This window comes from Lepus europaeus, chromosome 2 (assembly GCF_033115175.1).
Source record: "Lepus europaeus isolate LE1 chromosome 2, mLepTim1.pri, whole genome shotgun sequence".
In the NCBI taxonomy this organism is placed as follows: Eukaryota; Metazoa; Chordata; class Mammalia; order Lagomorpha; family Leporidae; genus Lepus; species Lepus europaeus.
In genome coordinates this window covers 123,895,071-124,183,428 of record NC_084828.1, presented here as the reverse complement: position 1 = coordinate 124,183,428, position 288,358 = coordinate 123,895,071, and the positions used below count along the sequence as shown (strand labels likewise).

Genomic DNA, 288,358 nt, shown 5'->3' with positions numbered 1-288,358 from the left:
CACATACAGCCAATAGCTGCCACCCTGAAGGATGAGGTTCTCCAACCTGATGTGTCCACCTAATAATTCTCTCATGCAAATGAGTGCTGCATTTAGGAAGGGCCTTGACCTTGAAAAATCTGTCAGATGAATTTGTTTATAGTGCTTCAGTCACAGTGTGTAGTCCCTGATCCTGGCAATTGCTGGTAAGGGAAGCAATTCAGCTATGCTGAGCAAATAAGGAAGCCAACTTTCTGCTAAATATTTTCCTCTATGTGGTTAATTAGCCGGTTGATAATCTAGTGGCCTTGAGTCTTTAAAAAATTAAATAAGGACAAAATTTTTTCTAGGTCATATGGATAGCCTGTCAGAGCAACATAGAACTATATGCCAAATGCCTGTAGCCACTGCCTTCCGCAGAAGAAAGAGAACACCGTGTGGGTTTTGTTTATGGCTGTAGGTCAGCAAGGAGTGTCACTGATTTGATCCGCGCTACCGTGTACCCTGGGCACAACTCCAGCCTCCCAGCAAAGGATTACCATATCTTGCCAGGGTTCTTGTATTGAGACGTTATGTTCTCTTTCTGTTTTTACCTGTTTCTGACTGCATGGAATGAGTAAGCTGGCTTCTCCTTCCCATCCAACCATCTTCCCATCCAGACACTCCCACATCTATTTTTCAGCGGAGTAAGGCAAAAAAAAAAAAAAAAATTGTGAGATTCCACTCCTCCCTCTTCAGAAGAGTGGGGACCAACATCTTCAGTATAAAGCTTATTGCTGGTACCATGCCCAGCCTGGCTTCTTATCCCAAATGAAACTGAGCAGCTCAGGGAGAATGAGACATTACCCAAAGCCAGCTCCATTGAGCAAATGGCGTAGCCTGCCTGGCTTCATTCCCTCAGCTCTGGAGTTCATCACGCCATAAACCGCAGGGACTTTGTAGGCATGTTATTGTATTAGCACCATATGGAGAGTACTCATGGAACTCACATGCAGAACGTGTGATGTCAGACCAGTTTACATGAGTCCAAATTTTGTGCAGCTGTTATACTCAGATGCTTTATTTCATTTTTTATGTCAGCACCATCCCAATAAATCCACTGATCCTGAGGTTGAAAAGTAAAGAGAGCTCCGTGTGCTCACTCGTGTCTTGGAGCTGGGAAATTCTATGTCACTTCTGAGTAGATCTACACTCATGACCAGGGTCATATCAGAGCCGTGGCTCACAGAACGACAAGCGTGCCTGTGGAAATCAATAGAAAAGCAAATGTATAAGGACAGCCGCCTTCACACAAATGAGAAAGCTATTACTTGGAATCAGATGGGCTCTTTGAAATAGATTCCTGCAAAGGAAAATTTCAGGATAGACACTGCAATTTCTTTTCAAGGCATTTCAAGGCATTTCAAAACTAATTGGCTTCTGAGAAGCAAGTGTTGACGAACAAGTGTGCCCGACTGTATCTCTCAGAGACTTGGCAAACCTGTCTTGGGTTTGCCTTCATCAGGGCAAGATGAATCACTGTCTTTCACCAGTAGAAGAAAACCTTCAAAGGTTGCCACCCAAATAATGCTGATATTCAGAAATAAATAGTTCTCCATATTTCCTTTGAATTTTAACTAGAAGGTTGCACATTTTTTTAAATGCCTGGATTTTTAGATTTTATATATGCTATTTATAACTCTTCATAATGTGACTAGATGAGTTATTTTAAAATAAATGTGGGAATTGTGCATTTTCTGTGATTCACTTGGGATAGGTTGTAATTCTTCATGGTTTGGTAGAGAAACCGAACTTTGGGGATTTCAGGTTAGGGGCAGCAAGGATTGTCTGCTTTTTGGGATTAATGCTAGCAGTTTCTGGGCCTAGATTAAGACTTGATTTCAGGATCTTTTTTTTTTTTTTCCCCTCCTCCGCCCCATCATTATCACTCCACTTCAGAGACTTTCCTAGGATCATCCTCTTGCCCTGTGACACGGTAAAGCCTTGCAAACAAAAAGCCTGGTCTGAAAGTGACTCAATGCGCATGAAACACTGTGGAATTGTTTGTCTGACTTGTCTCTCCTCTCGTGCTGTATGGGTTTTTGAAAATCAGAGAAAGTAAAACAAAACGACTCCAGCTTATCTTCTGAAGAAGATAGAAAACATTCGGCTACAACACGCTGTGAACACTTTAGGGTCTGCTTCTCATTCCAGATGCATGGCGTGCCTAGCTACTTAAGAGAAAATCCCCCGCAGTGTTCCCCAGGCAGGCACAGGGAGCAGAATTTCTCAGATCCTGGGCTCAGTTTAGACTTTGGCCCTGAATGCTCAGGCGTTAGAACTGCCATGGGAGATGTAACTCTATTGGGAATTTGGGGGGAGGTTCACTCTTGGGGATCCAATGGTGGAGAGAAGGAATGGATCTCAATCTGACAATAATCAGTTTGCTTTGCTTTCTTCTCTTAGAAGGGAAACTTCTGCTCCATGGCACCAACAGCTTCAAAGATCCCTGAAACTCTCTGGATCTGGTAAAAGATGCTCAAGGGTCCGAGGCCTCTCTCAGTACTCTGCCGGCTGGGGGTTGTAGCGCAGGCCAGGTTAAGTCAGGTAGCCGCGTGTGGCTGACAAAAAACTGCTGGAAATTCCCTTTTAGGGAAATCAAAGATTTGCATGGAGGTCTCCTGCAATCACAGCAATTACACAAGCGGCTCAAGTTGGGAAAGCTGCACTTTGTAAAAGGTTCGGCTCTTGGTGAATGAGACCCTTTTGACTGCTTTTTTACTCACTTTTTTCATGATTCATATTACTTAAGTCTAAACTATCATCATTCTACTAACAGTCATATTGTTTTCCCTGTGATAAATATATATCCATTTAATGAGGACATGTAGGAATTCGGAGTGTGAAACAAATCTTGTGGTTAAAAAAAAATTCTGTACTATATGCCCAATTTCTGGAGGTGGTTTTATTCTTACATTTTTGCTATTTTCTACATCTCTTACTCTCAACTCCCCCATGTCCTGAAAAGATTATTCATCTTTGAGTTGAAATAATACGTTAACTCTTTCACTGCAGAAAATCCTCCAAGTTGTTCCTACTAAGAGAATGAGAGGCTTTAATGATTAGATATTCAAGCACGCATAGTGAGAACACATAAGATTTATAAATGGACTAATAAACTTCCTTTTTTAAAGCCATCGTTGACTTTATACTAAATATGAGGGGCATGTGTGTCTACTAATCTAATTCTCTAGAACTATATTTATTTCAAATATTCGATTACATTTTTCTGTTCTCTCCTTTTTCTAGCATCCCAATTAGGTATATATTACCATTTGAAAATTCATCCTTTTGTCCACGTGTAGCTCTTGAATGTTCTGGGTTTTTCAAATTCTTTTCTTTCTGTGTATTTCAATTTAGGAAGTTTCTATTGAAACATCTTCAAGTTCATTGGTTTCTTTTAGCCATGCACAGTAGATGAGCCCATTGGAGAGATTCTTCTTTCCAGTAAAGTTGTTCATTTCCAGTATTTCCTTTGCATCTTTTTGGTTTCCAACCCTTTGCTAACTATACTCATTTGGTGTTGCATGCCATCTGTTTTTCCATTAGAGCCTTTAATATGTTCATCAGTTATTTTAAATTCTTTCAAATACCTTTTCTGATAATTTCAACATCTATGCCATACCTGAATCTGGTTCTGATGACTCTGTTCTCTCTTTTAGTATGCCTTCCAAGTCTCTGTTGAAAGTCAAGTGTAATGTATATACCAAAAAGTACTGAGGTAAATAGGCCTTTGTGTGAGGATTTATGCTAATCTGACTTAGAGTTAGGCTTTGTTTAATGTTTGTTGTAGCTATAGCTTGCAGAGGCTTCAGATTCCTTTAATGTCCTGGATTTAGTCTCTTGGCTTTGTACTTTGTTCTACCACCCAGAGACACAGAGGCAGACTGGTTTTCACAGTTCTTAAAACTATGTTCACTGTTGGTTTGTTAGTATGGTTGTAAAATATGGGAAAGTGGATGGGTCCTGTAACCTCTTACATTTCAGTCTTTTGAAAATTTTTTGAATTTATTTATTTTTACTTTACTTGAAAGGCAGAAAAACAGGGAGAAGAAAGACAGACACACAGAGAGAAAGAGCTTCCATATACTAGTTCACTTCCCAAACATCCATAACAGCAGCTGCTGGTCCAGATTGAAACCAGCAGCCCAGAACCCAGGCTGCCTCCCAGGATGCATATTAGCAGGTAACTGGATAATAAGTGGAGCCAGTACTGGAACAAGGAACTCCAATATGGGATGCAGGCACCCCAAGTGGTGTCCTAAACACTGAGCCACGCACTTGCACCTGTTTCAGTCTTTTAGTGGATGCACACCTCACTGTTGTGGGCTTCACAAGTGTTTGTCCCTTTTCCCTGAGTATAGAACTCATCAACAAAAACCACACTCCACTCCCAATGCCCTGTTGACTATATCTTTTTATTTAGTTTTATGGTTTTTTTTTTAGGTACAACAGGAAGGCTAGGAATTAGAGCAAGGTGGAAAACCTCTCTTCGTTGTGGGATAAGATTTCAGCATTGCCCAAGAGTGAAGACTTTACTCTTAACGAGTAGCAGGTTTTTGATACAGAGAAGAATCTGGGAGGGTTACACAATGACTACTCTCCCTAGCTCCCTGCCTCAGCCACAGGGGGATTTTTCTCAGATCCTCATCCTGAAAATCTCGTTGAGCTCCTGGGGAAAAGACCTCAAAGGAATATGTGTAGAGGAAGGGTCCCCTTATGATGGGAGCTGCAGGTAATCCTCACTGTCACATTACTTCACACTCAGCTTCCAGCAATTCGGGACAGTGACTATGAAGTAAGTGATATTGCTTATAACTCCCGTGACTTCTGCTATGTATCTCCGGAAGCACCTAGCGCTAGATTTCAGGGTCTCCAACAAAAATCACTGACTTTCAGTTTGTCCAGTTTCTCTAGTTTTAAGAATGGGATTGGTGACTTCTAATTTTTTTTTACATGTGCCCAAAGAGAAAATTACAATGAATTTAGTATAGATCTAATTGGAGCAGTCTCCATTTTCCAAAACAGAGTGACAGTTCCCAGCGGGCAATGGTAGAACCGTGAGTTCTGTAAGGTGTGAACAAGGAAATAGAGCAATAGGAGAGGGGCTGATTGTTTAATGTCAGGTCACCTTAAGGTTTTGTTTTTTTTCCCTAAAATTAAAGCAAAAGGAACCTTATTATTAGGTATGCTGACCCAGGTAGACCGGAATCTCCTGTTTTCAGGAAAACTGGTGTGTGGGGGGATATGTATGCTTCCTTGAAATTTCTGTTTAACAACGTGGCATTTAGCATGAGTGACTCTATTTTGGTTTGGTCTGGTCTTTTGGAGCCTTTGCAGGAGCTCAGTCCAAAATAATGGTCTCCCACGATTTTGGTTTAATACATTCAGAGTGGAAACCAGAAGTCTTCAAACTAAAATGAAATCCTGATTTTTGCCTGTCACCCTGACAAACATTAAGAATGATAATATTCAGTGTTAGAAAGGGAGAAGGAAAATGGGCACTCTCATACTGTGCTGATAGAAACCTAATTTAGGTGTCATCTGTCTTGAAGGCTATTTCACACTATCAAAGTTTAAATGCACACCCATTTGATCTAGAAATTCTACCTCCAGGACTCTATCCTACAGATAAACTCGCACAAATGTGAAAATATATAAATACAGGGGAGTTGACCATATAATTATCTGTAACAGCAGTAAATTCTAATGTCCTATCAGTAGAGAATGGTTTTAAAAAAAAAACCCTACGATTTATTTATTCCATGACTATTGTGAAGTCTGCTAATAAAGCATATAAGTTAATATACTAAAATGGTAATTTGTCCATAGTATATTGCTATGTGAAAAATCAAGCTACAGAACAGTATGTTAATACAGTATTACCTTTGTAAAAACAAAACAAGCAAACCCCCATGGGCAACAGGGGATGGAGGTGGATTTTCAGAGACATGTATTTGTATCTACTTAGAAAAAAAAGTCTGGAAGTGTACATACCAAATTCTAGCCAGTAATATCTTCTTCTCCAGCAAGAAGAAGCTACCCATTTTAGGGCAAACTGGCACATTTTTTAAGCAAGCATGCATTATTTTTGTGATTAAAAACACACACACACACACAAAGGAAGCAGGTCTTATTCCTCAATTAAACAGAAAGCTGTCTGGGGAAAGATGGCAATAACCTTCAGTTCATTTTCCTAAGCAATTCCAGGAATCTTAAACAAGTTGCATTTTTGTCTGAGTAAAAGACCTCTTGGGAATGTAGCATGGGAGGAAAGTCACTTCTCTGGCAGTGGAAGAGATTGGTTAACCATGGCCTCAGTGAGAGGGAGGACAGGGGCTGTGTTCATCTGTCATGGTCACTCCAGTGTCTATGCAGTGTCAGGCGCATGACAGGGTCTTATTATACACTGGTTTAATTCATAAACTATACGAAAAAAATGACACTGGCTCAATGCCAAATCACTATGCGTGTGCAATGGGGAAATCTGGCAAGCAGTCGCTAGGAAGTTTCTCTGTCCTTAATGAGCAGTCTAGAATTTAAATACTAAAGTTACCAGCTCCATAGCAATGCTGAGAAAATTAACCGGACCGAGAAAGCTGCTCTAATAATGAAACAGCCGCGGAAATTCTCTGGGCAATTTTCTCTCTGCCAGTTCATTGGAAGTATCAGAGATTTCGAAATGACCTAAAAGTGTCACGTTTTAATTTTTGTATTCAAAAAGTAGTGAAACGAAAAGGAGTAGAATTCGGATGAATTGGAGGTTTTAGTGGCTTAACATGTATGACCACAGCTGTTGAGATAAAAGGAGAGAGGAGACCAAAATTTATTGAGTGACCTCCTCACTACTCACGGAGGCACCGGCTTAGTCATTCAGTTCATGGCACCTCATTAAATCCCACACCAGGTTTATGAAGTGTTGTCATCATTTCGCAGATGATGAATCTGGGGCTCAGAGAACTTAGATAGCTTGTCTCAGGACACATAGCTGGAAAGTGGTAGAGCTGGGATTTGAACATAGGTAGGCCTGGCTCCAACGTCCATGCTCGCCTCTCAGGCCCCTTGATCCTGGCTTGGCTGGTTTTGGCTTGCATCACTTATCATGTTAGCATGAGAGCAGCCCTTGTAGAAGGCTCCTAAGCGCTTGGCTCTTGAGAACTGATTGAATTGGACCATCACAGCGAAAGAGCTAATCCAGAGATTTTACACCCAGATGTGAGATCCTCACCCTACCTATCACTTCTACAGGCCATGGGGAAATGATCCTTGAAACTGAATAAACACAGGTGTGCTGTACATTCTCCTGAACCTAGGATGCAGACACCCCCATGCTGAGGTAAACCACAGTTCCTGAAGAATTGCTTACAAGGTTATCAGTGATGCAACGATGGTCACTTGTTATAAATACCCTCATGGAATAAATTTCTTGGTTTACTTTTCCATAGCGTTTGCTAACTCAGGCAAAATGGTTTGTGCTCTTGTTTTCACTGCAGCAGAGAGTTTACCTACCAGAAAGTGTTGCCACTTCCAGCGTGCATGTTTATGCCATGTTTGATTCTCTCTCTAATGTGTTCTAGGCCTGGGGTTGGGCCTCCGCGCAGGGGTGGGGAACATTTTTTCTGCCAAGGGCCATTGAGTATTTATAACATCATTTGCAGGCCATACAAAGTGATCAACTTAACAATTAGCCTGCTATCGGTTTTAGTGCACCTTGAGTCCCAACTGCGGTTGCCTTGGCAGGGCCAGACCAAATGATTTTGTGAGCCTTTATGCGGCCCCCCGGCCGGACGTGCCCACCTCTGACATGTCAGGTACTAGCCCTTGACATGCTCTGTCGGACGCTGAATTCTGAAGTGCCTCAGGGCCTGCTTCTGGGCTGCCTGCTTTTCTCTCCTCTTAGAACTTTATACATGGGTGGTTCAAAATGTTTGTGGAAAATGGGATTGAGAGATACACTTATTTTGATTGTAAAAGATCTTTGAAACCCATGCATACAATTGTCCCAAAGAAATGTGTATAATACACAGAAAATGTGTATTTTGGGAAAACTATGCATACATTTGAAAATATTTTTGTGCCCAAATCAGCTTATCTTCTGATGCTACTTTTCAAGTATCTTCGTGTATCTTTTACACATCAGTCACACCCACTTTATTTCTACAGCTTTCATATTCCCCGTCAGATGTCTAATGTCTTACATGTAACACAGCAGCAAAGAATTCTTGATTCCGTCCTTCGTTTCAAATCTGTTCTACTCTTTCTACCTTGAATTCAGTGTCCCATCTCAAAAAAACAGCACCATCATCCAGTCTGCTGTTCAAACCCATCTTACCTAAGTCGTCAGCAAGTCTTTTATCTAAGTTCTGCTTCCAAAACATCTCAACTCCATAGCCCTCCCTTCATCTCACTGCCAACATTAAGACGCCAACCTCTTGCCTCAGCTACTCCAACTGCGACTTCCTGCTTCCCTCTGTGTCCAATACAGCAGCCAGAATGATCAGTCTACAAGCACAGGTGTCACTGATCTCTTGTTTGAAATCACTGAATGGCTTCCAGTTGTGTTTTACCACAGTCCAGCCCCTACTGATCTCAGCAACCTCACTCTAGCTTGCAGCCCTGTAGTCACACTGTCCTCCTTCCTCTTCTTTGACACACCAAGCTGATCCCCTTGCTGCTTCCCAGGTTCTGCCTCCAGCATCTCCATGGCTGTGGACTTTCCCCTTAATTTAGCTCTAAGCTTACATGTTACAATGTTGCCTCCCCAGTGATTTCTCCATGACCTCTCCACAATACGTATCCCTTACTTCAGCACTCAGACTCTATTACAATATCCTGCATTGTTTTCTTCATAGAACTTACAATTACCTACAACCGTTTGGGGGCAGATGCTGTGGTGCAGTTTGGGACACCTGTATCCCATATTGGAGGTCCAGTTTGAGTACCAGCTGCTCAGCTTCCAATCCAGCCTCCTGCTGAAGCATCTGGAAGGGCAGAGGATAAGGGACCAAGTTCTTGGGTGCCTGGCACCCATTTGGGAAACCTGGATGGAGTTCTTGGCTCCTGGGTTCCGCCTGGCCCAGTCTTGACGGTTGCAGGCACTGGGGAGTGAACCAGCAGATGGAAGATTTTCTCTCTCTCTCTCTCTCTCTCTCTCTCTGTTTCTCTCTTTCTTTCTGACATTCTGCCTTCTGTTTAAGTAAATCTTCAGAAAAAGTAAAATTATTTTGTTCAATTATTTATTATTTATTAACCGGTTTATTTTCTGTTTCCCCCTGTGGAATGATATCCCCACATGAGCAGGGAGCTTTTTCTCTTATTCGGGATGGTGTCTCCAGAGCTAACAGTCTTTCTTTTACTGAAACACTAGAAGTTACCTGGGCAATTCTCTTCTGCCAGCCCACATAATAATGATCCTTGATTCAAGAAATGACCTCAAAGTATAAACTTGTTGATGGCCGCGGTGGCCATTGGAGGGTGAACCAACGACAAAAGGAAGACCTTTCTCTCTGTCTCTTTCTCTCACTGTCCACCCTGCCTGTCAAAAAATAAATAGGCTGGCGCCGTGGCTCAATAGGCTAATCCTCCGCTTTGAGGCGCCGGCACACCGGGTTCTAGTCCTGGTTGCTCCTCTTCCAGTCCAGCTCTCTGCTATGGCCCGGGATGCAGTGGAGGATGGCCCAAGTACTTGGGCCCTGCACCGCATGGGAGACCAGGAGAAGCATCTGGCTCCTGCCTTCAGATCAGCGCGGTGCGCTGGCCACAGCGCGCCAGCCGCAGCGGCCATTGGAGGGTGAACCAACGGCAAAGGAAGACCTTTCTCTCTGTCTCTCTCTCACTGTCCACTCTGCCTGTCAAAAATTAAAAATAATTTAAAAATAAAATAAATAAATAAATAAACATGATATAAAGACAGGCATTTGGTGCTAGGTTTAAGAATCCTTAGTATGCCCACATACCACACCAGAATGCTTTGGTTTGAGTCTCTGATCCCATTAATTCCAGCTTCCTACGAATGCACACCCTGGGAGGCAGCAGGTAATGACTCAAGTTGTTGGGCCAGTGCCATCTACACAGAATTGACTTCTTGGCTCGCTCCTGGCTTTAGCCTGGCGCAGCCCGGCCATTGCAGGCATTTGGGGAGTAAACTAGAGGTTGGGAGATTTCTCTGTTTCTGCCTTTCAAACGCAAATAAGTAAATAAATAAAATTTGGAAAAATAGAAATAAAAAATAATGTAGTAAGTGGGACCAGAATTAGGGTTCTGAACCAGAAGCAGACTAGCACATAATAAGGGTTCAATAAAAGTTTGTTGATTATTGAGTACACTGTTGCTTGAGCATGATTACCATAAAGTGAAATGCTACCCTTAACTAACTTGGGGTACAGTTGTGATAAAAGAACACTGCACTCATTTCAGGGAACATTTAATTAAGCGACAAACTCTGGCTTGTATTAAAAATATAAGCTGCATTGTGTCATGACTTGCTGGATCATTTATCATATCAGTTGGACATTGTGAAACATTCTCCACCTGAATTCATCTAAAGAAAGAACAGCATGGGGGGAAAATCAGCTTTCCTAATAGTGACCAGCTGCCCTTACTGAACATTCCTGTTTGATTTTCATCACTTTGGATGTCTAACATCACTTCTAAAATGCTGAGATGGCCAAATATGGGCCGCTCTGATGAGTGACCTCCATATCCCCTTCAAAACAAACTCCTCCCAGTTAGTTAATCTGGACCCTGGCGGGCCTGGCTCCCAGCCAACGCGCCCGGCAACAAAAGGGCTAATTGCCTCTGAGCACCACCTTCTCTCAGCAGAAGTCCGATGGAGGACTCGGATCCCTTTGGGAGGGATGGCAGCCTCAGTTGTATGTCCTCTCTTTCCCCTTTCAGACAGTGATATATTCTTTATTCTCATCACTGCTCACAGAACGTTGTCTGAAAGCAAAGATGCAGAATGCCAAAACACAAGAGAAGCTTGGGGTTTCCTTTTGCCTCCCAAGGAGGACTTCTAAATAGAGGCATTTTATAAACAGCTGCATGTTCTTTCAGAGAGGAAATTGGAGGAAGTGGCTGGCTGAAAGAAAATGAAACATGGAGCTGTATGAATGCCCTTTCTTCTGATAAATTGAGGGTAAACCTAAAGCAGAAGAGACAGTGCTTCCTTTATTATGTGCAAGCTGAGCCCAAGGCATGTGGTATGGCCCAGAGTGACTTCTCCACACTGAAGTGGATATTCTTTAACTCTAGGTTAAAAACCAACAACAACAAAGTACAATGTAACACAGTCTTGCTAAGTTGCAAGGAGGGGTCACTCATTTCATTGGATTTGTCCTGGCTAGGTTCTGTGGATCAGTTAAATCGGGCAAAGTTGTCTTTTGCAGGTTGTAAGAGATTTATTTCAGGAGTCTGTGTCAACAAAGAGTGCAAAGTGAGTTCAAGTCAGATTCCACATAGATTTGGAGGAAGGAGAACACACAAATCATAATGAATGAAGTAGGGAAAGATTTCCTGAGGAGTCACAGCAGTCGAATTCTTTGGGTTATTATTATTATTTTTTTCAATCTGGAAAGGGGAATGCAAGATGACTTACACCTGCAAGGGAGCTGGGCTTTGCTGTTTGTTCTTGAGACTCTGGGAAGCCAAATGCTGAGTGGAATGTATTAGGAGTACAACCTGTGAGATCACGGCTATTCAGAGCTAAAGAGGGCTTTGGGGGTCTTCTATGCAATTTATGGATGAGGACACAGGTCCAGAAGGTCTCCACCCCATTGCTAAAAGTTATGGCAATTTTAGATTCATACCCTTTTCCCTTATTCTTTTCTGTAACTCTTTTTCTTCTTCAACTTGGAGATTCTAAGCCTCTGTAAAACTACAGCAGTCAGAAAACACTTTAGGAAAATATAATGGGCTGGACCGCTAGTCATAACTGAAAACACATCTCAAATCGCAAGATGAAAACCAATTAGGAAAACGAGGTTTAACAGATAGGCTTCTTAGAAAAATGTTCATGAGTATTTCTGTTACATGCATCAACATAGTCATTTATCTTCCAGGGGTTTCTAAGAGAGTGAGAACATGGGTATGGTTCAATGATGGTGCTTTAACTTAATTTTAATTTCTATTTCCACAGAACTTCTATTATTAAGACCAGCTACCCCGACCCCAAGGTCAAATGTCACCTATTTCCATTCTGTTTTGGGGTACTGAAAAAGAAACTGGAGACAATGAAAGTTCAGGCAGGAACAGCGGTTGGATCTAGAATACTTGGACATTGATAATTGGATTTGCAAGTCATTATGGAAATATTTCAAATTCTTGTGAACCAAATTATGTCTTGAGCCTTCTAAAAGCTTCATGACCCCAGAAGAGTCCCCTAGGACTTGGGCCTATCTTCACTGGCACCAATTGAGAAAAATGGAAATGCCCTTTTATTTTTTTGACAAACTGATACTCTATCTTCCTCTTAAGAAAAAGGAAAAAAAGCCGACTCTTTTTTACAAGAAAATAGGCTATTTATACAAAAAATGCTCTCTTCCATGAATAATAATGGTGAACACTGGAAACTATCTTACTATCTAATAATAAAGTAGTGACTTATTAAATCCTGGCATGCAACCTGTTGAGCAAAGATCAAAAGCAGTAGTTAAGGACACTGCAGCACCCAGAAGTGCTTATTTAACAGTTATACACTGAGTATCTATTGTATCCTGGGACCCTCTTGGGCAGTGGGAGTAAAGGAGCTTCTCAAACAACTTGCAACACTTCTGGAAGAAAGGATGGTGAAAGCAAAGCCAAGGGGTATGTTCTGGAAGCTGGGAACCACTGGTGTGACTGGGGTAATCGATGGGAGGGAGCTGGAACTGGAAGAGGCAGGTAAAGACAGATGGAGGTGGCCTTGGGAATGATTCTGTAGATACAGAGGTGCCATTGTCAGTTTTAGCAGGGTAAACTATGTGACTACTATTGTAATAGTAATGCTTTCCTTAATTCATTAAATATACTCATAGTCGTGTATTCATTAATTCATTTGTTCATTTATTAATTCAAGGACAACTTATTGAGCAGGTACTTGTGAACCTGGAAGAATAAGACATGCTCTCGCCTCTGAGAGGCTAACAGCCTAGAGCTGGAACACTGTCATCTAAAGCAATAATTAGAGTACACTGTGATAAGCACTTCAAAGGAGCCTTCCACATGGTGCCCTGGAAGCACGAAAACAAATGCTTAGGCAGGGTCGGGGTAGACAAAATGGTCTAGATAGTCTTAACAGAGGAGGACTATCCGCCGGAAAACAAAAACACAGTAAGAATTTCAACAGAGAAATTTTCACAGAGTATGGGGAACTGATTAGCAGGCCTCAGAGACCTGCAAAAGCACAATGGGAACACAGGTTTCCCCGCAGATAGCAAATTCAGGAAGCAGCTGCCACCCCTAGGTCTGTGCCATCCAAGGAAAGGGATTATGGGAAGTTAGAAGCTTAGAGAGCTACTGCATGGAAATGGGGCTCAGAGCTCAGAGGTAGGACAGTGGCTGGCTGGTGCTGGACTTACCAGAAGAAGCTGGACCCTCAACACTGCTACTGTCAGGATGAAGGGTCACAACGGAGTGGCATCAACAGATACAGCAGGTAAACAGGAAGGGACAAGTCCTTTTACCCCTCTTGCCTTCCTGGCTCCCTTCAGTGCCTCCTGCTGATGAAAACCAAAAGGAATCCTGGGTTCTGTCATGGGTGGCAGGGACCCAAGTACTCGAGCCATTGTCTGCAGCCTTCCCAGGTGTATTAGCAGGAAGCTGGATTGGAAGCAGAGCACCTGGGACTCTAACAAGCCCTCTGATAGGGGATGCCAGCAATGCCAGCAGCAGCTTAACCTGCTGCACCACAATGCCAGCCCCAAGCTTAAAAAAAAGTACACTATTATTATCTATAGTCACCTGCTGTGCAATAGGACACCAGAACTTCTTTCTCCTACCTAACTATAACTTAGTACCTGTTAATCAGCATTTCTTCTCCCATTGTTTTAGGTGAGGAGATAGCAATCAGAGAAACAACCAAAGAAAATATGTCACCACATAGTCCCCAACACTCTCCACACACACCCAAGGGTGCTTCTAAAAACTCCTCCAATGGCCAGCAACCCAAAATAAAAATCGGTATTATAGCAAACCAGCCCCCAGAACTGGTGCCAGATGAAAATATCCAACATAGCTGCCAGCCTTGTCTCCCTTCCATGACCTATAGCCTATTACAATATCGTTATAATAAAAGTACCATGGCTGACACTCCTATTCCCATCATGCATCTGACAGCAATACACTTCAAAGACTTCCTAAAAAGACCAGAAAATGGGCAGTCACCAAATTCCTGGAAATCGCTGCCCTTTCCTGGAAAACTCCACCCAAATCACTACCCCCAATGACTATAGATGACATAAAGGTGACATCAAAACCTGCGGGTTGCAGCTTACTCTAGAGCTTACCAGTGTTCCTGCTTTTTAAATTTTTAAAAAAGATTTTATTTATTTATTTATTTGAGAGGTAGAGTTACAGACAATGAGAGGGAGAGACAGAGAGAGAGGTCTTCCGTCTGCTGGTTTACTTCCCAAATGGCCGCAACGGCTGGAGCTGGGCCAATCCAAAGCCAGGAACCAGGAGCTTCTTCCAGGCCTCCCATGAGGGTGCAGGGGTCCAAGCATGTGGGTCATTTCCACTGCCTTCCCAGGCACACCATCAGGAGCAGTAAAGGAAGTAAAGTAGCTGGGACTTGAACCGGTGCCCTATGGGAAGCCGGCACTGCAGGCAGAGGCGTAGTCCACTATGCCACAGCACTGGCCCCGCCAGTGTTCCTTCTTGAATTTGTACTTTTGCTTTGCTAATAAATCTTATTTTTTCTGCTAACCTTTATCTACGTTTCGTTCTCACATTCTTTTGTGCTTTGGAGACAAGAACCTGAACCCTTTAGCCCTGCCAATACCAGGCCTGCTACTCTCCCCATACCCTGGTAACCACCATTCTACTGTCAACTTCCATTTTGGCTTTTTGAGACAGAAAAAGATTGACTCAAAATTCCAAAAGCTTTACAAAGAGCCAAGCATGGAGCAATGGAAACTGTAGTTTATTCTAAGTAGTCATAAAGCAGAAATACACAGGAAAGGACGTAGAGCAAATTCCTGCCTAACAGAGCAAAAGAGAAGCCTTTAGGGACAACACTTAAGACACCTGCACCCCATAGCAGAGTACTTGAGTTCCAGTACCAGCTCAGCTCCTGATTTCAGCTGTCTCCTAATGTGTACCCTGGGAGACAGCAAGTGACAGCTCAAGTACTTGGGTCCCTGCCACCCATGTGGGAGACCTGAATTGAATTCTGTGCTCCTGGCTTGGGCCTGGCCTGGGTTTTGTAATCATTTGGTGATATAAATCAGCAGATGGAAGATGTTTCTCTTTCTGTCTCTTTGTCTCTGCCTTTCAAATAAAATGAAAAAAATTTTTTCTTTCTTTTTTTTTAAAAAAGCCTTCAGCCATTGCGAGGAGGAACCACACAAACTGGTAATGTCCAGTGTTCTCACTGTGCTCGACCCTCTAGCCCACCTCTGGGTCAAGCCTGGGCGAGGTGGAGGGGTGTGTACTTGGATGTGAGAACTTTCTGAGACATTCAGTAGGATGTCTCAGAACAAAATACTTATTCTCCAGTTCCCCAGTGGTAGCCTCTTCAAACTCCCTTCCCCTCAGGGAGGCCCTTTCTTGCTTTTTTTTTTTCTTTTTTCCTAGGCTGTTCCTGTGCTTTCAGCACAGAGTCATCCGCGTGGAGAGAACCACCCTGTTTCCTAAGCCGGGACTTCTCGGCTCACCACTGGATTGCACCAGCCAACAGCATGGGCAGGCACAGTGGCGGGTGGCTAAGGGAGGCCCTTGTGTAGAGATGGCGCCACAATGGTGCCCTAATATGGGACTGAGAAATGTATCCTCAAGCAACATAATGTATAGGATTTTTTTTTTTTTTTTAAATTTTTGACAGGCAGAGTGGACAGTGAGAGAGAGACAGAGAGAAAGGTCTTCCTTTTGCCGTTGGTTCACCCTCCAATGGCCGCCACGGTAGCGCGCTGCGGCCGGCGCACCGCGCTGTTCCGATGGCAGGAGCCAGGTGCTTATCCTGGTCTCCCCTGGGGTGCAGAGCCCAAACACTTGGGCCATCCTCCACTGCACTCCCTGGCCACAGCAGAGAGCTGGCCTGGAAGAGGGGCAACCGGGACAGGATCGGTGCCCCGACCGGGACTAGAACCTGGTGTGCCGGCGCCGCAAGGTGGAGGATTAGCCTGTTGAGCCACGGCGCCGGCTTGTATAGGATTTTTTTTTTTTTGAGTTTTACTTATTGAATAATCTGCCATACACTCCGTCCATGTATGTGTTCTACAACTAATGCAGATTTTTTAACAACTTTTGATGTCTGCTGTAAAAAATCTACGACTGTCCTTTAAGAACAATTTGGCTATTCTAGGCATTTTACTTTTCTATATGCATTTTAGAATCAGCTTGTCAATTTTAGAGAAATATCCTATTTGGATTTTTACTGGAAATTTCTTCGAGTCCATTCAATCTAAACTCACTCCATTCTGGTTTCAGTTGCTAGGATTTTCCTGCAATTGATCTTATAAAAATTACCAAGTATTTCCCCATTGCCAAATCCTGAGGGTTTTACTTCACTCTCATCCTGTTTGACCTGCTAATAGAAAGCGATACAAACGATAACCCTCTCCTTTGACCACTTTATGCTCTGGGCTTTGGAAACATCACGCTGTCCTGATTTTCTCCCTAATGCGCAGAAGTCTCAGTTTCCGTAGGGGCTCTTTTACCACTTCCTGGCCTCTGAAGGTTGTAATTGGAAAACAGGACCCGGGGTAAGCATTTGGTGCAGTAGTTAAGACATCCACTGGGATGTCCATTTCCCATATTATAGTGCCTGAGTTCGAGTCACACTTCTGCTTCCTGGTTCAAACTTCCTGCTAATGCACACCCTGGGAGGCAGCAGGTTAGACTCAAGCAGCTATGTCCCTGCCATCCAATGGGAGATATGGATTGAGTTCCTGCCTCCTGGCTTCAGCCTGGCCCAGCTGTGACTGTTGCAGGCACTTGGGGAGTGAACCCCAAATGTAGATGGAAGGTCTGTCAGTATCTGTCTCTCTGCCTTTCAAGTAAATAAAAATAAATAAAATAAGCAAGTAAATAACAGGAGTCAGTTTTCAATTTTCTTCTCTATCTCACACTCTCCCTAGTTGCTCTCTTATAGTCCCACGGCTTTACATGTTTCAATGTACTTGGAGCAATGTTTGGCACAGTAGTTTCAGATACCTCTTGGGATGCGTGCATGCCATATTAGACTGCGTGGATTTGAGTCCCAGCTCCACTAGGGATTCCAGTTTCCTGCTGATGCTCATCCTTGGAGGCATCCGGTGACGGCTCAAGTAGTTGGAGCTCTGCCACTTACCTGGGAGACTTGGATAGAACAGAACTCCGGGCTATTGTCTGGCCCAGCCCCAGCTGCTGTGAGCATTTGAGGAGTAAAGTAGTGGATGGAAGATCTGTGTGTGTGTGTCTGTCTCTCTTTTTTTTAAATAAATAAATTCTCTCTCTCTCTCTCTCTCTCTCTCTCTCTCTCTCTTTGTGTGGGTGTGTGTGTGTGAGAAACTGACCTGAGATTCAGACTCATAAATACAAGTAAATACCTAACCTTTCCAGTTAGACTCCAAATAGGCATTGCAAAGTTAATGTACATAAAAAATAATTCTTTGAGTTCTGTCCTAATATTGATCCTCTCCCAATCTAAGTAAATAAGTCCATCATATATCAAGTTGCTTAACTCAAAAACAAAAACAAAACAAAACAAAAGCTAGGATCCAAATCATTCTAGATTATTCCCTTTACATCATCCTCTGCATCTAATCCATCAGCAAATTTTAAGTGGTGCCTCCAAAATATATTTTGAATCTATCTCCTTTGCTTTATCTCCTCTGGCATCCTAGTCTAAACAGCCACCCTCTCTTTAAAAAAAAAAAAAAAAAAAAAAAAAAAGATTTATTCATTTTACTTGAAAGTCACAGACAGAAAGGAGAGGCAGAAAGAGTGAGAGAGAGATCTTCCATCCACTGGTTCACTCCCCAGATGGCTGCAACAGCCGGAGCTGCACTGATCCGAAGCCAGAAGATAGGAATCTCCCATGTGGGTGCAGTGGCCCAAGGACTTGGACCATCTTCCACTGCTTTCCCAAGCCATAGCAGAGAGCTAGGTCAGAAGTGGAGCAGCCAGGTCTCAAACCAGCGCCCATATGGGATGCCAGCACTGCAGGCAGTGGCTTTACCTGCTATGCCACAGTGCCGGCCCCATACAACCATCCTCTCTTCTTTGACCACTGTGATAGCCTCCTAATTAGTACCCCTGCATCTGTTCTTGTCTCACCAAGCACTAGGTAACCACAGTAACTGAAGAGGTAGTACTCAACATGTGCTCCCGCTCCTTTATATCTTCCCAAAACTTCTCATTGTATTTAGAACAAAATGCAAACCCCACACAACAAACTACAAGGCCTGACTAAGCTGATCCCCACCTGTCTCTTGGATCCTTGTTCACTAGTTCCATCCACATTGGCCTCCTTCTGATTCTTCAGTTATGCAAAGTTCTTTCCTACTTAGAGCCCTTTGTACGTGCTCTTCCTGATGCCCTTAGCTCGTTGCCTCCTTGTTATTCTATATGAGCTTAAATATCCTCAGATATCCTCAGAGGTGTTTCCTGACCTCCCAATAGTGTCACCTACAAAAAAAAAGCTTGCAATTATTCTGTTCCTTTATTGGCTTAAACATTGATTCCTGATGATAATTTAGTTCTTTGAGGGCTGGGATCTTGTCCATCTTGTTCATCATTGTATCCCCAGCACCTGGATCAATGCCTGGCACCTCAGAAGTACTCAATAAATATTTGCAGGATAGACCAGAGCTCTTCTGGAGGGATGTGTAGTTAGATAAGGAACATGGACAGATGACTGAAACTTACAGAGCATTTTGCTTTAAGAAAAACACACACTATGCAAATGGTTTTGGTATAGAAAGAAGCAAAGAAAAAATGAGAATAACTGATATGTTAGGATATGAATGTTAATGTTATTTCCTTTCTTGTAATATTGTTTTATTATTTGTTCACCAAATCAAATTAGTAGAGAAAATTAACTTTGAGTTCATATATTCTCAAAATGAAATGAGCCGTAGTCAGTTTATGAAAACAGTTATATTTATGATTTTGAAAGAAGAAATGAAACCTATGAATAAAACCTCATCTGAGTGTTCTTTTTCACCTTGTCTAAAAATTCAATTTGTGGCCAAAATACTGAAGTTGTATATTTGTCTAAAACTTTTAAATAATATTCTACTTCCACTGCCATCAATATGCAGTTCTAAAAACTCATATATTTAATGTTTAACCTATTTTGGAGAATGGGAGATTTAAATAATTATCTATCTATCCATATATATATGTAATTTTCCATTCAACCTTAATTGTTGTCTTAGTGATATTTTAGTTGGCTATATAACTAAAAATAGACTATGGTGAAGACAACATTCTGCTTAACAAATAGAATGTAATGGAATAGTCAGTAAATGATAGTAAACGTATACTTGTACAATGGACTGAATACTTATGTCCCCCAAACTCATAAGTTGAAATCCTTATCCCAGGGTCATGGTATCTGGAGGTGGGGCCATGGGGAGGTAATTAGGTCATGAGTATGGAGCCCTCACAGAAGGGGTTAATAGTTCTGTAAGAGTCCAGAGAGGTAGCAAACCCTCTTTCCACCAAATGAGGAGATAGTGAGAAGCTGGCAGACTGCAATCCAGAAGAAATCTCTCACCAAACTCAAGTACAACTCAAGTCCTGACCTTGGACCTCCAGCCTCTAGAACTTATGAGAAATACATTACTGTTGTTTATAAGCCACACAGTCACCCAGACTGACTAAGACAGCCTTACATCCATACACAGTGCTTACTGTGTACCAGGTACTATTGTAGGCACTTTATAATATGAACTAATTTATTTAATTCTCATCAAATACTATCAAGTACTATTATTGTCTATTTTGCAGATGAAGAGACAGATACACATGGAGGTTAAGTAGCATCCCCAAAGCTCATACAGCTAGTAGTAGATGCCAAAGTTAGGATTTGAATCCAGGCAGTTCTTGCTATCATTCACTATAACTGGATGTTACTTGTTTAAGTGATTGAAAGTTGGTAAAACAAAAATATTTTCTGTTTGTCTAACTGAAATAATTTTGTCAGTGCTTGTTATTTGGAATAGCTGCTCATTCTGAAATGCCATGAGAAGAGTTAACACCACAGCAGACAGCAGAGGTATCATTTAGCACATGTGGTGGTCTGAATATCATTAATATTTCTGTGGTCATGGCCACTAGGGACTATTTTTCAACTTGTGAAGTGCACAGCTCCAGAAGCCATCACACATATGGACTCATTATGAATAGCACCCCCTAGAGTTGTGTAGGGTCTAATCATCTACAGTGGCCCTGTCTATGACCTAAAGATACAATGGCTATCTTAGATAATGCCTTCCACCTAGGAAACCCTTCTCTCTACATAGTCTTATTTTTAGCCACATATTCATCAAAATGTATTACTAAGAGACTGTATTAAAAAGCCATTTTATACTTGATAATTGTTGTGTTGCTTTTCCAGTTTTAGCTCACACAAAAGAAAAAATGCTGATATGTTTGAATGTCTTCATAAATGGTGAACTATAGAGGTTTTTTTTTCTATGTGAACTATTATGCATTTAAATTCCTTTCTGGGGGCTGGCGCTGTGACATAGTAAACTGAGCCTCCACCTGTGGCACTGGCGTCCTTTGTGGGTGCCAATTCATGGCCCCTCTGCTCCTCTTCTGATCCAGCTCTCTGCTATGACCTGGGAAAGTAGTAGAAGATGGCCCAAGTACTTGGGCCCCAGCACCCATATGGGTACTTTTGGTGATGGCAATATATCTAAGCCAAGATTCCATGAAAACCCAAATTTATGCTTTCAGATAGTTTTGAGAAAACTCTATTAAATTCTGAATTTAGTTGACTGGTAATCAGGTGATTTGGTATTCTTAGTGCACTGAACTTAATTCCAAAAGTCAGCACTGCCATTTCTAGAAAAGGCAGAGCTAACAGAATTGCAGGTACGTGGGATCTGAGTGCCCCTCTGGCTTGATTTTTCTTTGGACAAATCAATGCCCTGAGGTTCAGAGGGTTGATAGGAGAAGCCCAAGCACACACAGATGATTGCATGTAGGAATGAACCTGAATCTGAGATTTCAAACTCTTAATTTTTACTTTTTTTTGATACATAACACTACACCCTGTACCTCTGTAGAAAGCAGACTTTTATCTTGTATGAGTATTTTAAACAGCTCTGTCTCTAGGGTTTTATTTGCCCTTGTCCGTATTCCATTGGGACAATCAGGAGTTCTTGAAGCACTGAATGCTATCTATTCCATCTTTAGGTGGGAAAAGGAAATTAGTAGCTCGGAAATAGACACTGATGGTTTATTGGTCGTCACAAGTCTGGGTTTTATCTCTAATTGTGTGAATTAATTAATTGGTCAATTAACTTCTGTGGGCTTTCTCCAATATGAAATGAGAGGGTTGGACAAGTGCCTGCTAAGTACTTCTCAGCTCTTGTATTCCATGTTTCTATGAATTATCACCAAAACTTCCAATCATCTTGTCTTTAAGATGCATTTTGAACATACAGTTCTCTTTTTAAGTCTGGATTAAATGAGATTATATTTTTAGTAGATTAATCACTTTTGCTATTTTACTTTTTATGTGTCGTTTTCAGTACCCAGTATCCTAACCCTCTAATGTTCTGTTCTTTGCCTCCAAATTACCCCTAAATATACCATGATCTGTTGTTTTGGTCTGGCTGACCCTAGGCTGACTTTTGTTAGTGTTTTTGGTCAAGGAGAGAGATATCACTAAAATGATTAGAGAAGGAACTGTCCCAGGTGGCTCTTCAGAGTCCTGGGGGCTTGTCCAGGGTTATCACATGACCACACGACTCTGATTAAACCAGGGGTTTGGGTCTGGTCCAAAGGTACCAGAATTTCTCATAGAGGGCCTGGTTAGAGAACTTGGTTCAACAGAACCAGGAAGTGACAAACAGAATAACAGATCCTCTCTCTTGTAGACTTTGGCATCATAAAAAGTAGGCCACAGCACAGGTTCATGTCCTGGCTGCTCCACTTCCTATCCAGCTCCCTGCTAATGGCCTAGGAAAAGCAGCAGAGGATGGCCCACTTGGGTCCCTATCACCCATGTGGGACACACAGATGAAGTTCCTGGCTCCTGGTTTTGCCTTTCTCAGCCCTGGCCAGTATGATGGAAGATCAGTCTCTCTCTCTCTGTCCCCCTCTTTCTTTCTCTAAGTCTGACTTTCAAATAAAGAAATAAATCTTAAAAAAAAAAAAAAAATAGGCCACGGGCAGACAGGAGCAAGAGAGACCCAGGGGCATGGTATACAAAGGTTCAAAGCAGACGTCATGAAGTAGAGAAAAGCGAAAAAAGCAAAGAAAATAAGAGAAGATAGAGAGCAGCTAAGTCAGAACAGTGCACTCACTAGTGGAAAGACAAATAAAGCAAGCAGAGGCAATGAGGGATGAGCAGGTGAGCAGAGCTCGTGCCTGGCAAGAGCTTCAGGAGCGGCAGTTGCACGCTGAGCCACAGTCTAGTTCTCTGGGAGACGGGGCCAGCTATGAGCTGCTTGTCGCTCCCCAGCTCTCTTCCTAGCCATTTCCATCTCCTGAAGTAACCCAAGTACGCCTCCATATCGTGCCAAATGAAGGAGCCTCGATCACGTGGTGTCCTTGTCAATCCACAGCCCAAGCTCTCTCAGTAGCTATGGTAGTAGACATTTCCATAGTAAGCACTCAGTAACGTTTCCCGATGTACAGGATTACTCTGGGAATGACTGAGTCCATGTTGGCTGGTGAAGGAGTAGTTTCGCCTATGGATCAAAGTGTATCCAAAGTCATCTGAAAACTTGCCAGCAGGCACAGAGCAAGGCCTTGTGAGTAGATGAGGGAAGAAGTGGTTTATGTACCACGATTACCAGGAAGGATCTTAAGCCCAAACACTTTTGCCTCTAACTTGCCATACTGCTTGAAATTTGGCCTGGGAGGTGAACTTCTTCAACGGATGGCAGCACCTCTACGTGCCCACTTACAAAGTGCTTAGGCTCAGAGACAGGATTGACACCTGAAGCTGGTATCAGTATTTCACATCTTAATACGCCTTCCTTTAGCAAACCCATTCCCGGGCAGCTTCTTTCTTCAGAGATAGAGGAGATGGCAGTTTTGACGTAACAGGGGATAGGAAGGAGATGCGTTTAGAGCATGGAGCCCTGCTGAAGGAAGTTAGGTTGAGCACACAGAACCACTTACATCCCAGCTACTCCTGCTGAAGGGAGGAGTGAAGCAAATGGCAGGGATGAAGCCAGATGCCAGATCTCTCCAGGCCTCGTTTTGGATGACTCCAACTGCCAAATACAATACCAAAGGGCAACCTTTAATCTGATAGGTGTTTATGACAAAGATTCCAGTCTTTGAAATAAAAAGATCTGAGCCTCATTCTCTATTGTTATTTATTATTTGTATAACTTGGGGTCTCTGGGCTTGTCTCTCCACCTATAAAATGGGAGATAATACTATTGTATAATTGTTTGCAGTGAGGCTGTAATTCTTTAGCATGAAAGAATGGATATGAGATTACTTCGATAAGTGCACACTGTTTATGTTGCAGTTTGGGAGCTGAAAGTGAAGCAGCTAAGAATAGCCTTGGCCGAGCCTGAGGCTCCGGCCCCTGGTCTGCCCCCGGGCCCAGGGAGAAGCACACGGGTTGACTTTTCTCCCACTTCACACTACCGTGGTGGTTATATAAAATTTTGAGATTTTTTTCCCCACTCATTCTTCTCTCAATAGCAATGTTTTAAAACTTCTTATTGGTCTTTTCTTGATCTTCTATATTTAGTTATGTAATTGACCTCAAAAATCATCTATTAGATGCTTTCTTTGTCCTCTTTTCTTTCACAAAAATTTTCTAATAGGTATGGCAGTTATGAGACTTTGATTGCGAATTACAGAAACGTGAATTAAGTTAGTTTAAATAACATTGGAGAGTTAATGGTTTAGCTTAGTAAATGGTTCAGAGATAGATCTTCAGGCAAAGCTGGGCTTTGTTTTGTTTTTTTCCCTTAGTTTCTTGACTGTGATTTGCTTTATTTTAAGGTTGCTGTCCATCATGACCTTTCCATCACGCTGTCCGGATGACTGCCAAGTGCCTCGGTGTTCTGCTCTACTAGGAAAGAGTGTGCAACTCTTCCCAACGAAAGCCCGCAGATTTGCTTTGATGGGATGAGTTTAGGTTACAGGCCCGCTTTGGACAAGTCTCTGGCATCGGAAAGTTTAATCTAGGTCACACCCTCCTTTCTTGAGACTGGAGACAGATTCAGTTTTTCCACAACCTCATGCATCTCAAAACAGTTTCCAGGAAGATAAGGAAGTGAGTGGTGAGAAATGGCTGCCGTAGAGGCCACTGACCAAAGACCACTATCGCAGGATAGAAGAAGGCTCTCTGTATGAGAAAAGCTGTCGTGGGCATGTGCTTAAGGACTTGCCATCTGAAAACTAGAGTGCAGCCACAAGCACTGGCCAAGCAGCTAAGGCACCCATGTCCTTTTGGAGGGCCTACATTCAATACTTCATTCCAGACCCTGACTCCAGCTTCCTGCTAACACAGACCATGGGAGAGAGCAGTGATGGCTCAAGTAATTTCATTCTTGCCACCTATGTGGGAATCTGGATTGAGTTCTCAAGTCCCACTGCTGATATGCAGAGAGTGAACCATAGCATGGCAGTTCTCCAGCTCTCTTCGTCTCTGTCTCTCTCTCTCTCAGCCTCTCAAATAAATAAATAAATAATTTTTGAAAAAATACAGTACATGCTATTTAAATCAAATTTGAAGTGTCTAATGTGGTACAAACTGACTTCCAATAATAGGTATGGAAAATGATCACTACCTTTGAATTTGGTGATTTTTATAATGAATGCATTGAATTCCATACTTCAGTGCCCTCACAAGGGAAGCTCTTCTGTTTATGCATTTTAGCCATTTTCAACATGGTCTAAATTGAAAGAGAATGTTGTTTTTTTTTTCCTTCTAGTGTAAAATCGAATAAGCAACAGCACACTGCAGGAAGTCAGTCTAGCCACAGCAAATCTGTACTTGTTTTTGTGAGAGAGGATGGGAAGAATGAATATTTGCCCCGTGGCATCAATTTCCTGTTTAATGTTCTCCAAGAGGCATTTGGAAAATGCCCAGTAACACAGATGTACGTAAATACCATACATAACTTGTTTTTGTGAGTGGAAAGAGGAGTCTGTAGAATTATGAAAAGGCTCCTTTGCCCTCACTCCTGGTAGCTGGTGAGTCATCTCACCTTTAATTCAATGATTCGGAGCAGGGATTATTCCCGAGTTTGGCACTCAGAGCACAAACAGTGTAGGAATAGTGTGGCATTTGCCTTCTTAGCCCAATTTCTTATTCATTTAAAGCTACTTTTATCTCAGAGTTTGCGTGTTCCTGCTGGCGCTTGCCTTGAGATTAACTATAAGACATGTGTACAGGGACTGGCATTATGGCACAGCAGGTTAAGCTGCCTCTTGCAACACTGGCATCCCATATCAGAGTGCTGGTTGGCATAGCAGCTACTCTGCTTCCTAGTCAGCTTCCTGCTAGTGGACCTGGGAAGGCAGACTAAGATGACCCAGCTACTAGGGTCCTGTCACCTAAGTGAGAGACCAGGATAAAGTTCCTGGCTCCTGGCTTCAGCCTGGCCCCGACCTGGCTGTTGTGGCCACTTAGAGAGTGAACCAGCAGATGCAAGATCTCTCTCAGTTTTTCTCTGTCGCTCCGCTTTTCAAATAAGTAAATACATTTTTTTAAAAAAAAGTATACATACCAAGACAGTTTTCTCAAATGAACAAATAATCCTCCCCAAACAGAAACCCATCCATAAGATTGACTGACACCAATTTGCTTTCAAATCACAGAAAACCATATGCACATAAGACATAGCATATCTTTAGGTGTGGGCAGATGTGTTCTTAGTCCTATAGAGTCCTATTAGCCCAGAGGATCCATACATCTGTTTTGAACATCTTATTTAACAGGCGATTTCTTGACGCAGGCATTTGGCACAGCAGTTCAGATGCCAGCAGCTCATATCAGAGTCCCTGTGTTCAAGTTCAGACCTGGAATGAGTTCCAGGCTTGTGGTTTCAACCTGGCCCATCCCTAGGTTTTGCAGGCATCTGGGGAGTGAACCAGCAGATTTTGAAGGTCTCTTCCCCCAACCCCAAAATAAACAACAACAAAAAAATAAAAACTTTAAAAGTTGATGACTTGGTATTGTATTTGTTCCAGCAACTAATCTCGAGGGCTACGATGGAATTTAAGACCTTGAAACACAAAAGATTCAGATATAAGATTCTGTCCTCCCATTTACTCTTTGAACGAATTCTCATATAAGACAACATGGGAAATAATAGTTAGGAATTACTAGGCAACTACCATGTTCAAGAAAGACCTTTCTAAATCTCTGTGCTAATCCTCAGAACACTCCCACTATTTGAATCATATCCCCTCACCTTACAAATGAGGAAATTGGGATGATAAAAACAGTCCAAGATCACCCCTCTAGCTTAGTTAAGCCAGCTTCAAACCCAGACCAGTCTATGATTCATTGATGGACCGCAAAACATTATCAATTTTTTTTATCAGAACATTATCAACTTTTATCAGACTTCCCAGCTGTATGTCCAGAGCCTAGCACAGGTGTTTGCTTATCTGTGTCTACTGTCCCCTACCCCTTGCTGACTACCATTCTACTCTCTACTTACATGGATTCAACTTTTTTAGATTCCACATATGAGATTATATGACATTTGTCTCAGTATAATGTCCTCTTGGTTCATCTATGTTGGCACAAGTGACAGGACTGCCTTCTTTTGAAATATTGAATCACACTCCATTGTGTAAATATGAGTATACCACATCCTAAACAATCCATTCATCCACTGATGGACACTCGGTCATTTCCATATCTTGACTATTATGAATAATGCTGTCACATACTTGAGAGTAGCCATCCCTTTGAGACATTCATTTAATTTTCTTTGGGTATATGATATGGTAGTTCTGTGTGTAGGTTTCTGAGGAGCCTTCACACTGTTTTCCATAGTGGCTATATAAGAATTCCCTTTTTCTCCACATCCTCACCAAGATTCATCTTCAACTTTCATCTTTACGGTAACAGGCATTCTAATAGGAATGAAGTTGTATCATATTGAGGTTTTTCTTTTTTAAGATTTGTTTATTTATTTGAAAGTCAGAGGTACACACAGAGAGAAGGAGAGAGAGAGAGAGGTCTTCCATCTGCTAGTTCACTCCCCAGTTGGCCACAATGGCCAGAGCTGAGCCAATCTGAGCAAGGAGCCAGGAGTTTCTTCCGGATCTCCCACACGAATACAGGAGTCCAAGGACTTAAGCCATCTTCTACTGCTTTCCCAGGTCATAGCAGAGAGCTGGATCAGAAGTGGAGCAGCCAGGACTCGATCTGACACCCACATGGGATGCCAGCACTGTAGGCGGCAGCTTTACCCGTTACACCACAGTGCCGGCCCCCTTATTGAGGTTTTAATCTTCCCTTTTCTGATAATTTGAGATGTTGGACACTTTTTTTTTCATATATCTTCTGGATATTTGTATATCTTCTTTGAGAAAATCTATTCAAATCCTGGGGCCGGCGCTGTGGCGCAGTGGGTTAAAAGCCCTGGCCTGAAGCTCCAGCAACCCATTGTGGCCATCTGGGGAGTGAACCAGCGGATGGAAGACCTCTCTCTCTACCTGTGCCTCTCTCTGTAACTCTTTCAAATCATCAAAATAAATATTTTTTTAAAATCTATTCAATTCCTTTTTCAGTTTTTTTTAATAGAGTCACTTGTTTTCTTACTTGAGTAGTCCTAGTTCCTTTAGTATACATCTCATCTGCTATGATTTGCAACTGTTTTCCCTCAGTCTGTGGGTTGTCTCCTCACTCTATTAATTGTTTCCTTTGCTGTGCAGAAGCTTTTCAGTTTCATGTAATCCCATTTGTGTTTTTGTTTTTGTCATTTGTGCTTTTGAGTTGTATCCAAGAAATTTGTGCTCAGACAAATGTTTTGGAGCTTTCCCCTAGTGTTTTATTCCAGTGGCTTTAATGTTTCAGGTCACCTATCACAGTCTGGAATACTGTAGACACATAATATTTGTTCAATGAACAATATGGGTCCATACCCAAAAAAATGTTAAAAATCCTGCCTTTGCCATATGTCCCTGTTTTGCTGTAGCTTGTCACATGGTCTATGCTGTGATTTAATGGATTTGAATTTTCAGAACAATGGACTTTGTTTGTATACATTTATTAATTCATTCTTTTTTTTAAAAAAAACTACTAAAATACAGAACTAGTTGATAAGCTACTTAAAACTATTTAATATTTATATGAACAGATTAAACATTTTTAGATACTATTGCCCATGGATGTTTTTTCTTAAGTGAAGCGTACAGATGCAAAGGGTTAGAAACTATTCAGACCAGCACAAAAGAATATAACATAATGGGAGGGGCTGGCCCTGTGGCACAGTGGGTTAACGCCCTGGCCTGAAGTGCTGGCATCCCATATGGGCACCGGTTCAAGACCTGGCTGTTCCACTTCCAATCCAACTCTCTGCTCTGGCCTGGGAAAGCAGTACAAGATGGCCCAAGTCCTTGGACCCCTGCACCCATGTGGGAGACCCAGAGGGAGCTCCTGGCTCCTGGCTTTGGATTGGCACAGCTCTGGCCGTTGCTCTCAATTGGGGAGTGAACCATCAGATGGAAAAACTCTCTCTCTCTGCCTCTCCTCTCTCTGTGTAACTCTGACTTTCAAATAAATAAATCAATATTTTTTAAAAAATAACATAATGGGAACTACAAATGTAGGCCACATTTACAATTCAAAGCTTCCTGGTTGCCACACTTTTAAAACATAAAATAAAGAGGTACAACTTAATTTTAAATTATTATTTTTAATTATTTGAAAGGCAGAGAAATAGACAGACTGACAGTCAGAGGGCTCCATCTCTTGTTCACTTCTCAAATGCCTGCCTTGCCCAGGCTTGAACCAGGTCTGGAATCAGGAGTCAGGAATGCAATTCAGATCTCCCATGTTAGTGGCAAGAACCTAATTACTTGAGTCATCACTGCTGTCTCTGTGGGTCTCTGTTGAAGTTGGAGTTGGGAACCAGAACCAAGAATCACACCCAGGTATTTCGATGTGGCATGTGAGCGTCTCAACTGCTAGGCTAAATGCCTGCTCCAAAACACTAATTTTAATAACACATTTTATTTAGCTGAGTACATCCCAAATATAATCATTTTAATCTTAAAATACTATGAATATTGAGTTATTTTGCATTTTTTTCATATTAAGTCTTGAAATCCAGTGTGTATTTTATTCTTCATTGAGAGCACTTGGTGGCCATATTGGTTAGTGGGGACCTAGGTGGTTGTGGGAGGTGGAAAAGATTGATGAAGCCAGGAGGAAAAAAAGAAGAGAATGCAGCAGGTTTTAGCATGTGAGGAGACACTTCAAGGATCCAAGACCCAGTGATGTTAGGTGTGGCCAACCAGCTCACATTGCCAACATTGTAGCTTTGTAGGTGATTATTAAGATGGGGTCAAGAAAACAGCTGAACATTCAGCATTTTGGTAGAAGATTTTCCAATCCTGTAGTCACCTTCTTTTCTCAGAAACAGACGTGCAGATCCAGGGTACACATGGCGGAGGAAGATGAGATGCAGAGTGACTATAGTTATGCCCAGTGCACAATAATTTTGTTCCTTTAGCCACACCTAGAACAAAGCATCTACACATTTTATAGTGTGAAACTTTTGAAGTCTCCAGTGCCTTGGGGGAGAAAGGCAGTCAGGCCCAGGGCTGCTTTCCTCCACTTGGTAGATAAAGGAGGCAGAACAGAGCCTGGGGGCTTAGACCAAGAGAACAGCCCTTCCCCCCTCCCCCCAAAGAACCCAGGGAATTTTGTCCTGCATCCTAATCAAGCTTCTCACAGTTTCTTTAAGTCCTTCAAGGCCTGAAGTGGTAGGAAGGCTTTTCCCCAGGGTGCTGGCCTATCTCTCCTGACAGTTGGCACACTTAAAAACATTTTCTGCTACTAGACAGGGCAGCTTTGGGGTCTGGAAACATGTATTTAAAAAAAACTTATTTATTTATTTGAAAGACAGAGTGACAGGGAGAGGGAGAGACAGAGATAGAGGTAGATCTTCCCTCCATTGATTCACTCCCCAGATGATTGCAACAGCCTGGGCGGGGCCACTGAAGGCAGGAGCCACGAGCTTCATCTGGGTCCCCCATGTGGGTGGAAGGGGCCATCTTCTGCTGCTTTCCCAGGCACATTAGCGGGGAGCTGAATCAGAAGTGGTGTAGCTGGGATTTGAACCGGTGCCCATGGAGGATGCCAGCATCACAGGTGGCAGCTTAACATGCTGTGCCTCAATGCTGGTTCCTGGAAGCATGTAGGTGTGAAGTTCCTTTTGGAACTATGTCTCTTCTTCTAAATTTTTTTAAGATTTATTTACTCATTTGAAAGGCAGAGTGATGGGGTATGAGGGCAGGGCAAGATAAACATAAAGAGATCTTCCATCTGTCGGTTCAATCTTCAGATATTCGTACCAGTCACGGTTGGGCCAGGCTAACACCAGGAGTCAGGAACTCTGTCCTGATCTCCGACATAGGTGGCAGGAATTCATACACTTTAGCCATCATCTGCTGCCTTCTCAGGCACATTAGCAGGACATTGGATCTGGAGTGGAACAGCAGGGACTCAAACTGGCACTCCAATATAGGGTGTGGGAGTCTTAAGCAGCAGCTTAACCCACTGCACCACAAGGCCTGCCCCTTCTAAATTTTTTAGTTACTCAGAGGCCAGTGCTGTGGCGTAGTGGGTAAAGTTGCCGCCTGTAGTGCCGGCATCCTATATGGGCTCCAGTTCAAGTCCCAGCTACTCTACTTCCAATCCAGCTCTCTATTATGGCCTGGGAAGGCAGAAGATGGCCCAAGTCCTTGGGCCCCTGCACCTGCGTGGGAGACCCAGAAGAAACTCCTAGCTCCTGGCTTTGGATTGCTGCAGCTCCGGCTGTTGCAGCCAGTTGGGGAGTAAACCAGCAGATGGAAGACCTCTCTCTCTCTCTCTCTCTCTCTCTCTCTCTGCCTCTCCTTCTCTCTATGTAACTCTGACTTTCAAATAAATAAATGAATCTTTTAAAAAACAAAATTTTTAGTTACCCAACATGTTTTGCATAATATTGTCTTCCTCTATAAGATATTCATAATTCATTTTGAAACTCAGAGTTTTGTTTAGCATGAGTACCACACCTAAAATTCCACAAAGTTGAGACATTATCTGGATCCATATGACATGGTTTCATTTTATCGCTGGCCTTAAATTAAAAGCATTTCTTTTAGACTGAATGGTAGATGTTTTATACTGCAAAGGAAGAAAGCAAAGCATATATTCACTTGAGGAAAGTAGAGATGTTGTTTATTCGGGAACCCTCTATTTCAGCAGCCTCAGAGGATCCTGATAAATTATGAAGCGTTGATAAGGTAAACTCAAGTTGTCAGAGTACAGAATGCAATCCTACTGCTACCGTTGGTGTTGTCATCATGACCAGCAGCACCATCACCGCCAACACCACGACCAATATGCCTCTCCTGTTAAACTGCTCCCCGGAGTTGGGTAAATGACAGAAAGGAATGTTTCATGGGAAATTTCCCCTGCGCTTAAGGCCCAATCTCCCCATCAGGAAAGAGCCATGGAGTGGTATGAATTGGAAAGTGCAGCACTTGTAAACCAGTCCACAAGCCAAACAATCTCCTGCCCTTTTACAAAAATGATCCGAAGTTACTTGCTGAGCTGGACATCAACTATTCAAATACGAGAGTCTAAGAAAGCAACTGACTAGGAGGGCAAAAATACAAGCCAGAGATGATTACAGCTGAAAATTCACAGGGAGTAATGAAATAAGAATTCTAAGGATTTAATTAATAATGGAGAGCATCAGAGTGTGGAGGAGTGGGCGGGTAGGTGATGACTCATGTTGCCTGTGCAGAGAACAACCTCAAAATAGGCTGATCCTACAAGCAAAAAAAAAAAAAAAAAAAAAAAAAAGGCAAACCAGTCTCAGAACTGCAGCCGCTAGTCATGGAGGACCATTGACTCTGTGCGGGGACCTTTCTAAGACTGCTACGTGGCAGAGTTGTGCCCTGCTCACAGCCAGCTTACGAGCAGAAGCAGCTGAGGAGGATGGTTCTTCAACACGTATGCTCTGAAGCCATTTTCCTACTTCCCTGAGCCTCGGGGTCCTCTTCTGCAAAGTGGGAGTAATGCCATACAAATTTTTAAATGGAAAAAGGTACTGCTCACAAGCTGCACTATGCATTCAGAATGATGATGAAAATGTGGACCTTGTTTCCCAACAGAATGCTTGCCTTATCTCTGTCAATATCCTTTGTATCCCTAGAAGGTAGGTCTTACCAGTATTATTATCTCTGTTTTACCAATGAGGAAACTGACACTCAGCAAATTTAAGGCCACAGTTTGCCGAAAGAGCTCTTCTGTACAACGAGGCTTCTTTGACATGTAAACTGTGTACTTTGTAATAGTTTAGGTATCAGTGGAAGATTAAATTATCTAAACCCAAAATATAAATACGTATAGAAAAACTCATTAATTTGGACCAACTGGGCCATTTCAAAGAAAATGCAGTTTTATTACTTTTAAGTATATATAGCAACAGAAAAATGCTAGTATTTCAGGCCCAGATTTGGTAAATAGATAAAAAGGAATAGCATACCTAAGAAGTTCTGGTCTTACCCACATTTTTAATAGAATGTTTTATAAATAAAAGAAACCTCAAGTGTTGGAAAACAAATTATTTTCTTCAGTGAGCAAATGTTTCCTTTCAAAAACTATTTCTACTATTCATTTATTTACTAAGTTTTTCATAGATAGCACATAAGTACAATTCAGCTCAGCCCTTACACAGATGACAAAAGAGAGAGATACTAAAAATATCCAATCAGGGGCCGGCATTGTGGTGTAGTGGGTTAAAGATGCCACCTACAATGCTGGGATCCCATCTGGGTGCTGATTCCTGTCCCAGCTGCTCCACTTCCAATCCAGCTCCCAGCCAAATGGCCTGGGAAAAGCAGCAAACAATAGCCAAGTGTTTAGGCCCCTGGCACCCATGTGGAAGACCCAGATGAAGCTCCTGGCTCTTGGCTTCGGCCTGACCCAGCCCTGGCCCTTGCAGCCATCTGGGGAATGAAACAACAGATGGAAGATACCTCTCTCTCTCTCTCTCTCTCTCTCTGATTCTCCCTCTCTCTCTGTAACTCTGACTTCTGAGATAAATAAACAGGGGCTGGCATTGTGGCATAGCAAATAAAGCCACTGCCTGGAGCTCTAACATCCCACATGGGCACTGGTTTGAGTCCCGTCTGTTACATTTCCAATTCAGCTCTCTGCTAACATGTCTGGGAAAACAGTAGAAGATGGCGCAGTTGCTTGGGCCCCTGCACCCATGTGGAAGACCCGGAAGGAACTCCTGGCTTCTGGCTTTGGTCTGGCCTAGCTCTGGCCATTGCAGTCGTTTGGGAAGTGAACCAGTGGTTGGAAGATCTCTCTCTTTCTTTTTCTGTAACTCTGATTTTCATATAAATAAGTAAATTTTTTAAAACAAATAAATCTTTTTTTGAAAAATGCCCAAATTAGGGCAGGTATTTGGTGTAGCACATAATATGCTACTTAAGATACCCTTATACCCTATCAGAATGCCTGGGTTCTAGTTCCAGCTCCACTCCTAGTAACTGCTTCCTGCTAATGAGCACCCTGGGAGGCAGCAGGTAATGACTCAAGTACTTGGGTCCCTGACGACCATTCAGGAAACCCAGATTGAGTTCCAGGCTCCTGGCTTCAGCCTGGCCCAGCCCTAGTTGTTGTAGGCATTTGGGGAGTGAACTGGTGGATGTAAATCTCTTTGTCTTTCTCTGTTTGCCCCATATGCCTTTCAAATAAGTAAAGCAAACAAAATAATTCTTAAATGTCTGAAGTAAAAAGTTTTTATTCAAATGTTAAAATTTGGGATCATTTTCATTTATTTGTCTTTTAATGCTTTAGAATACAATGTTATGAATAAATGCATATTTCTAAAATGTTTTATAAATCTTATAGTCATCTAAACTTCACAAAAAAGATCTATTCTGCTATTTCATGTGAACAGAATAGTTATTAGCTATGTCTTCTATATCTGTATAGAGTTTTTAAGAATTGCAACCTTTCTTCAGATGCAATATTTAGATAATCTCTGAGGCTTCCTTTTGATAGAAACTGGAAAGATAGAGAAGACTGTGTTCAAACTGCAGATTTTTGCTAACACTACAAGTAAGCCTGGCCTAGGTCAAGGACCTGTGACTCTCACTAACTTCAGTTTACCAGACATGGCCCATCCTGGGTATTGGATCTTTTAGCTATTGTTGTTTACCCATGGAAAATACTTTAGTGTAATGTGTTCTCCTTAGAACTTAATGAATTATTGCAAAAAACAGTAATGCGATTTCTTAAATATGGTGACCCTGAGCCATGCCAAATATTTTGTGGTTTTGTGGGACTTCAGCAAAGGTAGTTATTGGTATTGCCATAAATGAGGGTCTCAGCACGTCCCAGCTGCTGAACACATGACCATTACTGGGAGGACAAAGAGCAATATTTTCCCATTCCTAGAGTACATTCTGCTCTTGATGTGCCTGCATAACTACAATGAACAGTTAGTGGGAGTCACATACAGAGGAAGGAGCTAAAGGACTGCATTCCTTTCTGTTGCATAAATAAGACTTCATTTGGATGCTATCTGTCCAGAGTTAGGCTTTCCATGACATACAAACATTCTTTTAATATTTTAATTCCATTTTGATAAGAATCTCTCCTTATAAAAGCTAATCAAACATCTGCAATAAATTTTTATTAGGTGATATTTGATTTTTACTGCATATTTGTGGATATAACTAAATTTAACATTCAGCAAACAAATTTTAAGTACTCAGTTTTTGCCCAGCACCATAACCTACACAAGCAAAAGAAAGGCATCAGGCACTGCTGCCCTTAAAAAACTGTAAATCTGTGCCCAGGTGTCATGGCACAGCATCCTACACCAGATTTTTGGTTCAACTCCTGGCTACTCAGCTTCCAATCCAGCTCCCTGTTAATACCCGGGAAGCAGCAGATGTTGCTTCAAGTATTTGAGTCTTTGTCACACAAGTAGTAGACTTGGATGGGGTTCCTGGCACTTGGCTTTGGCTTGGTCCAGCCATGGCTGTTGCAACCACAGGGAGAGTGAACCAGCAGATGGAAGATCTCTCCCTCTCTTTGTTACACTGTCTTTCAAATAAAAATAAAAATGTTTGAAAAAGAATTAGAATAGGGAGATAAGGGATCGTCCATATTTATCCATAATCATAGACACGTGGCATTGGAAGGGACTTCAGAGATGACCCCATCTTGGGGTGTATATTCAGACTCCCCCAGAGAGTTAACATAGGCAAGTGAAGCACCAGAACATCTGGGTGTCGTTCACACAACCGCCCATACTTACTGTTAAGGGACAGTTGCTTTCTTTCCTAGTGGGTTTTCTTTCAGGCAGAAACAAAGATTTCTTGTTGCTTGATCTGATTATTTTTCAGATACTAGACTTCCAAACTTTCCCAATTTTACAACGCTGTCAACTAATTTTAGTTTTAGGAAGTCTACATAAAGCACGTCTGCAAGTCTTATCCAACCTATGGTCTGCCACGTTACAACCTCTGGCCTAGGCTTCCCTTCCATTTCACAGATGAGGAACAGGGTCATTTCAAAGGGTAGAGCTGCTATCCAGCAGTCCCAGTCCAAAGCTTTTCTCACGTGGCTACAGGTCTCTCCACAAGAAAACAATTAGGTGCCTCAAAAAGGAAAGCATTACAGTTAGAAAATAACATCAACAATCTTAAAGCACAAGATAACATAGTGAAAACTGTAGGAACAAATTGTATGGGGAAGAAAAACAGTCAAATGCTCATGGCAGGAGGAATTGGAGAAAGCTTTTGCAGTGGCCTTTGAGCTAGGCTTTGAAGGAAGTGACTGATTCAAATTGACAAAAAAAGAACAATAAAGGCAGTTTGGTAGATGGGGCATAGGATGAAGAAAACACGACTGAGAATTTACAGGTGGATATGCGTGGTAGCATCCGGGATGATTTGGCTTAGTCAGGGAATAAAAATCACGTCATCACAACCCATCCAGCAAACATCTCTTGAGTTCTAACTTTTGTCAGACACTGTTCTAGGCCCAAGGAATATAGTACTGGTCAAGGCAGCTAAGTTCCAGACTCTTGGGGGCTATTTATTCCAATGGCATAACTAAGTGATAAATAACATGAAATACTAGAGTAAAATAAGACTAGTAAGTGAAACTTTAGCAGCTGTTCGTGTATAATATGAGACAGAATGGCCAGGAAAGCCCTCTCTGAGGAAACAGCATTTGCATCTAATCCCAAATGAGGAGATGCCAGTCATGCAGTGATCTGGACAAAAGCTCCCAGGGCAGAGGCAAGTTAGTGCAAAAGGGCTTCTCTGGGAAAGAACAAAAACACGCACACCTGTAGCAGACTGAACTATAGTGAGGGTGGTGGGAAATAAGGTCAGAAATGTAGGCAGACACTTCCTATGCCTTAGTAAGGACTTTGGAATGACATGATGTTCTCTATGGGGAAGCAGTATAAGCTGATTGTAAGTGGAGAGTTTCCAACAAGGAAGTGACACCCCAGTACAGGAAAAGGAGGTAACAGGTGGATCATGGAGGTTCTTGGATGGAAGTTGATGAAGTACATTCAGCTTCTGGGAGTTGCTGTAAATGCTGTGGGAAGAGCAATGATGAAAGGGGCAGAGAAAAGTTGCTGAGTGCAGAACGGGTTGGGGTCAGGAGCTGTAGAGAGGTTGCTGTGCAAGTCCATGTATAAAGAAACATTAGAATGCAGTCAGGAGTGCTGGCAACGGAGAGAAGAAATATCTGAACACAAAACACTGAACAGTGAGCTGATGCAAGTCACAACAAAGGAAAGAGAAAAACTGTTGTGAAGAACTTTCACGGTTCAGAGTTAGGAGGCTGATTTGGAAGTGGCTCCAGTGACTAAGATGAGAGAGACTCCTATCTTCATGTTAACTTTTTAGACATCATGAGACATGTACTATGGGGAAGCAGAAATCCAACACTGTAGGGGCCTTGGGGATTACAGGTGAGGGCAGGAGAAAGGTTAGCAGCTAACTTCTGTATCAGAGGCTAATGACAGCAGACCTCCCAGAGAGCAAATTGACAAGAGAAATTGTAAGGGAAGAGAAACAGATTAAAAAACTACACCTTAAATCCACTCACAGCAAGGTTGAGAATATAGTGTAACTAGGTGTTTGGTTCCCAGATTGAGGTGTTCAGTTAAGGAAGAAATACAAATCCCTTTTGTAGACTTGGGCTTAGAAAAACAGCATGATGGAAGTAAGCAGTATTTTTTATCAATGTAAAACACTAATGTGTTTTATTGTAAGAAAGTGTTGGCTATGGGTTTGGATGGAGTTTGTCACCCAAATGTTCACATGTTGCAAGCTTAGTGCCACGGTGGCGATGTTCAGAGTTGGTAGGCCCTTTAATAGGTGGAACCTAGTGGAGTCATTAGGTTGTTGGGGGCACTGCCCTCGTTCGGGATTACTGTAGTTCTCATGGGACTCTGGGTAGTTCTCAGGAGAGGGTTGTTACAAAAGGGTGAGCCTGAGCCCTGCATCTCTGAGCTTCCTATTACACTACACAATCTCTCCTACACGTGATTCTACCATTGTGATGCCATGCACCAGAAAGCCCTCACCGGAGCCAAGTCAACTCCAGCTGCATGCTCTTGAAACTCCGGAACTCTGAGCTAAGTAAAGGTCTTTTCTTTATATGTGACCCAGTCCCGGTGGGTCTTGTTCAAGCAATAGAAAATGGGTTCATATGGCATTATGAGACAAAATTTAAAGACTCTTAAAATGTAGACTCAGTTGGATGGCTTCTCTGTCATCTTTACTTGCCCTTGATGATTCCTCAGTGTTTGAATGTACACCCAGGTCTGTTCCTGGAATCTCCAGCCTCCATAGACGGTCTTAGGAGGATGATAGTCCTGAATCTGAAGTCTCTGAATTTACAAACAAAACTTTAAATGGACTCGACTCTAACCATGATAAACCCTTCTATCTTTCAACAACAATACAATTTGATAAGATCTTCAATAGCAGAAGAATAACTGTTTTAGCATGGCAGAGCAGTAGGTAACAGAAAGAACAAGCAGTTTGTTTTGTAGGAAGACCTTTGACTTGTCAATTCATCTTCAAAGAGGACTTAGCATCACGGGCCGGCGCCGTGGCTCACTTGGTTAATCCTCCACCTGTGGCATCAGCATCCCATATGGGCACCGGGTTCTAGTCCCAGTTGCTCCTCTTCCAGTCCAGCTGTGGCCTGGGAAGGCAGTGGAGGATGGCCCAAGTGCTTGGGCCCTGCACCCACATGGGAGACCAGGAGGAAGCACCTGGCTCCTGGTTTTGGATCGACATAGCTCCGGCCGTGGTGGCCATTTTAGGGGTGAACCAACGGAAGGAAGACCTTTCTCTCTGTCTCTCTCTCACCGTCTAACTCTATCTGTCAAATAAATTTAAAAAAAAAAGAAGACTCAACATCATGAAGTGAGTGTAGAAGAAAGAAGCAAGGAGCAGCTTTGCCATTCAAAAGGCCACATTGTGTTCTCCAGGAGGAAAGTCTGAAAAAAATTAGGTAATTCAGGAAAACTCAAAGGGCATTTTTCCCAAATATTTTTAAAATTCTTCAACTGTGTGTATGTGTGTGGGGGGGATATTTTAGGAAAAATACTTTTTTTTTGGTAAACATTAGACATGTTCATCAATACTTATCATCAGGAATACAAACAATACAAATCTAAATATGGAAAAAATTCCTCTCATTTTATTGTCATTAATAAGTGTAGCAAAACATATCTAGGTGCTGTCTCTGCGTACATATGGATAGGAAGATAGGAAGATGGAAGTGTAAAAAGTCGGCAGGAGATAAAGACTTTTATGAAACTTAGGGTCTGTGTTGCTGTTTTTAATAAAAGGCAGTATATTTAGCTTGACTCAAATTTAAATGTAAGGAAAGAAAAAGGCAAAAAGTAGAAGGGAAAAAGATGGAATAAAACCCTGGAAAACATGAGAAGCCGTTGTATTTTGGCCCCTAGTGGCATGCCACCCTGTACTAGGTGTACTGATCTTTGTGATTTACAAGACATTTATTAGCCTAGTTGTTACAGTTACATGTTTAACACGTCATTTTGATGAATTACCCTTATTAACCTTTCATGTTTAATCCAATTCAGTTATAATGTGTATTAGTCTGCTTTTCGTTATTTTAACTAAAATACCCAAGAGGAGCTACTTGGGAAAGAAAAGGTTTACTTCATCGTCCAGCGTGGAGGTCCCAGTTCAGGATCTGGCAGCCCCAACAGCCCCAGTGTCTCTGGAGGCTGGGCATGGCTGGTGCGGTGGCACAATCACGTGGTGGCCAGGACAAAGAGACAACTAGGCTTAACTTGAACATCGAGACGTCAGAGATTAAGATCTACATGAGTTTTGGGAGACAAGTCGTGCTGTACCCATAACTCAATGTATGGGGTAGGTTTCTATTGCAAGAACATACTGTGTTTAGCATTGATGTGTGCTCGAAAATAGGAAAGATAATACTCCTGGGTACAGGTAATCCTCTCTCTGCATGGTTCTGACATGCACGAATGTCAGTTACTACGTTTTAGTTAAATAACACCAGCCCTTCAATAACACAGTTTAGGATTCAGTTTCAATACTATATTAACTGTACAGACTTTGCTGCTAGCTCTTTACTACACAAACAATAGATGCCTGTCATATTCCATGACCAATCAGGTCACATCCCTCAAACACAGTTGGTGATCAGTCACTGCCTATCTGTTATTCAGTTCACTCTCAGAGAGCAAAGTGCATATAGCTTTGTTGCCTTCTTGTCTCTCAGTGATAAACTCCTGTAACATTTAACAAAAACTGGTAACTAAAAGAGTGAATTGAGCAACCAAGCTGAAAGTGCAGCACAGAAAGGAAAACAAAGCATGCTGGAAGTGAAATTCAAATCCAATGCAAAGGGACTTACAGAAAAAACAAGTGACTGTGGCAGTGCTGGCACTGCTCAGGCTAGAGAGCCTCTAGATATGAATCCAGAGAAACTTTTCAACATCAAGGAGAAAAGTGGGGGTGATGAAACGGATGACAAGGTCCCAAAGGAAGTAACTCCAGGAAACTATTTCACATTAAAGAAACTCTTTGAGATATTTCAGGTCATCAGAAGTGCCAAGGATAAAATGTTGGAAGCCAATCTAAACTTGGAAAGGAATAGGACAATTTGCCAATGCATAGAAACGTGGTGTAGTAAATAATATGATGAGAAGAAGGCAAGTACTGTTGTAACTACTCTTGTTGCGCTTTTTCTGAAGAAGAAAAGCACTTCAGTCTTCACTGTAAATTACAGTCTGCTAAATAAATGTTAGTTTTGACTACTTTTTCAATTCCCTCTACATTTATAACTGACTGTAAGAGAGTCTTAATCTTTTCACAAAAAATGTTTAAGGCAATGGAATAATCATTTCCCACTGATTATTAACAATACTTCCTGTGGCTTCTGCTTAATACAGTCATTTTATGGTCCTGAACTACTGGGCAAAGTCAGGTCTGACTGTACTTCATTATAAGTGTACATTGGCATTTAAATATATTTTATCCCATTTCTTTTATCTTTTTTAAAAGATTTATTTGTTTGAAAGTCAGCATTACACACAGAGAAAAGAGGCAGAGAGAGAGAGAGAGAGAGAGAGAGAGAGAGAGATAGAGGTCTTCCATCCGATGGTTCACTCCCCAGATGGCCACAATGGCCAGAATTGCACCGATCCGAAGCCAGGAGCCAGGAGCTTCTTCCGGGTCTCCCACGCGGCTGTAGAGGCCCAAGGACTTGAGCCATCTTCTACTGCTTTCCCAGGCCACAGCAGAGAGCTGGATCAGAAGTGGAACATCTGGGTCTTGAACTGGCACCCATCTGGGATGCCAGCACTTCAGGCCAGGGCGTTAACCCACTGCGCCACAGCGCCGGCCCCCATTTCTGTTATCTTGATACCCCAACTGGATCTTAAAGTACTTCATTGCAGAAATAAGGGACCCTGTAACTCCTTCAACATTGCTCACACCCTCAAGCACAGTGTTGAATATCTGTTAAGTGTTTAATATTTATTGAATTACTAATTAGTTTTTCCTATGCTGAATAACAGAGTATTGATAAAGTATGAAGTCATAATAATAAATATTGTTCCCCTGATTAGCATATAAACTTTACTCATTTTATTGTCCATTGTTAGAGCTATAAAGTGTGGCTCTCCAGACTCTATCCTGTTAGCTCTAGGGCGCACTGTTCCCATGGATGATGATGCAAGCGGTAGCCTAAATATTTACTTTGTGTACAACCTGTACAATCCCACAGGCAGCTCTAATTCCCACCCCTAGCACGTAGAACAACGCCTGCTATGCAAAAGACACATAATAAATATTTATTGAGTGGATTTAACCAATAATAATTACTATGTGCACTGAACATTACTTTGTGCCAGATGTTTTATATACATTATCTCATTTTATCCTTACAAATCCTAAGGCTTTCATATTATAGATGCAAAAAGCTTAGCTCTCCGAGATTAAGTGACTCACTCAGCAAAGGCAGGTTAGAGCTGGAAGTTAAATCCAGAGCTGTCTGATTCTAATGTGCCCCAGCCACTGCACTGATGCTAAACTGACATCAGTGCCATCAAATGATGTGGAAATAGATTATAGGGCAAGATGATGCAATTTAAAAAATCTCTTGAAATTCATTTCATTTTTAATCACAGGCCTATCTTGATGAAGGAGTGCCTCTTGTCAAATTTATTTTTACATAATTCTTCATCTATAATTTTTCTTATGATTTTCCCTTTTCAAAGAGCTAATTTTTACCAATAATCACAGGAGCCAGCGCTGTGGCGTAGCAGGTAAAGCCACCACCTGCAGTGCTGGTGTCCATATGGGTGCCAGTTTGAGTCCTGGCTGCTCCACTTCCAATCCAACTCTCTGCTATGGCTGGAAAAGCAGTGGGGGATGGCCCAAGTCCTTGGGCCCCTGCATCTGCATGGGAAACCCAGAGGAAAGCTCCTGGCTCTTGACCTTAGGGTCAGCGCAGCTCCAGCCGTTGCGGCCATCTGGGAAGTTAACCAGCAAATGGAAGACCTCTTTCTCTCTCTACCTCTGCCTCTCTGTAACTCTGCCTTTCAAATAAATAATCTTTTTTTTAAAAAATCACAAAATATATTTTCTATAATATTAGCTTGAAATAGGAATGGTCAAAATCACGTTATAATCATTTGAAAGTCTATATTTATAAGACACTTTATTAAACTTCCCTATTTTATGAAAATGTATATATGTAACTAATTTGTTAGTTTTAAAAGTTCATGTTTTATAAAAAGAAAATTCGGTTTTCTGCTTTGATATTGCCTACACAAATGCTTTGTATATTTTTTTAAGATTTATTTTTATTTATTAGAAAGGCAGTTACAGAGAGAAGTAGGGATAGAGAGAGAAAGGTCTTCAATCCACTGGTTCACTCCCCAGATGGCCGCAACAGCCGGAGCTTGGCTGATTGGAAGTCAGGAGCCAGGAGCTTCTTCCGTGTCTCCCACATAGGTGCAGGGGCCCAATCACTTGGGCCATCTTCTACTGCTTTCCCAGGTGCATTAGCAAAGTGAGCTGGATGGGAACTGGAACAGCCAGGACTCAAACCGGTGCCCACATAGGATGCTGGCACTGCAGGCTAGGGCTTTAACCTACTGCACCACTGCACTGACCCCTTGTATTTATTTCTTGGTAGCAGGCTAGGAATAGCACTGCAAATTTTTATTCATTTTCATTTCCTACTCTAGTGACAGCACATCAGACCAAATACTACAGGCTTTTCATGGGAAACACCACAGAGAACATTAAACCTGAAAAGGAAATCAAGGGCCATCAGAAGCTGGGATGACACCGGTCAAACTGTTGTTAAAAATCAGGCTTTTATCAAAGAAGGAGGTACCTTTCTCTGAAGGAAGGAGAGAACTTCCACTTTGTCTATGGCCTTGCCTAAATAATGTCAGCGTTTGTGAATTCAAGAAGCTTCCATAGCCTTGGCAGCTCATGACAAGAGCCTCAGGTGATCACTGACGTCATAAATAGGAGTCAATTGTTAAATCAACAATGGGAGTCACTGTGCACTTACTCCCCGTGTACGATCTCTGTCCTTAATGTGTTGTATTATGAGAATTAATGGTAAAACTAGTCATCAAACAGTACTTTATATTTTGTGTGTCTGTGTGGGTGCAAACTGTTGAAATCTTTACTTAGTACAGAGTTGATCTTCTGTTTATAAAGATAATTAAATATGGATCTTAATGAAGAATGGGGTGGGAGAGGGAATAGGAGGTGGGAGGAAGAACTGCTATAAGCCAAAAGTTGTACTTATGAAATTTATATTTATTAAATAAATGCTTTCTACAAAAAATAATAAAAATAAAATAAAATAAAAATCAGGCTTTTATTCTTTGGATTGATTACTTTGGTATTAGTTCTGCTTTTAGATTTTTTGCCGTGTACCATTCACAGTGCCTTCTTCTGGAATTTCACTTTGCTTTCCTCCAAATCTTCACAGTTGTCTTCCTTTTCTTTAAACTAAAACATTAATCACATTTAACATGGCCCCTTAGCCTATGTTTGGAATCTTAAACAATGATTTTACCAACTGCGGTCAGTTAGTGGGGCTCTTCTGTTGACATTCTCCATCTGATATGTCACGTTAGTTGTTTTTTTTTTTTTTTAAGGATTTATTTTATTTTATTTTACTTGAAAGAGTTACACAGAGAGAGGAGAGGCAGAGAGAGAGAGGTCTTCCATCCGCTGGTTTACTCCCTAAATGGTCACAATGGCTGGAGCTGTGCCAATCCAAAGCCAGGAGCCAGGAGCTTCTTCTGGATCTCCCACATGGGTGCAGGGGCCTAAGGACTTGGGCCATCCTCCACTGCTTTCCTAGGCCACAGGAGAGATGGATTGGAAGTGGAGCAGCCAGGACCCAAACTGGTGCCCATATGGGATGCTGGCCCTGCAGGCAGTGGCTTTACCTGCTAAGCCACAGTGCTGGCCTCCTCATTGGGTCTTAAATTGTATTGCCCTTTATTGAGCACCAGCTATGTGCTAGGACTGGGTATATGTAGTGGTGAGCAAGACAAATCATTCTCTTACCTTCTTTCAGTTTAAATTTTAGTGTGTAGTATATTAAACAAAACAGCAATATTACTTACTCATTTATTTAAAAAGCAGAATGATACACACACACACACACACACACACATGGATCTTCCACCTGCTGGTTCACTTCTCAAATGGCTGAAGTGGCCAGCACTAGGTAAGGCTGAAGTCAGGAGCCAGGAACTCAATCTAGGTCTTCCACATGGGTGGCAGGGACCCAAGTACTTGGGCCATAATCCGCTGCCTTCCCAGGTGCATTAGCAGGAAGCCAGATTGGAGGCAGAGTTGCTAGGACTCAAACACTCTGATATGGATACAAGCATTGCAAGTGGCAGCTTAGCCTGTTGTACCACAATGCCCATCTGCCCCCCATGCATATTTTTAAAAGCTTACTCAGCATAAGTGAGCTTATGTATAAACATATATAAATGCTCACTCAGCATAAGCATGGAAAATGGATTTTAAGAGGTAGAATGGGAAGTATGGGAAGATTATTTAGGGAGAAAATGGTGGTTTGGGCCATGTGATAGCAGCAGGGATGGGTGGAGAGTGGATATATTTAAAATTATTTTGGGGGGTAGAACCACCATGACTTGCTGAAGTAGCTATCGGATAAAGGAGAGATGAAGGACTAAAAGAGAACTATTGGGACTGTGGCTTGATTACTGTGGTCTGTTTACTGAGATAGGGAAGACCAGAGGAAGAACAGCTGGGGGTGAGCAATGAGGAGTACATTTGAACTCATTCAGTGTGAGTTGCCTGTTAGATAATCCCAAGGAGATGTAAAGAGTAGATCCTGGATTTCAGGGAAGGCTGGCATTTCCTCTCCTTAGGTTTGGAGAAAAGCTTAAAAAGAAAATAGTTCAAGAGAAACAAACACACATCTATCTTGAAATTAGAATTTACCTTCATTTATAAATGCGTGGGCCAACTGTCAGCCATTTGGAAAATGAGATGCCAGTAGGTTGGTACGACAGGACACTTTTTATTTTTATTTTTGACCGATAGAGTTAGACAATGAGAGAGAGACAGAGAGAAAGGTCTTCCCTCTACTGGTTCACCTCCCAAATGACTGCTACGGCCAGAGCTATGCCGATCCGAAGCCAGGAGCCAGGTGCTTCCTCCTGGTCTCCCATGGGGGTGCAGAGGTCCAAGCACTTGAGCCATCCTCCACTGCCTTCCCGGGCCACAGCAGAGAGCTGGACTGGAAGAGGAGCAACCAGGACTAGAACCGGCATCCATATGGGATGCTGGCGCCGCAGGTGGAGAATTAACCAAGTGAGCCACAGTGCCAGCCCCACGACAGGACACTTTTGACAGTTGCCACCAACTCAATAAAGAAAATATTTCTCAGAGCAGCATTTTCAAAGGGTGCATCCGGGGAACACGCCAAACAATTTCCATTGGATTCTGAGGTTAGACTGAGTGGAATTAAGTCTCACATCTATCACTTGCTAACTTTGTGATTGTAGCAGATTATTTGTCTGCTTCCTTGTGTATAAGATGGTGGTAATAATGACCTTACAGGGTACTTTATTTTATCAGAGTACATTTATGAACTTATATGGAAATTTAGTGGTAGGAGACAAGACCAGTGCAGGTTACATTATCTATGGCTCCCAAAGCTGACCCAGACCTAAGCTTTTCTGGCCCAAGAGGAGCCAGCAAAGGTGCTCAATTCAGCACTAGAGGAAAAACTGAGTCCCTTTTGTGGCTTTCTCCACTTTGAGACATACTATGAAGATGGAGACGTCTGACTGGTAGCCTGGAGTGGATGATCTTTTAATAGGCTTAGATGAGAGTATGGAACTGATCCAAGTCCTTTCCTTGGGCTATTAAGACTTGCTGCAAGAAAAGGGTGCATGTTTAATTGTTCAGACTGATGTCCCATATGTAGTAGTTTTCCAACTTTAGGGTGCATCACAGTTCCCTGGATGGATTGCTGGGCCCCACTCCCAGAATTTTAAATCCAGTAGGCATTGGGTAAGGCCCAAGGATTTGTGTTCTAACAAGTTCCCAGGTGATGCTGATGCTTGAAGGACCACACTTACAGATTTGCTGCCCTAATGCATCCTGGGGACCTAGGAAATAGATATGACTGACCTCTTAATTTGCACTTGTAATAGCCAGGAGTTATCCATGTTGGGAACATGTTATCCATGTTGGGAACAGTGATAACAAGGAATACAGGATCTTCAAACTAAAGGAAAAATCCAGCTCTAAATGGAAAGTCTCAGATCCCGAGAGAAAATTAGAATTCTGGCTTTCAACATCAATTGGGTTGGGAACATAGTTGGCATTAAGAACATAAAAAAGTAGGAATCTGCTCTAAAAAGCACCTGTCCCTGCATTGTACACTAACCCAGGGCTCGGAGTCCACAGCTGGGACCCTGCATCCACCATAGATTGCACCTAACCATAGACATTGGGACCTTGCTGAACTTGCATTACAACAACTTCCATGCTGTGGCTGACGTGACCCCCTTCCTCACGGGGATTTGTGTGAAGTGTCTTAGGAATTTCATCTGGGACTTTTAAATACAGGCAATCAAACTGGCTCAGAGGGAAAAAAATCTTGGATTTTTCTAAGTACTAGACCTCAACAGCTGTCTTGTTTCTATTCCACAGACAGCTAAGAATGAGGTACTTTTGTTTTTTAAATTATTCTGTTTTTTTTGTTTTGTTTTGTTTTTAAAAACATTTATTTGTTCATTTGAAAGTCAGAGTTATGGAGGCAGAGACAGACACAGAGAGAGAGAGAAAGAGAGGTCTTCCATTTGCTGGTTCATTCCCCAGATGGCCGCTATGGCTGGAGCTGGACCTATCTGAAGCCAGGAGCCAGGAGCTTCTTCCAGGTCACCCACGTGGGTGGCAGGGACCCAAGTACTTGGACCCTCTTCTGCTGCTTTTTCCAAGCCATGAGCCGAGAACTGGATTGGAAGTGGAGCAGCCGGGACTTGAACCAGTGCCCATATGGGATGCTGGCTTCTCTGGAGGTGTCTTTACCAGCTATGTTATGTGACTAGCCCTTAAATTCGTTCTGAATTGTGTCCTTTTCCTCCCTGTTTTAGTCTGATTTGGCTTCTATTTATAAAAAGAATACCCAAGTTTGGGTTGCATATGAGTCATAGAAACTTACTTCTTTCAATTCTGGAGGCTGTAAGTGCAACAACAGGAAGCCAGCACAGCTGGGTTCTGGTGAGGGAGTTCTTCTGGACTGTAGGCTTCCAACTTCCTGTTCTATCCTCACAAGGCAGAGAGCAGCAAGCTCTCTCAGGACTTCAAAAGGACACTAATCCCCTGGTTGAATCCTAATCACTTCCCCAAAGCCCTGTATCCTAAAACCACCACATGAAGGGGTAAAGTTTTAACAAATGAATTTTGGGGGTACACATCAAGTCCAAAAACGAGCCCACCTATTTCTGGAAGGAAAGTCATTGTGCAGGTTTGTGCTATTTGGATCCTCTTGTTCTAGATCTTCCCTTCAGAACCTGTCTTGTTCTTGGAAATTTGCTTAAAAAAATCATTTATTTATTTGAGAAGAAGAGAGACAGAGACAGAAACAGAGAGAGAGAGAAAGAGAGAGGACTCCTTATCTGCTGATTCACTCCCCAGGTGCCAGCAACAGATGGGTTAGGCCAGGCCAAAGATGGGAGCTGGGAATTCAATCCAGGTCTCCCACATGGGTGGCAGGAACTCAATCACTTGAGTCATCATGACCACCTCCCAGGATCTGTGTTATCAGGAAACTGGAGTCATCAGTCAGATTGAGATACTGAACTCAGATATTTCAACATGGGATCTGAGTGTCTTAACTGGCATCTTAACCACAAAGCTAAGTGCCTACCCCTCCTTGGAGACTTTCTTTTTTTAAAATTTTATTTTGTATTAATACAAAGAGAACAGATTTCGTGTATTTCATATGTACAGTTCTAAGAAGAATACCAGAGGTTGGTGCTGTGGCATAGCAGGTAAAACCACCACCTGCAGTGCCGGCATCCCATATGGGCACCAGTTCGGGTCCTGGCTGCTCCACTTCCAATCCAGCTCTCTGCTATGGCCTGGGAAAACAGTAGAAGATAGCCTAAGTCCTTGGGCCCCTGCACTTGCGTGGGAAGACACAGAAGGAGTTCCTGGCTCCTGGCTTCGGATCGGTGCAGCTCCGGCCGTTGTAGCCAACTGGGGAGTGAACCAGCAGATGGAAGACCTTTCTCTGTGTAACTCTGACTTTCAAATGAATACATAAATCTTTTTTTTTTTTTTTTTACAGGCAGAGTTAGACAATGAGAGAGAGAGACAGAGAGAAAGGTCTTCCCTCTACTGGTTCACCTCCCAAATGACCGCTACGGCCAGAGCTATGTCGATCCGAAGCCAGGAGCCAGGTGCTTCTCCTGGTCTCCCATGCGGGTGCAGGGCCCAAGCACTTGGGCCATCCTCCACTGCCTTCCTGGGCCACAGCAGAGAGCTGGACTGGAAGAGGAGCAACCGGGACAGAATCTGGTGTCCCAACCAGGACTAGAACCCCGGGGTGCCAGCGCCGGAGGCAGAGGATTAGCCTAGTGAGCCACGGCGCTGGCCTGAATAAATAAATCTTAAAAAAAAGAAAAAAGAAAGAAAGAAAAAGAAGAAGAATACTGTACTTCCCTCCCTCTCCTTCTCCCAGCCCTCTCCTTCCCTCCATTCTTTACTTTCCATTAATTTTTGCAAAGATAAAGTTTTAACCCACTCTATAATCACAGGCTTCATTCACCACTAACCATATATTTAACAAGTAAAGAAGTAGGAAGGTCACAGAGATTTTCTTGATGTCGATTGGCACCTAAATATTCTGTCTCGGACGTCACAATCTCCTTGACTAATTTTCTCTCCCCAAGACTCCATGTGCTGCTTTCCCTCTGCTTTCTGAGATCCATGGCTGTGTTACTCGATCAAGCTGAGTTACGCTGCAATAACAAATGGTCCTGTTAATTCAACGGCTTACAGCAAACATGCTTTCTCATTTATGTTGTAGCAGGCCAGTTTCAGTTCAGTCTCATTTTAACCACATTTCTCCCATCATTCAAATTATCATCAGTTTCGCTGGATTACAAATGATCTGAAGCTATCTTTGGTTGAAAGATGGAAACAGGGAATAAAGAAGTAAAAGAAGAGAACAAAGAAGCTCCTTTCTTTTTAAGAACCTTAAGCCAATTGTACTTCCAAAGATATCAGTCACTGTGCTTCCGAGGAAAAGATCACTTGTCCTGCTGGGTAACGACAATAACGTTGCCAACTGCTAGTGATCGTTTTAGTCCTTGGCCATGTTTGCTATGACTGTGCATAGAATAGGGTGCACTTTATGAACACTTTTGACTCCTTTGTGTTCGGAAAGTACAAAGGCAGTTGGGAGAGTAAAAGGATGCATATGGTTAGGATGGAAATAAAAGTGGGGAGAACAAACATTTTAAATGAAGAGAAAATGAGAGAGTTGCATGTGTGTAAGGGATGAATTGTTTCACAGAAGGAACAGTTCCGAGGGACAAAGAGAATCAGGCAGCAATTGAAGAGCTGGGCTTTTGCAATCAAGAGTAATCAGCAAGAGATGAGGCAAAGTGATTAGCAAAATGGAAAGCCTGGCCCATGGAGTGAGATGATCAGAATCAACACAGATGTCCTTTAGGCCTGGGTTAATTCAGGAGAAGGCCAAGGGTTTGTTTGAGAACTTAAAGGCTAAATATGTTTGTGGTTGACCAAGGCCAGGCCTGCCTTCAAAATAAGTGGAAAACTCCTACACTCTGCTGGCCAGGTGTAGATAAGGAGAGATTGCCCCAAGCTGGGCACAGTAAGCATTTCAAGGTCTGGAATCTGGACATTAGCCTGAATGAAGCAGCTTGCCGAGTAACTCAAGTTTTGCCTTATATGGTAGTATAAGTTGTTTCTGGTTGCTAACGTGGCTGGAGGTACGAAAGCTCCGGAGTCCATACTCCGGGCCCCCCTGACCTCCCGGACATCTCACTTTCTCAGGCTGCCAGGACCACCAGATTTATTGTTATTCTTGGAACACAAAGGAGGCATCAGACAGCTGCATCTGCCTTACCTCATGTCTATCCTGTGCAGTGCTTACACGCAGTGTTGGAAGTAAATCAAACTAAAGCATCTTTGAACTGAACTCAAAATGTCATTCTTGCCCATTCTCTCACCTAGACCAGACTCCAAGGTCCCACTGAATGGGGTGAAAGTGCTGCCAGGGAAGCTCTTGTTAAAAGCCAGGAGTGGTCCATTAGTTCAAGGCCTGGCCCATCTAAACTGTCAAATGAGTAGTGAGTGCAGATATTTTATCTGCTGAGGTCAAGGGGTTACTGCCTCAATAGATTTTCAATTATCTATTTTGGTGGAGAAAATGCCCAGGAGTGTGTGTGTGTGTGCATGCGTGTATCAGTAGAGAGGAGACAAGTACATCTGCTTTAAAAGTTGTAAGGGCCACTTAATTCCCATTAGGTAAGAATGTGCTCTTAGGATAGTCTTGAACTCCTCTTACTCACATCGGACAGTGGTGTTGGGGCCCATTCCCACATGTTTGATCTCTCCCTTCCCCTTTGAAAGTCTCTGCAAATCTACAGGGCTCAAAGTTACAATACAGTATAAACTGCCTCACCTTATGCAATGTTAGTGCATTGCTGTCTAAATTGGAACATCTGAAGTTGGAAGGGAGCACTATTAGTAATTATGCTACACACATACCAGGGACTTTCTTGGGAAAGCTGGGATCATAGTTGAACTTATAGATAGCAATCCAAAAATTTGTCTGCCCTAGGTTCCTTTCAAACGATTCCTGTTCCAGAGCCCCTGCTACAGAGGCAGCTCCAGACTCATCATGCTGACTTTGAGCCTCCACATTGGACTCTAGTTGAGCATGTGACCCATAGCTGGTAATGACCCTGAACTGGAGATTCCAGGAGACACTGAAGAGGCAGGGCTTTGCAAGGCTGGCCAAGCAGATTCTCTCTCTGATGAATCAGAAAGACTGCCCAAAAGAAGCCATGGGGACAGCGATTCTATTTTGTCTGTCTACACTGTTCACATGCAGAGCACACATTTCCATTGTCAGTAACATCTGTCATTATTACCCTGCAACAATTCGCAACTGCTGGAGGGAATGGAGGCAAGTGGTAATATACAAATTTCCAGCAGTGTCTACCAAAACCACAAACAGACACACCCTTGACCAAGTCATTTCAAGTCTAGACCTTTGTGGTATGGATACACTTATTCTCTGGTCAAGATGATGTAGGTGGAGGTTACTCATTGCAATAGTGTTTTATTAACAAAAGACAGGCCAAAACAACCCCAAATCCCTAAATGTGGAGCATGTGGACTCGGGTTAGAGGCAGTTTTGAGGTTGGTGTGGTGCTATGATCTGAGTATTCACATCCTCCATGATCCACATGTCGACATTCTAAGCCTCCAGGTGATAGTAAGGAGGCAGAGCCTTGGGAGGTGATTCCATCAGGAGGGCAGAGGCTTTATCAGTGGGATTAGTGCCCTTCTAAAAGAGGTCCCAGAGAAGTTGCCTTTTCCCTTCTACCTTGTGGGGAAGCAGCAAGAAAGCACCATCTGTGAACCAGGAAGCATGCTCCAGCAGACACCAAATCTTCTGGAATCTGAATTTTTAACTTCCAACCTCCAGAGGTTAAGGAATAAATTTTTTATTTTTCAAGGATTTATTTTATTTATTTGAAAGGCAGAGTTACAGAGAGGGGGGAGGAGATAGAGATGCATCTTCAGTCAGTTGGTTCACTCCCCAGGTGGCTACAACAGCCAGGGCTGTGCCAGGCTGAAGCTGGTAGGCAGGAGCTTCATCTGGGTCTCCATGTGGGTGCAGGAGCACAAGGACTTGGGCCAATTTCCACTGATTTCCTAGGAGCATTAGCAGGGAGCTGGATCAGAAATGGAACAACGGCGCATAAACTGGTATCCATATTGGATGCTGGTGTTGCAGGTGGCGGCTTAACCTGTTATGCCACAATGCAAGCCCCAAGGAATGAATTTTTTTAAAGATTTATTATCATTTTATTTGCAAGGCAGAGTTACAGACAGACAGACAGACACAGAGAGATCTTCCATCCACTGGTTCGCTCCCCAAATGGCCACAACGGCTAGGGCTGGGCCAGGCTGAAGCCAGGAGCCTGGAACTCTATTTGGATCTCCCATGTGGTTGTCAGGGAACCAAGCACTTGGTACACCTTCTGCTGCTTTCCTCGGCACATTAGCAGGAAGCTGGATTGGAAGTGGAGCAGCCAGGACTGGAATAAGCACTCATATGGGATGCAAGTATCGCCAGCAATGGCTTAACCTGTTATACCACAATGCCAATCACATTATGAGGAATAAATTTCTATTGTTTATCAGCCACCCAGTATATTTTGTTAGGACAGCCTGAATGGATTGACAGGTGGTAAAGTCCTGACTGTTCAGCAAATGTGTCCTGGTCAGTAGAGGAGTCACAGACATCAACCAAATAATTTACAATTGTACAACAATGTAGATATACTAACATTATTGTTTTTTTTTAAAGATTTATTTATTTATTTGAAAGTCAGAGTTACACAGAGAGAGGAGAGGCAGAGAGTGAGAAAAAGGTCTTCTATCTTATGGTTCACTCCCAGTTTGGCCACAACGGCCAGAGCTGTGCTGATCTGAAGCCAGGAGCCAGGAGTCCCTTCCGGGTCTCCCAGAGGGGTGCAGGAGCCCAAGTACTTGCGCCATCTTCCACTGCCTTCCCAAGCCACAGCAGAGAGCTGGATCAGAAGTGGAGCAGCTGAGTCTCTAACCAGAGACCACATGGCATGCCGGCACCTCAGGCCAGGGTGTTAACCTTTTGCACCACAGCGCCGGCACTCTAACATTATTAATTGTATAGTTGAAAGTGGTTAAGAAAGAGATGAGTGTTTGGTGCAGTAGTTAAGACAATGCTTGGGGGTAGTGACTTGTGGTGTAGTTGGTAAAGCCGCCTCCTGTGACACTAGCATCCCATATAGGCACGGATTTATGTCCTGGCTGCCCCACTTCTGATCCAGCTCCCTGCTAATGGCCTTAGGAAAGCAGCAGAAGGTGGCCAATGCTTGGGGCCCTGCCACCCATGTGGGAGACCCAGATGAAACTCCTGGTTCCTGGCTTTGGCCTGGCCTAGCCCGAGCTGTTATGGCAATCTGAGGAGTAAAACAGCAGATAGAAGATCTCTCTATCCCTCTCTCTCTGTCCACTTAATGTTTAGACATGATACAATATTTTGTCTATAGAAGATGCTCAACAAATGTTTGATGAACGGGACAGAACCAGCAGAATAGAGTGAAATAATAAAACACAAAAAGGAGTGAAGTAATTGTTATAACAAAAGGATGAGGTAAATTCTAAAAAGAGTGGAGAAAGAGCTGGTTCTGGGGAAGACACACATGGTTACAGGAAGAATAAAATGAAGGCTTTGGGATCCTACAGTCCTGGGCTCCATCCCTGGCTTGACTCCTTTTTCTGGATAAATGACTTCATTTCTCATTGTCTCATTGCACAAAAGGATTGATAATATCTACCTTTCGGGGCTACTGTGTACAGTGTAAATGAGGCAACTCAAGGAAAGCGCTTAGCAAGATGCTAGGCACATAGAGAACGCTTTGCCTGTGCTGGTCCCCAGTGAGATTTCAGGAGAAACTTGAAGGTGAGTGGAAATTTGATAGTCTTGAAAAAAGGTGTTTCAAATCCAAGGATGATTACAATTGGGTGAGTCAAGCAATGGAAGCCTTGGGGTTTACTAGAATTTTTATGAAAACCATTGAGGAGACTTAAGTAACCCTTAAATGCGACTAAACGACAGAGCCAAGACCTGAGCTCCTCTGTTCTTTCTGCTTCTGTTTCTTTCTTTCATCTGGCTTCTTATAGCTTCTCTAATCCTTCTTTTATCTCTCCCCCCATACTTTTTTTTTTTTTAACGTCAGAAGATAGATTCTAAAAACCATGATTATTTTCCAAGGTGGTCTTAAGACTGTAAGCACATAAGTTAACAATGTAACTGTTCTGTTTCAGCACTGTTGCATAGGAATTAAGAGCTCGGAGGAACATGATTTCAAATTCAAGACCAGGAGAAGAGCATTATTTGCCTCACACAGACATCACTTACAAAGGAGAATTGATAACACCTACTCTGTACTGATCGCCTGTTAGGTACTTCACATCTAGCGCTGCGATTTCTCACGAATACAAGGAAGGTACTAACTCCACTTTTGTCACTGGTGAGACAAATGGAAACTGGAGAGATGAGGCGCCTAGACTTAGCGGAACTAAGATTTGAGCCCAAGTCTGATTTTAAAGACCCAGGACTTACCTTTGTTCAATCCTCCCTCCCAAAGCCCCTTGATTCTCTCTAGTCTCTCATCTCCAGCCTGATACTGATACTTGCAGGCTTTTGGTTTGAAAGCAGTAATCATAATTAGTACAAAAAAACGGATAGGGATAGGTCGTCCATATAAACAAGAAAAAACAGAAACAGTAGCACTATTCGTTCTTGGAAGTGGAATTTTCATAAAGCTATGAGATAGTTCATGAAAGACATGAGTATGCCTTGGGTTCCAACAAATTCCCATGATGATTAACACTGAATCAGAGTATCTCCCTCTCCAAAATGTTTTGTTCTTAATGCCCCTGGTCATGTACTTGACCTCTTTCTGTTATTCCTTTCCTTTAAGCCTACTTAAGCTGTGTACAGAATTATCATCAGACAGGAAAACATGAACACTCTGTCTTCCACATTTAGGAGAAAAATGTATTGTTTTAAAGACTTAACTATTGCACATATTTTATTCATTTCTTATTGAGTTAAAGTGATTGTCAAGAAGCTTGTATGCATTTAGGCTAGTGGCACACTTTAAATGCTAATATATATTTTTTAATATCTCAAGTATGATTTGAAGTCTCCAAAGATTTTTAACTTACCTGGAAATATGCAAGAATATAGTTAGAACAAGTTATTGGGAGAGCTTCTGTGCTTACATGTAGGGTTGGCTCAAATATGACAGTTGTGTAACTCTTTGACTTTTGTGACATGCCTCTTTTTGATCCAAGACATTCTGCTATAACTTTACCATGGTTGTCTGTCTACATACTAGTACTACTATGGACATTTGTAAGATATTTTTTTTTCTCTGAGAGGAGATATGATAAATGTTAAAAGGAAAGAGAAAGATCACAGGATCTGTGTTTAAATTTTGCAATATTTGCTGTGGAAATGGCTTTAGAGAACTTTTGTCCTAAGATTTCATTTTATGGAAAGGAAACCGAGACTCAGACAAAGTTACATGTTCAGGGTCACACAGCTGGATGCCAATTGAGGCAGGACTGGAATCTATTTCTCTTGACTGTCGGGTTGAGAAATGGTAGATTCATCAGAAGAAGAAAGCCTTAAAACCACTTATGGAAAAGATGCCACTTTTTGAAAAGATGTTCCCTCGCTTTTGGCTACTTTCCGCTCCCCCATCCACTTCTTTGTCAGTCCTTTTGGTTGAAACTTATAGCCTGGACATTTCTGTGCCTTTTACCTGCCTTCAATCTTTCTTTTATATTTACCCAAGTCTACTCCAGTTTTTGTTTGTTTGTTTGTTTTTTGTTTTTTTGACAGGTAGAGTTATAGACAGCGAGAGAGAGAGAGGGAAAGGTCTTCCCCCAAATGGCCGCTATGGCCAGCGCTGCACCCATCCAAAGCCAGGAGCCAGGTGCTTCCTCACAGTCTCCCATGAGGGTGCAGGAGCCCAAGCACCTGGGCCATCCTCCACTGCCCTCCCGGGCCACAGCAGAGAGCTGGACTGGAAGAGGAGCAACCAGGACTAGAACCCAGCGCTCATATGGGATGCTGGTGCCACAGGAGGAGGATTAACCAAGTGAGCCACAACGCCACCCCCTACTCCAGTTATTAAGTTCCATTCTTGCTTCTTCCAAGTTGGAAAGTAGTTTACAAAACTCTTCAAAATTTAGAGGTCATAAAGAGCGGGATTGCTTACTGCAAAAGTCTAATGATAGAAAAGTTGGAAGACAACAAGGCTTTTTAAAATTAAATTAAGTGGCCGGCGCCGTGGCTTAACAGGCTAATCCTCCGCCTTGTGGCGCCGGCACACCGGGTTCTAGTCCCGGTTGGGGTGCCGGAATCTATCCCGGTTGCCCCTCTTCCAGGCCAGCTCTCTGCTATGGCCCGGGAAGGCAGTGGAGGATGGCCTAAGTTCCTTGGGCCCTGCACCTGCATGGGAGACCAGGAGAAGCACCTGGCTCCTGGCTTCGGATCAGCGTGATGAGCCCGCCGCAGCGGCCATTGGAGGGTGAACCAACGGCAAAAAGGAAGACCTTTCTTTCTGTCTCTCTCTCTCTCACTATCCACTCTGCCTGTCAAAAAAAATCAATTAATTAATTAAATTAAGTAATGTTGGTGGGGAGAGAGTTCATTGGAAATAATAAACCATAACCACTTAGGCCTCTCACTCACCTAACTCTTACCCCACCTGTGTATAAAGTCAAGCTTGAAATCTATTGTAACATGAGAACTATTATTACAAGATTACCCTTTAAACCTGTAAAACAACTACCATTTGTATGGTTCTTTACAGTTTACAAAGCACTTGCACATCCGTTATCCTCTTTGGGCCTTGAACAAGCATGTGAGCTTAGTCAGGCAATCTACATAGTTATTTAGAGGGAAAAACAGAGGTTCAAAATTATAGAGACTTATTCAGAGTAGACTCAAATGTAGGTTTTCTAATTCTATAAACCCATGTTCTTTGATTTCCCTACTCTGTCTCCTGAAGAGCTCAACAGCTGAACTTCACAATTTCAGGATTTGTGGAAACTAGATCAAAGCCATTAAGAAAGTTATGTTGGTTTTCTTGTAAAACACTATATCCTGGGTGCTGTGGTAGATCAGAATAGGGGACACAAGCATACATCCTGGTATAACCCAGCTGGTTTCAGATGATTCAAACACGATAATACACAGTTGCTTATTTTATTTTTATGAAATGTTCTCCCTAACATGGATACACACAGAGATTTTACTGATGGGAAAACTTGCATCTGTGGGAAAGTGGGTTTCTTAATTTAAAAAACCCCAGTATGAGACTTATCTACCTTAGGACCTTAAGTGGCCTCCTTCTGGCCCTGCTCTAAACTGAACAAATGACCCCTTCGGGCAGCTCAGAGCCTCTCCCACCTCCCCACGAAAATAGAAGAGACGGAAAGGAAGGAGTTGGATTACTAAAGATTTGTTACTCCCTTAATCTTTTCAAACTCAGACTAGTTGCTCTCCCCTTGGGCAGAGTGAAAGAGACAGCCAGAGAGCAAGGATTATTATGTTAATGGAGACCCCTCCACATGGAAGGAGATTTGGGAGTGGGAAAACATGTTCCACTCCCCTAGGGATTAGTGAGATTATATAACTTCATGTAGGTGAAACACTTAGGGTCTGGTATGATGTAAGCACTTGATTTATGAAAGCTTCTTAAATTAGCAATCTTGCTTCTGGTTCTAGCTCCTGTATTAACTGTGGGATTCAGGGAGAAACCACTTCTGTCTTGTTCATTGCTGAATCCTCAGACCAAGACTGTGTCTTGCATAGTACCTGCAGCAATGACAATAACAGCAATTTTTTCAGTAAATTATGTGTCCTCTCTAAATTTGTTTCCTCATCCATACAATGAAGAATTTGATCTTTGATATTTAAGTTTTTTTTTCTTTTTTCTTTTTTTTAAGATATTTATTTGAAAAGCAGAATTGCACAGAGAGGGAGATAGAGAGAGAGGTCATGCAGGAGCCAAGAGCTTCATCTGGGTCTCCCACGTGGGAGGCAGGGTCTCTAGGGTGTGGGCCATCCTCCTCTGCTTTCCCAGGTGCATTAGCAGGGAGCTGGATCGGAAGTGGAGCATCCAGGACTTGAACCAGTGCCCATGTGGGATGCTGGCACTGCAGGTGAAGGCTTAACCTTCTATGGCACAATGCCTGGTCCAACATTTAAGTTTCTTGCTTGCACTAATGATCTAATTCTGTAATGGGCAAACTAAGCAAGTCTGGTACATCTCTGTGGATTTTCTCATTTTAAAAAAATAAAAAAGAATTTGCTGCCAGTATTGGCATTTAGCCTTTGTACATTGAATTTCAATATTCAGAAAGGCAATTTACTGAGAATAGCAATATATGTAAAATTCCCCAATAATATTAGGGTCAATTAATTTATCCACCGCAAGTACACTGTCAGTTTTAGTGAAAGTGCTAATATTTTCTTCCATTTCTTATAACTTTTTTTAAAACTCTCCTTTATGAGTGACGAAAAGCTTGTCTCTGTAAGTCAAGTGTCCAGAGCTATGGTACTATAATGTCTTTTCACTTGAAAGGTTTATTCAGTATTGCCAAGCTTCAAATACTCGCTTTAGGAAATAACCTCTCACTCACCCCTGAGCCCAAAGCAAAACCAGTCTCCAAATGTTACCATGTCAGAGTGGAGAAAACAGGCTCAGATGGTAGTGAGATCAGAGCACAGAGCTAGTAAATTGCCCTCCTAGCCCTGAGGGCAATAATAAAACAAAGTCCTGACTTTTTAAGGTACCTTTGTGTCTTATATCTTGATAGGCAGTTGGTACCTATAATAATAGGCTCCATCATCAACTACCCAGCTAAGAAGTCAACATGCTGTAGCTGAGAGCGTGCACAAAACATAGAACTTCAAACGTTTTCATTAGAAAACATAAAATTTTTATTTACATTGAACAATCTGCCAACAAAGGTGAGCATCACAATCAAAAATGAATGGTCTCAGAAGGCACAAAGGAAAATACTGCACTAGGTGAATGAAGTCAGAACTCTGAAAACAAAGCTCCCCCAAGACTCAGACATCCTTTATGCCCTGCTGTTTCAGTTTGGAGCCTTAAAGGCCATCTACTTTGTGTCTGACTTATTTTCCTGTCAGACAGGAACTGGAATTTGAACTTTGCTCTCCAAAAGCCAAAGGCCAACTAATTTAAAAGGAGACCTTCAAAATCAATGATGACTTCTTCTAGTTTCATTAGTTCTGTCTGAAGTGATTAAAGGATTTGATTCCCAGATAACCATGATCCTTATTGTGATTTTTTTGAAAATCACATTTATTTCTATACTTAGTTCTGATCACTTGTGGCATTCCTCAGGCAAGTCTGGATTCATGCAGCATTCCAACGCTCAGTGCCTTTTCAAGTCTCCAGCAGAATCCTGGGCTGCTGAGTGATGATACCTTTATTGTAGTAGCCCCAAGGTGTGGAAGTTGTTTCCTGTAGCCCATTCTCAGTTCCACCCCTCCACTGGAAGAAACATCTGCAAATACTTTGTTCATTTCAGACATCTGACCACAGCGAGGCTCCCATCTGGACTGCTTCCTTTTTTCCCTTATTGCTGAAGAAAAGCATTGATAATGGGAAGGCGTTCACCAATGGAGAAACAGGGAAGGCCCAGGAAAGAGAGCAAAGAGGGTTCTGGAAGGTTGGGTCTTCTTGGGGTTTTCTCTTGTAGTCATTCATTGATTCATTGAATCATCATCACGTATTGGGTGGTACTTGGAATGCAAATATCAACAAGCAGCATTTTCTGTTCTCAAACAACGGGCAATTTATTGCATGCCACATTTATTGTGTCAAAGTAGGGAAGTATACTTACCAGTTTACAGTAATATATCTACCAAGTGTCTTCCATGTGTAAAGTTCCACAATTATTCTTTTTTTTTTTTTGATAGACACAGGATTTATGGAATACTTCATTTAATCTGTTTCCTTACCTTGAAATCACATAAGAAAAGTCTTTAAAGGTTTTTGTAAACAATCATTAATTAATTTTAAAGTATCATAGGAATCTTGCTAAGAAAATGATCAATTGTGTAGTGCAGAGTAATCCAATTCCTTCATATATTTCATTTGCTTTGGGAAAATATTAAGTTATAAAAACAAACAATAAATTTTTGTAAGAAACTGCATTTTCGGGGCCAGCACTTTGGCACAGTGAGTTAAAGCCCCAGCCTGCAGGGCCGGCATTGCATATAAGCACTGGTTCAAGTCCGGCTGCTCCTCTTCTGATCTAGCTCTCTGCTATGGCCTGGGAAAGCAGCAGAAGATGGCCAACTCCTTGGGCCCCTGTACCCACATGGGAGACTCGCAAGAAGCTCCTGGCTCCTGGCTTCAGATCAGCTCAGCTCTGGCCATTGTGGCCATTTGGGGAGTGAACCAGCAGAATGAAAGACCTCTCTCTCTGGCTCTACCTCTTTCTGTAACTCTTTCAAATAAATAAAATAATTCTTTTAAAAAAAAAAGAAACTACATTTTGATAGATATTATTCCAGTTGGACCATTTTTATGCTCTTATATGACATAAATTCTAAGCTTGTTTTATACATTTACATTATCATACATCTGCTTGACCTCTCATTTTGTGGTAATCAAATCAGAAACTGCCACTGTCCCTGACATTGCTGAACAATAATTATAGCTTCAAAGTACCAGATTTAAGGTGTATGTAGGGTGTGGCCCATCCACCCAGGATTTCAAAACCACATGGTTCTTCAGGTCCTGTTGGGGCTCATCTATTTGCCTGTCTCCTCTGCAGGAGTGTGACTTAATCAGGTCACTACATCCTGACACTCATTGTTTGCACTATGATGTAATGTCAACACACTACAGAGAAGTTAGCAACAGGAAAAGGAAAGTGCTTTAATTCCCAGGGCATCTCCAGGGGTTCAGCAGGACCTATCTCCTATATCAAATCATCTGGTCTCAAACCCTAAAAATGAGCCTGGCCAAAAGGTTGAGCCACCCTGTCTACATCATGTTTGCAATTTGCAAAGCAAGACTGTGGCAACCTGTTGTGAGTTGACTGTTCTTCCAGTTTGCCAAAACTGAAAAGGCAGGTCGTTGTTCCATTGCCTTCTTTTTGCTGCAGGGTATTTCACGAGGTGTTACAAAGCTTCTGCAGGTCTTCATTTATGTAGATATTAATTAAACACCTTGGAAGCTGACAGGGATTAGTTCAGGTCTCCTTCAGCTTTGGCTTCCTCCCACCCCCCAGGGCTCTCAGTCTTGCAACTCAAAGCAGAGCAATGCTATTCAACACAGCAGGAAAAATGCCTATCAGGGGGCAGATGGAAGCTAATTGCTGAGAACTCTGAAGAACCAAGCTTCTGAGGAGCCACGGTGCCTTTGTTCCAATTAGAAAAAAGACGGCCTACCCTCAGGTGGAAGCAAACCACGTCTTGGTTGGTGACGCTGGGCCTGGAATTCAATGCCTACGTACCTCCTATACCAGACATCACTACAAAGACTGTACAGGACATCACTGTACAGGACATCACTGTACAGGACCATGGCATGAGTAACCTTGCAGTGATGGTAGTAAGCATTAGGTGAGATGTGGGTAACTTTGATGGGGAGAATGATGGGAAGCAGAGGATAGTGTGCTTTTGTCTTTGAGATTTGCTAAGTGGAAGGGATTGGCTAAGACTGAGATCTGCCTTCTAGCTCTTTAAAATCATTTACCACTGTTGTATCTGAACTTCCTTTCCAGAGAGCCCCTCTGCGGTGACTCTTCCTACCCCTCTACCAAAAGCTTCAAACAGGAAAAAAGGGTTCTACATTTCTACAAAGATGTGTGCAATGTATACTTAATGTGAGACATTTAAACATTAATAATCATTTTTTTCTCTTCACTGCTCTGTCCCCAACACCTAGAAGGCCAGATACATATGGTCTATTGCTACATTGGTAGAATAGTCCTCTAAACTTTCAGTCATTCAGCAACAGAAAATTACACCAAGAAGGTCCCTTGCCTTCAAGATGCCTCAAGAGTCATCAAAAATTAGTTCTCTCGGGTGAGCATTTTGCCTTGGGGTTAAGCCATCTGGTTAGGATGCCATGTGAGCACCTGGTTTTGATCTTGCTCTGATTCCAGCTTCCTGCCAATATGAACCCTGGGAGGCAGTGGTGATGGTTCAAGTAGCTGGGTTCCCGCCACGCATGTGGGGAAACCTGGATAGAAATCCAAGCTCCCAGCTTTGGTCTGCCCTGGTCCTGGCTGGCTATTGCAGACATTTGGGAGAGAGAACCAGGGGATGGACACTCTCTGTCTCTCAAATAAATTCATTTCCTTCTAGGTACTTCATAGGCTAGAAGTCTCAACTCTCTTTACAAAATACCATCACCAAAAATATTATTAGATAGTATACTATTATTGTGGTATCATACATTACTAATCATACATATATTACTACTACTACTATGTATACTACTATAGCAATGATTATTTGAAACTTCCATTGCACATCATGAAATATTTGTCAAATAAAGATGAAGGGTCCCTAAGCTTCCTTGTATTTCAGTACTTGGACGATGGACAACAAAATTTGATGGTACCATTGTATTTAAACATTACTTTATACTTTTTAAATTTTATGTATGGGATATCATAACTGTAGTGAGAAAGTTGAATGGATCATGTTCCTCCAAAGATCTCAAGGCACCTGTGATAAGGATTAGCACTTCTCACACCTCTGCTGAGGTAGGAATGCTGCAGTGTCAGTTCTGCCACCCAGGGATCACATGTGCGTGCCTGGCAGAGATGCTTTTGTTCACAGCTCTAATCAGTACAGAGTACTATCTATACATCCATTCACTCACGCACTGCTTCAGTCATTTAATTAATGTGGTGCAGTTTGCATCAAAATGTGAGGCACTTGGGCTCAAGTTCTTATTGAACTTCCACCCCAAATACTACAATCTGTAAAAGAAAAAAATAACAAAAATTAAACATTCAGAGCAGAGTTTTTTCTGCACATGCTGACTAATCTTAATTGTTTCACAGTGACACTTGTCATTGAGTCATCTACAGGGGAATACTAAGGAAATGGCTGAAATAGAAAGATTTCAATGATATACTGCTTCCAATTTCAGTGATACATGTAATGGATGTTATTTAAGTATCTTAACATATGGCTCTTTTCATGTTTGCCTAGCACAGCTAAATACTTCTATTTTCTTTGATTATTAGTTTCCTCCGTGTATTATTGAGTTGGTACAAGATGTTCAGGACCATGAAAAGAAGAATGTAATGGCTTCCTCGTGTCATGGGATGATTTTTTTTTTCAGCTCATTAGTCCTTTTAAGTAATCTGACTGTACTCTGACTCTTACTGAATTCACAATTATTCCTCTTGCTAAAGCATGCTTCCAGAGTTGACTGCATAAATTAAATTTCATGCACGCATATGCAAGTCGTGTGTACTGCCTGTTAAATGAAGCAATACAAATCAAAGGCATATTTTAATGACCTTCCGAGTTCCACGTTATGGTTGCTTTTTCAGTTACCTACAAGCCATTGATTCAAAAACGTGATTTTCAGTGTGCTCACAGAATCCAGCCCCCCAGGTTGTGCAAGTCCCCCCCCCCCCCCCCCCCCGCCTTCTCGCCCAGTTCCTAACCCCTCGGTATGGTTCTGAAGCGCCCACTCCACCGGTTCTGAAGGGACTGCTGCTTCCCCACACCCCTGTGCCAGAGTCGGAGTCGGGGTCAGAGGGGGTCGGCCCAGGCAGCCGCTGCGTGACTGGCTGCCTTCCCCGGCCCCGATGCTGCGGTTGTTCAAATTGATCTCATTGCCGGGCGTCACGACACGCGCGTCCCCTCGGCGCACTCGGTGTAGCGTGAGGCGCGCCCGAGCCTCAGTGCGGACGCGCCCTGGCAGCCCTTCGGACTTGTCACAATGTCCCCGTTCTCACTAGTCAGAAGGCCCGGGGCACCGACGAGTCACCGAAACCGACACGGCGCCGGCCCGCTGAGCGCTCTCTGCGGCTTCAGCGGCGCGGGCACAGCTGCCAGCCCCTCCGAAGTCTGCAGCAGGCTGGGGTCATTCGCCCGGCCACGAAACTCGTCTCCAACGCGGCGGCTCTGAGGCTGGCGCCGGTAGCCGCCCGCCAGGGGCTGCTCCCCGGGTCTCCGAGCCCCGAGCGGGCCGCCCCCGCCCTGCCCCTGCCCTGCCCTGCCCCTGCCCTGCCCCTGCACCGGTCGGCCCGTCCGACGGGGGGACGGTTGCCGAGGCTGCTAAGGCGGAGACGGGTGCAGGGGCGAAGCTGACTCCGCGGCCTCCTCCCCCCTTCTCCCTGCTTCCGCAGTCCGAGGTGTTTGCCGGACAACATCGGAAGTGGAAACTTTTAGGCATTAAGACGAGGGCATCACCCGCTCGGGCTAAAGCTGGCGGAGGGCGAAGGGGGCCGGGCGGAATCTGGGATTCCTCGCCGGATTACGCGGCTGAGCTGGCACGCGAGGCCGGCTAGGGGCCCACCAGGAAGCCGCGAGTGCACACGCAAGCAGCGAAAACAGGCGGCGGGGGCGGGGCGGGCTGCCGGCACGCAGGCGGCGGGGCGGCCGAGGGTTGCGTGACCTGCCGGTCCGCGGCCGCACGCACTTCGTGCTCCGAGCAGCCGTCACGCCGCGGGAGGCGCAGGTGCTGGAGGGCGGCGCCTGGCTTCCAGTTTTACAGCCCCGGCGGGGAGGGCAGTCACGCTATGCGCCTATTTCTGGGACAGGGAGTGAGTTCACTGGGGAGGACACGGCGTCCCCTTGTTATCAGAACGTGGGTAACGTTCGGTAATAAAAGCCGCTCAGACAGGATGTATTAAACGAATTAGGAACCAGAGCTGCTCTATCAATCAGCGATCACGCCAGGGCCGCTCCCCCCGGCAAGCTGTGACTCCAGAGGACCGGCGCACAAGGGTAGCTGTGTGACAGGCTCAGAGAATGGAAGCCGAGCCAGGACGGCCGCGCTGGCGCCCGAGTTTTGTCCATGCTGCACAGGGACTAATCAGAGTCGGGATTCTGTGCATGCTGCCATTCTTCCCTTGGCTCTCCAGCGTTTCATTTTAAAATCAGAGGTGCCTGGTCTCCCTGGCATTTTAACTGGAGAGACTTCTTTACAGGGTGACTCAAAAGCCCCAAGGGCATTTAAAAAAAAAAAAAGGTGACACGGTATAAGAAACTAAGTTTCTTCTCACGAACATGTGAGCACGAAGTGTTTTTCTGCTCAGAGAGCTATTTACATAGTTCGAATGTTTGTAGGCTTGCGGGTAAGTCAAGTTTACAAAGCAAAACAAAAATGACACCACTTTTCGTGTCAGTTCAACACACAAAACAACCCCATTCAAATTAGAGCTCAGAAAATGTCATATTATTTTCTATTAAACTTCGATTTGGTGAATCTGTATTTTCTCAATTCCTCTTATCACCACCTTTAGGCCTATTATTACTCTAGTGAAAGACACATTTGTTTTTGTTGTACAAGTAACAACTACCATAGGAGGAGCATTTGGCAGGGTTAGTGTATAAACTCCTGGTAAGCTTCTTCAAAACTACAAATTCTCCTCTCACCTTATCACAGCAGGAAAGAGAGAGCAGGAGTCACCTTGGCTGGTAAATGTTTTCCCTGCTGACTCTGATTTCCACCTACATGTCTGTATTTTTGTCCTCCCAGCACACTTCCTGACTTCTAGGACAGCACTGCCCCTCCGCCCTGGATTCTGCTCTGCCTCACCTCTTCTAGGTCTAATTAGAAGTGAGGTGGCATTGTATCTGGCTTGGCCTACCTGGTCCCCATAGTTGGTCAAGAAGCACACACCCAGCTCCAGTTGAACCAGTTACAGTGCTGGCCTGGGTAAAGGATTGGCATGTAGCTCAAGGTACATCAAGGAAGTCATGGCCTGGTATTTCTCTAACTAGAGGTTGGGAACAGAAACCCACCCTCCTCTTCCAGTTGGTGGCAAAATCTGCCTCCAGTGCCCTGGCCCATGCAGAGGCTGCCAGCAGTTAAAGACAGCATAGAAGAGAAGCCTCTGTATTGGCTTTCCAGAATTCCAGAAGCCGTATCTGAGCTTCTCAAAACAGCCATTGTTCCTACTTTCTTGAAGTTACATAGGAACTTCTGTTGATTCTCTGAGGTACCCTGGATTTCTAATAAAATATACATTTATAGACATAATAAAATTATATTTAGAATACTATTTATTTTTAGTATTTAAAATGCTATTTTTAGCTTGTTTTTTTCTTTGCATCACCAAAGAACTGAATCATCATTTCTAAACAGCTGCACAGTCTGGTTTGAATAAATCAACTTATCTCACATTTTGGTATTTCCCAGTTTTTAAACACTGAATACATGTGGTAGTAAGAAAGAAATTTCCCGTTGCTTCCAGTATCATTCTCTTGGAGTCTCTTTGGTCAGAACTGGCACATAAGCTCCTTTCTAATATTTATTTGAAAAGCAGAGTCTTACACAAACAGAGAGAGAGAGAGAGAAACAGAGGGAAAGAGATCTTATATCTGTGGGCTCACTCCCTAAATGCCTGCAAAACAGGAGCTGTGTTAGGCCAAAGCAGGAGCCTGGAACTCCATCTGGGTCTCCCATGTAGGTGGCAGAGACTCAAGTACTTGGGTCATCATCTGTTGCCTTTCCAAGTGCAGTAGCAGGAAACTGGATTGGAAGTAGAGAAGCCAGGACTTGAACTGGCACTCTGATGTGCGATGTGGGCGTTGTATACAGCAGGCTAACCCTCTACACCACAACACCTGCCCCATAGGCTCATTTCTGATTTAATCACTGCTAAGAGGAAGGAAGTGAAGCAGAATTGACCTCATCTGAACTCCAGGATTTGTGCTGATTCACTTGTGGTTGGGGAATAAAGCAGAGGGTAGAGGTGAAGAGGTCTGGATTCCTGAACACAAAGAATAAAGGCAATCAAGTGTCATTACAGTAGTTATGAACCTTTTAATAAGTTTAAAACATAATCAATGTATTGTTTTTATCCTAACAGTAATGTTTGAGAGACTACTATTTGCTCTATACCTTTATGAACAAGCCTACCATAATTTTAGTTATTTTAAGCCTATTATTTTAATAATATTTTCATCTGATAATTTGGTCTCATTACATCAGTAGTCTGTAACATACCTTTCTGATGATTTTCAATTCATTATTTAATGGCATTAAAGCTTCCTATTAATAAAAAAAACTACTATTCTTTGTTTCTTATAAGTCCAGTAACTACCTAAAATTATAGGTACAGAAACATGACTTTTATCTCCACAAATGTAGAATGAAATCAATTCTACCAATCATTTGCCAAAACAAATGTGAGATTCTTAAGATTCCTCATTAGATGACTATGGAACTAAAGAAGCTTGTTTAATCAAACAAGCAAATACTTAATTCTACAAAAATTGTTTTTAATTCCATTAAGAAAATTATAAATTCTCATCTTTGAATTAATTACTTCCTATAGACCAGATGCTAGAAGTTTAATGAAAGGAATTTGGGTTGTTTATATCACAGAATAATCTCATAAAGAGTTATTAATGCCATAGTTACAAGAGTATTATTAGCGCTATTAGTTACAAGAGTATTATTAGTGCTATTAGAACTTCAGTCCTTTTGTGTTTTAAATATATATCAGCGTAACACATATTAAACTATACAATTTGGCACACAGTACATTTTTTGGATACAGATGTTATCAGTAGTCAAACAAGGACATATATTTAAAATCCACAAAGATTTTGCTGTGGTGTGACTTAACATCTGAGAGTACACATTTATCATCTAAAAGCCTGACTTGTTTCATTGGAAGTTTTGTTCAATAATCATATGCTCAGGGCTAAAAAGAATAAGGTAACAATTTGTTTCTGTGCAGATGACTAGAGATCTAAACTCCTGGAGAGATATGCTATTGAAACACTGTGACCTTTATTTTATTAGGTTCTGAAGTTTACACTGAACATATGACAGATTAAAAAAGGAACAATGCATAAACCCACAAATAGTATTTTGTGGTCTAAGCCACCTCTAGACCAGAGTTATTTGGGGTTCAAAATATGCAAAGCAGACTTACAAAGCAGTCTATAACTGCAAATGTTGATAACAGTTAAGAGAAAAAAAAACTATATGGGGAAAGAAAATCCTCTTGGTGGGAAGAAATGTGTTGACACAAGTGAAAAAAAAAGCCAAATGGTTCTTAGTAGCTAAACTATTTTGAAAACCAGAAGCTGTATCAGAAAAGGTATGAAGAAAGTAAGCCTAAGAAAAAGTTACATCTATAGAATTAAATACTTTTTGGATATTTCAATGTTAGTAATCCACAGTAGGCTGATGCCCTGTGGGTACTGGCTATGTGAGGCCCAGGTGCTCCTGCTTATACTCACATTCAGTCCAAGTACACTTCTGTGCTCTCATGTTGGGCCATGTCCTTGGCTACTTCCACTATTTTGTGTGAAAGTAAACAGTTAGTAGGATCTGACTGAGTTATATTTGGAAGGGTTCTCAATTAAACAAGACGCTGTGTTTGAAGTACCTGGCAAATACAAGGAGCCCAATAAATGTTGGCTTTTTTAAAAATTCTGCTCTTGCATTGGGTGGAACCCAGAAATAGTAGTGAAAGCTGTGGTTGCTCCAGCCTGGGAGGCCTGTTTGCAACCAACTTCTAAAGGGATACAGTGGTAATACATTCTGGTTCACGGGATGGAAATAAAAGTGGGGCTAAGCTCTCCTTTTATAGTTCTAGCTCACTTTAAAATTAGCAATGTTAGGTGGACCTTCTGATAGTTTTACCAGACTTGCAGACAAAATACCTATTCTTTTAACCTGCTTCTCTCTCTCTCTCTTTGTTAAAGATTTTATTTATTTATTTGAGAACTACAGTTACAGATAGCGAGAGAAAAGTCTCTGTTCAGCTGGTTCACTCTCCAAATGGTTGCAATGGTCGGAGCTGTACCAATCTGCATCCAGGAACCAGGAGCTTCTTCTGGGTCTCCCACAAGGGTACAGGGGCCCAAGCACTTGGGCCATTTTCCAGTGCTTTGCCAGGTCACAGCAGAGAGCTGGATCAGAACAGGAGCAGCCGGGATTAGACCTGGCATCCATATGGGATGCCCGCATCACAGGTAGAGGAGTAACCTACTGTGCCACAGCGCCGGCCTTTACCTCCTTTTCTTAAGGGGGAGGCTAAGAGGAGAGGAGATAGCATAAAGCTACCCACCAAACTGAAGGGGGATGAATGACAATGGTCTGCTGGATGAATACCTAAGGTAAATTCATAATAGTAACAGAAGCAGACACTCTGTTCTCATAAACCAACACAAAGGTCTGAAGATCAAATAGGAAGCCTTCCTTTAGTCCTTTATAGAGATTCTACTCTATAAACTAGACAGCATTTTTCCCCCCAGAGGTCATCGACCCACAGGGGAAAATAATAAAGAGTCACAAAAAAAGTTTTAAAAAATTAACTTGGTTTTTACTGGATTAATAAAAGTTACAACAACAAGTGCAACTTAGATGATTTTAAAATTAACAGGATTACATAAAATTTTATTCAGTGTGCCCAAAAATGGGAATATTTTCATTATACGAGGCCTCAGCATGGCCACTAATGGGGTGGGGAGAAGGGAGAGGGTAGAGGGTGATAGAGCAAGAGGAAAACCTGGAAAGAGATAGAGGAAGACACTAAGACCAATATAGAACCCAGACAAGATGCAATGCAGGGGGCAGATTTGGTGGCTTTTTTTTTTTAACCTATTGTGTAACACCCTGTCACATTTCATCTGTGCTGTCTTCTTTAGGAATTAACACTTTTCACTGCAATCCTTTTAAAAAGGCTATTCTTTGTAACTTATCAACTCTCTTTTCCCTTGAAATTCTTAGTGTTTATTGCTAAGACAACTTTCTACGATGACGAAAATGTTTTGTATCTGTGCCTATCCAATAGCTGCTGAGCACTTGAAATAAGGCAGTGCAATGTAACAATGGAATTTTAAAATGTATTTCATTTTAACTAAATAGTCATAAATGACTATCTGCTCGGACAGTGCTGGTCTAAGAGCCATTTACAGTGGAAATGAAATTGGTCTCAAGGCAAAGTGTCCATGAAAAAACACAGATGAAATTAAACCACAAAGTGAATCACAGCCTTTCAGCTGATATTCCCCCAATCCTAAAAGTGTTGCCTTTCCTTATCACATACACCAGGGGAAGGGAATGTATGGCCTGCGGGCTGTATAAGGCCCTCCAAATCATTTGGTCTAAACCTTGGTGCCAAGGCAACCTTGGGCAGGATTCAAAATTCAATAAATCTATAGCAGGCTAATTTTTAAGCTAATAATTTTTGTATGGCCCACAAATGATATCATAAGTACCCAAATGGTCCTTGGCAGAATAAAGATTTCCCCATGCCTGATCCACACAAAGTACTATTATTGCTAATAATAATACAGTCGCACATCACATAACAGCATTTCATTGACAGACTGCATAGACAACAGCAGTCCGTGAGATTATAATGGAGTAGAAAAATTCCTGTTGGGGCATGGACCACTCGTGTTTGTGGTGATGCTGGTATAAACAGACCTGTGTGGCCAGTCCTGTACTACAGCACGTACAGGTATGAACAGTACATAATGTAGTTACTGATAATGCTGGTAAGCGACTATGTGCCTGGTTAATGTACTTATTATACTCCATCATTATTTTAGTGTGTACTCCTTCTACTTACTGCAAAAGCTTCTCGTAAACAGGAGTACGCTGTGTTAATCTGCAGCTGCCTTACACATCTCTTGCTTGCATCACTTTCTCTGGTGCCTGATTTAAACTCATGTTGTTTTGTTCATCACGGCCCTAGGAGCAATAGGCCATACTATATATACACCATATAGCCTATGTGCACAGCAGGCTATGGTGCCCACGTTTGTGTAAGTATACTCTATGATGCTCACACAATGAATTCTCCCCGTGGTTAAGCAATGCCTGACTGTACAAGCAAACTAGCCTGAGAACACAGTGATCTTGCTGTAGGTGTGCAATTCCCGTTCCAGATAAGGTACTCAACATATTTGGGTCATCTGGTTTTTGTCCTGTATCTAAAACCCCCATTGTTACAAAATGAGAACAGCCCTACCTTCACTGACCCTGCAGGAGACAGATGAGGATGAGTAGTTCTGAAAGTTCTCATGAGCACGCTGTACTTGCGCACTGGGTTGACTGTCCTCTGCACTGCTTAGTCATTTGTTCAATCCTTTGAGTACTGCTTATCTTTCTCAGATGAGGAACCCTCTTTAGAGGCTGGGAACAGAAAATCAACAGTGGGTGGCACAGCAAAAACGTTAGTTTACGTGTACAGGGTACATCTAGCCCCAGAGTAGTACTGCCCTGAACACAGGCTTTAGGAAATACATCACGTTGTCGTATTCATTAACAAACAGCCCTCAGTTGGCAGTTTGAGTATTGTACCAATACTGCTGGGCATCATTTAATCACGTCTCCACAACGAAGGGTTTCGTTAACTGTCTTCCTATTCAATCTCACTTTATTCAATGCTAATCAGTCTTTTCCTGTGAGGGAGCCATGAATGTTTCCTTTGGTTCCTGCATTTTGGACCTTATACAATCCTCACAAGCGAGAGATCTGGATTCTGAATGAGTCACCAAGGGCTGTTTCTGTCTGGGTTAGTCACCGATCCTCACCGTATGCTGGTATGCAGTGCTTGTGGCGCCGTACATCATCAATAAATACTTGTTTTATGAATGAATGAATGTCAGTTATGTGTAAGTGAACTAAGTACTTCATTTTGATTATTTTTGAAGAACGATGAAAATCTTACCAAAGCTTTCCAAGTACTTGGTACTTGTTGTAGTGAGTGAAACCAGTGCTTCCTTTTACACCCATGACCTCATCTCTGTCTCCGCTCAAGAACAGTTACTGCCCACTACTGTGTTGGCAGAGGTGAGAGGTAGGACCAGGACCCGTCGCGCGGGGCAGCGCCTCTCTCCAGCGCCCTGCAGCGTTGTGACGTCTCCCTCCACCTCCGCAGCCTTTACCAAGCCTTCTGCCCTCCCCCACCTCGCCGCCCCAGCTCCCCTTCCCTCCCTCCCTCTTGCAGCACTCAGCGTAAGCAGACTTCTTTCCTCCGACCCCCGCCAGCAAACTCTCCCGCTTCCGCTAGTACAGTGTAGGGGAGCGCTGTTCCGCGTCGGCGAGAGGCGTGGGCCGTGACGTCACCGCGCCCTGACGTCAGGCCGACGTGCAGCGCGGTCGCCCGGGAGACGGGGAAAGCCGTTTCGCACCCGGCGGAGGCGAGGTCTAGGTGAGAGACAATGGCTTCCCTTTGGCCCTGGATGACCCGGGACTCAGTTCCGGAGCGGAGGCGTGCTCGCACCTGGGGAGAAAAATGAGCCGCGGCGCCGCCGCAGGGCGAGGGGCCTGGCGCCTGCCTCCGCCGCCGCGCCTCTCCGCGGCCCCTGCGGGTCTCCTGGAGCCCGTCGGGCCCAGGCGTTGACTGCCTCAGTGAAAGAGCGGTTCTGCCTCCTCCCGCCGTCCTCTCCTCCTCCTCCTCGTCTTCCTCCCCCCCCCCCTTCCCTTCCGGCCGAGCCGGTCCCGAGGGAACGGGGTTAGCACAGGACAGATTTCAAAGCCCTTTCCCGTAGCTTTGTCTGGCCTTACAGTTGGTTTCTATTTGGAAAATCCCGCCGCTTCAGGAAAGTCTTAGGCCGTGCACTCCCGCTTCACCTGCCCTTGACCCGCCCGTTGTGGGTGATTCACTCTGTGGGAATGGGTCAGCCTGAAAGCTGAACGTGAGTTCGTGGCCCAGCGTGACACTGGTGTGCGGAAGTGAATCGGAAATGAGCCAACAAGAACGTTTCTGCATTTTAAAAATCTCTTTCTTGTGATCTTGTTAGCAGGTTCACAAACACCTTCGTAGCGTTGGCCACTTACCTCCGCTCCTCTTGCCAGAGGGCAGGCTACACAAACGTGGTGCGAAAGTCGTAAAAACACGCAAACTAATGGCAACTAAATGAGAGTACATTTAAAATCACACGTTTCCTCCGTTACCAAAGGGGAAAGAACCCTTCTTTTCTTGACAAACCTAGTATTTTGTGAAAGCTTTCTCTCCTTTCATAAGTAGCGAATCTTTGAAGACCCAGGAATGCTTTTTGGGTGGGCCCTTTGAAGACCCAGGAATGCTTTTTGGTGGGCCCGGAAGCTATTTCTTTGAAATGTAATCATCAGGAATGATAGTGGCCCTATCTCCCTGTCACCGTGAGAGTTTAGGTGCTTTACTCCCCAGCTGCAACCACCTGATTTGTTAAAAGGCTACCCCCAACCACCCTGTGAATTTCAGATGAACGGTAAAAGAATGGATAGCAAACCGTGTTGAATTTTCTTCTATGAGGACAAATTACCACTTTTCTTGAGGGCCTGTAACTGATGCAGGTGTTTCCTTGTTGTAGAAAAAGGGGGTTTCCTTTGGAATCTCAGTAGCAGATAGGCAGTGATGTACTTTCAAGTCTAAAATCTTAAGAATAAATGTGCTTTCCTTCTGCATTGTGGAGAGTTTTCTGGGCTGGCAGGAAATTTTATTTTTGATTTATCCTCAATAATCAGAATGTGCTAATTCTTCCCCTTGGTATAGTAATGTCCTAAGTTGGGTATAGATTCTCTATAAAGATACTAAATAAAACAGTTCCACTAATGCCTTAGTTCATACTATTGCTCAGATTGTGTGTTCTCAAATACTTTTCTAGATGAAACTTCTAAAGGGAGATGTGGAGGATGGTGTTAGGCCCAGCAGTTAGGACCACACCTGGGATGTCCACAGTCTATTCTCGGGTGCCTGGGTTTGAGGACTGGTTCCACTCCAAGATTCTAGCTTCCTCTCTCCTGCTAATGTAGACCCTACACAGCTGATGAATTAACACAGTTGGGTCCCTGTCACCCAAATGGGACACCTGGATTGAGCTCCTAGCTCTGGCTTGGCCCAGCTTCAGCTGTTGGTGGGCATTTTGGGGAGTGAAATCCCAGATAGGAAATTTCTTGTCTTTTAAATGAAAGTAAATAGATGAATTTTTTGATTTGGTTGGTAATGTTAAGAAAAGTACTTCCAGTGTTACCGGAGAAATTGCAGGGTTCTTGTCTTGGTGCAAGAAAGAATTCAGGCGTGAGACAGAGTAGTGGAAAGTAAAAGTAGCAAAGTTTATTAGGGAAGGGACATCCATGAGAACGTATGGGCACCTCTCGAGACAGGACCTGGGAGAGAGTGCAGTTGCTTGGACTGGGTGGGGGGGAAGGAACAAGATTACATGGCTGAGTGGAGAGATTACACCTGGCCAGACCAGGCGGGCAGCTCAGCAGAGAGGCAGAGGGCTGAGCGTGCAGTCTGGTTGAGGCTGGGGGGGGTGGGGGGTGGGGGTTAAGGAGATGGGTCTTTGTCTTCACACATCTCCTCCTGAAACAAAGGATTTTATGGCTGTAAATATTAAGAAGATTCTATCTGAGTTTTCCCCTGAAGGTATCAGGAGGAAGCCTAGCTGGTGCCGTCCTGAGTTTAGAGGAAAGGTGAGAAGGACCCCCTAGAGAATCGGGATCCGGAGCAGAGTAATTGAAATGCAGATACTGGACTGCATCTGGGAGATTGTGGAAGATTTGTCAGGCAGAAGGGGCGGGGACCTCCACCTGGCAGGTTATCAGGTAGAAGGGGGCAGGGCAGGATGCAAAGGCGAGGCTGCCCCTGAAACATTATCGGAATGACTTTGAGATGCAGATGTGTATGCTGGACATAGATGTCTTCTCTTTAGGCCTTTGTCACACACACATAAGCTCATAACTGACTTCCTACCTAACACCAATAGAATTGAAGTTGGTACCATTTTATTTTACTGATGGGAAATCCACCATAAAATGGCAGAAATGAGCCTTCTGAGCTCTTGCCACATGACTGTGACAACCTCCCAAACGTCAGATTATGTTCTTGGCTGTCTGGACACGTGTCAGTATGACTACTGAAAACATACACCTCACATTGTGTTATGGGATGAGACAGCTTATTAGTTATGTTGAGCAGTACCTCATTGAATGAGGAATCTTTGTACTAACAGAGGGAATGAGGAATTCTCCCTTCCTCCAGTGGTTGTGCAATTGCAAAAATAGAGTGCCACTACAGACAGGACTGTTTGTCAACTACAATTTCTGTCCCCTTTGCTGTGGCTGGAGTTGCTTGCTATGATAGAGTTGTATGCCTCTTTAGTCTTCATTTGTCAAAATCTGTCCTGATCAAGCATAGACCAAGATGCTTTCACCAACTCCCCACCCCCACACAAAATAGAAGACATTTTCCTTTTCTGAACGCCTAGATGGTTCTTGTCTACAATAACTCATGGCCCTCGGGCCTTCTTCCTTGCTATGAGGTTAGGCCTGTGTCATCTGACCCTGCTGTCCCTCCCTTCCCCCAGCTCCTTAGATACACATAAACATACTTTACTCAGGAAACTGGATTGTCTATTCTTTCTCCATATTTGGGGAGGGTTAAAACAAAAAACTGAAAGTGCTCCCCCATTTTCCATGGTTTTATGAAAACTTACATAATACTAGACTTTTCTAATTGAGTTGCTTTTACTAAAAATGAAAATCTATTAGAATACATAAAATTATATAAATGTTCGTCTTATATAAAATTGGTCCTTGCCTTCTGATGCTTTGATGACTCTTCAGTGCCTGCATATCATACTTAATCTGGTAACCCTTCTTATTTCCTGTATATCATTTAAACAAGCATTCATGCCATAACTGTTTTGCTTATCTGCTGAACTAAAATACTATATTTAGATATTTTTCCTAATAGCTTTTCAGGAAGAAGCTTTTCTTTTTTTTTAAAGGTACTGTAATAGATGAGTCTATTTAAATTTTTACAGTTATTCTGTATATGTAAAACAAAAAATTAGTCACACCAAAAATTGCTATTATCCCGTACAATTCTAACAAAAGAGAAAATACCTTATTTAACTCAGCAATCTCTATAACTCTTTCTTGTTCTATTGGCCTAATAACTGAGAAGACCTCAGTTGTACCTTCTAACAGCCAAACATCTGTTGAAGCAGTTACAAGCATTCATCCCCAAATACTCCTAATAAATGATTTTATTTGAGTTTTCTTCATGGTATCTCATTTCTGATGACAATCATCAATGTTTTTAGGTTCTTTTGCCTCAGAGCTTCCCCAGAATATTTTTGGAAATTATGGATCGTCATATTCCCATGCATGCCTTACCTGAAGAAATCCAAAAGGTATGATACTAGATTGTGTTACTACAGCATAACATCAGGAGCATTTCAACAGATAACTCAGACATCCAGAGGAGTGAATTCAGAGCTTTTATACTTATTTTGGTCACAGGATGTGCAATAAATTGCTAGAGTAGGAGGGGGAATAACCACAATGGGCAGAATTACAGAATTCCATTTAGTGTCAGGAGTATTTGTTCCTGTGAAACAAAACAGATAGGTCAACTACAGTATAGCACTTGACCAGGTCAGTGGATCCCTACTGAAAAGAAGGCTTCAGAAATGTCCATAATATGATGCTAGATTTTTTTTTTAAGATTTATTTTATTTATTTGAAAGACAGAGTTACAGAGAGAGATGGAGACAAAGAGAGAGGGCTTCCATCTGCTGGTTCACTCCCCAGATGGCCGCAACAGCCTTAGCTGCACCGAGCTGGAGCCAGGAGCTTCTTCCGGGTCTCCCACATGGGTGCAGGGGCCCAAGGACTTGGGCCATCTTCCACTGCTTTCCCAGGCCACAGCAGAGAGCTGGATCAGAAGAGGAGCAGCTGGGACTAGCACTGGCGCCCATATGGGATGCCAGTGCTTCAGGCCAGGGCTTTAACCTGCTGCGCCACAGTACCGGCCCCTGATGCTAGATTTTTAAGTTTTTCTCTTAACACAGTTTTATTTATTTATTTATTTATTTATTTATTTATTTATTTATTTTATTTATTTTTTGACAGGCAGAGTGGACAGAGAGAGAGAGACAGAGAGAAAGGTCTTCCTTTTGCCGTTGGTTCACCCTCCAATGGCCGCTGCGGTAGGTGTGCTGCGGCCGTCGCACCGCGCTGATCCGATGGCAGGAGCCAGGAGCTTCTCCTGGTCTCCCATGTGGTGCAGGGCCCAAGCACTTGGGCCATCCTCCACTGCACTCCCTGGCCACAGCAGAGAGCTGGCCTGGAAGAGGGGCAACTGGGACAGGATCGGTGCCCCGACCGGGACTAGAACTCGGTGTGACGGCGCCGCAAGGCGGAGGATTAGCCTAGTGAGCCGCGGCGCCGGCCTTCTTAACAGTTTTACCTACATCATTTCTATGCAGTTACTGTGTGACAGGCACTACTTTAAGCCCTTTTGTAAAGCTGCCACTATATATATATATATATATATATATATATATATATATGGAATTTGTATGTATATAAATTTGTTGAATATTGTTAATAAACAATTTTTCATGGTTTCTATGCTATCTCTTCCCTATTAGTTCATACCTGTCCTCAGACAGATGTGTACTTAAGAAGTACCCTCTCTCTCCCCTCTTTTATTTCATATTTTTTGTTTTTTTAATATCAGATTTATTTGTTTATTTGAAAGGCAGAGTTACAGAGAGAAGGAGAGACACAGAGAGAGTTAGAGCAAGAAGAAAGAGAGAAAACTTCCATCTGCTGATTCATTCCCCAGATGACTGTAACATTTGGGGCTGGGCCAGGCCAAATGCAGGAGCCAGGAGCTTCATCCAGGTCTCCCATGTGGCTGCAAGGGCCCAAGTACTTGGGCTATTTTCTGCTGCTTCCCCAGGTAAATTAGCAGGAAGTTGTAATGGAAGTGGAGCAATTGGGACTTGAACCGTCACTTATAAGGGATGTTGTTGTGGCAGGCAGCAGCTTAACCCACTATGCCACAACACTGGTGCCTCTCCCTTCTCTTCTACATATTGTACACTCCCCTAATTCTTGCTGTAAAAGCCCTAGCAAATTACTTACGGAGGCAGTTCTTTTCAGGAACTGTATCTTTCCACTTCCATTTTCACAAGTAAATAAAAGCTTACTTATAAGTAACTTATGCTTGAAGTTGACTACTTGGTGACACCCCTATCAGTGGAATCATTCTTTCCTCTGACAGTATTTTAAAAATTATACTATTGGGGCTGGTGCTGTGGCATAGGGGGTAAAGCTGCCTCCTGAAGTACCGGCATCCCATATGTGTGCTGGTTCAAGTCCCGGCTGTGCCACTTCTTCTTCTTCTTCTTTTTTTTTTTTGAGATTTATTTATTTACTTGAAAATCAGAGTTACACAGAGAGAAAGTGAGGTAGAGAGAGAGAGAGAGAGAGATCAGAAGTAGAGCAGCCAGGACTCAAACCGATGCCCATATGGAATGCTGGCACTGCAGGCGGCAGCTTTACCCGTTAAGCCATAGCGCCAGCCCCTGCTCCACTTCTGATCCAGCTCTCTGCTGTGGCCTGGGAAAGCAGTAGAAGATGGCCTAAGTCCTTGGGCCCCTGCACCCACGTGGGAAGATCCAGAGGAAGCTCCTGACTCCTGGCTTTGGATCAGGGCAGCTCTGGCTGTTGCGGCCAATTGGGGTGTGAACCAGTGGATAGAAGACCTCTCTCTCTCTCTGCCTCTCTTTCTGTCTCTGTGTAACTCTGACTTTCAAATAAATAAATAAATAAATATTTATAAAAATTATAGTAACAAAGTATGGATTGCCAAACTAAATATGGGAGAAATTTTAGGTACACATTTCTTCATCCCTGGGGTTATCATTACACATTGTCTGTTTGCCATAATTAGTAGAATCATGGACTTACTTAAGAGTGCCAAACCTAGGTTCGGGGGCTGGGTATCTACACTTTTCCTCTTTTGTCTACCATCCATCCCTCCGAGACGGGAATCCTTTCTTTCAAAGCTTTCAAAGCTTTCTATGAGTCTGCTGAAGAGTACTTCGGCTGAGGCTTACAATGGGTCAGGGAAGATATGAGCAGTGATTGGAGAATCTCCTCTTCCAAGGCTGTTCACTTTGCTGCAGCATTGGCTAAGTTGTTCCTTTTATTACTTCAGAATCTCCTGTTTGCTGTCCTCTACAGTGTAAAACAGCTATTTCTTTCTTTCTTTCTTTCTTTCTTTCTTTCTTTCTTTCTTTCTTTCTTTCTTTCTTTCTTTCTTTATTTCCTTCCTTCTTTCTTTCTTTCTTTCTTTCTTTCTTTCTTTCTTTCTTTCTTTCTTTCTTTCTTTCTTTCTTTCTTTCTTTCTTTCTTTCTTTCTTTCTTTCTTTCTTTCTTTCTTTCTTTCTTTCTTTCTTTCTTTCAAGATTATTTATTTGAGAGTAGAGTTGCAGACAGAGAGAGGGAGAGACAGAGAGAAAGGTCTTTCGTCCACTGGTTCACTACCCAGATGGCTGCAATGGCCAGAACTGAGCTGATCCGAAGCCATGAACCAGCAACCTTTTCTAGGTCTCCCACCCTGGAGTGCAGGGGCCCGAGCACTTGGGCTATCCTCTACTGTTCTGGCAGCCCATGGCAGAGAGCTGGATCACAAGTGGAGCAGCCAGCACTGCAGGCGACCGCTTTACCTGCCATGCCAGAGCGCTGGCCCCAACAGCTATTTCTTTAGTGTTCTCTACAGCTGGTAGCAGCCTGACATTTTCTAAATCATATTTAATTTCTTCATTGTTAGCATTTAAGAGTATTTTTTCTTTAGCATGGACCACTGAGAAGGCATGCCTGAAGCCAGTATAAGTTCTAGTGCCATAGTTAGGGCTATTATCTCTGCCTTTCTGTACAGACATCCCTGGAGGGAAACAGCGTCAGCAGTTCATGTAAAGACACAATCGCATATGCTGTACTCCACTGACCATTTACCAGAAAACTGCTGCCATCTGCGAATCATATTTCTCCTGCAATCTGTCCTGCTTGAGTACACTAGGTCTGTCACTTCAGAGCAGTTGTGTGTTAGGGGTCCTGAGACGCTGGCGGCAGTGTGGCAAGATTCAGAGTGTGATAGGATTTTACGGTGCTTTGGAGTGTCTACAGCATTCAACCACCAATCAACTAATGTTGCTTATTTGTTTCTAGAATGTTTGTCACCTGTAGTGGCATCTAGATAGGGGCCCCTAGTTAGCTTTTCTGCCTCTCTAATTAGCAAAAAGGTGGCTACAGCTGCCCACAGGCAGAGTGGCCATCCTGAGAACACTGTATTTAATGTTTTTGGAAAACAAAAAATTTTTTTTTTGACAGGCAGAGTGGCCAGTGAGAGAGAGACAGAGAGAAAGGTCTTCCTTTTGCCGTTGGTTCACCCTCCAATGGCTGCCGCGGCCGGCACGCTGTGGCTGCCGCACCGTGCTGATCTGATGGCAGGAGCCAGGTGCTTCTCCTGGTCTCCCATGGGGTGCAGGGCCCAAGCACTTGGGCCATCCTCCACTGCATTCCCTGGCCACAGCAGAGAGCTGGCCTGGAAGAGGGGCAACTGGGACAGAATCCGGCGCCCCGACCGGGACTAGAACCCGGTGTGCCGGCGCCGCAAGGCGGAGGATTAGCCTATTGAGCCACGGCGCTGGCTTAGAAAACAAAATTTACTTGTATTAATGGTCCCAACATTTGGGTCATGATCCCCGCTTGTCTTTCAGGTATATAGACACACAGGTCGGAGAGCTTTTTTAGTTCAGGCAGTCCCAAAGTGGGTGGGGACTTCTGACAAGAGTTCTTTTAGCTTTATAAAGGCCTGATGGCATTGTTTATCCCACTCACAAAGGTCATTTTTCCTTTTCTTTTAACATAAAGTGATTTTTCTATTAGACCAAAGCTAGATATCCAAATGCAGCAGAAGCTGGCTATTCTCAGGAGTCCCTGTAATTGTTTCCTGGTCTTGGACTGAGCCAAGTTACAGATTGCCCAATTGCAGCCTTGGGAAGGCTCTGCTGTCCTTTGGATGTTTTAAAGCCTAAATACTTTAAAATTTCCTTGAAAATATGTGCTTTTTCTTTCTTAAACATTTTTAAAATCTTTACCAGTTTAGAAAATACTTTTTATTTATTTGACATGCCTAGAGAGACAGAGATAGATCTTCCATTCACTGGTTCACGGCCCTAAATGCCTGCAATAGCAAGGGTTGGGCCAGGCTGAAAGCCGGGAGTCAGGAGCTCAATCCAGGTCTCCCACACAGGTGACAGGGAACCAAGTACTTGGGCCTTTACCTGTTGCCTCCCAGGGTGAGCATTAGCAACAAGCTGGAATAGCGAACAGAATAGCCAGTAATTGAACAAGGCACACAGATATGGGATGCAGGTGTCCCAAGCAGTGTTTTTTTTTTTTTTTTTTTTTTTTGGACAGGCAGAGTGGACAGTGAAAGAGAAAGACAGAGAGAAAGGTCTTCCTTTGCCGTTGGTTCACCCTCCAGTGGCCGGTGCGGCCAGCGCGCTGCGGCCGGCGCATCTCGCTGATCCGAAGCCAGGAGCCAGGTGCTTCTCCTGGTCTCCCATGGGGTGCAGGGCCCAAGCACTTGGGCCATCCTCCACTGCACTCCCGGGCCACAGCAGAGAGCTGGCCTGGAAGAGGGGCAACCGGGACTAGAACCCGGTGTGCTGGCACCGCAGGCGGAGGATTAGCCTATTGAGCCGCGGCGCCGGCCCCCAAGCAGTGTTTTAACTGCCATGCCAAATGCATACCCATGTGCTTTTTCATTTGGTATTTTATATCGCTTCTCTGCCAGATAACTCAGGATTTGCATGATGTTTTTAGCAGAAGCAGTTTTGAGGGGCTAGCCATAAGAATGGCATCCTTTCTCCTTTTCTTACTTTATTCCCTTAAGGTCTTTATTCAAAACTTCCTCAAAAAATTGTAGAAGAAATTTTAAACCTGTGGCAGAACAGTCCAACAATATTGCAACTTCTGATGAACTTTTGAGTCTTGATGCTCAAAGACAGATAGCTCTTGAGATTTCAGTTCTAGGAGAATGCAAAAGAATGCATTTTGTTTTAAAGATTTATTTATTTATTTGAAAGTCAGAGTTAGAGAGAGGAGAGGCAGGGAGAGAGAGAGGTCTTCAATCTGCTGGTTCACTCCCCAATTGGCTGCAATGGCCGGACCTGAGCCGATCCTAAGCCAGGAGCTTCTTCTGGGTCTCCCACATGGGTGCATGGGCATAAGGACTTGGGCCATTTTCTACTGCTTTCCCAGGCCATAGCAGAGAGCAGGATCTGAAGTGGAGCAGCTGGGTCTCAAACTGGTGCCCATATGAGATGCTGGCACTGCAGGCGGTGGCTTTACCCACTCTGCCACAGCACTGGCCCCGAGAATACATCTTTTAAGTCTAGAACAGTATAATACCTGTTATCCCCTGGCAAATTAGACAAGGTTTAGGGTTTGGGTGCTATGGAATGGTTGTTCTGAACTGCTTCTTTCATGACCCTCAAGTCCTGTACAGACACCTGTATTTATCAGACCCGGGGTTCATGGCAGGTAGTAGAGGGTGTTAGAAGAGTATCTGTAGGGCCTGATCAGTAGTTGACTGAGGAGTCTGTTTAAGCCTGGTAAAATCCTGGCTATTCCTTTGGGTCCTGAAAGATATTGTTTAACTCTGGGCCAGTGATCAGTCTGCCTTAGTATTACCTGTATAGGTTGGGCGGCATCATGCCTGACCCTGAGCCCCTACTTCTGGGTGAATTTGAACTAAAATACTTGAAGAAATCATTTATCATTTCAGCATCTTTAGGTGCTTCATGGAGAATAGCCAAGAATTCTGTCCTTTGGGACTTGATTTTTTTAAAGTTAATTACTTAGAGAGGAGACACACACACACACCACGGAGAGAGGGAGAGAGGGAGTGAGAGAGAATGAATGCTAGTCTCCCATCTGCTGTTTCACTCTCCAAATGCTTGTGGTGGCCCTGTACTGGGAACCGAAGCCAGAGGCCAGATCCCAACCCACGTCTCCCATATGTGTACCAGGACTAACCACTTGAACCACCTGCTGCATCCCAGGGTGTGCATCAGCAAGCAGTTGGCATTGGGAGCAGAGCTGGGACTTAAACCCAGACACTCCAGTATGGGATGCAGGCTGCCAACTGGCAGCTTAAGTGCTAGACCCAATGTCCATGCCTGTATTCAGTTTTGATTACAATACATGGTAGCACCCAATCTAGTTAGCAGACCTCTTGCCAAGGCTGCACTGAGGTGCTCAAGGACATGTAGAAAAGACTGAATTAGAGCATTAGAACCTACTCCCCAAGTCAGAGGCTCAAGCCTTTTATCTCCTTTTGTTGACACTCCTCTAATATGACACACCCTCTTAGAGAGAGAGAACCCTGTGTAGTAGGCAACGCAAGTATGTGGCTCTTTTGTTAAGCAAAAACTGGACTTTCTCCCTTTCTCTATTTAGGGTAACCTGGAGCTTTTCAGGGAGAGATTCAGGTTTTATCATGAAGAGCCATTCAGGGGACATCTGACGGCCATCAATCTCTCCTATCGAAGGAAGCTGAAGAGAATTAGGTTTGCCTTGAGCTTAAACGGTTCAGAAAGTCCGTTTTCCAGCATCATGCCTGCTTGCAGTGTGCACATTGGTTAGGAACTAGCTTAGCTGTGACTCATTGTTGGTCCTTTGTTGGGGGCTTGGATTACTCACCTGTGGTGGCTTCCCTCATCTTGGGTTACCTGGAGGAGACTGGAGAGCAATGTCCAATTATGTTGCCTGCCTTTTCATCTTTTTGTCATCCTTCTTATCTTCTCACTTGCTGAAAACCTTAAAAGAAATTTTTTCCAGTTGAGAGGGATTGGTTTCAAGACCAATAGCCAATTTTTAAGGCCTTTTCTAGATGTTGAGGACTTTGAAATATAAAGTAGGTGTTTTGCATTACCTGACTTCCCTGGACTACTATTGGAGGAGGGGGGAAGGGCTGCTTAATTCTTGCATGCCTTTTGGCAACATATTCCTATAATGCTGCAGTTGCTGTAGATACGCTGGTATATTGGGTGTCCTAATTTGGGACCATCACTGGGCTCCATCCCTTGCTTGGCCACCATACCAAGTGATCAGATTGATTGGCATGCTGCTTGTCAACTTCCTCGCCAGCCTTTGCCTGCACAGTTGCCTTTTCCTTTACTGTCAGAGGGTGGTCATTAAGGTTTGAATATCTGCCAGATGGGATTGCAGGTTTTAAAAACGTGCCATGTTAGTAGCAGAAATTCCTCAGGATTGGCTTTCAGGTCTTTAACCTTTACCTTCCAGTCATACAGGTCACAAGTGCCAAGTGGTACATACACATTTTATTAACTCTCCTTCCTCACTCTAGTGGCAGGAGAGAGAGAGAGAGAGGAAGAATCTGGCAGAGGGGGAATAAAAATACCTCCTGAAGGCTTATAGCGAGTTCTGTGCTGGGTAACTCTGGCGGTGCTCCTGGGTAAAGGTGGATAGATTGGCTTTGGAGATGATGTCAGATGAGCCTCTTCAGTGGATGGGAGGCTGGCAGTTGAGTCAGGGGAGTTGGATAGAGGCTTTTGTACATTGTCAGTGCTAGGAGCAGCGTGCACATTGCTCAGGGCTAGTTGCTGGAGATGGCTCAGGGATCAGGGAAGTTGCCAGAAGTGGCCCTTCTCTATTTCCCTTTACCCTTACAGTCTAAAGAGATTCTTTCCCCAGGGAACTCTGGTGTGGGTAGGGATTTCCCTTCAGGTTTAGAATGGGGAGCATTGAGTTTTAATTTACACAATTTGTACTTTTTCTAAAACCCTTTATTCTGATGTAGGGCCATGAAACACTGCACATATGGAATCTCTTCCCATCTTTCTTCCTGTTTACAACTTGAGTCCAGTTGTATGATGGCGTTGTAAGAGAGCCACCCAGCCACTTTTCCAGATCTCTCAATGAATATTGTGGCCAGGCTGTGTTACAAAAAGAGTATCATCTATTTTGTTGTCATTGGTGCATACCCAAAGAGTTCCCAGTGAAGTGGAATACTCTCCCGAGGGGTTGTCTCCAGATACAGATTGAATATTACTTACGTTCCTTAATAATTACTTCTAACTCCCTAGGGAGCTCGTGGAAGCAGGTTATGGATGCCACAACCCTGTACTCTCTGGCCCACTGATAGCACCACTCTCTCCCATTGCAGTTCCTACTCCAATAAAGCTAGTCTTGATTGTAAGGTAAAACTCTGATTATATAAAACACGGAAGTCTCAGTATCATTTTCTACCTGTTCTCTGTAGAGATCTCTAACCCTTGGGAAAATGGTACCACACCTGTGAAAAGGGGAAATACAGGGTCTAGTCACCCAGATAAGTCACTAACAGATAAATGTGGCCCAGGGAGTTCCTGAGCCATCCTCTTGTTATCCTCAGTCTTCCGGAGCAAAACCTAACATTTGTATTTTGACATTTTATGAAAAGCTGCCCCTCTCCGGTGCTGGATTCTTTTCCTGATAGCATACTTCTGGTATTGGCTTTCATTTTTAGCAACTCTTAGATCCATATAATAGCAGAAATCTCAGGTTACTCACTTCTCAATTCTGCAAGGTGCTGAAGAAAAGGAACAAGTGGGTACTTCACTTTTTGAATCTTCAGGGAAACAACTAGAATTACAAGGTACCAAGTGAAATTTCCCATTCTAACAGAAGGAGCAAGCATCCCAACAGCAGGCAAGCTCGGAATGAGCTTGCCACAGCCAACTGCTTTGCTCTTGGTTTTCAGACACTCCAGTGGCAGGAGAGAGAGAGAGAGAGTCCCATCTGGGTCACCAGTTCTGTCAGTTGCATAAGGAGTTCGTTACTTGGGTGTCACCAAATAATCAGCTTCAAGCAGGAGTTTCTCTGAGAAGAGTTTGTATTTACTATGACAAGTAAAGGAGGCAGTGGGAAGATAGAGTTCCAAAAGGACACTGCCTTCTTGAGAAGCTGTTTGCCCAGGATTCTATAACAAAGATTAGAGGACTGTTCAGGGTGTAGAAAAGAGAGTGTTTCTTGCTCATACAATGTAGGCAGTATACTTCTTCCTGCATTTTCTTTTCTTTTTATTTGTTTTATTTATTTGACAGGTAGGGTTACAGACAATGAGAGAGAAAGAGAGAGAGAGAGAGAGAGAGACAGACAGACAGAGAGAAAGGTCTTCCTTCCATTGGTTCATTCCCCAAATGGCCACAAAGGCTGGAGGTATGCTGATCTGATGCCAGGAGCCTCCTCCTGGTCTCCCATGCGGGTGCAGGGCCCAAGTACTTGGGCCATCCTCCACTGCCCTCCTGGGCCACAGCAGAGAGCTGGACTGGAAGAGGAGCAACCAGGACTAGAACCCGGTGCCCATATGGGATGTCGGCACCTCAGGCGGAGGATTAACCTAATGCGCCACAGCCCCTCTTTTCTTTTTTAAAAGATTTATTTATTTATTTGAAAGGCAGAGTACAGAGAGGCAGAGGCACAGAGGGAGGGAGAAAGGTCTTCCATAAGCTGGTTCATTCCCCAAATGGCTGCAATGGCTGGAGCTGGGCCGATCTGAAGCTAGGATCCAGGAGCTTCTTCCTGGTCTTCCATGAGGTTGCAGGGGCCCAAGGACTTGGGCCATCTTCCACTGCTTTCCCAGGCCACAGTAGAGAGCCAGATCAGAAGTGGAGCAGCTGAGACTCGAACAGGAGCCCATACAGGATGCCTGCACTACAGATGGCGACTTTACTTGCTATGCCACAGTGCTGACCCCTACATTGCATTTTCAAAAAATAGTGGCAGGGGCCAGCGCTGTGGCACAGCGGGTTAACACCCTGGCCTGAAGCACTGGCATTCCATACAGGGGCCAGTTCGAGACCCAGCTACTCCACTTCTAATCCTGCTCTCTGCTATGGCCTGGGAAAGCAGTAGAAGATTGTCCAAGTCCTTGGGCCCCTGCACCCGCTTTGGAGGCCCAGAAGAAGCTCCTGGCTCCTGGCTTTGGATCCGCATAGCTCCAGCCATTGTGGCCAATTGGGGAGTGAACCAGCGGATGGAAGACATTCTCCCTCTCCCTCTCCCTCTCCTCTCTCTGTGTAACTGTAACTTTCAAATAAATAAATAAATCTTAAAAAAATAGTGGCAGTCTTCTCTGCTGGGCAGAGAATTTAGTATTATAATGAGGAAAGCCCAGCTAATGCTCATGTAACCATGAAGATCTGATTCAAACTGGTTTCTTGCAGCTTTAACCTTTGTGGTGGTCAGTCTCCCTCTTAAGTACAATGTTGCAAGATAAATCTTCCTGGAATATTCCCTGGAAAAAGCTAAAGAAAGTATGTACTTAGAAATCATTTCAGATTCTCTTCCCTTTTCCAGTGCCACCTTTTAGCTTAAACCGTACACTGTTACAAAATCTCTTTTGCGAATGATTGACTTAAATTGTAGTTTTTAGATATCAAAACTTAGCTAACATTAATCATTTAGATTTTTCAGCAAAGATTCAATAAGCTCTTAATTAACCACCATTCTGTTACATTTTAATTAAAAACTGCATTCAGTTCCCAGATATGTCTTTGCCCTTTGTGCATGTTTCTTTGAGCTGCCTGTTAGCATTCATCATGCGATTGATTTAATTTGATGCTTACTATTGCTGCCTTTCCTTTAGATTTATGGAATCTGCAACTTGCAGGAGCAGGAAGGGAAGTCCAGTTACCAGAAAAGACATTTTAAATCATTGCATTTAATTTTTCCACCTTTTATATTAGGCATAATATCCGTACAAAGAAAGCTCAGCCATGCTATGCTAACTGGAGTAATGGAGCTTATCTTGTGAAGACATGGGATATACTTTCTCTTGGAATGAACTGAGTTCCTTCCATGTATTGGTCTAAGTGTGGTAGAAATTAAATGAAACAAAGCAAGGCAAAAAAAAAAAAAAAAAAAGTCTACCTGCATTTTAGATCCTAATTACCTGAATGGAAGAGGATATGTAGTGATATTGGGGGGCGGGGATTCTACGACAGGACAGAGTGATTCACATACCATATGGGACAGTATCTGCTGTGAGAGGGAGATGGGGGCTGGCGCAGCGGCTCAATAGGCTAATCCTCTGCCTATGGCGCCGACACACCGAGTTCTAGTCCCGGTCCTGGTTGCTCCTCTTCCAGTCCAGCTCTCTGTTGTGGCCTGGGAGTGCAGTGGAGGATGGCCAAGTGCTTGGGCCCTGTACCTGCATGGGAGACCAGGAGAAGCACCTGGCTCCTGGCTTTGGATTAGTGTGGTGCACTGGCTGCATCGCGCCGGCCGCAGCGGCCATTGGGGGGGGTGAACCAATGGAAAAGGAAGACCTTTCTCTCTGTCTCTCTCTCCCTGTCCACTCTGCTTGTCAAAAAAAAAAAAAAAAAAGAGAGAGAGAGGGAGATGGGGAGTGGAATTCCTGTGTGCTGGAATGATCAAAGGAGGCCCTTCATGCAGGAAGAACTTGTGTTGTCCCTTCAATACTGCATATGTCAATGGATAGGGGATGAAGCATCGCAGGCCAAAGAACAGAAGTTTCCTGCTGAGAAAAAGCTGGCCAAGTTGGGGAATGTTTAACAACTTCAGTGTTTTGTTTTTGTTTTTAAGATTTATTTATTTATTTGAAAGTCAGAGTTACACAGAGAGAGGAGAGGCAGAGAGAGAGAGTGGTCTTCCATCTGATGGTTCACTACCCAGATGGCTACCCAATGGCCGGAGCTGCGCTGATCCAAAGCCAAGAGCCAGGAGCTTCTTCCAGGTCTCCCACATGGGTGGAGAGATGGACTTGGGCCATCTTCCACTACTTTCCCAGGCCATAGCAGAGAGCTGGATCGAAAGAGGAGCAGCCGGGACTAGAACCAGCGCCCATATGGGATGCCGGTGTTTCAGGCCAGGGCATTAACTCCCTGCGCCACAGCGCTAGCCCCTCAGTGTTTTGAATATATAAAATATGTATTTATTTTGATAAGATTTTTGAGAGTGGTAGAGTGTTTTTTCCTTATGTTTGTGGTACTTTATAAGTAAATTGTTTAAGAATGCTAAAACCAAGCATTTCATGAATTCACATTTTGAGTCTAAAGCAGGAATGGCCGTGCAGAAAAGTGGGGACAGCAAGAGGAACTCAGCTGTCCAAAGGCCCTGGCCAGTTGTGCTGATTGTTACCCTGGTTCCTGCCCAATGTTGAGTGTAAGATATGGCTTTGTACTTTTTCAGACCTAAGTTATACCACAAATATTTATTATGTCTATTATGTGCTAGACAGTGTTCTGGGTGCTTGATTATAGAGCAAGGAAAAAGTGTACATGTATTCCCAAAGCCTGTAAAAACAGTCTTTGAAAATAAATATTCTTTTCATGCTTTCTTCCTTCCGTTTGCTTTATTTAGGTTGTGTGTAACTTTACTTGTTTAGTTGCCTAGTGATCAGGCAGTGTATTTATTTTGTCAGCTGTGTACATTGTTCTGTACGGAATCACGATAGAGGTATGGAGAAGTCTTCAAAAAGTTCATGGAAAATGCATATTATCATTAAATTCTATTTTTGCATGAACTATTGGGACTACCTTTGTATAGCTTATAGTGGTAACAGGAATAGTTTAGGTTAAAATCATTTCATTTTTAACGTGAGAAAAGCAGAATTTTTTTACACAATGGTTTGGAAATTGTGCTCCATTTCTTTATTGAAGAAAAAAGGATTGAGGTGGGTGGATCAGTGTATAGCCACAGAGAGATCTTTCAAAGGCTTTTTTTCTTTCTTTCTTGTTCTTCTGTTAACTTTTTGTGTTACTTTTTATGCTGGCTCCTCTTTCTAGAGAAGCCCCTGCTGTGTTTGCTTTTTCATTCGGTGTATAGGCAAGGAAGCTTGGTGCAGAAGAGAAGGTGAGAGGAGACTTTCCTTTTTCTTTCTTTCTGCACTTTTACTATGAGCTATGGAAATGGATGGTTGATAAATTACAGTGTGAACAGAACTGCACTACACTCTACCATTAATTCAAAATGAGTAGTAGAAAAAGGAGAGCTGCAAGAAAATGTAAGGGCCCTGGGGGAGAGGGCCACCGAGAAAAAGTGTGGGGAACAGAACGGATGGTGAAAAGGGGCTGTAGTTAGAGAACCAGCTGCCTGATTAGAAGGCAGATTGTGAAATCACTTTTCCCTGATCTCCTCTCCCCAGGGAATCTTAGAGAAGAAGGAATAAGATAATCTTTGACTCTCACTCTCAGATCTTTTTGCTTTTAACACAATTTCTGACCGAGCTCAGAACAATTTTAGACTTCCATGTCCTTTAGTGGCAGAAGACATGAAAGCGGTCCCTGGGCTGGACAGCAAGACCACACTTGTCCCGTTTGTGTGCTGCTGAACTCTACAGTTTACTTCTATCCGTCCTTACACCGCATCTCTGAATTAGCCTGCTCTCTCTGCAGCCGTGGCTGACTTACCTGTCTCTGACCTTAGACAATCTGCCTTGTTGGAATTTTCATCATTCTGAAAGCAGACTGCGATTGTAATGATAGTACAGTTCTGTGTTTAAGATTTTATTCCCGCATTCAAGACAGCACTTATAGATCGAGTAAAATGATAATTCTATATCTCTTCCACTCGTGAATGTTATTCCATTTCAGAGACATTTGGATCCCATTGTTAGGAAAAAGCAGTGAACAATTTTCCTTTTGCTGTTTGTGCTAGGGGGCATATGCAGAAGTCAAAACAACAAAAACAAACCAGTGAAAAAAATTACTTTGCAAAAGCAAAACTGATCTCTTATTTTTTAAAATGTGAGAAAATGAACACTTGTAATAGGATTTTAGCTTTAGGAGATCTTTATTGCCATAGGACACAAAGTAAAATTAAGAGACCAGAGTTGTTTATTTTGCAAAACAGAAGTGGCTATGCAGGGGCTGAAGAGCACACTGTTCTTTCTGGGATAACAATCCCTTTCCCCACAGTAACAGCTCATTTTGTCCTGTTTCAGTAATTTTAGTACTTTGGAACTTTGAAATTTATTCTGAATAACAGTTTTATATTCCCAAGCACAGTTTGTCATTGCCAGAAAAAATAAACTTAATTTTCCAGGTCATTTTGGGCCACTGGGGCTAGGTTCAGATTTTAATGTTGTGTTAAAGTAGAGGAAAAGGAAAAAGAAATTGGTCATAGAAATGTTAGACCTGGCATCCCGGAAGCCAGTGATATGTATATGTGCATGTGTATGTGTGGTGTATTTTTAAGTGATTGCCTTTTTATAGGAAATCTAATTTCTGGAGATAACTGTTCACTTAATATTGTATCCCAGGGTAGTTCATTACAAAAATAGTTTCTTCAAAATATTATTATGAAACTTGAAAAATATGTATTTCTGTTTTCAGGAAAAATTTCTTTTTCTGACTGGCCTTAAAGGTCATAGAATTGACTGAAGGTCATAGAATTTGCTTGGGTAAGATTTCCAAGTGGAAAAGTAGGTACTAGAGGAAATGTACTCTGGAAACATAGTGAGATAGACAAAAGCTTATTATGTTTGCTTTATTTTTTATGAAGCCAGCATTTCTGATTCTCAAAAATGCCTTTGTGGATTAATCTATGGTATTTTAGGTCTAGATTTTTTATTATCATTTTAATATTGAATTTCTTAATTTAAGATTATTATGGATTCACATACAGCTATAAGAAATAATACTAAGAGATCCCATGTATCCTCCAGCTTCCCCCAGTGGTAACACTTGAAGAAACTGCAGAGGGATATCCCAGCCAGGGTATTGTTAATTGATATAGTGGAGATGCAGAACAGTCCATGATGAGGCTTCTGTACATTGTCCTTTCATAGCCACATTCCCCTAACATCCCCAGTCCTTCTTTCTGCTCAATCCATGACCCCTGGCCACCAGTGATCTGGTCTCCAATATTTTTTATTGTCAGGAGTTACTCCTTTTTATTGCTGCATAGTATTCCATAGTTTGATCTACTAGTTTATTTACCAATTCTCCTATTGAAGGGCATCTAGGGTTTTTCAAGTTTTTGGCTATTCTGTATAAAGCTACTGTAAACATTCTTTTATTTGAACATATGTTTTTATTCTCCTGGGATAAATGCCCAGGCGTTCAGTTGCTAGGTTGTCTGGTATTTCCATGTTTAGTTTTTTAAGACATTGCCAAACTGTTTTTCCAGAATGATTATGACATCTAACATTCTCACCTGCAATATGTGAATGATTGAATTTTTCCACCTTTTACCAACATTTGATTTGTCACTGGTGTGTAGTAATATCTCATTGTGGTTTTAATTTACATTTTCCTAATGGCAAATAATGTTGAGTATCTTTTCATGTGCTTATTTGGCATCTGTAAATCTTAGAAACATTTCACCTAAAATGTTTTTTTTTTTTTGTCTTTTGCCCAGTTTCTAATTGAAATTTCTTTAACTGTTGAGTTTGAGAATTCCATATATAATTTAGATACTAGTCAGATATATTGTTTGCAAATTTTTTTTGAAGATTTATTTACTGGGGCCGGCGTTGTGGCGCAATGGGTTAAGACCCCAGCCTGAAGTGCCGGTATCCCACATGGATGCTGATTCTAGTCCTGGTAGCTCCACTTCCAATCCAGCTCTCTGCTATGGCCTGGGAAAGCAGTGGAGGATGGCCCAAGTCCTTCGGCCCCTGCACGCATATGGGAGGCCCAGAAGCAGCTCCTGGCTCCTGACTTCAGATTGGCTTAGCTCTGTCCATTGCAGCCATTTGAGGAGTGAATCAGTGGATGGAAGACCTCTCTCTTTCTCTGCCTCTTTCTGTACTCTTTCAAATAAATAATAATGATAAAAATGGTTAAAAGAAGAAAACCCTTTTTTAAAAGATTTATTTATTTGAAAGGCAGAGTTACAGAGAGGCAGAGGAAGAGGCGCAGAGAGAGAGAGAGAGGGGGGGGGGGTGTCTTCCATCCGCTGGCTCATTCCCCAAATGGCCAGAATGGGGCTGATCCAAAGCCTGAGCTTCTTGCAGGTCTTCTACACTGGTGCAGGGCCCAAGGACTTGGACCATCTTGTACTGCTTTCCCAGGTCATCAGAGAGCTGGATCGGAAATGGAACAGCCAGGACTCGAACTGCCACCCATATGGGGTGCCAGCACTGCAGGTGGTGGCTTTACCCACTAAGCCACAGCGCCAGCCCCTGCAAATAATTTTCCTAGTCTGTAGCTTGTCTTTTCAGGAGGACATGTAATACATACACACACACACACACACACGTATGCGTGTAACTACCAGACAACCTAGCAGCTGAACTCCTGGATCTTTGGCAGAGAAAAAGTTCTTAAATTTAATTGAAATCAAGGTTATCAAAATTTCCATTTATAGATCATGCTTTTGGTATCAAGTGTAAGTACTCTTTACCTAGTTTAGATCCCTAGGTTTTCCCTTTTTTTTTTCCCCTAAAAATCACATTTTATGTTTTACATTTAAATCCATGATTCATTTTGAATATATTTTTATGTATAAAAATAAGGCTTAGGTTGAGTTTCTTTCTTCTTTTTTTTTAAATTTGTGGATATTCATTTATATCAGCACAATTTGTTGGTTGAAAAGTTCACATTTTCTTCATTGAATTGCTTTTGCACCTTTGCCAAAAATCAATTTGACATATTTATGTAAGTCTGTTTCTGTGTTCTCTGTTGTTGTATTACATTGGTCTACATTTCTTGATTACTGTCATAATACACTATGTCTTGAAATTATACAGAGTTATTCCTTTCACTTTGTTGTTTTCCATGATTATTTTACTACATAATTCCTTTGGCTTTTCATATAAATTTGAGAATAATCCTGTCTGCAGCTACAAAACATCTTGCTGGAATATTGACAGGAGTAGCATTATCCATTTTTATCAATTTAGAAAGAAATGATATCATACTATTTTGAGGCCTCTAACTATAAACATAGTATATCTCTCTATTTAGTCATCAGTTTATTTCATCAACATCTTAGAGTTTTCAGCATGAGTCCTATAGATATTTAGTTATATCTACACCTAAATATTTAATTTTTTCAGCAATTGCAGTTAGTATTCATATTTAATTTCAGTGTCTTTGCACTCACTGGGAATATATAGAAATATCATTGATTTTTCTAGATGTATCTTGAATCATGCAAGATGTTGAACTTACTAGTTCTAGGAGTTTTATAGTAGGTCCCTTGGGGTTTTCTATGTAGACAATTATGGCCAACTCAAAAATAGAGACAGTTTTATTTCTTCTGATACATAGGCTTTTTGTTTCCTCTTCTTACTTTATTGCTTGGACTAGAACCTTCAGTACCATGTAAATAATGTCAGTAAGAGTAGGCAGTCCTGCCTTTTTCCCAATCTTAGGGAAAAGCACTGAGTTTTAGTATTAAATGTACACGTAGGGGCCGTCGCCATGTCTCACTTGGTTATTCCTCCTCCTGTGGCACTGGCATCCCATATGTGCGCCGGGTTCTAGTCCTGGTTGCTCCTCTTCCAGTCCAGCTCTGTGCTGTAGCCTGGGAAGGCAGTGGAGGATGGCCCAGGTGCTTGGGCTCCTGCACCCACATGGGAGACCAGGAGGAAGCACCTGGCTCCTGGCTTCGGATCAGCACAGCACGCTGGCCGTGGTGGCCATTTTGGGGGTGAACTAATGGAAGGAAGACCTTTCTCTCTGTCTCTCTCTCTCTCACTGTCTAACTCTACCTGTCAAATAAAAAAATATATATACATGTAGTTGTAGGGTTTTCTGTAGAAGTTCCTTACCAAATTGATATTTAAATTGGTAGTGCAGCAAGTTGACTTAATGATGAGGAAAGGTCCCGATGGCCTCATGAACTTGTTAGGTGGTCTGTGTGACTTGATAGCTCGAAGGGTCCACTGTCCTATCCCAGAAATGTTCTCTTGACCTGAATGAAATATCCTAGTTGGACAGTCATTGTTTTGTGTAAAGGCTTCTAGGAAGGGCTAATGTTTTATAGTACTGTCACTCTTACCTCTGTGGAATACATTAGCTATTCCTTTTCTCCTTATCAAGCACATAAAAAGCATGCGATAGGTAGGAGAGGAAGGAAACATAAATTTTGGAGCAGAGAATGCCTCAGTTAGGCAGCAGGAGAGTACTGAGTGCCTTTTCTGGTTGAAGTACAGATAGGAGCTCTGAAAAGGCTCTGAAGCCTAATTTAACCTTTAAATTTTTATATCATTTTTAAGTTGAATAACTGTAATTCTAAAAACACAAATACTGCATTTGAGAAGTTTGTTTTGCAATTTATTTTAAAATGGTTCTGCATTTCCTTAATATACTGCATTTGTTAATGCCTCCTCCAAAGTGCATGTTGTAGAAAGCAAAACATCCTGCTAATGATAGCCCTTTTGTCAGGAATGACAGCATGTCATTATTTTACTTTCAAAATGAGGAGATGATCTAACACTAAGTTATAAGAATGAAACACAAATTATAATTCACAAAAAATAGATAACTTTTACTTGCTTCATTTGGAAACATAATTACAGTATTTCATACTTTCTCAAGTTTCATAAAAATGTTCTAAGTAATTAGCCCATACAGACTCTAAGAATTTGAAAGGGTTATTACATTTTTTTCTGTTGCAGTTTTGCTTACAGAAAATTATTTACAACTTAATAGCATTGAAGAGTTGTATGCAATAAATTTATTTAACGTAGGTCACTCAGTGGTTCAGATTGAAGTCTGGAGACCACTCTTAATAAAGACCTTTTTGTTATCGTTGTTGTTGTTTATTTCTTTATTTGAAAGGAAGAGTTGCAGAGAGGCAGAGGCAGAGAGACAGTGAGAGAAAGATCTTACATCCACTGGTTCACTCCCCAAATGGCAGCAACGGCTGGAGCTGGGCTGATCCAAAGCCATGAGCTAGGATCCATGTGGTGGCAAGGACCCAAGGACTTGGGCCTTCTTCCATTGCCTTCCCAGGCCATAGCAGAGAGCTGGATCAGAAATGGAGCAGCTGTGTCTCAACCGGCATCCATATGGGATGCCAGCACTGCAGGCGGCAGCTTTACCTGCTACACCACAGTGCCAGCACCAGGAGACCACTCTTAATGACATATTATTTTATAATTTTATTGTTTTGTTGCTAGCTCATGGTGAATATCATGTTTCCCCTTTGCTGAAATTCCAGAAAACCTATCTAACATATATTGCATTACTTGTTTCAGTTTTTGCTTTCCTTGATTACTATGATGAAGTAGCATTTTAATAGCTTTTACATTGTGAAGCTTATACTATTCTTTTCAGTGCATCAGGCTGCAAATATACTCCATTCATCAAAGGTTTTTTAGAATAAGGGCAGGGCATTTTGCCAGGAGCAGAGTAAGAACTATGATTAATAAGGAAAGGTTAAAGATGGAAATGCTTTGGAGTAAGTGATTCAATTGATGAGAAGGAAACAAGAGTCAAGAAGGGCAAAAGATTGTAAGAAAGTATCCATCTGCTGAGAATTAGTTCGGGTCTCTTGACCTGGATAAATTATTTTCTTGGGGCTGATAGTATCTTTGAATGGGATTGCAGAGTTGCTTTTTTTTTTTTTTAAGATTTTATTTATTTATTTGAGAGGTAGAGTTACTGTCAGTGAGAGTGAGGGATAGAGAGAAGGGTCTTCCACCCACTGGTTCACTCACCAAATGGTCACAACAGCCAGAGCTGGGCTGATCCAAAGCCAGGAGTCAGGAGCTTCTTCTGGGTTTCCCATGTGGGTGCAGGGGCCATCTTCTACTGCTTTCGAGGCCATTAGCAGGGAGCTGGATCAGAAGAGGAGCAGGCAGTGCCCAAAGGGATGCCGGCACCACGGGCGGAGGCTTAGCCTAATTCGCCTCAGTGCCGGCCTCGTCTTGGTTATCTTTGAGGATATTTAGAGAGTAATAGGATAATGCACAAATGCTATTCCATATATAAAATGCCTACAAATTACATTCAGTGGACTTAATTTCAATCTCAGACTAGATCATAGAATATATGTGTTAGTAATTGGTGATTTGTGAAGATGTATTTATTAGTGAAAACAACAACCTTGTCCCAATTGTATGTCCCATTGGAGCCAATATGTAGACCAGGCCATTTCATTTATGTAAAGTTATTAGATCCAAAAAGTACAATAGGAGTAGAATCCTCATATATGGACTTTATATTGGTGTTTGACAAAGTGTGTCATAATATTCCTGAAGACAGTATGAAAAATATATGTATACTCACACACACACACGCAGTTGAATAATGATGAAAAGTTATACTTGAAATGTACCAAATAGTAGGTCATTATCAACCAAGGTGATATGACATTCTGTGAAATTCTAAAACTTTGTAACATTTAACACTTTTAAAGAATTTTGTCAGATTTTTTTCTAAAAAGATTGTTTTTATTTATGCGAAAGGCAGAATGACAGAGAGGGAGAGACCGAGAGGAAAAGACCTTCCTTCTGCTGGTTCACTCTTCAGATGGCCACGTGAGGGAGGGGGCAAGTCAAAGCCAAGAGCCTAGAACTCCTGGATCTCACATGTGGGTGGCAGGGGCCCAAGTACTTGGGCCATCTTCTGCTGCTTTCCCATGCGCATTAGCAGGGAGCTGGATTTGAAACTGAGCAGCTGGACTCCAGTCGGCCTTCTGAAACAGGATGCCATCATCATAGGCAGCAGCTTCAATTGCACCACAACACCAGCTCCCATGTTTAATATTTTAATATCAGTGAGTCAAATGGATAAAATGATGAATGAGGATCAAATCTGCAAAAGATACAAAGCTTAGAATTTCCTGAGTACCCAAGTTAATAACTAAAGATTGACTCTAAGATATATTTATCTTCATCTATCTGTCTAGGTTGAATCTAAAACATTTTTATCTTTATCCAGCCATCCATCCATTCATCCACATGTATGCATCTATGTATGTATGCGTACATACATACACTTGAGTCTAATGGAAGATACATATTTACATTTATAGTTCTGCACTTGGATCTGAAATGCCAAATGTTCACATAATAGAATGGAAAGTACTGGTTGCAAAAAATAGGTTGCCTAAGGCGGGAAAGAGAATGGTGGAGGAAGATTGGGTGTGGATCCCAAAGGGCAAGTAGGGCAGCCAAATTTCAAGAGGGACCAAAGCAAGGAACTGGAAGGTTATCAGATGTGATAGTATAGGGTACCATTCTTTCCTGTTTCTCTTTGGAACCACAGTGTCTTTATCTTAGCTTCTCTTTGCATGTCTATTGTTTCTTTGTTCTCATCCCAATAATATGGCTTACTCTGTCTTGCACATGACCCTTCTTCCTTATGGCTGCTTTAAGTGTAATCTAAATGCCTGGATCATCAATACTTACAAGCCTAGTTGGCTCACTCCAGTTTAGGGTTTGGCCAGTGTCTTATCACGGCACACCAATTAGCCATAACCAGGGTGTATGGGAAGAAGGAATCTTATAGCTAGGACTGTGGAAAGTGGATTTTCAAAAAGGGGAACATAGAAGGGAATGAAATGGTTGGTGTATTCAGTATAATGCGATGTAGGTTTCCATTGCAGTGTTTTTGTAAGCTGGGCATTTATTTAACATAAAAGTCAGTTATAGTATATAATAGCAAAAATTACAAAAGATCAATTTAATCTGTTTGCAATAGAAGATATTACTAATGGTAATACTAGTAAGATATTAAAGTAAGGGAAGTTTGAATGCTCTCTTAACTCTTTTAGTGAGACCAACCATACTGAGTTATTCAGTTCTGGGCACCATGCTTTGAAATACATTTATAGATCCCTGGAACAAGTTCAGAGAAAATTATGTAGAATAAGGAAGAAATTTAAAACCATGTATGTGGGAAACAGCTGAAGAAATTGAAAGTGTTGACCTGCAGAAGAGATAACATGGTGTGTCCCTGATGGCTGTCTTCAAATATTAGAAAGATCTTTGTATGAATGAAGCCTGAGATTGTTCCAAATGGTGACTGAGATGATTACGACAAGTAGGTGTTCCAGAGAGGCAGATTTGGGGTGAGTGTGAGAAAGGACTTTATGAGAGATGAAACTGGCAGAAGATGGAACAGACTGCCTTAGAAAGTAGCTTCCCATCATTTGGGATGTTAAAATAGAGGCTGGACAACCATATATGTTGGTCGGAATAGACTCTGTGAGTCTATCCAGAGCTTGAACCAAGTTATCTTTTTTTATTTCTTTTAAACATGTAGTTTTACATATTTATAAATCTGGTATCAGTGGAAATTAAATGACTATTATAGTTATATATGTCCCATAATATTATGGTTTCAACTTTATTTTTTATTATTAAAGTTTAAATGAGCCAAATTCTACTTTACAAAATTTTGTTATTAGTTTCTTCTAACAAGTGGTGTTTGTGTATTAGCATTGATAAGCAGATATTGTGGCATAATTCTTAATTACAAGAGCAGTTTCTGTAATCTCAAAGGAGGTTGCATTAAGAGTAACTAGTCTGAATAATCCAAGAGTTGATTTCAAGTTAGTTTTCTAGAGCAAATATTTGTGAAGCTATCTCTTATCCTTTGTGAATAGTAAAGCAAGCAAAGGCTACTTGAGGAATATTTGTACTTCATGGGGAAAAAAGAACCTTTCTCTCCTGACTTTGCTAGAATTCCATTTTTATATTGCTCCTGTGTTGGCCATAGCCATAGGAATGCTATCTGAATGAAGTTAGAGAGTTTAACTGATATATGCATGGTAGGTGAATGTAATACAAATGAGTAAAGGTATAGGTACAAGGTTTTAATCACAGTTTCCCCACACATCAACTAGTTATTGAGCTTTAATAGTCTCAGTTATTAAATCTGTAAATTGCATTTAATAATACCTACTGAGGAGAAAAGAACTGACTTTAGTTAGACGAGATTGAGTTCAAAGTATTTTTCTTATTTGTAGGTTTATGATAGAATGTTAAATTATGTAAGAATTATAAAATGTTGACACTGAATGGATACTTAGTATTTATTTGGCCCAAAGTTGTAATTTTACAAATGAGGAAAATAAGATCTGAAAAGGCCAAGAAGCTTCTCCGGGGTCACTGAGCGGTTGGCAGTGAGAGACGCTGATTTCTTCCAACTTTATGGAAAACTCATCTTAAGAAAACAATTGTAAAGACTTTTTTCTCCATTTTTAGTTTCATTTTATGGAAAATATTTCAAGAATAAATCTACTTTGAAAGACCATTTTCTAATTCTAAGATTTTGTGTCAGTGTCAGTATGCTAGTTTCTAAAATGGTATCCAGATGTAACCAGGGGCATAGTTACTGTCTTATGGCATAGCACACTGTATATTTATGTCATTTGACCAGCATGGTTGCAATAACATTTTCAGTTGAACACTATTTTTTAGAGTCTAAGAAATATCATTTCAGTAAATGTATGTTCTGTTTCCTAGATGTCGCCAGAAGAAAAAGTTTGTAAGTACTGTGGAGTCAGCTATCTAATTCTTCATGAATTTAAGGCTATGGAAGAAAAAGTGAAAGCAATGGAAAAAGAGTTGAAATTCTATCAAGGAAGTATAGAACGTGAAAAGAGGCTTCAAGAAAAGCTACAGTCTCTTAGCCAAGATTTTGAACAGTACAAAATTGACAATGAATCCAAAGCTGAAAGGTTGGAGTACGTTTTTTTTTCTATCATTTATTAGTTTGAAAGAAAAGTATTGAAAATAAGTATATGTTGAATATTTTTCTAGAATCTCTGTCAAATGTAATTTATACTTTAATACATTTTACCTTCTTTATATTAATAATTATTAAATATAGTTATCAATTATAGCTTGAAACTTCCTCTTGAGGAATATATTCACTATCAATAATTAGAACCCAATAAATTCTGTAACTATAGATCTAGATGAGTCTCTTCTTTATCCTTAGAAATATATCTTACTTTTTATTAAGATGTATTTACCAAATATATGATGAATTTTGGTAGCTTTTGGAAGTTGGCCAGTTGTTTTTAAAATATTTAAATTTTTATATTTATAGAATAAGATCTTCATGTTTTGAAAAGGATGCCAAGATGTTAAAATTAGTTCATAATTATAAATCATTAAAATTGGAATAAAAATGGGTTCCTACCACTGTAGAATCTAATCAGCAGTTCGGTCTGCCTAAAGACATTTCAATGAGTTTATACAGACATTTCTACAGAAAGATTTTTTCTGTTGCTTTTCTTTTATCTTATGAATGAAAGTTTCTCAATTTAAAATATTGACAATTGATGAACTTTGAGATAATGAATTTAGTGGGTATCATGTTTATGTAAAAGTAGTTATTTTTTAAAAATCTCTGATAATTAAGTACTTTTGCATGGGTACTTTACAAAGCATGTGGGAAAATAGAATTAAAAGAAATTTATTTTTGTGCAAAAATTTTGAAACCCATGCATATCAGAGATCTTCAAGAAGTTCATTTAAAAATAAAGCACATTGTGAAAAAATTATGCCTGAATTTCAAACTTTTTTTGCCCTAAAATAAGCTTGCACTTATTTTTTTTAGAGATAGAGCCACTGTGAGAATGGCAGGTACTGACAGCAAGAGTACCCATAATACCAAATTGTCCTTAGAGAAAATAGCATTAATTTACATTTGGCCAGTAATTTATGAAGGGTCATTTTCCTACATCTTGTTAATATTGATGTCCTGTTTTTTTTTTTTTCATTCTCTTGAGTAAAAAAATGTTACCTAATAAGCCTGAACATCTGTCTGTGTTTATTATACATTTATATTTCTTATGCTATTGATTAGCTATATACATACATTGTCTAGTTTTCTATTGGCGTATTTGTTTACTTTTATTTACTTGTAGGCGCTTTTTTAAAGATTTGTTTATTTATTTATAAGACAGGATAACAGAGGGAGAAGGAGAAAAAAAAAAAAGGATAGAAGGAGGGAGGGAGAGATCGATCTTGCATCTGCTAATTCACTCCTCAAATGCCTGCAACTGCTGTGTTGGGCCAGGCTGAAGCCAGGAGCCAGGAACACCTTCTAGGTCTCCTGCTGTGTGGGTGGCAGGGACTTAAATATTTGAGACATCCTCTGCCGCCTTACATGCACATTAGCAGAAAGCTGGGTTAGAAGTGGAGTAGCCAGGACTGGAAACAGGCTTATGATATGGGATACAGGTGTCCCAGTTGGCAGCCTACCCTGCTGAGTCACATTGCCTGCCCATATTTGTAGAAGTTTTTAATATATTGGCCTTATACTTTATGTATGTTTGGTATTTTTTAAAAGATTTATTTATTTATTTGAAAGGCAGGGCCGGTACCGCGGCTCAATAGGCTAATCCTCTGCCTATGGCGCCGGCACACCAGGCTCTAGTCCTGGTCCCGGTTGCTCCTCTTCCAGTCCAGCTCTCTGCTGTGGCCCAGGAGTGCAGTGGAGGATGGCCCCAGTCCTTGGGCCCTGCACCCACATGGGAGACCAGGAGAAGCACCTGGCTCCTGGCTTCGGATCAGCGTGGTGCGCCGGCCACAGTGCACGGGCCGCAGCAGCCATTGGGGGGTAAACCAATGGGAAAAAGGAAGACCTTTCTCTGTCTCTCTCTCACTGTCCACTCTGCCTGTCAAAAAAAAAGAAAAGAAAAGAAAAGAAAGAAAGGCAGAGTTACACAGAGAAAGAAGGAGAGGGAGAGAGGGAGAGAGGTCTTCCATCTGCTGGTTCACTTCCCAATTGGCCACAACAGCTGGAGCTGTGCTGATCTGAAGCCAGGAGCCAAGAACTTCTTCCGGATCTCCCATACAGGTGCAGGGGCCACCCAAGGACTTGGGCTGTCTTCCACTGCTTTTCTTTGCCACAGCAGAGAGCTGGATTGGAAGTAGAGCAGCCAGGACTTGAACTGGTGCCCATGTGGGTGACTAGCACTGCAGGCAGCAGCTTAACCCACTACGCCACAGCGCCAGCTCCAATGTTTAGTATTTTCTCTATGATAACTTACCTTTTAATTATGTTTATTATATTTTTTACTGTTGTTTTAAAAATATTTGATGGCAAATTCTGTTTAGATAGCGTTCTATGTCAAGTTCTTTCTGTTGCAAATAATGGAAAATTACTCTGACCAACACTAACTTAGACACAAAAAGGAAATTATTAGAAGACCATGAGGTGGTAACTCAATGAAAGAAAGGAAAAAAACTCAAGTTCACTGATTTTGGAAATGGACAGGAAACAGAGCTTGTTCAGGGATCTAGGAAGTCTGTTTGGGGTGAATAAGCTTAAGTTTTTCTTCCTTGCATCTTTACTTTCAAGTATTTCATTAGTTTCATTTGAGTTACATGACCACCCCATACTCCTTCCCCTTCTTGTCTTAATAAATTAATAAATAGAGAGTAGTGAAGAACACATAACTTGCAGGGTGAATCTTTAATATTAATTTAATCTTCAAAATTAAAATTTAATCTTTAATTTAATATGAACCCATCTAAATATGTTTCTGTGTTAAATAGGATATTTGATAAAGGTTTCTTAAAGATGCCTTTTATCAATTTAAGAAATTGTCCTTGCATTTCTAACTCCTTAACTAACTGAGATATAATTATTGAATTTTAATAAATGTTTTTCCATTTATTGAGATGATCATGTTTTTTAAAAAGATTTATTTATTTATTTGAAAGTCAGAGTTACACAGAGATAGGAGAGGCAGAGAGAGAGAGAGAGGTCTTCCATCTGCTGGTTAACTCCCCAACTGGCCACAACTGCCAGAGCTGCACCGATACGAAGCCAGGAGCTAGGAGCTTCTTCCGGGTCTCCCATGTGGGTGCAGGGGCCCAAGGACTTGGGCCATCTTCCACTGTTTTCCCAGGCCATAGAGAGAGCTGGATCAGAAGTGGAGCAGCTGGATCTCAAACCAGCACCCATATGGAATGCTGGCGCTGCAGGCCAGGGTGTTAACTCACTGTACCACATCACTGGCCCTGATCATTTGGTTTTTCTTCTTTAATCTGTTGTAGTAAATAATACCAATACATTTTCTAATGTGAAGATATACTTAAGTTTTTGGTATAAAACCATTTTGATCATGGTATATATTAGGATACTTTTTTAAGAAGTAGAAAAATGGAATTATAAATTATTTTGATACAAGAAAATTTTGAAATCCATGTGTAGTTTTTTCATAATAGGCATTTCCCATAAACTTTTTGAAGACCACACATATGTGCAGATTTCAAAAATGTTTTGCACCAAAATAAACTTAACTTTTTAAAAAAAAGGTTTATTTATTTATTTGAAAGGTAGAGTGAGTGAGAGAGAGAGAGAGAGCGAGCTTCTATCTGCTGCTTTACTCCCCCATTGGCTACAACAGCCCAGGATTTGACCGGACCAAAGCCAGGAGCCTGAAATTCCATCTGGGTCTCCCACAAGGGTGGCAGGGGCCCAAGCACTTGCCATCTTCTATTGCTTTCCCAGGTGCATTAGCAGGGAACTGGATCAGAAATAGAAGAGCCAGGGCTTGAACTGATGTTCCTCTGGGATGCCAGAATTGCAAGTGGTGGTTCAATCTGCTGTTCCACAATGTCAGCTCTTAAATTTTTATTTCCACATTCCATGAACTTTTTGAAGTTCCTTCATATTTCAGAATTCCCTAAATTTTATGTACTTTTTTACCTTTGTGATTTTTGCTGCAACTGTAAGTACCTGGTACTGTTTTTCTGCCAACATTCTCTTAAATACATGTAACTCTATGATTATGGTAATTAGAAAAATATTTCACTTGCCATAAATAGGAGGTTAAAATAAATATTTAATTATTAAAAAGTATTTTTTCTCTATACCATTAATACAATTTTCCTTTCTATTCATCATGTATAAAACAGCTTATGGAGGGCATTGTTCTTATTCCTAAATTAATTTGAGAATATTTTACATAGGTTTTTGCATCTATATTCATAGGTGACATTAGTTGTAGTTTTTTTTTTTTTTTTTTTTGTGGTATAAAGACTGGCTTGTACCATCCCTTTTAGTAAGTTAAGAAGCTCTCTATTTTGTATGCACCAGACATCTGGAGTAATACATGAGTTGTTTGTTCCTTGCAGTTTGGGTAGATCTCCCTCATAAAAAAAAAAAAAAATATCTTGAATCTTTTTTCTGGGCAGTTGAATTTTGATAACCCATTATGTCTCCTCTGTAATTATTGGTTTATTTATGAATTCTTACCTCTTTCTGAGTCAGTTTTAGAAACTGCATTTTTAGACAAGCATATTGCTTGACATTTCAAATTTCTCAGCACTTAGTAATGAATGGAACTCTTTTATTTAAAACTTTTTCCTCTGTAATTGTTATGGGCTCCTTTCTCTTCTCTTTGGGTTGATTATTTGTGTTTGATTGAAAAGGAGATGAGAGAAGGATAGAGAGGGAAACAGGGAAAGGGCGAGAGAACTTTTTCCCAAGAAAAATAAACATTGTCTATTTTATTGGCTTTTTGAAAGAGCCAGATTTGGTGTAATTTGTTTATTGTGTTTGTTTTCTGTTTTATCAATTCAGATTCTTACTTGTATTTACTTATTTCTTTAATTTCTAGTTTCATACTAGTTACTTGAATTTAAGTCTTAATTAGTTTGTTTTGAGTCTCTTTTTCTAATAACTATGTTTAAAGCTAACAAGTTTTCCTGTATTTACTAGCTTTGGCAATGGTTAACTTTTTGATAAATGTATTTCATTTTCATTTATTTCTAAATATGACGAAAATTCAGTTTTTATTTTCCTTTTAATTCAAGAAATACTTGTTGGAATGTTTTTTAATTTCTAAGTGAGTAGATTCCTTTTTGACTATTATTTTGTTTTGTCTGTCTTTATTCCATTGGATAGAGATTGAACCCTATTTGGGAGAACTTAATAAACAGTAAGCTTTTGGAAACATTCCATAGTTACTTGGAAAAGGTGAATATTCTTAGTCTGAAGGATATAACTTTTCAATGGGTTCACTAAGTTACAGTGGTAATTATGCTATTCAAAGTCTTTGTTTCTTACTTTTGTCTATTTAGTTTGACATGAGTGACATCTCACTATTGTTTGCACTTGCAGTTCCCTACTGACATATGATGTTGAACATCTTTTCATATACTTGCCATCTTTACTAGTATATCATTTTTGATGATGTGTTTGTCCAGGCTTTTTGCCAGTTTTTCAGTCAGTTATTTATTTTCTAATTTTTGAGTTTTGATAGTTCTTTGTATGTTTTGGATGACAGTCCTTTATCAGATGTGTCTTTTGCAAATATTTTCTCCCAGTCTGTGGGCTTGTCTTATTATTCTTTTGATACTTTCATTTGCAGAGCAGAAGTTTTTAATTTTAATGTTTTGTTTATTGGAGCTATTGTTGTAAATTTACAATACTCATCAGCAGGCCAGAATGACACACTGGTAAATTATATCCTTCACAATTATCATAAACTGGCCCACTGATCATAACTGGTTGTTTATTTCAGAAAACTAAAGAGCCATGATGGCAGGTTATTGGTGGGAAATGCTTTTATTTAGGATTTCATTGATTTTTTTAAAATTTAGCACTTAATTTTGAAATAATTTTAACTCCTATGAATCTATGAGAAAGAATAGAGCTCTTGGGTATCCTTTATCCAGTTTCCCCAATGGTAACAATGGGTAAAACTGTAATTTTCCTTTTTGGACTCCAGTCATGACTATTAGCTCTTTTGTTATTGTCCCACAGTTCCCTGAGATTCTGTTAACTTATTTTCCTATGTATTTTCTATTATTCAGATTGGGTAAATTCTGTTGATTTATTTTAAAGCTCACTACCCTATCATTCCAGTCTGCTGTTTTATCTAGTGAGGAGTTTATTTTAGTTATTATAATCTATTTGGTAATTTTTGTAACTTGTATTTTTTGGTTGAAATTTGCTATTTTTTTCTTTAATTCCAAGAGAATTTGTCTATGCTTTCTAAAGCATTTTTGAGATGACTGCTTGTCAAATAATTCCAACATGTAATTCATTTCTGTTGGGTGTATTCTTTGCTGATTATATTCAGATTTTCCTGATTCTGGTTTTACAAGTGATTTTCAATTATATTCTGATGACTTTGGAGGTTATACTAAGGTATTCTGTATCATATTTAGCCTTTTTTTTTTAAAGTAAGTACTGCCTCCCACTTAGCTGAGGTGTAGCATGAAGGCCAGGTGGATGTGTGTGATAGTTAATTTTATGTGTCAACTGACTGGTTTAAAAAACACCCCGATTGCTGGTCTAGCATTGTTTCTGAGTATGTTTGTGAGGTATTTCTGGAAGATATTGGCATATGAATTGGTAGACTGAGTACAAAGATCACTCTCATCAATGGGAGCTGGCAGCATCCAATTTGTGAGAAAGCCAGAGAAAGGGCAGATTTGCTCTCTGCTTGAACTGAAACATCCATCTTCTGCCCTTGGGCATCGGTGCTGTCAGTTCTCAGGCCTTTGCTTTCCTGGGCCTTTAGTTGCAGATGGCATATTGTGGGAATTCTCAGCCTCCATAATCATTAGCGCTAATCTCTCAAAATAAATCGTTTTCTATGTAACTGTATATGTATTATATTATTTCCTCCTGGGCCCACTGACACTGCAGGGAAGTGGGGCCCTGACTCACATAGCCTTGTCTCAGACAAGGTAGCATGGAACTTCATCCATGCCCTTGGTTCTGGCAAAAGTAGGTCACCAACTTGCACTGTCTGTGTCTCTGTGTAGGGATGTAAGATGAGCTCCCTGATGTTGAACTTACTGTCAGCAGGGAGAAAGGAATCGGGTCTGACTTACACTGTTTTGTTGCTATGTTTAGGGTCAGAATCTTGGCTCCCTCTGTACCCTGCTAACTTCAAGGGATGAGAGAGGTAGAAGTCGGGTCAACTAACCCTTCCTCTAGCCACTTAATTTTACCTTGTTAGGAGACAGCTGGGAGTGTAGGCTCAGGTCCCACTGATACCATTGGATGGTGAGGCAGAGTGCTGATAACCATGCCTTAAGCCATCTCATTCATGCTAAATGAGACAGGAGGCTCCCCACTGAGACCTGACCTGGAGGGTGGGAATGGAGGTGGGAATAGGACGGCCAACTAGTTACAACTCAGCCCCACCAACGTTACACAAGTAGTAGGAATCAGGATTGAACCCTGCTTCTACAGGGCAGAGATGGGTTGGAATGCAAGATCTACTTCCTAATTCAGCCCCATTGAAACTGTAGGTTGGGGAGCCCCAGGTTTCAGTGCATTTGGCTGCAGTAGGGGATGTATTGCCGAGAATGTTATTCAAGTCACTTTTTCTTGGTAAGCTATGTAGATCAGACTTTTCTTGGAGCTTTCCTTTTTGGTCTAGTAGTTCTGGTTAGGAACTTCTACAATGCCTTGTCTGGAATATAAGAAGCAATAAGGAAACTCAGGAGCTTTGTTATCTGGTGTTTCTCAATCCCATAATCCCCTAGGCCATCTACTTTCTTCTTTCCATGTTTCACAATCTTCCTTTGCTTGTTGCTATATTATGTCTGGGGTTTTTTAGATCTAAGGGGCAGGATCTGGGAGCAACAGTGTTCCTCTTTCTTGGTGAACACCTTGTGTTGATGTTTAGTCAAATTAAATATTGCTTTGAGTAACTTAGGACATTGTTTTAAAAAATAAAGTCTCACAAAAATCAATAGCTTACAGAAGTCAGTCATCCCTATATTTATTTATTTGTATCCTCTAAACATTATTTCCTGTTTAATTTCTCTCCTGTTCATGCCAATTTGAGTTTGTTATGTGGAGATAAGCCACAGGGCGGTCTATAAGAGATGGGACTTGAGCGTTCTGTTGATCATAGTCAGCAGTTATCACATGTTGGTTAAGCAAGGTAAGTCTAGAGTAGTTAGACCAAGAAAAGTAAAAAGTTGGTACCAAAGGTCCAGAAAGCCAGGTTGAGTCCACAGTTGGGACAACATTAATAAAGAGAGTATGTGTGAGTTTATTAATGGGGAGAACTGAGTAAGTATGCCTTGAGGGAAAAGAGGATGATGAGTCCAGCAAGGCAGATTTGCTTAATCATTCTTTTTCCCTGCTAAACCTTCATGCCCAGAATGGTTGTATCAGTTAGAAATTATCCTGTAGCAAGTGGCTTAAATGGACAAGAATTTGTTTCTTGGAGCAAGAAGAAGAGGTATAGCCAACTCAGTGATGTTGCCAGGGACCCAATCCCTTTCCATGTCTTACTGTCTTCCTCAGCATGTAGTTCTTCAGCCTCATGTTGATCTCCTTATAATTTCAAGATGGTTTCTTTTTTTTTTCCTTCCATTTATTTATTTGAAAGGTAGAGTCACAGAGAGGTAGAGGTAGAGGTAGAGGTAGAGGTAGAGAGAGAGAGAGAGAGAGAGAGATCTTCCATCTGCTGGTTCACTCCCAATTGACTGCAAGGGCTAGTGCCAGGAGCTTCCTCTGGGTCTCCCTTGTGGGCGCAGGGGCCCAAATACCTGGGCCATCCTCCACTGTCCTCCCAGGCCACAGCAGAGAGCTGGATCAGAAGCAGAGCAGCCCAGTCTTGAACTGGTTTCCATATGGGATATTGGCACTACAGGCCTCAGCTTTACCCGCTACGCCAAAGTACTCGCCCCTCAAGATGGTTTCTGTACCAGCAGACATCATGTCTGATTTCTGGGCACAAATATGAAGAAGGAAGTAGTCACAGGAATGCCCGTATTAGCAGATAACTTTTCCAGAAAGTTTCAGTTTATGTGTCATGGGCCATGACTGCAGGGAAGTCCCAGGCACTGCTGCAGGATGTGCCTCATTGTTCCCTGAACAGTATCAGATTCTGTTATAAGGAAGGAAGGGCACAAACACTAACAGGGCTTGCTTTACTGGACCATGACATTGTTTTCCCAGAACATAGTCATACATATCCATGCTTACTTTAGTTACATGAAAGGAAGAGAAATAGTATCTCAAGAAAAGAAATACATCTGAGATCTTCATTTTGAATGGTCTGGTCTCCCGGTACATGTGTTATTCAAGCTCTACTTTTTCCTACTTTTGTAGCACTTTTGGTGTTCATGGAAGTTTCGTCATCATGTTAAATAAGTTTGAATACTCAAGATGGGGCCGGTGCTGTGGTGCAGGGGGTTAAAAGCCCTGGCCTGAAGTGCCAGAATCCCATATGGGTGCTGGTTCTAGTCCTAGCTGCTCCTCTTCTAATCCAGCTCTCTACTGTGGCCTGGGAAAGCAGTAGAAGATGGCCCAAGACTTTGGACCCAAGCACCCACGTGGGAGACCCAGAAGAAGCTCCTGGCTCCTGCCTTCAGATCGGCACAGTTCCAGCCATTGCGGCCATCTGGGGAGTGAACCAGTGGTTGGAAGACCTCTCTCTCTGTCTCTACCTCTCTCTATAACTCTGTCTTTCAAATAAATAAAAATAAATCTTAAAAAAATACTCAAGATTTTATAGGATAAAGAACAGATGCAGAATAATTGTTCTCACAGGTTGGAAACTACTTTCTAGGGAACCATGTCAAATCTGGGGCTTTCTCAAACCCTTTATTCTCTTCAAGAGTCTGATTCATCCATTTTGGGGCAAAGTGACAATTCTGGCACTAAACTACTATTAATGAAAGTGTAGTTGGGCTTACATATACAGACAAGGCAGAAAAAAATAGATTGAGTAACTTGTGGAAAGCCTTTCTTTTTTGGTGGGGGGCGGGGGGCTTCTGAAAACTGACTTCAATAGACACAGGGTCATTAACAAATAATTTAAATGTGGAAGTTTATGGCACATTTTTATTCTAGATGTATGAATAAGAATTTATTATATTGATTTTTGTACTATGTGTTACTTGAACTTTGAAGAACCTAAATAAATTTTATTCATATCATGTAGCCCTAAGACCAGCTAATCCTTTTATTATCTTTTTATTTTTCTCCCACACACCAGCCCTAGACTATGCTCCAAAGTCCTTAGGTATGGAGCATACTGTTTCTTTTATTTCTTCTCTCAGTAGACATGTGCAAATAGTAAATAGAGGTTGACAGGTATTTTTATGATTGGTATAAATAATATTTATATGAGTTTCCTTGTTACCAGATCTGGCAAGGTTGTAGAGATTGATATTTATTCAACAATATTGATAGATCTATGTATGCATGTATATCTTTTATTACTAGTATAACTTTGAAAGCCTTTCTGTATGTCATTATGATGTTGCTATAGCAACATAGTTACCAAAATAAGATACATTTTTTTTTCTGCTTTGTCTTTTAAAGGCACTTTTTTTTTTTAACCTTTGCTTTTATTTTTAAAATACAAGTTTCAGGCCATCATTTATTATTTTTTCTGTCATCTTTCCACCTTGGATTTCCCTTACTTAAAATTAATTACCATTTTACCAAATAAAATATAATTTTATTAGATTAAATCCTAGTGGGAAAACAGTATGGGCTCTACTAGTGCTTAGTCCCATGACTTTGCCTCTTAAACTTTCTGTGCCTTAGTTTCTTCATCTGTAAGGACAAAAAGCCACTTCACGGGAATGCTGCAGGTTACTCAGTGCCTGGAGGAATTTCCCCTCATCTGACTTTCTGCCCCACCCCACCCCTTTCGGTGTTTGCTAGCTAAGGTTAACAGCATACTGATCCAGCCCCCCACCCCTGCCCATAGATGCATCACGTTCACACCTGCCTCTGATGTCTAAATACTGACTGATACCACAAGAGAAGTTCTTGGGTCTATGAAATATGCTGATGACAGCTCAACCACAGCTCTAGATTTATTAGAATTTTATAATTCCTAGTCCAACTTCGCTCAGGTCCACAGCCTGTGTTTTTGCTCAGTGGAATACAGATTTTGTGGAAAGCATAACTTTAATTATTACTTTTATTTATCATACCTTTCTTTCTTTCCAAAAAGGATATGAGGTAGTTTAAAAGGATTAATAACATTTAAAATATAGGCGGAAAAAGGTGTTGGACAAAAACCAAGAACCCAAAAATGTCAGTCTCACAGGCCAACAGTTAAGTTCAGCTTTCCTGCAAATCTTGTTACCTGAGCTGCAGGGTAGCCTTCTTGTAAGAGTAGGAGGGGAGAAAGGGGTGGGCAGATGAGTTTCAATTTTTTTGTTTGTTTAAGCAAGGGTGACTTAGCACTAGAAGAAATCTGAAAGATTTCTAAGGGAGGTAATTCAGGAAAGCAAGAAGCCCTCACTATTTGTGTATCTCAGCTGGTCCTAGGAGGCAGTAGGTGACTGCCTCTTTTACGCTGGACTCCATGCTCCTGTTCAGTAAGGAGGCAGAAATACTATTCTAAAGAACACAGTCCAGGCTTGTCTACTGTTAGCTTTTCTCTCCATCTTCAGCCTTCCACCCACTCCCGTACTGCTTCTCTTACCACCAGGCCTGAACAAACAAGTCACGTCAAGTTATTTTAGTTTAGCAATAGCATGATTTTTATTTGTTGCAGATTTGAATTAATGCATCTCTAAAAAAGTGTACAATTTGGTTCTTATCCAGATTTTTGAAATATTATTAACATATTTCTCCTGGCTGGCATTGTGATATAGCAGGTCAAGCCACTACTACATAAAGCTGCTGCATGTGGTGCTGGCATCCCATATGGGTGCTGGTTCGAGTCCTGGCTGCTCTACTTCTGATCCAGCTCCCTGCTAATGTGCCTGGGGAAGTGGTGAAAGATAGCCCAAGTCCTCGAGCCCCTGTACTCACATGGGAGACTCAGAAGAAGCTCCTGGCTCCTGTCTTTGGACTGGCCCAGCTCCAGCTGATACCCCATTTGGGAAGTGAGCCACCAGATGGAAGATCCCTACCCCCCCACCCCATAATTTGCGGGTTCATCCTTCGAGACCCACACTGTTGGGATGGTGAGGCAACAGCATTCTTCAACAAGAAGTGCCGGAGACAAGTTTCAGTGAATGTGTCCATTTATTAACAATCAGGCACACACTTTTAAAGGGCAGGCAAAGAGGAGTGGCTAGTTTAGGGCAACACTAATTCTATACGATAAAGCAGATACTGGTGCCTCTACATTTCTCCAATCAGCTTGATCACATAGCCTACATAGCCTTTTAGGTGGTCCTTATGGGTCTGGGCCACACCTAGGAGCTGTCTACCTGGTTGACACGAAGCAGGGGTGAGGGAAATGTGCCTGGGACTCCTGTCACCTGCCAGCAGTCAGGTCATGTGTGGCTCTCAGTGTGCCTGAGCCCCGGCCCAGGGTCCTTCCTGGCAGGCAGTGTGTGCCATGCCTTCTTAACCTCCTGCATGGGCGAGGCAGGCAGTCTCCAAGCCAGGCACAGGATCACCCACAGTAATTCTGCCTTTCAAATAAATAAATAAAAATAAATGTTACTAACATGTTTCTAAGTGGAAAGACTTTTCAAATTGAAAAAAATTTGGTAAAGTCATTTATGGTAATCAGTAACTCACATTATAGATGGCTAACAAACATAAAGAGATTAAATAATGGTGCTCCCACAGTTTTATCCTTATCTTTCTGGAATAAAACTCTTTCTTTTTATTTATTTATTTATTTATTTTTCGACAGGCAGAGTAGACAGTGAGAGAGACAGAGAGAAAGGTCTTCCTTTGCCATTGGTTCACCCTCCAATGGCCACTGCGGCCGGCACGCTGTGGCCGGCACGCCACGCTGATCTGAAGCTAGGAGCCAGGAGCTTCTCCTGGTCTCCCATGCGGGTGCAGGGCCCAAGGACTTGGGCCATCCTCCACTGCATTCCCAGGCCACAACAGAGAGCTGGACTGGGAGAGGAGTGACCAGGACTAGAACCCGGCACCCCGACCGGGACTAGAACCCGGTGTGCCAGCGCTGCAGGCGGAGGATTAGCCTAGTGAGCTGGAGCGCCGGCCAGAACTCTTTTATTCTTTCTCTTTTCTGTAGTATAACTATGTGGATTAGTTGAAGAGACCAAACAAATATGGCTGTGACAAACTATTGCAGTGTAAAACTCCTGTCATCATAGGCCTATTCTGCAGGAGCAGGGCTTACCAGATCTTGAGCCTTGTCTTGTTGGACTGAAGAAATTGATTTATACAAAAAACTATCCAGTGTTAGCAAGAGACAGGAGTTGGATGAATTGGCAAAACTATTAGAGAAGCTGTCCCTCAAACACTGTAAAGAACTCAACGTGAAATCTTCATATTATTTTAAAGTAATTATTTAAAAGTAAAGGGAAGATGTGCTAAGAGTAGAAATTCTTTTCAACAAATTAGCATCATAGCTGAAATCACTAATCTGAACATCCCTTTAAAAATCTTTTAATTCAATTTTCCATAAACTTTCGAAAAAAGATAAGTTATTTTTTACTCGAAAGTCAGAGAGAAGGGGAGAGAGAGAAGCCTTCCATCCACTGATTTACTTCAAGTACCTACAATGGCCAAAGCTGGGCCAGGCTGAAACCAGGAGCCAGGAACTTCATTCAGGTCTCCCATGTGGGTGTCAGGAACCCAAACACCTGGGCTGTCATCCACCGCCTTCCCAGGTACATTAACAGGGAGCTGGATTGGAAGCAAAGCAACCCAGAGTTGAACTGGCTCTGTGATACGGAATGTTGGTGTTGAAAGCAACGGCTTAACCTGCTGCACCGCAATACCTGCTTCGAAGCACTCTTCTTTTCCCTCCATGATAATTGTTCTGGTTTTTGTGTGGCCTCTCATGATACCTGCTTTTGTCATTCTTCTTCCATGGCCTCTTTGTTTCTTCCTGTTATGTAAATACTGGAATTTCTCATGGAAATATCCACAACTTTGTTCTATTTTATTCTACATTCTCTCTTCAGTTCCTAGTGGATCTTATCCATCCCCAAGGCTTTAGTTACCCTCTTTGTGATGTAGGTTTCCAAATCTCCACTTTGACCTCTCACTTCTCTTCTGAGCTCCTGATTAATCTCTTCACTTTCCTATTGAACAGCTTTACTTGGCTGCATCCCAGGCTTCAGTATGCTGCAAAGTGAATTATTTATCCCTCATTCACACTTGCTGCTTTGTTGTTCTTCACATCGGGAAATGTGAGCCCCATCATCACTAAGCAGCATTAAGGTGGCCAGGAGTTTGGGTTCTGCAATCAGACTGCTTGGATTTTTTTTTTTTTTTAATTTTTATTTTTTCAGGCAGAGTTATAGACAGAGAGAGACAGAGAGAAAGATCTTCCTTCTGCTGGTTCACTCCCCAAATGGCTTCCATGGCCCGCGCTGCGCTGATCCAAAGCCAGGAGCCAGGTGCCTCCTCCTGGTCTCCCATGTGGGTACAGGGGCCCAAGCACCTGGGCCATCCTCCACTGCCCTCCCAGGCCACAGCAGAGAGCTGGACTGGAGGAGGAGCAGCCGGGACTAGAACCCGGCGCCCATAAGGGATGCCGGTGCCACAGGCAGAGGATTAACCAAGTGAGCCACGGCACTGACCCCTGGATTCTTTACAATAATTTTTGACTGACATGTAAATTGTACAGTTTATTTGGTACCGTGTTATATTTCAAGACATGTATACATTGTGTAATGTCCTATCAGGGTGTCTATCTCAAACATTTTAGCATTTACCCATGGTGAAAGTGTTCAGTTTTCTCTTCCAGTTTTTTTTTTTTTTTTTTTTTTTTTTTTTTTTTTTTAGAAAAATACACAGGCTATCATTACCTATGGTCATCTTACTGTACAGTAGAACGCCAGAACTACTTCCTCCTATCTGAACGTGACTTAGTACCTGGTAACCAACCTTTTCCCACTTTCCCCTCCTCCTTACTCTTCCCAGCCTCTGGTAACCACAATTATCCTCTCACCTTATTTGAAATCAACTTTTTTAGATTCTACGTGAGTGAGATCATGGGATATTTATCTTTCTGTGCTTGGCTTATTTCCCTTAACGTAATGACCTCCAGTTCCACCCTTGTTATTGCAGGTGACAAGATTTTATTCTTATTATGGCTTTGTGTACATGGACCACATTTTCTTTATCCACTCATCCATTTCTTGGCTATTGTGAGTAGTGCTGCAATGAACACGGGAGTGCAGATGCCTCTTTGACAGAGTGAGTTCATTTCCCTTGGATATATATTCAATAGTGGGATTGCTGGATCATGTGGTGGTTGTATTTTTAGTTTTTTGAGGAACCTGCATACTGTTCTCCATAATGATTCTTATTTACACATGTTCCAACAATCTATCTCTTGTTATCTTTTGTCTTTTTGATAACAGGAATGAGATGATATCTAACCTAACCTAAAAGGAAGAGATGATATCTCATTGTGGTTTCAATTTACATTTCCCTGACAATTAGTGATGTGGAGCACTTTTTCATGTATTTCTGGGCCAACTGTATGTTTTCCTTTGAGAAATGTTTGTTTAGAATCACGCTCCATTTTTACATTGGATTATGTGGGTTTCTTGTTATTGAGTTTTTGAATTCTTATATATCTGGAAGGTTAGTTTACAAATGCTTTCTTCCATTCTGTAGGTTGTCTCTGCACTCTTTTGATTGCTTCCTTTGCTGTGCAGATGCTCTTTAGTTTGATGACATCCCATGTTTCCTGTGCTTTTGAGGTATGATTCAAAAGCTCCTTACTCATTCCAATTTCCTAAACATTTCCCTTATGTTTTATAGTAGTTTCATATCTTACATTTAGGAATTTAATCCATTTTGAACTGATTTTTTTGTATAGGTAAGAGGTTTCTAATCTAATTCTTCTGCATTTTGATATCTAGTTTCCTCAGCACCATTTATTGAAGAAAACAACAATATCCTGTTGTTTTAATTACTATTGCCTTGTAGATTTTAAAGACAGATAGTATAATACTTCTTGCTTTGTTATTTTTACTCAAGATTTTGGCTATTCTAGGTCTTTTGTGTTTCTATACAAATTTTAATAGTGTTTTTTCTAGTTCCATGAAAAAATGTCATTGGTATTTTGACATAGATTGCATTAAATCTGTAATTTCTTTGAGTAGTATGAATATTTTTAACAACATTGATTATCCCAATCCCTTTATATATTCTTCTGTCAGAATCAAGGGTGTATTTTGGCAAATGTCCTTCTCAGTGGTGTTTAAAACAAAATTACCTTTATTAAATGAAAAGATGTCAAGTACTATAATTCTGCTGAGATAGTTCTTTATAAGTAGGATGACTTTAAAATTGAGAAGTTTCTGAAAGTGAAAAGAGGGTGTTGTCAATAATTATTCTGGAACAGTAGGTTCAAGCTAGAGCTGTCCTAGGACTTAATATTAGTCATAATATTAAGAAAATAATTCATTTCTATGTGTCTAAAAAGTCTAAAATTCTAATATAGATCTGAGTTGTATGAAACTATCTGAGGCATTCTCATTTCAGTTTGCATGGTTTATTTTTCTCTAGACAAAATTACCAATTTAATTTCTTTCTCTGTGGTTAAATTATTTTTATTTTTCAAGATCCCTGTTTTACATGTTTCCTCTTGTTACTCCAGTGCACAATGATCTCTTTTTTAATTTGTATTATTATTACTATTATTTTTATTATTCCTAAATAATTTTGTTTATTTTCATTTTATTTGAAAGGTAGTCAGAGACAGAGAGACAGAGTAAGATCTTCCAGGGCTGAGCCAGGCCAAAGTCAGGAGTCTAAAACTCAATCTAGGTCTCCTTCAAAGTTGGAATGGACTCAAGTACTTGAGCCTTCACCTGCTGCCTTCCAGGATGTGCATTAGCAGGAAGCTGGAGTGGAAGTAGAGTACTCAAACTGGAAGCTCTGATACAGGATTCAGGCACCATAGCAGCGACTTAACTTAAATGTGGGGCTAGGCCAAGGCCCACCCCACATTTCTCAACAGTTTAACAGTTGAATATATGCTGTTTGTTTTGTCTTGTTGTTGATATTTGGTCTTAAGACTTACCTTTTGTATATGTCTAAATCTTTTTTTTAAAGATTTATTTTATTTTATTTGAAAGAAACAGGGGACAAGGGGGAGGAAGGGAGAGAAAGAAAGAGAGAGAGAGAGAATCGAGATCATCCATGTGCTCGTTCACTCTCCAAATGGCTACCACCACCAGGGCTGGGCCAGGCTGAAATCAGGAGCCAGGAGCTTTACCCAGGTTTCCCACATGGCTGTAGGGGCTGAAGGACTTGGATCATGTTCACTACTTTCCCAGGCACATTAGCAGGGAGCTGAATTGGAAGTAGAGCAGCTGTGACTTGAACTGGCACCCATATGGGATGCCAGCATTGAATGTGGTGGCTTAACCCATTATGTCACAATGCTAGCCCCAATATATGTCTTAATCTTTAAGGATAGAAATTATGTCTTTATTTTTCCTTTTATTAAACATAATACCTGGCATAGTGGTGGACAAGTACTACGTGTTTGCCCATTTGCTGAATGATTAAAATGTATGAAATGAATCACAAAGCCAAGATTTTCATATTACATTTCATTTTGATTTTACCACTTCACAGAACATAGGGTTATGTACTTCCTCGAAGGTACTCAAGCTTATGCTTGTTCTGTGTTTTAAATGATTTCCATTTCAAGAGAGAAGACATGGAAACAGTACATCTCTTGCTGCCACCTCTGTTTTCCATTAGCATTAAATGCATGTATGCCTATAGATGGCTTTCTGCCATGAATGGCGTCATTTACACTGGCTTTTAGTATGCCTCCTGGCATTCCAGTTTCTGCTCTCAGCACGCAACCTCCTTTGTGCTGAATCCTCTAATGTTTGTACTCAGATAAATGCTTCGCTGTGAATAATATTTGTTACTTTGCTTCTATGTAGTTTCAGATGAATGTCAATGACATTAGAAAATGTATCATTCAAATATAATTTCAAATATTAAATCATAAATTCCTAGAATATATTCTATTTTTATATTAATGAGTGCTAGTTTCTATATTGAGTTTTGTCACTTGTATATGATTGCTTTTGGGTTTTGCCATTATGTGCCATTAGAAGAATAGAGCTGTATTTTGTCTGCCTTCACCCAGCAGCCACTTTGTTAACTACTTGTGCTTGTGCTTGGAAAAGGAATCAAATAAATAGAGTAGAAAAATAGAAAATAATTTAATAACATTTCCCTTGTAAAAAGTGAGAATGAGGTGTTATAAGGAGGCAGGGAAGAAGGGAAATGCTTATTTAAATATGGGATTAGCTTTTAGCTAATCAAGGTTCAGAGAAGGAAAAATGGCTTACTTTGTCATAATTGTATTTTTTGTGTGTCTCCATAATTATATAGATAAGCTTTAAAAACATATTGAAACATTTTTTGCCTTCTGAGCCCCTTTGTGTTCAAAAGACATGCTGTACGTGACATACAGATGAAAAAAATTATTTGCATACAGAAAATGTTCCAGTGGGTAGAAGATCTCTCTCTCCCTCTCTCTCCCTCTCTCTCTCTGTTTCTCCTTCTCTCACTCTGTAACTCTGCTTTCTTTTTTTCTTTTTAAGATTTATTTATTTTACTTGAAAGAGTTACACAGAGAGAGGAGAGGCAGAGAGAGAGAGAGAGAGAGAAAGAGAGAGGTCTTCCATCTGATGGTTCACTCCCCAGTTGGCGGCAATGGCTGGAGCTGCGCCAATCCAAAGCCAGGAGCCAAGAGTTTCTTCTGCGTCTCCCACATGGGTGCAGGGGCCCAAAGATTTGGACCATCTTCTACTGCTTTCCCAGGCCATAGCAGAGAGCTGGATAAGAAGTGGAGCAGCCAGGTCTTGAACTGGTGCCCATATGGGATGCTGGCGCTTCAGACCAGGGCGTTAACCTGCTGTGCCACAGTGCTGGCCCCACTCTGTTTTCTTTTTTAAAGATTTTATTTATTTATTGGAGAGGTAGAGTTACAGACAGTGAGAGGGAAAGACAGAAAGAAAGTCTTCCTTCCACTGGTTCACTCCCCAGGTGGCCGCAATGGCTGGAGCTGTGCCAATCCGAAGCCAGGAGTCAGGAGCTTCTCCCAGGTCTTCTATGTGGTAGCAGGGGCCCAAGGACTTGGGCCATCTTCTACTGCTTTCCCAAACCATTGCAGAAAGCTGGATTGGAAGAAGAGTAGCCGGAACTAGAACCAGTACCCATATGGGATGCTGGCACTGCAGGCAGAGGATTAACCTACTGTGCCATAGCGCTGGCCCCTCTTTAGTCTTTTATTAATAACAGTGTCTTTGCAAAACAGTGAATTTTATGAAACAAAGTTAATTTCTTTCTTCTTATATTGAGCCAGATTTTGGAGAGATTCATCGAAGAAATAGAAAGGAAAAGATTGAAATTGCTAATTGGGATTGGCCAGCAGATTTGAGTGGGAAGGCATTAATCTGAGGAAGAGATAGCATGTTCTGCTCCTTTTCTTCTGTGTACATTTTTTTCTCTTCACATAATCTTTGCTTTTTGGCTTATCTTTACTTTTTAAGTTTTCTATTAAAAGCGGCATTATATTGGAGTATCTGCATCACATTCTTCTGCATCAGACATTGCTGAGTATTGATATGCCCTTCTCAACAGCATCATGTTCCAAACACAAGTCAATCTTTCTTTTTTAAATAATGTAGGAAAAAACAAATTAGAGTATGAGCCTAAAACCCCAGAATATATTGTTTTTGCCTTTGAAAATCTTACCATAGCCTGTTTTATGTCTCTTATTTTTTAAAAGTTCATTTTCTTGGCCAGCGCCATGGCTTAACAGGTTAATTCTCCACCTTACGGCGCTGGCACACTGGGTTCTAGTCCCGGTTGGGGTGCCGGATTCTATCCCGGTTGCCCCTCTTCCAGGCCAGCTCTCTGCTATGGCCCGGGAAGGCAGTGGAGGATGGCCCAAGTCCTTGGGCCCTGCATCTGCATGGGAGACCAGGAGAAGCACCTGGCTCCTGGCTTTGGATCAGCGCGATGAGCCGGCCGCGGCGGCCATTGGAGGGTGAACCAACGGCAAAAAGGAAGACCTTTCTCTCTGTCTCTCTCTCTCACCATCCACTCTGCCTGTCAATAAAAAAAAAAAGTTCATTTTCTTGCAAATGCTAAAGCATAGACTTCTTTATTAATAATCTGTTTTCTTTGGATAGATTTTTTGTTCACTGATATTCTTCTATCTAGTAGAATAATAGCTTTTCATTTTCTCCATTTCCTATCCTCTTTTAAAGGAAGAAAAGTTGGTTCCTGAAATAAAACTCAAAATTGTCACTGAGTCAGAAGGCAGTCATTTAATACTTCATTTAAACTATAATATTGGCCTGGTGCTTTATGCTATTGTGGGAGCAAAGACTGAAACTAGAAAGCTTTTTTAGGACTGATAGCAAGAATTATACTACAGTCATACTACAGAAGTTATATTTGACTTAATTGTAAACATATTTTGATGGTTGGTGCAAAAAAAAAAAAAAAAAGCAACATCCTCCTTTTGCCTCCTTTTTCCTTTTTCCTCTAATGCCTTTCTCCCTTTTGCCCAAATTTGAAGTCAGTTTGGAGGCATTTAGAAGGAGATGAAAGTGATTTGTTGTGGAAACTAGAATATTAAGTGATCTGGCAAGCATTTGGAGTTCTTTCTCAGGAGGAAACGAGAACCATGCCAAATCCTTACCATGCTGAAAGACAGAGAGGAACTGGGGTTGATTCTGAAAACATTTTATGCCCATGAAAACAAATGGCCATGAGAATTACCACTGAATTTTTTCCCTATGTAGACTCCCGGGTTTTGCAGGAACGGATTTTAAAAAACGTCTATTTGAGAACATTTGTAATCTGCTGAAGTCTCTTTGATGCCTGCAACATTTGTGTTTTTTAGCTACAACTCACTTCCTTTTGTTGGTATTGCTGTCCCCAATCCTCAATTCCTGTCAGCCCATATGAAGCATCAATTTAATGAAGGAAGAACTCAAAATAAAGTATGCAAATAAAAATCCATCATTTAAAATAATATGCAAAGGGGCTGGTGTTGTGATACAGTGGGTTTAAGCAGCTGCTTGGAATACTGGCATCCTATATGGAGTGCCAGTTTTGCATCATGGCTCTTCTGCTTCCAGTCCAGCTTTCTGTTAATGTACCTGGGAAGCAGAAGATGATGGGTCAAGTACTTGGGCCCCTATTACCCATTTGGGGGACTAGAATGGAGTTTCTGCCTGCTGGCTTTGGTCTGGTCCAGACCTGGCTGTTGTGGCCATTTGGGGAGTGAACTATTGGATGGAAGATCTCTCTCTCTCTCTTGTTGCTCTGTGTTTCAAATAAAAAATAAATAAACCAATCCATCAATCTTTAAAAAATGATATGCAAAGAAATAATCAAATACAAAAAAGAGTAAAATACAGTACAATTACACATTAGTAGCAAGATAAGAGTAAGGCTGCCTGGGTTTAAATCCCAGCTTGGTAACTTGCGGGTTGTGTGGCTTTATTTGTTTTTTCAGGTTTCTTACTTATCTCTCTGCCTCTGCATTTCTCCCATTTGTCAAATGGGGCTGATAATATATCTAGCTAATAGGAATATTGCGATGTTTAAATAAGAAGCTCATGTAAATTATTAAGCATAGTGCATAGCACTTGGTAAATGCTTAATAGAGTTTTATCTTTGTTATTATTGTTATCATTATAAAGGTGTCCTTAACTGTGGGAACATGCAATTTTGAAAAATAAATATTTTAGTATGTCAGCAAATGAAGTAGCTTTCCATACTTAACTCATTTATTTAAATAGCAAAATGAAGAGAATGAAATCTGAGAAGTTATAATTGACCCAGTATAAACTATAGATTATCACAATTCTGTGTTGTTTGCCAAGAGCAATCTTGTAAATCAGTAATAGAATTTTTTATTCATTTAAATACATATAATTGTAAAACCTGGACAGCAAAGTTTTGAGTGATTTGATGTTTCATGGATTTGTTTTAATAAACCTCCAAACCTAATGTTATAATTTTTAATTTTTTATAAATGTAAGTATTTCAAATATTTTTCTGAAGTTTATAAACAAGAAATATGTTAATATTTTTATCATAAATAGTGCACACTTCAGCCTTGTTTTTTGTTGCAGCTATCAGAAATTCCCTGTGAATATATTTGGAATCAATCAGATTATAATAAAGCATTGTATTTACCAGGCAGCTCTGAGGCCTGTCTGTATGTTAATTGAGATCCATGTGATCAGCCTACCCCAAAGTAGTGCTTAGCAAGCATTGCTTTGACAAGTTAGATGAGAAAGTAGGCAGCAACTTTGGATATGGCAGTTATTTCTTATTTTAATATTTTAGAAAACAGACTGGTGTTGGAATGGGTGGGTGGGGTTGGGGAGAGAGAGAGAGAGAGAGAGAGAGAGAGAGAGAGAGAGAGAGAGAGAAACAAGAGAAACAAGCTTAAACATCCACTGGTTCATTCCCCATATGCCTGCAACAGCCAGGTCTGGGCTAGGCTGAAGCCAGGAGCTAAGAACTCCATCTGGGTCTCCCATGTAGTTGTCAGGGACTGAATTATTAGAGCCATTCTCTGCTACCCCCCTGGGTATGCATTAGCAGGAATCTTGATTAGAAGCAGAGATGGGACTCTAGGCCAAGTACTCTGATATGGGGTATAGACATTTCAAGTAGTAGCTTTACTTGGTGTGCCACCAATGCCCTGGGCAGTTGTTTTCTAAAAGCCATGCTCTTTTTAATAAAGACAGCTGAAAGATTTGTGATAAACTAGATAAGCATCTTTGTGTTTGCTTACATTGTTACATTTCAGGAGAATTTAATTTTGGAAGAGATAATTCAAGATTACTTAAGTGTAAGGAAAAAGTATATGCATTTTCCTTTGAGGTGACATGATTGCATACTTAATAAATTATACCTCAAAACAGGCTCACTACTGTCTAGTTTCTAAGAGTGGAAGAATGGAAGGGTTTATTCATCTTTTTAATATCAATAAGAGAAGGAGAGACTGATAGAGTTTGTAAGAGAGAATTGTAAGGTGGTTGCCATATGGTCCACAGTGTAAGATTAGGCATCAGAGAGGATCAATTTGAATGGCCAGGTTATCATCTGAGAGAACAGTTAGAATCCATTAGATCTGGCGCCTCCCAGAACTCCACTGAGCTTGGCTCGGTTTCTTATGACAAGCACACAACTTCCTTGAAGGACACAGCTGATTTTCTTACGACAAGTACACACCCCTTGGACCCCTTAGACTCAGTTATACACATCCACTGACTAGCTCAGGTGCTGAAGAAAACAACCTTAGCCTTAAGTACTGTTTAGATGCAGTGTTCTTCTGCCGCCAACCCACTTACCTTTCAAATTTCGGAGGAGCTGATATATCTTGATGAGTAGCTAGAAAGAAAAGTTCAAGGCAGAGTACTAGTAAGTTGTCCCAATAGGTGGCCTGGCTCATGCTATGGAATCAAAAGGTGTAATCACCCATTCAGTGACAGAGAAACTGAATTGCAAAACTGTCATGGCCTGAGAAGAAAATATTAGGGATCTAGTCTTTTTTTTTTTTTTTAAAAAGATGTATTTATTTATTTGAAAGGAAGATTTATGGGGGTGGGGGTGGATCTTCCATCCATTGGTTCACTCCCCAAATGGCCACAATAGCCAGGCAGAAGCTAGGAGCCAGGAATTTTTTCCAGGTCTCTGACATGGGTGCAGGGACCCAAGCTCTTGGGCCATTCTCTGCTGCTTTCCCAAGTGCATTAGCAGGGAGTTGGATCAGAAGTAGAGCAGCCAGGACTGGAACTAGCACCCATATAGGATGCTGGTATTGCAGGCAGTGGATTAACCTGCTGTGCCACAATGGTAGCTCCAGGTATCTAGTCTTAAGTGAAGTATACAGGAAAACAAGATATAAGCCTACTTATTAAAAGAGAACTTGAAAATCAGAAACAGAAATAAATCAGTGTTAATTGTTGGACAGGCTTTCTGAACTCAGTCCTGAAGTCAGAATTGGTCTGGGCAAGTAAAAGGGGAAGGGAAAGAAAAAGGCACAAGTGCAGGAAGCCCGGAGGTCTCTCAGTAAGGAAATCTTATGGCCATAGCTGTGAGGTAGAATAAGCACTGCCAGGATAAGGGCAAATAGTTGATGTTATCAATCATTGAGAGCATCTGTAAGTTATACTTTATATAAGAGATAAGATTCTGAGGGCAAAGACTCATGGGAAACAGATAGATGGAAGTGGGAAGTGGTTTCTTAAGTAATTTCTAGTAGAAGCTTTTTCTAAAATGTAAAATTGATTCCTGCCTTAAATCCTTAAGGTCCCATAGCAGCTAGGAAAAGTATAAATTCCATAATATGACCTGTATATCTCCAGTTTGCCTTTGATTATTGTCCCTACATATGAACCACAAAGCGATGAGCAGAATGTGCCATTTTCTCTCAAGCTTTTTTCCCTTTGGTTAATACCCCTCTGGATTTCCTTGCTCGTTGTGCCCTCTGCTTCACACCAACCCCAACTCATGCTTTACCATTCAGCTCCTTTAACAGAGTCCTTGTCTCCGCTTGCATGAAATTCTTTTCATACCTGCTGTTATAGTACTTAGCGTTTGTGCTACGGTTTCATCTTAGTAGAAGAGAATTATGGCTAAGATTTAGTGCAGTTTGCTGGTCAGCTTACTTGAAGTCCCTCGAGTTTACTAATGATAACGTCCCATTAGCAATGAGGAGGTTACCCAAAAGCTTTCGGAAGACCTTCCTTAGCTGACTGCTGTTTCTCAATAGAGCCTTTTGTGGAATGCCGGGGCCTTGTCTGCCAGGATATACAGGAGAATCTCTGTTCTTGAGGACTCTGGAATTCTACTTATGTCCTTGCTGTCAAGGGAATTTTCAGCTTCTATATTTTGGAGCATGGAAGTGATATTATTTGATAAAATAAATAACGTAGTCACTGTCTTCCATTCCCTGGTGGAGAAGTAGCACTGTGTGAGGTTTTCATCCATGGCTCTTGACCTTCACAGTGTGAACTCCCTGGAAGATATCTGAAGATTGACAGATTTTGTGAATTTGAAAGTGTGATGAGTTGTGGGTATGAGAAAACATTGTTCTTAGTTCTTTTGACATATCTTCAGGATTGGCCTTACTGATTTAAGAAAACATTAGCTTTCAACTTCACCACTCTGATACTAGAAGGAACATCATTTTTATGGGACTGTCAGTCTTCTTCTATAGACTAAAAAATGTCTAGACCCAGCAGAAAATAGGTTTTGGAGTACTACACATACCTAAGCATTCCTTCCAGGTTGGTAACAGAACAGGGCATGTTGGCTGCCCAAAGAGTCTTCCAAGCCTAGAGCAGTATCCTACGGTGCACTTAGAGGCAGAAATGAAAGGTCAAGAGCAAGTAACCAGTCTGATAAGAAAGTTTGTAGGACAGTGCCTGAAATAGTATGTAGGAGAAGAAATTCTTTGATGGGCAGGAGCCGTTTCTGAAGGGGATAGCTCATATGAACGAAAGCCTCTTTCCAGATTGTTAGAAAAATAGTAATCTGTATTCTTTTTAGGAGTACCTGTTATCCACTTAACCATCCCCCTTCTGCTCATACTTACAGGTACTGTTTGAGGTGAACACCACTTTAGATCAAAGTAATCACATGAAATGATTATAGAATTAATGCTAATAGAATTGCTCCTCAAAGTGTGTTCCAAGGTCTTCTTTAAATATATAATTAGAAAGGTATTCTATGGTCAAATTTTATACTTGGAAATTACTCTGTCTTCCCTTGGTGACTCATTGTACATTTCATCGTAGTGCTATGGTCTAAATCTTTGTGTTCCTGAAAGTTCATATATTGAATCCTGATCTCCAAGGTGATGCTATTAGGAGGTGGGGCCTTTGGGGGTGTTTAGGTGCTGAGGACCATGCCTTCATTAATGAGGTTAGTGTATCAAAGGAAATCCCAGAGGGATCCCTTGCCCCTTCTTCCATGTGAAGTTACATTTATAAGATTTTCATCCATGAACCTGGAAACAGGCCCTCCCCAGAGTCTGAATCTGCTGGCATCTTGATCTTGGGCTTCTCAGCCACTAGAGCTATGAGAAGTAAATTCTTGTTTATAAGCCACCTGCCTAAAGTGTTGGGCTTATAGCAACCCAAGCAGATTAAGGTACATAATAAAAGCTCTGAGAACTCTTACAGCAAAGAAACTTGTTATTTCCCTTCTTAGTTTACTGTGAAACAATTTTTGGGGGGTTGTAGGGAGTTTTGTGTTGAACACACTTTCACAACACAAAAATTAGGCTTAAAAATGTTAATAAAGCATGTGTTATGGCAAGGAAACTATAAAGACAAGGCAAAAATCCATGATTAGAACCAAAAGGAAATTGAGAAACTGTAGCTAGGGTTCCTCAAAAGTTTTCAGTGGAAAAGCATCTGTAAAGCATGTTGCACAGGGCCTTTTGCATAGTTGCTGCTGAACCATTTGTTGCTGCCGCTGTAGTTTTTGTTGTTTAATGGAGGAGGAAACTAAAAAAGCTTATGTTTGCCAGCTGTGTAAGAGACAAGTTGCTGTCAGTGGGCTAGACATCAGCCAATCCCTCAACTAAAGAATTACTGTTGCTTGGAGCGGTAATGGTTTCTCCTTACCATGAAGTTAGAGTATTTTGTAACTGTCAGTATAAGTTCATTTTTTTATCTGGGTTTTCATCCCTCCCTCCCTCCTGCTTCCTCCCTCCCCATGAGTGTGTGTATGTGTGTGTTTGTATGTGTATATGTAATTTAATTATGCAAATGAAAATAAAATTAATACAGTCTAAACAATTACTTAAGAATGACAGATAGCTACCTTCTGTAATTTTAAGAGAAAAATATTGGGATAGCCCAAGGCTGATTCAGATGGGATTTTAAATAGATTATAAAAACATGTGGGGCTGGTGCTGTGGCACAGTGGGTTGAGCTGCTGTTTGTAACACTGGAATCCCGTCTAGGAGTGTCAGTTCAAGTCCCTCCTGCCCTGCCTCTGGTTCAGCTCCTTGTTGAGATGCCTAGGAAGGCAGCAGATGATGGCCCATGTGCTTGGTGTCCTGCCATCAGCATGGGAAACCCAGATGGAATTCTGGGCTCCTGGCTTCTGCCTGGGCCCAGACCTGACTGTTGTGCCCATTTGGGGAGTGAAAAAGCAATGGAAGATTCTCTCTGTCTGTCTCAGTCTCAGTCTCTGTCTCACCCTCTCTCTGTGACTTTATCTTTAAATAAATAAATAAATCTTTTTAAATATCTAAATTCCAGACGGTAAATTTCAGAATTACATGGGATGGCAAAATCAGTCATCTGTGGGGTATCCAAATAAATTAGAGAAGCAGGCAGGTTGGGAACTGTAGTGAACTGAAAAATGCATGTTTATCAAAGGAGGCAGATGCTCTAGGAGGTTTTTTTTTTTTTAAATTGAGTATTTAATTAACATGGTAGTTGTCTCTGACATGTGTACACACACATACACACTCAGAATGATCTGCTTGGGGGAAAAGATTGATTATGCCTAAGAGGGAAATGAGAAATAAAATTCCTGTTGTTTTTCATTATAGGCAATTATGTCCACATCACTTACAAAGCCATTGCCAAATTTGTCCAAAGAAGTAGAGTGGGAAACCTTGGGAAAAGTTCAACATTGTTAAAGTAGAGCTCTCTGTTGATGTAATGTGGCTGTGAATTTTCTTTTTGTAATATATGGACAGAAAATAAGAGAAGACCATGTGAAACAGACTTTTGTAATCTCTTAAACTATTGTGCAGGAGCTAGGTTGGTCTGAAGCCAGGAGCCAGGAGCTTCTTCTGGGTCTCCCATGTGGGTGCAGGGGCCCAAGCCCTTGGGCCATCTTTCACTCTTTTTCCAGGCACATCAGCAGGGCGCTGGTTGGGAAGTGGAGCAACCATTTTTGAACTGGCGCCCAAATAGGAGGCTGGCGCTGCAGGTTACCTGCTACGCTGCAACACTAGCACCAGTGTTTGTCTTTCTGTGCCTAGCGTATTTCCCTCCTTATCATGTCCTACAGTTGCATCCATTTTGATGCAGATGGTAGAATTTTGTTCCTTTTTATAACCAAATAATAGTCTATTATATGTATGTGTGGATATGTATATATACTCACCACATTTTCTTTATCCATTCATCTGATGATGGGCATTTTTAAATGCCACTGCAGTATTAATGAAATTCTTTGAATTATCTTTGTTTTGCAAGTAACCATAAGAACACACATTTTTTTTTATTATTATATATTTTGGAAAAAAACAAAACAAAGTTTTTCTGACAAACTTTCTTTTCTTCTCTCCATTACTGCTGAACAACCTCCTTCCTCCACTCCCCTCTCCTAAGCCTTGCCTACTGTCAGCAATGTTTGTGATGTAAGCAGGAACTTCTCTAATCATAAAATTCTTCATACTTTCCAGACCACACAAAGGCTCATTCTTTGCCTTTCTCTGACCCTCTTCTGCCATCTTTATAATATGTAATGTAACTGTGTTCTTTTTTTACCTTCTCCCACATCTGTCTATGAGCCACTTGAGAACAGGTGCCTTTCCATTGTTCTTGAATTCTTAATTGTGCCTGGTATGAATCATGTGCATGTAATACATATTTTTGAGTATATGATTTTTATTTTTTTCCTCCCTAGTGTAATTACAGTTTTATGAGAAGGCTAAAAAAAAAATGTAACAGGAGCTATTTTGTATTCTGTGTTCCTTTTATTGGATCAATTGTTGTTGCTTCAAATCTGAAAATAGAAAGAAAAGGAAATCTCAGATTTTTATGATTTGTTGAACATCGTCACAGTTTCTCTGTTCTTCCCAAAAGCTTACATTTCACTCTCTTGAATATTCTCAAAGAAAAACAGGTGTATGGGCCAATATTTAAAACAACAAATGTAATCTATTTCTATTTTGGGGTGTATTAGTAAACAGGCTTTCATATTAGTCTTCAAGTGTACTAGTTTTATATAATTTTCAAAATAAACTTATTTGTTATCTATTGGCTATTCTTTAACATATATTAAGTCTCTTTATTTTCACTGTGACCATTATAGAGTATTTGGAAAGTAAGATGTAGAACAGATTGCCCTTAATATCACTTCCTATGATAACTGATGTTAGCTTTTTTGGAGTCAGTTTTTTCCTTTAAAATGTGTTCATAATATTGCTCAGTGAACCTCAAAAGTTGTATCCTAGGTTACCAATGAAAAAAGAATAAATGAATAAATTAGTTATTTTGTTTAAAAAGCAGAATTACAAAGGGGATAGAGAGAAAGAGACACACATAGAGAAATCGATCTTCCATCTGAGGGTTCACTCTCCAGATGGCCCCAATGGCCAGGGCTGGGCGAGCTAAAGCCAGGAACCAAGAGCTTCTTCTGGGTCTCCCACGTGATTACAGGGGCTAAAGCACTTGGGCCATCTTTCACTGCTTTCTCAGGTACATTAGCAGGGAGCTGGATTGGAAATGGAGCAGTTGGGTCTCAAACCATTGCCAATATGTTATGCCGTAACACTGGCCCTGAGAAAAAGATGTAGAAGATGAGAATTTTGCAATCACAATGTTATTTTTTCTATAAAAATTTTTATTAAATTTCTATAGTCTTTTATAAACATTTTACTATTGCAGGTTAAAGATAAACAAGATTTATTTAAGAGACAAATATGTACCTAAGTAGCAAGAGACTGTCCTGAACAGTATATAAGACTATGGAGCAGCCAAGACTCAAACCAGCACCTGCCCATATGGGTTGCTGGCACTGCAGGTGGCAGCTTTACTTGCTACACAACAGCAATAGTCCCTAGAAGCCCAATTTTAATACAACCTACATACTCTTCAGGACAGTCTCTTTGCTATTTAGGTACGTATTTGTCTCTTAACTAAATCTTGATTATTTTTAACTTGTAATAATAAAATATTTATAAAAGACTATAAAATAAATAAATAAACCTTTAAAAAAAAATCGAAGCCAAAGCACACAGAAAAGGTTTCTGTATGTAAATCTGTCTCCCTAGAGACCCAGCAATGGAATTCATGGGTCCAAGAATATGAACGTTTTGGGGGACAGCATTGTAGCATAGTAGGTAAAGCTGCCGACTGCAATGCCTACATCTCCTGTGGGCACTAGTTCATGTCTAGGCTGCTCTACTTCTGATCTGGCTCCCTGCTAATGGCCTGGGAAAAGCAGCCTAAGATGGTTCAAGGTGCTTGGAACCCTGAACCCACATGGGAAACCTGGACATTATGTCCATCTGGATAGTGAACCTGTAGATGGAAGATCTTGTTCTTTCTCTGTCTTTCCCCTTCTTTCTGTAACTCTTTCAAATAAATAATTAAATCTTTTTTTAAAAAAAGAATATGTACATTTTTAAGCTTCTTGATGTATAGTTTCAAAATGTATTACAAAAACAAACTATAAAAATTTGTGCTGCAACAAATAATATAGGAGAATGCTATTTCATTGTAAATTGTCAGTATAGGGTATATTTATGTTCTAAAATTCTTTGTTAACTTTTTAGATTAAAATATTGTTTTAATATCCATTTATTTGACTTTTAATAATTATTTTTTGGTCTTTACTCAGGATATTTCTTCTTTCTTATTTGCCTACTTATTGTCATTTTGAATGTACAAATGTGGAATCTGTAGATATAGAGAGGCTACTGTATTTCAAAATGATGATAGCACTTAAGACAATGCTCTGTATAAACTGATTTTATTAAGAACACTTGAAAATGATGGAAATTTTAATTTTTTTCCAAATGGTCTTTCATCCCATTAACTTTAAGAAAAATATAGGAAAACATTTTGCCTCCATTTTGTGAAATTATATGTCAGCCCTACAATATGAAATTATGTGTTTGGGGCCGGCGCCGTGGCTTAACAGACTAATCCTCTGCCTTGCAGCACCGGCACACCAGGTTCTAGTCCCGGTTGGGGCGCCGGATTCTATCCCGGTTGCCCCTCTTCCAGGCCAGCTCTCTGCTATGGCCCGGGAAGGCAGTGGAGGATGGCCCAAGTCCTTGGGCCCTGCACCTGCATGGGAGACTGGGAGAAGCGCCTGGCTCCTTTCTTCGGATCAGCACAATGTGCCGGCCACAGTGGCCATTGGAGGGTGAACCAACGGCACAAGGGAAGACCTTTCTCTCTCTCTCTCTCTCTCTCTCTCTCTCTCTCTCTCTCTCTCTCACACTATCCACTCTGCCTGTCAAAAAAATAAATAAATAAATAAAAAAGAAATTATGTGTTTGGTTTTTATTGTCAGGATTTAGATTTTTAGTTTCTATATTAGTAAAGCTTATGAGTATCATAAGTATTCAAAGAAAAATCTATTGTTTTAATACACTGCCTGCCTGTTAAAGAGATCAGAGGAGAATAAGGGTGTGTTCAAAAACTGAATACAATTCAAATGAGATTAATTAAATTAGGTTAGTTTAAAAAGCAAAATTGGTTCACCCCATGCAAAGTATCCTTTTCTTACCATTCTGGGTACTTTATGTACAATGATAATGTACAGAATAATGACAGTCTGATATAAAATTCAAGCTATCTTAACAAAAAGATATTTCAGTGAATAAGACAGAATTTTGTAAGAAGGTATGAATGGGTATCATATTAGTTTTCTAAATAAAAGTAGTAGAATTTCGCTCTAGGAAATTAAGAATTTATATAAATAATTTTGTTTTAAATATTACTGCTGTTCTGTATGTTTGTATGTTAGTGGCATTTCTGATCCTGTGCTTTCATCTGTTGACATTTTGAAGTTGAATAGCTCCTGATAATAGGTAAATTGGCTTGGTTTCTGTCTCTGTGGTTTCACAAAGTGCTTATGACTTCTCTTTGAAATAAGAATTCTTTTTAGTTTTGTTGAATCCTAAGTGATTCATCTATCTATAATACTTAGACTACCCAACCCCCTTAGAAGTATTCCATTCTTTCTTGAAAGGTAATTTAATTTTATGAATGCATTTAGGTAGTGGTTATTTCCAAAGGAGCATTACAGAAACCACTTCTCATAATTGGCAGTTGTATGTCAATTTCTGAAATTCGTTTCCCAAGAACTTCTGAAGTACTGCCTTGTTATGATTGATCTCTTTGTTGAAGTCCTAATTTTCCCCTTGATATTCGGATGCCTTTGTCTGCCAGACCTTGATAGAATGTAATCCTGAAAAATCCCTCCACTTCATTTCTTCAGATCCTGAACTTTCCACCTGTCATCTTTGATTGCTGCAAAATAGTTTGAGAGAAAGAATAAAAATAAATGAGTCTTTAGAACCAAGAGCTTGACAAAAAAGTGTATAGGTTACAGGTGGTAAAATCTTCAATACTGAGACTGGCTTTCTTGTGTGTTTTCTAAAGTGTTTGATTATAGAAAGGAGGAAAGTTAAAAGAGAGTTTTAAAGTATTTTTGAGACATTTTCCTTATGAATAACATTAATAGATAATCCAGATAAAAATAATTAACAAGGAACTGTAATACCTTTCTCTTATTTGTTTTATGTCTCAGTGTTTCTCACATGATCTGTTTTCATCAAATTGACTAAGAAAAACTGGGAAATAGATAAGGGCAATAAATGTGCTTGTTCTCATGGATTTGTTGGCAAGAGAGTTAAATACAAGTCATCTAGCTCTCAGTACAGGACTGTCTCCACTAGAACATGCTGTTAATGCCCACTATTTTCAGGAACACTCTCTGACTAGACAACATCATGTCCTTACATCAACACAGCGTCCAAATTCTGTGCAGAATTATGAATGCTAGAGAAAACTGTGTGCTTGCACAGCACATACTGTATTGTAATATTTTGTGAACTGTTTATTTCATAAAGTTTATATATATATATATTTGTGTTTATCAGTTTGATGTGAAATAAGTAGACTTAGCATAGCCAAAGCATTGTGAATTAACATGACCAAATTCCTCAGGGACTATAATCAGAGGGCTTGAGATACTTTATATTTGCTTGTAAAATTCATTTGGGAAATTTTTTAAAAAACCCAGTGACCTTGAAATGTTTTAATGTGAATGTTTCAAAAAATTATTAAAAGCAAAATTTGTGTAAAAAAAGAATTGTTTTCTGTGGAAATCTTAAGAGTTGGAGTGGGCTTTTATTAAGGAATATTAATATTTTATTAAGGAATATTTAATAAATATTTTCATTCAGCAACATATTAAGCTTATATTCCACTCAGTAATAAACTTAAATTCCTTTCTAATATTTCCAGATTTTTTCTATTAATAAACCTTAGATATATTTAAATACTTATAATGAAACTTGCTCATTTTTAAAAAAAATTCTGATTTTAGATTTTCAAGCAACATATAACTATACTTTCATTGTAAATAATTTAAATATTGCAGCAAAACTAAAATCTTGTGATCAACCTTCCAAATCCTGGTTCTCTTCCTAAAGTTAACCCTACTGTAATGATAGTGAAAGGTTATTTTCATTCTTTTTCTGAAGTATATATGTGTGCATATAGAACTATGATAAAAATACTTGGTTTCATGTCATGTTACCCTAAGTCCAGCTTGCTTTTTTCTTTTTCTTTGGTGATACATATTGGCATTTTTTCCTTTCCAGGACATAGAAATCTATTTCAATTCCTTAAGAAATATTTTGCACAGTATTCTGTATGACCATAGGCAATTTACCTGTTGATATATTGAATTGTATATTGGAGTATATTACCATGATGGTTGTTTACTTTATTTTTGCCATTAAGACCATTATTATATAAGCTCCAAAATTTAAAAGATGTCTACTCTTTCATACCATAATTTATATTACAGAGACATTTGACATGTACACCTACTCATTGTTTATATACAAGTCATTCTTTTGTGAACTTTTTTAAAGATTTATTTTATTAATTTGAAAGGCAGAGTTAGAGAGACAGAGACAGGGAGAGAGAGAGAGTAGAGAAAGAAAGAGAGGTCTTCATTCGCTGATTCACTCCTCAGTGGCTGCAATGGCCGGGTCTGGGCCAGGCTGAAGCCAGGAGCTTCTTCCAGGTCTCCCAAGTGGGTACAGGGGCCCAAGCATTTGGGCCATCCTCCGCTGCTTTCCCAGGTGCATCAGCAGGGAGCTGGATCAGATGTGGAGCAGCCCTGACTCAAACCAGTGCCCATATGAGATGCTAGGATCACAGGCAGCAGCAGCTTAACCTGCTATTCCACAGTGCTGGCTCCTGAACTTTTAAAAGATTTATTTATTTATTTGAATGGCAAACTGACAAAGAGAGGGAGAGACAGGAAGGGGTGGGGAGAGAGGGAGAGAAAGAGAGAGGAGGGAGGGAGGGAGGGAGAGAGAGAGAGAGACTTCCATCCACTGGTTCACTCCCCAAAAGCCCACAGTGTCTATGGCTGGGCCAGGCCAAAGCCAGGAGCCATAGACTCCATCCAGGTTTCCTGCATGGGTAGCAAGCATCTGAGTACTTGACTCATCATTCATCTCACAAGGTGCATTATGAGGAAACTGTATGGGAAGCAGAGGAGCTGGGACTTAAACCAAGAGGCACTCCCATATGGAATGTGGGTATCTTGAGCAGCAGCTTCATTTGATATACCACAATGCTGGCACCTAAACTTTTCATTTTGAAATAATTTTAGGTTTACAGAAAGTTGAAAAAGAGTATAGTTCCCTGATATTCCTCCTCCCCAATGTTAGCACCTTGTATATAACTATGCTACAATTATAAAATCTAAGAAAAATGTCATTGTTGCAAAAGAGTTAAGTAACCTACAGACTTTGTATGATTTTTTTTTCTACTGATATCTTTTTCTCTGTTCAGGAATTCAGTCTGGAATCCCACATTGCATTTAGAGTTCATGGCTTCTTAGTCTTAGATCTGTGATAGTTCCTCAGTCTTTACGTGTCTTTCATGACCTTAAGGGTTTTTTTTTTTTTTAAAGATTTATTTATTTGAAAGTCAGAGTTACACAGAGAGAGGCGGAGAGAGAGAGATGTCTTCCATCCACTGGTTCACTCCCCAGTTGGCTGCAATGGCTGGAGCTGCGCCGATCTGAAGACAGGAGCCAGGAGCTTCTTCCGGGTCTCTAATGCAGGTGCAGGGGCCCAATGACTTGGGCCATCTTCTACTGCTTTCCCAAGCCATAGCAGAAAGCTGGATTGGAAGAGGAGCAGCCGGGTCTCAAACCAGCGCCCATATGGGATCCCAGTGCTTCAGGTCAGGGCATTAACCTGCTGCACCACAGCGCTGGCCCCGACCTTGACACTTTTGAAGATCGTTGGTCAGTTATTTTATAGACCATTCCTAAATTTGAGTTTGTCTGATGTTTACATATAATTATGTTGACTTCATTTTTGGCAAAGCTACTATAGAAGTGTTACACCCTTCTCAGTGCATCATATCAGAGTGTATATGACTATGTCAATATTTCTTTTATTGATGATGTTAACCGTCATCATTTGACAAAGTTAGTATTTCCTAGGTTTCTGCACTCTGAAATTATTATTTTCCTCTTTGTAATTAGTAAATGTCTGAGATACTTCAAGTAGATACTTTGAGACATGGTTATTTTTTCTGAAACTTTCACTTGTTTTATAAGCAACTGTCAGTAGAGTTTGTCCACATTAGTTAGTACCATGCTTTCTAATGATAATAATTTTTCGTTTCATTCCTTCTACATTTATTTATTAACTGGAATTTATAGATGTCTCTTCCCTCTCATTTATTTATTCAGTTACTTATATCAAAATCATAAATCAAAAAATAAAAATGAAATTATTCATTTTTATTTTGTGTGTTACAATATCCAGTGCTATAATATTGTAGATTGTAATCTAATACTTAACACTTATTTTGTTGTTCAGTTGTTCCAGTTTTGAGCATTTAGAAATGCTTCTGGTTCCCAGGTCATATCTTTGCCTTTCCAACTTGCTGCCCTCCTCTGTTGAGCTATTCCTTACTTTTTGGCACCATGAAATGTCCTCGACTTATCTTGAATTTTCCCCGCCTCAGTCCTGGAACCAACCGGTTAAGATGCTCTGATTTCTTTTATTGGAGGATGGCATTTAGAAACCAAGATCTGGACATTAGGTTTCTTCACTGCTGCTGGGACAACCTTGCTGCTGAACATTTATCTTTTGTATCTCTTTGCCTTAGATATGATATTCAAAGTATTAATTCATTTTTAAAAATATTTATTTGAAAGAGTTACAGAGAGAGGTAGAGACAGAGAGAGGTCTTCCATCTGCTGGTTCACTCCCCAGATGGCCACAGCGGCCGGAGCTGCGCCTATCTGAAGCCAGGAGCCAAGAGCTTCTTCCAGGTCTCCCACGTGGGTGCAGGGGCCCAAGTGCTTGGGTCGTCTTCTACTGCTTTCCTAGGCCATAGCAGAGAGCTGGATTCGAGGAAGAGCAGCTGGGACTAGAACCAGCACCCATATGGGATGCCAGTGCTTCAGGCCAGGGCTTTAACCCGCTGTGCCACAGCACCGGCCCCTAATTCATTGTTTTTTAATAAATGCATTTAAAGCTATAATTTTCCTCTGAGTACTTTGATATATAGTGTTTCCATTATTTCTAAATAATTCATAAGTTTCATTTTTTTCTCTTTATTCCAGCAATTATTGGATAATTTTAAATTTCCATATATAGATTTTTTTACTTCTTTCATTTTTCATGTCATTATTGTTGAAAATAAATGTGCATGAGTAATGTTTTTGTTTTCAATTGTGGGCAGTTACATTGGTTTTTTTGTGATTATACCATGATTAATACATTTGTTCCCAATTATGTCAAAATATCAATAACACAAAGTTAGTTGTGTTATTAAATTCTCAATAGTTTTACCTATTTTGTCATATTTCTGTAACCTTTTCAATTTTTGTGTAGAAAAGGATGATCATGAACTCTTGCATACTCATTATGATTATTAATTTATTTTCATTGTAGTTAAAACAATTTTATTTAGGGCTAGACATTTGGCATAGCAATTAAGATGCCACCTGACACTGTGTCCCCTGTCAGCATGCCTAGATTCACATCACAATGCCACTTCCTATCCAGCGTCCTGCTAATGTGCACCTTGGGAGACAGCAGGTGATGATTCAAGTAGTTTGGTCCCCACCACCCTGTGGGGGATTTGGACTGAGTTTTGGGCTCCCAGCTATGGCCTGGCCCAGCCCTGGCTATTACAGTCATTTCGGAGTGAACCAACAAATGGAAGATCTCAGTTTGACTTTAGCTCTCAAGGCTGTTTCTGTCTCTCTGCCTTTCAGTTTATTTATTTGACAGATGCAGAGACAAAAAGGGACAGACAGATAGGCAGAGAAAGCTCCCATTCATTCTTTCCTCCCTAAATGCCCACAACAGACAGGACTGGGCCAGGCTGAAGCCAGGAATCAGGAATTCAACCTAGTGTTGTATGTGGGTGGCAGAGACCTAACTACTTGAACCATCACCTGCTTCCTTTCAGGATTCACATTAGCAGGAAGCTGGGATCTAGTCACCATGATATTGATTATGGGCATCCCAGTTGCTGTCTAAACTGTGAGGCCATGCACTGGCCCCTTCTCATTGGATTTTTGAATAATTTTCTTTATATTTTTGAAGGTATGTTTTTGGGTATGCAAGAGTTCGTGGTCATTGTTTTTCTGGGTGTCTTGACCTTTTACTCTTTTGGTGCTGCATCCCATATGACAGTGACTGAGTCCTAGTGAAAGTAGAACAAAAAGTAATAAGTGGTAAAATGGTAGAAAAAGTGTAAGAAAATTATAATGTCTGTCTGAGAGGTCTTGTATCCAAAATAATAGAAAATTGTTCCCAAAAAGGGGAAAATGGAGAAGAAGAAGTTCAACCTAGTGGAAAATTACTAAAAGTAAAGAACATCAGTTTCTAAAGCTGGTCCTTACCAAGTGCCCAGCACAGAGCATGACAGAGACTAATGTGATGACACTGTGTCATCAAATTTAAGAATCCCAAGGAAAAAGAGAAAAAAATTCTTTCAGAAGGATTTCTGAAGTGGGAGGGAGATGGGAGACCTTACCTTTCATCAGCATCAGTGGAAATTAGGAAACCCTGGAACAGTACCATAATTTTCTGCTAAATTTTTGTTTCATCTACGATTCTGTATCAGTCAAACTGTCCATTCTGAGATAGAACAAAGGCATTTTGAATGTCAAATTTCCCTCACATATACACAAATCTTAAGGGTTTGTTCTACTCAGTAAAGTAAACCAGGAAGGAAGAACCAGGAACTAGGAGAGCTGGCATAAAAGAGAGATGGGGACAATTCATGAAATGACAGAGAAGCAAAGTCCCAGAATGACAGCTTTAGCCAAACCAAAGCATACCTAGACTAGAGCAAAGGAGTGGGCAACTCTTGGAAGGTTACTTCCTGGGAAAGAAATAATATGGAAAGATTATCGGATGTGTGTGAAGGTATTGAGAGGAGAATTTTGCTTCTGTTAAAGTTCGAAAGGAGAATCAGTGATAGGTACACAGAAATCAACAAAAGAGAGTTTTTTATTCTAAGGACCATAAAAGTTGTTTCAGAAAATAAATATAATTATGGCATAACATGTGGTTCACCAGTGAAGAATAATGTAAATACTGAAAGTAGTTTAACGAAAAGTGTTGATTCAACCATATAGGGAAGATAAGAAATAGAAAGGAAAGGTGAGTTTATGTATGTTGGGTAGTATATGTGTAGAAGGGTCAAGTCTTACTGACTGACCACTTCACCATTCATTTCCCCTTCTGAATTAGTAACAGAACTATGAATTTGTATGGTGTCCACTTTCTCCAGTTAAAGGACTACACCTCCCAACATCCCTTGCAGCTAGGTGTAGCCATGTATCTAAAGTCAACAGAACTATTCAGTGGTATTTCCAGATGATTGACCTTAAAAGGATGAGCTATATATGCAACATGGGTGTGTATGTATTAATATATATATATTCTAGATTATATGGTATTCTAGATAATATCTATAATGAAATGTTAAGATATAGCAGGGTAAACTTGTTATTTCCTAATATAAAGCTAAATACTAGATGAAACAAGAAAATGTATTTTTCTTTTTAAAAAATATATTTATTTTTATTTATTTGAAAGGCAGAGTTATAGAGAGAGGGAGAGACAGAGAAAGAGAGAGATCTTCCATCCACTGGTTCACTCACCAAATGGCCACAATGCCAGAGCTGGTCTAATTTGAAGCCAGGAACCAGGAGCTTCTTGCAGGTCTCCCACGTGGGCGCAGGGGCCCATGAACTTGGGCCATACTCTGCTGCTTTCTCAGGTGCATTATCAGGCAGCTCAATCGGAAGTGGAGCAGCCAGGATTCAAACCGGTGCCCATGTGGGATGCCAGTGCTGCAGATGGCAGGCAGTTTAACCCACCACACCACAGTACCAGCCCCCAAAAATGTATTTTTCTTACTATGTTTTTCTTATAACCCTTTCAGTGATACTTGACATTTTAAACTGTGTCCCTGTCTTTAATGAAAATTAAATTAATATTTGTTTAGTTATATTTTAATTAATTCATTTTTGCATGCTAACTGTAAAAATTTGAACAGTAAAAAAAGAATATAAAGTAAACCTTCTGTCTCTCTTCAATATTCAAATACCTTTTCCCCTGCCTATAACTTCCATTCTTACCTCCAGAGATAATGACTCTTCTATGTGTCTTTCCTTCTTTGTTTTATACATTTATATAGCATATATATATAAAGATGCATAGTTTTCTTATTTTTATTTAAATTACTTATTTCTTGTAATTTAAAACTAATCCCCATGAAGGAAAGATTTAATCTTTTAATGGATACTGTTTCTTTATGTTTTTAGAATTCAGGATGCAAGAATGCAGTTAAAAAGTCAACAAAATGAATTCCAGAGAATACAGAAAGAATTGAGTCATATGCAACATGAATTAAATATTAAACACAGACAATTGCAAGTCTTCAGGTAAGATTATCTTGAAAGAACTGAAATTTATAAAGAATGAAAAGATGCATTTAATTACTAATATTATAATCAAACAGTAATATGATTTCTGTTTAGTATGATTGAGAAAAATAGAAACAACTTTACTTTTTTAAAAAAATTATCTCAGTTGAGTAGTCTTGCTAATAAAATTTAAATTGGTCAAATACCATGTCCTTTTTCTTAAAAAATTTTATTTATTTGTTTGAGAGGTAGAATTATATATAGAGACAGAGAGAAAGGTCTTCCGTCCCATGGTGCACTCCCCAAATGACCACGTGCCAGGAGCTTCTTCCAGGTCTCACACAGGAGCAGGGGCCCAAGCACTTGATCTGTCTTCCACTGCTTTCCCAGCTGATTACAGAGTGCGGGATTGGAAAAGGAGCAGATGGGACTCAAACTGGCGCCCATATATGATGCCAGCACCATAGGTGGATGCTTAGCCCACTATGCTACAGCTCTAGCCCCAATACATGGCCTTTTAACACCTTGTTCTTGTTCTTATTTTGCAGTGACATTTAGAATGAAAACACATTTTCCTTATAACAGTGTACTTTTCTATTTGATCCCCTAATTGATAGTCCAGTGACATGAAAAGTAATAGAGGAACTTCTCAAATTGTATTAGTATATCTCCTTAATTTAGAAATTCCCAACATAAATAATATTGTCTGCCTTTTTTTTTGTTTTTCTTTAAATATGTATTTATTTGAAAGAGTTACAGAGAGAGAAGGGGAGAAAGAGAGAGATTTCCCATCTACCTGTTTACTTCACAAATGACCACAATAGCCAGGGCTGGGCCAGGCTGAAGCCAGGAGCCTGGAACTCCATACAAGTTTCCCATGTAGGTTGGAGGGGCCCAAGTACTTCGATCATGTTCCATGGCCTTCCCAGGAGCACTAGCAGGGAGCTGGATCCAAAGTGGAGCAACTAGGACTCCATCCAGCACTCAAATGGGATACTGTCATTGCAGGTAGTGGCTTAATTGCTATGCCACAACATGGGCCCTGATAATTCTGCTTTTATAGAATCTTTGGAGGATTTATAATACCTAAAGATAAAATCCAATGTTGTATAGCAATTAAGAAATACATTTTTTTAATTAAACTTTTATTTAATGAATATAAATTTCCAAAGTACAGCTTATGGGTTACAATGGCTTCCCCCTCCCAAAACTTCCCTCCCACCCACAACCCTCCCCTTTCCCGCTCCCTCTCCCCTTCCAATCACATCATGATTCATTTTCAATTCTCTTTATATACAGAAGATCAGTTTAGTATATATTAGGTAACGATTTCAACAGTTTGCCCCCATATAGCAACACAAAGTGAAAAAAAAATACTGTTGGAGTACTACTTATAGCATTAAATAAGAGTGTAGAGCACATTAAAGACAGAGATCCTACATAATATTTTTTTAAAAAAATTAATTTTCTATGCCATTTCCAATTTAACACCAGGTTTTTTTTTTATTTCCAATTATCTTTATATACAGAAGATCGATTCAGTATATAATTAGTAAAGATCTCATCAGTTTGTACCCACACAGAAACACAAAGTGTAAAAATACTGTTTCAGTACTAGTTATAGCATCACTGCACATTACAACACATGAGAGCCCATGAGAGTATTGTAGGCATGGAAAGCCAAGATACCATGGAAAAGAAAAAAAGAAGAAGACCTAAATGAAAGATCTCTGTGAGTGAGATCCCAGTGGAAAGAACAGGGCCATCAAAGAAGGAGGTACCTTTCTCTGAAGGGAGGAGAGAACTTCCACTTTGACTATGACCCTATCGGAATAAGATCAAAGTCAGCGAACTCTAAAGGCTTCCATAGCCCTGGCAACTCATGAGAGGGAGATTACTGACGCCATGAACAGGAGTGTCAAATTGTTAAGTCAGCAACAGAAGTCACTGTGTACTTACATCCCATGTGAGATCTGTCCTTAATGTGTTGTCTAAGAATTACATTTTTTTTTAATGATAGAGAATATATTGAGAATGTCTATGAGGAAGAATAACTACTTTTTGAACTGAGTAACTTAAGTCTTAGAAAAGGGAAATAAGTTAAATGAACATGCAAATAACATAGATTCAAAATGACTAAAAATACATGCTGGGTAAGCATTTTGAACAGTGCTTTTTATTTTTAATCTAATCATTACCAGAAATGTTCTGTTAAGAAATTCTCTGACCCAATAATTTTTATGCATTATTGTAATAACCTACTGGGCATCAACCTTTCTTAAATGCCTTATATATAATTGATGCTCAGTGAATAGCTGTTGAAGAATGACATATACTCACAAAATAGATGACCATTTTTGCCATCAGAAATCCTTTTGGCCTTTTCTTAGAAATCTGATATTAAACCAGAAGGATAAACAGCACCCAGGTGGCTCCAACTCCCCTATTTCATTTAGAACCATGAGTGTTCATTCTCGGTTCCTACAGCAACCTTGGCCCAAGTCTTCCAAAGAAGTCATATCTTTCTTATTTGCCAATGCCACCATGGATGGTAGGATTACTAGATGTTATAGTTAGACTGGGAATACATTAAGTAATTACTGCTGCTTCAGATTATTATGGGATTGATATACTTGATCCTCATTCACATTTTTGCATGTCGCTTTCAGTATTTAAAAACTTTAAAGACACTAATATAGATTTAAATGTTATTTTTATTCTGTACCCTAATTATATTATCATTTTGAGTTGTACTCTTTAACCTCTTATTTTGTTCACATATTTTCAATAGATCTGTGGTTTTTGTTCATTTTTAGTTAAAAGGTCATATATTAGGAGCCTGGAATCAGATCTCTATATATAGAAAAATAATACTTTTTGGGGCTGGCGCTGTGGTGTAGCAGGTAAAGCTGCCACCTCCAGTGCCAGCGTCCCGTATGGGCGCCCAATCGAGTCCCGGCTGCTCCACTTGCAATCCAGCTCTCTGCCATGGCCTGGGAAAGCAGTAGAAGATGGCCCAAGTCATTGGGCCCCTGCACCCACATGGGAGACCCAGAGGAAGCTCCTGTCTCCAGTCTTCGGATTGGCGCAGCTCTGGCCGTTGCAGCCAATTGGGGAGTGAATCTGCAGATGGAAGACTTCTCTCTCTCTCTCTCTCTCTCTCTCTCTCTCTCCTTTTCTCTCTGTGTAACTCTGACTTTTAAATAAATAAATAAATCTTTTAAAAAATAGAGAAAAGTAATACTTTCTAACAATAATTTTGGAAGTAACTATTTAGCACAAGTTAAAATTTGTGATAGATGAATATAAATAATTACTGGTTTTGTTTATATTCTCACTGGTAAATCACTGCATAGGAAAAGGCATACTGGTAAAAGGTTGTAGGGTTCAGTGACTTTTGTTGCATCATTGAAAGCTGATTTTAAACCATCTTAGTGATTCATTTAAAAATATCTGTTAAAGTGTAAAACTTTGTGATTGCTGTGAATAAAGAAAATGAGTTTATAATCTCCGCTGCTAGAAAGGTAAAGGAAAGAATCAGGAGTTTTATTTTTGGATCTCAGAAGGAAGTTTCAACAAATCAGTGAACTCTGTTTTGGGGTCACATTGCTCTTTTTAAATTCTTCTCTCTTTTATTTAATGACAGTGGGGTTTAATCACCCAGCCTCCAGCAAAGTATGCTCCCCACCCCCCAACCCCCCAGCATTATTTCCAGCCTGTCTTTTGCAAGGGAATGGTGAGGAACAAGTGTGATGTGTCTCAGTTGGTTTAGCATAGTTGCTTTCATAATAGTGTCTTTTGAAAATGGAAAGTAACTTCAGGAAGTCGCTCTAGTATTTGCATTTGTATATCTACTTGTAGGTTGTGGAGCAGTCTGCCCTCAGTAAGGAATCCTCAAGTGTTAGGCTTAGACTCCTCTGTATTCTTGTCTCTTAGCAGCTGTGTCTTGTCTTGCTTCTACCTCACAGAAGAAGTTAAGGTCACCAATACAGGCTGTTTCATTGTGAATCACTGTGTTTCAATCTCTCACTCAAGACTTCCTTCCTCCAAGGTTCTGGGAAGGTTCTGGGTGAAACTAACATGGTCTGGCTGGAACTGGTTAAAAGTCATCTTTTCAAGCCAGTTTCCCCTTATGTCCCACTTCTGATGGTGCGTCATTGGGGTAGTTACAGACATTTGAGAAACTTGAGTAAGGGAGCATTGACTTGGGAATACGCTATTATAATTGCCATTTGGAAAAATATTTTTGAAAAGATTTATTTATTTTATATGAAAGGCAGAGTTACAGAGAGAGGCAGAGGCAGAGAGAGAGGTCTTCCGTCCACTGGTTCACTCCCCCAGATGGCTGCAATGACTGGAGCTGAAGCCAGGAGCCAGGAGCCAGGAGCTGCTTCTGGGTTTCCCACATGGGTGCAGGGTCCAAGCACTTGGGCCATCTTTTATTGCCTCCCCAAGTCATAGCAGAGAGCTGGATGGGAAGTAGAGCAGCCAGGATTTGAACCCATGTCCATATGAAATGCTGGCACTACAGGCAGCAGCTTTACCCACTTCGCCATAGCAGCAGCCTCTGGAAAAGCTTTAAAATATATTTATTGGAAAGGCAGGGGGACAGAGACAAAGAGAGAGCTCCCATTTGCTGGTTTACTTCCCAAATGCCTGCAGTAGCTGGGCCTAATCTGGGCCAAATTGTTTCAAGTTATATCAACCGAATCCATAAATAGATAAATTTTCAATGAAAAATTCTTAGATAATTTGATAATCCAGTGAAGAGGAGCCAATTATTCAAATACATTAGAGAAATATTTGTTTCCTGCTAACTTTACAAAAACTGCTGCTGTTACCAGAGAAGCAAAGGGTCCTTGTCTTTGCACAAGAAAGAATTCAGGCGTGAGACAGCAGGGGAAAGCAACATAGCAAGGTTTATTAGGGTAGGGACGTCTCTAAGAATGGATGGGCACCTCCAGACAGGACCTGAGAGAGAGTGCATAGTGCACATTTAGGCTGGGGTTTTTAAGGGGATGGGTCTTGCCTTCCCTCCCCCTCTCCTTCTTCTCCTCCCGAACAAAAGGACTTGTTGGATGTAAATACAAAAAATTGCTTTCTGAGTTTTTCCCCAAAAGTTATCAGACAGGGGAAGCCTGGCTGGCATCGCCCCGCCTTAGAGGAAGGATGTTTATCAGACCAGGTAGAAGGGGCAGGACCCCCTGGAAGGTCATCAGGATCCGGGCAGGACCTTGAAGATGCTGGGCTTCTGGAGCTTCCACAGTGGGTGCTGGTCTTCAGGCCTTTCTCATACACACATAGGCTCAATTTCTGACTTCCTACCTAACGACACCATCTATGAAACTGGGGTAGATGGGAAGAATGGTATCAAAAAATTGAAGATTCTCTTTTTAAAAACTCTAAATTTTGTTCGCTAAGTATTGTTATAAATTCAATAGAAAGCAAGATTACTAGAATAAGTCTATACAAAGATGGTTAGCTAGTCTTTTCTTTGTAGTTAAAGAAATGGCCAAGGGGCCGGCACCGTGGCGCACTAGGTTAATCCTCTGCCTGCGGCACCAGCATCCCATATGGGCATGTGTTCTAGTCCCAGCTGCTCCTCTTCCAGTCTAGCTCTCTGCTATGGCCTGGGAGGGCAGTGGAGAATGGCCCAAGTGCTTGGGCCCCTGCACCCACTTGGGAGACCAGGAAGAAACACCTGGCTCCCGGCTTTGGATCAGTGCAGCACCGGCCGTATCGGCCATTTGGAAAGTGAACCAACGGAAGGAAGACCTTTTTCTCTGTCTCTCTCACTGTCTGTAACTCTACCTGTCAAATAAATAAATAAAATATTTTAAAAAGAAAAAGAAAAAGAAATGGCCAAGTGGAAATGAGCTGGAATGACCATATCCCTGAGTCTACCTGAAGTTGTTCCTCTTTCTATCTGTTGTTTCAGCATCATTTGAGTAGCACTTCCTTTTACTTTCAGAATTGTCTCTGTTGAGACATTAGACTGTATCATCACTCTAAAACCACTTTTGAAGAAGTATTTGTGATTATGTTTACTATTTTTTAAAATTCCAATTTTTTATTACCTTACAGTCAGAGATCATTGGAATACAACTATTTCTGGAATAAGACTCTTTCTTTACTTACCTTTACTAAAAGAGAGCTAACCAGTATTAAAACGGAAGTATATGACAATTTTCAAAACTGGACTTTGCTGAAAGGAGAAGTTTTTCTACAAATTAAATCTATAAGTGAAACAGCATTGACAGGTTTGTTAATTATATTTAGAACATAATTTTTTTCTGTAAATGATACATCATAAGGCATGAAATACTGATATTTAATTTTATGTGATGTGATGAGAATTGAAATTGACATTTAAGCCTGCTATTGTTTGGTAGATTGCATGACAATTGAAATCTGTTTTGTCGCTGAAATCCAGTGACTAAAGGTAGATCAAAGATAAAGCTGTGGTGAATTTATCTTGAGCTATAGCCAGAAATCTGATTTTTCTTATTAACTATACCAATTTTTATTTTAAAAAGCTTTCTTCTCCTAATGGCTGAGTAGCACACACTAGATAGGCCTTTCCACAGATTTCTGAACAAAATAACTACTAAAAATGTTGGGTGTTAACCAAGCATATAATGAAATAATATAAGAAATTGAAAAAGACAATAAGTGAAAGACGTCAATCTGAAAAGGCTACCCACAGTACTATTACAACCATGTGACATTCTGGAAAAGGCAAAACTATGAAGCAAATAAAAAGTAGCAGTAGTTCCCAAGAGTTTGGGGCAGGAAAGGATGAATAGGTGGAGTGCAGTGGATTTTTCAAAGTACTAAAACTATTCTTATGATATTATAATGATGAATATATGTCATTATATAGTTGCTAAAACTCACCAAGAGTGAACCCTAGTGTTCACCATGAATTTGGGGTGACAATAATGTGCAGTGTTGACTCATCAATTGTAACAAAGCAACCACTCTGTAGAAACACAGAGGGTATGTGAGTGCTCTCTGTTCTTTCCAATCAATTTTGCTTTGCATGTAAAACTGCTCAGCAATTAACCTTCTCTCTCCCTCTCTTTCCCTCTGTCTCCTTATATCTGTCTTTCAAATCAATAAATAAATTTTCTTAAAATTAGCCTATTAAAATAAAAAAAATTGAAAGAATAGCATGGCCCTAGATGGGTTTCTCTTCTCTCCTCTCCTCTCCTCTCTTCTTTTTTTTCTATTAGAGAAAGGGAAGGGCATGTTTTGTTCCATGCAGGAAAACTAAAAATCTCATAGGAATCTATGGTCTTTATGGCCTAATGCGTGGAGAATAGAGATCAAGGTGGTTCCAACCTCTGAGAAGTGAGGGCATACCCCAGAAAAGAGGCAGCTGAGAGGGAGAACGCAAATTTCGTATGTAGATACTTTTTCCAAATCTATGTTATATCCTGGAAATACATGTGCACAGGAAGAATAAGTAGCCCATGTAAGACTAAAATAATTGATATTTTAGATGTCACCTACCCCAGTGGAGACCCCAGTTTGAGTTCAACTAAATTATCTACTTGTTAGTACAAAACAATATAAAAAGTAAGTACTCTTAGAAGGAACATAACAAAATCCAAAGTCTCCATAGCATAATATCTATAGTGTTCAAGATGCAATTCAAAATAAATTGACCTTGGAAGAAACAGAAAAATACTTCCCATACTAAAGAGTAGACAGTCAATACAGACCAAACCCAAGTGGATCAAATGATACATTTAGCAAACCAGAATATTAAACCAACTGTTATAACTATGTTCAAGAACATGAAGAAAAATATGCTAGTATTGAATAAAAAGATAGAAAATCTCAGTGAGAAAATGAAAAATTATAAATTCAAGAATTGAGAAACACCCATTTTACTTTATAGATGTAGTATTCAGGCTGGCGCTGTGGCATAGTAGGTTAAGCTTCTGCCTGTGATGCCAGCGTCCCATATGGACACTGGTTCTAGTTCTGCCTGCTCCTCTTCCGATCCAGCTCTCTGCTATGGCCTGGGAAAGCAATGGAAGATGGCCCAAGTGCTTGGGCTCCTGCACTCACGTGAGAGACCTGGAAGATGCTCCTGGTTCTTGGCTTCAGATAGGCCCAGCCATGGCAATTGGGGAGTGAATGAGTGAATGGAAGACTTTCTCTCTCCATCTCTCTTTCTGTCCTTTGTCTCTCTCTCTCTCTCTCTCTCTCTTCCTCTGTCTGTAACTCTGCCTCTCAAATAAATAAATAAATGAAGTATTGCCTAATTCTAGTTTCAAAAATAAAGGCAACTAAGATAATTAAATTTAGAAGAAAAATACAAACTATGAAATAAAAATTCACTGAATAGAATTTTATAGCACTGTATTTGTAGAATAAGAGTCAATGAACTTTAAGATCTATCTATAGAAATTATTCACTTTGAAGAGAGGGGGGAAAATATACCTGGGAACAATGAACAGAGTCCAACAGAGTCCTCAGGAAAGAATAAAATGGGATATAAATAATAAATATGACTCCCTTTTCCTTTGAATTTCTCTAAAATCTGCATGCTCCTAGAAAACAAGAATTATATAATACAGAGTTTATAAAGTTGTTAAGTGTTACATATGACAGTGAAAGCAGGAGGATGGAGGGAAGGGTAAATTGTTTTGCTCTTTTTGTATTTAATGTAATCTGGTAAAGTTTTCATACTATTTAGACTAAAAGAGGGTATATTTTAATTCCTAGGTTAAACCATTAAAAAATAAGCACAAAGAGATGTCACTGAAAGGTTAATATATAAATTAAAAAGTATCTAATAGTCTAAATCAGTGTAGTACAGGCATATGGAACAAAATACAAAATAGCCTGGTGAAATGGCCCCTGCTTATGTGATCATTTGACTTTAGATAAGAACATTAAAACAATTCAGTATGAAAAAAGAAAGTCTTTCAACAAATTGTGCTGCAACAACTGCATACCCAAATGGACAAACATACCTCAACACTACCTCACACCACATATAAAAAGTAATTGAAGACAGATCATAGAGCTTGATATGAAAGATAAAACTATAAAACCAGTAGAAGAAAAATAAAATACCTTCATGACTTGATGGTAAAAGAAGGGTTTTGGATACTATATAGAAGTAGGAACTATAAAAGTACAAAAATCGATGAAGTAATCGTCATCAAAATTAAGAACATCTGCTTATCAAAATATGCATTTAAAAGAATGAATAGGTATGATATGTAGGCAGAGGGAAACACTTCAGGTTCATGAAGGAGAAACTGGCAAAGGGTCACCCAGAAACTATAAGTGCCTTTTCTTCTAATTTAGATCTAAGTTCAATATTAGCTCCTCAAAAAGATCTTTGCTGGTCACTCTAAAGTCATTTTCCCTTATAGTTCTTCTAATTTTTTATTTAATTTGAGTAGTATTTAATTGAGTAGTACCATCAGAAATATTAACTGCTTCGTAACTTGTTGTTTACTGCCAGTTTCCTCGTGCTAGGCCCAGAGTTCCTTGAGGACAGATTCTGATTGCTTTGCTGAATGCTTTGTTTCTAGTGTTTTGAGAAAATTGTGCCCGTGACATAGGAGCTACTCAGTGAACTATGTGCAACTGAAATGAAAGTATTCTCAAATTTCATTATATTACTGATCATTATTATATTTTTTAAACCTCTGAATATTTTCTAAAGTTTTTTTGTAATGCTCACATGTTACTTCTGTAATATGGGGACAGAAGAGAGACTTCATCTATGAGCTACACTTGCCTGAAGGATAAGAACAAAATTTTTTTTGTGGGTTTTTATGAGTAGAATAATTCTTATTTGAATCTTTAATACTAGTTTGAAAGTGTTTTATTCAACTTCTAAGGGAGCAAATATAACAACTTAATTCTCTATTTTTTCATCAAATTCAAAAGCCTTCAAGCAAAATGTAGAAACTATAGAAAAAAGACTAAAAAAGAAGTTGACATTGTCTGCCATCTTATTACACAGAGATATCCACTGCTAACATTTTGGTATAGAACTTTCTAAGCTTTTTTTTTTTTTTTTCTTTTACTGTGCATAGATATATACATTGAAATATAGTCATGCCAACTAACTATGTTGACATAGTATTTCATTATACAAATGTATTTTATTTAAGTAGTTGTTTATATTCATAAACATTTAGATTGATCATAGTTTTTTTGCTATTTTACTTAGGGCTTCAGTGAACATATTTATACATATATTTTTATGATCTTGTCTCATTTTTTTCTTTACATAGTTAAGTCCTAAAAGGAATTCCAGAGTGGATATATGTACCCATTTTGCTTTTTATTTGCAAATAATGTTACATTTACATTTTACCTAACATGAGAGAAAAGAATTAGTTTTCAGTCCTAGACTTTCACATTTACCATTGGAGTAAATCACTTCTTAAGAAGTTGGAAGCTTTTTTAGAAGTTCCAGGTGGTGATTACAGTACAGAGGTAGAAATACATACACAGAGACAGGATATTCATTTCCCAGGCAAGAACTTAGTAAACACAATAGATGGAGAATATGAAACTGAAGCTTTATTATTATAAGAATCTTTTTTTCCTTACTGAGTGCTATCAGCACTAGTCCTAGGACATGGATGTGTACAAACATAAACAAGTGTGTGTAAAAACTTGAATGGTACTGATGCTTGTCTTTTTAGTTTCTTTGATCAGTTAGAAAACACTTTAAATTTAGCAACAGCTCTAGTAAATGCATATATAAAAGTTCAAAACATGAAATTTTAGGTAATAAGTTATAACCTAAATTTAAGTAAAGAGGGGCTGGTGCTGTGGCTCAGTAGGTTAATCCTCCACCTATGGTGCCGGCATCCCATATGGGCGACTGGTTCAAGTCCTGGTTGCTCCTCTTCCCATCCAGTTCTCTGCTGGGCCTGGGAAAACAGGAGAAGATGGCCCAAGTCCTTGGGCCCCTGCACCCACGTGGGAAGCCTAGAAGAAGCTCCTGGCTCCTGGCTTTGGATTGTTGCAGCTCTGGCCATAGTTGCCACTTGGAGAGTGAACCAGCAGATGGAAGAAAAGACCCTTTTCTCTGTCTCTCTGTCTCACTGTCTGTAACTCTACTGTCAAATAAATAAATAAAATCTTTTAAAGGATTTAAGTACAGAAAGTTTTGAATAGATGTAATATTTTCAAAGTTTAATTGTGGTGAAGCTTGAGAAACTATCATACTTACATATGAAAGCACAACCTAGAATTTAAGGTTATAGGTCTACACTGTCCACTATATCTGCCAGCTATACCTGAATAGCACTTGAAATATGGCCTTGTGTTCAACTGAGAACATTTTATGTATGTGGAGTTAAATAAAATATACTATAGAAATGAAATTTACATGTTTCTTTTTACATTTCATAGCATAGCTACTAGAAATTTAAAATTACATATGTGGCTTATGTTATACGTATTTATTTTGGATACTGCTAGTACAGGTAAAAAATAAATTGAATTTTTCTGAACTTTAAAAATATTGAAATTATAATATATTCATTTTTAAAGAAATGATAAGGACAGTGTGATTTATATCTGAAGAATACTTTGCAAAATCATTCTTATTAATGTTTCCTGTTCCTAGTGTGTTATCTTATTTGATTCATCTTCTACTTAAATTTAATAAGCAAAGTATATTCAAAATCATTAGTGTTAGAACTGTAGGTAAAAATTAGGAAGAATCTGCAGGAGGATATGAGCTTCTTGGTAGCTTTGCTTTTTATAAGCCTGCCTTCAGACTGGAGAAAGACCATACAAGCCAACATGTCTCTGCCAGTCTGTGTTGGCCTCTGTCTTATGGATTTTAATTATTAATTATTTTTTAAAGAAATTACTGTCTGATCTCTATGTTTTTAGAAAATATTTATTTATTTGTTTGAAAGGCAGAATGACAGAGAGGGAGAGACAGAGACAGAGAGAGATCTTGGTTCACTCCCCAAATGGCCACAACATCTGGATCTGAGCCAGGCTAAAGCCAGGAAACTTCATCCTGGTCTCTCAAATGGGTTGTAGGAGCTCAAGTACTTGGGCCATCTTCCACTGCCTTCTCAGACACAGTGACAAAATGCTGGGTCAGAAGCAGAACAGCTGGGACTCGAACCAACACTGCTATAGAATGCTGGTGTCACAAGTAATGGCTTTACCCAGTGTAACACAATAATGGCTCCTTCAATTCTTAATTCTTTTTTTTTTTTTTTTTGACAGGCAGAGTGGACAGTGAGAGAGAGACAGAGAGAAAGGTCTTCCTTTTTGCCGTTGGTTCACCCTCCAATGGCCGCGGCGGTAGGCGCGCTGCAGCCGGCGCACCGCGCTGATCCAATGGCAGGAGCCAGGTGCTTCTCCTGGTCTCCCATGGGGTGCAGGGCCCAAGGACTTGGACCATCCTCCACTGCACTCCCTGGCCACAGCAGAGAGCTGGCCTGGAAGAGGGGCAACCGGGACAGGATCGGTGCCCCGACCGGGACTAGAACCCGGTGTGCCAGCGCCACAAGGCGGAGGATTAGCCTAGTGAGCCGCGGCGCCGGCCTCAATTCTTAATTCTTAAAAGATATATAGGTATCCTAAGAGCGGGGCTGAAGAGCCAGAGAGCTGAAGTTCACATCCGAGTTCTGCTACTTATAAATAACTAGATGTCTCAGTGTCTTCATCTGTAAAATGAGAAAATACACACACACACACACACACATACAATATGCCTAGTGTAGTAAAGAATCAAGATATCTTAGCTGTCACTATTTTATGCTTTTTTATTTTAAAGGCCATCTTCCCTTTTTTGTGTTAAATTCTCACGTATGTTTTCTAAGTATTCATTTTAATGGGCTTGTAGATTTTTCCTAAAGGAACAAAATTAATATTTTTCACCAATGGTTTCTTTAAAAATATCTATAATCATACCCACAAAAATATGATCAACTGATTTTTGAAAAGAGTTCACGAGTGATTCAATGAAGAAAGGGTATCATTTCAACAAATGATACTGGAGCAATTGGATATCCTTAGGCAAAAAGAACCTTGACTTTACACCTTACACAAAAAATAGCTTCAAGGGGCCGGCGCTGTGGCGCAGCGGGTTAACGCGCTGGCCTAAAGCGCCGGCATTCCATATGGGCACCGGTTTGAGACCCGGCCCGGCTGCTCCACTTCCCGTCCAGCTCTCTGCCATGGCCTGGGAAAGTAGTAGAAGATGGCCCAACTCATTGGGCCCCTGCACCCACGTGGGAGACCTAAAAGAAGCTCCTGGCTCCTGGCTTCAGATCGGCACAGTTCTGGCCATTGTGACCATCTGGGGAGTGAACCATCGGATGGAAGACTTCTCTTTCTCTCTCTCTCTCTCTCTGCCTCTCCTGTCTCTGTGTAACTCTGACTTTCAAATAAATAAATAAATCTTTAAAAAAATAGCTCAAAATAGGCCAGAAATTGCAATTGCTAAGACATATTGTAAGTGCATTTTCAATTTTAGAGAAATTCATAAAATTATTTTCTAAACTTGATGTGTCTTTTTAAATTTTTTTAAAAAATTTATTTATAAGCATTGCAAATAGAGAGAGATGGGGGGAGAGAGAGAGAGAGAGACAGACAGACAGTGAGTCTTCCATCCACTGGTTTGCTCCCCAAATGGCTGCAACGGCCTGGGCTAGGTCAGGCCAAAGCCAGGAGCAAGGAGCCTTATCCGTGTTTCCCACGTGTGTGCAGGGGCCCAAGCGCTTGATCCTTCACTACTTTCCCAGGCACATTAGCAGGGAACTGGAACACTCATATGGGATGCTGCCACTGCAGGTGGTGGATTAACCTGCTATGCCACAACGTGTGCCATTTTGTGTTATTTTACATTCCTACCAGCACAATGAGGAGTGATCTAGTTTTTCTAATCCTTGTCAACACTTGGTGTGTTGTTTTTTTTTCTTTTTTAATTTTAAACATTCAAATAGATGTGTAGAAGTATCTCATTGTGGTTTTATTTTGTATTTCCTTGATAGCTAATGATATTGAATGTTTTTTCATGTGCTTATTTGCCATCTTTATGCAGGTAATTAAATTAAATGAGGTCATTAGGATGGGCCTCAATCCAACCTCACTAGTGCATAAAAAGGAAGTTTTTTTGTTTTGTTTTGTTTTCCGAAAGATTTCTTTAATTATTTGAAAGGCAGAGTTACAGAGAGGCAGAGGCAGAGAAGGAGGGAGAGAGGTCTTTCACTAGCTGGTTCACTCCCCAAATTGCTACAATGACCAGAGCTGAGCCAATGTGAAGTCAAGAGCCTGGAGCTTCTTCCAGGTCTCCCATAGGTTCAGGGGCCCAAGAGTTGAGCCTTGTTTCACTGCTTTCCCAGGCCATAGCATAGAGCTGGATCAGAAGTGGAGCTGCAAGCGACAGCTTTACCTGCTGAGCCACAGTGCCAGTCCCAAGGAGGAATTTTTTAAAAGATTATTTATGGGGCTGGGACTGTGGCACAGTGGGTTAAACCCCCAGCCTGAAGTGCCAATATCCCATATGGGTGCGGGTTCTAGTCCCTGCTGCTCCTCCTTGATCCAGCTCTCTGCTATGGCCTGGGAAAGCAGTAGAAGATGGCTCAAGTCCTTGGACTCCTGCACCCCTAGGAGATCTGGAAGAAAAACTCCTGTTTCCTGACTTTGGATCAGCTCAGCTCCGATCATTATAGCCATTTGGGGAGTGAACCAGTGGATGGAAGACCTCTCTATCTCTGTCTCTACCTCTCTCTGTCACTCTTTCAAATAAATAAAAATAAGTCTTTTAAAAAATATTTATTTGAAGGGTAGAATGACAGAGAGAGAGAGAGAGAGAGATGATCCTTCATCCGCTGATTCGATCCCCACATGGCCACAACAGCTGGGGCTGGTCCGGGCTGAAGCCAGGATCCTGGAACTCAATCCAGGTCTTCTGTGTGGGTGAAAGAGCCCAAGCACTTGAGTCACATTCTGCTGCTTTCCCAGGTGCATTAGCTGGGAACTGGATCAGAAGTAGAGCACTCGGGACTGAAACCAGTATCCTATATGGAATGCCAGCATCACAAGCAATGGCTTAATCTGTGCTACAGTGCTGACCCCAAGAAGAAGAAATTGTTATACCTCCTGCCAAAGAGAGAGGACCATAAAGACACTGAGAAATGGCTGGTGCCGTGGCTCAATAGGCTAATTCTCTGCCTGCAGCGCCGGCACCCCAGGTTCTAGTCCCAGTCAGGGCGCCAGATTCTGTCCCGGTTGCCCCTCTTCCAGGCCAGCTCTCTGCTATGGCCCAGGAGTGCAGTGGAGGATGGCCCAAGTGCTTGGGTCCTGCACCCCATGGGAGACCAGGAGAAGCACCTGACTCCTGCCTTCGGATCAGTGCGGTATGCCAACCGCGGCTGCCATTGGAGGGTGAACCAACGGCAAAGGAAGACCTTTCTCTCTGTCTCTCTCTCTCACTGTCCATTCTTCCTGTCTAAAAAAAAAAAAAAAAAAAAAAAAAGACACAGAGAGAAGACAGCATTTTCAAGCTGAAGAGAGACCTGGAACAGATTCTTCCTTCACCAACCAAAACGATTTATAAATTCATTGTAATTCCTATTAAAATACCAATGACATTCTTTATAGAACTAGCCAAAACCATCCTAAAATTTATGTGGGAGCACAGAAGACCTCAAATAGCCAAAACGGTTGGTGTTATAATACCTGATTTCGAGACAGCGCTATAGTACAGAACTGTAGTATACAGAACTATAGCACAGAACTGACAAAAAAAACAGATACATAGCTAATGAAACAGAATAGAGATCTGTTAGAGATCAAGGTAGAGATTAACACATGTCCACAGCCAACTGACTTTCAACAAAGAAAGAATAGCCTCCTTAATAAATGCAGCTGTGAAAACTGGGTATCCGTATGCAGAAGACTAAAACCTGACGACTCCCCAATTTCTTTTTTTTTTTTTTTTGACAGTTAGACAGTGAGAGACAGACAGAGAGAGAGAAAGGTTTTCCTTCCATTGGTTCACCCCACAACTAGCTGCTTTGGCCGGTGCACTGCGCCAATGAAGCCAGCAGCCAGGTGCTTCCTCCTGGTCTCCCATGAGGGTGCAGGGCTCAAGGACTTAGGCCATCCTCCACTGCCTTCCTGGGCCACAGCAGAGAGCTGGCCTGGAAGAGGAGCAACTGGGACAGAATCTGGCACCCCAACTGGGACTAGAACCTGGGGTTCCAGCGCCGCTGTGGAGGATTAGCCAAGTGAGCCGCGGTGCTGGCCCCCAATTTCTTACCATGTGCAAAAGTCAGTTCAACTCAAAATTAATCACGGACTTAAATATAAGACTTAGAATAATGAAACTACTAGAAGAGGCCGGCGCCATGGCTTAACAGGCTAATCCTCTGCCTTGCGGCGCCGGCACACCGGGTTCTAGTCCCGGTTGGGGCGCCGGATTCTCTCCCGGTTGCCCCTCTTCCAGGCCAGCTCTCTGCTATGGCCCAGGAGTGCAGTGGAGGATGGCCCAAGTCCTTGGGCCCTGCACCCGCATGGGAGACCAGGAGAAGCACCTGGCTCCTGGCTTTGGATCAGCGAGATGCACCAGCCACAGCGGCCATTGGAGGGTGAACCAACGGCAAAAAGGAAGACCTTTCTCTCTGTCTCTCTCTCTCACTGTCCACTCTGTCTGTCAAAAAAAATAAATTAATTAATTAAAAAAAAAAAACTAAAAGAAAGCAGGGAATTCAATACAACTTTAAGGTGTAGGCTATGATTTTATGAACAAGACCCCAAAAGCACAGGCAACAAAAGCCAACTAGACAAATGGGATTATATCAAACTACGAAGACTGTACAGCAAAGGAAATGACAGAGTGAAGAAGCAACTTGCAGAATGGGCAAAAATATTTATCAGCTATTCATTCCTAGAACATACTAGGGTACTTCAAAGAGTTTGTGGAAAAATGGAAATAAAAGATAAGGCAGATATGGGCATCTAGGGGTTAAGATGTTGGTTAGGATGTCTATGTCCCAAATTGGAGTGCCTGGATTTGATCCCTGGCTCTGGCTCCTGATTCCAGCTTCCTGCTAATGTGGACCCTGAGAGGCAACAGTGATGGCTCAAGTAATTGGGTTCCTGCCATTTATGTGGGAGAACTGGATTAAGTTCCTGGCTTCCAGCTTCGATTCCCCTGGCCTGTGCAGGCATTTGGATTGTGAACCAACAGATGTGAACTCTCTGTGTGTATGTCTATCTCTGTCTGCTTCTCAAATTAAAAAACCAAAACAAAACAAAACAAAAAAAAAAGGCAAAGCAAAATTTGAAATTTGTACATAGTTTCTTCATAGTATGCATTCTTCATAAACTTTTTGAAGATCTCTCATATGCACAGATTTCAACATTTTTTGCAGCAAAATTGTTTTAATTCTATTTTCCAAGAATGGTCTGAAGTACCCATATATAAGGAACTCAACAAAGTTAACAACAAAAGACAAATAATCCAGTCTTAAAATGGGTAAATAATCTAAATAGACATTTCTCAACAGAAAAAATACAAATGAGCAACATAGACATTTAAAATGCTCAGGGAATTTCAAAATGAAACTGCAATGAGATATCATCTTACCCTAGTTAGAAAGGCTATTATTAAAAAGAAAAAAAATGCTGGTGAAGATATAGAAAATGGAAACTCTAATACACTATTGGAGGGAATGCAAATTAATATAGTCATTATAGAAGTTCCTCAAAAATTGAGAATCATTATTTCACTTTTGGTTTGATATCAAAAGGATATCAATCAGCAAATGAGAGAGATAATTGCACTCCATGTTTGCAGCAGCACTATCCACAATAGCCAAGATATGGAGTAGACTGAGGTATCTGTTGATGGATGAATGGGTAAAGAAAATACATTGTATATGCCGAATAGGATATTATTCAGCCATAAAGAAGAATGAAATCCTGTCATTTGTAGCAAAATGAATGGAACTAGGGATCATTATGAAATAAAATAAGCCAAGAACAAGAAAAATGCTTCATGTTGTCACTAATATGTAGATACTTGAAAAAGACCTGAATATAGTAGTGATTTCTAGAGGTTGAGAAGGAAAGAGGTAGGGGAAATAGAGAAGGTTGGATAATGGGTTCCAAAACACAGATAGCAGGATTATGTTCCACTGTCCCACAGCACACACAGTTGACAATAGTGTACAGTGATGTGGTACATGTTATAAAAAACTAGGAGATTTCAAAGACTCCAAACATAAAGAAGTAATAATGAGATGGGAATGCCAACTACTTTGATTTAATCAGTATATGTCATATAAAGTGCCTTGAAATATGCTGTGCCCCATACATACATGCACTTATTATATGTTAACCAAAAAAAATTTGTGGAATGTAAAAAATTAAGATTATATATAAAGAGACTACTTAGAAGCTTTTCTCAGCAATGCCTTTACTAATTTAGCTCCAACCATTCACTTTAGTATCTCATGGTAGAAATTTGGGGTAGATAAAGTGAATAAGAGGGTACAGCGATTTGGCGTAGTGGTTAAAGCCACTGCCTGCAGTGCCGGCATCCCATATGGGTGCCGGTTTGAGTCCTGGCTGCTCCACTTCCAATCTCGCTCTCTGTTATGGCCTGGGAAAGCAATGGAAGGTGGCTCAAGTCTTTGGGTCCCTGCACCTGCATGGGAGACCCTGAAGAAGCTCCTGGCTTCAGACTGATGCAGCTCCAGTTGTTGCTGCTATTTGGGGAGTGGACCAGTGGATGGAAGATCTAGCTCTCTGCCTCTGCCGCTCTGTAACTCTGCCTTTCAAATAAATAAGTAAATCTTTAAAATAAAAAATAAAGTGAATAAGATACTATCTATGGCCTAAAATAACTTGTAGTACAATAGCAGGTCACGTGAGTGCATATTTGATCAGTGCAATACAGTGTAAATTGGTTTCAGTTCCAGAAAGATCAAGATCAAGATCATGTCCAGATTTCTAGAGGTAGCCTTTGAACCATGGTAGGCAAAATGTATGAGGACAGGAGGACTTTCTTCGTGGATGATCCTGAGGCAGAGAAGTGAGTGCAGGGGCCAGTATAGGTCGACATGGGGGAGATCATAATTTCTGAATCCCAAATTGGGACAAATAACAGACAAGTATGACATTGTATAATACTGAAGGCAACTTGAATCCTTGACACCAGGATTGCTGTAGGTACAGGAGTGTTTAGTCTACCATGGATGAGTTAATTTCCTTCCATTCAGTTTTCTTTCCTAATTTTATGTTAGGAACATTATACCTCCTGTTACTTTTGGAATCTTGCTGTAGTCTTCCATGTGTAAGAATATATTTTACAAATAAACTTGTATCACAGATTCTTGCTCTTATAATGTGAGATATAAAGTCACACTGACATCAGTAGTTATTTTAGAGACTGTAGTATATGCTGACAGAGGCTGTTAACCTAAGCAGTGTCGTTTTGGCAAATAATAAATTGGTGACAGCATGTGTGTGATACTCTGTGGTGTCATGCTCATTTAAACAGACAGTGACACTGCAGTACAGTTGATTCAGCCACATAAGCTGGCTTTATGGCTACAAAAATACCCAGACTTTTTTGGTATGAAGGAAAACTCTCTTAGTTTCTTTTTGTCCTTTTAAAAAACTTTATATACTTGTTTTCTCTAACACAAATGGATATATAGTCCTAAGATTTTTAGAATATAGCTATTCTTATGGGAAAAACTTCCCACATAAAGGAATCATTGTATTATAACAGAATCTCATTTGTTTGATCCTTGCCAATTTATTTCTCCAGCTGTTCCATTTTTATGTGTAACTAAAAAGTGAAGAAGGTACCCTTGGGCACACACCCCAGGTCTCCAATAAATGACACTTTTTCTCCCAGACACACTTTCTGCCCATGTGTACTCATCAGCATTTGATGATCTCAACTAAAATACCTGGGAGGAGCTTCTTGGGAAAGAAAAGGTTTATGTCAGGAGATTCACAGCCCAATATTGAGTTCCATGCTGAACCTATCACACAGCCCAGCATGGGCTGACCAAAGAATTAGCCAGATATTCATGTAGATCACATCCTCATCAGTTCAATTAAGTGTGGTTGTACAAATTTTGTAGTATTTTATCATTATTATTTGTGTGTATTTATATGTTTTAATGGTAGTTTATGGCAGCAGTGAAGGGGGAACTTGATACTTATTATTCTTAGGGATAATACTCTTCTCATGAAATTGTATAAAATTAGCACATTTAAATCCACTCAGAACTGTGAAGACATATTTCTATTAAATTTATTCTAAGTAGATAGAATAAAGACAAATAATTGCAAAGATGAATTCTGGTCTTGTTTTGGGCAGAAGAATATTAGAATTATCAAAATATAATTATTAAATAATACTTTCTGCCCATCAGTTTATTATTTTAAGGGACTACCTCTTTTCAAGTCCTTTATATACCTAATGCCTTTTTTCGTAATTTGTATGGAATGTGTCGTAGTTACTCTCTTAGAAATGCTACCCAGCCAGCTCATGCTAGCACAATTAAATTTTCCTCTTTGAATCTTCATGCCAGGAAAACACTGTAATTTCACTAAAACCCAGAGCATTACATAGATATTATGTTATTCACTTATCTGTGCATTTGTATTTAGAAAGCAGAACATACTATCTTTCTTTTTTTAAAGATTTATTTATTTTATTTATAAGTCAGAGTTACACAGAGAGAGGAGAGGCAGAGAGGAGGTATTCCATCTGATGGTTCACTCCCCAGTTGACTGCAACAGCCAGAGCTGTGCCAATCTGAAGCCAGGAGCCAGAAGCTTCTTCTGGGTCTCCCATGCGGGTGCAGAGGCCCAAGGATCTGGGCTATCTTCTACTGCATTCCCAGGCCATAGCAGAGAGCTGGATTGAAAGTAAAGCAGCCGAGACTCGAACCACTGCCCATATGGGATGCCGGCGTTTCAGGCCAGGGCGTTAACCTCCTGTGCCACAGCGCCTGCCCCCTTATTATCATTCAAATACAAATTACTGGCTAATAAAAAACTAGTGCAAGATTTCATGCATCATTTAGTAATACAACAATTTTTCTTCTTTTTCAGAAGCACTACTGAATTTAAATTTAATCTTTTGGTTAGGTGTCATTATAATCTCAGAAACCTCATCTTGGTTTTCAGTTGTTCTTTTGCTAGAAGAAACTAACCAATTTTTGGTGAAATGTTTTATGATTCAATGTTGCCTATTTATAAACTTTGAATTTTCTTTACAGAAATAGACAGATTAAATAAAAGCTTGACAGTGTCCCAGAGAAGTAAGTTATGCCTTGAAGAGGAAATGAAAAATCTGAAATTGTTGTCAGATGCAGCCATATTGAGGTCTCAGCAGATTGAGACATCTAAACAACAGGAAGTAAGCTTGCAAGCCAGATGCCATGAATTTCAAAAAGAAGTACTAGGTAAAGAGAATTTTTTATTGTTATTAGCAACTAGATACAGTAAGGAAATGCCTGAACTATTTTCTTAGAATCACAACCAAATCTTGTTTTAATTGTTTTGTGTTGCAGATATGCCTAGTCATTAGTAACTGATGATAACTGTGTCTGTGATTAATGTTTGCTGTCAGCCCCTCCATTTTGCCATTGAAAGTGCTAAGACTTAAGTGGATGTATTAAAGACATTTCAAGTACAAAGTAAGATTTCAGAAAAACAAAGTGGAAGTTACTTGGGTATATCCTTATCCCCAGGGGTTAGTGGTTTAGGGTAGTGAAGGAAAATACATTGTATATAATGAATCAAAATTTTTTGTTTTTATTTTAATACTTTCTAAAAGTGTTTTAAAATTATGCAAAATGATAAAATTTTAAGAACCTAGTGTTGAACATACAATGATTGATTCTGGTGCTCTCTATACTTCTTTTATTGTCAGAAAACACATGGCATTAAATTTACTATCTCAACCATTGTTTGTTTTCAAGATTTTTTTTCTTTATTATAAAGGCAGAGTTACAGAGAGAGAGGAAGAGAGGAAGAGAGGAAAAGAGAGAGATCTTCCATAAGCTGGTTTACTCCTCAAATGGCTGCAATGGCTGGGGCTGAGCCAGTCCAATGCCAGAAGCCAGGAACTTCGTTCAGGTCTCCCAAGTGAGGGCAGGATCCCAAGGACTTGGGCCATCTTTCACTGCTTTCACGGGAGCATTAGCAGGGAGCTGGATTGGAAGTAGAAAAGCGAGGACCCAAAGCAGCAACCACATCGGATGCTGGCATTGTTGTGACTTAACCCTCTGTGCCACAACACCAGCCTCAGTCTCAACTATTTTTAAGTGTACATTTCAATAATGTTACTGTATATGCATTTTGTACAACGGATCTCTAGAAATTTTTCATCTTGCAAAATTGATTTTTTTCTACCCTCTCATTCTTGGCAGCTACATTTCTACTTCCTGTTTCTACATGTTTGCCTTTTTTTAGATTCCACATGTATGAGATCGTATAGGATTTGTCTTTCTGTGTCTGAGGTATTTGACATAGCAAATGTCTTTGAGGTTCACCCATGTTCTCACAAATAGGATTTCCTTCTTTTCAGTTACTTTCCACTTTCTGCCACTAATTTGACTGTTATGAATAATACTGTGATGAACAAGGGTATGGAAATACCTCTTAGAGACCCTGTTCTGAATTCTTTCTGATATATACCCATAAGTAGGATTGCTGAACCATATTCTGCTTTTAATATTGTGAGAAACATTAGTATTTTCTATAGTGGCAGCACCATTTTATGTTCCCAGCAGAAGTGTATAAGAGTTGCAGTTTGTCTAAGTCTTCTCCAACACTTATTAAAATAACTTCCTTTGATAATAGCTATCCTAATGAATATGAAATGATACATCACTATAATTTTTTTTATAATTCTATTTTTCCACAGATTTTCATTTTATCTTTTTTTCCCAACTTTTATTTAATAAATATAAATTTCTGAAGTACAGCTTTTGGATTATAGCGGCTTTTCCTCCCATAACTTCCCTCCCACCCACAACCATCCCATCTCCCACTCCCTCTCCCATCCCATTCTTCATCAAGATTCATTTTCAATTATCTTTATATACAGAAGATCAACTTAGTATATACTAAGTGAAGATTTCAACAGTTTGCACCCACACAGATACACAGAGTATAAAGTACTATTTGAGTACTCGTTATACCGTTAATTCACGTAGTACAACACATTAAGGACAGAGATCCTACATGGGGAGTAAGTGCACAGTGACTCCCATTGTTGATGTAACAGTTGACACTCTTGTTTATGACATCAGTAATCACCTGAGGCTCTTGTCATGAGCTGCCAAGGCTATGGAAGCCTCTTGAGTTCACAGACTCCAGTCTTACTTAGACAAGACCATAGTCAAAGTGGAAGTTCTCTCCTCCCTTCAGAGAAAGGTACCTCCTTCTTTGATGGCCCATTCTTTCCGCTGGGATCTCACGCACAGAGATCTTTCATTTAGATCATTTTTTTGGCCACAGTGTCTTGGCTTTCCATGCCTGAGAAACTCTCACGGGCTTATAGCCAGATCCGAATGCATTAAGGGCTGATTCTGAGGCCAGAGTGCTGCCATTCTATATCGTTATAATTTTTATTTGTATTTCTCTTATGATTATTGGTGTTGATCATCTTCTCATTTACTTGTTGGCCATTTATACATCTTTCTTAAAGAATTGTCATTCAAGTTCTTTGCCCATTTTTAAAAATGATAATTTGGGCCCTTTTGTTGTTGAGTTGTAGAAATTCTTCATAAATTCAGGACATTAGCACCATATTAGATATATAATTCTATTCCATAAATTGCTTTCTCACTCTTTTGGCTGTTTACTTGGTTGTGCAGAGGTTTTAAGGTGTGTTTTCCATTGAGTGACATGTCTAAGAAACATTGCCACATTCAATGTCTTAAAGTTTTTTCCTGAGTCCTTCTAATGGTAAACACGTTTCTAGACAATCCTCCATTTTTCCAAATCAAAATAATAAAATTTGTGATGGGGGATACCTAGAGCAAGGTTTTTAAATTTCTCAGTACCTCAAAAGGAATGAATGTCTTGCTAAAAAGTCTAGGGAGTTTCATTTTACCTGAAGGCAGTAAGGAATAATTGAAAATTGGTTTTCAGGAGAATAACATAATAAAAGCAGTGTTTTAGAAAAATGAACTCTTAACAGTGAATGGAGGAGTTTTGAACATCAAGAGATTGTAGCAAATATCTTTTGCAGTAACCAGTTCCTAAAACTAAACATAATAAACTGAAGTAGGAGAGAAAAGTAACATCTTTCAGGTCCTAAGTGTGCTAATCACCATTTTAGCATTTTGTATAAAAAAAACCTTTGTCTGTTTTCACAATAAAATGCAGATATAATTATTACATCTTGCAGAGGAGAAAAACCAAGGCTCAGAAAGTATCATGCCTGATGCCACATAGCTGGTAAGTGTCAGTGAGTGGAAGAGAAAGCAAACCTAGTTGGGCTTCAAGGCTCATGTTTGTCTCACTGTGTGTACTTGGCCTTCTCCATGGCCATGAACAGAAGACTAAGATAGAAGTAGGGTTGAGAGTACTACTCAAGACCAGGGAAGTGATGAATATCTGAGTAGACAAGAGAAGGAAATAGCAGATGGCTCTGACCCACTTGTTCTTGGAAGTCTTCAATGACGGGAGTACACTACAGACTAGGGAAATCTGGAGAGACGCCAATGTTAAAAGAAAACAATGAGTCATCGAATCAATTTGGTAGCAATGTGAAACCAGATAAAACTTTTAAAATCAAATTAAGATGAAGTATAATCAGGTATTTGTATTTTCTGTGAATTACCTATTTATAGATTATTACAGTTTTCTCTTATGTTATTGGAATTTTTGATAACCTAACAGGAATTTGTAGACTGTAATTGTCTTCTATATAGTTGGAATTAGATTTTATGTTTGTATTTTGGTCACATTCTTTATTTTCCTTCATTTCCTACATTCTTAAATATTCAATTTTTTTCTAATGTCTAATTTGTCTCTGGACTTTTTTATGTTATCGTAAGTTTTCATTTGGTATGATCAAACGATCTGGTTAGTCTTGGTTACAACCTCATACCGAAAGAGTCTCCTCTTTAAGTCATTAGGTCATTTAAGAATTTATTTTTCATATGATCTAGGATATATTCTTATTCTTTTTCAAAATGAATAGTCCATTGTATTGTATAGTATGAGAATACTTCAAAAAATTCATGGGTAGATGAAATTAAAAGATACTTATTTTGGTGCAAAAATATTTGAAATCCATGCATAGTTTTTTCATAATACACATTTTCCATAAGCTTTTAAAAAATCTCTAATATGCATATATGTAACAATATTTTTGTGCCAAAATTAACATACCTTTCAATTCCATTTTCTGTGTATAAAACATTTTTAAAAACGTGTATACTTTTTTCATGTTACACATTTCTATGAGCTTTTTGAATACCTCTCATAAGTAATCCATCCTTTTCCTACTATATAGAACAACCATCTATCAATCCATCTTTTTCTCACTATATAAAACTATCATCTATCAAATGTTAATATTTATCCTGGTATCTATTGTTGTATTCTTTCTTCTACTCTTCTAATCTGTTACATGTTCCTATAGTATATGGCATTGAATGGAGTCACTTAATAGCATGTTTTATGGGTGCTGTCTTTTCTCTCTCCCCTGCTGTTAATTTTCAAAATACATACTTTCAAGCAGTCATTCTTCCATTTGAACTTTAAGATAATTTTATTATCTCTAACCCAAAGCTGCTGATAGGTTCCTAGTAAAGTTTTTCTCTCCCTAATCTTTAACCTTTCTACTTTTGTTACATACAATTATTCTTCCACATATACGTTAAGATAGTTTTTATTTAGGGCCGGCGCTGCGGCTCAGTAGGCTAATCCTCTGCCTTGCGGTGCCGGCACACCGGGTTCTAGTCCTGGTCGGAGCACCGGATTCTGTCCCAGTTGCCCCTCTTCCATGCCAGCTCTCTGCTATGGCCAGGGAGTGCAGTGGAGGATGGCCCAAGTGCTTGGGCCCTGCACCCCATGGGAGACCAGGAGAAACACCTGGCTCCTGCCTTGGGATCAGCATGGTGCACCAGCTGCAGCGCGCCAGCCGCGGCGGCCATTGGAGGGTGAACCAACGGCAAAGGAAGACCTTTCTCTCTGTCTCTCTCTCTCTCACTGTCCACTCTGCCTGTCAAAAAATAAATAAATAAATAAAATTAAAAAGATAATTTTTATTTAATTCTAATGTCATCATGGATTCTAATTAGAATTGCATTCAATTTATATACTGATTTTCGGAAAATGACAATTTTAGTAATTATAATTTTTAGCAGCATTAGTAATATTGTCTTTTTAATATTAAAAAAGGCTTCTCATTCAAGAATATGATATGTGGTCTTATTTCTTTAAGTCCTGTTTTATGCTCCTTAATTAGATTTTATCATTTTACTTAAATTTATTCTTTGCCATTCTTGTTAAATTTGTTATATTCTTGTAATTTTTCATTCATGACTCTTAGATTTTTCTAGATCCAACTACCAAAAAAGTTCATCTATTCTTTTCCAGTGTTTATATCTGCTACTTTTCTTATCTTTTTATAGCTTATTAAATTTATTTTAACCTCTGAGACTGTTTTAAATAATGTGATGGTGATGTTCATTACTCATATCTAATTCCTGATTTTAATTGAAATTGGTATTTCACAGTTGAAACTAGATTTATGTTTGTCTTTTGGTCACATTATTTTCCTTCAGTTCCTATTTTACTTAGATGTTTTCCTAGAAATGCTTTTAAGTTTTGTCAAATGCCTTTTCATCACCTATTGATAAAACTCCATGTTTTTCTTCTTCAACCAACTTGCAAAATGGATTAATGTTGGTAAATTTCCCAATAATGAAGCACTTTGCTTATGTGTAATAGACCCTACATTACTTCCTTTTAATATATTGTTCTCCACATGGTATATTTTATGTATAAGTTCTATACCCATATTCATAAGTGAAATTGGTCTATCAGATTTTATTTATTGAAGGGGCCCTAATTTTATCAGGGTTTTATTTTAAAATTAAGTGAATTTTATATAAAAGTAGGCTAAATAACATTGGATTATCTGTTCTTTAAAAGTTAGATAATATTCAGTGTGTTTAGGTAACCCAAAATATTTAGGTGAAATTCAGTTATGAAGTCATGTAATTCACCTTTTTCTCTCTCACTAACAGTCTCCAAAATTTTCTGTGGTAATTTAACTATTTACTTTTCACATCTCCTCAAATTAGTTTTAATTATTTACATCTTGACAGGAATTCATCCTTTTTTTAATGTTACAATATAAACTTCATAGCATAAGTAGCATATAATATTCTTACCTTTAAAATTTGTCTTCTGTCTGTGATTATACCTGATTTCTGATTTTTAATCTTGTCAATTTTATCTTTTATTATTGATCAGACTTACAAGGGCTTTATTGTTTCTTGGCCTTTTCAGATACTTAGTTTTGGTATCTTTAATGTTTTCTACAACTTTTATTTTCTGTATGAATTTGCACTTACATATTTATTAATTGCCTCTTCTTGGTATCTTTTTGTTCTTTTTTTTTTACTTTTTAAGTTTTTGAAGGTGAGTACTTATTTTTTGTATTTATCTCTCTATTTATTTAAATAATAAGGACTCTTCAGGGTACAGATTTTCCTGAGTAAAACTTCCTATCTCATAGCTTTTAATATGAATCATTCTCCTTTTCAATGTTTGACAAATAATCTATAATGTTTCATTTTTTTTATTTGATGGCAGAATTATCCAGGAGTATATTTCTTTATTTCTAAGTATTGTTTTGGGAAGACGTTTTTATTTATTTAACTTTAGAATATTTTGATTAAAGAATGTGATTTACAAGAATTCTTTGAGTCTAAACTTTTCACTATGTTTAGTTATATAACTCTTATATTCCTTCAAAATACAAAATGTACTATACTAGTGGTTAAACTCTGTAATAAACATACAATTATTCTTAAGTGTTTAAATTTTAACAGAAAAGTGAACCCTGTTAAATATAAGAGTGGGAAAAAGAGAGGGAGGAGATGTACAATTTGGGACATGCTCAATCAGACTTGCCCCAAATGGTGGAGTTAGAAACGTGCCAGGGGATTCCAATACAATCCCATCAAGGTGGCATGTACCAATGCCATCTCACTAGTCCAAGTGATCAATTTCAGTTCACAATTGATGACTCTAATAGGTATAAGAGTTAAAGGGATCACACAAACAAGACTAGTGTCTGCTAATACTAACTGATAGAATCAAAAAGGGAGAGAACGATCCAACATGGGAAGTGGGATACACAGCAGACTCATAGAATGGCAGATGTCCTAAATAGCACTCTGGCCTCAGAATCAGCCCTGAAGGCATTCAGATCTGGCTGAAGAGCCCATGAGAGTATTTTAGGCATGGAAAGCCAAGACACTCTGGGGAAAAAAAAAAAAAAAAAAGAAGAAGACCTAAATGAAAGATCTCTGTGAGTGAGATCCCAGTGGAAAGAACGGGACCATCAAAGAAGGAGATACCTTTCTCTGAAGGGAGGAGAGAACTTCCACTTTGACTATGACCCTGTTGGAATAAGATCAAAGTCGGCGAACCCTAAAGGCTTCCATAGCCTTGGCAACTCATGACTAGAGCCTAGGGAGATTACTGATGCCATAAACAAGAGTGTCAAATTGTTAAGTCAACAACAGGAGTCACTGTGTACTTACATCCCATGTGGGATCTGTCCTTAATGTGTTGTCCAATGTGAAGTGATGCTATGACTAGTACTAAAACAGTATTTTTACACTTTGTGTTTCTGTGTGGGTGCAAACTGATGAAATCCTTACTTAGTATATACTGAATCGATCTTCTGTATATAAAGATAATTGAAAATGAAAAAAACAACAACCTGGTGTTAAATTGGAAATTGCATAGAAAATTAATTTTTTTTAAAATATATCATGTAGGATCTCTGTCTTTAATGTGCTGTACACTGTTATTTAATGCTATAACTCGTATTCCAACAGTATTTTTTCACTTTGTGTTGCTATGTGGGGGCAAACTGTTGAAATCTTTACTTAATATATACTAAACTGATCTTCTGTATATAAAGAGAATTGAAAATGAATCTTGATGTGAATGGAAGGGGAGAGGGAGCGGGAAAGGGGAGGGTTGCGGGTGGGAGGGAACTTATGGGGGGGGGGGGAAGCCATTGTAATCCATAAGCTGTACTTTGGAAATTTATATTCATTAAATAAAAGTTTAAAAAAATGTACTATAATAATTCCCTACTAGATGGTTGTAACAGTATCTTAGATGTAGAATTCTAGCATTCTACTCTATAAGTAAAATGTAAATGTCAATGAGACCACTTCTAGCTTTCAGTGTTGCTTTTAACTTCCAGTCTACTGCAACTCTGGTTCTTTTTCCTTTAGAGTAATTCCTTCGTTTTCCTAGAAGCTTGTTAGGCTATGTGTTTTCCTTTCCCCCTGCCTTCATTCCTCGCCCCCTCCCCCTATCACTCTGTCCCTTTCTGTTTCTCCTTGGGCCTCAGGTGCGTGCAGTTGGATCATTCATAATCTTTGGTCTGTGATACACTGAAGTACTGGCTAAGATTTTATAGACTATATTGAATAGAATGTTGATTGTAGGTATCTTTGTCTCATTTATAGTTACGCAAAAATATAATGCTAAATGACTTTTAATCAGAAATTCTACTAGAGATGTAAAAGTTTCTAGAACTGAAACAATGTGTATCAAAATGTACGGAATATGGCTGAAGTAGTGCTTTGAGGAAGACATACAAACTTAAATACATAAAAAGAAAAGATTAAAACCAAAGAACATAGAAGGAAAAAATATAACAAATGCAAGAACAGCAGTCAGTAAAATAGAAAACAGGGATACAATAAAGAAGATCAACAAAACAAAACATTGCTTTTAAACCAGCAAAATACACAAGCCCTGGCAAGTTTGGTCATAAGAACATAGAAGGTACAAGTGAATGCGCTGAGGGAGGCAGTGACTAAAAAAATTAGAAATTCCTATAACTAGAGAATAAACTGAAACAATATCTTTCCATGAAGAAAAGGCCAAATGGTTTACAAGGAAATATACCAGATTTTCAAGAAAAAGAATCCTAATTTTAGGTAATTTTTTAAAAAAAAGATTACTTATTTATTTGAAAGTCAGAGTTACACAGAGAGAGAAGGGAGGCAGAGAGAGAGAGAAAGAGAAAGAGAGAGAGAGAGAGATCTTCCATCCACTGGTTCACTCTCCAATTGGCTGCAATGGCCGGAGTTGTACCCATCTGAAGCCAGGAGCCAGGAGCTTCTTCTGGGTCTCCCATGTGGGTGCAGGGGCCCAAGGACTTGGGCCATCTTCTACCGCTTTTCCAGGCCATAGCAGAGAGCTGGATTGGAAGTGGAGCAGCCAGGACTTGAACCGGCACCCATATGGGATGCCGGTACTGCAGGCGGTGGCTTTACCCACTATCCCACAAATTACCCTTAGGTAATTTTTTTATTAAAGATTTGTTTATTTATTTGAAAGTCAGAGTTACACAGAGAGGAGAGGCAGAGAGAGAGAGAGAGAAATAGAGATAGATATTCCATCTGCTAAATCACTCCCCAGTTGACTGCAACGGCCAGAGCTGCGCTGAACCGAAGCCAGGAGCCAGGAGCTTCCTCCGGGTCTCCCACATGGGTGCAGGGGCCCAAGGACTTGGGCCATCTTCTGCTTTCCCAGGCCATAGCAGGGAGCTGGATGGGAAGTGGATCAGCCAGGACTTGAATTGGCACCTATATGGGATGCTGGCGCTTCAGGCCAGGGCGTTAACCCACTGCACCACATCACCGGCCCCAGGTAATATTTTTAAAGAATCTGAAAAGTAATCCACTTCTCAATTTATTATACAAGACCAGAGTAACCCTGTTACTAAAACCAGACAAATATCTAAAAATAAAAGAATAAAATGTGTATTTTTTTAGAAAGATTTTTTTTTTTATTGAAAGACTTAGAAACACAGAGAGAGAGAGAGAGAGAGAGGAGGAGGAGGACAAACAGTGAGACAGAGAGAGAGAGAGAGATCTTCCATCTGCTGGTTCACTCTCCAAATGGCCACAATGGCCCGGGGTAGGCCAGGCCAAAGCCGGAAGCCAGGAGCTAGGAGCTGCTTCTGGGTCTCCCGTATGGGTGCTGGGGCCATCCTCCACTGCTTTCCAAGACACATTAACAGGGAGATAGATCAGAAGTATAGCAGCTGAGACTTGAATGGGCACCCATATGGGATGCTGGCACTGCAGATGGTGGCTTAACCCCCTACGTCACACTGCTGGCCCCAAATAGGGCCTATTTATATTATGAATGTTAATATAACAATTTTCAATAAAAAGATAAATTGAAACCAGTAGCTTTCTTTATGATGATTATATGATCAATTCTTATAAATATTCATCTGAAAATAAGTGTTATTGTCTAGTTGAAAATCCATACCAAAAAATCATTCTATAAATAAAAAAACTAAATAAGCCCCAAAGAAGTTACATAACTTCTCCCAGGTAACACAGCTAGCAAATGTTGAAGCCAGGCTTTGCACCATGGTAGTCCAGTTCTGAAGTTCACTCTCTTTCCTACTATACTATAGCATAATAATTGCTTACGATTACTGAGCAGTAGCTACTTGCCAGACATTGTGTTAAGAACTCACATACATTATCTCATTAATTAACCAATAACCACATTGAAGTAAGCACTGTTATTATTCTCACACTAGAAGTAATGAAATCCAGCCCTAGTCAAGTTAGGTGACTTACTTTAGGTTATAAAATGTATAATCAACAAAAATAGGATATGTTTTAACCATGAAAAAGCCTAGATTAAAGAAATTAAATGTTTTATTCAGTTTATAACTGAAGCCTTGTGTGCAGTGTTGAAAGCTCTGTCTGATGGAAATCAGTGTCATAGAATCTGGAGATCATTTATTTGAGGACTTTTGAGGGCCTTGAAAGTGTGTGAAGTTTATAAGAAAAGGTGCCACTGTTTCTTAATGACTGCCATATAGACTAAGCAGAAAATAAGTCTCTTTCCAACCTGCCCAACCAAGACTAGAAGGTTAAAATTTTAGGAAAGCAGGCCGGTGCCGCGGCTCAATAGGCTAATCCTCCGCCTGCGGCGCTGGCACCCCAGGTTCTAGTCCCGGTTGGGGCACCGGATTCTGTCCCGGTTGTCCCTCTTCCAGGCCAGCTCTCTGCTGTGGCCTGGGAGTGCAGTAGAGGATGGCCCAAGTCCCTGGGCCCTGCACCCGCATGGAAGACCAGGAGAAGCACCTGGCTCCTGGCTTTGGATCAGCGTGATGCGCAGCTGTGGTGGCCATTGGAGGGTGAACCAACGGCAAAGGAAAACCTTTCTCTCTCTCTCTCACTGTCCACTCTGCCTGTCAAAAAAAAAAAATTTTTTTTTTAGGAAAGCAGATTCTAGAAAATAACTTTGCCTTAATAGAGCTATTTAACAATATATGGCTGCCTTATAAAGAAATGAGTTGAGTGTGGATGGATATCTTTCAAGTTTATTATAAAAGAATTTCCACCAGATGTGGAAATCTGGTGGAAATTCTAACCTTCTAACACTTCAGATACCTTTTTGCTAATAAATGCAATGTGAGGACTGAACAAATATTAAATGGTAAACATACAAAAGTTGTATTCAAATGAATTCTTTATACTTGTGATGTCGAATATGTCAACCTGATATATGGAATTTTGACTATGTAAATGAGAAAAAGCAAATAAGCACTACAAACTCTACATAGAGACTCTTAGGGCATTTGTCCTGGATGTTAAGATACCAGTTGGGATGTCTGCTTCCCATATTGGAGTGTCTATGTATTACTAGCTTCCTGATGATTTGCACCATGGGAGGCAGTGGTCATAGCTCAAGAAGTTGGGTCCCTGCCACCTATATAGAGACCTGGATTGAGTTCTCAGCTCCTCGCCTTGGCCTTTGGTGCCCAGCTGTGGCTGCTGTGAGCATTTAAGGAGTGAACCAGCAAATGGGGGAGCTCACCGGCTTGCTTGCCCTCTACCTCTCAAATAAATAATTTTACAAAATAGCTCTCCTTTGTGTTCCTTAGGAGGTTAAAATTCTCTCATCCCGTGGACTTTCCTCTAGTCCTGGAATAGCTGCTAGGGGCTAGCCCACAGGGCTGTAGCTTCTTGGAGAGCTTTTGCAACTAGAAGCCATCTCTTGCTAGATGGAAGCACACTGAAGACATGTAAGAGGAGATGGCAGGAAACATAAATCTGTGGAATTTATTACACCAGGGGTTGTTGATGGTAAAAATATAAGCAGTTGTGAAATTCTTTAATGAATGAATAGTGGGTCCTTGTCGAAACTAAGTTTGATGTTTTGAGGTTTAGCCTTGACTTTTCTTCTCTCAAAGTAAAGGAAAACCAAAACTAAATTCTGCAAATATTTATAAGAGCATGAAAAATAAAACTACTAAAATATTTTCATGTATTAGATTAACAAAATTCAGAAGTGTGACAGCAAATTGGTTAGGGGAGAGACTCAGATTCCCAGGGGACTGTAAATTGGTACAGCTTCCATAGAGGGTAATTTGTCTATAGCTGCCTGAAATACAAATGCACCCTGCAACCACGCAGTGCCCTTTTTAGGTGTACCATCTTATAAATGGATTAACAAATGTACAAAATTATCCACTGAAGCACAGCATTACCAAAAGGTTGTAAACAACATCTTCCACTGCTCTCCAGGCCATTAGCAGAGAGCTGGATCAGAAGACGAGCAGCTGGGACATGAACCAGCGCCCATATGGGATAATGTTGCTGCTGGCGGAGGCCACAGTGCCAGCCCCCATACGTAAAATTTTAAAACCTTTGGATATGTGTTTATTTACAAGAAATTGCTAACGGTGTTTACCTTTTTGGAGGCAATAAGAATTAGGTAAGTGAGAGATAAGTGAGGGGAGTCTTTTTAAAAATAGGCTCTATTTTTATCACTTGTCAGCCTTTTGGCTAAGATCAAGTGTAGTAGCTGTTCTTATCAATTTAAAAATAGGCTCTATTTTTAGAGCAATTTGAGATTTACTGAAAACGTGGAAGATATAAAGTTACCATGTTCCACCCCCATCCTGCTTACAGGATTTCCCCTGTTGCTAACATCTTCCATTGCAGAGCACATCTGTATAAGGGATGAACAGAAATTACAAGGAATAAGAAATTGTTTTAACTAAAGTCCTTAGTTTATTCAGATTTCCTTCATTTTTAATCTCCTTTTTCTCTTCCCAAATCCCATCCAGGATACCACATTACATTTAGTTGTCATGTCTTAGTCTCTTCTTTGACAGTGATGATTTCTCAAACCTTTCTTTGTTTTTAGCATCCTTGACCATCTGAAGGAGTACTCATGAGATACAGGATGCCATCTATTAGATTTGTCTGACAGTCTTGTCATGATTACATTAGAGTTACGGTTTGAAAGGAAAAGCGCAGGAGCAGAGTGTCATTTTCATCCTATGTTGTCAAATCTCTCCATCTGATTTTTTAAAGAAACATTTTATTATTTGAAAATGAGGGAGGGATGGCCGGCGCCGTGGCTTAACAGGCTAATCCTCCGCCTTGCAGCGCCGGCACACCGGGTTCTAGTCCCGGTTGGGGCACTGGATTCTGTCCCGGTTGCCCCTCTTCCAGGCCAGCTCTCTGCTATGGCCCAGGAAAGCGGTGGAGGATGGCCCAAGTGCTTGGGCCCTGCACCAACATGGGAGACCAGGAGAAGCGCCTGGCTCCTGGCTTCGGATCAGTGAGATGCGCCAGCTGCAGCGGCCATTGGAGGGTGAACCAACAGCAAAAAGGAAGACCTTTCTTTCTGTCTCTCTCTCACTATCCACTCTGCCTGTCAAAAAATAAATAGAACTAAAAAAAAAGTTTAAAAAAAAAAAAAAACGGCGCCACGTCTCACTAGGCTAATCCTCCGCCTGCGGCGCCGGCACACCGGGTTCTAGTCCCGGTCGGGGGCACCGATCCTGTCCCGGTTGCTCCTCTTCCAGGCCAGCTCTCTGCTGTGGCCCGGGAGTGCAGTGGAGGATGGCCCAAGTGCTTGGGCCCTGTACCCCATGGGAGACCAGGAGAAGCACCTGGCTCCTGCCATCGGATCTGCGCGGTGCACTGGCCGCAGTGCACCTACCACGGCAGCCATTGGAGGGTGAACCAATGGCAAAAGGAAGACCTTTCTCTCTGTCTCTCTCTCACTGTCCACTCTGCCTGTCAAAAATTAAAAAAAAAAAAAAGAAAGAAAATGAGGGATGGAGGACAGAGACAAGAGGTGGGGGAGAGAGGGAGAGAGGTAAAGGGGTAGGGGGGAGAGCGAGCAAGCTCCCCCATCTGCTGTTCACTCCTCAAATGCCTGCCATAGCCAGGACTGGGCCAGTCTGAAGCTGGGACAGAAGAATGCAATCCAGGTCTCCCACGTGAGTGGCAGGAACTCAGCTTCTTGGACCATCACCCCCCGGGATGCTGGAATTGGAAACAGAATCAGCACTCAAATCCAGGCACTGGAGTGCAGGTATCCAACCCACAGCTTACTGTTAGGCAAAACATCTGTACCTATCAACGTGATTTATTACTACTGATGTTTTCTTTGATCACCTGGCTGAGGCAGTATTTGGTTTCTCCAGTGTAGTTACTCCTTTCCCCTGTCCATGCTGTACTCTCTGGAAGGAAGTCTGTGTGCAGACCAGACGTGAGTGGAAAGCTGTGTTCCTTCTCTCTTAGGTGGTGGACTCTACATACATTATTTGGAATTGTTCTCCATGAGAAGTTTCTCTCTCCTCCCCACTTATTAATTTGTTATTTATATGAGTGTGACTTACAGGTATTATTTTAGTCTTGGGTTGTAATTCAATGCTACAACTTTTTCTTTTTTGCTCAGATTGTTTAGCATTGGCTCTGGGAAGTTGTTTCCTTTGTCCTTTTGAGATATTTCCAGCAATGTAAGATATTATTAACACTTCCTTACTTTCTTGCACTACCGGAAAAGCTCATCTTGATATTTCCTGTCCCGTCCTAGAATGAGCCATTTCTCCAAAGAGGTCTGATTCCTTTCATTGAAAACTGATATTCAGAACCAAGATCTCAGTGCTAGCTGTGTTTATTAATACAATACTGAGGTGTTATTTTTTAGTCATTCTCAAGTGACAGAGCATAGGAATGTCTATGTGTATAGTAACCTGTATATACATATATGTCTATAAATATTTCTATATATAACTATCTGTAACTGCATTAAGATAAACATGAGTTCTTAGTGATGTTAGGATCCTAATCTATTTTCCTGTGAGTCATTCCAGCCTCCTCGAGGGTAACCTTTTTTTTTTTTTTTACTATGTATGCTACATTGTAAAAATGATTTTGAACTACTTTAATGTATTACTAATAAAATTAAATAAATAAATTTATAAATAAAATAAAACTCTGAATAAGCCATTCTATTTTAGACTTAAGAAAGCAAATTTAGGACAGATTTGCTAAAATACACATTCTACACTTAAAAGCAGTTTTCCAAAAAGGCAATTTGTTCCCCAAATCAAAGTATATTATTCTTTTCTTTTTTTTCTTTCAACCTTTTAATCTGGCTTATGAGATAAGCAGTTTGTTTGAATATCTTATTTTATTAGAGGAATAATAAAACATCAGAGAATACAATATCATATACTACACAGATGGTTAAGGATTAAATAGTAACCTTTTTCATATCTGAAAAATGAAGTGAGAGAATGCATGGGATTTGTGGGAGTAATGAGTAATGACAAGAAGAGAATGAAGGGAAGACACTTTCACTCAGAGAGACCCTCTCCTCCCTGTGTCAATCACTTGACTAGGACTGACACTGGACTAGTTTGCTCTTATTCCATCTTCACATTATCCTTTTTTTTTTTTTGACAGGCAGAGTGGACAGTGAGAGAGAGAGAGAGACAGAGAGAAAGGTCTTCCTTTTGCCACTGGTTCACCCTCCAATGGCCACTGCGGCCGGTGCGCTGCGGCCAGCGCACCGCGCTGATCCGATGGCAAGAGCCAGGTGCTTATCCTGGTCTCCCATCCACTGCACTCCCTGGCCACAGCAGAGAGCTGGCCTGGAAGCGCTGGCCCACATTATCCTTATGTGGAAGCTTTTAATATCCCTATCAGACAGAGAAATCCGTGGTCACACAGCTGAGATTCAAACTCAGGTCTTTGTCAGGCCAAAGTCTATGTCGACTCATTAATCATTTCAATGAATTCCATAAAGGCACATGAAAACACTGAATTCCTTTTGCTTAACAACAACAAAAAAGATGTGGGGGCTCCCCCCTTACAAAAATAGACCATTGACCTCGTAAGTTGTCTAAGAATTTAAGCTGGGGAAATGTTTCCCAAAATTACCTGACCACAAGAACATCTGGAGCTATGAGTAAAATTTGTGCGTGGGAGCGGCAGATGGATAAGCAAAGAGACCTATTGAAAATGCACATTCTTTCATGTCTTTCCAGACACCCTGATTTAGAATCTCCAAGATTCTAAGACTCATTGTTTATTTTATGAAAGATTAATTTGCCTCAGATCAGGTTTTGAAATAGTAGGTCATTTGCCCACTCATTGGTAAACGACAGAACCCCACATTTTGTTTGTTTTGAGAGGCAGAGGTATTGAGAGAACACCTATTTGCTAATTTACTGCCTAAATGTACACAATGGCTGGGGTTGGACCAGGCCAAAACCAGGAGCCAGGAGAATAATCCGGGTCTCCCAAGTGGGTGGCAGAGACCCCAACTTCTTGGAGCATCACTGCTACTCTCAGGGTCTACATTAGCAGGAAGCTGGTATCAAGATTGGAGCTGGGACTCAAACCCAGGTACTCAGTGAGGGATATGGGCTTCTGAACCAGTGGCTTAACCACTAGACCAAATGTCCACCAAAAATACAGTTTTAATGAATGCACCAAGTAGTTCTTATGACCAGACAAGTCTGATACTATCTTTAAAAAATGAAAAGAGAGGGGCCGGCGCCGTGGCTTACTAGGCTAATCCTCTGCCTTGTGGCGCCGGCACACCGGGTTCTAGTCCCAGTTGGGATGCCGGATTCTATCCCGGTTGCCCCTCTTCCAGGCCAGCTCTCTGCTGTGGCCCGGAAAGGCAGTGGAGGATGGCCCAAGTGCTTGGGCCCTGCACCCGCATGGGAGACCAGGAGAAGCACCTGGCTCCTGGCTCCTGGCTTCGGATCAGCGCGATGTGCCAGCCGCAGCGGCCATTGGAGGGTGAACCAACGGCAAAAAGGAAGACCTTTCTCTCTGTCTCTCTCTCTCACTATCCACTCTGCCTGTCCAAAAAAAAAAAAAAAAAAAAGAAAAGAAAAGAAAAAAAATGAAAAGAGAGGGATAAGCATTTAGCACAATGGCTGAAGTTACTCCCTGGGATACCTGCATCCCAAATTGGAGTATACTTGGTAGGAGTCCCAGCTACTCCACTTCTGATCCAGCCTCCTGCTAATGGATATCCCTAGGAGGCAGCAGATGATGCCTCAAGTACTTGGGTCCCTAACACCCATGTAGAAGACCCAGGTGGAGTTCCTGGCTCCTGGCTTCAGCTTGGCCTAGCCATGGCTGTTGAGGGCATTTGGGCGAGTGAACCAGCAGATGGATGATCTCTGTCTCTGTGCCTTTCAAATAAAGTAAACATTTTAAAGTTAAATAAGAAATGAGCCTTTTTTGTTTTTTAAATATAGCGAATACCTATACTATTTTTTTTTTAAGATTTTATTTATTTATTTGAGAGGGAGCATTACAGACAATGAGAGGGAGAGACAGAGAGAAAGGTCTTCCATCCGCTGGTTCACTCCCCAGATGGCCACAATGGCTGGAGCTGAGCTGATCCAAAGCCAGGAGCCAGGAGCTTCTTCCAGTCTCCCACGTGGGTACAGGGGCCATTTTATACTGCTTTCCCAGGTCATAGCAGAGAGCTGGATTGGAAAAGGAGCAGCCTGGACTAGAATCGGCGCCCATGTGGGATGCCAGCACTGTAGGTGGAGGATTAAATTACTGAATCACAACACCGGCCCCAGACTTTTTTTAAAAAATGATGAAGAATGTAGGAAAAAGTAAGTAGATCACATTTTTATAAAACACATTTGCGAAGTTTCTTAGTTGCAAATAATGGGCACTGATTCTTAATTTAAACAGCAAAGGAATTTACTGAAAGGGATATTATTTAGATATTCAGAATCTTTGAGAAGGTAAAAAAAAAAAAAAAGCAGGGTTAGAAAGTGGTTAGGAACACTGTGAAGTGAGGCTGCCAGAATCACAGCCACAAACTCTCCCACAAGAACTGCCTGTTGGGCACACAACTTCTGTGTCCCTCAAACATTGGACACCACCTGACCTGCCTATTTGGTGCTGAACACCAGCTGATCCCAGGATGAATTCTGCACAGCTTCGGCTGCTTGGTGTCAATTGTTCTCAGATAAGATCTTGAGGGAAGTATTTTTCAAAGTAGTCTGAAATTAAGAACCATGGCTAGTGTAGATATCTAGCCCTAAAACAGGAGTCTTGAAAAGGTTCAAGGAAAATGTATATGAAAACATTCTGTGTGGTCTTCAAAATTATTTTGCCCCGGCCAGCACTGCAGCTCACTAGGCTAATCCTCCGCCTGCGGCACCAACACCGGCACCGCAGGTTCTAGTCCCAGTCGGGGCACCGGATTCTGTCCCGGTTGCCCCTCTTCCAGTCCAGCTCTCTGCTGTGGCCTGGGAGTGCAGTGGAGGATGTCCCAAGTCCTGGGGCTCTGCACCCACATGGGAGACCAGGAGAAGCACCTGGCTCCTGGTTTCGGATCAGCTTGGTGCGCTGGCCGCAGCGCGCCGGCCACAGTGGCCATTGGAGGGAGAATCAACGGCAAAGGAAGACCTTTCTCTCTGTCTCTCTCTCTCACTGTCCACTCTGCCTGTGAAAAAAAAAAAATTTTTTTTAAATTCTTTTGCCCCAGAACAAACTTATATTGACTTGTTATAATATGTCCAAACAGGATCTGCTTTGGCACTAAGAAGGATAAAACATCAGTTTGAAAAGTGCCCCTATCAGAACAACATAAATTCTGCTAAAATTGAAGAAAGAACAAACATCAAATTTATGATGAAGTGAAAGCACTGATGCTTTATAAAAAGTTTATGGGGACAATGTCCCAAAGAAATCAGAAGTTTATAACTCATTTTAAGACAGGATGAGCCCCACACATGCAAAATCAGGGTCCAGTTTATATTGTGTGGAAAACATTTCATGATTTGTAAATTCTTCTCTATGAAAAAAAGAAAATCTTAATTTTTCATCTTTTGCATTGTGCTATAAGTGAAACGAAAACCTGTCTTATATACATTTGTGCATAATTTGTAGGTAAAGTAATAAAAGTTACATTTACAAAAAAAAAAAAAGGATGAGACAATGTTGGAGGGATGATTATAGCAAATTACAGCAGAATTTGCAAAACTTTCACTAAATTTCCCTTGTTTGATGAGAGAAATGAGCATGAGAAGAGTGTCATATGGTAGAGGACTTTCTTGTGAAACTTTCCCAGGTATTTTTTGGCTCAAGTTTTGGTTAACTTACTTTCTTTCTCCCTCCCTCTCTCCTTCCCTCCTTCCTCCCTCCCTTCCCTCCCTCCCTCCCTCCCTTCCCTGCCTCCCTGCCTTCCCTCCCTTCCCTCCCTCCCTCCCATCCTCCTTTCCCTCCCTCCCTCCCTCCCTCATTCCTTTCTTTCTTCCTTCCTTTAAGAGGCAAAGTTACAGAGAGGCTTTCCATCTGCTGGTTCGCTCCCCCAAAGGGCCACACAGCCAGAGCTGAGCCATTCCAGAGCCAGGAGCTTCTTCAAGATCTCCCACGTGGGTACAGGGTCCCAAGCACTGGGGTCATCTTCCACTGCTTTCCCAGGCTGTAGCAGAGAGCTGGATCAGAAGAGGAGCTGGAACTCAAACCAGGACCCATATGGGATGCTGGCACTGCATACAAAGGCCTAATCTACTAGGCCACAGCACTGGCCCCAGCTAACTTTCTTAGAACACTCTCCAAATAAGCAGATCTCATTGACCTTTGACCCACCCTGGAAGTCAACAGGTAGAACTGCCTTGAGCATTTCAAAGAACTGTTGTCATTACTTTTACTCCTGACTATTCCAGTTTTGCTTGGAACTGGACCAGTTCCACTTCTTGGTAGCCATTGATTTGATTGTGCTTTTTCTTCAGGATTATACTAATAAAACATGTTTCATCTCCTATTATAATTCTTAGAAGTGCTTTAGGATCTTGATCCCATTTATTTAAAATTTTCATTAACGCTTGTTTGCACTTGTCTGCAGGAGATCTGGGCAAAACAAATTTTTCAGTCAGAATTATATAAGCAGAACCTACTGAGTTGTCTATGGTATTGGCTGCTGTTTCTGTTGTTAGTCACCAATCCCCTTTGATCAGGGGAGGCATAAGATCAAGTTTTCCTCATAATTGGATGTGGGTGATCTCCTTCCTTTTCTCTCTCTCTCTTTCTCTCCCTTAAAAAAAAAAAAAAAAGCTGCATTGACATGATTAAACTTCTAGGACTATCAGTTCTGTGGGGAGGGACTAAATGGCTGGTATCATGGCCTACAAAAGAGCATTGAACTTGGTGGAGCTTTACGTTAAGAATTAAAGTTTAGATTTTTTTTTATTTATCTTTTATATCATATATGTAAGAATACCTAAAACAAAAGAATCAAGTACACTAAAGTAAGCCTCAAATTAAGCAAGGAAAAATAAGTAGCAGAAAAACTATCACACACAAAAAATATAGAACATTTTTTAAAATTTATTTATATATTTGAAAGTCAGAATTAGAGAGAGAGGGAAGGAGAGACACAAAGAGAGAACTCTTCCATCCACTGGTTCACTTCCCAAATGGCCACAACGGCTGGAGTTGGGCCAGGTCAAAGCCAGGAGCCAAGAGCTTTTTCTGGGTCTCCCACGTGGGTGGTAGGGGCCCAGGGACTTGGGCCATCTTCCACTGCTGTCTCAGGCCATAGCAGAGAGCTGGATTAGAAGTGGAACAACTAGGACTTGAACCAGCGCCCATATGGGATATCGGTGCTGCAGGCAGCAGCTTAACCTACTGTGCCACAACACTGTTCCCTAGAACATATCTTAACTGTGGAGGGATAAAGCAGCACTTTAGAAATTTCAAAGGGTAAGATTTTGTCTATTAAAATGTAGGGGTAGATGTTTGATGTAGCAGTTAAAATGCCACGTGGGCCACCTGCATCCCAGATCAAAGTATTTGGGTTCAAGTTCCTGTTCTAGCTTCCTGCTAATATACACTCTGAGAGGCAGCAGGCAATGCCCTGGCAATGCCCTGCCACCCACCTGGGAAAATTGGCTTGAGCTCTCGGCCCCTAGCAGGTGGGAGATCTCTTTCTCTTCCTTTCAAAAATTAACTAGTTAATTTTAAAAGCAACAAATTAAAATCAAAGTAGAATTTCAGAGTTCTACAACTGCAAAAACAACTTAAAGGTAACAGACTGACAAAAAATATTTGTGTCAATTGGTAAGCAAAGGGTTAAAATCCACATCATATAAAGAAGTTAGTTGACTATTTAAGAAAACTCCAAGACCTTAAGCAAGGAAATGTTTGAAAAAAAAAAAAAAAAGAAATAGAAGAAACAAACACAAAACACTTAATTACTAAAAACTACATAAACTCTACCTTTTAAATTAGTATAAATAGGGACCAGTGTTGTGGCATAATGGGTAAAGCCACTGCCTGCATCCCATATGGGCACTGGTTTGAGTTCCGGCTGCTCCAGTTCCAATCCAGCTCTCTTCTATGACCTGGGAAAGCAGTGAAAGATGGCCCAAGTCCTTGAGCTCCTGTACCCACATGGGAGACCCAGAAGATGCTCCTGGCTCCTGGCTTTGGATTGGCACAGCTCTAGCCATTGTGGCCATCTGGGGAGTGAACCAATGGAGGGAAGACTGACTCTCTCTCTCTCTCTCTCTCTCTCTCTCTGCCTCTCTGTAACTCTTCCTTTCAAATAAAATGAAATAAATTTTAAAAAAAATTAGTACAAAAAGTTAATGGTAAATTATTCCTTCCTTTGATGCTATAAATTGTATTTTTTAAAAGAATTATTTATTTATTTAAAGGCAGAGTTAGATGGAGAGTCTTCCATCTGCTGGTTCTTTTCCCAGTTGGCCGCAACGGCCGGAGCTTTGCCAATCCAAAGCCAAGAGCCAGGAGCTTCTTCTGGGTCTCCCATGCAGGTGCAGGGTCCCAAGGAGTTGGGCCATCTTCTATTGCTTTCTCAGGCTGTAGGAGAGAGCTGGATCGGGAAGAGGAGCAGCCAAGACTTGAACTGGTGTCCGTATGGGATGTGGCACTGCAGGCGGCAGCTTTACCCACTACAACAAAGCGCCGGCCCCATAAATTGTATTTTTGGAACACAGAACTCTTTGATCAAATAATCTTGAGGAGTTCTTCTTAGAAAACAATTCAGAAGAAAAAATTATTTATGAAAGGGATCATATTTATAATAGTAACTGATTATAAATAATTTGTGCCCAACACTAATGAAATAGTTAATAAATTATCAGATACCAACATATGAAGTGTTATGTAGACTTTAAAAATGACAGTATGAGCATCATCAAAGGAAGATTTTGAATATTCATTAAATGCATATAGTCAGGTTTTCAGTCCTATCACAAAATATTTAGATAAATTACCTACAAAAGAAGTTTATTTGGCTCATGATTTTAGAGGTTTACATGCCAAGATCAGGTGACCTGATTGGCGTGGCACCTTTCGAAGGTGTTCTTGCTTGCAGTCCTGAGGTGGAACAGAGAAGCACCTGGCAAGAGGTGCTACAGGTAAGAGGAAGGATCTCAAGGCTGGCGAGGAAGCAGAGAGAAACCAACGGGGCCGAGCTCAGGCTTTTGTAGCTAACCCTCTCCTGAAAACTGCATTCTTCAGGCATGCATGCCTCTGGTGATCTAAGGGCCTGCCAGGAGACCCCTCCAAAGCATCATCATTGGGTTATGCTTCCGCTCTCTTACTACCAGTACTTATGACGGTGATGTCAACGTCTACATGAGTTCAGGAGCCAAATCCTGTTCAACCATAACAGTATGTACAGTAATGATGATTATGTCAAAATAGGTATATTGGTGAATATAAACATGAAAGGAACATGGAGATATGAAAATAAAATTTAGCATGATGGAAATAGTGATTTTTTTCCCCTCTTTTACTTTTCTGATGTCATTTTAACAATAAACTTTATTCACACAAAAAAATCCCCACACATATTTCAAAATTTAGCCAACATTACACTTCCTTCAGTAAGACAATGTAGTGCTAAATTAGGTGCAGTTTTTATACTTATTAAGGCCGAACCTTCAGTAAGTACACATGGAGACTCTGATCTATTCAGTCTTCGTGTAGAGGTTGTACAGGTGTAGAGATAATACAGCCTCTGTTCAAGGGCAGTGTAATTACACAGCAAAGAACCATATAATTTCAAGATTGAATTAGGGTTTCATTTTTGCTCCTGGTGTTGAATACAGGGCACTGCAAGAAATTACTAGAAAATGGAATTAAAAGGTAAGTTTATTTTGGTGCAAACATTTTGAAATCCATGCATAGTTTTTTTCATAATATTCAGTGTCCATGAATAGTTTTGGAGACCACTTGTATGCATGATTTTCATATTTTTGCACCAAAATGAAATTACAGTTCCATTTTCTGTGAACTTTTTGATGTATTCTCATAGACTCATTCCGTAGGTAGCAGCCAAATTATGTTAGCAGAAGGGAAGAAAAGGCTACCTGGGGTAGGCATTATGGTGTTGCCAGTTAACCCACCAGCTGGGATGCCTATATCCCATATTGGAGTGCTGATTTGAATCCAAGCACCTCTGCTTCTGATCCAGCTTCTTGCTAATGCATCCTGGGAAGCAGCAGATAATGGTCAAAGTACTTTGGCCCCTGCCACCCACATGGGAGACCCAGATGGAATTCCTGGCTCCTGGCATTGACTTAGCCCAGCCCTTGGTGCTTCAGGCATTTGGGGATTGAACCAACAGATGAAAGATACTCCTCTCTCTCTCTCTCTCTCTCTGTCTCTCTCTCTCTCTCTCTCTCTGTGTCACTCTGCCTTAAAAGTAGATGAAATTAAATAAACTTTTTACAGGCTCTCTGCTGAATTTCTCTTGGTTAAAACCATTTAAAAGTAGTAGGTCAGAGTGGAGAGGCTGAACTAGTAAAGACAAGTACTGCTTCCTGTGCACCTGTGCATGGAAGGTACCAGATTGTTGTTTGGTTCTTTTTTTTTTTTAAGCCAACAGTAATCTTACTTGTTTCTGTATTATGGTTTCAGTATGGAAATTATCACAACATTTTAAAAAAATGTTCATAAATGTACTTCTTGCTTTATCCACAAATGCTTTTCCAATAAAATTGATCAGACCAACATATAGTTTTATTCAAATTCATTTTTCAAAAGAGTTTACAATGGGTTAGCCTGGCTATAGAGCTACGGCTCCAGAAAAAACATTACAGTTTCCATCTCAGTTCTTGCAGTGTTGTATCTCAAACTAGGGCCACCTTCAGCTGCCCTCAGGGGTTTCTGGGCGGCTTCCCTGGATGTTCCTACCTCTAGCACTCCAAGCCTGCCCTTTTGCTCCTCTCTTCTCCACCACCTACTTTCTACTTGATATAATCTGATTTTGTCTCAACCCACTTTCTATTAATCTATTCATCAGCTTCTTACTATAACTCATCTCTTGGGTCAGTCTAACTTTTGACCCTAGACTGACCTGGGACTTATTTCATTTTCCCTGTGAGTATCTGTTGGGCAGCTAATGCACCTCGATCTGAAGGCCTCCTCTTCACTTTGACGTCTGGCATGCAGGTGCTCTCCTACTCTTCAATAGCAGCCTAATTCTTAACGCAAAATCTAATTTTTTTCATAGAAAAGTAAACATATAAAATAAAATTTAGAAGATGATGCTTGGTTTTGTTTTTAAAGATGTATTTACAGAAGTTTTGTGATTTTGTATTTAGCTCATACTAACATCACTTCCAAAATGCACAATTTCTCTCAGTTGATAATGCTTCTCTCAGAGGTCATTGTGACACACAAATCAGTCCACGTAAGTGATTTTCCCTCCACCTGCTGGAATAAAGTGTCCTTCACTTTTTGTCAGCAGTCACAAATATTAGAAGCCAGAGTTCACATAAATCACTTCAGCATTAATATCCTTCCATAAATTTATTTGGCCAACTTTCACATTTATTCCAAGTGAAAAAACTTTTTGTCTTTTTTTCTTTCAGCAAACTGTTTGGTATAATAGGTAATATACAAATATTTGAATGAAATCATTTTTAAGAACCAAAATTTTTAAAACAGCCTTACTAAGATATAATTTATATATCATAAAATTCAGCCATTTGAAGTGTACAATTCAGTGGTTTTTAGGATATTTATAAAATTGTGTAACCATCAACATGATATAATTTTAAAGCATTTCTGTTATCCCAAAAAGAAACATTGTGGCCACTAATAGTTTTTCTCTTCACACTGTTGTCCTTTACCACCAATCATTAACCTACTTTCTGTCTCTATAGATTTGCCTCTCCTGGTCATTTCACACAAATAGAACCATACAATATGAGGTCTTTGGGGTGTGGCTTTATTTATTTAGTTCAAGGGTGGGGAATGTCTGGCCCAGAGGCCTGTGAAATCATTTGATCTGGCCCTGCCAAGGCAACTGCAAGTGGGAATTGAAATTCAATAAATCTGTATAGCAGGCTAATTTTTAAGTCACTAATGATGTTATAAATATCAAAATGGCCCTTGACAGAAAAATGGTTCCCCAACCCTGATTAATGTTTATGAGTTTCATCCTTGTGGTGGTATGGACGATTACTGTATTCCTTAATTAGTGGGTTATTTAGGATAATGGAAGAAAAGTTAAAATGAATAATGTAGTTCAGCGAAAAAAGAAAAAAAAAATGATCCAGTATTCAAGAACTTCTGCCTTCTACTGTTGTACGTGCCTTGTACAGGCTGTTTGAACAGGTAATCAATGTTGTTGACTCATGCTTCATCTGTAAAATGGGAATGGGGTGGTTTTTATACCTACCTTGAAGTTGTAGAAGAATAAACAAGATAAAATGTAGTTAATATCTATATAAACCATGTGAGTACAGAATATTAAACTGCATTTTAAAGTGGTTTTCCTGGTATGATGGGAAACCAATGATTTTATTTAGAATGAAAGTATTAGAATTCCTTTAAATATTACTTTGATCTCAAAAGAAAACTATAAAATTTAATTGCTCTTTGCCCAGAATTCCACTTGCTCCACTAATTTATCTCCCTGTCAGTCTTGGTTAGCTGCAGCAGTTGTCTGCCTGCTCTTAGAACAGGTTGCTAAGGAAGGGAGCGGCTGTGGTTAATTCAGGAGTGGCTAGTGGGCGGCCCGTGAGGGTGTCTATGAGGAGGGTGTGACCTTACCTGCAAGGTGTGATTTTCAGAAGGAGCTTGCTCTGGTGACTTGGTCAACTTTTATGAATCATTTTGAACCCTTGGGCTCCAGTGGGAATAGTGTAACCTTGACTTCCAATAAAAGGGAAAAGGGCTGATTTTACAAGCAGAAAACCAAGGAGGTTTTCAGTGATCTGCACTTTACTGAATCCAATAATCTCTAAAAGAAACCAGCCTAATATTGGAACACTATGGGATCCTTCTATGCCCCAAAGCAGGAGAAAGCAAAACAACCCCCTTTTCCAATGCCTCCAGTCAAGTTGCAAGCCAGATAGTACTAATTAGAACCTGAAAATTCTTTCTTAGCAGTAAGTCATTGTTGAAATATTTTACCTAGCATATGATTAACACTAGGCTTAGTTAGGAACAAATGTGGTAGACATTGTCTGTTCTCTGTCATATATAGCTTCTATCCTAGATGTGATACATCCTCAGTGCAACTCCAGCTGATAAGTGAGAAGAGAGCAGCTTTAATCCGTCCCTTCTCTAATGCCCACATGGACACACTCCTGCCTACACACAGAGACGCTATTTTACGTGAGGATTCATCCAGGCACAGAACCTCCCTGCTTCTCATAGATATTTACAGATAATCCACATTTATGCATGAATAGCATGAGTAGTAGGGACACTGAATGAGAAATAAATGACCCCCCTCCTTACGCCCCCCCTCCCTTGTCTAATGTCTTACCTTTTGCCAGCATCTCTAGTGTCTCTGTCCCTCTAGCTGGCCGCTAGTGTATTTACCACATCGGGCCCAGTACAGCCGTAGTATTCCCTCACTAGTATCCTCCTAAGTTAAGCACCTTTATTATCCACAGTTTAAAGTTGAGACTGCTGAGGCCAAGAGGAATTAAGTCATTTGCTCAGGACCACACCATTACTTAATCAGAACTGGAACCTGAGTCCAGAACTATGCTACCAAAACTGGGGCTCTTAATGTCCCATCTCCACTGCCTGTGAGCATCAAAGCATAGAGATTATTATCCTTAGTTTATACTTCAGAATGCTCTGTGATACCAGGCCACTCCCAGTGTGGGCTAGGAGTAAACATGTTTCTCTATGGAGACAACAGAAGGTATCCAGAGGACAGGAGATAACTGACAATGGCAACAAATCTCATCGATAGGTAAGGAGGTGGCTTATGATTGTAGGTGTTAGACTACTTTAATATGATTTTTTGTTTCATAATACCAAAATAAGCCATGTCTGCTATTGATTAGGAAATTCCAACATCCAGAGAGAATTATATAAACATTTGATGTGAATCCTTCAAGACTTCATCTTTTGAATACATACAAGTATCCATAGATATGTTTTTATACGCAAATAAACTCACCTGTTAATTCCATTTTCCATAAGCCTTTTGAAATACTTTCATATTTTAAAAGTAAAATTAGTAAAATGGACTTTTATAACCTCTACCCCTCCAATTTCCATATCAAAACTATTCATTGGGTCCTGCATTGAGGCACAGCAATGCCAACATTCTGTATGAACACTGGTTTGAGTCTTGGTTGCTCTGATTCTGATCAAGCTCCGTACTAACACACCTGAGAAAGCAGTGGGAGATGACCCAAGTACTTGGGCCCTTGCCACCTATGTGGGAGACCCAGATGAATTTCTAGCCTGGTCCAGTCCAGATGGTTGTGGCCATTTGGGGAATGAAACAGTGGATGGAAGATCTCTCTCACTCTCTCTGTCTCTGTCTCTACTTCTCTCTTTGGAACCCTGCCTTTCAAATAAATATAAATCTTAAAAATAATGTTCATCATATTTTGTTGTTTGGATGAATCATAATTTACTTATTCTTATACAATTATTTTTACGTTTTTTTCTGTTAAAATGGCATATGGTAAACATCTTCATAGCTACATTTTAAATTATGTATTACCTTAGTATATTTCCATTTTAAAATTATAAAAAATGGTTTTGCTTTTTTCCTTTTTTTATTAGGTAATTCTGGAGTAGAATATTTTTTAGACTTCAGTTAGTTCAAAGCAGTTTTGTAGTATCAAAGCACTCTTTTAAAGAACATCTTGTCCTTTGCTTATGTTACTGCCAATCCAGCACAGGGAGAAAAGGTGCAGGAAGAAGCCTCAGTCCTCTGTGTGGCTGAACACTCACTTTTCCTTATAGTTTGTCATAGAATTAGTTCTGTGTACAAGAGTCTCAGTATATACTCTGATTGATATATACTCTGACTGGTTCATTTAATGAAGCTGATGTGGTTATGTGACTCTACTGGATAACATCTGAAATATTTTAAATCTAAACTCCTCTGTCTTCCATTTATTTATTTGCTTTATTATTAACCCTAAGTCTTTTTCTTTTTATCTCATAAATGTTTTGAGCCATCCCTTCCTCCTTAGTTCATGCTGAACATATCCTTCAACTAGTATTCTTCATTCTTTAAAAATCTCATTAAAATTTACAAAGGCATGTGATTATGGGAATTTATGTATTTTTACAGATCCACCAGAAAGCAAAGTGCTGTTCTAAAACATTCAGAAAAGTTTCCAAATCCATCAGGATAGCTCCTAAGAGATAGAGAAAGTAATGTATTCATTTTGCCAGTTAAGAGAGTGGTTAAACAATTTAATCAGTGCACACAGACAAACATACACACACAAATAGAATTTAAGACTTCCTGTTGTATCCATATACAGTTGTCACATTTTATAAGATCCTATAAATTTTGTTTATCTTCATGTTATATTGGGTTGGTGTAATGTTCAAAATAAAAGATGCAGTAGAAATTTAAAAGCATATTTTGGCATAAAGAATTCTGAAGTGAAAGTCTGTATCCTTAATATTAGAATATAATTCACTTGTAAAGTTTTAATATTCTGAGTATCACCTTAGCTTGATTTCATCTACTCCCCCACCGTACATACACCCAGATAATTTTCTGGTTTTAATGTAACTACATCTGTACTGAATTGCAACTTTCAAGCTGTCTCTTCACACCTGTCTGGCATCTGATTTATAAAAATCACTGTTATTTCAGTCCCTTCTGGCATAATGAGAAAACGCTTCAAGAATACTTGTTTCAAAATAGATGTGAATCAAATCTCTGAAATATAACTAAAATGAAATAAATTTTTAAAGTGGCTATAATACCATCTGAGCTTTGTAAAGTGTTTGCCAAAGTCACAATATGTTAATTTGAAATTGACACAGTTGAATACTCATTAAAGAACTTTCTGCTATTATTGATGTATATTTTTACATATGCAAAAGTTTCCTCTGTGAATGCTCATAGAAATGTAAATGAGATATTACTTTTGTAAAGGGCTCATAAACTATCATGCAATAATATATACATGGAAATATATGTAATATAGAAAAGTTATTCATTCAAGTCAGTTATATCTGATCAGAGATTCTAGTTTCAACCACATAATTAACTAACATCTAACTAAGTAAAGTTACTTGAAATGGTGAAAAATAAGACAGACTTTAAAGGAGTTATTAGTTTATTATTTAAAAATTATCATTCAGCAAGGCCAATTGAGGTACTTGATTATAATTTAAGGACAAGGGGCTGTCTTATTGATGTTTGTATACTGAATCTAACCAGTATGAAATCTAGCTATAAGTGGAGTAGGTACTCAATAAGTATCTATTGAAATAAAGTAACATGTTTATAAGAAAGTTGCATTATAATGCCAAGATACAGGCCAGGTAATATCAATAATAACTGCATAACCATTTCCATTCCATGTCTTTTAATTTTAAGTACTTAATTTTAAACATATTGACTGGCATTCTTATTTATAAAGGCTATAAAATTTTATTCATTCTTTCAATGATTATTTTTTAAGAAGATCCCATGTGGGCCAGCATTGTGGAACAACATGTTAAGCTGCTGCCTGCTTCAAGTCCCAGATACTCTGCTTCCAATCTAGCTTCTTATTAATGTGCCTGGGGAAGCAGGCGAGAATGGCACAAGTGCTTGGACCGTTGCACTCACATGGGAGACCCAGCTAAACTTCCTGGTTCCTGGCTTCAGCCTACCCCAACCGCAGCTGCCATCTGGGGAGTGAACCCATGAATGGAAGATCTCTTTCTCTCTGTCTCTGCCTGTCTCTGTCACTCTGCCTTTCAAATAAATAAAATAAACCTTTTTTTAAAAGGAAAGCAGGGGAGGATGGCCCAAGGGGCCCCTGCACCTATGTGGGAGACCCAGAAGAAGCTCCTGGCTTCTGCCCAGCCCAGCCCTGGCTGTTGTGTCCATCTGGGGAGTGAATAAGCAGTTGGAAGATCTCTCTTTCCCTCTGTGTATGTGGGGGGTGGGGTGGGGGTGGGGAGGATGTTTCCCTTTATCTCTGTAAACTAACTTTCAAATAAATAAATAAATCTTTTTAAAATTTAATTAATTTATTTATTTTTGACAGGCAGAGTCAGACAGTGAGAGAGACAGAGACAGAGAGAAAGGTCCTCCCTTTTTCCATTGGTTCACCCCTCAAGTGGCCGCCTCTGCCGGCGCACTGCGACCGATCTGAAGCCAGAAGCCAGGTGCTTCTCCTGGTCTCCCATGCGGGTGCAGGGCCCAAGGACCTGGGCCATCCTCCACTGCCTTCCCGGGCCACAGCAGAGAGCTGGCCTGGAAGAGGGGCAACTGGGATAGAATCCGGCGCCCTGACTGGGACTAGAACCCAGTGTGCCGGCGCCGCAGGCAGAGGATTAGCCTAGTGAGCCGAGCTGCCGGCCAGTAAATCTTTTTTAAAAAATGGAATTAAAAGGTAAATTTATTTAAAAATAAAAGAAGAAACTCCCACCACTCTTGCATATAACAGGTGAGATTCCTGCTCTCGTGGACCTTACAGTCTGTTAAGTTGTCAGGATTGTGGGGATTCAGTGATGTAAAGCACATGGAATATGCTGCCTGGGACATTCATGTTTCTTAGCTGTGATGATGAGGAGGAGGATGGAAGACAATGATAAATGGATGCTCTTCAAAGCATGAAAATAAGCATTAATATTACTTTATTTAGTTAGATGTTCATTAATTATGTAGTTGAAACTAGAATTTCTCATCAGATGTAACTGATTCGAATGGATAAAATCATCTTGGGAGATAATGTAAGAAAAGGGCTAAGGACTGACTGATCCCTTGGTGCTTCCCAACATTTAGAGTAAGTCTAATAAAGAGAATCATCAGTGAAGATGGAGAAGCAATAGGAGTGTTGCCAAGAGGGAGATAACTGCATCAAATGCTGCTTACAATTTGAATTTGATAACAGAGAAGTAAATTTTGGAATTCCCGAAGTGAAAGATGATCCATGACCTTCAAAAGAGTTGTTTATGCGTGGGAGAGAAAAAGAAAGTTCTGTTGGAGTGGATAAAAAGAGGATAGAGAAAAGGCAAGTCATAAAAGAGAATCATGAACAGGCAGGTGTAAGAGGAGATGCTCAGCTTCAACAATAAGTAGAGAACTACAGATTAGACCAACACTGAGACACTGCCCTTTGGATGGGAAACAATCAGAAAAATAGCTGTTTCTATTGAGCATTAGGAAAGCAGGCAACTTCATTCGCTGAGCTGGGAGAAAAAGCTAATGCCTCCACTCCAGGAACCATTTGGCAGTATGTGCCTGGCACCTATACGTAATACTGCTCTGGGGACATGCTGCAGAAAAACTCTCCCATAAGAAAATAAGATTGGTTTAAAAAAAAAAAAACTTTTATTGCATGATTATTTGTGACAAAATTTCCAGTAACCTAAGCTCTATCACTATAGGACCAGATAAGTAAAATATAGTATGCACATGTGATGAAACATTATATAGCAGTCAGAAGGAAATACAGCACATCTGTATATAGCTACCTGGGCAGATCTCAAAAACATAATGTTGAGTGAAGAAAGATTTAGAATGAGATTTTGTTTTGTTTTGTTTTGTTTTGACAGGCAGAGTTAGACAGTGAGAGAGAGAGAGAGTCAGAGAGAAAGGTCTTCCTTCCATTGGTTCACCCCCCAAATGGCTGCTACGTTGCGGCCAGTGTGCTGCGCCGATCCGAAGCCAGGAGCCAGGTACTTCCTCCTAGTCTCCCATGTGGGTGCAGGGCCCAAGCACTTGGGCCATCCTCCACTGCACTCCCGGGCCACAGCAGAGAGCTGGACTGGAAGAGGAGCAACCAGGACAGAATCCAGTGCCCTAACCAGGACTAGAACCCGGAATAGCAGCGCCGCAGGCAGAGGATTAGCCTAGCGAGCCGCGGCGCTGGCCTGTTTGTTTTTTAAAGACTTATTTTATTTATTTGAAAGAGTTACAGAGAGAAGTAGAGACAGAGAGAGAGGTCTTCCATCCGCTGGTTCACTCCCCAGATGGCCACAACAGCCGGAGCTGTGCCAATGCGAAGCCAGGAGCCAGGTGCTTCTTCCAGGTCTCCCATGTGGGTGCAGGGTCCCAAGGAGTTGGGCCATATTCTTTTGCTTTCCCAGGCCATCAGCAGGGAGCTGGATCTGAAGAGGAGCAGCATGGGCTAGAACCAGTGCCCAAATGGGATGCTGGTGCTTCAGCCCAGGGCTTTAACCTACTGCACCACAGCGCCAGCCCCTAGAATGAGAATTGTAACATGTTTGAGTAATTTTTGAAGTACCTGCATACGTAAGATGCAGAGTGTAACACAAATGCGCATTAAATTCATAAGCATGGATGCCCTGTAGAATAGATCATTCTCAAAGGCAAATGAACATGTCTCACTGTTACCCATCTTCAAATCAAAACAGCCTCCTTACTCGCATGGCCCTCTCCAGCCACAGGTGAATTTGTCTGCTCCTTATTCACAGAATCAAATAAATTGTCTTTAGTTGTTGTTTGAACTTCATCTCCTCCTCTAGCCCCTAACACATTTTCTTACTCTTTTTGGTTTGATTGCTTTTGTGCTTTGAACACACAGAACAGAGTTGATTAGACCCCTTGGCACACAGCATGTTGTCATCCTTGACCTGTGCAAATAAGCCCCTCTCTAAATATAAAATTTTTCATGTATAGAAAAATACAGAGAATAACATTTAAAAAGTATGTGAACCCATAGCCATGTTTAACAAGCTTTAACATTTTGATATTGTTACTCTATGTTGTTCAAAACAAAAACACAATTAAAACTCCTGTTTTGATGTTTCTTTGTATGCAGATAACCACAGGTAACACCAGGTCCAAGTGCAAGAGCATGGCTATCCAGAATGGAAATGGTGGAGTGACCCTAACACCACCACCAATGACAATAGCTGGCATTTGCGTAGTGCTCTTGATTTGCCATATAATATCATTTAATTCTCATACCTGTCTTATATGGCATTAACTATTTTACAAATGGAAACTGAAGTGCCTAAAGTCATTACAGCCAGTAGGAAGCAGGGCTGGGTTTGAAGAAAGAAGGTCTGACTTTAGAGGTCATTCATGATACCTCTGTACTATCATTAGAGGTTTTTTTTTAATGTTTACTTATTTTCATCTGTTTGAAACACAGAGGTTTTCCAACTTTTGATTCACTCCACAAATGCCTGCAACAGCCAGGGCTGGGTCAGGCCTAAGCCAGGAGGCCAGACCTCCACATGGGTAGCAGGAGCGGAAGCACTTGAGCCATTGTCTGCTGCCTTCCAGGATGCATTAGCAGGAAGCTGGATCAGAAGTGCAGCAGCTGGGACTCCAGCCGGAGCTCAGATAAGGGAAGTGGACTTCCCAAGCAATGGCTTAACTCGCTGCACCACCACACCCAACCCTGTCTTTTAGTATTTTATTTTATTTTTAAGTATGTGTGTTTATTTGAAAGGCAGAGCATCAGAGAGAAAGAAAGAGAGATCCTCTGTCCACCGATTCATTCCACATATGCCTGCAATAGCTGGTGCTGCGCCAGGCTAAAACCAGGAGCCAAGAACTCCATTCAGGTTTCCCATATGGGTAAGCAAGGACTCAAGTACTACGTCATCATCTGCTGCCTTCTTAGGTTCCTGAGCAGGAAGCTGGATTGGAAACAGAGTATCTGGGACTCAATTCTGGGCATCCCAGGCAATGACTCAACCCACTATGCCATAACACCCATCCCTATTTTAAAAGTGTTGAGTTTTTGTTTTTCCTTGACTTCAATGATCTCTACCTTTTTTTTTTTAAGCCTGTAATTTCTTATTTGAATTTTTTTTTTCTCTTGGATATCTGAGTGCCAGTTCTTCTGCTTGCTTGTTCTTCTAATTCTGCTACTTGAGCCTGGAATCGTTTTCCTCCATATAGTACTTTGAACCAGATTTTAAATTTTTTGCTGCTCTCTCTGTACAGGAAATTCTACGCTTGAAATATTTTTCCACAATAAAGGTTTTATTTGTTATTTTCTCAAACATCAATTTAATACACTTCCCAATGACTATAAAGATTTATATCATCATACAAAATAGTTAAATCTGAATACTTCTGTATTTGTTGTTTCTAGAAACCCTTCAGGATAACGGGGTTTTCTTAAATGAGTAATTACCCCAAATCTGATGCCTGTGTAACACTATCCAGCGTGCAGCTGGTTGTGTATGAAGAGAGGCTAAGAGCTCTTTTTTGTCTTGTTCATTTAAAATCATGTGCTGCGTATTTAATATCTGCAAGAATATGCTGTTGTCAGTTTTGGATTGTTTCCATGGGTTCCGCCTTACATCTGCGTGGTGTTTAAAGCCAGTGCTTCCTTTCTTTTTGTGAGCATTCAGGGCCTTTTGCCTCATAATCCAATGTCATGCTGAATGACAGAAAATTGAAGTTGAATTTATTTAACTACAGAGAAGTACTGCACGGAACAATACACTTATTTAAGAACTCCTTGCCTCAGAAACTGAAGGAGCTGTTTTGTGCAGGTGGCTTAATCTCTGCTGCTTATCCTAACTCTGTTCCTTTATTCATTAAGGACAGGAACTGGGCACTCTGCTTCTGGAAACAAAAGGACCCTACTAGTCTACCAGAACCTATAATGAACCCGTAGGATGCTTATGCCTCATTCAGAACAGCAAAGATAAGCCCTCTGATTTTTAAAAATAATTCCCAGCACTTCTAGTTTATAGAAAATATAACCAAAAGTAAAAAACAAAAATAGCCATGAGAATAGATTAATCAATTCCTAATTATACATTGATGGGCTTCTTACATTATCTATTATGCATAGTAAATCTTTTTTTCTCAATTCTGTATGGTGTCTTCTCTATATAAAATGGTTTCTTTGTTAATATTCCTTGTAATCATTCTGTTTGTTTACTTCCTATAACAGCCTTCAGAGGTTCCTGGTTTTAAAGTACAACATATATTTACTTTCCCAGTTTTTAGTCAGAGTTGCTGGGAAACACACAGGAAATAATCTGAGGTACTAATCATTGGGTACTGGATTTATTTATTATTTTTTTAAATTATCATTGTTTTGAAAGGCAGAGAGACACAGACAGACAGATTTCTCATCTGCTGGTTCCTACCCTTGAATGCCCACAAAAACTGGGATTGTACCAGGCCGGAGCCAGGAGCCAGGAGCCAGGGGCCAGGGGCCAGGGGCTAGGGGCCAGGGGCCAGGAGCTCCGTCTGCAGCCCCCAGGGTGCACATTAGCAAAACGCTGGATCAGAAGCAGAGCCAGGACTTCAACCAGCCACTCTGAAACAGGACCCCAAGCAATGACATCCTAACCACTTAGCCAGCCATCCACTCTGGGTACTTGATTTAAAGGCTAAGCTATCTGTATTATGTAAAAAGGGGGGCCACGGGAAGATTGCTGTGGTTTGGTAGAATAAATCTGAAAAGGGTAACAGCTTTGCCTTCCTTCTTAAGTTGGGTCATGATTGCCTCGTTTATTTTGCTTTAAACCTAGTAAGTTCTGTAACTGTCACACACAAGCATAATCAAATGTAAGCCTCAGAATACTTTGCAGTGCTATAAAAACGGGCTTTGAATTGGTGTCAGTTGTGCTATTTACTCTAAGACTAATTCTCAGGTAATTGAGAATTTATTGCATGAAATTTATTTATCAAGCACCAATTCTTTGAGGTTTACTTAAGATAATCACTTATTCCTTTTAACTATAGCTGCATCTAAAAGTAATAATGTAAAATTTATAACATGGGCTCAGACCTATGCTTCATTTAGTCCAGTATTATATCCTGACAAAGCATGAAGAAACATTTAATGCAGAGACATAATTGTTCTCTCTAGTATCAGTCACATAAAATCAGTCACAATGATCCTGTATTTGTCTTAATACCTTCCATTAATTATAATATATTCATTTTTAAACTTTCAAAAGTTAAATCTAAACCATTCTTTGGAGTTAGAAATTCTGCCAGTTTACTAAATACAATATTTCTTGTAAAATGATACTTATCACTTGCCTAAACTATTCTAGGAATACAGTAATAGCCATGCTAACTATAAATTTTATTGTCACATATATCATGTTCCTTTGCAGCTTTTAAATTCCAGGAGTCAGTGTGAGAAGACAAAAGAATGGATGTATCAGGCAGACCTGAGTTTGAATCACAAGGTTATTTCTAACTGTATGATCTTTGATATGATAACTAATTGCTCTAATCATTATCTTGTTCAACAGTAAATGATAGGTTAATTAACTACTCTGATTCGTAGATTCTTCAGCTGTAAAGATGGAGGTGGGGCCGGCGCTGTAGCGTAGCAGGTTAAAGCCCTGATCTGCAGTGCTGCCATCCCATATGGGCGCTGGTTTGAGTCCTGGCTGCTCTACTTCTGATCTAGCTCTCTGCTATGGCCTGGGAAAGCAGTAGAAGATGGCCCAAATCCTTGGGCCCCTGCACCCGCGTGGGAGACCCAGAAGAAGCTCCTGGCACCTGGCTTCAGATTGGCTCCGACCATTGTGGGCCACTTGGGGAGTGAACCAGCAGATGGAAGACCTCTCTCTCTCTGTGTAACTCTGACTTTCAAATAAATAAATAAATCTTTTTTAAAAAATAAAATAGAAAAATGATGGAGTATGTCTTAGGAAAATGGTGCAGTTTTATCTATGGCGCAATCTACACCTTGATTTACATTCTATGCCCTGGCTTCCGCCGCCATTGCTGAAAGCCGGTGGCCACGTGACCCAACCACTGGTGTCAAGCTCCACCCCCATCCTAATGGGATTCGCTGCTCCTGCTTCCCTGCCCGCCCCTCCGGCAAAGCTTTCAAAGGGCCTATTCCTGAGCACGTGGCTCTCTTGGCTCCTCTTGTCTGCTCTCCTCTCCTCTCTCTCGCTTTCTTCTCTGTGCTCCCCTCTCCTCTCTCTGTCTCTCTCTCTCTCTTATACTCTCCTTCTCTCTCTTTTCCTTCTTCACCCCTTCCCTCCAGCCTGCTGCTTTTCCCCAATAAACTCTTTCCCTTACTCCGGTGTTTACTGTGTTTTGTGACGGCCTAACAGAAATACTTAACAGTATTAATGTGTTTTCTTTGGTCCTTGTGAGTAGCAGTGAAAAGATGCAGGAGAAAGCCCCCACACATTGCCGGGACACAGTACACCATCAGTAAACTCCCTTGCCTCCCCTCCTCATCCTTCAGCTCTGAGTGAAACTCTTTTGGCTGTTCCTGTCTGAATAGAACCCCTCTGCAAGCCCTCTTGAGCTTATGAACAAAGCAACACGTTACAGAACATCTAGGAGTTACTCCCTTCTCAGAAGGTTCAGCTGAGAAGTAAATTTTCCTTGTGTACGCAGTTTTCTCTTTTCTCCCATGTGCTGTCACATGATAAATTGAAAGGACATACCTCACAAGTATTATCTGTCAAGTAAGACTATATTTAATCTAGTACCGAGGGGCCAGTCTCCCAGGAAAGTTTAAAAGCACTTTGATTGCTGGCTAATTCATGTACTGATTGTAAGACACTGGCCCAGAGAATCAGAGAGGATCCCATTTTTCCCTCATCTGAAAAATGGAGCTGTTAACACCTACATGGCAGTGTGAGAGATAAAACAGCATAATGTCATATGAGGAAGTATTTGCCAAAGAATACAAAATTCCAGATGGATAGGTGAAATCAATTGATCTACTATATGTATAAAACAGTGACTATAATTAATGTATTCTTGAAAATATCTCAGTAAATTTTAAATGTTCTCATTACAAAAAAAAATGTGAGATAATGCAGATTTTAATTAGCTCCATTTAGCCATTTCACAATGTATTCATATTTCAAAACATGACAAATATTGTTTTTAACAATTTAATTTTTAAATGTATATGAAAGCACTGGATTAACAGATTTATATAAATGTCTCGTAAATTCTAATTAAAATATTTGTTTAGAGTGCAAGCATTTTCTGATTTAAGAAACTGACTCTTAAAGAAGGCAATTTGAAGATTCTCACAGAAATTTTATGTAATTATATGGATGCATAAAGATCTTAATGCTTAATGTTAAAAAATATGTTCCTAAAACACCTGAGAAGATAGAACACAGATATTTTATAATTCCAATTTTTTGAATCAGTTTTTCTGTAGAAAGCTGTATAAATGTGTTTTCCATCTTAAGCTGTCCCGAAAAGCGTACCAGCAAGGGCTATCCCTGTATCACAGTGCTCACCACTGGCTAAGAGCAGGGCTTACATCATTCAGACCAGTTGTTCTTCCTGTTTCGGTTCTGTATCCACACACGTGCTGGATATGGCTGCTTGAATAATCTTCCTCAAATATGCTTAAAATCCCCTGTGCAAGACTCTGGGGAGGCCAATTTCTTGCTTGTATTCTCTTACCTTTGAGAGTTACCAAAATGCCTTTTTTTTTTTCCCAATTGAAATTTCAGTTTATTTTGGAAAAAACAGAAATAATTCATGACTTCATTTGGAAAGGAAATGGATGTCACTCTCAAAAAAAAAATGTTTTATAAAAAGGCAGTTCAACCAAATATAAAAGCATACTACAATATAACAGCAGTAAAAAAGATAAGGCTAGAATACTCATAAATTAAATAGGTCAATGGAACACGATAGAGACCCATAAAGTAGACAGAAAAAATGAATATGCAATAAAGCATCACAAGCAATAAGGAAATGAAGAATTGTTTGATAAATACTGAGAGGGAGGAAAATTACTTCATTCCTTCCTCCCTATATACCAAAAATAATCTCCATATGGAAAAAATATTAAGCTGAAAAGAACCAAATCAATGACAGCCAGTCAAAAATAAAATAAAATCTGAGCTGTTTGGAAGGATGAGAACTTTCTTTTTTCTTTTTTTTTTTATTTAGTAAATATAAATTTCCAAAGTACAGTTTATGGATTACATTGGCTTTTCCCCCCCATAATTTCCCTCCCACTCGCACCCCTCCCATCTCCTGCTCCCTCTCCCATTCCATTCACATCAAGATTCATTTTCAATTATCTTTATATACAGAGGATCAATTCAGCATATATTAAGTAAAGATTTCATCAGTTTGCACCCACACAGAAACACAAAGTGTAAAATACTGTTTCAGTACTAGTTATAGCATTACTTCACATTGGACAACACATTAAGGACAGATCCCACGTGAGAAGTAAGTACATAGTGACTCTTATTGTTGACTTAACAATTTGACACTCTTGTTTATGGCATCAGTAATCTCCCTAGGCTCTAGTCATGAGTTGCCAAGGCTATGGAAGCCTTTAGGGTTCACCGACTTCGATCTTATTCCAACAGGGTCATAGTCAAAGTGGAAGTTCTCTCCTCCCTTCAGAGAAAGGTACCTCCTTCTTTGATGGTCCTGTTCTTTCCACTGGGATCTCACTCACAGAGATCTTTTATTTAGGGTTTTTTTTTTTCCCCCAGAGTGTCTTAGCTTTCCATGCCTAAAATACTCTCATGGGCTCTTCAGCCAGATCCGAATGCCTTAAGGGCTGATTCTGAGGCCAGAGTGCTATTTAGGACATCTGCCATTCTATGAGTCTGCTGTGTATCCCACTTCCCATGTTGGATCCTTCTCTCCCTTTTTGATTCTATCAGTTAGTATTAGCAGACACTAGTCTTGTTCGTGTGATCCCTTTGACTCTTAGACCTATCAGTGTGATCAATTGTGAACTGAAATTGATCACTTGGACTAGTGAGATGGCATTGGTACATGCCACCTTGATGGGATTGTATTGGAATCCCCTGGCACATTTCTAACTCCACCATTTGGGGCAAGTCCGATTGAGCATGTCCCAAATTGTACATCTCCTCCCTCTCTTTTTCCCCACTCTTATATTTAACAGGGTTCACTTTTCAGTTAAAATTTAAACACCTAAGAATAATTGTGTGTTAATTACAGAGTTCAACCAATAGTACTAGAACAAAACAAAACAAAAATACTAAAATGGATAAAGTATTACATTGTACATCAACAGTCAGGACAAGAGCTGATCAAAATGTCTTTTAGATGCGACCCAGAGTTAACACCCTCTTGACCATGTTCCTGGCACGTGGTCAGTTCTACGAGGGGGACTTAAAAGTGCTTCTGGGTTCCAGACCAATGGGCAAGTTCAGCCAATCAGGTGTTTTAGAAGTGAGCCATGTAATCAGAAATTCACTTGTGTGTTGGCTACATAAATACCCTTTGAAAAACACGAGTACAATTTAGCTGTTTGAAAATTAGGTAATGGTAGGGGTAATAATAATGGGTAGGGGCCGAAGGAATCCAACAAATCTATCAAAACCTATCGATTCTGCTCAGGGAGACCTGAGCAGTCAATGACAAGTTACACATAATGATGCAGGCAAAGGGGATTCAACAGCTACATTATTCTTCAGGAACTGAGCAACAGCTTTAAAAATATGTGGTTTATTTCATGAAAGTATCTGGGCATTTAAAATGTGCTGATTAGATTAATACATTTTGTCATTTCAGATTTGCAGTGTCAAGTCGAGGGGCTTGGCTTAAAGCTTCAGAGGGCAGTGACAGAGCTGGACAGCTGTAAAGAACTGCTCATGTAAGAGGAACATTAAGCTGCTTGTAAGAGTACAGTGCCCTGTTGATGTGTCACAGAAGGAAGATGCAGACCCAGCTGTGTTCTCAGGACTCCTGTAGCAGTGACTCAGTTGTGTGGGAGCAATGCCCTCTGCCACTGCTTCCCTGGGCGATTCTGCTGGCCTAGGCTATATATTGAAGGAGCTCTCAATACTTTTAAAAACATTAAGATTTCCTTCCCTCAATAAGAAACACACTAATTGCTTCTCGGCCTTTTGGGTGAGATCAACTATAGAAACTTTCCTATCCACATAGTAAAGGTTTTCCTAGTTGTTCAAATGCAGTAACTTAATGTGAAATGTTCTCTGAACTTTCATCTTTATCTCTTTATTTCTGTCCACAATGTTGTTATTTCTTAAAATTATGAATTTTAGGTTTAAAAAGAGTTGAGTACCACTGAAGTGATAGCATACTTAGACTATATAATGAGAAAGAAAATACTGGGAAACAAATAATAATAAAATGACTGCATAGAATGTCCAGAACACTATCCACTTTAAATATTAATTTCAATTGAGAAATTTCAAAACTTTCATCACAGTATAAATATAGTACATCTATAATTAACACACTAAAATAGAATTATAATTTGAAAAGTAAGTTCTTTTATTTTCTGGTATATAATCTGGTAGCTGTGGTTTTTAGTTCCTATATTTTAGAAGGATGATCCTCATAAGAAATGTAAATATTTAGAATGCTAGGCAACCAAATGTTTGTATTGTCTGAGGCTACCCCTAAGAACAATGTGTTTAATAATAAACACTGAACAACAAAAGGAGAGCAAATTCCTTACATGCTCTATCAAATTAATGTATACTTGGGTTATTTGTAGCAAAATAGTTTGCTTTTAAAAATAAGGAAAAGTGAATATTTGTGGTTTGTAACACTGTAGCTAATAGCACAGTAAGTACAGTAGTGTAGCTGTCTGTGTTTGATGGCTGGTATGGAGGATGAGTAAACAGGGGCTCCTTCCTGAGGGTCTCCCTGTAGCTAGGAAGGAGCTTTCTGGGAATGAACATATGAAAAAGAAACAAGATGGTGGTTGGCGGGGCGAGGGGGGGGGGGGATTGTCACACCCCTTCCTCTCATAACATCAGAGAGAACTTTGGCAAGTGGCATCTCATGTGGAGACCCATTTAGTGAGGCCACAGTTACTGTGTGACATCTGCTTCTTGGAGCTCAGGAAGTGTAGACGGCACAGTTCAGAAACAGGGAGGTGGTACCACTACCCTGCTAAGCCAAGAGGAAATTCATGGACATGCTGCAAAACACAGAAATAAGCACACTGAAGACAAACAATAAAGCTTATTGCTTGTGGCGTGAATTGATTTTTTAAATAGAGTAAGTTTGCCCAGAAGTCTGTATAGTCAAGGAGTCTGCCCATTTCAGATGAAATATTCTGTGGTATTTTATGTTAACTATATTTTTATTGTAACTTGTGTTGTGAGTGCTGAGGAATGGTGAGAGTCAGGGTTGGTTGAGGTTAGAAGGAGAGATAGCTCACCTCCCTAAAGTCCATCAAACTGTTACCTGTTAGGAAATCACTGTGCAGTTACATGCTGATGCTTTCATATCCATTGATAGAACTGGCGCTTCCTGCCCATAGATCTTCTAAAAATTAAAAAATGGACAGAGTATCTGGTTTTTTTGTTTGCTTGTTTGTTTGTTTTGACAGGCAGAGTGGATAGTGAGAGAGAGACAAAGAGAAAGGTCTTCCTTTTGCCATTGGTTCACCCTCCAATGGCCGCCGGGGCCGGCACACTGCTGCCGGTGCATCGCGCTGATCCGAAGCCAGGAGCCAGGTGCTTCTCCTGGTCTCCCACGCGGGTGCAGGGCCCAAGGACTTGGGCCATCCTCCACTGCACTCCTGGGCCGTAGCAGAGAGCTGGCCTGGAAGAGGGGCAACTGGGACAGAATCCGGTGCCCCAGCCAGGACTAGAACCCAGTGTGCCGACACCGCAAGGCGGAGGATTAGCCTACTGAGCCACAGCGCTGGCCTGTTTTTAGACAATGTGAACTATAAAAGATATGAGTGGAGCCACTTAAATGGCTCCATGTGTTAGAGACTTTCCTGTATGCCACCCAGATCTCACTCTTCCATCTGCACTCCAGGCACTCTGCTTTCCTGCTAGGATTAAGTTGGGGAGGGTGGACATTTAGGATCAGAGCCTGGGGCTCCTCAAGCCTCGGGTGCTGAGAAGTCAGGAGGTCCCAGTAACTTATAAGTACCATTTTATTTATAACTTAGAGCCAAATTTGTAGCTTGGTCATTTTTCTTTTATTTGACAAGTAGAGAGATAGACAGTGAGAGAGAGAGAGACAGAGAGAAAAATCTTCCTTCCGTTGGTTCACCCCCCAAATGGCCGCTGCAGCCAGAGCTATGCCGATCTGAAGCCAGGATCCAGGTGCTTCCTCCCGGTTTCCCATGCGGGTGCAGGGCCCAAGGACCTGGGCCATCCTCCACTGCCCTCCCGGGCCACAGCAGAGAGCTGGACTGCAAGAGGAGCAACCAAGACTGGAACCTGGGGCCCATATGGGATGCTGGTGCCACAGGCGGAGAATTAACCAAGTGAGCCACAGCGCCAGCCCGCTGTAGCTTGGTCATTTTTTTTAAATGATCAATTAAGGTTGAAGTCAAAATAACTCATTCAAAAAAAGTGTTAATAAAATAGAAATTTACTGTGTACTCCTAAACCTCTTTAGACCTCCAGAAATTGGAAGATGCTGTGAATTCAAGTTTCTTTACATTTTTAATCCTCACCTCCTTTGCAGGGCTGGGAATCAGAGTATTTTTCACCTATCCAAATTCATATACTTTTATGTTTAAAGATTTTTAAATATTTGGGTATCAATTTTATGGTTTTGATGTAAAGGGAAGAGAGGCCAGTGCCGCGGCTCAATAGGCTAATCCTCCTCCTGCAGCGCTGGCACACCGGGTTCTAGTCCTAGTCAGGGTGCCAGATTCTGTCCCGGTTGCCCCTCTTCCAGGCCAGCTCTCTGCTATAGCCCAGGAGTGCAGTGGAGGATGGCCCAAGTCCTTGGGCCCTGCACCCGCGTGGGAGACCAGGAGAAGCACCTGGCTCCTGGCTTCGGATCAGCGCGATGCACCGGCAGCAGTGTGCCGGCCCCGGCGGCCATTGGAGGGTGAACCAATGGCAAAAGGAAGACCTTTCTCTCTGTCTCTCTCTCACTGTCCACTCTGCCTGTCAAAAATGAAAAAAATAAATAAATAAATAAATAAATAAATAAATAAAAGTAAAGGGAAGAGGTACCTTATAAGTAGATGAAATTGGGGTTCTTTTTTCCTAAAATTTTTTTTAAAGATTTATTTATTTATTTATTTGAAAGGTAGAGTTACATAGAGACAGAAGCACAGGGAGAGGTCTTCCATCCGCTGGTTCACTCCCCATATGACTACAAAGGCTGGAGCTGGGCCAATCAAAACCAGGAACCCAGAGCCTCTTCTGGTTTTCTCACATGGGTGCAGGGGCCCAAGGACTTGGACCATCTTCCGCTGCTTTCCCAGGCACATTAGCAGGGAGCTGGATTAGAAATGGAGTGGCTGGGACTTGAATGGGCACCTTTACAGGGTGCCAGCACTGCAGGCAGTGGTTTTACCCACTACACCACAGCTCCAGCCCCCTAAGATTTTTAAGAAAATATGTACCCTGGTTCATAAGAGCATTACTATGTACTGGAGAACAGAGATTTGATCCCATAGAATACTTTGGGCTACAAGTCACAGAGATAGGGCAATATCAGGCTAGGTTGATCCAGAGACTCAGCAACATCATTAAGGACCTTGATTTTCTTTCTGTCTGCATCCTGCCACCCTCAGCACTGGCTTCAACCCAAAGCCAGGTCCTGATGATCGTGAGATGGCTGCAGTTCCAGCTACTGTATACAAGTGAGGCCACTGCAAGGCTAAAAGGTCCTATTTTTCTGGTGTCCTTAGAAGTAAAGGAAAAAAAATTCCCAGAAAGCCACCACCCTGCCTTCTTCTTGGCATGTCTTTGGTTAGAACCCCTTCCATAACCTCCTAGATGAACCCCTGACAAAAGGACCAGACTGCCATGATTAGCTTAGACCAAGCAGGATTTATCCCGAGAGCAAATGAAAGTTGGGACCCTGCCAACCAGGAAGAAAGCTGGGGTGAATGTCCAGAAGGTAGCCAGTCGTGTTTGCTAAACAGGCAGAGCGTTAGTGAAAAGCTGGTGATGACATTTCCTACAAACTTTATTTTTACATATCAATATTATCTAGCTCAATTAAGGAGGAAGGCCTCCCTGAAACAATGAAAAATGTGAAGGCTTTGATATGCAGTTTTATTACTTTTAAATGAAGTATATATATATATATATATATATATATATATATATATATATATATAGCCTCCACATATAAGAAATATATTGCTTCCAAATAGATATAACAGGATAAAGATAGTTAAATGAGGCTAATAAGAAAGGCTGGTATAGATGGTGAAAAATTTTAGGAGTGCCTGAAAGATAACACATAGAAAGGGTAGTAAAACCAGTCAGCTCTGTGGAAGACTCAACCAGTGGAAGCGGTGATGGTGGGCATGTGATAGGCAGAGCCTTTTCTCAGATCAATGAGAACAAAGAGAAAGGAGTAGGGCCTGGGAAGAACGTTGGTTCTCAAACCCCATTCTGCATGAGAATCTTGGGGAGCTTTCTACAAGTGCTTGTTACAGTGTGACCTCCCCCAGAGACCCAACCCCAGGGTTAGATTCCTGGACCCCATTTCCACAGACATTTGGATTTTACATTGAAGCAATGGATGGCTCTAAGCAAACACATTTGTAAGGCACTGCCGCCATGTTTGTGACGTGCACCAACTGGCCCTTCACCAAAGTCCCGCCAATCATCTAGCTCTGTGTGAAGCAGCATCTGCAGAGGTATCCATACCCAGACTAAACCAGTGAATGCAGGGAGTAGAGCTGGAGAGTCTGGGGTCCCCACAGCCCTAGGCGAACCTGAGTGCCCCACTAGGTAGCATACCCTGTGTCTAACCACAGCCTCCAAAAACAACCTAGGACAAAAGTAAACAGCAGAGAATCTGCAGGCTGAGGAAGAACATACAACCAAGGATTACCAGCTGTATAGAGAAATTTTTCCCAAATACCCCCCGGAAAAATGGCTATGAGAGGCTAGCATTGTGGCATAGCCAGTTAAGCCAGGACTGTTGTGTACAGGCACTGTATATTGGAGAAACTATACTGGCAAGCTCCCACAGGGTTACTTAGGTAAATTTCAGGTAACGCTAAGTGCTGCAAAAATAGAAAATAGGCATAAAACATGTGAATGGCAGGGAGAGGTGGTATACTTTTGATAGAGTGGTCGGATGGCATCCCTGGCCAGAGCAGATGACCTCTAAGTTAAAATCTAAATCGCAGAAAAGATCTAACCATGCTAACATTTGGGAGCAGTGAGATCAAGGACAAGGCCCTAAATCCTTGGAAATGTGTTTTACAAGTTCAAGAAACATGAAGAGAGTCAGATGTGGTAAACAGAATAATGACTCCCCAAAGATTTTCATGTCCTAAGCTCGGGAATCTGTAAGTGTATTCCCTTACATGGCAAAAAAGACTTTGCAGATGTGATTAAGTTCAGGGTTTTGAGATGGGGAGATTATCCCGGATTACAAGGACAGGCCCAGTGCAATCACAAGGGTCCTTATAAGGGGGAAGCAGAGGGTCAGAGTCACAAAAGTAGAAGGAAGGATGGAAACAGAAATTGCAGTGATGTGATTTCAAAATAGAGAAAGGAACCACAAGCCAGGAAATGCAGGTGGTCTCTGAAAACTAGAAAAGGCAAGGAAATGAACATCCCCCTGGAGCCTCCAGAAGGGGCTCTGTCCTGGGATCGCCTGGATTTTGGTGCTGTTGACCTCCGAGACTGTGAACTAATACGTGTGTGTTGCTTTTAATCACTAAGCTTATAATTATTTGTTCCAAAAGCAACACGAAATTAATCCATCAGTGTATTCAGAAGAGTGTGTATGGGCTGAGGTTTGTTTGGAGAACAGTGGGAAGTTACGGGAGGACTTTTGACAAGAGAGGGGTCTGATCTCTGAGCCTGGTACTTGAAGAATGGGCTGGAGTGGGATTGTCAGAGAGCTTTAGGTAGACCAGCAGGGAGGCTGCATGCTCCCACAGGTGAGAAGCTGACTGGTTTAGCTTAAGGCTGTGTCTTGGAGATGAGTCTGCCAGGGCTTACTAATGGAGTAAACCTGACAGGGAAGGAGGGAGACATTGAGGGCAGGAGACTGGGGAGGGAAGAATGAAGGATGGAGTTGGGAGGGGCTTGTCACCATCAGGATACTCAGCTGAGAGGTCACAAAGTAAGAACCAAACTGCAGACCCAGAGTACTGGGGTTTGCAACACAGCGCTACTACCTAATAGCTATGCTACCTTGGCAAGTTACCTGTCTCTGGTCACAGTTCTTTATGTTGTAAAATAGGACTAAGAGCTGTTAGGAAAAGAGGTGCAGAACAAAGAGGAGGCAGAATACTAATCTACAACCAGACCAAACAGAGAAAACAAATCCCCAGAGGTGGGTGACCAACTGCTGGCCTGCACAGAACACTTGGCAGGAGGCCCCGACCCCTGGGGCCAGGCCTTTTTGTCTTACAAGGGCTAGGGGTGGGGGTGGGGGTAGGAGGCAACAGGAGGTGAATTCCTATTTACTGGTCTTTTCAAGTGGCCGCTGGGCCTCCAAACCTGGGGGTGTAAACACAATAGAGTGTAAGACTGAATTGGGATTCAAGGGCAAGGAATAAATTCCAATATTATCTCTCTTTTGGGCAATGAGTCTTTATTCCATCAATCCTGACTGGGAGTATAGATAAAGAGTTAAGTGCCAATTTCTTTCTGGATACTTCCTGCTGATAGACGTGGGGCAAGAACTTGAGTGAGGATCTATACTCAGGACCAGATTGATTAAAGAACAAGAGCAGTCTTGTGTTGCTGCTGCGAGATGGCTTGAGATATAGCAGTTATTCGTTCCTGCCAGAACCTTTGGAATAGGTTAATTATACATGGCAGAGATAGGGGCACTTTGATTATGAGAACAAAAGGAGATACTAGAGACATTGCCCACAGCGGAAAAGATGGCCAAAATGAGGCAGAGTTACCTTGCTAATACACTTCATTTTATGCGTTGGATCTCATCTCTTACCACAGCTGATTTATGGTGTAAAAACATTCTTCACCCAAAAGGCAAAGTGCTCCTCTCCACGCTGTGAGGAGACCTAGCGCCCAGTGGTCTGGAGAACTGCTGCCAGTGAGTGCAGCTGATCCTGGAGGGGAGACAGTTGCTGTGCTAGGTCATGTATGTTTTTGTTGAGACTGAGAAACAATCCTTCAATTTTATTTGCCTTGTGTATGGAAGTGTTTTGTCCAGTCATTCCTGACCCATTAAGGGCTACTTGGTAGAGTGCCTATGATAATATAAGGTGTTACCTTTTAATGTCATGGTGTTGTTTCCATTGATTGAAGTGAGAAAATCTGTGAAAGAAATAGACAGTAGGGGAGAATCAAAGAACAATGCTTTTGCTATTAGAGTTAAGGTGCCTTTTAGATCACAAAGTGGGCATTTCAAGGAGGCACTTTAAGAATGGCCATTTCATAGAAAAGAGTGGAATGGTATTGACCATTGCCTTTCAAAGTAGAGAATATCCATTTATTTCATCTGATTCCCTTTGCTTTGATGGGCAGGAGCAGCAAGGCCCTTTGTGAAGGCTTAATCACAGCAGTTGAAGAGAGGATTATCACTCTTTGCTGACAGTGAAAGTAGGAATGCAGTGCTTAAAGAGATGTAGGCATTCTTTCTATTCCTTCCAGTTCCTCCAATCCTAATGAAGTTGAAGAGAACCATCAGGCACTCAAAGGTAGATCCTAGAAAGAGTGGCTTTACTGGCCTTGGAAGTGGGATGGAGCCATGATAAGGGGAGTCCTTTGGATGGTAGGCTCCTTAGGGAGCGAGCTTTTTAAAATATTCTGCTGCCACGTTTTATTAGTAACAGAGTAAAATAACCATCAAAGGAGTTCTACTGTCCCTGACTCTACATTTGGAAAAGTATGTGCAAGAGTGTGAATATACAGTGAAAGTTGTGGTGGGGCTCTGAACCTCAGGACATTTTTTTTTAAGATTTATATATCTATTTGAAAAGCAGAGTTACAGAGAGCTAAGGAGAGACAGATCTTTCATCTGCTGGTTCACTCCCCAAATGGCTGCAACGGTCAGCACTGAGCAGATCCTAAGCCAGGCGCCAGAAGCTTCTTCCAGATTTCCCATGTGGGTGCATGGGCCCAGGAACTTGGACCATCCTCCACTGCCTTCCCAGGTGCATTAGCAAGGAGCTGAGTTGGATATGGAGCAGCTGGAACTTGAACCGGCACCCAAATGGGCTGCAGCTTTACCCGCTACGCCACACTGCCGGCCCCTCAGAACATTTTTTTTTTTTTTAAATTTTTGACAGGCAGAGTGGATAGTGAGAGAGAGAGACAGAGAGAAAGGTCTTCCTTTTGCCGTTGGTTCACCCTCCAATGGCCGCCGCGGCCAGCGCGCTGCGGCCGGTGCACCGCGCTGATCCGATGGCAGGAGCCAGGTGCTTATCCTGGTCTCCCATGGGGTGCAGGGCCCAAGGACTTGGGCCATCCTCCACTGCACTCCCTGGCCACAGCAGAGAGCTGGCCTGGAAGAGGGGCAACCGGGACAGGATCGGTGCCCCGACCGGGACTAGAACCGGGTGTGCCGGCGCCGCAAGGCGGAGGATTAGCCTAGTGAGCCGCGGCGCCGGCCTCAGAACATTTTTTTAAAGAAACATTTCTGTTTGATTTCAAAGCAAATTTGTAAATGTAGTAAAACACAGGAATATACAAGAAAAGAAAATCATAGTTACATTTTGACATATGCTTCAAGTCTGTATTTCTAAATAATGTACATAAGCAAGATCATACTGTATGTGCTATTTTGCACTTTTTTCACTTCATGCTTTATCCTAGATATTTTCTCACATTATTACATGATAAATGTATAAATAATTATTAAGCGACTGCATAGTGTTCCATCCTATGCATTCCTTGTTTTTAGAATGTCCCAAGTTTTCACTTTTAGAAGAAAGATACTTTGAAAAATTCATAGAGATAAATGTCATACAGTTAATGCTTTGGGATCATGTTTGCTAGGCTTAATTTCTTTTAAAGATTTACTTATTTATTGAAAGTCAGCGTTACAGAGAGGGAGAGACAGAGAGAGAGGTATTCCATCTACAGGTTCACTCCCCAGATGGTCTCAATGAATCCAGGAGCTTCTTCCAGGTCTCCCATATGAGTGGCTGGTGCTGAACACTTGGGCAATTTCCACTGCTTTCCCAGGCCATTAGCAAGGAGCTGGACTGGGAGTGGGGCAGCTGGAACACACACCATATGGGATGCCAGCATCACAGGTGGCAGCTTAACCCACTGTGCCACAATGCTGTCCCCCAGATCTAATGGTTTTTTTAAGGCTTTTAATGCATAATGATTCACTGGACTCCAGTAGGATTATACTGATATATAATCTCAGAAGTATTTGTAAATACCCATTACTCTATTTTCTACCCAAGATTGGGTATTGTAACTTTAAAAATATCAATGTAAGAGGCTGGCGCCTTGGTGTAGCAAGTAAAAACTGCCACCTGCAGCACCAGCAACCCATATGGGTACTGGTTCGAGTCATGGCTGCTCCACTTATTTTTTTTAAGATTTATTTTATTTATTTGAAAAACAGAGTTACAGAGAGGTAGAGACAGAGAGAGAAAGAGAGGTCTTCCATCCACTGGTTCACTACCCAGATGGCCGCAATGGCTGGAGCTGCGCTGATCAGAAGCCAGGAGCCAGGAGCTTCTTTTAGGTCTCCCATGTGGGTGCAGGGGCCCAAGCACTTGGGCCATCTTCCACTACTATCCCAGGCCATAGCAGAGAGCTGAATGGGAAGAGGAGCAGCTGGGACTAGAATCAGTGCTCATATGGGATGCCAGCGCTTCAAGCCAGGGCTTTAACCTGCTGTGCCATGGCACCAGCACCAGCTGCTCTACTTCTTTTTTTTAAAGTTTTTTTTTTTTTTTGAAATAGTTACAGAGAGAGGGAGAGATAGAGAGAGAGGTCTTCCATCTGCTGGTTCACTTCCCAGATGCCTGCAACGGCTGGAGCTGCTGCCGATCCGAAGCCAGGAGCTTCTTCCGGGTCTCCCATGTGGGTGCAGGGGCCCAAGGACTTGGGCCTTCTTCTACTGCTTTCCCAGGCCATAGCAGAGAGCTGGATTGGAAGAGGAACAGCTGGGACTGGAACTGGTGCCCATACAGGATGCCGGTGCTGCAGGCGGAAGGTGAACCTACTGCACCACTGTGCCACAGTGCCGGCCTCAGCTGCTCCACTTACAGTCCAACTCTCTACTATGGCCTGGGAAAGCAATAGAAAGAGCTAGGGGTGGGAGTAGGGGTCAGGGTAGGGTAGGGGTCAGGGTAGGGGTAGGGGTAGAGGTAGACATAGGCATAGAAGATGGCTCAAGGGGCTGGCCACCGCCCACAGTGCCAGCATCCCATATGTGTGCCAGTTTGAGTCCCCGCTGCTCCACTTCCGATCCAGCTCTCTGCCATGGCCTGGGAAAACAGTGGAAGATGGCCCAAGTGCTTGGGCCTCTGCACCCATGTGGGAGACCCAGAGGAAGTTCCTAGCTCCTGGCTTTGGTTTGGCACAGCTCTGACCGTTGCGGCCATCTAGGGAGTAATCCAGCGATGGAAGACTTTCTCTCTCTCTCTCTCTCTCTCTCTCTCTCTCTCTCTCTCTGCCTCTACCTCTCTGTAACTCTTTCAAATAAATTAATTAATTAAAAAAAAAGATGGCCCAAGTCTTTGGGCCCCTACACCCATGTGGGAGACCTGGAAGAAACTCCTGGCTCCTGCCTTTGGATTGGCCCAGCTCCGGCTGTTGTGACCATTTGAGGAGTAAACCAGCAAATGGAAGAACTCTCTCTTTGTCTCTGCTTCTTTGTAACTCTGCCTTTCAAATAAGGAAATAAAAAAATCTTTTAAAAAATCAATTTAAAAACTGCACCCCCTTGGCCAGTGCTGTGGAACAGTGGGTTAAACCACCAACTTGTGACACTGGCATTCCATATTGGAGTGCCAGTTTGATTCCAGGCTACTCTGCTTCCAGTCCAGCTTCCTGCTATTGTGCATGGGAAGGCAGAGGAAGATGGCCCAAGTACTGAGGCTCCTCCTTTGGGGGAGACCTGGCTACTGTTCCTGGCTCCTGGCTTCAGCCTAGCCCAGCCCAGCCCAGCATTGTGGCACAGTGGGTAAAGCTGCCACCTGTGCTGCTGGCATCCCATATGGTGTGTGTTCTAGCTGCCCCACTCCCAGTCCAGCTCCTTGCTAATGGCCTGGGAAAGCAATGGAAATTTGAAGAGTGAATCAGCAGATGGAAGATATTGTAATATCTCTCTATCTTCTCTTCCTCTTTCTCTGTAGCTTTACCTTTTAAATAAATAAATAGTCCTTTCTTTTTTGTTTAAAGTGTACCCCTGCATTTATGTCTCCTGGTGGTCTTTCAGTTGTGACTCTCCTGAACACATTTAGCCTTTGCTCACTTTTCTGATGATGTCTTGATTTTCTGTATTCTTTTTTAAGGTTTTATTTGAAAAAAAAAAAAAACTTAAAACTTTAAAAAAAATTGTCAGAATAGTTCAAAGAGCACCCAATAGTCTTTATCTAGCTTCACTATGTTAGTATTTTAACCTGTTTGCTTTCTCTCTCTCTCATTTTTTTCTGTTTCTTTCCCTCCACACACATATATAATAAATAAATACTTATGAGGGTACTTCAGAAGTTTGTGGAAAATGGGATTAGAAGATAACTGTATTTTGGTGCAGAAAAAATTTAAAGCTATCAAGTTTTTCTGAAATTAATCACTTACTATTTTATTTTATTTGAAAGGCAGAGACACACAGAAACGGAGACACAAAGAGAGATCTCCTGTTTGCTGGTTCACTACCCAAATAGCTGAAACAGCCAGGGTTGGGCCAGTCCAAAGTCAGGAGCCAGGTACTCAGTCCAGAATCCCCTCATGGGTGGCAGGGATTGAACTCCTTGGGCTGTCACCTGCTGCTTTCCAGGGTGCCCATTAGCAGGAAGTAGAGCAGGACTCAAACCTAAGCACTCTGAGATGGTACACTAGCATCCCAAGCAATGGCTTTTAAGTTCATGCCAAATGAATACCCATGCATAATTTTTTCATAATATGCACTTTTAGGAATTTTCAGAAGACTCTTTGTATATAGAAATACAAATTATGAAAGAATTGTGTTGTATTTCAAAACTTTTTTACACCAAAACAAATGTATCCTTTAATTCCATTTTCCATGAACTTTTTGAAGTATGTGTGTATATATGTGTATGTGTTTCTTTGAACCATTTGAAGATATATTAAATTCATTATGGCCTTTTTCCTCTAGGTATCTCAGCCTGCCTATCCTCAGGGCAGTAATATTTTATATAACCACACTTGGTATCATAAATTTACATGAAATATTTGAATGTACTATCCATATTTCAATTTTGTCAGTTGACCTACAGATCTCCTCTGTAGCATTTACTCTTGTAGCACAGAATCTACTCTCGGATCAGATTCACTTCCTTTAATCAGAAATTGTTCCACAACTTGTCTGTGTCTTCTTATGAATGACATTTCTGAAGAATGTAGAACTTGTATAGATTTTTTAAAATGAATATTTCCTCATTTTGAACTGTTCTGATATTTCCTCTTGATTGGTATAAGGCCATATATTCCCAGTCCAGAAGGCCACAGAGATGGTACAGGAACAAAAGGAAAGCTTCCTGGACCCTCTGAAAACTGACCACAGCCAGATTAATGGGAGAAAAAGGATCGTAGATGTATTAACATTTTGGGGGACAATCAAAGGAGTGTGCTTACCCCATCACCAGAGGTGATCCAGATGCTCTGTGTGCCCTTCTTCCTAGAGGACAGGAGATACTGAATGTCACAGCTGTGGTTTTTTGATGGAGACAAAATACCAGCTTTATTCCTGATGAAGCTATGCTGAAGGAAGTGATGTGATTATGTGGCCATGAAGCACTTTTTTAAAAACCATTTTAATTATTTTATATTCCACAGGGTTTTACATAATGCAATACTTGCATGTTTTATGGGATTCAGTGTGATATTTCAAAATACTTGTACATTGTGTACTGATAAAATCATTGTAATTAGCATTTCCGTATTATCATCATTTCATATAATTATTTTATGTTTGGGTTCTTGTCTTCTACTTCTTCTCTCTGCGTTTGGTACCCATTATCCAGACTCCCCATATTCCTGTCCTCAACCTTCCGCAAAATAATCATAGGAATGTGATAATTTTGAAATTTTAGGTGAATAAAAGAGCCCAATATTTAGACAGTAGTTAGTAAATGATTCTCTTTGGGCATTGAATGAGTCTGGGAAGACAGACAATAGCCTACGAAAAAATTTGTTCTGGTGTGGTTACATTCCTTCATCTTCCTTTCTGCAGATAGGCGTTTACTTAATGAAAACTCAGGGGATGGGCTAAAGGCAGTTCTCTTCCTTGACAGATCGGTCTTTAACAGATAAGGAAATATCAGAGTAAAACCTCTTCCAGCATCTGCTGCTCTCTCCAAGGGTCTTTAATTTACAATAATCAGCATACCAACATGCCATATTTTTAGCAAAGTGTTTCCTGAATCCCAGCAGTGGAGACATATTCTGAGGGCATCACATCTGGTGGCCCGTGATAACCATTTCCCCCTTCCTAGTGCTGTTCATTTCAACCCCTGTCAAAGGTGTTGCTCAGTTTTTCTGTCATATTGTTCTTTTTCCCTTCCAATTAATAAAAATATGTAAGAGACACTAAATATATGAGAAGGGCATAGTAGGCTAAGCCTCCGCCTGCGGCGCCAGCATCCCATATGGGTGCTGGTTCATTTCCCAGCTGATCCTCTTCAGATCCAGCTCTCTGCTATGGCCTGGGAAAGCAGTAGAAGATTGCCCAAGTGCTTGGGCCCCTGCACCTGCTTGGAAGACCCTGAAGAAGCTCCTGGCTCCTGGCTTCAGGTCAGCCCAGCTCTGGATGTTGCAGCCATTTGGCAAGTGAACCAACAGATGGAAAACACTCTCTCTCTCTCTTAACACTCTCTCTCTCTCTCTTTCGCTCTCTGCCTCTGCCTCTCTGTAACTCTGCCTTTCAACTAAAAATAAATATTTAAAAAAATAAATACTTGAGACTACCATGATCCTCACTAATTATATGCACATTATGAAAAAGCTATGCATAGATTTCAACCATTTTACTACACCGAAATTTTTTTTTAAACTAAATTTTTCCAAGAACTTTTAAAAAAAAAAATTTATTTATTCATTTGAAGGTCAGAGTTAGAGAGGGAGAGAGAGACAGAGACAGAGAAAAGTTGTCCATCCGCTTGTTCAATCCCTACATGGCTGCAACAGCTGGAGCTGGGCTGATCTGAAGCCAGGAGCCAGGAGTTTCCTCTGGGTCACCCACATGGGTACAAGGCCCAAGGGCTTGGGCCATCCTCCACTGCTTTCCCAAGTGCACTACCTGGGAGCTGGACCGGAAGTGGAGCAGCTGGGACTTGAACCGGCACCACAGGCAGTGGCCTCACCCACTATGTCACAACGCTGGCCCCCAAGAACTTTTGAAGTCCCCTCATATTTGAGTATTTGAGACTCCTCTTTGTCTCCTGTTCAGGGTTCCTCTTCACTTTTCAGAAGCTGTAGTTGCCCCGAGTACTGTCCTGTGGATCTTCACATCAGAACAATTGAAGCTTTTGGTATTTGTGTGTTTGTTTGACCAGAGTTTTAGTTTCTCTGCATGGTGTAGACTGAAATCTGCTCTTAGGCTGAAAATCATTAAGAACAAACAAAAAAGCAAAAAAAACAACCAACCTGCCTCATGCTGTAATGTCATTCTAGCTGTGAACTTACTGCAGAATATTCCTGCTTTTGGTAACATCATAATGCCTCACATAGGTTTCATTTGTTTTTTAAGGTTGTCCAAGGCTTTTTCTTTTTACATAAATATAGATCAATCTGATAGGAGTTTACTTGACCATTGTAGAAATGGACTGAATATTACTTCTATGAATAAATAATGATATGAAGTCATCAAAAAAGTTCGTTTTATGAGGCCAGCATTTTTTGCCTGTGAAGCCCATTTGAATCCCAGCTGTTCTACCTCTGATCCAGATCTTTGCTAATGGCTTTAGAAAAGTGGGGAAGATGGTCCAAGTGCTTGGGCCCCTGTACCCACGTGGGAGACCCGGAAAAAGCTCCTGGCTCCTGGCTTCAGCCTGGCCCAGCCCCAGCCATTGTGACCATCTGGGAACTCTTTCAAATTAACAAATAAGTCTTATAAAAAAAAAGTTCCATTCTACGTATTCATAAAATAATGATGTAGAAAAGAGTATTTTGAAATAACGTATTTGATTCTTTTCTATCATTTTAGGAATAAATCTAATGAAGCTGATGAGTGTCAAAGAAAACTTAGAAAACTGAAATTTGAAGCCATCATTTCTGAGTCACGGTACACATTTTAAAATTTAAAATTTTATATTGTTAATTATTGGGGAGTGGATCAGTGGAAGGAAGATCTTGCTCCAGCTCTTCTCTCTCTGTAACTCTGCTTTCAAATAAATAAATAAAAATATTTTTAAAAATAAAAATAAATATATTTCACTTATTATTTTTGTATTTTTTTCCATATACAGTACCTATTTTGGGCTTATGTCTTACAATTTTCATGGATTTTACCTCTGCCTTGATAGGAATATATTATTAACATCACAGAACTAACAATTTTAATAACACCTTAAATTTTAAAGTTATGATTATAGCCTATAATTTTAAATGAGCATTTCATATATTTTTGATAAATATTTAAATAATATCTACTACATATTAGGATCTTTTTTGTGTCCTTTTTTAGACACACTAGGCTACTTAAAGAAAAAGAAGACTCTCTAATGAATTGTCAACAAATGCATAAAGTTTTGCAGGAACAACTGACTGTAAAAGAGAAGCAAGAAGAAGACATAAAAAGAAGAGTTAATCTTGCAGAAAATGAACTAGAAATAACTAAAAGTATTCTGAATCAGACAAAGGAAGAGGTTGTAACACTGAAAAATGAAAGGTACAGTCAGAATCATTTCTCACAAAAATATTTTATGTTCAAGTCAGTATTCCATATATATATATTTGAGATATCAATGTCGTACATATTATAATAGCAATGAAATCACAGGATTAAAGATATATTTGGCCTGTAAGGTCATAGCATCCCCCCTACCCGACCTCATTTTATAAACGATGCAGCTAAAACTGAAGTTGGTTAAATGACTTGGTGAAAGTCTCACAGCTAGTAAAAGTAGAGATGGGAAGCAAGTTGCACTTGGCATCAGATTTTTATTGAAAAAAATGAGACCATGTGTGATACTTGCACTATTAAATTTAACCTGGTCCAGTAATTGGTGGATTCTACTGTTACCTAATAAGACATCTTTTTTTAATATCAATTTTATTTTTTATTTGTTCCCACTTTTCTCCTCTCCTCTTCATCTGTTAGCATATCTTATTGAGGGCTTATCATAAGCAAAGATACCTTCTTAGGTGGTATTAAGGATAGTTAGAAGTATTTTGGGCCAGCGCCGTGGCTCAACAGGCTAATCCTCCGCCTTGCGGCGCCGGCACACCCGGTTCTAGTCCCGGTCGGGGCACCGATCCTGTCCCCGTTGCCCCTCTTCCAGGCCAGCTCTCTGCTGTGGCCAGGGAGTGCAGTGGAGGATGGCCCAAGTGCTTGGGCCCTGCACCCCATGGGAGACCAGGATAGGCACCTGGCTCCTGCCATCGGAACAGCGCGGTGCGCCGGCCGCAGCGCGCTACCGCGGCGGCCATTGGAGGGTGAACCAACGGCAAAAGGAAGACCTTTCTCTCTGTCTCTCTCTCACTGTCCACTCTGCCTGTCAAAAAAAAAAAAAAAAAAAAAAGAAGAAGTATTTTGGTCCAGCTTCCCAAAATATTTTTGTTCAATTAATTTGTCTGTATATTAACTTTATCTTCAGTAAATATTTCTTCCTTTTGTTTTCATTTGCTGGTTTGCTTTTGCACATTCTTTCTCATTTTTAAATGTTTATTTATTTTCATGTACTAGAAAGGCAGAGTGACACAGAGACAGAGTGTGTGTGTGTTTCCATCCACTGGTTTACTCCCCAAATGCCTACAACAACCAGGAGCCTGAAACTCCATTCAGATCTCTCACTTGAGTGGCAGGGTCCCAAGCACTTTATTTTTCTGCCTCCCAGGATACATTAGCATGAAGCTGGATTGGAAGCTGAGTAGCCAGGACTCAAATGATTATATGGGATGTGGGTGTCCCAAGCACTGGCTTAACCAACTGCACCACAATACCCATCCCAGCTCATTCTTTCTAAATCATTTTGTTTTAAATGCATAACTTATATAAAGCACAAATTTTTTTTGTTTTGTATTTAAAATCTGGAAGTCTGTAATATAGATTATCCTATTTGCATTTAATGACATTATATTTCCAAAGAACATAAGTTCTATAAGGTAGGACTTTTTGTTTTATATTATTCTCTGTGTACAGAAGGCATATGATGGGCTGTTTGGTTTTCATTCTTACTATCATTTTTTTAAAGATTTATTTTATTTATTTGAAAGAGTTAGAGAGAGAGGTAGAGCCAGAGAGAGAGTGAGAGGTCTTCTATCCACTGGTTCAGGCCCCAAGTGGCCGCAACAGCTAGAGCTGAGCTGATCCGAAGCCAGGAGCCTGGAGCTTCTTCCAGGTCTCCCACTTACGTGCAAGGGCTCAAAGACTTGGGCCATCTTCTACTGCTTTCCCAGGCCACAGCAGAGAGCTGGATCAGAAGTGCAGCAGCCAGGACTCGAACTGGCGCCCATATGAGATGCCAGCACTGTAGGCCAGGGCTTTTACTTGCTGCACTATAGCACCAGCCCCTTTTCTATCATTTTTATATTTTATTTTACTCATTTTCTAAGTATAATTTAGGAGCTGTATAATCTTTTTTGTTCTTCTTTTATAAAGGCAACTATTTGCTGAAGAAGACTGTAGAAGTAGGGCCAAGGGAATGAGTGACAGCTTAGAAATGGCTTTGTTGTCATCTCAAAACTCTTCCATATCAACAGTGTGCCCTGGGAGTCATATCTGTTTATATGGTAGGTTACTAAGAAGTCTGTGTAGTTCATAGAGAAACAAGGTTTGACTCTAGTTCTTTCAGGGAAGATTTTACATTTACTTCTCTTTGATTGAATTAGATGAACAACTGCAGAGCTGTTAACTCTTCATCATTTCTTTTTCATTCTGTAACACCAATAACCAGCTGTATGCAAAGATGGTGTAACTTATACTTAGGTGACTCCATTTCTCCCCACCTTCTTTGCCATTTCATGATTATGTAGTTGCTCAGCCCCATAGCACTTCAGAAGCATCAGTTGTTTTTTTTTTTTCTTTAAAGATTTATTTATTTATTTATTTGAAAGTCAGAGTTACACAGAGAGAGGAGAGGCAGAGAGAGAGAGAGGCCTTCCATCCGTTGGTTCACTCCCCAATTGGCCACAACAGTCGGAACTGCGCCGATCCGAAGCCAGGAGCTTTTGCTGCTGCTGCTTTCCCAGGCCATAGCAGAGAGCTGGATGGGAAGTGGAGCAGCCGGGTCCTGAGCCGGCGCCCATATGGGATGCCAGCACTGAGGGCGGCAGCTTTACCTGCTATGCTACGCCACAGCACCGGCCCCACAGAAGCAGTAGTTTTATAACCAGGTAACTTACTATTAAAAACCAGGGTTACTATTAAAAAGAAGGAATAACAACTGAAAGATTGAACATGCATAAGCAGAGAGAAAAAATATGTATGAAAATAAAAATTTGGGGGTTAGTATTTGGCCTAGCAGTTAATATGCCTTTGTCCCACACCTCAGTGCAAGGTAGGGTTCAATACCCAGCTCCAACTCCTTACTCCAGCTTCCTGCTAATGCAAACCCTGGGAGGCAGTAGTAATGGCTCAGGTAATTGAGTCCCTACTCTCCAAGTAGGAGGCTAAATGAGTTCCTGGCTTCAGCCCTGGCCCTGCCTCAGCTGGCCAGTGTGGGCTTTTGGAGAGAAACTGTGGATGGAGGGGGTTCTCTCTTTCAAATAAGTACATAATTTACATCAGTAATATTGGAATCTCCCTGCATTTGCAACATGGTTAATAATTTGGCCATAATGAGGACCCTGAGTATGAAAGGTTAAAATCAATTATGTATTTAATATAAAAGGCACAGAATAATAGATCTTTGTACAAACACAATGAAATAAGTACAAATTTTATATTTGATTAAAACTGCAGTTACTTGAGCAATCCCTGTATTATGTAGATAACCCCATTTCCAATGATTCCAAGATTAATTAGGCTTAACTATTTACTGAGATGAATATTATCTCCTTCACAGTAGTCATTGAGAAGATCCTATCTTTGTTCAAATATTTCTGGAACACTTCTCTGAGGATTTACTTAAGTATGCATGTTTTAGATAATCTTTATGATAATGAATCTTTACATTTTAGGAATAAATTTATTATTTGAAGCCTTCTTACTTAGGTTCAAAGAAAGTACATTTGGTGAATATGATGGGAAACTGATCTAGAGAAATACCATTGCTTATTAAAAATAATATAGAGCCAGCACCGTGGCTCACTTGGCTAATCCTCTGCCTGTGGCGCTGGCACCCCGGGTTCTTGTCCCAGTTGGGGCGCCGGTTCTGTCCCGGGTGCTCCTCTTCCAGTCCAGCTCTCTGTTGTGGCCCAGGAAGGCAGTGGAGGATGGTCCAAGTCCTTGGGCCCTGCACCTGCATGAGAGACCAGGAGGAAGCACCTGGCTCCTGGCTTCAGATAAGCGCAGTACACCAGCTGCATTGCACTGGCCATGGTGGCTATTTGGAGGGTGAACCAATGGAAGGAAGACCTTTCTCTCTGTCTCTCTCTCTCTCACTGTCTAACTCTGCCTGTCAAAAAAAAATTTTTTTTAATTAAAAAAAAAATAATATAGGATATTTTCTTTCCTCTTTCTCTCTCTTTCTCTCTCTCTCTCTCTCTCTCTCTCTCTGCTTAATACTGCTCAATAAATTATCTTAGGCTGTAATTTGAAGGGAGTTTATGAATGTTTTGAGGATTAATAACACCAGTAGAATAAATACAGACCATTCCTGGGATTTGTTTTGAAATAGATCACTCACTTGGAGATATATATGCTTTTGAAAGATTTAGTATTACTATAATCTTACCTTCTGTTATGGGTGTTGAATGAGAAGAGCAGTTACTGTCAGCGTTCATAGAGTATCAGTACATTGAACTACCTTCTCCTTGTCTTTTCCCTTCTTAATTTTTCTTTTTGCTCTTGTTTCTTCTTTGGCCCCTCTGCTTTATCCAGAAGCAGACATGATATCACTGTCATTTGATGCCATTAAGTTTACTGATATTCACTCTGTCATATAATAAGAACAAAAATGTGTTGTGGACCAGCAAGTGACCATATAGTTATAGAATTACTCCTAGATATAAGCATTGCTCATTATTGTTGCTGTTGTTGTTCTGGGCTACTTTCAGATTTTTTCTGCCTTGCCCCCTACTGTATCTCCAGAGCCTGGCACATGCATGCATTCAGTAAATATTTATGGAGTGAATGAATCACTTGCTTTTAGTAATTCAGCCTATCAGTCATTTATTGAGCACTTGTTATATGCCAGGTACTGTGTACCCTGGGGGGTAAAACAGTGAACCTAAAATGTCCCTTTCCTCATGAAACTTAAATGGGGAGATAAACAGTAAAAAATATATATATATATAGCTAACTGGGGCTGGTGTTGTGGTACTGTGGGTTAAGTCACCACCTGCGACGTTGGCACTCTATGTGAGTGCAGATTTAAGTCCCAGCTGCTCCACTTCTGATCCAGCTCCCTGCTAACGTGCCTAAGAAAGCATCGGAAGATGCCCAAGTGCTTGAGCCCCTGTCACCCAGGTTGCAGACCCAGATGATATCCCTGGCTCCTGGTTTTGCCCACCCCACTTCTCCCCCTCTTCTCTGTAACTGTATTTTTCAAACAAATAAAGTAAGTCTTTTTTAAAAAAGAGAAAAATAGTCAACTGAGTTAATTATAGATTGTGATAATGGACTTGAAGTAAATAAAGTATGTTTATAGTACAGACTGATAGAAGAAATGCTTGCTTTGGATATAATGGTCATAAAAGTGACTTCTTTTTTTGTTTATTTATGTATTTGAAAGGCAGAGTAACAGAGAGAGAGAAAGAGATACAGAAGAGAGAGATATCTTCCTGCACTGTTTTACTCCCAAGTACCTGCAACACCCAGGGTTGGGCCAGGCCAAAGCCAGGAACCTGGAACCCCATCCTGTGCTTCCTCGGAGGTAGCAGATACTGAAGTACTTGGGTCAGTGTCTGCTGACTTCTAGTGCATTAGCAGGAAGCTGGATTGGAAGTGGAGTCAGGATGCAACCCCAGGCTTAACCTGCTGCATCACAATACCCGCTCCTAAAAGTGACTTCTAAGATGATACATAAAGGAAGATAAGTAGAAGTTACAGTCCAAAAGCAAGGGAAGAGCTTCGCCAGTGAAGAACAGCATGGAGAGTGCTTGAAATTAAGAGAAGGGCAGTGTGATTGGTGGCAAAGCAAGTGTGAGAAAGCCAGACAGGGGCCAAATAAAGCAGGGCCTCACAGGCCTCTGGAAGTTGGGGTAATAATTTCTGTGCAGTGAAAAGAATGGTTGGAGACAGAAGACGTGACACTGTTGGAAGATCATTCTGGCTACTGCATGGAGAAGGTGTTGGTACTAGAGGCAAGTCAAGACATTTACCATTTTGATAATTTTTTTTTTTTTGACAGGCAGAGTGGACAGTGAGAGAGACAGAGAGAAAGGGCTTCCTTTTCCGTTGGTTCACCCCCCAAGTGGCCGCTGTGGCCTGCGCACCACGCTGATCCGAAGCCAGGAGCCAGGTGCTTCTCCTGGTCTCCCATGTTGGTGCAGGGCCCAAGGACTTGGGAAATCCTCCACTGCACTCCTAGGCCACAGCAGAGAGCTGGACTGGAAGAGGAACAACCGGGACCAGGACTAGAACCTGCTGTGCCAGCACCACAGGCAGAGGATTAGCCTATTGAGCCAGGGCGCTGGCCAAGGATTTTTATATATAGTTAAGCCTAAGGAACATGAGAAAAGTGAGAATCTACATCTATTACCTCCTGCATAGGTTACTTAAGTGTCTGTATCAAGTAGACAGTATCAAAATACACAGAATTTGCTACTCTACCATAATCCAATGGTTAAAAATACATCCTGAAGAACAAAAGATCTTGGAGGCTTTTGACATTACTATTCAAACCTGCCTTGAACTTTGTTGTCATCTTCGTCGTCGTCATTTTTGTCATTGTCATCTTCTTATTTCTTTCTTTATTTGAAAGCAGAGTTACAAAGAGTAAGGACCAAGAGACAAAGAGATCTTCCATCAGCTAGTTCATTCCCCAAATGGTCACATGGGCAGTGTTGGGCCAGGCTGACGCTAGGAGCCTGGAACTCCATCTGGGTCTCCCATGTGGATGGCAGGGACCTAAGCACTTGGGTCATCTTCCACTTCTTTCCCAGAAGTGTCAGCAGGGAATTGGATTGGGAATGACACAGCCAGCACTCAAACAGGCAGTCACATGGGATGCTGACATTGCAGGCAATGCTTAACTTGCTGTGCCACAACACTGGCTGTTTGAGTCTGGGGACAACCTGTCATCCCCTTTCTCTCTAGTGCTTCTTTCCCTCTTTCTCCTACAATCTGACAGTAGATATTGCTTAGGGTTTACGCATGAACTTGACTTTTCTCTCTACTTGCTTTCCTTCAGTAAACTATGTCTCCCAGCTTTGATCTGTAGGACAGTGGGACCTCTAAATAAAGGCATTCTGTGCCAACGCTGTGGTATAGCTGGTAAAGCTGCCACCTTCAGTGCCAGCATCCCATATGGGCACCTGTTCAAGTCCCAGCTGCTCCACTACTGATCAGGCTCCCTGCTAATGCTCCTGGGAGAGCAGCAGACGATGGCCTAAGTACTTGGGCTCCTGCACTCACATGAGAGACCCGGAAGAAGCTCTGGGCTCCTGGCTTTGGATCAGCCCAGCTTCGGCCATTGTGGCCATTGGGGAATGATGGAAGACCTCTCTGTGTCTCTTCCTCCCCCTCTAACTCTGCCTTTCAAATGAATAAATAAATCTTTAAAATAAATAAATAAATGTGTCCTGAAGCAGTTAGGAGGAGGAAAATCCCTTCAGAAGAAAAAGCTGGGCTCAGGAAACACTTGTAATATAGAGATGCTCGATGACACCCAAGGAGATTCTGTTTCAGAAGGTCCAAGCAGTGTCTAGGAATCTGCTCCTTTGCAGGTCCCAATCACAGCTGTGAAGAGACTACAGCTAACCAGGTTGCCAGATAAGCTCATCGAAGGTCTTAGCCCACCCCCTCTAGTGACTGCGTGCCTTGGTCAATCCAGACAGCCTCACACACCACACACCACCTCTCTTCTCCCACCCTCCGGACAAGAGACCCTTGCTGAGACTGCAAAACTGTTCCTCCATCAGTACAAATTTAATTATGCATTGCTTTATCCCTGGTATCCAGCTGAGGAAGTTCTACAAGGAGAAGAGGTTTCACTGAAAGGAAGAGAAGTAGATCCCTTCAGATCACTGTGTTCTGCAGGCAGAGACAGTCTACCCAGCTTGATCCTACGCACAGCAGGGCTGGTGCGAGGAGTCCTGTTGTGGATGGGGAGGAATGTAGTGTGGCACAGTGATAGTGCCTGTTTCAGGCATATTGTGGGTTAAAATAGCATTCTGTGGGCTGGGCTGGCGACCTAATTTCATTTTTATGGAAAACTCTTTCCATGGTAAAAATGTGTTCTAAGTTCCCTATAACAAACTTGAAGATGCATTTTATCAGGACATATGTGTTTAAGCTTGAAGACTGCCTACATATAGCACTTAGAGAAATTCACTTATGCACTAGCATGTGGCCTACAGCCATGCAGCCAGAGCCCATGCTGTTTATAACTCATCCCCTTTGCAATCTCAAATGCTCTATTTTCTTGGTAAACTTCAAGGAAAACGTATAGAAAAGTACTCACTGTCATCTGTTTGCTCATGACATGATGGGAACGCTGAAGAGTGTTGTTAGAGGGTAAGTGCAGTTGTAACTAAAATTAGGTGCAAGTGCTTATGTGTAAATTATTCTGCGACATAAATAATCTATGCCTACATCTCCTTGTCTGTTCTTCTACAGTAAGTGATTTATCTAATTGCCCCCTGTCCCCTGCTGAGGCAGACTTTCTAGGCTATAGAGAAAGACTTTATCTACTTGCCTCATCCCTCCTGCATTACCTTAACTTCTCTTTTGTCTCTCTCATTTTTTTTTAACATAGAAAGCAATAAACCCTTACCCCAGAAAAATGCACAGAAAATCTAGAAAATTATTTGGGAAGATTCCTGGTGTCTCCTGTCTTCCATATGTGGCATGACCCCATGACCAAACAGACCTGCTTTTTCATTCTCTCTCCCCCAACCTCTGTCCTGTCCTCTTTCCCCATCGTGATCTTTCCTCTGTGGCTCCTCTCAAGCTCTCTCACCTCAATCCACAGGTTCCCCAGTCCTGGGGAGCCTCTCAGTGCTTTTGAGGTTGTTGTTTTATCTTGGCTTCACATTCCTGGCACACAATGCTATACAGCCTTGTGTGGGGCTCTGTGAAGGGTCTCCTATCCACATGGCACAGAGGAAGGGGCTCGTCTTCTTAGATCAGTGCAGAGCTCCGCCAGGCCAAGCCCTGAGTCCATAGGTCTGCCGCAGACAGAGGGAGCACTTTTTCTTTTCTTTTCTTTTTTTTTTTTAGGTACACATGGGTATGTGGATATTTATTTATTTATTTTTAAATTTTACTTAATAAATATAAATTTCCAAAGTACAACTTTTGAATTAGAGCAGCTTTTTCCCCCCATTACCTCCCTCCCACTCGCAACCATCCCATCTCCTGCTCCCTCTCCCGTCCCATTTACATTAAGATTCATTTTCAGTTATCTTTATATACAGAAGATCAATAAGATTTCAACAGTTTGCATCCACACAGATACACAAAGTGTAAAGTACTGTTTGAGTACTAGTTATAGCATTACTTCACATTGGACAACACATTAAGGGCAGAGATCCTACATGGGGAGTAAGTGCACAGTGACTCTCGTTTTTGATTTAACAATTGACACTCTTGTTTATGGCGTCAGTAATCACCCGAGGGTCTTATCATGAGTTGCCAAGGCCATGGAAGCCTCTTGAGTTCACAGACTGCAATCTTATTTAGACAAGGCCATAGTCAAAGTGGAAGTTCTCCCTTCAGAGAAAGGTACCTCTTCTTTGATGGCCCATTCTTTCCGCTGGGATCTCACTCACAGAGATCTTTTATTTAGGGTTTGTTTTGTTTTGTTTTGTTTTGTTTTTGCCAGAATGTCTTGGCTTACTCTCATGGGCTTTTTAGCCAGATCCAAATACCTTAAGGGCTGATTCTGAGGCCAGAGTGCTGTTTAGGACATCTGCCATTCTATGAGTCTGCTGTGTATCCTGCTTCCCATGTTGGATCGTTCTCTCCTTTTTAATTCTATCAGTTAGTATTAGCAGACACTAGTCTTGTTTATGTGATCCCTTTGACTCTTAATCCTATCATTATGATCAATTATGAACTGAAACTGATCACTTTGACTAGTGAGATGGTATTGGTACATGCCACCTTGATGGGCATGTTTCTAACTACCGTTTGGGGCAAGTCCAGTTGAGCATGTGCCAAACTGTACATCTCCTCCCTCTCTTATTCCCACTTATATTTAACAGGGATCACTTTTCAGTTAAATTTAAACACCTAAGAATAATTGTGTGTTAATTAAAGAGTTCAACCAGTAGTATTAAGTAAAACAAACAAACAAACAAAAAAAACTAAAAGGAATAAAGTATTAAGTTGTTCCTCAACAGTCAGGGCAAGGGCTGATCAAATCGTTGTTTTTCATAGTGTCCATTTCACTTCAACAGGTTTCCCCTTTGGTGCTCAGTTAGTTGTCACCAATCAGGGAGAACATATGATATTTGTCCCTTTGGGACTGGCTTAATTCACTCAGCATGATGTTTTCCAGATTCCTCCATTTTGTTACAAATGACCAGATTTCATTTTTTTTAACTGCTGTATAGTATTCTATAGAGTACATATCCCAAAATTTCTTTATCCAGTCTACTGTTGATGGGCATTTGGGTTGATTCCAGGTCTTAGCTATTGTGAATTGAGCTGCAATAAACATTAAGGTGCAGACAGCTCTTTTATTTGCCAATTTAATTTCCTTTGGGTAAATTCCAAGGAGTGGGATGGCTGGGTTGTATGGTAGGGTTATATTCAGGTTTCTGAGGAATCTCAAAACTGACTTCCAGAGTGGCTTTACCAGTTTGCATTCCCACCAACAGTGGGTTAGTGTCCCTTTTTCCCCACATCCTCGCCAGCATCTGTTGTTGGTAGATTTCTGTATGTGAACCATTCTAACCAGGGTGAGGTGAAACCTCATTGTGGTTTTGATTTGCATTTCCCTGATGGCTAGTGATCCTGATCATTTTTTCATGTGTCTGTTGGCCATTTGGATTTCCTCTTTTGAAAAATGTCTATTGAGGTCTTTGGCCCATCTCTTAAGTGGGTTGTTTGTTTTGTTGTTGTGGAGTTTCTTGATCTCTTTATAGATTCTGGTTATTAATCCTTTATCAGTTGCATAGTTTGCAAATATTTTTCCCATTCTGTTGGTTGCCTCTTCACTTTTCCTGTTCATTTTGCAGTACAGAAACTTCTCAATTTGATGTAATCCCAAATGTTAATTTTGGCTTTGACTGCCTGTGCCTCCAGGGTCTTTTCCAAGAAGTCTTTGCCTGTACCTATATCGTGCAGGGTTTCCCCAATGTTCTCTAACAATTTGATGGTGTCGGACCATAGATTTAGGTTTTTAATCCATGTTGAGTGGATTTTTGTGAAAGGTGTAAGGAAGGGGTCTTGCTTCATGCTTCTGCATGTGGAAATCCAGCTTTCCCAACACCATTTGTTGACTAGACTGTCCTTAGAGGGAGCACTTTTTTTCTAATTCACACAGTGGGGAAAGCATTCTCAAATGTGCACAAAGGCACTGGCTTGGCAGAGCTGTGGCCCTCACCTAGAAAACAGTTGTCATTTTGCACATTTACATATGAGGACGCCAAGGTTAACCCAGGCCAAATTTCTTACCCAGGGTCACATCATTGGCAAAGACAGAAATCAAGCTCTGTCATGTCTGGCTTTGTAACCATATTCCCTTCTCTACAGTTGGCACAATTCCCTCAGGATTTGCGTGCGAGGGCTAAGTTTGGTGAGCTTCGCTCAGTGTGGTTTCTCTTTCTCAACTGTGTTGTAACAGTTCTTCAGGAGACTAACAGCCCTGCATGAAGCAGAAAAAAAACCTGGCCTGTCTTCTTTGTGTCCTCTCTCCCTCCCTTCCAGTTTCCACCCCACCATGGCCTGCAGGGTTCTTCCATTCACTCAGTCACTGTGAGATGGCATCTTCAGCTCTCCAAGGCTTTGGCATATCAAAAGTAGAACTGGATCTTTCTATTGAAAACAGAATAAAAACATTTCACAACTGCTTTCTAAAAGAAGAGAAACTCAGTGTTTATTGACTTTAATAAGACTTGTCATAGTTTCATGAAAGCCAGACCCAGTGGCAAGTGATTAGATGTGTCTAGTATTAGAAACGAGAAAGAATTCAGAAGCAATGTATGGCTACTGTCACCTTGTGATAGTGTGGTTTAGTGTAAAAAGACTGGACTTTGGACTGAGGCAAGCATCGATTTCAATCTCAACTTGACCAGTGTCAAGCTTGAGCAACATAATCATTTCAAAGCTCCTTTTCCATACCTGTAAAATGAGCCTATTGACAATAGCTATCTTCTGGTAAATGTTAAGGTATTTGATATTGTACCTAGTAGGCTGCAGTTACTCAGAAAGTAATACTGGTTCCCTTTCTTTTATCTCTTTAATTTGCTAACCCCTTAAAGCATCATATCCTATTAATTTTTATATCCTGCACTGGCCACATGGATATTCAGTAAATATCTGTTAGATTCAATATTATCTGCTTTACTCATACAGATATAAAGATTCATCCTTGGAATAATTCAACTTGGATGCTACCCTATTGGTTTAAAGCATTATGAAATGAATGTATTATTCTAAAATAATAACACTTATCAGTTTCCCCCCCAAGATTCACCTCTTTCTCTGATTTGCTATCCAACAACAGCTCTTAGAACAAGAGGCTTGCCAAACTTCTTGTGATATCACATACTTACTGCTTTTAATGGAGGGAAGTGTTGTGGTAAATCAAAATTATCTCTTTGATTGACAACGTGAGGACATCTCTAAAAGAACAACTTGTGAAACACAATTTAAAGCTGTTGTTTTGGCATTATGGTTTGACATTTGTTTGCAGCTACATTTTTAAATACAATTAAGAGAATTTAGATCTTTTACATGTAAATAAATTGAGTTCTCATTTCCCTTTAAGTCTTGTTAAAATAAATACTCTTAACTGTGAATGGGATCCTAATTTGCCTATTGTGCCAGTTCCAAAAATGTTATTTTTTTTAAATATCAGTGAAATTTCAGGGTACAATGTCACAGGCAGCCACAACTCCCCCTGAGATAAGCAAAGCAAAGGCACCATGCCATACTACAGAGAGCCCTGCATTGGCATAAGCTTGAGCTGGCTTTCTCCTTTGTGAATTATGTCAGCTTAGGTGCTCATTTACCACTCAGGTCTTTATTTCTACTAAAAAGAAAGGACTTATGACAACATATATCTAGAATCAATAAGAAAGAGGGGTGGGCGTTATGGTGCGGTGGGTTAAGCCACTGCTTATGATGCCTGCAACTTATGGCAGTGTCAGTTCAAATCCTGGCTACTCTGCTTCAATCCAGCTTCCTGCTAATGTGCCTGGGAGGCAGCAGATGATGGCTAAAGTACTTTTGCCCATGCCACCCACATGGGAGACCTGGATTGAGTTCCAGGCTCCTAGTTTTGGCCTGACCCAATTCTGGCTGTTGTGGCCATTTGAGAAGTAAACCAGCAGATGGAAGATATCTCTCTCTTCCTGTGGCTCTGTCACTCTATCTTTCAAATGAATGAAAAAAAAAAAAAAAAAAAAGAAAGAAAGAAAAAGAAAAAAAGACGAGTGGTAAGTACCAGGATTCTAGATCCCTAGAGGGAAAGTTGGTGTTTTAAAAAATAATAGGAGGAAACAACAAGAATCACTATATCCCAGAGCCTAATATTATGCCCAACATATAATAGATGCTCAATAAATGGATGGATGGCTAGATGGGAATCGACTGAATTCCAGTCAAACAACTGATTACAGGATTTAAAACTGAGGAGTTAGTTCCTGGTTTTTCTCTCAGGCCCAGAGAGTTTATCACTGACAAAACCAGAGCTGGGAGTAGAATGCAAACTCCCAGATTCTAACAGTGATCTTCTTTGTTAGAGTCTTGGTAAAATTCAAATTTAGGACTTAAATCTGTGTTATTTCCTATAATTCTAAAGCATTGACATCTCTAGAACTGGTTCTGAAGAGGAAGTCAGATGGCTGAACAGCTGCACATTTTCAGCTTTTTATAACAAGAAAAAAATGTGGCCTATGCCTTTACAATTAGCGTTTTATTTCTTGTAATTCATCTAGATTTCTGGCAAAGAGTCCTACTAGAGTCCGAGTTGGCCCTTTTAGTTTCTTTCAACACAGGATTGCTCTCTCTTTATCAGCATCTTAAATTGGTTTTGTAATCTTTAACAGTGTGTGAGCCTTTCCATGTGTGTGTACTATACAAGTGTGGCTTTTATTTTTGGAATCAGGATTATCTTTTCACACATATAATCGTCTCTGTATACATTACTCACTGCCCATTCCCTTCTAATCAAGAACAGTGAGTATGTATAATGTCACATATAATCATTCTTCCTGCTTTGTCCCATTGAAGAGTTACACTGAAGACTTCTTAGATTCAGAAACTGAGGCTCAGCAGGAAATCAAAGAGATATAAAAGTCCTTCCTAATTTCTGTAACCATAACATCAAGCAAAATTACCACTACAGATGCACAGTCATGTTTTTCTAGCAATTTATACTTTGTGGAAGTACCATATCAAACTTAATAATTCTTTGAAAATTCAGTGAATAATCACTTCCTTCACATTGTTTGAAACCTGGCCTAATATATTTTAGCCATCATAATCTACCACACTTTTATATTTTGTGTTCTGAAAGGATACATGTAACAGCAGTGATTTGTACTGGGCCCATTAGAGGAATGAATATGGAGTAGGTTCTACTTTTCATAGTTTCAACATTGTAACTATCACTAGAACACTGAAATTCAAGCACCTCAAATGTTCAGCAACATCTCCTTTATAGACAAGGTAACTTCTAATGCACAAACAGGCACCATCTGGAAATGCTCATTGGAATTTTCTATCAGTAAGAACTCTTTTCAAACAGGATCCGGTTTTAAGAAGTAGAATGGATCATATTGCCAGGACTCTGCTGTCTGGCCACTCCTAACAAGTGTACGGCCATCACATCCATTGTATGATCCTGAAATTTTGAAAAGCAGGTAAAGTTCTACTTTATTTCCATTGACTGCTGTTCCCTATCTTGGTCAAGTTTACTATTACAAAATCAAGATTCCAAAAGGGCTGGTTCCCTTCCGAAGCTCAAGAAAAGAACACATTCCTTACCTCTTCTAACTTTTACAGGATGTCAGCTTTCGTTAGCTCCTAGTCCTTTGAATCCAGCTTTCATTCTCCTGTCACCTCCCCACACATTAACCTGCTTGCCTCCCTTTGGGTTCCACCCTTGTAATTTCACTTAGAGCCCATCCAGGCAATCCTAAATAATTTGTCGATCTCAAGAGCCTTAACTTAATCACATCTACAAAATCTCTTTTGCCAAATAAAGTTAACATGTTCACAGTTTCTGACGTGGACATCCATGTTGGTAATTATTTAGCAAAAAAAAAAAACAACTGTGGTATTTTAAAGATTTCTGCTATCAACCCTATAGCATCCACTATATGAAAACTAAATGGAATTACAGTTATAAACCAACAAAGGAGATGAGATATGTACAAATTCCAAAAGAAGACAGAAAAAGAAGGCAAAGGGAACAAAGAGCAGATGACCCAAATGGAAAAAACAACAACAACAAATTGATAGATTTAAGCCTGACCATATCAATAATTACATTAAATGTCAATTATGTAAATATTAACAGACTAAAGGCAGAGGTTATCAGATTATAAATGAAAAATAAGATCTAGATAGATACATTCTGTCTACCGGACACTTCTTTTAAATATAAAGATACAATAGGTGAAAACTTAAAAGAAAGGAAAAATATATATCATGCTGACCCTAATTTAAAAAGAAAAAATTAGAATGGGTCCATTAATATCAGACAAACATTTAAGAACAAAAATATTATCAGAAATGAAGTTTACTTCATTCACCAGGAGAACTTATTAAATGTTTATGAATCTGAGTGTAGAACTGTAAGAAGTAGACAGATCCTCACTTACTGTTAGAGATTTCAATAATTCTCCCTCAAAAATTGGTAAAAACAAGCAGATGAAAAAATTAGTCATGTAGCAGAAGATTTAAACTTTATAATCAATCAACTTCACTTAATTTAAATTTCCACATTTCACTCCCAACAGTACAATACACATTCTTCTCCCCTGAGGATATACAGATAATTCACCAAGATAGACCATTTAATTGGGCCATGAAACACAATCAAACAAATTTCAAAGGATTCAAATCATATGAAGTATATTCTCTGGTCACAATGTAATTAAGTTAGAAATTAAGTACAGAAAAAGTCTCTGGAAAACTCTCTAAACAGTTATCAACTCTTATAATTCTAAAGACAGTGGTCAAGTAAACTATCAAAAAGAGAAATTAGAAAATATTCTGCACTAAATAAAATGAAAACATTAAGATTTATGGGATGCCATTAATACAAAACTTAGGGGCAAATGTATAGCAGTAAATGTGAAAAAAATATTCAACTTCTACCTTAATGAAATAGAGAAATAGCAAAATAAAATCTAAAGTAAGCAAGTACGTCAAGAATACCTGGGCACTAATGAACAGAAAACAAAAACAAAGGAGATTGTCAAGGAAGCAGAAGTCTGTTTCTTTGAAAAGATCAGTAGGATTAGTAAGTCTCAAGGTGGACTTATCAGGAAAAAAGAAAATTCTAAATTGCTAATATCAGAAATGATAAAGGTGACATTACTGTAGATTCCTCAGATATTAAAATGATAATAAAGGATTATGACAAGCTTACATCATTGAATTTGATAACAACTCTGATGAAATGAACCTTATTTTTGTTTTTTTGTTTTTTTTTTTTTTTTTTATTTTTTTAACTTTTATTTAATGAATATAAATTTCCAGTGTACAGCTTATGGATTACAATGGCTCCCCCCCCCCCATAACTTCCTTCCCTCCCACCCGCAACCCTCCCCTCTCCCGCTCCCTCTCCCCTTCCATTTGCATCAAGATTCATTTTCAATTCTCTTTATATACAGAAGATCAATTTAGTATAAAGATTTCAACAGTTTGCACCCACATAGAAACACAAAGTGAAACATACTGTTTGAGTACTAGTTATAGCATTAAATCACAATGTACAGCACATTAAGGACAGAGATCCCACATGAGGAGCAAGTGCACAGTGGCTCCTGTTGTTGACCCAACAAATTGACACTCTAGTTTATGGCGCCAGTAACCACCCTAGGCTGTCATCATGAGTTGCCAAGGCTATGGAAGCCTTCCAAGTTTGCCGACTCTGATCATATTTAGACAAGGTCATAAAAGACAGAGTGAGGATAGTAACCAATGATCCTAAGAGTGGCATTTACCAGGTTTGAACAATTATACAGCATTAAGTGGGGAAGAGGACCATCAGTACACACATGTTGGGAGTAGAGCCATTGGTGGTAGAGGTTATGATTACAAAGGAATGAGGCCCAAGTGCACTAGACAGGGCCTAGAACAAAGGACAGAGTCATTATTAGAGGAGCTAAGAAAGGTGCTGTCTAAGCTACAATTAAGTTTTCTGATTGAGAGGCAAATAGAACCTGATAGAAGGGGCTTGATAATAATCTGGTGGGCTTCAGGCCTTGTAAATTCAGAGGCCAAGACCTATCTATCTCTTCACATGGGGTACATCCTAAGGGAGGTGTGAACCTCCTAGGGGAAGGCACTCTGTTGACTTTCATTACTTGGCTGGCCTGGGAGGAGAGCTGGCCAGGTAAAGGCAGGGGGCATCTCTAACAAGAAATTTACAGTTCTGCCTGCAATGTTGCTGACCCTACTTGACCATCCCCTCAGCTGCAGTGGTCACTTTGGAAGTTGGGCTGAGTGAAGGGCTTTTCAGCTTAGAGCCAATAAGATCTGTGGCTCTGACCTGGGCATCCTTCGACTCCAGGGCAGGTCCATTTCCAGTGATCCAACTCTTGGCAGAGCTGCCAGGGCTCTTCACAAGCTGACTTCTGCTGAAGCCCAGGCTTACCACATTGAAAGCCACTGCAGTGGACTGGCCTGTTGGGTCTCCTTGAGGGCAGATCACTGTACAGATCAGCCATTAATAGGCCTGCCACCCATTGCTTCTGATGCCGAGCTTTCTTTTCCTCCTGGTTTGTGTTAAAGCAGACCAGAGGATGCAAGTCAAGGGAGTGCCCGTTTCCCATCTCTAATCTTCGGTGGCCTGAACTACAAGTCTATAGTCACAGGCATGTTCTGTAGTAGTTTTTCTAAGGTAGACAATGCCCATGAGGAAAATTATATTCTCACTTTAAAACTTTCTTTCCCTTTGGTCTGAAAGGGAGGTTTTTTTCTACTTACTGTATACTTCGCTGATGGCAAAGTGAATCTAGCTATGAGATTATTATTTGAGTTCTTATTTTGGCTATGCTATTGCAGAAAAATGTTAGCCATCTCTTTTATAAGGTCTAAAGATTAAATTGTGCATCCTACAGATTCCTTCATAATAGAGTTAGTTTCCTACCTTGAAGAGAATAGAGAAATGAAAGAACAAGTTGGGCTTAGAATAGAGAAATGAGGGAGCAAGTCCTAGATCGCTTGCTGACAATTTAAAATTATAAACTCATCAACCAACAAGAGGCACTTGCTTACTTCACAGTATTTTTGAAAGCACCTGTAGGATTTTACAAGTATTTAACCCTTTAAGCCTCTGGGGCTTTCTCATTAAGATAACTATCATGTCTCCAAAATATCTGGTTAAATAAGATTTCTTAAAATCATGACATAACATAGACCAAATTTGATCATTGTTATAAGGTGATTATTCAAATTTTTGAAAAAAGCACATATTTAAATAACCCATAGCTCTTAATAAAAATTCAGCTGTTTTTGAACAATTAGAATTTAACAGACATCAAGAGAACATAATAGATTACTTTAACACATTGCTTTAACAGAGCATCAGAGTTTAATTCTATGTCAAAGAGAAATTGAGCTTCCTGTGATCTTTTGCTGTGAGGTTTCCTTCCTTTACCTTCTTTCATACTGGTGACCATGTTTCTGTGTTTCTGTGTGTAAGACATCTTTAAGCATCTTTTGCAGGGCAGGATGAGTGGCAACAAATTCTTTCAGTTTCTGTTTGCTATGAAAAGTCTTAATTTCACCTTCATTCACAAATGAGAGCTTTGCAGGATATAGTATTCTGGGCTGGCAGTTTTTCTCTCTTAGTACCTGGGCTATGTCTCGCCATTCCCTTCTAGCTTGTAGGGTTTCTGATGAGAAGTCTGCTGTGAGTCTAATTGGAGATCCTCTAAGAGTAACCTGACGTTTCCCTCTTGCACCTTTTAGGATCTTTTCTTTCTGTTTCACTGTGGTGAGTTTGATTACAACATGTCGTGGTGAGGATCTCTTTTGGTCATGTTTATTAGGGGTTCTATAAGCTTCCTGTACTAAGATGCCTCTGTCCTTCTCCAAACCTGGGAAATTTTCTGCTAGTATCTCACTGAAAATGCCTTCTAATCCTTTCTCCCTCTCCATGCCTTCAGGAACTCCTAGAACCCGAATGTTGGGTTTTTTAATAGTATCCTGTAGATTCCCGACAATATTTTTTAGATTTCTAATTTCTTCTTCTTTTCTTTGGTTTGCCTGTTTCCTTTCCTGTTCTCTGTCTTCTAAGTCTGATATTCTCTCTTCTGCTTCGCCCATTCTGTTTTTAAGGCTCTCTAATGTGTTTGTCATTTGATCTATTGAACTCTTCATTTCATTATGATTTCTAGTCACTATCAGAGTTTCTTGTTCCACTAGTTGTTTCATTTCATTTTGATTCCTCCTTAATATTTCCCTTTCACGAGAGAGATTTTCTATCTTGTCCATGAAGGATTTCTGTAGTTCAAGAATTTGTTTTTGAGAACTTCTTAATGTTCTTATCAATTTTTTGAGATCCGCTTCTTGCATTTCTTCGATCTCATCATCTTCATAGTCTTGAATTGGGGTGTCTTTTTCATTTGGGGGTGTCATAGTTTCTTCCTTGTTCTTGTTAGCTTGGTTTTTGCGTTTGTTGTTTGGCATGTTGGAGATATTTGGTTTCTTCACTGTGGTGTTTTTTCTTGTTACACTATGGCTCTATATTAAGTGGACTGTCTGCTTTCAGTGGAGCCTTAGAGGCTTGAGATGAGTGTGGACTGAGAGCTGTGTTTGGTTCCTCAGGGTTGAGGGTGTGTCAAGGATGACACTCCCAGGTTAGGTGTGGTAAATCTCTCTTTCTTTTTTTGATTTAAAAGGGAAGTAATTCCGCACAGCTGAATGTAATTGGAGGTAGTTAGCAGGCAAATGATATACCCACAGGAGCCAGAGATTAGAAGCTCTTTCCCAAGGACCACACAGGGAATCTCTGCTGCCCTCAGTGTGGGCTCCAATTCTCCTGCAGTCTCCCACTGGGTTGCCAAGTTAGATGCTAATCTCCTGTTATTTCACCCCTCCCCACAGAGTCAGGTTTTTCTGCTAGGCTCAGGGCTGGTGCAGACCTGAGGTCGCCCTGCTTATGACGTATGTCCAAAATGGCGCCTGCTCTGTCTTGCTCGCCTTTGAGAGGTGAGCGGAGAGAGAGAAACTTGTGTCCGTATCAGTCACTTTTTTTATTTTTTTCTCTCTCTTCTAGTTAGCCTGGTGAACTTTTCCCCACGGAGTTTCAAGCCTCGTTCCCTCTAGCCTCCTCTTTCCGCTTGCCCGCTGGTATCTCGGGCTATGGAGGTTCGGCTCACCTCGCGTTCCAGCGCTGGTGCGTTGAGTCTGCTGCTGGTGTCCCGAACTTGGGCTCCCACGCTCTCCACGCAGGTCCACTGTGAATCACTAGTTCCGGAAGAGTTTCCTCTGCTGTTTCTTCCCCTACTCTTCTTTGACCCTGCAGTATCTCCACTTATATTAAACTTTCTCTCCCCCCGGACTAAGTGTGCTTCCTGCCTATTCCGCCATCTTGCAAAGGAAGACATGAACCTTATTTTTGAAACACAGACACAAAGCTGATTAAAGAAGAAATAGATACCCTGAGTAGCCCTGTATCTTTCAAAAAAAATTGATTTTGTAGTTTTAATATCTTCTTGCAAAGAAAATTTCAAGACTAGATTTCACCAAGCATTTAAGGAAGAAACAATACTAATTATGCTCAACCTCTTCCAGAAAATTGGATAAGAAAACATAATTCACAACTTAATTTGTGAAGCCAGCATTACCCTGATACTTAAACATGACAGAGATTACAAGAAAAGTAATAGAACAACATCCCTCATGAGCATAGTCACAAAAATTCTAAGTAAACTTAGAAAATTGAATCTGATAAAGTATAAAAAGGAAATAAATCATGAATAAAATGAAATCTCTCACAGGAATATAGGATTGTGTTAACATTAAAAATCAATATTAAATATGTAAACTATAAAAAACTATGTCAATAGAATCAGAAAATTATTTGATAAAAACATCTATTCATAATTTTTTTAAAAAATCTTAAGAGAATAGCACTAGAGGGTGACTTCATCAAACTAATACACACATCTTCAAAAACCTACAGATAACATCATACCCAATATTGAAAAACTACAAGCTTTCCTCCTAAGATCAAGACCAGGAAAAGGATATTTACTATCAACACTTGGATTCAACATTATGCTAAATGTTCTATCCAGTACAATCAAGAAAAATTAGACATCAGATTAGAAAGGAAGAAATAAAACTTTTTATTCACAGGTAATATAACTTGCTATGAGAAAAGAAAGTCCTAGGAATCTACAAAAGAAATTGCTGGGACTCATAAGTGAGTTGAACAAGGTTGCAGAATACAAGATCAGAATTCAAAACATTTCTATATTGCAAAGGACAATTGAAAAGTGAAATTAGTGGCCGGTGCCATGACGTACTAGGTTAAGCCTCCGCCTATGGCGCTGGGATCCCATATGGGCGCCAGGTTCTAGTCCTGGTTGCTCTTCTTCCAGTCCAGCTCTCTGCTGTGGCCCAGGAAGGCAGTGGAGGATGACTCAAGTCCTTGGGCCCCTGCACCCACATGGGAGACCAGGAAGAGGCACCTGGCTCCTGGCTTCTGGCTTCAGATCGGCGTAGCTCTGGCCGTTGCAGCCATTTGGGGAGTGAACCAACGAAAGGAAGACCTTTCTCTCTGTCTCTCTCTGTCTCTCACTGTCTGTAACTCTACCTGTCAAATAAATAAATAAAAATCTTTTTTAAAAAGTGAAATTAAAAAGCATTTAGAAAAATATTTCAAAAAATGAAATAGGAATGAGTCTGACAAGAGATATGCACTGAGAGTTAAAAAAAATTAATCCTGAGAGAAATAAAAGAAAGGAGGGATATGCAATGGTCATAGAAGAGAAGGGTCAATATTGTGAAGACAATAGTTGTCACCAAATTAATTTATAGATGTAACCCCAATCAAAATCTCAGCAGACATTCTTTTTAAAATTAACAGGTTAATTCTAAAACATATATGTACATGCAAAGGACCTAGAATATCCAAAATAACATTGAAAAAACTTTTCAATAATCAAAAATTCAAAGTCCCCATCTGATTTCAAGATTAATTGTGCATCTACAAATAATAAAGATGGTGTGATATTAGGATCAAGATAAAAAGATACTGGAACAAAATAGAGAACCCAGAAATAAAAACACAGTCAATTCATTCTTTACTTGGGAGCCAAAGCAATTCATTGGCAAAATGACAGTTGTTGTTAACCAATGGCAAAAAAATGAACTCTGATTCATGATTTATTAACCAGTGGCCAAAAATGAACTCTGATTCATGCTTTGAAATATATACCAGATATATGATAGAGCCAAATATTGAGCATAAAACCATAAAGCTTCTAGAAGAAAACATAAGAAAATCTCTGTAACCTTGAGTTAGGCAAAGACTTTTTTTGAGTCAACATCAAAAGCACAATCCATGAAGAAAAAGAACCCTGATAAATCAGACTTCATCAGAATGAAAAAGTTGTTCTTCAAAAGACACTATTAAGGGAATGAAAAGACAAGCTATAATACTTTTTTAAAAAAAGATTTTATTTATTTATTTGACAAGTAGAGTTACATACAGTGAGAGGGAGAGACAGAGAAAAAGGTCTTCCATCTGCTGGTTCACTCCCCAAGTTGCTGCAATAGCTGGAGCTGGGCCAATCTGAAGCCAGGAGCCAGGATCCTCCTCTGGGTCTCCCATGCAGGTGCAGAGGCCCAAGCACTTAAGCCATCTTCTACTATTTCCCAGTCCATCAGCAGAGAGCCGGATCTGAAGAGGAGCAGCCAGGACTAGAACTGGTGCCCATGTGGGATGCCGGTGCCATAGGCAGAGGATTAACCTACCGTGCCATAGCACTGGCCCCCATAATACGTTTTCAAAAATGTGTCTCATAAAGGACTTGCTTTTAGAATATATAAAGAACTTTTGAAAGTCAGTAATATTAAGATAAAGAAGGTAACAACAACAAAAAAAGCAAAAGACTTGAGCAGATACTTCACCAAAGAAGATATAAGATGGCTAATAAGCACATAAAAGGATGCTCAGTATCATTTGTTGTAGAGAAAAACAAATAAATCCACAGTGAGCACAGCAGGATAAAGCTCTGGCCTGAAGCACTGCCATCCCATGTGGGCACCAGTTTGAATGGGCACCAGCTACTCCACTTCCTATCCAGCTGCCTGCTAACGCACCTGGGGAAGCAACACAGGATGGTGCAAGTCCTTGGGCACCTGCACCCACATGGGAGACCCAGAGGAAGCTCCTGGCTCCTGACTTTGGATCAGCTCAGCTCCAGCCGTTGCAACCATTTGGGGAGTGAACCAGTGGATGGAAGACTCTCTCTCTCTCTCTCTCTCTCTCTCTCTCTCTCTGTCTCTACCTCTCTCTATAACTCTCTTTCAATTAAATTAAATAAATATTAAAAAAACACAGTGAGATACCACTGTATACTTTTAGAATGTCTAAAATTAAAAAGCCTGAAATACCATGTGTTAAAAAGGATATGGAGGAGGACCGGCGCTGTGGTGTAGCGGGTTAAAGCCCTGGCCTGAAGTGCCAGCATCCCAAATGGGTGCCGGTTCTAGTTCTGGCTGCTCCTCTTTCAATCCAGCTCTCTGCTATGGCCTGGGAAAGCAGTGGAAGATGGCCCAAGTCCTTGGACCCCTGCACCCACATGGGAGACCCGGAAGAAGCTCCTGGCTCCTGGCTTTGGATCGGTTCAGCTCTGGCCATTGCAGCCATCTGGGGAGTGAACCAGCGGATGGAAGACCTCTCTCTCTGTCTGTCCCTCTCTCTGTAACTCTGTCTTTCAAATAAATAAAAAATAAATCTTTTTAAAAAAAAGATATAGAGGAACTAGAACTCTCATACCCTGCTGGTGGGAAGGTAAAATGGTCCAACTTCCTTGGAAAACAATTTAGAAGTTTCTTTAAAAATTAAACATACATGTACTTTGTTACCCAGCCATTTCACTCCTACATATTAATTTAAAGGAAATGAAAGTACATGTCCATACAAAAATTTGTACACAGATTTTTTTAAAAAACTTATTTATTTATTTGAAAGAGTTACACAGAGAGAGAAGGAGAGAGAGAGAGAGAGATCTTCCATCTGACATAATGACAAAATCATACTTTATATAGTATTCTGTGATTTGTTCTTTGTGCTCAATGTTATATTCCTGGGATTTGTCTGTAATGTTACATGTAGCTGAAGATCATTCATTGATTCTTTCATCTGTACTGTATTCTAGCATGTAGCACAATTTATTTTCTATTTTCTATTTTCAATCCTATTTTCTATTTGCTTTAGCTATATTCTATAGGTTGTGGTATGTAGCAATTTCTTTATTGTTCAATTCTAGGTATATTTAAAAACACTATTTTTTTTATTTGCCCCATAGTCATTCAGTTATAGATTTAGAAAACTTTTCAAGGACCAGTGTTGTGGCATAATGAGGTAAGCTACTGCCTGCAATGCTGGAACCCTCTGTGGGCACCCATTTGAGTCCTGTTTGTTCTACTTCTGATCCAGCCCCTTGCTAATGCACCTGGGAAGGCAGCAGAAGATGGTCCAACTCCTTGGGCCCCTGCACCCATGTGGGAAATCCGGATGAAGCTCCTGACTCTTGGCTTTGGCCTGGCCCAGCCCCAGCCGTTCTGGTCATTTGGGGAATGAACCAATAGATGGAAGATCTTTCTCTCTCTCTCTCTCTCTCTCTCTCTCTCTCTCTCTAACTCTACCTTTCAAATAAATAAATCTTTAAAAATGTTTTACAAATACATGAGCATATTTTATTTATCTTTTGTTACTAATATCTTTTTCACAAAATATAAATTATAAGTAGAAACATAATGTAAAGCACATTTATAATTTTTTATTTTTTAGTTACCACATTAAAAGAGTAAAACTAAGCAGGTAAAATCAATCTTTTTTATTCATTCATTTATTTGAAAGGCAGAGTTATAAGGAGAGAGAGAGAGACAGAGAGAGTGAGAGAGAGACAGATATCTTCCATCTACTGACTCATTCCCCAAATGGCTACAACGGCTGGATCTGAGCCAGGACAAAGCCAAGGGCCTGGAACTCTATCTGGGTTTCCTACATGGGTAGCAGGGGCCCAAGTACTTGGCCCATCTTGCCCTGCTTTTCCAAGAACATTAACAAGGAACTGGATCAGAAGTGAAGCAACCAAGACTCAGACCAGCACTAATATGCAATGCTAACATTGCAGGTACTGGCTTACCCCGCTGATCCACATCACAAGGTCAGGTAAAATCAATCTTAATCCTTTATTTTGTTTAACATCCAAAACTTCATTTAAATATGTAATCATCTTTAAAAGTTACCATAGCTACTTTAGACATTTTGGCTACTAAAGTTTTAAATCTGGTGTTTTATACTGAGGAGCACATCTCTAACTATATGAGGCTAGTGGCTGTCATATTGGACAATGCAGGATTATAGCATAACAGTTGTTTGAAATTTGCTGAAATGTACTTTTTGGCATAATATATGGTCAATTCCATATGAGATCGAAAATAATAATTTTTCCACTAGTTGTGCATACGGTTACTATTTTCCTTAAATATTCTATATCTTTAGGGAATTACTTCTCTGCCTGACCCCAGGTTACCATATTACACAGCTACTAAAAGGCCAGTCACGTAAGAGTCTGCAGTTGTGTGGTGTGTATTTCCATGGCCATCTGTGCTGGTCCAAAATTGAATTACATATAACAGAGATCTGTGTTAGATTCTACTACTATGATGTTGATAGGACTGTTTCTCCTTACAGTTATATCAAGTTTTACTTTTATCTATTTTGAGACTTTTTTGATAGGAACATTTAAGTTCATAATATTCATAGTAAACTAAATTTATTATTTGCCTCAATGACTTTGGTCTTAAAGTCCACTTTGCCTAATATTAATATAGTTGTTTACTCCCTATTGTTTAATATATGCATATTATATCTTCCCCAAACTTTTCCTTTCAACTTTTCCTCTCACAGCTGCCTCCTGACACACAGCCTACATTTTGTCTGGCATTCTAGTTCTGGAGTTTTGTTAGCTCCACTAACTATGTATGGCCAAAATTATTATTTTGTACAGATGGTATTTGTTTACATTTACCTACACACAGGCTGACTACGGAATTTCAGAACTCAGTACAAAATGAGAAAGAAGCTTTTTTCCTTTCTTTCAGTCTCAACCGATTGTGGTGGTTTTTGGTTTGTTTTATTTTTAAAGATTTATTTGTTTGTTTGTTTGTTTGTTTGAAAGGCAGAGTTACAGAGAGGCAGAGGCAGAGAGAGAAAGAGAGGTCTTCCATCCGCTGGTTCATTCCACAGATGGCTGCAATGGCCAGAGCTGTATTGATCCAAAGCTAGGAGCCAGGAACTTCTTCCTGGTCTCCCACGTGGCTGCAGGGGCCCAAGGACTTGGGCCATCCTCCACTGCTTTCCCAGGCCATAGCAGAGAGCTGGATTGGAAGTAGAGCAGCCAGGATTCAGCCTGGTCACCCATATGGGATGCTGGCACTGCAGGCAGCAGCTTTACTCACTATTCCACAGCACCAGCCCCTTTGGTTTGCTTTTTAATATCTTCTCCCTCAGGCAGAGGAATATCATATCAGAAAGTAAAAGTTGGCTCTCATAGATACTGATCCTTCCCCCATGCCTACACCTAGGCCCAGTTTCCCACCAAAGCGGAGGATGGCAGCAAGTCCCTAGGGGGGCAGGGGAACAGGAGGCTGAGAACCATCCAGAGGAAGCAGAGGCAGGAGGTGACATTGTGTCGTAGCTGAGGACCCAAGCACCCAGGACATGCTATATTATTCCATCGAGTTTCACTTACAAAACACAGATTCAAAAGTAAAATATTAGGATTTGAGGTTGATGGCCACAGAGCACTAAAACAGAAGCGCATGGTTCCTATCAGAGCCAGGGGCCCTGTACTGCCGCCCTGATCCAGACCCACATTCCCCTCCTGGCCTGTGTTTGCCAGCGTCTGTGTTCTCCGCTTCTCCTGGTATGTCTGACCTTAGTCTTTCTTGCAAAGCATATTCTTTGGAAGCTCCTTAATTAAGGTCCCTGCTGGTAGTAAACTCTCAGGTCTTATTTATCTGAGCATGTCTTTATTTCAACTCCATTCTGAAAAATAGTTTTGCAAGGTACTAAATTTTTGGTTGATAATTATTTTGTCACAGGACTTTGAACATGTTGTGCCTTATTTTGTCTGTCTTTTTTTCTGCTGAGAATAAGTTTTTATTGTATTTGGGTTCCTTTGAAGATAATGTGCCTTTTCTCTCCAGCTGCCTTTTAAATCTTTTTAACTTTGTATTTTTCATTTTCACTATGGGGTGCACAGATGTTAGATTTGTTTTTATGTATCTTCCTTAGGATCCACTGGGGCTTCTTGGATTTGTGGATTTGTGTTTTTCACCAATCTGAACTATTCCCCTCAGATATTTCTTCCTCCCTCTTTTTCTATTCATTACTTATGAAATTTTTTCATTCTGCCCTCCCTATCTCATCTTTTATAGTAGCCTTATTGTTTGCTCTCAGTACTGTACTCTGTTTAATTTCTCTGAATTGCCTTTCAGATTTTTGGTTGTCTTTCAGCTAAAATAATCTGCTATAGGATGGATCATCCCCTGATTTTTAGCTTCAATTGTTGTATTTTCCCATTTTTGCAAGTTCAATTTGGCTTTTTCAAACTTCGATGATTGTTTTAATTAATCTTCTTTTTTTTCCAATACATTAAATTAAATATCCTTATTTCATATTCTGCCTCTGAAATTTTAATATCTTTGGGATTTGAGATCAGTTTTGCTGTCATTTGTATCTGCTCATTTTTCCTTTTACTGGCTTTTTGAAAAATGGCTTTGGGAATTTTTTTTTTCTTATGAACCCATAAATCTTTTTTTTTTTTAATTTATTTATTTGAAAGGCAGAGCTACAGAGAGGCAGAGGCAGAGAAGAGAGAGAAGTCTTCCATCCACTGGTTCACTCCCCAAATGACCTCAACAGCCGGAGCTGCACGGATCCAAAGTCAGGAGCCAGGAGCTTCTTCTGGGTCTCCCACACTGGTGCAGGGGCCCAATGAGTTGGGCCATCTTCTACTGCTTTCCCAGGCCATAGCAGAGGCTGAATCAGAAGTGGAGCAGCCAGGACTTTAACCAGTTGCCCATATGGGATGTCAGCACTACAGGTTTTAAGACCATAATTTTTTTTTTTTTTTTTTTTTTTTTTTTTAACAGGCAGAGTGGACAGTGAGAGAGAGACAGAGAGAAAGGTCTTCCTTTTTGCCGTTGGTTCACCCTCCAATGGCTGCTGTGGCCGGCGCATCTCGCTGATCCGAAGCCAGGAGCCAGGTGCTTCTCCTGGTCTCCCATGCAGGTGCAGGGCCCAAGGACTTGGGCCATCCTCCACTGCCTTCCCGGGCCACAGCAGAGAGCTGGCCTGGAAGAGGGGCAACTGGGATAGAATCCGGCACCCCAACCGGGACTAGACCCCGGTGTGCTGGCGCCGCAAGGCGGAGGATTAGCCTGGTAAGCCAACGGCGCCGGCCAAGACCATAAGTTTTAAGACCACAAGTCTTAAAACTTTATCTGTAGGAAACAAAATATTGGTGCTTTTCCTAGCCATCATCTTGAGGCAAGATGAACCCTACACCATTTTAAATTAAGTTCTCAGCATGAAACTTTTTGGATCACTTAGGTAGTGTGAATTCAGAATGCAAACATACATTTGTATTTACAAATTCCATGGGAGAGTAGAATTTTCCCCTCTACTTAGGACAAAATTCGAAGCAGGTAATTTCCTTGTTGTCTCCCGAGAGGAGATGTTATTTGTGTTTTATGTAAACGGGCAGTTCGGATTCCACTCATGTACTACCTGTGTAATTCTTTGGGGTCCAGCTCTAAGAGAGTCTTCTCACTTCTGTATCCTTCATGGCTGTGACATTTGAAGCCAAGTTCATTAGCTTCAGAAAGTATCCTCAAGGCTTCAGTACAGAACTTGCTGTCAGGGTTCTTCCTTTCACTTCATTTTCTAAACTGTAGTTTAGAAGAATTTTAGATTTACAGAAGAATTACAAAGATAGTACAGAGTTTCTGTTTCCATGTAACCGACTCTTTATAATTGTGGTATATCTTTCAAAACTAAGAAATTAACATTACTATAACACCATTAACTAATCTACAGATTTCATTAATATTTTACTATTTGCCATTGTTTATCTGTTCTTCACTTGAGTTTTGTTCTCCATATATTTCTCAATTTTTATGCAGCTCATTGATGAACTTTAAGGTATTTTCTTTGCATTTTAACTAGGATTTTATTTATTTTTCAGTAGGAAAGTTGTTAGAGTACTTAGTCTGACATACCTCTGGAAACAGAAGTCTGAGAGTTTTGTCTTTTTCAATAAATTTTCCTCAAATGGTATTAATATCTGGGTTACCTAGTCAAATGTGTGTTCTTGTGTTAATGTCATTAAAACTTTCTGGCCTAGAAATGTAGGCAATGTATAATGAAAATGTTTAATAATATTCTGAGTGTGACTAGACTAGAACTCAAAAATTCTGAATATTGTCTATGACAATATATAGTCATAGACAATGACTATATATCATTGACAATGATAAGGTCAAGAAACTTAGCAAGTCTTTTGGTAGTGGGAAAGGAAAGGAGAAAATAGTTTGAGGAACTCCAAGGAAGCAGACTACATAGAGCCTGCTGTTGGGTGATGCAGGAGAACAGGAGTAGTCAGAGATGACCCAGGATTCCCAGCCAAAGGTTTTCATCATTGCAGATTTTCAGAAATCAGGAGTAAAGGAAAGATTTCAAGAGATAATGATGAGTTTGGTTTTTCTTGTCTGGAATCTTTGGTGTTAATGGATCATTAGGGTGCAGATGTCCAATAGATGGTTATAAATGAAAGTCACACATTTAAGAAAAGGGATCAGAGCTAAAAAGAAGAGAATGATGATGGAAAACAAAGGAATCAGAAGAAGGAGTGAGAGATAGAAAGGAATCACATACACAGAAAATAGTCATGGTGATTATCAGTGAGTACATCTTGATGACTGTGCCAAGGAGAAGGAAACCTGATCAATAAGCATGGTATTTAAAGTGATAATTCCAGTGCCCCTGTGAAAATTTCTTCTTTTTTTTGACAGGCAGAGTTAGACAGTGAGAGAGACAGAGAGAAAGGTCTTCCTTCCGTTGGTTCACCCCCCAAATGGCTGCTACGGCTGGCGCGCTGTGCCGATCTGAAGCCAGAAGCCAGGTGCTTCCTCCTGGTCTCCCAGGCAGGTACAGGGCCCAAGCACTTGGGCCATCCTCCACTGCACTCCCGGGCCACAGCAGTATGCTGGAATGGAAGAGGAGCAACCGGGACTAGAAACCAGGGTGCCGGCGCCGCAGACAAAGGATTAGCCTAGTGAGCCATGGCGCCAGCCATGAAAATTTCTTATGAATTTCCCATCCTTACTTCCACCCAGAGGATCAAAAACAACTAGTTATGGGGATTAAAATGTTAAAGTGTTCTTTGTGTCTTCTTTTCTAATTTCTAATATTGTTTGTACTATACCACATCCCTGACATTTACCCTACTTAATTTGGTTTGTTCCTATCTATGTTTGAGATAAGTAAAAGTAAAGAAAAAGAAATCAATAAGAATTGTTAATAGATATTGATTTTATGGCATATTCCTTTGTATTTTCATTTTTTTAAGAAACAGAATATTATCTGGTGTTAGAATTTAGTCATACATTTTTTTGAATCATGCAACTTTTTTTTATATTTCTGACTCTACATATGTTGTTGCCATTTCTAAAATAAAAAATAATAACTGACACTTAGTAAGTAAGCAAAAATTAAGCCTGAAAAATACTTTGCATGCAATGTTTGCGAATTGCTGTTAATTGTTTTTTTTTTAAAGATTTTATTTATTTATTTATTTTGAGAGGCAGGGTTACAGAAAGTCAGAGGGAGAAACAGAGAGAAAGGTCTTCCATCCATTGGTTCACTCCCGAGATGGCCCCAACGGCCGGAGTTGCAAAGACCCGAAGCAAGGAGCCAGGAGCTTCTTCTGGGTCTCCCATGCGGGTGCAGGGGCCCAAGCACTTGGGCCATCTTCTACTGCTTTCCCAGGCCATAGCAGAGAGCTGGATGGAAAGAGGAGCAGCCAGGACTAGAATCAGCACCTATATGGGATGCCGGCACTGCAGGCAGAGAATTAATCTACTGCGCCATAGCACCGGCCCCTATTAATTGTTAAATAGTATATAGTAGTACACACACACACACACACAGAGACCTATATATATATGAGAATAAACAGACTAAAAGAATAAGCAGACTAAGCTGTGAAATAATATTTTCTGAGCCAGGAACTGCAACTTAGGAGGTGGGTTGGGGTGAGTCTTGACTCATTTGTTGGGTTTATGGTTTTCAGGAATTTGATGCTGATTTCACATCAGAAAAACATCGAGCAGCTGCAGGAAACCCTTAGACAGAAGCTGCTGAGTGATGATAACTGGAGGGAGAAGGTAATAGTAGATCGGCTTTTATCAGCGTATGTCTTGTTTTTTAAAAATTCTACTTGCCAGACTATTCCAGGTAGATTTTTTGCTTCTATGTATACTTTTGATTCTGGAATTTCCCAGCCCAAATGTGCTTATGATGTGTGTCCTTTCTAAAATATTTACCAATATCATGGGAATTTTAAAAAATAGATTTTTTAATCTTGTAAAGTTAATATAGCCTTTGTTTCTCATGTATAATGTTTACTCTTTTTTAAAAAGATTTATTTATTTATTTAAAAGTCAGAGTTACACAGAGAGAGGAAAGGCAGAGAGAGAGAGAGGTTTTCCATCCGATGGTTCACTCCCCAGTTGGCTGCAATGGCCAGAGCTGCACCAATCCAAAGCCAGGAGCCAGGAGCTTCTTCCAGGTCTCCCACATGGCTGCAGGGGCCCAAGGATTTGGGCCATCTTCCACTGCTTTCCCAGGCCATAGCAGAGAGCTGGATTGGAAGTGGAGCAGCCGGGTCTCGAACCAGCGCCCATATGGGATGCCGGCACTTCAGGCCAGGGTGTTAACTCCCTGCGCCACAGCGCCAGCCCCTAATGTTTACTCTTAAATATTAATGTACTCTTAAATGTTTTGCCCAACAAGTCTAGAATCTACTTTTGATCTCATTCTTTTAATCTGGAAAATAATTAATTCTTACAACTTCTCTGCCTCTCTTAAAATTATTCAATTATGAAGATTTGAAAATATTTATCCTGGCAAATTAAAATTAATAAGTATTTAGCTTTCTATGATATAAAAAGAAATATTTGTTCTTGGAGAATGGAAAAATTACATAGATTTTTCTAAGCAATTGAAATACATACAATAAATACATATTCCTTCCATAATTTTAAATAATATAAATAGTATCTTATGTATTATTTGAGAGGCAGAGAGTAGAGAAACAGAGAGATAGAGCTCTAACCCACTTATATATTCATCAAATGCCTGCAGCAGCTGGGACTGGCCCAGGCTAAAGCCAGGAGCCAGGAGCCAGGAATTCAATCCAGGTCTCCCATGTGGGTAGCAGGAATATAGTCACCTGAGCCATCACTGCTGCCTCCCAAGGTCTGCATTAGCAGGAATCTGGAGTCAGGAACCTGGATATTGAACTCAAGCCAGAACCCTGATGAGACACAGCATCTTAACTGGTATCATAACCATGAGGCCAAACACTTGCCCCCAAGTGGTATTTAAAAACTGTTAGTCCCTACCTTCTCAAGCATGTACAGTTCTAGTCATTGAGGCAACAGCCATCCTCTCCCTCCCATAAGTTTCCAATAGTCCTGGATTGACCCCTGGCCCTATTCTGTGTACTGAGCTGAAGCCTGCAGAACTCCTTCCTTCCCAACCGGTATCAATGCCTAGCACTGGTCTTCTGCCTTGGTTTTCTTACTGTGTCTTATATTTTCCTCTAGAACGGGATCTGGCCAGTTCTAGATTCAGATTGTTTGCCTGGAGTCCTGACAATCTTGTTCACTGTCAGATTATTCTCCTTGGACACTGGATCCTATAACTTGTGACCTTGAGTAACAATCAGTGTCACCTTAAAACTAAAATCTCCCTTAGAAATCCCCCATTTTGCCATCTCATAGATTGAAACCTTTTAAATATTGTTGCTGGCTCAGATCAATTCTAAATTTGTCACTTCCATTTCCAGTCTTCAGAGATGCTCAATGAATACCAGCCCTCTATAAATCAATTTTCCTTCCCTTGCCCTTCAGGGTGCATGGTCAGGCTATAATAAAAATGAACACTGTAACAGTAGTTCCATCTGCACAAAAATAAAATTTGAGAACATGGCATAAAGTTGCTATAAGTGTCTTCTTCTTCTTCTGCATCACAGGCTGTTTCCTTCTTCTCTAAAGTCTGTGGGTTTGTGTGTGTGTGTGTGTGTGTGTCCACTGAGCTTTTATTTGTATGCACCTGTTACATCTCTAGAAAAAGAATACCAAGATTTTCCCTCCTGTGTGTTTTCGTCTTGCTTCCTCATGGTCCATGATACCAGCTGAGGTTGTCAGTACAATGAAACTCAACTGGTGGGATGGAAGCAGATTATTCTGCCATTTTTTCTAGATCTTTCAACTGTACATCAAATCTGGGGCTGGTCAATCCACACTTGTTTAACCTACAGGTGAGGTTCACAACAATTTTTCAGGCTCTGTGGTCAACATTGATTTCAAATTCACCAATGTAACCAGGCTTCATCATCACAGTTAGAAACCTGTCAATGACTTCGGAGCTCGGCCTAACAAGAACCTGGCATTTGCCTCTTTTTTCGGTATTGTTGATGCTCTTTTTTTTTTTTTTTTTTTTTTTTTTTTTTTATTTTTATTTATTTTTTTGACAGGCAGAGTGGACAGTGAGAGAGAGACAGAGAGAAAGGTCTTCCTTTTGCCGTTGATTCACCCTCCAATGGCCGCCGCGGTAGCGCGCTGCGGCCGGCGCACCGCGCTGTTCCGATGGCAGGAGCCAGGTGCCTCTCCTGGTCTCCCATGGGGTGCAGAGCCCAAACACTTGGGCCATCCTCCACTGCACTCCCTGGCCACAGCAGAGAGCTGGCCTGGAAGAGGGGCAACCGGGATAGGATCGGTGCCCCGACCGGGACTAGAACCCGGTGTGCCGGCGCCGCAAGGCGGAGGATTAGCCTGTTGAGCCACGGCGCCGGCTTTGTTGATGCTCTTGAGAGCATCGGCCAGGACATTCATGCTCACCATCATTTTGGCCCAGAAAGATGGCGGAAAGAGGAACGGAGGCACAGAGCATGGAGTTATGGAGGCCTGTGCTCTTTCATTCTTTCTAATTTTTATTAGCCTTGGTGTACTCAGTTGGCTCATCTGCCTACTCCCACTGTTCTTAACGATTCATTTTTAAAAATACGAAAAGATGATCAACCCACCTAGCAATCCAAAATGTACAAATTAAAATAATGAGATTGTTTTTTACCCATCCAATTGGTAGATTAGTTTTGGCACTGTGGTAAAGGTCTTCGTGAAGTAATCTCTCACCCTTCTATGGAGCTGGGATTAAAGCAACCATTTGGAGAGAAGTTTCTTGATATAGATCAAGAGGTATTATAAATGCCTCATCTTTGACTCAGACTTCACTGTTGGATGTAATTGAGTAGACATCTAGCAATCCTTCCCTCTTCTCAAACTTCTAAGCTCCTTCTCTCAGCCAAATGGAGTGAACTTTCCTCCCTTTGGTGTGTACAAATGCCCCATCTCCGTGTGTACACTCCATGGAGGGTCCCAGATGCACTCCCCCGAAGCAGAATCTCTATATGATCTACTCCAGTATTCAAGCTCACTGTACCCTGTTGATAAGGGGGGTAACACAAACAGTAGAACAAGTTAGTGTTAGCATCTGACCACATAAAAGCATTTATGTTCTTGCTATATCCTATTAAGTCAATTTGATGGTGAAACTAATCCTATATAAATCCTCTACATCCTTACTAAGACCATGATCTCTTCCTATTATATTTATTATATCAAAAATATATTTTTGGCATATGTAATTTTCTATAATATAAATGGCCATTTCACTTTGTTTAGAGCACATGACTTCCTGTTAATAATGTTAAAAATGTTACCCTTTAGCTAGCAGTAAGTCAAAATCCAGTAAAGCCAAAGAATGATTATTAATTCTTGGCTGTGTTCACTGTTGAGGCTATGAATAAAAAGTTCTCTAAAAGTCCTCTCATGAGAAAGGAGAATCACTAATGTGACATTGTCATCTGTTTCTTGGGTCACTGTGCCTTTGCGTAGGAATGAAATGTTCCCTTTACAAATATATAATACACATATTAGAATAAACTTCATAAATGCTTTTAGCATTCAAAAAAGTAGATAGCAATTTGTGCCTGTGCTTAATTATTGTAAAAAGCCCATAATAAGATCAATAGTTGCTAAGCAACAAGGATGGCACATTTTTAAAAACTACATATTTACTAATTGCCATAGATTTTTGTTTATTTCAAGTATTGCTTTGATGTGAAGAAAGCAAATTAATGTGCATGCTGAATCTTTAAAATTGATTCCAAATGCACAATGTTGTCACTATTCAGTTGAAATTTTGTAATTAAAAAATCTCCCATAACAGACTGTTTATGTAATCAACTCATATCACTTATTGACCAGCACTTTTTAGTGCAATGAAAAAATTTCAAATATTTTCTTAGATTATTATCATGATAACATATTTAGGAACATTTTAGAAGTGCAACATTGACCTCATTTAAAATGATACATAAAACTTTTTAAAAACCAATAGTTAAAACAGAGAAAACCTTATTTCCTGGCTAAAGCAACTGGATTGCTATGGAAAATGCAGGGATTACTTCAAAAAGTAGTGATTTCCAGTTTTGAAGGGAAATTTAAAAAAAAACTCACAATTTGTTTCAAAATAGAAGAGCCAAATGGCCTAATTATTTCTAATGTGTTTTAGTATACTATTAATAAGGTTAAAAAGAGTAATTTATAAAATACAAAATTTATTTGTATAATATCTATTATTTATTAAAAATAAAAATAAGGCTTAAAAGAATATTGAGGGTTTGAATTTTTTTAAATTTTAAGTTGCCATGCAACTTTTAAAATTGAATTAGTAAAGTCCCCAAAATGTCATTATAATCACCTATAAATATCATCTAATATAAGCCATTAATATAGGTACTAAAAATAGTCTCCATTGGTAATTTACTATATGCCAGCTTTTATGCTAAATGCTTTCCAACAATGTAACTTAACCATCATGACATTATTTCCCCTTTTGCATGTAAATAAGAAAGACTCCGAGAAGTCAGGTAATTTGTCAAGGTTATACAGCCAGGAAATGAATTGAGAATTAACTTCATATATTTAAATACAAAGTCCAAAACTTCTCCATTGAGCCAAGAAGGAGTAATATGAACCAGATTTACTGTTTCACCTAAAACAAACGAAAGAAGAAAAAATAGAAAACAACAGTTTCAAGATATTGAACATCAGATGACAAAGGATAGTGATTTTTAGCAACGGGAGACAAACATGGTGAGCCTTGTGATTGCGGTAACTTGGTACCTTGAAAGTAATTCCAGGTCATGAAGCCAGGAGAGGGTAACCAGGTTGAGCCTGGCAGATTCTTTGAGTGGAAAAGACCCTGCTGAGAGTTCCAGGTCAAGGGGGCTAGTTACAGGATAGTGTCCATAGAAGAGAGCTGCACTGGGGAAAATGTTGGAGATATACAAAGATTTACTCTCCTTCGAAGATGTATATGATCAGTTCATACATGTGCGACACTACCCACGACTAGGGAAAGGCCTTGTGAAAGAACGAGAAGAATATTGAATACTCACATATGGCCAATAATAATGCCTGTTTGCACCAGCCAAACTGAAAAACTTATAATTCGGGGAACTGGGTGGAGTACTTAGGGAAATATCTTACATCATTAGTTTGGGATAATTAGCCCTAGATGAAATGCTGATCTGATCCTGCCTAATAGGTTTTGAAAAGAAAACCTAAAATAGTCAAGCTGATTCCAAGAAACTTAACTGCCTCCAAGAATAAGAATCAAGAATATTCATGGAATAAAAAAATATCCAGCACCTAACAAAGTAAATTTCACAATATCTGACATTCAACAAAAATTTCTGTGCATGGAAAGAAATAGGAAAGTGGAGCTCATAATGAAAATTTTAAATGAAATCAATGAAAGAAAATTGGTCCAGAAAGGTATAATGTTAACATTAACAGACAATGACATTGAAAATAGTTATGATGGCTGTATTCCAGATATCCAAAAGCCAAAGGAAAAACCGACCATATTAGATAGATACATGGAAAATATAAAGAGGCCTAAACTGAATTAGAGATGAGAACTACAGTGTCTGAAATGAAAAGTATAGTCGATTAGATTAATGGCAGATTAGGCATTCCAGAAGAAAAGTTTAGTGAACTTGAATAAAAGCAATAAAAAGACTTTTGAAATAAAACAAGATAGAAAAGAGATCCAAAAAATATATAAAAATAGATAAAACATTGGTGAGCTATGAGACAAATTCAAATGACCTAATATATGCATAATGAGAATTCATGAAGGACAGACGAGAAGATGAGACAGGAAAAGTATTTCAAGAAATAATGACTGGCCGGCGCCGTGGCTTAACAGGCTAATCCTCCGCCTTGCGGCGCCAGCACACCGGGGTCTAGTCCCGGTTGGGGCGCCGGATTCTATCCCGGTTGCCCCTCTTCCAGGCCAGCTCTCTGCTGTGGCCAGGGAAGGCAGTGGAGGATGGCCCAAGTCCTTGGGCCCTGCACCCGCATGGGAGACCAGGAGAAGCACCTGGCTCCTGCCTTCGGATCAGCAAGATGCGCCGGCCGCAGCAACCATTGGAGGGTGAACCAAAGGCAAAAAGGAAGACCTTTCTCTCTGTCTCTCTCTCTCTCTCTCTGTCACTGCCTGTCAAAAAAAGGAAAAAGAAATAAAAAAGAAAGAAAGAAAATTAAAAAGAAAGTGTTAAGTCCAAAGTGCAGTTAATATACCTAACCTTCCAAACATCACAGTGTAGCCCACCTTAAGCATGCTCAGAGCACTCGTATTAGCCCTGCAGTTGGGCAAAATCATCCAACTCAAAGTCCATCTTACAATAAAGTACCAAACGTCAAATAATTTGTTGACTACCGTACTGAAAGTGAAAAACCCAATGGTTATTCTGCAACACTATCCTGGGAAAAGATCAGCATTCAAAGTATGTTTTCTAGTGAAAGCATGTCATTTTTCCACCACCATAAAGTTGAAAAATTTTAAGTTGAACCATGCTAAGTTTTATACTGTCTGTATACTTCTGTGAGATTGCTATATAGGACATTTGGTAACATATCTCTAGGTTGTATTAAATTAAAGATGCATTCTATAACCCTAAAGTAACCAGAAGAAGCCAATAAACCAGTAAATGAGATAAATGCAAAAAGAAGAGATGGGCCAAATAAACAACAAGTGAAAAGATAGCAGATTTAGGGGCTGGCACTTTGTACAGTGGTTTAAAGCCCCATTCTGCTCTGGTTCAAGTCCCAGATGCTCCACTTCTAATCCACCTCTCTGCTATGGTCTGGAAAAGCAGTAGAAAATGGCCAAAGTCGTTGGACCCTGCACACGCTTGGGAGACCCAGAAGAAGCTCCTGGCTCCTGGCTTTGGATTGGCATAGCTCCGGCTGTTGTCGCCATCTGGGGAGTGAACCAGTGGATGGAAGACCTCTTTCTCTCTCTCTCTCTCTCCTTCTCTCTCTCTTCCTCTGCCTCTCTGTAACTCAGCCTTTCAAATAAATAAATACAACTTAAAAAAAAAAAAGACAGCAGATTTAAAGCTTGTTATATATATATATATATATATATAATCACATTACATGTAAATGGTTTAAACCATGGGTCAGCAAACTTCTGTAAAACACCTGTCAGTAAATATTTTGGTTTTGTGAGACTCTATCATAGCGTTCAAATCTGCCATTTTAGCAAAACAGCAGGCATAGGTATTGAATAGGCATGGTTGAATATAATCTGTGGGCCGTAAGTTGCTGTACTCTGGTCTAAATATCCCCATTCAAAAGGCAGAGATTTTCATGTTGGATAAAAATGCAAGACCCTGCTATATATTGCCTATAAAAATATCCTTTAACATAAGGATACAAATAGATTGAAAGTAAAGGATGAAAAAAGACATAACATGCTAACACAGATCATAAGAAAGCTGGAGTAGTTATTTTGCATCAGAAAAAGTAGACTTCAGAGCAAATAACTCAGAATGTTGAGAATATTAATGGGGATAAAGAAGGTCATTTCATAAAGACTAAGAGGTCGGTTCACCAGGAGGACATAATAATCCTAAGTGTTCATTCTCCTAATGACAGCATAAAAATACATGCAGTAAAAGCTGATGCAACTGCAAGAGAAAAAGACAGATCTACACTTGGAGTCTGACATATCAGTATTCCTCTCACTAATTGATAGAAAACTAGCTTGACATTCAATAGAGCTATAAACTACAGAAAGTGGTAAAATCATGTCTTTTTAGGAGATATAGTAACAAATACTATTAACAACCCTGACCTAATTAATATTTATGGAATTCTCTATTTGACAGCAAAATGTATTCTTTTCATGTGTACATGAAACATTTACCAAAACATATCTTGTGTTATAAATCCCAATAAATTTAGAAGGATTGTAGTCATAAATGGAATTAAGTTAGGAACCATTAGCCAAAAGTCTCTGGAAAATTACCAAGTACTTTGAAGCCAAATAAACAGAAGTCCACGCGCTTAGCCACTCTGCTGTATAGACATGTGGGGAGACAGGTTACCTGGAAAAACTACGTGCTGAGCTGTAGAGCTCACCAGAAGCTCTGAGTGTGTGCACCCTCTCCACCTGTAGTAGCTCTATCATCCTGTGAAGGTACTTCACCTCACTAGGCCTGTTTCTTAATCTAGACAACAGGAATCACGGTCATATTACCTATATTCTTAGAGTTGTAATAATTAAATAAATATCTATATGAAGACTGTTCCGTACCACACCACCAGAGTTTCTATGCACCCAGTGAACATTCTTAACCTTCTACCATAACTTCAGACAGTTCTTGGCAGGACGTGACCTACAACCACATATTCCAATCCCTTAACATTGGGTTTTTTTACTGCAAATTCTATATATTGAATAACCATCCACTTTTATGATATGTTTTTTCAGTAGTTAATACAGAAATAAACTAAAGCATTTGTTTTCAGACAGTAATTTTTTCTAACTTTTGGAAAATAGAATAATTTATTTTTAGGAGAAATATTTTCAAAAATGGCATTGGCAGATCAAATATAAATAAATGATCTGATTCTTTCTTTGGAATCCGAAATTCCCACTGGCTTTGAAGGTATTATGCAATAAATGATTATGTTATAACATGGTGATTAGCCTTATCAACAGAAGATGGTAATAACAAACTCAGACACAGAGTTCTCACTTGGAAAATAATCAGTGAAGAGACAGCACTTTGTACGTCAGTATTAATTACAGATTTTATAAAATCTAATGATACATTTGAACAACAAAAACAAAAGGAATTAAACAAGGACAGTGTTCAACAAGTTCTAGAGTCACCAGGAAACTTTTACCAAGGAGATGGAATTTGAGCTAGAGGAGACTGTAGATAAATAAAAACCAAAAATAATTAAAACCTGAAATTGTACACAACTGATTTTACTACTTGCAACTCTTAAACTCATGTATTACTTAAACTTTTCTAAGAAAGAGGAATTGCCTCATGATTATCAAAATTATTATTTTATAAAGTGATTATGCTTTACATATATATACATACACTATCACCAATTCATTTATTTTGCATAAACATAAGTCCTGGCAGCCAATATATCTTAAACTAACAGCTCCTATCAACATACAATAGCATTTGGCATAGCAGTTAAGACACTACTTGGTTCACCTACATCCCATTTGGTAGTGACTGGGTTCCAGTCCTGGTTCTGCTCCTGATTCCAGCTTCCTACTCTGTATCCCGGGAGGCAGTGGGTGATAGCTCAAGAAGTTCATTCCTGGGGCCAATGTTGTGGTGTAGCAGGAGTCCCAGCTGCTCCATTTCCGATCCAGCTCCCCGCTAATGGGAAGGCAGCTGAGGACAGCCCATATGCCTGAGCCTCTGCACCCACGTGGGAGAACCGGCTCCTGGCTTCAGCCTGGCCCACCCCTGGCCATTGGAGCCATTTAGGGAGTAGACCAGCAGATGGAGGACCTCTCTCTCTGTGTGTCTCTTCCTATCTCTCTGCGTAACTCTGCCTTTCAAATAAATAAAACAAATCTTTTTTTAAAAAAAAATTCAGTCCCTACCACCCACATGGGAGATGTAGATTGAGCTCTGGGCTCCAGCTTTGGCCTGGTCTAGACCTGGCTTTTGCAAGCATTTGAGGAGTAACCCAATTTTTATCTTGATAAAAAATATTCTCTCTCTCTGCCTGCTTTTCAAATAAATAAAATAAATATTTAAAATAAGTAACATGGACACAATAATTTGGAATGAATTCATCTTCTCAGTGGCAAATAATATACTCCTTAGGCTAATTATTTTGTTTGTGGGCTCATCATTTTATTCAAACCACTCAGATGAAGGAACCAGTAGTCCCATCTCTGGGCACTGTAGTGTCAACACATTCAGACGGCTCTTCTTTTCCCATTGCAGCTTCCCTAAAAGTTTGGAAATCCCATCTTTTTCCCTGGTGCAAATTAAAAACCAAACCAGGAATAGTCAATCACTTTTCCCCCTCTGCAGTGTTTTTTCTTTCTCACCCTCCATATATTCCTTGCTTTTCCCTCCCTTTCCTTGCAGTAATGCCAGGAATAATTCAGAGGCAAGACAATCTGCTTGCCTCTTGCAAGAAGAGGACGTTGTCCACATGCAGGCTGGGCGCCATTACCCTTCTTCCTTGAATGTTTCCTTTGTTTCATCTACAGCAGGAGATACCACTGATTTCTCAAATGACTTCTTCTCCGTAATAAAAAAAAGTTCCTTCTGTCGCCTGTGTTACAATTTGTCCTGTCCAACCTAGTTTATATTCATTCTCATTCTTTTAATTTAAGAAATTATATATTTTTGAAAGGTCTATTTGTTTTGAATTAGCTGTTAGACTCTACCACATGAGTTTGTTTTAAACATCTGATATTTTAGTACCTCAGTATATACTTTCCTTGAGTTTCTCCAAAAATCTTTAAGTTATTTTGTTTGTTTGTTTGTTTGTTTTTTAAATAGAGTCAGAACATCTTGTGGAGTATTAACCCTTAAGGTTAGACCTTCCAACTTTCCCACATGTGTGGTGTTTGATCCTGTCCTTTCATATGCTCCTGACTTAGCACTGACTGAAGCACAGTGATTGCAGGGGGAAGTAGTAGATGTCAGGCTAGGGAACGCACGGCTGCCATATCCAGTGTTTGGGTTGCACAAGAGCTGGGTCATAGGAACAAAGGGAGCTGGAGTCTCACCTGCACTCTGTTCACCGACGTCTGCACCTGGCATGAGACCGTTTCCATCTAAAGAAGGAGTGCTTTGTCAGTTCACACAAGGGCACATCATGTACAGGAGTTTTTCTTTTATATGAATGCATTGAGAAACTATTAAGAACAAAATAATCTAGTTATATTGTGTAAAGAATACTGTGCTGTATATAACACAGACTGGAGAGAAGCCAGAGTAGCAAAAGGAGGTGGGTCAGGAAGTGACAGTGGCCAGGACTAGGGTTGTGAAAGATACAGACAAATGGATAGAGTCAAGTCATCTTTGGTTGGGTGTGGAGGGTAAGGTGTGACTGATAATGCTTTAGTTACTGACTTAGGAGACTAGATGGATGTGGTGGTGCTGTATCCTGACATGGGGAGGGGCTTGGAGAAAAACTGGCTTTGGAAGAGGGCATTATATTGAGATTTCTGAACCATACAGGTTATTGGAGACACCTGTGGGTTGTCTAAATGGCTACCAGGAGGCAAGTGGATGTAAGTACCTTGTATTCAAAACAGTGTCTATTCTTTTTTATTTGTTTTTTTTTTGTTTGTTTAGATTTATTCTTGAGAGGCAGAGTTACAGATAGAGAGGTCTCCCATGCTGTGGTTCACTCCCCAAATGGCTGCAAAGGCCAGAGCCGAGCTGATTCGAAGACAGGAGCTAGGAGCTCCTTCTTTGTCTCCCATGCAGGTGTAGCAGCTCAAGAACTTGGGCCATCTTCCACTGCTTTCCCAGGCCATCAGCAGGGATGCGGGATCAGAAGTGGAGCAGCCAGGACTCAAACTGCACCCATATGGGATGCTGGCGCCACAGGTGGATGCTTAACCTACAATGCCACAGAGCTGGCCCCTGTTCTTTTTTCTGACTGCTTCAAATACTCTCTGTGTCTTTAGAGTCTGAGAACAGCTCATCTGAATAATTCTACAATGTTCATAAAAGATCCTTAGTCATCTTTCACCCAAACAATTCAAAAATTTATTTTGAGAGAGCCAGAATAACTTCTTGCATTGAGACTAAACATAATTACTTAGCCTTGGGACAAATGTTCAGTCCTCTCCCACATGCAAAAAGAATCTAATTGACTCCACACTGGGGCTGATCATCTGTCTGCCTTTTATTTAATTTAAAAGGCTTGGTGTAAACTTTCTTACCAAACGTTCTATGTCCTGATACCCTGGTTTCAGTTTTTCCTTGAGGAACTTAAGTGGCATGGTTCCTTCTTTTAGTGACCAGGATCACACATTCGGTCAGTCGGAGAGAGGGGGAGAGGTCAATGTCCCAATTTACCTGGCACTTACCCCCCTCTTGGGCATAATGCAAACTAGAACCTGCCTATCCCTGGGATCCCTTCTCTTGTCCTAGGTGTGAGTGACTCCAGCACTCACAGTTTTGTTCTCTTTCTTGTTCCTGTAGGCAGAGTCAAAATCAATGGTTAAAAACCATATGGAGGGAGATGTTGGCTTAACTGAAGGCAACACTGCCTAAGGCTTAGTGCTGAGAATGGAAACGCCTGCTGGGGAAGGAGTGAGTTATGGTTTCTGGAGTTGTGAGGCACACCACAGACAGTCACTTGCTATGGATTCTGTGGGGAACACAGAAGGGTGGAGCATGGAAGTAGCCCCCACTGACTGTTGAGTTCCTGCGTGTGCTAGAGCTTTACACAAATGCCCCAGCTCTTTTAATCCACATGATGACCCTCAAGGGAACCAGTCATAACCCCATCAGGGGAGGTTGCTGCCACAAACTTGAGATCACACAGCTAGCAAGCAACAGGGCCAAAATTTAGAGCCAGGATTTAAACTCAGCTCCACCTGAAACCAAAATCCTTGTTTATTCTTTTCACAGTTCACGGAAGCTTGAAAGACTGAACTAGGAGGTTTCTAAGTTCCCTTCTAGCATTGTGATTCTAAGTCAAAACATGGATACAGGAGACACTATGTTTTCCTTGTGTCGTCATCCCAGCCTCCATCACATTCAAATGATTATCTGTGAATCCAATACATTCTGCGACCTCCACCAAGAAATAGTCACTTGAAAAATCATCATTGTATCTTGTAGCCCCTCTGAATTTTCACCTGAACATAATATAAGGGCCTCAAAAACTGTAGGATTTTTTTTTTTCCTTTATAGGCTGCTGGCAAGGACTGAGTTTACAATATAAATGACTAAGCTTTTAGTCATTTAAGTAGGAATGACTAAGCTTTTAGTACTTCTGAAAACTGTCACATACATAGTTCTAACCTCTCTACTTACTTTTCAGGTTTCAGAAGGTCTTAGAAAGTCTTGGACTGTTTAGCTCAAGGTTAATTCTAAGAATTTTTTTAATACTAGGATTTTTAAAATAGTTTAATTTAAAATTTAATGTTACAATTATAACACATTAGAGTCTGAAAATAAAATCAATGTACTTATTTTAAGGTAAAATGATTTAATAGTGTGTTAAATACTATTTTCCAGATTGAAGCTGAACTTGCCAAGGAAAGAGCCCGACATGTAGTTGAGTTTGAGGAACAAGCTCTTCTCTTTAAGGAAGAAGCGAAACTGGAACTTGATATTGAAAAAGAAAAGCACCAAGAAATAATCCAGAAGTACAAGAAAGAACAAGAAGAACTACAAACGAAGGTCTATAATTATGCCGTTCATCATCATTTATATATGTTTGAAACTGCAAATACTAGATATTTCCTCATAAGAACACTACAGTCTTTATAACTTAAGTAGCTTTCTTCGCAGTCACCATGCCTTGATTTTAGCCACACAAGTAAAATGATGTGGCTTGTCTCCAGAGTGGATAACTGAAATAAGTTGTACAAGTGTACAAACCAAATATGAATGGATTTTTTTCTACTAGAATAAACTTATTTTTAAAACAGCATAAAATCTATGATCAATAATTAGCATGGCTAGATAGTCTAACATTGCAAATATCCAACATCAAGACAGGTATTTTACATAATTAAAAATGTCTCAACAACTAAAGCATATCCTTTTTAACTGCAGATATTTTTAGTTCCATACGGCTTTGAAAGAAGAGAGAAATTTTTTATTTGAAAGACAGATTCCATCCACTAGTTCACTACCTAAATGCCCACCACACCCAAGAGCAAACATTCAGTCTCCCAAGTGGGTGGCAGGGACCCAAGTACTTGAGCCATGGTCTTGCTGCCTCCCAGCAGGTAGGTGGCTCAGAAGTGGAGTATCCACTGGCACTCTGGGATGTGAGCGTGTTATGCCACAAGGACCTCCCCTAGGGAAATATTTTTAGGTGTAATCATACCCCCCTAATTTCTTAAATAGAGTTCCTCAAATATAATTTAAGTTTTTCTTAAAGTTTTCCTATTTTTACAGGACTTAAATTGTATGTGTATATATTAATCAACACTCAGTGGAGAAATCATATTTTGAATAAGCTTATTAAAAGCCCATGTTAATTAAGCAGCAGATGAGACCTAATAGTCTTTGTATTTGTGTAAAGGAGATACGGCACAATCATTTCGAGAGTTCATTATGAATAGCACATGACCAGCTAGTTGAATGTATGACCATAGCAGTACCATGGGGCCCCACTCTCAAAAAGGCCTTGTGCTTTGTATTTAATGCTCTTCAGATGCTACCTTGAAATTATTGATAGTTTCATCTCCGCATTTGTGTTCTGTGAGTTCCTAGCAGGGCAATGAAGCATGTGTGGTGAGCTTGGAGCCCCCATTCATCTGAGGTTCTCCCTCCCCTAGACTGGTTCTCACCTCTCACTTCCTGGCCCTTGGCACCCCAGGCTCTGCTGAGTCTCCTTTCGCCTTTGACTCCTGTTGCAGCCCTGGGTGGCTCAGGAACCCATCAGCAGAGGAATGCAGACAACAAGCTTGAACTTGCCAGATGTTAAGAGTTTCTCAAGAGAAGTCCTTAGTCCTAATTTTGTTAAATGAAATCTCCTGATTTTTAAATGTTGACTCCCTTTATTAAAAACAAAACATATGTGTGGCTGTGTGAGCCTTTTCTTCCAAGACTGCCTTGCTCTGTTTGAGTGTCAGCTCTCCTCTGGGTGATGGAAACCACCATTCAAACCTAGCAGTGACCTCCTTCCCCTCCTGAACTAATGGAAGGTAGCAGAATGTTAATTCATAAAATTACTATTTGTGGTGAATATATTTATTGCAAAAACTATTCCATATGTAAATTAACATTTGAAACAAATTTTGGATACACAACCCTTTAAATAATTGTTCACAACATCCTGGGGACTTTGGTCTATGAATGTTTTCCAGATTTTTTTGTGGGTTAGCTTCTTGTTGTGCTAATATTTATAATATGACAATATCAGTAGTGTGAGTAATAAGGATATGTTTCATCAGAAGCAGCTCTGCTCTTCTTCTTTTGTTTTCTGTTGTTTTGTTTAAGAAGAAAGAAAACAGTCTTTTCCCTTATAAAGACCTCATGTGATGAGGAAGAGCTACTCCAAAGTATTTTCTAATTTAATTATCTAGAAGTACCACCTCCAGAGGCAGTATATTTTCTAAATATTCTAGCATTCTCTAGAACTGTATTGTCCATTATGGTAGCCACATGTGACTACTTATATGCCCATTGAATTTATTAAAATTAAATGAAATTTAAAATTCATTTTTAACCACACTAGCTATATTTCAAGTAGCAATATTGGCTTTTGAGAGCCTGTTATTTGTATCTCTTCCCAACTTAATGATCAGTGAGATCATATTTATACCACAGAAATCAGATACAGACTTGGGTTTTTTTTGTTTTGTTTTGTTTTGTTTTTTTTTTTGAGAGTCAGTTGTTAAACATTTGCCAGCACATCACTGTCACTAGCCACATATTGCTAGTGTCCATCATTACTGAACTGCACAGAGGATTTTTATCATCAAAGAAAGTTTCTGTTGGGCACTGCTACTCTAGAATGCATAGTTCCAGTGTATATAAGAAAGAAAAAACAATCTTGTCAAAGGAAAGCATGTTGGTATGGCACAAGTAGAGTATAACTGTGATGTTCTCTCTGCATCTCCAAACATCAGGTATATTGAGGTTCCTGAAACACCCTAGTCAGGCACAGACAGGCCCCTGATTTGCTTGTCAAGACTTGATATGCCCTCAGTAGCTCAATACAGTCACAGAGATGTATCTATCTTCAAGTGTACCCAAGTGAATAATGTGAGACCTTGTTAGATGGAAAAATAAAAGTTTGTCTTAACTTTCAAAATCTTGAAGGCCTACACATCATAGGATTTGTTTTCATCTGATTACAGGGTACACTGATTAATTAGAATAAACCTCTTAAAAACCATAGGAACTCTGTGGTTACCTAGAGACTGTCGTCTACAAACTAATGAGAGATTTATCTTACAGATATCTGACTTAATCGCAGGCGCTACAAGGGATCTAAGGCTAGAAGTGACCAATCTTGAAGAAAAACTCCATGAATCCCATATCCGATACGCTAAAGAATCTGAATCAAAGGCAAAAGAAATTGAAAACCTTAAAATTTTGGTTGCAGAATTTGAGTCTCGCTTGAAGAAGGAAGTTGACAGTAATGATTCACTTTCAGAAGACTTACGGAAGGAAATGCAACAGAAGTCAGATGAACTGGAAAGAGTAATGCTGGCACAGACACAACTGATGCAGCAGTTTAACCAGTCCCAGGAAGAGGTAGGGAGCAGATGATGATAGCTTTGCAATTATGGAAAGAGCACATGTTTTCTAAGCAAATAAAAACATGAATAGTAGCTTGATGTCATGGAAGAGTCCTGGACTTGAGACCAAATCCTGGCTCTGTCCCTGCCAGAACTCACCTAACCTCTCTGGACGTGAGCTGCTTAATGTCTGAAGTGCCCTCAGCTCCCAGTTCTTTTGCAAATGACTACTTATATCCTACAAGACGAGGAGTGTTGATTTATTATGTCTCGTTCTATGTCTTTGCCAAAGAAACTTTGAGAACATTTACTGCTTAGGTTTAAAAATTTTGGACAATGTATTTTAAATCAATTTTACTTTAGGGTTTTACTTTCTGTCAATCTAAACTTACAAGGTGAATGATTATTTCAACAATATTTTTATTTAAACTGGAGTAGGCTTATCTTGACTTGAAAACTGTTTTCTAATGAAATGTTACTTCTGAACTCCTAAGCACTTAAAAAATAGTGAAACAATTACTCTCTTCTCTAATCACCAGCATCATGTCACATTGTAACATTTGATTCCATTTATTACAGTCTAGCAAATCAAGGCAAATTCTGAATGTTAGGAAGAAATAATATTTTTATTGGTTTTATTGGCACCTTTTTAAAAAAGGTTTATATTATTTATTTGAAAGGCTGAGTTAGAGAGAGAGAAAGAGAGACAGAAAGGAGGGGGAAAGAGAGAGATCTCAATTTTCTATTCGCTAATTCACTCCCCAGATAGCCACAACTATTTGGTACTGGGCCAGGCTGAAGTCAGGAACTTGAAAACTCCATCTGGGTCTCCCACATGGATGGCAGGGGCCCAAGTACTTGGGCCATCTGCTACTACTTTTTCAGGCATATTAGCAGGGAGCTGGATCAGAAGTGGAGCAGCTAGGAATCAAATCGGTATTCATATGGGTTGCCAACGTTGCGGGCACTGGGTTAGCCCATTGTGCCACAAGGCCAGCCCCCATTATTGGCATCTTAATAAAGAAATCAAAGAAAAGTACTAATATTTATTTATTATTATTTTTTATTTATTATTAATAATTGTTGATTATTAAGAATATTACGGCTGGTGCTGTGGCTCAATAGGCTAATCCTCTACCTGTGGCGCTGGCACACCAGGTTCTAGTCCCAGTCGGGGCGCCAGATTCTGTCCCGGTTGCTCCTCTTCCAGCCCAGCTCTCTGCTGTGGCCCAGGAGTACAGTGGAGGATGGCCCAAGTCCTTGGGCCCTGCACCCGCATGGGAGACCAGGAGGAAGCACCTGGCTCCTGGCTTTGGATCAGCGCGGTGCGCTGGCCGCAGCACCGGCTGTAGCGGCCACTTGGGGGGTGAACCAACGGAAAAGGAAGACCTTTCTCTCTCTCTCTCTCTCTCTCTCTCTCTCACTGCCCACTCTGCCTGTCAAAAAAAATATATATATATATATATTCTTGCTACATTTAAATTATCAACCAAAGTAGAAAGTTTATATAATTATTATAAGTATGAAGTACACTTATTGCAATGAGTTATAAATATAAACTATGGCATGGACAAAATACTGGATCAAGAATAGTACTAGCCGGCGCCGCGGCTCACTAGGCTAATCCTCCGCCTTGTGGCGCCAGCACACCGGGTTCTAGTCCCGGTCGGGGCACCGATCCTGTCCCGGTTGCCCCTCTTCCAGGCCAGCTCTCTGCTGTGGCCAGGGAGTGCAGTGGAGGATGGCCCAAGTCAGGTTGGGTCCTGCACCCCATGGGAGACCAGGAGAAGCACCTGGCTCCTGCCATCGGATCAGCGCGGTGCGCTGGCCGCAGCGCGCCTACCGCGGCGGCCATTGGAGGGTGAACCAACGGCAAAAGGAAGACCTTTCTCTCTGTCTCTCTCTCACTGTCCACTCTGCCTGTCAAAAATAAAAAATAAAAAATAAAAAAAAAAAAGAATAGTACTTAAGTGTCCAGTGTTGTGGCACAACAGGTTAAACTGCCACTTGCAATGCCAGAATGCTGATTCCAGTCCTGGCTGTTCTGCTTCTGATCCAGCTCCCTGCTAACGCACCTGGGGAAGTAGCAGAAGATGGCCCAAGTACTTGGGCCTCTGCCACCCATGTGGAAGACCCGTGTGGAATTCCTAGCTCTTGGCTTTAGTCTGGCCCAGCCCTAGCTATTGGAGCCATTTGGGAAGTGAGCTATCAGGTGGAAGACTTTCCCTCCCTCCCTCCTTCCTGCTCTGCCTTTCTTTATTTGAAAGGCAGAGTTACAGAGAGAGAGTTCTTCCATCCACTGGTTCACTCTGCAAATGGCAGAAACAACCAGAACTGGGCCAATCTGAAACCAGGAGCCAGGAGCTTTTTCTGGGTCTCCCATGTGGGTGCAAGGGTGTAAGCACTTGGACCATCTTCTACTGCTTTCTCAGGCCATAGCAGAGAGCTGGATAGGAAGTGGAGCAGCCAGGACTCAAAATGGCACCCTATGGTATGCCAGCACTGCCGGGTTGGGGGGCAGCTTTACCCACTATACCACAGCACCAACCCCAAATAATAAATAAATTTTTTTAAAATAATAATCCCTGGATCTGGGGTTGTGATATAGCAGGCAAAGCCACACCTGTAACACCAGCTTCCCATAATGGCAAGTTTGTGTCTTAGTTGTTCCACTTCCAATCCAGCTCCCTGCTAATGGCCTGAGAAAAGCACTGAAGGATGGCCCAAGTGCTTGGGCCCCTGCCACCCATGTGAGATACCTAATGAAACTCTGGGATCCTGGTTTCAGCCTGGCCCAGCCCTAGCCATTGTGGCCATCTTGAGAGTGAATCCGCAGATGGAAGATCTCTTTCTCTCTGCCTCTCCCTTTCTCTCTGTAACTCTGACTTTCGAATAAATAAATGTCTTTTTAAATGATGGTAATAATACCTAAGACAACCCTTATAAAAAATAAAAAATATATTTGTGTTACAGGCAAGGGACTGACTGAAGAAGGTGAAATAATTTCCGTAAGGTCATACAGCTTGGTAGAACCAGGATTCAAAATGAATTTCCCAAAATGAAATATAATGTTTCCTCTTTCAGGAAACCTGAGTTCTAGAGATTTTGTCTTTAAGCTTCAAGATGACCTCATGCTTAGCACTCAGCATCTCCAGGCCTCAACAAGAAGCAAGCAAGCAAACAAAAAACAAAACCAAATAAGCACAGTACTTACCCTGCCAGATGGCTAAGGAGTCAAATGATTGAGCGCCTCACGTTGGAGCATAGTGGCACAGGCTCCAACAATGAGGGAGCCACATCAGCAGTCCAGCAGGGGTAGGGTGGAAGAGCACACTGAGTCAACTCCACTGGAGAAACCCTGAGGGAGAGAGAGATGAAACAGCAGTGTTGAAGTTCTAAAGGAGGGACAGCAGGTTCAAGGAGAGAAAGGTCAAGGCAGCTAGACTCTGGACTAGCTGGTCTAAATGCTGAAAAGTAGGTAAAAAAGAAAGCAAGAGATAACTTCATTTTTTAAAATTTTATTTATTTAATTAATTATTTTATTTGAAAGGCAGAGTTACAGAGAGAGGGACAGACACAGAGAGAGGTCTTCCAAATGGCCACAACGGCTGGGACTGGGCCAGGCCAAGTCAGGAGCCAGGAGTTTCTTCCAGGTTTCCCACATGGGTATAAAGGCCCAAGCACCTGGGCCATCCTCTGCTGCTTTCTCAGGCAAACCAGCAGGGAGTTGAATTGGAAGTGAGGCAGCCAGGACCTGAACTGGTACCCAAATGCAATACTGGTGCTGTAGGCCATGGCTTAACCCATTGCACCACTGCACCGGCTCTGAGAGAGAACTTCTAAACTAGGATGAGTAGAAAAAGAAAAACTGGGGCTGGCACTGTGGCATAGCGGGTAAAGCCACTGCCTGCAGTTTTGGCATCCCATATGGGCGCCGGTTCTAGTCCCGGCTGCTTCACTTCCCATCCAGCTCTCTGCTATGGCCTGGGAAAGCAGTAGAAGATGGCCCAACTCCTTGGGCCCCTGCACCCATGTGGGAGACCTGGAAGAAGTTCCTGGCTCCTGGCTTCGGATTGGCACAGCTCTGGCCATTGCAGCCAAATCGAGAGTGAACCAGTAGATGGAGGACCTCTCTCTCTCTCTCTCTTTCTCTGCCTCTCCTCTCTTTCTGTAATTCTGACTTTCAAATAAATAAATAAATCTTTTTAAAAAAAGAAAAAGAAAAAGGACTAAATTAAGAAAAAATGTTAGCATCTATCTTGGTGCCAGGCACTGTGCTTGGTGTAGGCTCTGGTGGCGTGATTATAAACAGACTGACAACTGCTACTTCTGCTTTCAGAGAAGAATGTATTTATTTTTGAGAAGCAGAGAGAGAAAGAGAGCAAGCTCCCACCTGCTGGTTAAATGCCCTCAACAGCCAAGGTTGGACCAAACTGAAACTGGGAAGCTGGTAGCTGGTGGACTCAATTCTAGTTTCCACGTGAGTGGCAGAGGCCGAATCACTTGAGCCATCATTGCTGCCTCCCAGGGTTTTCATTAACAGGAAACTCGAGTCAGGAGCCAGAGCCAGCTATTGAATCTGATACTCTGATTTGTCACATGGGCATCTTAACTGCCTGGCCAGATGCCTGCCCCCAAAGAGGATTCTAAATAAACCATGCACAGGCAATTAAATTAACATCCAGAGGGAAAGAAAGACCTAAACAGAAATGTAATATATAAAAAGCATGGATGAAAAGCTAGGAAATTGGCCTTTAAAGTGCCTGTATGAATTATCTATTGCCATGCCACAAATCACCCGCAAATTCAGTGGCTTCAAACAACAAATATTTATTATCTCACAGCTCCTCTGGGTGAGGAATCAGTGTGGCTTAGCTGGTTGCCCCTGGCTCACAATCTCACAAGGTGGGTATCACGTCATTCACCAGGGCTATGGTCTCATCCAGAGGCTCCTCCAGCGGAGGCTGGCTTCCAGGCTCTCTTATGTGGTGCTGAAAGGATTTGTTTCCACACAGGCTATAGGACTGAGAGTCTCTGGCTTGGCCAGAGGCCTCCCTCAGTTCCTTGCCACATGGATCTCTCCACAGAACAGTTCACAGTGTGTCCACTGACTCCCGTTGGGGCCAGCAAGGGAGTGAGATTGAGAGAGAGCATGCCAAGACAGAAGCCACACCTGCTTTGTAACTTCATCTTAGAAGTAGCCTCTCATTGCTTCTGCTGTCTTCTGCTCATCACTCAAGGTGAAATGATTGCACAGTGTGACTGTCAGAAGCGTGGGGAATCACTGAGGGTCATTTCAAAGGCTCCAGTCACTAGACCTCTGGAGGTGATTCTAGCAAGAGGCACTAGGCCAAAAGTGAAGAGTGGATTTCTTGTTGAGCCGAGACATTGTTCACAACAAGAAGTCGTTCACTACTAAGAGCACAAAGCTCCTTCTGCTTGTTAGCTCTAAGAGGAAACTGCTTAGAAGTGAAGTTCTGTTTTTTAAATGTGGACTTTTTAAAGATATCAATATCTGGTACCGTTTTGTTTTACTGATATATAAATAATCATGAATCATTTCTAGAAGGTGAAATGAATCTTCTCAAAAACAAAAACGAAGGATATGTTTTGGGGGGTGATTTCCATTAGTGGGGAGAGAGTAAACTAGATTTTCCATTAGAAGCTACCGAAGTCTCACTTCTTAGTTACATAATTAGAGCTGAACTGTAAGAGTAAATAATTAAGGCTACTTCGCTGGCTAAGCATGCCAAAGTCCAGAATATGCTTATAAAAATAGGAAATGAGCCAATAAAAGTGATAGGTTTTATGAGCCAGAAAAAATCAAAACTATAATCTGTAAAGTAAAAAGCACTAAATGTTTGATCATGCATTCCAGACACTTGAAATTTCTCGAGTTCTGCAGAAGGAAAGCTGCATTTAAGTGGAGAACAAATTCCCAACAGAATAGAGATAAATTAATGGTCTAATAAGGAGGTTAATTAAGGGAAGGAAAGTCCTGTTCCTTTCAAGACGCCAAAAAGTGGGTAGACTTTGTTTTTAATTGTATGAAGAAAGTTCTCAAGGTTAAGAGAAAAGCCAAACAAAGCTTCTTAGGGGTAAAGTGGGCCTTCCTAAGTGGAGCCGGGATTATTGGAGAGAATACACAGAAACAACAAGGGTCACAAGGACAGGCAACAAAAGGCAACAGGTCAATAAGAAGAAAGAAAATGGAAAATAAAACTGCATTGGAATGTAAATGTCAACAAGGAAGCCTCTGAGAATTCTTCTTGGGGAAAAGACACATGCATTTAAGAAAATGGAACAAAAAGAGGGAGAAAGAAGAGAAAGTTAGTATGTTAGAGAAAAGCATATTATCACTAAAACCGAGTAGTTAAAATGAATCAGTGCTTGCTTCCTAATGCCTGTTTTCTGTCCCCCAGTTCCATGTGAGTTGTGTTAAGACCTTGTAGCTCCACTGTTAGAGGCCTTATGATTCAGAGGAAGAATGGGGTACATTTAAAAAGAGAGAGCGAGAATGGGGAAGGGAGAAAGATAGAGAGAAGGCAGGAAGGAAGGAAGGGAGGGAAGAAAAGAAAAACTGCTTTCATACAACCACCACAGGAAAACCAGGACAAAGAGTTCAGTATTTTTGTTGTTTTAAGACCATAAGTAAGGGGGAAAGGGAATATAAGGTTTAAATTCCATAGTCCCAGTAGCCATGTAATGAAGATAAAAGATACTCAAAAGTAGAAAATAGTGCTCTGGGTTACACATGGAGAATTGAATACATACATTTCTATCTACTTTATCCCATTTCCACTAAAATGGCAATAATCAAGGCTGGCATCCCGTTCGAGTGCCAGTTCTGGTCACCACTGCTCCACTTGGGATCCAACTTCCTGCTAATGCACCTGGGAAAACAGCAGAAGATAGCCTGAGTGGTTGGGCCCCTGCCACCCATGTGGGAGATACAGATGGACTTCTAGGCTCCTGGCTTTGCTTGGCCCAGCCCTGGCCATTGCAGCCACTTGGTGAGTCAACCAGTGGATGAAAGGTCTCTTTCTCTCTGTCTCTCCCTCTCTGTCTTTCAAATAAATCTTCAAGAAAATTTTTAAAAATGAAGTGGCAATCATCCAGAAGGATCAAGAGAACAAGAATTAACACTAGATGAAAAATATATCAACGAAGTTTAGGAAAACGGAAAGCAAGTGTCTAGGAGGTAACTGAACTCAGCAGAATATTGAAAATTAATGCCTGCAGGGGTGAGTTTAGGGGGATCCAAAAAGGAGCGAGCCAAACCATGTGAACAGGAGGAACTCAGGAATCACAGACCTCAAACACTTCTGAAGGGGAGGGACAGAGTGGAGCTGAGGGCAGGACTATTTGAAAGCTTGTAACAGGAACAGAGAGCGCCTCAGTGGCTCTCCCCAGTCCCCAGGCAGCCTCTACTTAGCATCTTGGCCGGTTACCAGAAGTTCATTCGCTAGCAAACTGCATGAGAGAGGCACAAAACCCGAGGACACAAGAAAACAGAGTACAGTATGAAGCAAGAACCACAGAGAAAATCTGTGTATTAAGTGGTGAGACCCGCCCCCAGTCCCTGTCACACATTTGTGTCCCAGAACACCGGTAGGAGGCTTATATATCAGTAGCCAGGACCGGAAACCCTCTCTGGAGAAATGAACTGCCTTGAAAGATGACGCCTGTGGACATTTACAGGGGGGTATCCTAATGAAATGGTTGTATCCATGGCCAAACTGTACAGTCAGAAGCATACCAGCCAATAAACCCTATCCAGGAACACAGAGTGTTGACATTCTGGAGACTCTTTTTTAAAAAAGAGTCTTTTTTAAAAAAGTATGAAGGACTAAAACCATAAGCAGGTAAATAAGAAAAAAAAAAAAAAAAACACAGAAAAAACAAACACGAAACCATACAGGGAACAAAAGAGAGCTTCAGGAAAAAATAGAGTTAATAACCTGAGATCAAAACAGATGATATTGTGTCCATTAAACATGAGTAGGAGGCTATGAAAGAATAACAAGAATGAATTTTTAAAATGTAAAGGCTGAAATGAAAAAAAAAATATTTAGGTTAAATGATAAATCTCCCAGAAAGCAGAAGCAAAAAGCAAAGCCATGGAGAGAAGAAAATCAGAGGATTGGTGCAGGAAATCTGATACCCCAGTAGTAGGAGTTCCAGAAAGAAACAACAGAGAGAATGTAGGGGAAGAAACTATCCAGGAACTGATTCAAGGATATCTCCAAGAACTGAATGGTCCACAGTGTATCCAGCATAAGAGATATGACCACCCATCATGGTGCAAGTGCCCCACCAAGGCACTTTAGAATGAAATGTCAACACCCTAAGAATAAACCAAAGTACTTAAAAGCTTGGGTGGGGGAGGGGAAGGAAAGAGGACCAGCCCGTAAGAAAAGGATCAGGAATCAAAACAGCATGAGAATTCTTACAGCAGCTGTAGAAAATAGAAGACAAATCTGAAAGAAGATTATTTCTAGCCCGGAATTGTGTATCCTACCAAATGATTAAGTTTTCAGTATCAAATTAGGATATTTTTGCAAAAATGATACTTTTCTTGCAGCCCTTCTCAGAAAGCTATTAGAGGCATAACACACCATAATGAAGGGATAACTAAGAAAGAAGATTCAGGAATCTGGGAATAAGGGTTCCAACACAGGAGAGATGAGGAAGGACTCCCCAAGATGAGGGTAGGAAGAAGTGCTGGGACTGCAGCAGTGCTACAGAGAGCTGCGCGCTGAGCAGGACAGTGTTCTTAGAAATGTGTCTCCAAGGACGAAGTGGAGCAGAATAGACTAACTGGAGTGCTTGAACCTGTTGATAGGATATTTACACTTCTGTGAGTTTACTGTGAAATCTGTAATCAACCCCTAGAAAACGAAGCAGATAAATAATGAGGTGATGCCTCTGATGAAACCTGCTCCAGAAAGGAAACGGAGGGCTGGTGCTGTGGTGTAGTGGGTAAACAGCTGCTGCCTACGATGCCAGTGTCCCACGTGGGCACTGGTTAGCTCCCTGCTAACCATCTGGGAAAAAGCAGTGGACATGACCCAGGCATTTGGGCCCTTGCCACCCAAGTGGGAGACCCGGATGAAGCTCCTGGCTCCTGGTTTTGGCCTGGTCTGGTGCTGGCCATTTCAGCCATCTGGGAGTGAACCAGAGGATAGAAGATAACTCTCTCTATAACGTAAACTTTCAAAATAAATAAATCTTTTTTTAAAAAAGTGAAATATAAGTATAGTACTCCATATTGCTCAGGAGTGCATAATATTTATATATTTAATCATAACATTATAGATTTGGCTAAAAAATTGTGATAAAAATATCAGTTTCCTATGGGGGTTGGGGAGAAGCATCTGTTTGGATTTGGTATAGGAAACTAAACCCTCATCTTCCACTCTGTGAAGTCAATAGGTCATGTTCAAAATTTAAAAAACAGGTAATGTAAATTAGTACAGCCATCATGGGAAACAGTGTGAAGATTCTTCAAAAAGCTAAAAATATAACTACATTTGACCCAGCAATCCTACTAGTGGGTGAAAAATGAAATCATTCTGTCAAAGAGACATCTGCATTGCCATACTTACTATAGCACTATTCACAATAGCCAAAAAATGGAAACAACCTACATATCCATCAACTGATAAATAGACAATGAAAATGGGGTGTACAATGGAAAATTATTCAGCCACAAAACTGGATGAAATCCTGTCATTTGCAAAAGCACGGGTGGAACTGGAGGTGATTACGTTAAGTGAAGTAAGCACAGAAACTGCATGATCTCACTCATATGTAGACTCTAAAAGAGTTGATCTAATAGACGTTAAAAGTATAATGGTGGTTACCAGAGGCTGTGAAGAGTAGGGGGAGGGAGGGATACAGAAATTTCGATTAACAGGTACTAATTTACATTAGATAGGAGTAAGATATTCTGGTGTTCATTGCACAATAAGGTGACTGACTATAGATAAAGTACTGTGTATCTCAAAATAAAAAACCTAGAGGGGCCGGCGCTGTGGCTCACAGCATCCTGTGTGGGCACTAGGTTCTAGTCCCGGTTGCTCCTCTCCCAGTCCAGCTCTCTGCTGTGGTTCAGGGAGGCAGTGGAGGATGGCCAAGTGCTTGGGCTCCTGCACCCGCATGGGAGACCAGGAGGAAGCACCTGGCTCCTGGCTTCGGATCGGCGCAGCGCTGGCCGTGGCAGCCATTTTGGGAGTGAACCAATGGAAGGAAGACCTTTCTCTCTGTCTTTCTCACTGTCTATAACTCTACCTGTCAAATAAATTTAAAAAAAAAAAAAAAACCCTAGAAGAAAGGATTTTGAATGTTTTCACTGTAAGGAAATATTAAATATTTAAGGAGATGTTTTTCCTGCTTAGATGTTATGACATGCATACAAATGTAGAAACAACACATGGCACCCATAAATATGTATAAAAAAAGTAGGGGAGGCATTTGGCACAGCAGTTGAGAGCCATAGCCTTGCCGTAGCCATAGCCATAGCCATAGCCTATACTGGAGTACATGGGTTTGAGCAGTGACTCTTCAACTTCTGATCCAGCTTCCTGCTAATGTGCACCTGGAAGGTGTTGGGTGATGACTGAGGTACTTGAGTCCCTGCCACCCACCTGGGAAACTCAGATTCAGTTCTGAACCCCTGGCCTGGCCCAGCCCTGACTGTTGAAGGCATTTGAGCAGTGAATCAGCACATGGAAAATCTCTGTCTTTCATGTCTCTTTCTGTCTTTCTCTTCTGTCCCTGCTTTTCAAATAAAGTGAAAATAAATGTAAATTTAAAGAATTTTAAATGTGTAAGTTTTAAAAATTGGAAACCTATGAGGTAGCCATATTTTGATGTTATTTAAAAATATGAAGATAAACATCAGAAGTCATTAGCTTAAAAATCTGAACATGCGCCGGCGCCACGGCTCAATAGGCTAATCCTTCGCCTTGCGGCGCCGGCACACCGGGTTCTAGTCCTGGTCAGGGCGCCGGGTTCTGTCCCGGTTGCCCCTCTTCCAGGCCAGCTCTCTGCTGTGGCCCGGGAGTGCAGTGGAGGATGGCCCAAGTCCTTGGGCCCTGCACCCCATGGGAGACCAGGAGAAGCACCTGGCTCCTGCCTTGGGATCAGTGCGGTGCGCCAGCCGCAGCGCGCCAGCCGCGGCGGCCATTGGAGGGTAAACCAACGGCAAAAGGAAGACTTTTCTCTCTCTCTCTCACTGTCCACTCTGCCTGTCAAAAAAAAAAAAAAAAAAAAATCTGAACATGGTTGTTCCTGGGAGGCAGGACTTGCAAGTAGGAAGGAATACTCTTTTCCATTTAAGCTTTATAATATTATTTTAACTGTATTTGACATATTACTTTAATTTTTAAAATTTAAAAATAATGGAGCAGAATACAGTATTAAAGACCCTGCTGTGGAGAAGGTGGCAGAAGGACATAGAGGAAAACCAGGAAAGCTGTCAGTATAGCACAGAAACAACAGAATATGAACCATAATGAGATTTTTTTTAAATTGTGAGAAATAAAAAAATTAAGATAAAGAAGATTATAGTAATAGATGCCTAGTACATTTCTATTTATTCCTCAAATCTAAGAGCAAGGACTGCTTACTAAGGTGGGAAATACTAAGATAGGAATGAAATTGAAGAACAATAGCAAAAATTTGATTTGGGATTTGTTAATATGCTTATTAGCCATAAGTATATTAGACATTCAACATCTCAAATAGGCACTGTATCCACAGAGTAAGCTGGCTGCAAATACAGTTTTGGAGACATTCCTGTGCCCTGGATACTTAAGCCCTGGAACTGAGTGAGCTCACACGGGGATGAGGGTTGAGAACAGGGACTGTGACTTCTAGAGACTGAGAAGAGGAGGAGGAAAATCTAGCAAAGGTGACAGAGAAAGAACATTCTAGGGAAGTGGGAAGAAAACCAGAGGAGAATATTGTCAAGAAGTCTAAGGAAACAAAGTCTTTAGAGAAGGGAGTTTGCAACTTATACAGGTCCATGATCTCTTATCTGAAGACTTTGGGTTTCCATATGTATGGAATTTCAGTTATTCTGAATGTAGTGCATATACCCCCTCAGACCCAAGGCAGCCCCTCCCATGCAATGACATTCACATTTCTGCAGTGAAACACCTGAATGTTCACATTGAGTGGGATAAAGACTGTAATTAGCTTCCTGTCAGCCCAGACAGATTTTATCAGCAAAGTAATGAATTACAAAAATTTTCAAAGCTTTTTAGATGTCAAAGTTGTGGCTAAAGGATTGTAGATTCTCTTGTCTTTCATTATAACAGCTGTTTTTATTTTTTATGTTGATTCATCTGCCTATCTCTTGACATCCTGGACCTGTTTTTGTTTAAAAACAAAACAAAAAAAGAGTACATGTGTTAACTCTAAAGGGTTGCAGATACAGAAACAGGACAAGAAAAAAGTCAATAAGAATTTGCCTCCAAGCTACTAACCATGGTTATCATTAAAGGGTAGGAGATGGGCAGGAGTTTATGTTAACTCTAATATTAATTTTTTTTTTTAATTTTTGACAGGCAGAGTGGACAGTGAGAGAGAGACAGAGAGAAAGGTCTTCCTTTTGCCGTTGGTTCACCCTCCAATGGCCGCCGCGGTAGCGCGCTGCGGCCGGCGCACAGCACTGATCCGATGGCAGGAGCCAGGTGCTTCTCCTGGTCTCCCATGGGGTGCAGGGTCCAAGGACTTGGGCCATCCTCCACTGCACTCCCTGGCCACAGCAGAGAGCTGGCCTGGAAGAGGGGCAACCGGGACAGGATCGGTGCCCCGACCGGGATTAGAACCCGGTGTGCCGGCGCCGCAAGGCAGAGGATTATCCTAGTGAGCCGCGGCACCGGCCTACTCTAATATTAAATTTTAAGTAGACATAACATTTTCAAACACAACTTATTTGGAGCGATTTTTGTAGATTTAGGGTATGCATTTATTATATTTGTATATTATATCAATTTAGAGAAAATGGCCCACCCTTCTCTTTCTCCATAAAAATGGGAAACCTGCGTACCAGTTAGTAACTTACCAAACAAGTGGCTTTCCGTTTGGGGACATCCGAAGTAGAATTAGGACATCCGTGTCTCTTCCAGAAAGGAAGGGGATAAAGGGAGGTTCTCTAACATCTAGCCCCACCAGAAGGGGTCAGATCAGGAAAGCTTCTAGGGGCTATGAACTACGAAAGTAGGCTTGGCTGTCAGGGAGGATGGTGAGAACCTGAGCCTCCGGGAGTGGACAGAGAGGGATTTAACCTGGGGGTGGGGAGGTCCTCCACTGTGGGAGGGGAGATGCCAGAAAAGTGACAGGATGAGCAGAAATACTGAGAAACTGGTTTTGTTGTGTTTAATTCATATTAATTAAATCTTAATTAAAGTTGAATTGTTGATTTAGAAAAGTAATCCTGAATACTATGTCTTCATGGATTCTTCCTCCCCATCCTGCAAATCTACTCTTGAATCATATCAGTTTGGGGGATTATTGCCCCTGACTCTACAACTTGGTTTTGATGTGTCTCCTATCATTGGTTTTCTTATGTTTGCAAGCAAGGAAATATACTTCTAAGAGCAACCTGCCTGACATCCATCTTATTGGAAATTTGTCCAGATCCTCATTCCTGCCTTAGCGAAAGGCCATTTCCACTGCTTTTCTGCAGTATTTCGGACTGAACAGATGAGCTGAACAGAAGCGTTTGAATGGGAGCTGGGCGCATCCTTTGCTAACTCCTACGCATCTTTCTGGTTTCCACACCTTTTCCATAGAATCTCCTTTCACTTCAGCCCCCTACCCAGCTGGCTGGCCACCCACTTACCCTGGGATTTATCTAGTCAGGGTTGGTGGAAACCGTAATGCTATCTTTCCATGACTGGTTCAGACCTCACTGGGTGTAGAGCGTGAACAAAGTCTTCCATCTGTGCTCATTCTGCACTGAGGACTTGCTGGCACGTTCCTCCCAAATTATGCCAAGTGCAGCTGATTCCCATTGTAAATAGATTCTCACCTTCAGAACCATCAAGTTATTCAGCAAGTCTTCTCTTGCTTCTTCCACTGTGTTTGGAATTGAAAGCAACCCAGCTGTCTCTAAGGATGAAAGTCAAAACAAACACAAAAAATAAACCACTCTTACATGTCAGAGTGGAAGAAATAGCCCATTTTTTAATATTAGAAATTTCAGACAGATGGTGAGCTAACTTATATTTTCATTTTGACATTTACCTAGTCTGTGGGAGTGCAATTAAGCCATATTTTAAGCCCATTCAAAGTGGCTTTTTATCTGAAAATGTTGTAGAGATCTCAATAGGGAGTGCTCACTACCAACTGGAAAAGCCTAAGGATCCGGAAGCACTAGTTCTCCCTCACCTAGATCACCTTAACCAAAAGCCATTGGAATAGGGGCCCCCACCATGCAACTTTTAGGCTCCTGCTGTCCTCTCTGCCTCCTATCTTGCCCCACTCCAGGCCATTTTCCACAGAATCGGCAAAAGGCTCTTCCTTGCTAGTGCCCTGCCGGAAATAAAACTTCCAGTGACTGCAGATGGTTCTCAGAATTACGTCAAAATTCTAGTATTAACGGGTCGCCAAATTCCTTCTTGATCTAATATGATCACTCCCCCCTTCCTCAGTCCTGGTCTTTCCTCCCCTTGGGCACACGCACCTGAGTCCCATTTCAACCCCAGATGTGCCTCTCCCTCTCTCCCCACCAGGCGTCCGCACTCACTGCCCCTTCTTACCTGGCTCCTGCCTCCCTTTTCAACTTCCAGTTGAGTTGCAATCCAATGATAACTAATTTACCACACTAAAACACAGCCAGAGACAATGCTGTCTAAGACATGTTTGTTGATACGGCTTCCCTGATTATTTTCCTGTTTGCCTACCATTTCCAATCATTGAATGCATTCCACCTTACACATTTTTCCATGTTGTTCAATGAAAACAGATATAAAAATGCTGCAACAACCCAACTTTCCCCTTGGCTAAATTGCTGAAGACAGTCTAATCACAAGTGGGTGATTCTTTTCAAGTCTGATGGAATTTTTCACTAATGTGTCTACTGACTTTAGCCACATCCACATGTCCTCTTGTCATGCCCTGTCACATTCCACTTCTGAAATAGCAACCCTCAACTTGCATGTGTCTCATTTCCAGTTTTTAACCCTTTGATTGAAAAAATTACATCTGAACTTCCTGCTGAATAGAATTATAATTTCAGTTTTAAACTAGGAAGTACTGGTGGCCAGGATCTAAAGATTTATCAGATTCATCCAAGATTTCATAGTGTTTTGGCACAGACAAAAATAGAAGCCCCGACTTGGGATCCTGTTTGCAGTTCAGAGGTCCCCCTGGTTGGGAAATAACACAAGAAAGAAAATTAGTCCTGTGCCATGAAAGGTAGTAACCTTGAAGAAGAACCAGCCCTAACCAGATATATTCCTGAGCAGTGGGCTGCAAACTGAAGACAGTCAGCAGTAGCTGGCCATACACTCACTCTGGAATATATCTAGTTAGGGTTCATGAGAACTGTGCCATGACTGCTTCAGACCTCACTGGATGCAAAACATGGGTACAAAGTTCCACTTGGAGTCTGCAGGCTCTTGGCTCCCAATGCACTCGCTGCAGGGATGTATTGTTCACTCTGCCTTTTCATTTTCTCCTTTAGGAAATTGTCACTTGCCTAAAATGACTTTTAAGTAACTTGCTCCATGGATGTTTCTCTAGAGCACTATTCCTTTAAGACTTGAGTTTCACACTTGTGAAGTGATTGGGTTTTCTTTTCTTGTAGTGAAAGCTCTGTCGTCTCACCCCTCATCACTATATCCTTCATATTGCTGCATCTATTATTCACGTCACCAGTGTGCTGACCTCATTATTCTTTGCTATCCCTTTTTTGTTTTAAATATGCAAATAAAATTAACTCTTATAGCTTTTTCTTATCTTTTTTTAAGATTATTTATTTGGAAGGCAGAGTTACAGAGAGAGAGAGAGAGAGAGAGAGCAAGAGCAATCTTAGATCTGCTGGTTTACTCCCCAAATGGCTACAATGACTTATGCTGGGCCAGGCCAAAGCCAGGAGCCTGGAACTCCATCTGGGTCTCTCAAATGGGTGTCAGGGGCCCAAGCACTTGAGCCATCTTCTGCATTACCGGGTGCATTATCATGGAGCTGGATCAGAAACAGATCAGCCAAGCCTAGAACAAGTGCTCACATGAAATACTGGTGTTGCAGCTGGTGGCTTAACCATGCGAGCCCCTCTCATAGCTTTCTTAACCAAGAGTATTTTCATACTAATTTATTGAAATCAAGTTAATCTAATCACATCTACACATTTTCTGCTAGTAGAAAAAAGATATACTTTTTTTTTCCTTTTAAAGGAAAGTTTATATAATAGAGTTTAGAAAAGTTGGACAAAATCAGATGAAAACATCCCACTGTTTTTTATTGCTTCATTGTCCAAGGAATAGTATGGTCCCTGCATACCTGGTTTAATGTCTTACAACTAATTTTATTTTTTTTAACTTTTTTAAAAGATTTTATTTATTTGAGAGGTAGAGTTACAGACAGTGAGAGGGAGAAACAGAGAGAAAGGTCTTCCTTCCATTGGTTCACTCCCCAAATGGCCACAATGGCTGGAGCTGCACCGATCCGAAGCCAGGAGCCAGGTGCTTCTTCCCAGTCTCCCATGCAGGTGCAGGGGCCCCTAAGGACTTGGGCCATCTTCTACTGCTTTCCCAGGCCACAGCAGAGAGTTGGATTGGAAGAGGAGCAGCCGGGACTAGAACTGGAGCCCGTACACCACAGGCAGAGGATTAACCTACTACACCATGGCTCCGGCCTCCATTTATTTTATTTATTTGAAAGTCATAGTTACACAGAGAGAGAAAGAGAGGCATAGAGAGAGGTCTTCCATCCGCTGGTTCACTCCCCAATTGGCTGCAATGGTCAGAGCTGCGCCGATATGAAGCCAGGAGCTTCTTCCGGGTCTCCCACATGGGTGTAGGGGTCCAAGGACTTGGGCCATCCTCTGCTGCCCTCCCAGGTGCATTAGCAAGGAGCTGGATCACAAGTGGAGCAGCCGGGACTCAAACTGGTGCCCATATGGGATACCGACGCTGCAGGCCAGAGCTTTAACCCACTGCGCCACAGCGCACTACCATTTTTAGATTACACTCAGCACTTAAAGAGTCTGCGCTTCAGTGCCTTTCTTTGTCGATTATAATTGTTGGCAGCAATTAATTGGGTGAACCCTAATATAGCTCCTTATTAATCTTTCTCTCTGCCCCACCTCCCCTGTGTTTCCAACAAGTCCTGATATTTCAGGTAGAGTTAATGTGAACCATGCAATAAAATCACAAATGGCATCTTTGTTCAATTCCTTTAAAAAAAAAAAAAATGGGGCTAGCATTGTGCTGTAGCTGGTAAAGTCACTGCCCGTGACGCCAGCATCCCATATGGGCGCCAGTTTGAATCCTGGCTGCTCCACCTCTGATCCAACTCCCTGTTGATGTACCTGGGAAGGCAGCAGAGGCTGGCCTAAGTGTGTGGGCCTCTGCACCCACATGGGAGACTCAGAAGAAGCACCGGGCTCCTGGCTTCAGACTGGCCCAGCCCTGGCCATTGCAACTGTTTGGGAAATGAACCAGCAAATGGAATATCTCTCTCTGTCTCTCGCTCTCTCTCTCTGTATTTCTCTGCCTTTCAAATAAATAATCTAAAAAAAAAAAAGACAAAGATAAATAGAATTATTCCACAATTTAAAAAATATATGATCATCGATGCATATAAATAATATATGTAAATGATCAGACTTCGAGCCACACATGCTGCTTATTTTATAGAAAATTACTATGCAACTAGTGAATCTGGAATTATTCCATATTCTTTCATTTTGATTTGGAATTGAATAGAATTCTGCCCCTAATCAGAAGAAACTCAAATACAGGAAGAAGCTACTGTCCCTGACACTGTGTAATTTAGTTCCACTGACAGCAGATTAGTCAGTAATCCCTTCAGGGGATATTTTCCACCCCGAGTCAGGCTTGGGAATGCTCTGGCTCTTCTGACAAACAAGCCAACCTGATGGAAATTCATTTTGCATTGGTGAATCCTACAGCACGATCATTTTAACTGTGTTTCCTAATTAAAATAGCATTCCACTTGGAACTGTTTACTTTTTTACCTCTTTCTCAACATGCTGCAGACATGAATGTCAGGACACTAGGGAGATTAGGGAGATCCAAGACCCAATTCTTACTGTGGCCTTGAAGTACTTCTGATGAACTTCATAGATGGAGGATGGGGAACTCAGCTAGAAATGGAGGATCGCAGAGTTTGCAGGGGCCTTCCGTCCCCTGGTCCAGTCACACATTGGAAGCTTAAATGTGCTCCGGTACCTCCCTGCCAAGTTGGGATTCAGCACCTCAACGAGCCCTCTAGATGGCTCTGTTAAAAAAATTCTTCCTTATCTTGAGCCCCCTAGCTTCTGCCTGTGGGTCGGGATTCAATTAGGAACATAAAAAGCAGTTCTGTTCGAACTTGGGAGGTGCAAGCTTCTTGGGACAGGGACGGTATCCACTGTGGCATCTGGTGAGTCGATGACCAATTGCTGAATGCAGTTGGAAGCAGGTAGAGTTCTTTATTTGGGGGATATTGTCTTACAAAATTGCAAATGATCAGTAAATTTAAGTTCCATTGAGAAGGGATCCTATCAATAACTGATCTTATTGTTTAAATGCTATTACAGATACATTGTGTTATTCCTTCCATCTTATAATTCAAGCAGTTTTACCTATTTGTCTTATGAATTGTAATGTAACTTCCGTATAAAAATTCTATAAATATTAACCATTAGCTACCACATGTGCAGAACATGCCATCCGAGTCATGAGGCAGAGAAATTGAAACCCTACTGAAGTGGACATTTAGAAGTCCTGGGTTCTAATCCCAGCTCCACTACACCAAGTAGTGACCTTGCAAGTGAGTGACCTTGGACAGGTCATTCAACCTCTCTGGTCCAAACTGCAGGGGTTGAAGCCGGTGCTCTCCAAGCTGTCTCCAGCTTCCCACCCTGCGCCTCGGTCTGTGTGTAGGTTCTCATAGGGACGATCAAGGAGTGCAGCCCTCTGGCTCCCTGTTCAGTTCTCAGTTCCCATCGCCCTCAGTATCCACTTGCAGATGCTGTTTAAAGCCTGGGGTGAGTTTTTCCCTTCTCTCTTTGCAGAACACGCTTCTTCAGGAGACGGTGCGTAGAGAGTGCGAAGAACGCTTTGAACTGACGGAGGCTTTGAGTCAAGCCAGAGAGCAGCTCCTGGAGCTCAGGAAGCTCAGTGGCAGTCTACCTTTGTCGCCGTGTTCGCTCGGCAAGGGCAGTCTAACCTCCTGCGCCGCGACAGTCAGTAACCACCGAGAGAGAGGCCTTGCGAAACTGAACTCGGAAAAAGGAGCCCGCGTCCCCAGCCTGTACGGAGTGTCCAAACCCACCCCTGCCCCAGCCTCGGAGAAGCCCAAGAGGGCCGGCAGCTCGGGCTTGCCTGTTCTCCCCCAGACACACCCTCCTAGGGGCCAGTCACCTTCAGTGAACGAGACCAGACGGAGGCTGGCGATCATGCTTCGGAAGAGGCTGAGTCAACAGTGACTGATCCGGGAGTCAGGAGCAGCTCTGCCTGGGGTGCGTGCTCTCCGGGGGCGCGGAGACTCCCTGTAACTGAGAATGAGACATCAAGCAGGTTCACAGATTAGGAATGCATGTCAGCGGATGTACTTAACAAAAGAATGTAAGAAGCCAGCAAACTGTGAAACCACATATTCCAAGAAGCCTCTGAACTTGAAATAGACAATGAAGT

General features: G+C 40.8%; 1 protein-coding gene, 1 non-coding gene and 1 pseudogene across 2 annotated transcripts; 2 read left to right on the top strand and 1 right to left on the bottom strand.

Annotated features, from left to right (window-relative positions):
* Nucleotides 1-15,788: 15,788 nt before the first annotated feature.
* On the bottom strand, nucleotides 15,789-15,914 carry LOC133752912 (small nucleolar RNA SNORA65). Its single transcript, XR_009864992.1, has one exon. It is a non-coding gene; the product is annotated as a small nucleolar RNA SNORA65 (small nucleolar RNA).
* Nucleotides 15,915-72,836: 56,922 nt separating this feature from the next.
* LEKR1 (leucine, glutamate and lysine rich 1) lies at nucleotides 72,837-288,150 on the top strand. The gene is made up of 13 exons (XM_062178384.1): nucleotides 72,837-72,876; nucleotides 76,760-76,849; nucleotides 100,918-101,132; nucleotides 141,158-141,277; nucleotides 147,344-147,519; nucleotides 162,532-162,717; nucleotides 203,756-203,837; nucleotides 219,443-219,520; nucleotides 219,923-220,126; nucleotides 251,680-251,773; nucleotides 265,294-265,458; nucleotides 268,195-268,494; nucleotides 287,737-288,150. The coding sequence occupies exons 2-13, from the start codon at nucleotides 76,802-76,804 to the stop codon at nucleotides 288,148-288,150; spliced, it is 2,082 nt and encodes a 693-aa protein (XP_062034368.1). The 5' UTR covers nucleotides 72,837-72,876; nucleotides 76,760-76,801.
* LOC133753127 (U2 spliceosomal RNA) lies at nucleotides 175,343-175,550 on the top strand (annotated as a pseudogene).
* Nucleotides 288,151-288,358: the final 208 nt, after the last annotated feature.

What these genes read in the sequence shown, in the direction of transcription:
- LEKR1 (XM_062178384.1), top strand. Translation starts at nt 76,802, where the DNA reads ATGGATCGTCATATTCCCATGCATGCCTTACCTGAAGAAATCCAAAAG. An exon ending in GTAACACTGAAAAATGAAAG is followed by an intron (nt 220,127 to 251,679) that starts GTACAGTCAGAA and finishes TATGGTTTTCAG; the next exon opens with GAATTTGATGCTGATTTCAC. An exon ending in TTAACCAGTCCCAGGAAGAG is followed by an intron (nt 268,495 to 287,736) that starts GTAGGGAGCAGA and finishes CTCTCTTTGCAG; the next exon opens with AACACGCTTCTTCAGGAGAC.